Consider the following 271,087-nt stretch of genomic DNA (forward strand, 5'->3'; position numbering starts at 1 on the left):
TGCCTGAGAGAGCGTGGAACCAACCTGCAGACCCACAGCTTCCTGGAGGGCGGCACCTGGCACCGGAGGTGGTGGGCTGTTTTCAGCAGGTGTATTTGGGTGGGTCAAGCTCCAGCTTCCCCCGCACTGCTGCTTCTTTAGGACAGAGAAACAGGATGGGGCTGCGGTCAGATCCAGAGGCCCGACTGACCACCTCTCAGGCCAGCCCCGTGGGCGCTGAAGCTCAGTGCGACCAGCTGACACCTGTTTCTACCTGGGAAAGCTCTAGACTGTTAGGGGAGGGGGAGCCTGTTGATCAAGGGGTGAACTCAGCGGGGCCCACAGTCCTGGTGACCGCTGGCTGCGGGTCTGGGAGCCCTGAGCTGAAGGGCGAGCGGGAGCGAGTGATGTCATGTGACGTGGCCCTGCCCCAGCAGCAGCAGCCCCAGGAGCTTGTCAGCAGTGACTGCTCGTCCCCAGACACCGGGGGCCTCCGGGGCCCTCTGAGGCGGCACACTCAAGAGCTGCTGCTTTGGGCGGTGGCCCAAGGTCCTTTCTCAGCTGCCGCCCTCAGCTTCGTTCTCGTCACCCCGCAAGGCGTGGTCAGGCAACTGGTGGCTCCGCCCTGGCAGTCACTAGCTGGGTAACGGGACTGGGGGAGGGTTTGCAATCATCTTGGGCCCTAATTTTTGAGGCTGTCAAGCCAAGGCTTCCTGGGATGGACACCAGCAGCAGTGCCACGTGGGGGAAGCCAGGCGCAGAGGGGCCTGTGTGGGAGGCTCTGCGGAGCTCCGACCAGGCAACAGCTGGCGATGTGGACGAGAGGGCAGGGCCTGCGTGGCCTGGGAAGGGCACCAGGGCAGCCTGAAGGGCTTCATGGGAACTCACCAAACTGCACCCTGAAAAAGCTCCATCTCGGGCCTCCCCAGTGGCGCAGCGGTTGAGCGCTGGGTTGCGAAGCTGCCCGCAGCCTCTGCAGCGCCGGTTCGATCCCCGGCTGCTCCCCGGCCACCGGAGGAGGGTCCCCCATGGCGCGCAGACCTCTCCTGCCGCCCGCTGCTCCCCTCAGCAGTGTACTTCGGTCCTTCTGCCTGCTCTGCTCCCCGCTCTGGCTCTGGTGAGTTCTCTCACCCTCCCGCGCTTCTGACTGTTCCCAGTGCTTGCATAAATCAATCAATCAATCTTGAATAAATAAATAAATCTTTAAAAAAAAAAAAAAAGGCTCCATCTCAAAGTGTAACAAAGCCACGCCTGAAAGACCAGGCCTGGGCCACGTGGCCTCCACAGGGGCCTGGAGTCTACTCCTCAGGTGCACCGGGGGTCCCCCCCAACCCAGCTGGGCGGGGCACACAGCCCATCGCCGCGTGGCCGGTGCTGGCTCGGCTGCCATCTCCCTGGAGGGCAGCGCCGCCGGGAGCCGACTCAGAGGCGCTCCCTCGGAGGGGAACACGGGTGAACGGCCTTGGAAAGGTGCAGCCTCGGGGGCTGGAGTCCCTGTTTGAGTCTCAGCAACTGCCTCGCATCTGCTGTGGTGTGGGAGCCGCTCTAGAAGGCGTGGGAGCAAGTGGGAGGCAGTTCACTAATTGAATGACCAAAAACCACAAGGAAAAGACGACGGCAAGCAGGAGACCCGGCACGGGCCCGGCCCAGGACCACACGCACAGGCTTCCGGACAGTCTTTATTTTACAGTTTGCGCCGCAGAAGAGCGTCCCCTACCCCCGTATCACCCTGCGCGGACCCCACTGGCAACGAGGGTACAGGACACTCTCCGTGAGTGTTGAGACAAATCCTGACAACTCTCTCTGCACCCACCTCACTTGGAAAGCAAGTATTTACAGACCTGCACCCTCGTCCCCAAAGGAAACTTATTTCTGGATCAAATGTGCCTGAGTCCTTTTGAGGTCAAATCCCATTTCTGATCTGCAAAAGCTGCTTAAGGCGCCAAGAAACCCATTCTGAGGACAGGATTTGGGGAGCCTTTCGTAAAAGCATCTTGAGCGGGAAGAGGGCTGGCTCTCTGCCCGCCTGACTTGGCGGCCCAAACCTGCCTGCACGCTAGCTACCGTCCCGGGAGGGGGCTGCTCCCGTTTCACGTGACCTCAGACTTGGTGCAGGCGCCTCTGTCCCCAGCCTTCCAGCCGTCAGACTCCAGACCCACTGCTCACCCCCACCTGCTCATCTCCATGCCCGCAGAGAGCCTTCTTCCCCGGCCTCTGGGGCCGTGCGGGCCCGCAGTGAGTCATGGGATCACTCCTGTGCCCAGCAGAAACCAAGGGAGGGTCCTCTAGATACTTCCTGCCAAAATACAGGGTCGTCTCTCTAGACACTTCCTGCCAAAATCACGCTAGGGAAACTGGATTAAGAGCAGATCTTCTAGACCATTTAGAATATTCCAGATAACTACCTTTTGACATACCAAGAGGAATCAAATGAACTTCTTTAGTGCAGAAGCCATGAATTTACTGGCCCACAAAGGGGGAAAAAAAGCAGGGCCCCGGACATCCCACACTCAGCAGATCCTGAATTTGTCCAAAGATCCGGGTAGGTCAGAAGGCAGGGTGGCGCGTGGGGGTGTGGAGGGCCGGGATCTGCCTCCTGGGGTATCAGCTGCCTGGAGGCAGGGCTGTCCTGGGCGTGCAGCCTGGCAGTCATCAGACTGTCTAAGGGCCTAAGAGTCTCAGAAGGAAATGCCACAGGCTGGGGGAGGTGGTGATTAAACCAGCTTCTTTACACTCTTCCTGGTCCGTGAGAACCAGAGCCTTAGCGTAGGCGCCTCACTACCACTGCCCTCACGCAGCGCCGGGAGGAAGCCACTCACCGCCAGAGCAACAAGCGCCAGCACCCGACTGTGCACTGGGGCAGATTCTCCTCAGCTTGGCACACACGCTCCGGGCGGCTGGAGCAAGAGCTGCAGTGCACCACAGCCTCGCGCTGCCCCCCAGATGCGGCCCCGTGAGATCACGGGTGTGGGCCGCGGGGGAGGGCAGGCTGTGGACAGATCAGAATGTGGGAGCGGACAGCTCGCCCCACAGGCACCGGAAGTGAGCTCAGGATGAGGCCGAGCAGCCTGGGCCGCTGGACACGGCTTGGGGGAGGCCTGGGAAGTTTACTCTAAAGTGGTTTCTTGGAAGAAACTCAGGCGCTGGCCTGAGAAAGCAGCTTTCACACTAGCAGCGTCTCTCTCCCAGAAGGGGTCACACTCAGCGGGACACAGCTCCCACTCTGAACACTGGGCAGCACCGAGGGACCTAGAAGTGGGCCGACGGAGTCTTTGGCCACTGTTTGGAAGAGCCAGGATGAAAAGATCAACAGCTGTTCTTGTCCCAGAAGTCATTTTCTAGCAAAACACACACATGGTGGGCTCCTCGGAGAAAGCAAAGGCACCTGAACCAGCAGGAAGGGGCACCTAAGGGGGAGCCGGAGCGCAGCTATAACCACTGCCGGCCACTGGAGGCCAGCACCCCACCCTCAGCCCCAGCTCTGGAGGCCGCATTCAGGGAGTCCTGGGCTGGGGTGATGCATCGCACCCAGGGGCTTGTTAGCTCTGGGGCCACTTGGCCATGGACCCCAACAAGACATGGTCATTCACCAGCACAGCGACGGGCTGGCCATAGCAAGGAGGTGGTGCAGAAAGTGGAGACACAGACAGAACGGGCTGGAGAGCTTCGAGGATTTTTAAAAGCCCAAATGGCACTTGCTTTCTCAGTCTTGGGCTGGGGCTTAACGTTTCTCCATCATCGGCCAGACTGCAGCCCCCGCCAGACGGCCTCGTTAGGACAGCCTGGCTTTTAGCTCTAATCCCTGCTCCCGAAGGCTCAGGCCTGCCCAAGCTCAGTCACCAGCCGTTGGGCATTGGGTGACTGAGCCCAGAGGAGCTGGGGGGCAGGGTACGGAGAATCGGCCCCCAGAGAAGGACTGCCTCCCATGCCACCTGCAAAGCTCGGGTAGGGTGCGGCCGCCCCACCTGCCTCCTCCACTCCTCCGCTCCCAGCAGTTAAAATGAGGACAGCTCCGTGGAGACCCTTTCCAGAGGGCGGCTTCATCATGCCCCTGCTCTTGCCCAGCCCTCTGTGGCCTGCCAGGAACACCTGCTGGTGGGGTGCAGTGGGGCAGCCCTGGAGGGGGGAAGCGTGGCAGTGGCCTGGCCTCAGCGTGAGGAGTTCTGCGGTGCTGGGGTGGGGTTTGTGTGCAGGAAAACAGAGTCCTAAAAACAGTCTCATCCCCCCTGCAACTTCCTTCTCCTGTCTCACAACTTGAAATACTTAGGGTGCATTTCCTGCTCCCGCAAAGGGGACGGCAAAGCGACCCTTCCTCCAAGGTCTGCAGGGCGGTGAGCAGCAACACCTCCCGGGTGCCAGTTGACCCCAGTGCCAGCTGACTCTGGCACCGCTGCTCAGAGCCGGCCTGGGCAGCAGAAGCCTGGTGAGGGCTCGAGCATGCCACTTCCTCACAGGGGGGTGACAAGCGAGATGGCAATGGAGAGGGAGAACTGCTTTCAGGGGAGACACTTCAGGTTCCCAAACGAGGCTATTGAGGGTTTCCTGTGGTTTCCGACTAACCCTGTGGTTTCCGACTGACCCTTCCAAGCCAGAGGGAAGAAACCACCACCAGACACCACCACTGCCACCGCCCAGGAGGCCCCGTCCCTGCAGGTGCAGCTCGCTGACAAGCCCAGGCGGGCGCCGGGGGTCAAGCCCCTCACCTGGCACTGGAAGTCCCGACTCAGCCACACTCAGGCTCCTGTCTCAGGCCCAGGCACCAAAACCATAGCGGGACAGCCCAGCCGGCCCTCGCCCACCCTGGTCACAAGGGCCCTGCTGCGCTTGCCCCATTAACTCCAATGACCTGCCAAGAGCGGCAAGACGGACCACCTCAGGCGACTCCCCGGGCTTGGGCCAGACCAGGAAAGAGGTCTCTGGGGCTCCGCAACACCTCCCTGACCCCAACCCAAGAGCACACCGCCCCATCACAGCCACACTCCCGGAGCCCGGGGCAAGGTTGGCCTCCTTCCTCTCTTTAGAAAGGCCACCTGGCGACAGGCCTTTCAACAAGCACAACTCCTTGAACCTCTCCTGCCCCAGCTGCTCTTCAAGGAACACTCCTTCTGCTGCCCCCTATTATGAATATCAAAGCAGATAGGCCCGGAGGAGACCAGGAAACAAGATACGGGCCTCTCCAGTTAGCCGGGGGGCCAGAATGCCTTCTGAGCATCCACGTGTGTTTCTGGACATCCAGCAGGCCACACAGCCTGCCGCGACCTAGTGCCCACTTCCCTCCAGCTGGGCCGTGCTGTGTGCCAGGGACTGGCCTCAAGGGGATATCACAGGCGCAGAGCACAGCAAGGCCACCGGGCCCCCAGAGTCGCCATGTCCTAGTCAGTCCAGGGCCAGGGCCAGAGGTCTGGGGCAACAGGCAGGGCTGAGAACCTCGAGGGCGCCTTGCATGCTGCCATTGGGCTGTGACTTTTTTCCTAAATGAACTGAATTTCATGCCCTCGTGTCCCTTCCTGGTGAGTCCCCTCACCCCCCTCAACACCTGCCCCCCCGCAAGCGCACCCTGCACTGAGACTGCTTCAGACACCCACCAGTCCCTGTCTCCGCGGCCGCACACCTGGGGTCACCGCAGACACCTTAGAGCTCCCAATGGAAATAAAAAAGAAATATAAATTAAAGTCTTCCTTTTATCCTCCTGCTTCCTCCCTGCCATCCACAGCTGAAGGAGAATTCTAGCTGCCTCTAACCAGCCACAGATCCAGTTTCCATAAGAGAGAGTGAAAAATTAGGTTTCCGTGGCACTTCACTCCCAGCCATGTGCCCGGTGGTGTCACTGTCGGGAAGTGCCACCCGCGCTCCATCACCAGTAGGACTATTAATAAGTTAAGTGTCGGCCTGGACAGTGCCGTCCTCGGAGCCGCCCGTCACGCGGTGCCTTCCCAGCCGCCCTGCGGCTCCACCGAGCCGTTGGTCACCTTCTTGACTTTCTTCATATTCTCCATCACCCCTGACGTCGTCACTCTGCATAGGGAAACACAAGGAAAACTTCAGGCTTAGAGAAAAGGTTGCCGTCCCCACAGCAGAGCTCAGGAAGGGGCAGGGGCTGGCTCTGGAACCAGACGAGCCTGGGCGCAGAACCTGACCCATCCTCGCCAGCCGCGGAACGCTGGCCAGGCCACTCGCCCTCTCCCTGCTTCTGTACAGTAAGACGTCCCCGCTTCCAGAACTGTCAGGACAGTCTCACCAAGTGCTCCGTCATCCTTAGCAGCAGCTGCTGTCACAATCAACGTTCGTCTGTCGTGTCCTCCACTAACTTCCACGCTGCACACACGTACGTCAGTTTGAGCAAGAGGACAGCATGCGTGTTACGGTCGCCGGTCTGGAAAGGAAGCTAATCAGCGGCGGACATTTACAACAACCAGCCACAGTGGGTCAGTCCTGAGTCAGGGCACAGAATGGTTTGGAGGAAACTTCTGGGCCCGTCCAGAGACTCTCTCACTACCAGAGGCTGCGCCGAGCTGTGCACTGTCAGCGGGAGCGGGGGCTGAGCTCCCACCATGGGTCTCTCCCAGCAGAGCTTTTTCTCTGTGGGTGCCTGGTGCCAAGGTGTGGGGAGTCTGCCCCTGAAATGTGGCCAGGACATGGAGCACGAGGAGCCGGCACAGGGGCGCTTTGCCAATGTGAGCCCCGGTCTCTCAGGATGGAGCCCAAGAGTCTCTCTATCTTAAGGAACTAGGTGGCACCAGAGCAGGTGATGCCAACCGAAGACGGGGTGCTCCCCAGCAGGTGCCCCACAGGGACGTCGAGGCAGAAAGAGCTCCGAGGACCCCAGGGTGTGGGGTGTGCGTCATTGCACATCCGTCCACCCATGCTATGTCCGGCACCAGGAGCCACCCCAGGGTGAGGTGTGACTCTGGGTGCTGACAAGTCAATGTGGCCTCATTGGCTGTGGCAAGATGTGCCATCTGGGGGTGCTCGTAGCAGGGGAGGCTCCACATGCGAGGGACAGGGGACCTGGGGCATCTCTCCGCCTCTGTCTGTGTGGTAAACTGACAACCGCTCTAAAAAGTCGCTCCGCAGGCGCACACCCCCGGGCCAGCGCCACCCTGAGGCTCCAGGTGCAGCGCAGTCCCACACATCCCCGTGGGCTGGCAGGCATTCCTGACCAGTCAAGTCAGTTCAAGCCACCAGCTCGACACTGCCAGGACCCATCTGCCGCACCCACACGCCACATGCTGTACCTGCCATTGGTCACTCAGGGGCATCGACACACCCAGAGACTCTCCCTGGGCCTAACGACAGGACTGGCACAGGACAGAGACAAAACTGAGTGGGGCTCTTAGGTCCCCAGTCCTGTGACTGAGTTTGAAGTCCCTGGGGACAAAGGGATGCACGGGGGTGGGGGGTGGGGTGGGGAGGGTGGTGTGTGTGTGAAGCTGGCTGGGGCTGGAGCAGCTTTGCAGCCCGTACTGAAAGACGAGGAGTGGCGGGATGATATGAGAGGCAGGAGGGGGCAGCAGCACAGAAGGCAAAAAGCACGTGTTCCCTGCCCCCACTTTTCCTGATGGCAGAAATAGTCCACAGCACACGGGGCCCAACGCATACGTGCGTTCAAACAGCGCCTGCTGCTGTGTAACTTGCTGCAGTTAGCATTTTAGCATCGAGGTGGGTAAGCCTCTGTGGCCTGGGCCCAAGGAGAGGCTGAAAGAACTAAAAGGGGAAGATAAAGTCTGCATTAGTCCTGAGCCTGGCCGTATGCAGGTGGGAGGAGTCCATCACCCGGCCCGCGGCCCCAGGGAGAGTGGGTAGCTGGCCAGGCTTGCTTCCCACAGTCTAGTGTCAGATAAGGTTGGTGAGAAAAGACAGGAGGAGGTGGAAGAGAACCATCCAGCTCCCAACAGCGAGCTGGTGCTCAGGTGTGGCCAGCAGACGAGACCTGGAGGGGCGCAGACTGAGGTGTGGGGGTGCTTGGTTCTGTGGTGGGGTTAGACGCTGCGCCCTCCTCAGGAAACACCCTCCAACATGGAAGACAGAGCTCGTGGCCTTCTAGAAGGCATAGGCGAGGGCTCAGCATGCCTGGGCTGAGGTGGACTCTGGAGTATTTGAAGGTGCCATAGGAACAGCACAGCCTGGGGTGGTGGCCCCAGAAGCCGCGAGCCCTCTTTTGAAAGCCCTCTTTCTACCACCTCTGGAGAAAAGGAGCCGCTTCACACTGGTAAAGGGGCAGGGGAGATGCGAGGGGGATTCTTACACAGACTCCATTTCCAAGTCGTCATCTTCCTGAGAGAGCTGGAGGTAGGGGTTATCTGAAGCTGGGCGGAACTTATACCCCGTTAGGACAAAGAACACCAGCGTAGCCATCTCGTCCAGGAGCTGTGGATTTAAAGATCACCCCAAACGAAGGGATTAGCAACACGGTTCTCCAGAAAGCAGCAGGACTAAACAAACAAGCCCCCCTGCATCCATCCATCGGCCACTCGCTCACTGAAATACCAGAGACCCTGCAAGGGGGCGCGTCCCTTAGAAGGTCAGCTCAGGCCTCAGTGGAGCATTCTGCTGCAGAGCGCTCTGGGGCCCTGCTTCAACCAGTCTTCCTCAGTATCTTTTAAGAGCTTGTGACAGCCCCACAGTTCCCCACAGTGCCTAAAGCACCAGGTGAGAACAACAAGAAAAAGGCAGAGTCCCGGGAGACGGCCCCATCGGCGATAGCGGTAAAGAAGGGAGTTCCCGGCTGCAGCAGCGCCCGAGCCCCACAACCGGAGGAAAAGACCGTGTCCCCATCTAGACTGAGTGACAGCAGGAAACCGCCCCCTCGCCACTTCTAAAATTGAAAACTCAAATCAATAATGCAACTACTCTTTAGATTTCGTATGAAATCTAGCAGCTCTCCCAGCCAGCTAAGTTTACTGTAGACCAGAGCGACCGAAGGTCTCAGTGGCCACAGCCAGATAAGTCTGGATAAATCTGGAAAGACCTTCAGCCACAACCCGCGCCACCCAGGGCCGCCGGCCGCACCTGGTAGAGCCACTTCCACTGGAACGGGACGGCCAGCTTGAGCAGAAATGCGATGATCCTGGTGAAGTATATGTAGCACACGATCTGGGGGAGACAGAAACCGCCGTCCTCCAGCAATTTGTTTTCTCAGATAAACCACAAAGCAGAATTGCCTGAAGAAAACCAGCTCCTCAGTGCCAACTCGCTAACACGGCAGGGAGCCACGTACCCCATGCCCGGCTACACCCAAAGGGGCCCTTCACTGTCTATGTGACTGAGCTGCTGGCAGGAGCTGCCCCCACGGGAGAACAGAACACTTGGCGTGGCCGCTGGCACTGCTGAGTGACTCCGCCCCCCACCTACTCACACACACACTGACTTCAACCCCAAGCATCATGTTCTTATCCTACCTGGGGAAAATACGGACTTAGGGTCTTTTCAGCAGATGCTATCAGTAGTTGGGGAGAAAGGACCCACAAACTGAGCACCCCGGCCCGCCCACCACAGCAGGCGCTGCTCTCCGTGCCCACGCCTGCCCAGGGTGGCCAGGCTCGGGAGCAGAACCTGCACACCAAGCGCGCAAGGTGATGGCCAAAGCCACAGACAGTGGATGACTCAGAAACTCTCTTGGGAGTCCAGAGGCGAACTCTGGAAGGCCCAGGCCTTCCAGAGTCCCAGAAATCCAGACCCCCGACTCCCACCGGTCCTGCCCCCCGGTACTGCGCTTTCGCGGCCTGTTCCATCCATTCTAGCCCTGTTTGAGGTGTGATTCCATTTTTGTAAAGAATTAAAAGAGCAAGTCTAAGCAACAGTGACCCGCGTGGCACACGGCCAGAGCAGACTCCAGGGCAAGAGCTGGTGATGCTCAGTGGCCATTACCTCAGGTGATGGTGGGGGCGGGGAGAGGGAGGCGGACCCAGTCAGGACCAGAGGGGGCTTTTGCCCTCCCTGAATTTTCAAAAACATCCAGCATGTGTATTTACAGCTCTGTTTAAAACTAAAATTTAAAAAGAATGAATTCAGATATTTAATCTCCCACATCTAAGGAGACAATTGAGTTTTATGACACGAAATCCACACAGCTCCGGGCCTTCACCAGTTCTCTGGAAGCTCACTTGCTCTGCTCCTCTGAGTTTATTTACAGAATTGGGATAGTTTTTACTCACCAAGACGTAATAATGTCTGAAGAGTTTCAGCTTTGCTAGGTTAATAGCAGCTAGGGAGAAGAAAGAAGAAAATAAAAGGTTCATTAACTTCTCAGTTTTATACAAGCCACACTCCGGGTCAAGGGGGCAAATCTAAAGTGGATGAGTAGGGCCTCCCCGGTGGCGCAGCGGTTGAGCGCTGGGTTGCGAAGCTGCCCGCAGCATCTGCGGCGCCGGTTCGATCCCCCGGCTGCTCCCCGGTCACCGGAGGAGGGTCCCACATGGCGCGCAGACCTCTCCTGCCTCCCGTTGCTCCCCTCAGCAGTGTCCTTCAGTCCTTCTGCCTGCTCTGCTCCCCGCTCTGGCTCTGGTGAATTCTCTCACCCTCCCGCACTTCTGACTGTACCCAGTGCATGTGTAAACAAACAAACAAATAAATAAATAAAATATGTGCCTCTTTAAAAAAAAAAAATTGTTTAAATAAAGTGGATGAGTATTGCCCAGGGGTTTCTGGAAATGCAGCTGCTTGGCAGGGCCTCCCCCATCGCCAGGAAGGTAGGGGAGTATGTGGGGAACTTGGCTGGCACCGGCAAAGTGGGGGACACTCCACTCTGGGTGGGCAGCTTTAAACTGGTTCTGCTGGAGCTACTAACACCAGAGGTCAGGAGACACACGCCCAGCCCCTAGCCACCCGATACACCCCACCTCTGCCAGTGGTGCAGAGGGAGCTGCACCCCCAACTAGGATCAGTCTCAGGTCGGGTCCTGAACCCCATCTGAGGGAGTCTCCCACAGGCTACGGTTGTGAATTCAACGAACCCACGATGCATCCTGCAAACTTCACTTGGGTTTTCACTAAGGACTGGTAACAAGCCCTTTAAATAAGACCTGCCTGGCTGGGTCCTATCTTCTCAGCTGCTCAAGGTCAGGGAGCCTGGGCAGCTAACTTCCTGCTGCTGCCTCTGGCCATGAAATATTGATGCCCACAGAGGGCAGCAGGCTCCCTCCCCATTAGCAATCCTTTCATTCATCATAAACCTTCCAGCAGGAGGCAAATTAATTTTGCTTAAAAGCATTCAATTACAGTCTCTGTTTAAGAATGGGACTGTGGGTGGTGAAGGTTCAAATTTCCTCTCCCTCCCTCCTCTGGCTGCAGATTAGTAGGGGGCAATCAAGCTTAGAATTCCACAAGAAATCCCTGGAATCCTAGGTTCACCTTCAAGGTGATTAGCAACTACAGCATCTGCACGAACCAGCTCTGAGAAACCAAAGGCATCCAGGAGAGGAGGGATGGGGGCTCCTTCTGGAAAATTCTACTTCCCAAACTCAAGAGGGGGAGCACCAATGCACTCACTCTTATACACACACAACACTGAAGAAGCTGAATTCGAGGGGCAGGGGACCAAAGGCCTTCCTGTGCCCTCTCTGGCACCCTGCTCCCCCTCCCCAGGGTCTGGGCCAGGCCACAGCGGGGTACAGCAGCGCTGCCACTCGACCTCTGGCCGGTCCAGACACAGCGGCACTGGACTCCTTGAACGCCAGGTGACTGCCCTGTCTGGCGAGTGGGAGGGGCTTCCACAAGCAGAGACATGAAATCTGAGAAGTGCCGGGTAAATGAGTCCCACTGACTTGAAGCCTTGCCTGTGGGAGGGCCTGGCCACCCACCCGTGTTCCCAGGTGTGTTCACCCCAGCACTGCCCAAGTTGCTCTCGCCCCACGGAGCCTGCACATGTGGCCTGTGGGCCCCCAAACAACTACATGGTTCTAGACCAAGCCTCAGTTCTCCTTGCTGTGAGAAACTGAGAAAACAGCACCACCCCTTACACCATCTAAATAACAGAAACACTCCCAAAGCCTCTTTTGAATTTTTTTGCAGTAATTAATTCTGACGGATGGAACTGCAGCCTCAGCTCCACCAAGAATCAGCAGCCCCCCAGAGATGTCAGGATGCCAGGCCACGACAAGCAGGGCCGCCAAGGTCAGGCCCAAGGAAGGCTCCCCACCCACCGAGGGGCAGGGTGAGGTGAGGATGGCCCAGAGCGGGCAGCGTCCCAGCAGAGAGCTGACCTGGCAGTGGCCAGCAGCCAGTCTGCTGCCCCCCTGGGGTCTGCCTGGAGACACAGGCAAGGAGCTGGAGGGGTAGAGGGAGGAGGCGACTGAGAAAACAGAGGGGTCAAGGCGTGGCAGGCCCTGGCTGGACAAGGAACATGTGTGAAAGGCCGTGGGGAGCAAAGGGCACAGGCAGCAGCTCCCTGCTGTCAGGCGCCGAGCCACACCTTATGCTGACAGCAAGACGCCCTGAGGGGAGAGGGCAGCACCCACACATCTGGCACCCACCAGGAAATGTCAGCAAGGCTCTGCCGCCCGGGACATGGACTGACCAGCGCTGCTAAGAAACACGGCCTCGAGCAGCAAGACTCAGTCACACGCAAGACGCTCACTGACTAGGCTGCTGCTGCAGGCCCGGCTTGCACCCCATGAGGCGTCCCAGGCCCAGGGAGGCAGGAGGGCCAGAGCGGGACGCCTGCTTATGAAGGGAGAACAGGAATAGGTAACACTGCAGGGTCTGCGCATCTGTACATCCACCTCTGCTGCTTCCTGGCTGTGGGGCCCCACGGAAGCGGCCTAACCTCTCTGAGCCTGAGTTTCTTCGTGGGTAAAAGAACACCACCTGGCTGGAGGGCGGCTGCTGAGTGGCACAGCACCAACCCAATGCTGAATGTGACACAGGGCCCGCCACCTCCACAGGACTGCATGGTGGTGGTGACGCTGGACAGTGGTAGCCTGGGGGCCGCCAAGACCCTGGGGTCTCCTGCAAGCAGTGTGGCCTTGCATGTGCCATTGAGTCAGCCTGCAGAGTAGGAGGACCTGGCCCCCGGTGGGAGCACTGCTCCAGCTTTGGGCAGCGAGCAGCAGGGCCAGCAGGCCAGCTGGGGAACCCCAGCCTCCCTTTGCTTTTCTTCCCCAAAAGCTTTCCCTGGAGTTAAGACGGCCGCTCCCTGGACCACGCGGGGCTTGGGGGGCTCCCTGGACCATGGAAGGGGTTCCCCAGAAGAAGGCAAAAGGCAGTGACGCTACCTGAGCCCCAGGCCTGCTCGGCACTGGCTATTTGGCCACCTCTGCGTCTACACCATTGATGATCCTGCCACCAGGGGAACACGTGGGGTCTAGTCAGGGAAGCCGCCTAGGAGGGCTGTGCCCACAAACACCTCCAGGCCTCTGCTGTACTCAGGACACGCATGGCTCAGGATGAAGAAGCCCTTCCTCGCGGCCCATGGCCAGCACGTTGCCGTTTAAGTGCTTTTGAAGCTCATGGAAAAGCTACGGTCCTGCGGGACACTTCCTCTGATATCTCCTCAGAAACACACGGGGGAAAAGGCGACCAGGACAGTGATGGTTAATGAAACAGTGTAGAACCCCAAGCCTGCCCGCCAAGGGGAGGGCACCATGGCGGCAGCAGCCACGAACCCCGCAGGTGGAACAAGAGCTGGCGCCTCCAAGAGACTCAGCCAAGCTTCCTCCTCCAGGACATGCGCAGCAGTGACAGAGGACCTGGGAAGCCATGTCTGTGGCAAAAGGAAAAAATGAGGCTTAAGCCCTCAGGTTCAGTCAGGAAGAAGCCACCACCTGGACTCCATCTGCAATCCCCAAGGCAGGAGAGCCACAGACACCCCCGCCCACTGCTGCCAGCCCGGACTCCACGGAAACAGATTCCTGAACCCACATCACTGTCAAGGTCACGCAATGAGTCAGGGGAACAATCACCCTAGAGCAGGAAGCAGAGTGTCAGCAAAGCACTTCTGCATCCAAAAGAGGCTGCTGCTCATGCCCCGAGGAGGGGCTGGATCTCGGAGTGGGAGTGGGGTGTGAGCTGAGCAGCACTGAGGACCGACCGCAGGAGGCTGGAACCAGCGCTCAGTGGCAAGCTCAGCCCCGCTTTCCAGACAAGATGGGCTGGGCCAGGCCACGCACAGCCACACTGAGGCTGGCTCTCAGAGGGTGCCATTCCTGAGAGCTCTCTGCTGAGGGACTTCAGCTGGGGAACGTGGCTGCCCTGACTGACGTCATCAGTGTAATCAAGCTCCTCTTTGGGGTGAAACAGGCATTTGTGGATTCGCTCAAAAACATCCTCATTCGGGCCTCCCCTGGTGGCACAGCGGTTGAGCGCTGGGTTGCGCCCGCAGCCTCTGCAGCGCCAGTTCCATCTCTGGCCAACGGCGAGGTTCCCACAAAAAAAAAACAAAACAAAACAAAAAAAAAAACAAAACCTCATTCAAAATCAATTCAGTGAAGAACACAACTCAAGACGACGTCCCCATTCATTGAATGTGTCCCCCTTCCAAAGGGTCTGTATTTGCTGAGGAGAAATGTGTGCTCTCCTACAAGTGTCACCCCCAGAGTGGCGAAGCAGTGCCCTGCACGTGGGGGACCTCCTGAGTTCGCCGCTGCTCTCGGCAGATGGCCCCATGCTGCCGCCTGGTGGGAGAACGAGGACCTGCCTGGTGGGGCCGGGCCGGGGCTGGACGGCTGCAGCCCTGCTGGAGTGTCTATGCTCCAGACGCTGGGGGCTTCAGACCCCATCTTGGGCTTTCCCTGCGGAACTACATCCCTGGTCGGATACTTTCCTAGGATCCTCAGCCAGTCTCTCAGTGGTCAGTCTCTCCCAAAGTAGTCAGAGACAGTTACCCTGGTCACCCCGATCCTCTGAAGGCGAGGGGAAGAGAGGCAGCAGAAGGTGAGGAGGGCCTGGAGGGGTCCACAGGAGGAAGGAGAAGGTCAACAAGAAAAACAGATGAAAGGTAACAGCTGGAAACACTGCTCTTGGGGATTGTAAACATTTTCAGTCAAACAGAAAACAAATCCAGACATGTGGAAGCGCGTGAAGATAAAAAATTATCAGCAAAACATCTCATGTCGGTGTATGAAAATAAGACCAAACTATTAAGCTACAAAAATAATAAAAATAATAAAGTTACAAAAATAATAAAACCAGCTTCTTACGTAACATGCCCAGGAGGGGGAGGGGGAAAGATGAGAATAACCCCCAATAAAAATTATTCCCTGAGGGCGGGTCTTATTTTCTCCTTCGGCTTTTCCTGTTTGTGGCAGGGCACCTCGTTACAATTCTGTTTCTGTGTATAATGTCCGGAACCCGGCCCACAAAGGGGGGCGGCGCTAGAGCTCCCTGGCACGAGGACGCTATGGAGCCTGTAAGCGAAAGTTCCCTGCAAACCACTTCCCACCTAAACCTCACTCACTGGGAAGAATTCATGGCAGAGGACATTCTGAAGGGAGAAGGGGAGTCGGTGCCTTTGAAGGAAAAGAAAAAACAAGAAGGAGCTGATCCCCAGGCCCTGAAAGGAAACAAGAGCAGGCAGGGCCTGCTGCCACTGCTTCGGAGGCCGGGGCCTGGCATGCCCGGAATCAGCAGTGCCAGCAGCCTCGGCCCATGGCAGGCATCTCAGGGTAATCATTGTGGGCCAAAGGGGCCTCCCAGAACAGTGCTCTTTTTAAGTAAGAACATGGGGGCCTTGCCTGACACTGGCACGGAGCCTAGAAGTCAGGTTTAATTCCTGAAGACTACAGTGTGGTATTAGCTCTGGAGCAAGTGTGAAATGAGAACCAGACCTATCACCCATCTTCCAAATGTTCTAAAATGAATCCACGTTACTTTATTAGCAGGTACCTGAGAAAGAGTGGCCCTCAAGAGCTGACTACCTGCAGGGTAGGTGACTTCAGGGGCTTGGAGGCAGCGCCAACCCCCAAGAGCGCACTGCTCCCCACCTGAGTCCCGAAATACCCATGGGGCCACAGCAACCTGTGGGTGAGGACAGTATTCCAACAGGCCTAGAAACTCACAAAGCATCTGCGGGCGGTTTCTTTTCTAACCTGGGAGGCACAGCTGGAAAAATCAAGAAGCAGAAAGGGCACCATGGCACCGCCACTGAAAACTCAGGACCTGAAAGGTGCTCTGTGGGCTAGTCTCGCTTTAAATGAATCCCGACACATCTATTTTGGAAGCGTGTTAAATCAGCAGGAAGGGTGCCTGACGCACAGTCTGCCCCGATCCATACGTAACAGCTCCTGTCGCATGGAGAGGTGCTATCTGGCCTTCCAAGACATGGGTTTCTCCTCCTGACTCAGTTTGCAAAGGAGAAAACCAGGCTCACGAGTGGGACTGCCGTGAGTCAGCCATAGCCGCCACCACCAACCAAGCCCCCAAAGACAAGTAGTCTCCCCAACACTTAACACCTGCCTCTGCACCCCCCGCTGGCTGCAATCCCCAGGTCTCCCAGTCCTAAGCCTCTTCTAGCTCCCAGGAGAGCCCTGGGGATTCGGAGAAGGAACAGAGGGACTTGCCTTTTCCGTCGGTTGCTGAAGCTTCTTGTAAATGTCTGATGGACCTAAAAATAAAACATTCAGAGAACAAAAGATTAGCTAACAGTCTCCACTCCACTGCTCCGCTCCAGAGAGTCGCAGCCTAGTGTCCCTTGCTGATGCACGGCAGGGGTCAGACTGGAGGCTGCTGCACCAGAGGGTGGCTTTTGGGGCAGCACTTCCAAGTGGGCCTCAGGCCCAGACTCCAGAGCCCGCCCTCTGCTGGCCACATCTAGCTGACCAAAACAGGGGCCTAGGCGAGGACAAAAACTAAGACGCAGGATCCTGCTCTCCCGCCTCACCGCTCCACCCACTACTCGAGGCAGTGCACCCTCGCTGACCTCTGGCACCCAGGAGAACGCGGACCCCAAAAGGTCACCTGGACTTCTCCAGTCCAGACCTAGCAGGCAGACCTATGGCTTCATGCAAAGCTGACATTTCATTGCCTGGAGAGTTCTAACTTGGCTGAGCCAGGTGGGCCTCCAGGGAGGGAGTCTTTTCTGGCTGGGGTGCTGCTAATTACTGTCATTACAGCTCGGGCAGGTGAATGCAACATTATTCAAGAAGATGCAGGCGGGGGTTCCAGGTAGAGTTCAAAGGCACCAAGGGAAAGACTGTCTGAGCTAGCACGAGTTTAGGTGAATGAACCTCCTCACCTTCCAGTCGACTGGGCAAGAAAAGGCCATTTATGGGATTTCTTCAACGCTCTCCCTTCTATTTTATGCTGCTACTAAGTTCCCATTTCCAGACTCTTCCTATGTCTACACTGCCAGCTTTGATGCCAGACTAGCTTATCAGACCCTGGGGGGGGGGACCTGATAAGGACACAGATCCCAGGGTCCTGTCCCTGGAGTCAGATTCTGGTCAGTTTGGGCCCCAGGAAGCTGTGCTTTTAACAGGTGACTTGGGCCAGGTCGGGAAGGGTGGCGTCAGCGGCGGGTGGGGCAGACTCACCACACCACAGGGAAGAGGATGGCCCCGCAGCACAGCAGGTCAACCAGGAAGAGGGAATCCTTCCACAAGCTGTACTCCGTCGTGCCCTCCTCAGTGGACTCTATGATGATGTAGGCCACGTTGGCCAGGACCTATGGAACACGAGAAGGCGCTGAGGCCCAGAGCAAGTGCGGACTTTAACACTAATGGGGTGGACACTGGGCCTCCACCCTACGGTCATGGCCTGGCTTCCAGCCCATGAGCTCTAGCCCTCTCCACTCGCCCAGCAAGCAGCAGCCCTGTGCCCACCTCATGCCTGCTCAGAGACGAGCCCTGTGACTCCATGGCAGGCAAGGGCATACAGAGGAGACCGCTCTACCTGGCGCCCTCTCAGGACACACACCTTTGGCGGCCTGAGCCTCCTTGTAAAGACTGAGTCAGGCAGCACACTGGAAACTGGGGGTGGGAGAGTGACTAGCGGGGGTGGAGGGAGGGAGGGAGAGAGAGAGGAAGAGGGAGAGAGGTGGGGAGGTGGCCTCAGCTGTTTCCACACCACTGAATCAGGTCTTCCCAGCCCAGGAGACAATGCAGAGTCACCCAGTTAAGCTGCTCCCGAATTCCTGGCTAGAAGAAAGCGTGAGGGAAGGAACAGTGACGGCCGGTGAATTCGCCAGGTTCGGCTCAGCAGGCGGGACCCCCAATTCCTTGCCATCCTGTCTGCACTCCACAAAAGGTGCTCTTGTCTCTGCTGTACCTCTCGGCCTCTGTCCTGTTTCTTTCTTTCAACATGTAGGCCAGGCCCATTTCTACCAAAAACTGTCCAGATCATTCCAACCTGGGCGATCACTCTACTCCTCCCACCACTGGTCAGGACATTCCTTCAATGCTGACATGTTCCCACTCTGGGACACGAAGGTGGCTGTGCTGGAAATGTGGACCCGCCATCTCCAAAGCTGAGTGGGCTGAGCTGAGGGCCTGCCTCACCCCTTGCCCCCGATGTGAGACCAGCTGACGAGAACAACTTCATCAGACATATGCTCTTAAGTCAGGCAGAGCACAGGGCTTGTCCGTGTGAGTTCTCCATGCTCTGCCTCCATTAAGACTGTTCTACATGAGACGAGGTTCCTCTCCTGAGGGCCCCAGCCTAGTGAGGCAGGCCACACACAGGGCACAGGGCCCCCCCGCCCCTCAACACAAGGCTGGAATAAATGTTCGCCCAACATCTACTTAATATTCTCCGTGTGCAAACTCACTGGTGTCATTTTCACAGTTTTAAAATAATTTGTTAATAAAGTCACCACGAACAGCTCAGCCTCTTTGCTAAAAGGACGCTTTGTCACAGGGTAAATGGACCCAGAGGGGGCCTCCCTGGTGGCGCAGGGGTTAAAGACACAGCACTGTCAAGCATCGACAGTCACTGCAGCACGAGTTCGATTCCCGGCCAGGGAGCTGACCCACATGGCACAGCAGACCTTTCCTGCCTCACCCGCTGCTCCCCTCAGCAGTGTATTTCAGTAGATCTGCCTGTTCTGTCCCCACTGTCTCTGGTGAATCCTCGCACACACACCCCACATCTCTGAACTGTACCCCAGTTCTTCGATGCATAAATAAATAAATCTTTAAAAAACAAAAATGGACCCAGAAGGTAGGCTGCATGCACCCCCCAGTTTTCAGCAGCTCTCTACAAACATGGGTGTCCACATGCCAGCGTGAAGATCACTGGGCGTTAAGCACCCCCATGGCTACGACCAGCGTCCCACTCAGTCAGAATCAGAATCCCAGTCTTCAGCCCCCACCATGGCCATAGCTGGGGCTTAAGGGCGAGTCACCCCTCTTCCTGGATCAGCCTGAAGCTGCGCCTGCTGAGAGCCCGACAGAGCAGGACAAGCAGATGTGGGTGGGCCCTGTACCTGGAGCGGGATGACAATCATGAAGATCTTCTTGTCTTTATCAGAAAGGATGTGCTTGATGAACGCCCAGCCAGTGCCTATGAGCGCGATGGTGATAAAGAGCAGCGCCCCTTTCAAGCTGGAAGAGAGAAGACATGCAGACGCCGGTGGGCTCTCCAGACCCTGCCCGAGTTCAGTGCTCACTCTCTCATGTGTTGCCCGTACAAGGCAGGAGGCGCCTGAAGTGGGCAACACTTCATTCTGGGCATGCAAACAGCTCCACACTCCAAAACCCAGGCAGCCAACCCCCACAGGGAGGCACCCCTTGCAGGAAGGAGCATGGCCACAAGCGTGGACAACTGCAGTGCTCCAGGGGGGCCTATGTCAGCCTCCATAGGTTGCCATAGGTTGCCAGGGAGGATAGGGCGACCCACGGGGCAGGCCTCTTCTTGCTGGCTCCCCCACTTGCTGCCAGTATGGCACCTGTCAGGGACCATGGGCACTTACAGGTGAGTGATGTAGTACACGACGGCCCAGCCCTCCATGGGGAAGCCCTGGGACGAGATGTAGTGGTAGTCGATCTGCAACAAACAGTCTCAGTGAGTCACGGGGCACGCGCCAGTGGAGAACCTCGTGAGGGGAGGACCCGATGCCTCCTGGCCGAGTCACAGTCAAGCGTGAGCCGCGCGCAAATGCCAGGGAGCCAAGACAGCTGGTGGCAGGTTTCAGAGTCACCACCATCCTCAGTTCACCTACGTTCTTCTTAACAAAGCCCAGGTCAGAGCACCACGGGTCTTTTCGGGGCCCTGCCGGGCACCGCGTTCCTTCCCGCCCCTGCTGCCCACACAACAGCAGGCCCGTGAAAAACCTGCATGGGGTCACCCAGCTCAACAGGGTTCTCTGAAAACCTCCTGCAAGTCCAGAGCTCCTCGAAGCCGCCGAGTGACAGGCTTCAGCGGCACGTCCTTACGCCTCCTGGCGAGGTGAGGCTCAATTTATTCAATTTGTTCTTCTCTCACAAATGGCCACCTAGAACTCCCAGTGCCTCCAACATCTTACGCGTCATTATCAATACGGTTCCCGTCTCCCCAAGGAGCCCTGAATGGGGAGCTGTCTGAACACCTGCCACTCCCTGCAGCTGGAGCTGGAGACACCTTTCCCCCAGCACCCTCTGAGGTGCAGGAGGGGTCTGGAGACCAACCCTCACAAGTGTGCTCCGGGACCCCTAGGGACTCACTCCCAAGGGCTAAACGGTCAAAGCTCAAGCTCAATTCTTATGTCTCAATCTGTAGAGGCCCCGTTTCCTCCCAGTAAGAGAAGTCAACACTGAACTTCAACTCAGATGGGAACATAGGGGATATTTAGAAAAATACCGGAAGTGCTGGGATCAATTCAGTAGGTGGCACTCTAATCTCAAGAAGTAACAAAAATAAACAATAGCACCACCACAGAAACAAGAGATGGGGGAACGCCAGGTCTGTGGGTGACACCAGAAACGGTCTGAGGTCTGGTCTGAGGAGCTGTGGTGATTTACCCCCATGGCAGCTGGAGGCTTCATGAGAAAGACGCTCTTTCATCTTTACCTTCCCATAATCTATCATGTCCTCTACTTTGTTTTTCCTGGTCATATGGGCACTGTACATCATTTTATAAATAGCCCCAAAATATTGGCACATACCGCATGGAACACCAACGAGAGAGACTTGGTGAAAGGTAGGGCCGCCATCAACCAGTGGATTTTAAATACATCATTCCTAAGGGAACAGACAAAAAGTAATTAAAGGAATATTCTAGGTTCTCAAAGCACAGCTGGAGCCCCAGGCATCACTAGGAGGTAGGAAGCACTACCTCAGCCAACTACAAACAGCAGCCTTTTTCACTTTCTTACAAAATCTTTTGGGCCTCCCCAGTGGCGCAGCGGTTGAGCGCTGGGTTGCGAAGCTGTCCGCAGCCTCTGCAGCACCGGTTCGATCCCTGGCTGCTCCCTGGGCCTCCAGAGGAGGGTCCCACATGGCACGCAGACCTCTCCTGCCGCCCGCTGCTCCCCTCAGCAGTGTACTTCGGTCCTTCTGCCTGTTCTGGCTCTGGTGAATTCTCTCACCCTCCCGCGCTTCTGACTGTACCCAGTACTTGTATAAATAAATAAAAATAAATCTTTAAAAAAAAAAATCTTTTTGGCAAAGTTTCTGCACATAAAAAATGGTTTCGAGCAGAGCCTGAAGCACCTCCACTGTATCATGCGAGGAGGAGGCGACAACACCAGGTGAGAAGCGCAGAGCCAGGAGAGCTGGGGACCCTGAGGACCCAGCATTGAGGCCCCACCCTGAGGGAGATCTGCAGTCTGGAGAAAGGGAGGGTTGAAGGGGCTGTAGGGTGGCCAAAGGGAAAGCTGGGGTGGTACACCCTCATGGATGGATCCTGCCCAATAACCCAGGCCAGTGGGATACAGCCCCTTCTCATGCCTCTACATGGGCCGGCCACCCTTTCACCAAGCATTAAACTCCCCTTCCTGCTCGGAACGCCCCTGACAGGACACTGCGAGACCATTATGGAGAACACTGTGACTCTAGTAACAGAACAAAGATGGGAGGATGACTCAAGGGGAACGCACGTGCTCCGCCATCAAGGCCCTCCATCAGGTCACGGCTACAGAGCATGGCAAGGAAGGGCACAGATGATCAACCCAGCAACAGACCCGCGAGCAGCTAAGGAACAGCCACGTGGGGACGGACAGAAGGTGACACCAAATTGTGGGACCAAGGACTGTTGAATCATCAGCACGGGAAAGGTGCCCAAACCTGCAGGGAGGGAGGGGAGCTGGGTCTCCACTTCCACAAGGGGACTCGGACGGCTATGTGTAAAACACACGCTTTGTCATCTTGGAGCAGGAAAGGGCTTCTCAAGATGCAAGAGGCAGTGTCCAAAGGACTAAAATTAGTCAGCTGACTCCATCAAGAGGAAAGATTTCCGTCCAACAATGAAGGCCGCAGACAAGTTTAACTGGAAGAAGAAACGCGCAATGTCTAAGACAGACAAGGGATTGAGGTCCAAAATATGCAAGCAACTCAGGCAAAGCAAAGCACAGAGACAAAACCCAACAGAAACAGATGCCAAGAACACAGGAGGTCACAAGAGGAGGCCCACATGGTGAGCACGCTCCTTCCCAGAGAGCCCGCAGCTCCAGTGTTCAGAGGAAATGTGCAAGGAATCGAGGCCCCAGTGCTCACTCCTCACACGGGCCAGCAAGACAAAGATGATGTCGGGGGCGAGAGCACGGGCCAACAGGCCCAGACACAGGGAGCAGTGCACGGGAGGCACTCTGGGGAGCACTTCAAACCCCCCCCACCACCAGCACAGCTCTGGGAACACAGCTCAGAGGCCACACAGAGCATGAGGGGACAGGAGGAGGGCGGACATGGCAGCATTGTTTGGGGGAGCAGAGGACAGAATTAATCGAGGGGGACTCACTAAGGGCAGGGGAGTGCAACATGGGCCACATACCCTGGAGGGCAAAGCACTTAGGACACTTATGTAAATACAACGATGGGACGAGATCTTGGATGCTGCTGTGTGGAGAATAGGAACATCTACAGTGTGGTACAGTTCACAGTACGGTTTGGGAGAATCAAAATGCATGGCTACAGGACAAGCACGATTCATCTGTAAGAAAATGTGACTATCCAGAACCCGCCTCCATCCCCTGGGCGCCTGTAGGGGGGGCTGGGGGTTCCGGGGGGCAGGGGGGTCAGGCTCAAGCGGGTGGGCTGGCATGGCAGATGAGGGGGGCCTGTGTCATCAGCTGACACTCAGCTTCCAGGCCCATTTCCTGCCGGGTACTTTCTTGGCCAGTGCCTATCTACTTGAAGGTCAAAAAGGAAGTGAAGGCCTGAAGAGTCTGATACCTGGAGCAGCCCCGAGATTTCCCCTAAGTACAAAACTTCCCCAAAGCACAAAACATCAGTGTGGGGCTCACTCCCGCCCCAGGCCACCCAGCTCGCAGCCCCCGTTCAACACAGACACTGGGTGGTGCTGTGAAGGCGGGAGCTCAGCTCTGAAGCCACAGCCAGCCTCAACCCTGGAGACCCCAAGCTCCCTAAGTCCCAGGAACCTCTGCTGAAAACAGGCAACACCCATCTGAAGGAGGGGGAGATTAGCCGAACTAAGCGACAGGAAGGAAGTGCCCGACTAGGCAGAGAGCAGGCCTCAACAGCCAGAGGCTGCTAGTTCTCCCGCCCCTCTCCCCCAGTCCCCTCCATGCTCTGGGGCCCAGGCTAGCAGTGGATGTGGGTTCCAGCCCTGTCAGCTGACTCGGCCTTGTCTCTCACTTCCCCCACTCAAGGCTCAATAAAAGGAGGCCAAGATCTTTCACTTCCTACCAGCTCTAGAGGCTACCAGCTTCCCCAGCAGCCTTGCAGTCACGTCCTTGGTTCAAATCTCCAACAGAACCAGCTGTAGGACTCCCGGAAATACATAGGGAAGGGGTGAAGGGCTTAAACAGCACATTTCTGTAGGCACACCCCACTTCAAAAGGAAGTCAAAAACTTCTGCAAAATAGGTCAGCCCCATTTAACCACAGATTTTAAGTTCTATCATATTCTATAAAAGTGGACCAGAGACAGTGCCTCTTGTATCACTAAATAAAGGGAAATTAATGTACCAGCAAGCAGCCAGTAAATTAGTTACCCACTTGTAAGGGCCCTGAATTTGCATAGCGCCCTGATTTGCAAAGCCATTATTTAGAGGGGAATCACATAACCGCCCAAGAAGCTCAGACTCTGAGGCAGACAGGGCTATCGCCCCAGTGCAGTGGCCAAGCACAGAGGCGTGGGTGGCAAGGCGCACAGGCTGGCTCCTAGTTCTGACTTTCTAATAAAGGCAAAAGCAAAACTTTCTTTAACAAAACCTTTTTTATAGGCTTAATTTGTAGGAGACATTTCTTCTTATTCACAGCTGCCTGACTCTCTAGTCCAAACACAATTACGTAAGGTCCTTCACAAGACACCAGGCGCTCTTTCCATCTGGGCCTGCAGAGGGCATGACTGCCCACGGGCCCAGCCACTCCCCAGGCCAGCCCCACGCCCCAGCGATGACGGCCACCAGAAGACACCCGGGCCCGGGACTAAAGCGGCCTCGATTCCCGTCCCGGTGCTCCTGGGGACAAGGTCATTGGTATTTGGGAGATACTTATGGTATGAATTTAAATTAACCTGTAAGAACAATGCCACAGTCACAGGCCAGCCTCCAGTTTATGGGCCTTAAAACACAGCAAACGCTTCACACTATTCCCTCACTGAAAATTACTGTTTTGTTCCCAACGTTCTTGGGAGGGCAGCGGAGAGCTCACTTGCGCACTAGCTCCACTAGAGAAGCAAGCACAGGAAGTTCAAGCCTCAGAGGTTTCAGAAGAGGCAGGAGCCAGGGAGGCGGCTGTGAAGAGGTGTGGTGCTCCAGGGAGAAGCCCTCTGGCCAGTGCCCGCTCGGCCAGCCTCTGGGCTGGTGTCCACAGTGCTAACAGCAGCCGCGCTCTCCCGGCGGGCAGTCACGGTCAGTGATCTCTCGAGAACAAATAGCCCTCGAAGGGGCCCAACATGTTCACTCTGAGTCTGGGTCGGCAGGGTCTTCCCCACGGAAATACTTGGCTTACACCTTTCACTTTGCTTGTAGCTACTGAAATACTGGGATCTGCTTTTGGTGCAAAGCAATGGGAAGAGGACAGCGAGGCAAGGTAAGGGCTTCCCCAGGCCCCGCCCAGACCCGCATGCTTCGGGGAAGATGCCCTCTGAAGAGAATGGATGGTTAGTGCCGATCTCTCCCGGGCCAGGAAGTCAGCAAAAGGTGAAATGACAGAAATCTCGGATGCCCGAGTGGAAGGGTGTGAGCAGGCGATGACGTACCGTCGTTTTCGAAGAACGTGAATCCAGATGGTCCCAGAAAGGCAAAAGAAAAAGGCCATCGAAATGTACAATTTAGGAAGAGGAATTTCTCCTGCTGAGAGGTAGCTATCGGGGTTCTTCTCCATGATGTCAATCTGAAACCAACATGAAACGGTTTTTACTTTCCAGGAACAGATCATGCCCATCGGGCCAGCTGGAATCTTCGCTGGTTCTCTTAAGCATCACAACGTGAACGCCAGCAGATGACATGTGCAGCTGAAGCACAAACGCGTCCTGAGTGGCTTTATGGCTCTGGCTTATGAAGCTGCGCGGCAGTGTCCTGCCCAGCAGCAGGGAGACCCTTCTGGTCTCCGCTTCTCTTACTCCGCTTAGGTATTCTAAAAACTTTTCTTATAGAGGGGGCCTCCCTGGTGGCGCAAGGAGTTAAGTTGCAGCACCATGAAGCAATCCATAGCCATTTCAGCCTGAATTTGATCCCAGCCAGGGAGCTGACCCATATGGCGCAGCAGACCTCTCCTGCCTCGCCCCCTGCTCCCCTCAGCAGTGTATTTCAGTAGATCCACTTGTTCTGCTCCCCATTCTCTCTGGTGAATCCCCTCACCCGCCACACCTCTGGCCGTACTCCAGTCCATGTATGCATAAATAAATAAATCTTAAAAAAAAAAAAACTGGGGCCTCCCCGGTGGCGCAACGGTTGAGTGCTGGGTTGCGAGGCTGCCCGCAGCCTCTGCAGCGCCGGTTAGATCCCTGGCCGCCAGGCGAGGGTCCCACATGGCGCGCAGACCTCTCCTGCCACCCGCTGCTCCCCTCAGCAGTGTGTTTTGTTGTTCTGCCTGTTCTGCTCTCCGCTCTGGCTCTGGTGAATTCTCTCACCTTCCCGCGCTTCTGACTGTACCCAGTGCTTGCATAAATAAATAAATCTTTAAAAAAACAAAAACAAAAACTTCTTATAAAGAAAGAAATATATCGCTTTTACACAGTTAACAGAACCCATGGGGGGGGGTGGCACGCAGTACTCACGTCAAGGCTGAACGAGAACTTGTCACTGGACCGAATTTCATTTCCGAGGCAGTTATGGAAATAAAGGCTGTAGAGCCCCTCCTGGTCGTCGGTGCTGATGTTAAAAGAAAACTGAAAGCAGAGAAGGAAGAATGTTAGGGCACGTGATCCTCGGCTCCATTTTGAAATCTACGAAATAGATCAAGGTACTCTGGACAGAAGGAACAAAAAGCCCCCCAATGAAATTCTCCCAGAACAGAACTTACACAGATGTGCTCTTAATTCTGATTCTCTCCCAATGTGCATTTCCGAGCAGGCAGGGAAGCTGACAGGATGCACAGCGCCAGCTCCTGCCCTGCTCTGGGGTCCCACAACCGACATCTCACTACACTCGCCAACCACGCATCACCCTCCGGGATGGTCTCCAGAGAGGCACCCAAGACGCACTCACCCAGTTTTCAAGCCAACGTGTAATTTTGCCCTTTAGGTAAAAAGCCTTCCTGGCGTAGGAGGGAGGCCCGTCGGGTAGCTGAAAAGGTGGAGGCTGCCACTCCCTCACCGATGCCTGCACCTAATGGGCTGTTTTCCCCATTGGACATTTTTCTATGGTTTTCACTTTTCACATGTTCCAATGACACATACATACTTACGAAGGTCACAACCTATGGCTCTGTGCTCAAGTCTAAAGATTTGATTGTGAACAGTAAAAAAAGGTAGCAGTGGAAAGAAATCTGCCTCAGATGTGTTGCTGAGGGCTTTTAGACAGAGAGTAGACTACACAGAGGCAAAGACAGGACACCACCATCAGGGTGGGGTGCTAACACTTGCCTCACAGGGCGACTAGGCAGTTGGGGAAGGACGTGAGGGACCAGGGCGGGGATCCTGGGGTGCGAGCTCTATTTCTTGCCCAGGGTGATGGTTACAAAGGTGATATTTATGACTATCTGTGCCCAACAAACATAACTACACACACACCCCTCTGCATGGTCACTGTACCTCACAAGTTAAGAGGATGGGGTGGGGAGGAAAGAGAGATCTAACAAAAAGATGGAAATAAAAGGCCAAGACTCCTCAGGCTGAATCACCGTCTCTAAACCGACTCATGCTATCAACATGAACGCGCTTCCGTCCAGAGGACAGGCAGGGAAAGAAACGCTTCTAAACTCACCAATTATAGACCCCTGTGATATTGCTAACACACATATCTTAAAAACCAATAGAACCACCATGTAGAGCTGCACCTGACACCTAAAGACACCAAAAGGCCAGAACGCACAGTTGAGAGCTGGGACAGGCCCTGGCAGTCCCTTTCGGCCTTGGGGTGGATGAACTGTGAGTGCCGGACACTGGGTGGCACAGGAGGGACAAAGCTGTCCAAAAGTGGGAGGGAACTAAGGAGGGGGCAGCAGGGAGCCCCCGCTGACCTCTTTAAGGATGGGGGGCCAGAGAAGAGCAACCTGCCCCCTCCGATTGCTGACAGAAGCAGGGGTGGCAGCCACGGTCTACCCTACGGGGCCCTCCTTTGGGACTTCACAAAAACATTTAAACGTGCGTGTACATTTAAAAGGACAGGTTTACTACAAAAAGGAAAAAGAAAAGGAGAGGCAGCTGCACAGGCACCGACGGGCCGGAGGGACGCCCGACAAGCACCGGCACTTCCTTACGAAGGCAGTAAAGCAAAGTAATTCAACGCCTCGGCCTTGGAGGCAGACCAACCTCAGAGTGAATCCACATTATTTAAGCTCTCCGAGGCTGTTTCCTCATCGGTAAAAGAGGAACAACAACAGCACCTACATCACAGAGTCGCTGCAAGGATGATCTGAGACAATACCGCACGCTCTCAGCACAGGGCCCAGCCTGCGTCCACTCACTCGTCTCCACAGTCACTGATGGAGAGCCCGCTGGGGCCAGGCCCGAGACCAGGCAGTTCACACATATCAGAGTCACACAGATGAGAAGTCCCTGCCCTTTAAGCTACCTCCTGAAGGTAAAGGCAGGCAATAAACACTACAGCAGTGCTGCTCGGGGCTCACTGCCAGGGGCAAAGGCAGAGCAGGGGAGGGAAGGAGCGTGCTGTATTCAAAATAGGGCAACTGGAAGCTTTGCTGAGGAGGTGACATTTGAGCAAAGACTTGAAGGAGGAAGAAATTAAGCTGGGTGGCTTCTGAGGACACTCATGTGCAGGTACAGGGGAGAGCTGGCAGGTCACTCAGGACTCAGTCATCCTAGTGACTGCCAATGGTCCTTTCAGCAGTGGATTTCTGTGCTTCTGGCACATTCTGAATGAGAGGAGAGGAGTTGTGGGGATAGCCAGGCAGAACTGGGCTGGAATCTGGGTTGAGTCAATTAATTACCGGGACATCCACGAGCTACTCACTCGGGGAAACCTCCGGTCTGGTCAGGGTGCACCTGCAGGCGTGCCAGGGGAGACCTGCCACGCAGCGAGAAGGGCCTGCCGAATCATGCTACTCCCCCATGCAAAATCCCTGAATGAATTCTCCCTTTTATACTGTAGATAGAAATCTTGTGAAACTTTATTCAAACAAGAATACATACCTGAAATGAAACTGCCCCATTACTATTGTGAATAGAAAAGGATTTCTCTCCCATTGCCTAAAAAGACAGAACAATCTATTTTAGGATGATACAGGAAGGAAATCATGTTAATTAAAATTTAAATGTAAAAATAGTGTTTTAAAACCTAAATTTGCTGTCCTTCCAAAAACACTCTGATTTCAAACACTCTTTCAAGAAGTCTGAAAACCCCTTTCACAGAGGGGAATGGTAGTTTCTCCCGTTTCCTTTTCTCAGCTGTCAATTCTGCCTCTGTATTAACCCTATTCCCAGCTCCTCTCCCTGCCACAGCACTTCCCTGGGCTACATCTTCAGCAAGACTGGGAGCGCCACACCCGGTCACACCCCGACACATCCACCACTGAGCTCCGGTCCCCATCCAAATGACCCACACACTGCCCTTGGCACCATTCATCAGTAAAAAGCAGTGAACAGCCAATACCCTAACTGCAGGGCTGTGCTCTGAATAATCACACTGAATGCCAGGAGACAGAAAGGAGCATGTACTGCACAATTCATCTGTGCAAAGTTCTATAAAACTAATCTATTGTGACAGGTCAGTGGTAGCTTGGAGATAGGAGGATGGCACAGGGGCAGGAAAAACTTCTAGAGTGAGGGTATGTTCACTATCTGGATTGTGGGGGTGGTTTCACAGATGTACCCATAAGTCAAAACTCACCAGAATGTCGCTTTAAATACCACAGTCTACTGTATGACAATTAAAACAAGAGTCTGCCACCTGCACACCACCTGGGTCACCTGCTTTCCTCGTCACAAGCCCATGACAAATTCCTGCTTCCTGTGCACCAACACCCCCTGCTGCTCGGCACCAGGTCATCTAAGAGCCCTTTCTCGCTCCCAAACACATACCTCTGCCTTCAAAACAGGTAGTGCCCAACTCCCATCAGGCTCGTTCCCACCTTCCTGGCAGTGACATCTTCACCACCGCCCCTTCTCCCCCTTCTTCACACAGATCCACCAACTTCAAGCTCAGGCCTGGTGACATCTTTCAGAGGGCTCAGCTTCCTTCTCCCCTCACTATCTGAGCCTGCTGCACAACTGCTCTGTGTGTGTGTGTGTGTGTGTGTGTGTGTAATGTGGGGGGGGGGCACTGTACATTCCTGTGTATGTAAATACACTCCATGTGACACACGCACACACCCAGAAGAGCTGAGCACAAGTGAAGTGAGTGGCTAGTTCTTACCTTTGAATCCACTGTGCTTCCTTTAGACTTCTCATCACCTAGAAGCAGAAACAGAAAAGTATTACCGCAGGACCCCACTGCTATCTGCCACTGCGTCACTTTTTGCGGCCTAGCTTGTCTAATAACAGATTAAAAGAAAAAGGCAAGGCCCTCTGCTGTCCTGTGGACCACCATCTCTTCAAACCCCAAAACAACCCTGAGCTACAGTAAGTGGCAAAGGTGGACCCGTCACATCACTGACGCAATCTAACAAATAACCTCATTTAGTACCCAGGGGCTCGTCTCTGAGTGGCCGAGTGTGAGTGGTAGCATCCAGAGACGCCACCTGGAGTGACTTTCCTTGCTTCCTAAACAAATTACATTTGAAAACAGATTGTTTCTAAAAATATATCAGATTTATTTATACACACAGAAAAATAAACAGCAAATAATACGAGCATTAATGCATGCTTTTTCCACAGCAACAAGTGTTGAGGTTAATGTCTTCTTTCACGGAACAAGAAGGCATTCTATGCCTATTTTCACTTAAGATACTTTTCATAGGAGGGCCTCCCTGGTGGCTCAGGGGTTAAGTCTCAGCACGAGTTCGATCCCTGGCCAGGGACCTACACACATGGCGCAGCAGACCTCTCCTGTCTCCCCGCAGCTGCCCTCAGCAGTGTATTTCAGTAGATCCACCTCTTCCGCTTCCCACTCTGTCTCTGGTGAATCCTCTCACCCCCTGCACCTCTGGCCTACACCCCAGTTCTTGTATGCATAAATAAATCTTAAAAAAAAAAAAAAAAAAAGATAATGCTAAGACTATGTTTGTGCTCAGGAACAATAAGGAATCCACAAAGCGGGGCGGAAAGGAAGCACTCGCTCCCCCGTGCAGCTTACCTGTCTTTTTCTGGGTCTGATTGTGTGCTGAAGCAGGGGGGCCACCCCCGGACTCCTGGCGCTGCCCAAGGACTTTCTCATCCTTGTTCACAAAGATCTTCGGTAACTGGGTACCAGCTTCTGGTGGGGATCTTATTTTCACTCTACATTCAAACAGGAAAGAAGGACACGTTCAAAGCAGAGCTCTGGCCACGCAAGTGCATGTGGCAGGCCCGGGGGCGGCGCTGAATCCTCCATGACGTCATGTGCAGAGTCGACAGAAAAATAAACAGCTGAAATGGAGACTCATGGAGGTTGAGGAGCTCACGGAGGGCACAGGGCACAGGCTAGCAGGGAGCTAGGCGAGGACTTGGGTGGTCTCACTCGAAAGCTTACGTTCTTGGCAACCAGGTGACTCTGTTCAGCAATGGGCGCACAGGGAAATGGAATGAGAGGTCAGAAAGCCAATAAAAAGTTAAAGCGCAGTCTCGGGGCACGTGAAGGGCAGTGGGTGGTGGCGGCAGCAGCCAGCCTGAGAGCTACTTCCACCTTCTCTTCAACAGACTGACCAGGAAGGGTGGGGTGGCTCTATGGCTGAGGCAGCGTGGGGCTGACCAGCTCAATGTGAAGGGAAGTGCTTCTCTCAGGGCCCTAGCTGGACGGGAGAAGTGAAGCAGAGCCATCTGGTGACAGCTAAGGAGACCACAGAGAGGAAGCAGGGGCCCAGGAGGGTAGAGCAGAGACAAAAAGGCCACACAACCCTCGCCGGGAAGCCGTTGCAGCCTCTTCTCACTTGCAGCCCAGCTGTCCACACTCTGGATGTTCCCTGAGGTGAACAAGCAGTGTCTTCTCGGGTTAAGCCAGTCTCCACCAAGTCTTTTGTTGCTTTTTAAAAAATTTATTTATTTATGCATACAAGAACTGGGGTACAGGCCAGAGGTGTGGGTGGGGTGGTGAGAGGGTTCACCAGAGACAGAGTGGGGAGCAGAACAGGCAGACTGACTGAAATACACTGCTGAGGGGAGCAGCGGGCGAGACAGGAGAGGTCTGCTAGGCCATGTGGGTTGCTCCCTGGGCGGGGATCAAACTCATGCTGCAGTGGCTATGGATAGCTTCATAGGTTGCATCTTAACCCCCTGCGCCACCAGGGAGGCCCCAGATTAGTTTTCTTGAATGGAAACAGAAATTATCCTGGGAAATCTTCGCCAAGTCAGGGTCTAAATAGTTTCATGCAAAGCACAACCGTTTGCTCATTTTCAGTGTAGAACTTCTGATAGTCTTCTTGCCTCTAACCTCCCTCAGCTCAATCCCACCCTCAGGGATGGTGGTTGAGGTGTTAAAGGCTGTTTGAGGGCCTCCCTGGTGGCACAAAGGGTTAAGCACAGCACTATGAAGCAATCTGCAGCCACTGCGGCATGAGTTTGATCCCCGCCCAGGGAGCTACCCACATGGTACAGCAGACCTCTTCTGTCTTCCTGCTGCCCCCTCAGCAGTGTATTTCAGTCAGTCTGCCTGTTCTGCTCTCCACTCTATCTCTGGTTAATCCTCTAACCCCCCGCACCTCTGGCCTGTACCCCAGTTCTTGTATGCATAATTTAAAACAAAAGGCCGGGCCTCCCCGGTGGCGCAGCAGTTGAGCGCTGGGTTGCGAAGCTGCCCGCAGCCTCTGCGGCGCCGGTTCGATCCCCGGCTGCTCCCCGGCCACCGGAGGAGGGTCCCGCATGGCGCGCAGACCTCTCCTGCCGCCCGCTGCTCCCCTCAGCAGTGTACTTCGGTCCTTCTGCCTGCTCTGCTCCCCGCTCTGGCTCTGGTGAATTCTCTTACCCTCTCGCGCTTCTGACTGTACCCAGTGCTTGTATAAACAAAAAAACAAACAAACAAACAAATAAATAAATAAATAAAGCATGCCTCTATTAAAAAAAAAAAACAAAAGGCCGTTTAAGCATGCCACCCTCAACGTAAAACCCCTTGAAGGCTCCCGGAGACCATGCACGGGGAGTCTAAGCAGCAGAGAGCTAGAATGTGCTGAGCAGAAAACCCCAGGCCCAACAGAAGTCACAAAGTACAAGTGCCTTTCAGAGACCGAAAGGCCAGCAGTCCACACAACCATCCCAGGAGCCGATGGGGTTATTAAGCGGGAGGTAAGGACCCCAAGGCCCACAGTCACACAGCTGGGGGTGGGGTGTGGAAACAGGCCGGCTCCAAAGTTGGTGATCTTGGTCACCAGGCTACAGCTGTGGGACCACTCAGGCCAGGGCCACTGAGCCCCAGTCTCCTTCAAGAGCCTAAGCTCCTTGGACTGGCACACGAGACATTCCTTTATTAAGGCCCAGGCCCAGCCCCGCCTCCTCCACGTCCCTTCCACCTTCCTTACCCATCATTAATGGGCCCTGCACTGAAGCCACCAGCTCTTTCCGCTACCCAGCCTCTGAGTACCACACTGGCTTGCCGAGCGCACCTCCCTTCCTTACTCATCGGGTACAGTCCATTCCAACCTCACCCGGAGCCTTCCCTTCCCTCCAGCACAGGTGGGCCTGCGCCCTGCCCTTCTCTAAGTTGTGGTCATCTGTATTATTCTCTTTCCCTCATCAGCCTGTCAGCTCCCCCTGGGCCAGCCGGGCCGCCACCTCCCGAGGGACTGTCATCCACCAGCACTGAATGTGGGGGACGTGGCAGACACTCAATGCCAGCTTCCCCACCAAACTCCCCCGAAGCTGACTCTCGGGGGAACTGAAGGAACATCAGAATTACTTACTCACTTCTGGAGATGTCTAGGATTAGAAAGGTGTCAGAGACAGATTGTTTCTTTAAAATACAGTAATTCACATCTTCATCCTGAGGAAGAAAGACCCAATTTACATCATCTTATTCACTCACAGCAGAACAACAGCAAGAGTCTCCAGGACAAAGGCAAGCCAGTGGCCCCACCTCCACTGCAAATAGTAAGCACAAGTGGGGGTGCTCAGAGATGCTTGGGGGTCAAAGCAGCTGCCACCTCAAGCCCAGGTACGGAGAGGAAACAGGGTTCCCACACTCCGTGCTCAGCTCAAGGGAAGGGGATGACCAGGTCGCGCGGTGGACACTCACCATGTAGGCGGGGAAGCCATCGTTCTTCGTGCGGTCGAGGCTAAACCCGATCTGAGGGGCGAGAAGAGGAGCAGAGGTGAGACGGGGTGGGCTGGGCACCCTTCCTGCCCGAGGTGCAGGGAGGCTGCCCCTCCTGGCCTGCTTGCCTGGCGTCCTTCCTTAGCGTTCACTTTGTAAGAAGGCTCGCTAATCACCAAAATGTTCAAGAGTTCGAGCTTAAGTGTTAAAGCGAAACTATCCGATGTCTGCTCACAAGTGACATTTTTCTCCAAATTCCCACAGTGCAGACCCGGGCAGGGACGCCGCCAGCAGAAGCAGGTGCCGGCCTCAGAAGACTCACCGACGCGTCCTCGTCTGCGGCTTTGTCGGGCTTGCTCACGGACAGGCTGCTGACGTTGACCACCATGTACCCATCCCTGAAGAAGCCGAAGGTGTTCAGGTGGACCTTATGCCTCACGTCGTCCTTGAAGAGATGAGCAGGGACAGAATGAGTGAGGTGGAGGAGCCCACTTGCTTTGACCCCTGCTCTGCTCGGAGAGCTCGGTGTCTCGCTTCCGGCCGCGAGCCAATGTGGCCGCACACCCGGTGACACACGCAGCATGTCCTCACTGCGCGCCAAAGACTGGAGACGACCAGACAGAAACTCAAAAGAACCAGAGTTTCACAGAAGGAAGACCGCAGCAGGCGGGACTCCTTCCGAGGTCTGCTTCGGGGTCCCGGACTGACTTGGGGAGGGCCAGCATGTGAACTGCGGGCAGGAGGAACACTGACCCAGGCAGGGGCACCATCCTGCTGTACCAGGTCTGGCAGCCGGTGGGCATTCTGGGCATTTGACATTCTTGGGGGCGGCCGGGAGGGGAAGGAGGGAGATGGGGCACCGAGAAGCACTTGTCTACATGGGCCTTGTGTGAGCCTGGCGTGCTCAAGGCCGGCACTGCACGCCCCCTTTCTAATCCAGTATGCACATTTTCACAAAGGCCCATTTACCTCTGAACATACTGTATGTGGTGGATTTTCAGGGAAGGGAGCCTTATGTAAAAGGAGACAGAATCTTCTGGACAGTCATCCCAAGGGTTGCTGCACCGGCCCGCAGCAGCCCAACCCTACCACACATGCTTGCAATGGTTCCCCGAGGGGGGATTCCGACCTCAACTAAGGCAACACAATTTAAGACCAACAGAAAAATGATATTAGCGAATCCTTCTAAGCTTGAGGTTCCACAGACACGTCATACTGTGTAAAATTGTGTTTTTTACATTGAGAACTATCTGCCTAAACTGGAAGACCTTCAAGAAGTTAGCCATGAGTTACTAACGTTCTTAAGTAGCCCCAAAAGGTCAGGCACTATGCTAAATACTTTCCTATAAAACTTGGCATTTGGCAGCACCTCAAATCTGCACAGTCATGTTTGCCAGCGCTGGTTTCTTGTTCAGGTTTGAAAATTCCAACCTTTGTTTCTTTACATTTAACTCTGGTTGCTTTACAACATGCTCAGGTGTTCTGGGGGGCCTTACTCTGCCGACTTGGCGTGACAGCTTGTGGTGTTTTTCCAGACTTGGCTCTCCGGCCACCCCGGCAGCTGGCACTGAGGTCTGTGATGGGATCTTCAGCAGGCACGTGTCCACTGCCCCCGCCCAGTCCCGAGCACAGCTAAGACATTTCATTCTCATTGAGAGTCCACGCTGTGGCCAGAGAGGGACAGTTCCCCGTGCCTTGCCGGCCTGTGCCTAGGGCTTTGGCTCCAGCTCCATAGCAACAGATGTTAAAATGCAATGGCCAAGACCCAGGACCCCTGTTCTGGGGAGCCTTTTACCCACTAGGGAAAAAGTTCCTTCTGCTCCACTCCCCCTTCCTGTTTATTTGACCCCGAGATACTCCTCTATAGCAGGTTTACTGGATTCTACTTCCTGCTGGGTTGGAGTAGCTTGCAGTAAGTCGGAGTTCTAGGGGAGAATTAAGAAGGCAGATAGGCCCCAATTTGTCTGCTGGCAGGCACTGGAGGACTGCTAGACCACGAAAGCCAGAAAGTCCTTCTGAGGATTCGGAGAGACTCATCCCCACAGAAAATGACTTGAGGGACTATCTAAGTTCTCCCAAGGGCAGTACCAGGCCACCCTGATCCTACACACAGAAGAGAGAATTTAATTCAGCCACATATGACAGGTGCCTTAGAACATTAGGGCTTCATACGCTGGCAGAACCCACAGAGGAGCAGGGCTGCAGCGAGAGAATGAAGGGAAGAGACCACATTCCTGCCACACACAGTATGGCGGTGAGTCTTGCAGACATAAACAATATAAGCAAAACAGGCCACATTCACCACAGGTGTAATAATTCCCAGGCACAGGGAATGAGCTATGGTGACAAAGTCAGGATGGCAGTTATTCTCAGGAGGGAGAACCTTTGGGGTCACTTGGCGGAGGGGGTCTGAGGTCTGAGGGGCTTCCAGAAGTGCCTGGTGACATGTTTCTTGCTAGTTGCATTAGTGTCTTGACACTGGAAATTCATTGAGCTGCCTGCTTAGGAGAATTTTTAAATCATGTACATTGTGTATCAACAAAATTTAAACTTTAAGTGTGCTTGTCCTAATTCATCCTGCATTTAGATGTAGTGTAGCCAAATGGAGGCTCAGTAAGCTGCTTCTGGACACACACAGCCCACCACATCCCTCTTTTCTAGGCTGGGAGAGGCACGAGAAATGTCTCCTTTGCAACCTTCTAACAATTGTTCTTTCCGCATTAGTAGTACATCTCTTTACATTCATTTTTGAAGAACATTTTAAATAATTATAACCGCAGGGGGCTCCCTGGTGGCACAAGGGGTTAAGTCTCAGCACTATGAAGCTATCTCCAGCCTCTGCAGCATGAGTTTGATCCCTGGCCAGGGAGCTACCCACATGGTGCAGCAAACCTCTCCTGTCTCTCCGCTGCTCCCCTCAGCAATGTATTTCATCAGTCTGCCTGTTCTGTTCCCCACTCTGTCTCTGGTGAATCCTCTCACACCCCATACCTCTGGCCTTACCCCAGTTCTTGTATGCATAAATAAATCTTAAAAAAAATATAACTACAGCAAAACTCCAAGTTTCCAGCACTTACCATGAACCTGCTCATGTGCCAAGGGTTTTCCTGTGACTTCTATCCTCCCTGACCCACTGTGGTTCTTCACCCACCACTGGGATGAACACACAAGCTCAGAGGTGCAACGACTAGCCCAGACCCCCCCCCCGACCCCGCAGAGGGGAAGCCAGGATTCCAAGACAGATCTGTAATAAAGGTCATTTAACACCACCGTTTCGTAGTAAGGGAAAATAATCCTGAAATATCAAGTGCAGACTGGATGACTGAGAGGAATGCACAAGCCCTAGAGACATAGCACTTATCAAGACTAAATCACAAAGGATAGAAAATCTGAACCAACGGGGGGCCTCCCTGGTGGCACAAGGGGTTAAGCCCCGCACTATGAAGCAATTCGCAGCCTCTGCAACACGAGTTCCATCCCCGGCCGGCCAGGGAGCCACCCACATGGCGCAGCAGACCTCTCCTGTCTCACCCGCTGCTCCCCTCAGCAGTGTGTTTCAGTCAGTCTGCCTGTTCTGTTCCCCGCTCTGTCTCTGGTGAATCCTCTCACCTCCCACACCTCTGGCCTGCACCCCAGCTCTTGTATGCATAAATAAATAAATCTTAAAAAAAAAAAAAAATCTGAACCAACGACAACAAGTCAGGAGATCAGAAATCAAACAGTTAAGGAAAAACAAGCACCAATCCTTCCCAACTCTTCCCAAAAATAGAAGTGGAGGAACACTTCCAAATTCGTTTTTGGAGGCCAGTGTTATGCTGCTGGCAAAGCCAGACAAGGACACCACCAGAAAAGGAAGCTTCAGGTCACCGTCCTTGCTGAACAGAGATGCAAAATTCCTCAAAACACTCGCAGGCCAAATGCCGCGGCACCGCAGGAGACCACGGGCCACGGCGGCGGGGGACTGGCCTGGTCAACTCGGACAGACCAACGGCCACGCCGTACAGACAAAATGATTGTTTCAGCAAAGGCAGAAAAAGCATTCGACAAAAACACCACCCTTTCATGACAAAGACTCTCGACAAACTCGGGGCGCAGCAATGTCCCTGGGCGTCCCACGCCCGCATCCTCCTCAGCAGGGAGCGCCGAGGAGCCCTGCCTCTAAGTCAGCAGCAAGACAGGACGCCCGCTGTCCCCTCTGGTCCCCGAGCTGGGGCTTGTGAACTAAAGAGAGGGAGAGGGGCCTGGCTCGGGGAGCCCCGCAGCGCCACGCTCGCGTGTCCAAGGGGAGGGGAGGGCGGGGGTGGGATTTGAGGCAGGTGACGCCGGCGACACGCGAGACTCCGGGCTGGGTGGCGAGAAGTGAAGAAGGAAAGGTTTCGCGAAAACATGCTGGTGTTTTGGAGGAAGCGTGAGGGGGCGGGGGGCGGGTAAGAGCCGCTGACTTCTGTTGGGGGTGCTTAGGAGAGAGCCGGGAGGAGAGGGGCGCAGGCAGCGAGTGAGCGTGCCCACAGTTCAGACTGGAGCTCTGATCTGGAGAGCGACGTGTGAGAAAAAACACTCCCCCAGCCCATGAAGACAACTGTGATTTTGGTGTATTTTCTCTTCCCGACCCCAGTATAAAACTGTTTCATGCCGACAGTTCTGCTCTTGTGACCAAAGACCAGAAGGTCAGGAAATGCGTTTGCTCAAATATCCCCAACAATTTTGCATTAAACTGTTTTCAGATCTAAAGCAAGAGGAGCAATGACACTTCAATATAGTTTTTCTCACAAACTGAACTGCAGGAAATAAAAACAGCTCAGAGCTGGGCCTCCCTGGTGGCCTAGGGGTAATTCTCAGCGCTACCACCACAACGGCCTGAGTTCAATCCCCAGCCAGGGAGCTAGCCACATGGCGCAGCTGACCTCTCCTGTTTCCCTGCCGCTCCCCTCAGCAGCGATTTCAGTGGAGCTGCCCATTCTGCTCCCTACTCTGTCTCTGGTAAATCCTCTCACCCCCCCACCCACTCTCTGGCCCACACCCCAGTTCTATGTAAAAGTAAAATCTAAACAAACAAACAAAAACAGCTCAGAGCTAAGAGGGCTGGAAGTCGGCAGCCCAGCCCTGTCCACCGCCACAGCCTCTGTCTAGAACAGAGCCTGCGGAGCATGTAACAGATACCTGGAGAACAGTGGGTAAGGGAGGAGAAGATGTAAGTTACAAAGTTACCTAGTAAGATGAAAATCCGCTCAATGAATATGCATATACGAGTATATGCATATATGTGTATATATGCATACATAGGTTTGTCATAATAAAATGTTTACGTACATATCTTTTCTTGAGACTTTCTGCTTACACTCAACCCCAGCTAGCACAGATCCTATAAGTAAGTGCTTCTTACCTGACTAGCCCAAAAGTTAAAGAGCACTTAAAGGCTGTTGGGGTGCCAACCCAGACCTGCCTATTCCACAGGCATGCTCTTTCTTGCGCTGCATGAAGCCGCTGGTATAAAGTTTTGCTTATCTGAGTTACAACCTATAGATAATTATAAAAGTCAAAAACCCACCCAAGAAATGCCCAAATTAAATCAAAGCACACAAAGTCTTAGCAAGACACTTCCTGGTCACTGTCGCACAGGCAGCAGCTCCCTAAAGGCTGGAACTACCAGTCACCTTAATATTCTGCATTTGTAAAATTTGTCCATGATGTAAGAGCTACCTTCAGACCATCTTTAACATAAAATTTGGACTCTCCTTTTTTTTCATCAGTAAGAATTAGAAAATTGGGCCTCCCCGGTGGCGCAGCGGTTGAGCGCTGGGTTGCGAAGTTGCCCGCGGCCTCTGCGGCGCCAGTTCGATCCCCGGCTGCTCCCCGGCCACGGGGCGAGGGTCCCACATGGCGCGCAGGCCCCTCCTGCCGCCTGCTGCTCCCCTCAGCAGTGTACTTCAGTCCTTCTGCCTGCTCTGCTCCCCGCTCTGGCTCTGGTGAATTCTCTCACCCTCCCGCGCTTCTGACTGTACCCAGTGCTTGTATGTATAAATAAATAAATAAATCTTTAAAAAAAAATTAGAAAATTACTATTAAAATAACATTAATGGTCATTTAAATATTACCATTTATTCACAGCTATGAGTCAGAAAATAAATGTTTATCGAATAAATGAAAGGAAATTACCTGTCATCCAGAAAAGGCTAAATTATATTCTATATCTTAAGACTACAAAGTCAAGAAGCATTAAAATACTTAAGAAACACTCCATCAACAGGGGAAATTATATATAGAACTCAGAATACAGAGGGCTGTATCTGGTTTCTTTATTGGCCTGAAACTTCCTTTGGGTCGGAACCACGCATAAAGCAACTAACTACCAGTGTTCCCTGAGCATGTTACTGTCTAAGGAATGATACCTGTGAGCGCTACATTCACCTCCTTTGTCTTGTGTACCACACTTGAGAACTATACCAAGATCCACCACACAATAAAATAGAATTTAATCAACTTGATATCAAATAGCATAATTAAAGAGCATATTTTGAAATTCTAATATCCAAAATGATGGTGTTAGGAAGTGTGGGTCTTTGGGGGGTGCTTAGATCATGAAGGCGGTCTACATAATGAGGATAAGGGACCAGGAAGAGAGCCCTGGTCCCTTCCATGACCAGAGGTCATAGCACAGACACCGGCTCTGAACCAGGAAGAGCGCCATTATTAGAAGCAACCGTGTTGGCCTCCTTGATGTCCAGCTCTGCATCCAGAACTGTGAGAAGTCAGATTTGGCTGCTTATAAAGCACCGAGTCTGTGACAGCAGCTCCACCTGGACTAAGGCATTAATTAATGAAGTAAGAGATAAAACACATCAGACATCAACAGCAACCAATAGGACAAAAAGACCATCAGACACTATGTCCCCAACGGAAGAACACAGCACTGCCTATGAGTGTCACCAAAAGAATTAAACCCACCATGATCCAGCCGCTAGATCTAATCACCAATTTACAGAAAATACAAAAGATTGATGAACAATCAAATTATACCACAAGGAAATAATCAACAAAATCCAGCATGGGTGGGCCTCCCCGGTGGCACAGCGGTTGAGCGCTGGGTTGCAAAGCTGCCCACAGCCTCTGCAGTGCCGGTTTGATCCCTGGCTGCTGGGTGAGAGTCCCACATGGCACACAGACCTCTCCTGTCTCGCCCGCTGCTCCCCTCAGCAGTGTGTTTCATCAGTCTGCCTGTTCTGTTCCCTGCTCTGGCTCTGGTGAATTCTCTCACCCTCCCGCGCTTCTGACTGTACCCAGTGCTTGTATAAATAAATAAATAAATCTTTAAAAAAAAAAAAAAAAAAATCCAGCACGGGGTGGGGAGGGGACAGAAGGAGTAGGATCTGTTAGGTATTAAGAGAGATCTAAAAGGTATATTAACCAATCATAATGTGAAGATCTTATTTAAATTCTGTTTTTTTTTTTAAATTTAAATCCATGTATAAAAAATGGAAATTTGAAGCTGAGTTAGTATTTGATGCTACTGAAGTTGTTTTTTTTTTGGCTATAATGGCATTGTATTTATGTCTTTTAAAGAGTCCTTATTTCTGGGCCTCCCTGGTGGTACAACAAATTAAGCCACAACCTATGAATCTGTCCGCAACCTCTGCAGCATGAGTTCGATCCCTGGCCAGCCAGGGAGCAACCCACATGGTGCAGCAGACCTCCAGACTCGCCCACTGCTCCCCTCTGCAGTGTACTTCCATCAGTCTGCCTGTTCTGTTCCCCACTCTGTCTCTGGTGAATCCTTTCATCCCCTCTGGCCTATACCCCAGCTCTTGTATACATAAATAAATAAATCTTAAAAAAAAAAAGAGTCCTTATTTCTAATAGGTACATAATGAAATATTTATGCATCAAACAATATGATGCCTTTGATTCCCCTAAAATAAGACAACAGTAACAAATGATGGGTACAGGGGCCTCCCTGGTGGTGTAACAGGGTGGTCCCCAGGAAAGGGGGAGGTTCCCTGCCCCACCCAAGGGAGGGTGGAGCTCAGCAGGAAGAGGAGAAGCTGCAGAGGAGACTGAGGAAGGAAGCAGGATGGAGCCAGGAGACCTGGAGGAGGTGCCTGGAGCCTAGAGACACGTGAAGAAACTGCGCTTGTCTTTTGGTCGTGGACTGGGTGACACAGATGTGGGTGAGACCCGTGGGGAGGTGACCATGGCAGCTTTTATCTTGATGTTGATTTTGCTCTTTTCCTTCCGGGCTTGTCCGGTTGTTTGTGACCCTTTTCTGTGGGTCCCCACTGGAAGATGCTTTAGACTTGTAGCAGGCTTTGGGGCCTTGCTCTGGGCCAATCCCATTTGGATGGACTTTTACCCACGAGGGGACGGGTAACTCTGGATGCTTCATTTAGAAACTAGACTTGTTATAGGACAGGGAGAGGGGCAGCCCAAACCCCGCAAACCTGCCTATTCTAAATGGGTTCGGCCATCCGCCGCATCAACACAAAACACATGAGACTAATGGGAAGGATCTTGAATAAAACTAGGAAACAATACAGGAAAGGCAAAGAGTCTAGTTTCTAAATGAAGCACCCAAAGTTACCCATCCCCTCGTGGGTAAAAGTCCACCCATATGGGATCGGCCCAGAACAAGGCCCCAAAGCCTGCTACAAGTTTAAAGCATCTTCCAGTGGGGACCCACAGAAAAGGGTCACAAACAACTGGACAAGCCCGGAAGGAAAAGAGCAAAATCAACATCAAGATAAAAGCTGCCATGGTCACCTCCCCACAGGTCTCACCCACATCTGTGTCACCCCGTCCACGACCAAAAGACAAGCGCAGTTTCTTTACGTGTCTCTAGGCGCCATGCGCCTCCTCCAGGTCTCCTTGCTCCATCCTGCTTCCTTCCTCAGTCTCTTCTGCAGCTTCTCCTCTTCCTGCTCAACTCCACCCTCCCTTGGGTTGGGCAGGGAACCTCCCCCTTTCCTGGGGACCACCCTGTTGCAGACTCTTTGCCTTACCTGTATTGTTTCCTAGTTTTATTAAAGTTCCTTCCCATTAAAGTCTCCTATGTTTTGTGTTGATGCGGCGGATGGCAGAACCCATGTAGAATAGGCAGGTTTGCGGGGTTTGGGCTGCCCCTCCCCCTGTCCTATAACAGATTTGGCGTCCAACGTGATTTAGGATAGAGCCATCCATGGTTAGTCAGCCCCATGGGGAAATTGGGCTTCCCTATGGCACTGGCTACCATAAGCACAAATGTGATTTTTGGTTTCTCTAGTGTGTTTGTTTCATATGTCGATTTGCTGTTGAAAAACTGTGTGTGAAGCTTTGTGATGATCTGTGTGTCTGTGTGTAATTTGTTTGTAGTGACTTGCTAAGAGATTTTAATTTGTGGAAATTTTTTCTGTGCCAGTTTTACTCAAAAGATAAGGCAGTACATTGGACCATGTGGCCAGATCAAAGATGGCGTCTGAGGGCACTTGCCGTGCTCTTGTAAAATTCAAAGGTTCTTGTTGCTAGGACTTTGGAACTTTTTTTTTTCTTTCTTTTTGCAATCTCTGCTGTCTCATTAGCATTTCTAAAGGCAGTAATGGTTCTTCAGTGGTATGTTGCTTTGTCTTTGGCTACTTCCTGCTCTCTGCTGGATGGATTTTGCAAGCCAATTGTGGAGCAGTGGTGTTTAAATTAGCAAATGTATGCCTGGGTGTTAAGGAAAGAGTAGCCTTAAGCAGTAACTGGTAATTGCTGGTAGCCTTGATGGATTCTTGGAGATAACTTGAATTTTTGCAAAGTCTGGATCAGAAAAATTAACAAGATTTTGTCTGAGTCTGAAAGGATTTGCTACTGTGAATTTTGTCTACATAATTTGTTTTGGGCATGTTTGCCATTTTGAATACTGGATTTGTTCAATTGCTGGTGTAAGACAAGATTCTAAGTTTCTGCTTCCTACTGAAGAAGGTCTGTTATGGAAAGCACTCTTTAGGGTGCATCATGTAACTACCAGGTTTTCATACCTCTGTTGTTGTTGTCCCTCCCTAGTGTGGGGGAGGAGTAATCTGTGCTTAGATGTTTAATCTGCTCTTTCAGCTTCTGTCCCAGAGTGGCTAACAGAAGTAAGGAGATGACTCCTTTTAATTGAAAGTTAATTACTGGTATTTTGATTTTGCTTTTTCAGGTTCCATTCCAGGAAACCCAAGGAGTGCCTGCTTGGTGGCTAACAAGAGATGACTCCTTTTGCTTAAAAGTTAACTTTTATTCTTTCAGTTGCTGTACAGAACACCCCAGGATTGACTTCTAATAAAAAGTCTTCAACACTGAAAACCCTAAGTTGATAAACAAGGTCATGTAACTCTTGTGATTAATAAAACTTTTCCTTCCTATTTCCAAAGTCTTAGGTTTGCAGGATGACAACTGGAAATTTTTCTGCCAGCAACACTCCACATTTTTTTTTTGGACTTTGACATTTTTTTTCTGAGCCTATGGAGTAAAACTGCAGTTACATAACATATTCTACGTGGCATAACTAAAAAAAAAAAGTCTTTGTCTATACGTTATATGTTGTATGTCCTTGTGTCTGTCTTGGCCTAGAGAGGTTGAAAAATTGGTATACGTGGTGCCCATAGACGTTGGAAAAAAAAAAAAAAGTCTCCAGTTATGAGAAAAACTAAAGGTTATGGTTTGATTGTCAACATTGTGCTACTGAACTAAGCCGGTGCCTTCATAGAGATTGAATATTGTTGTTTCTGTTAATTTTCTGATATTTATGGCAAAGCTTCCCAGAAATCTAAATTCAAGTACAAATTTGGTAGCCTGTCATTTGACTGCTGCAAGGAAATTTTGTGGAACCTCAGTAGAGCTCCTGAGACACTCCACGAAGTTTCTCCTTTTCCTCCTGGGAAGGCATTACATGAATTTGTTCTATTTGGCTTTTACCTAATGAAGTAAAATTGGAAGGGAAGCATTGTCACTTGGGAAAATGGTAAAACTTTGGTATGTACAAAATGTTAACAGTAGTATCTGGTATGTATGTAAATTGTCAATGGTATTTGTCACCTTGTAATATTGTATAATTCAATTGTTTCACACCTACAGAAATTGTTTCCGGAAATATAGGGAGAAAAGGTCTCAACAGATTCCTATTGATGGAACTGTTGAGAGTAAAAAAAAAAAAAAACTTTCCTACAAAGGACTGAATAGACCTGGAAATACACTTGACATTTACTAAGGTTTTGTAACAGGGTGGTCCCCAGGAAAGGGGGAGGTTCCCTGCCCCACCCAAGGGAGGGTGGAGCTGAGCAGGGAGAGGAGAAGCGGCAGAAGAGACTGAGGAAGGAAGGAAGCAGGATGGAGCCAGGAGACCTGCAGGAGGCGCATGGAGCCTAGAGACAAGTGAAGAAACTGCGCTTGTCTTTTGGTCGTGGACTGGGTGACACAGATGTGGGTGAGACCCGTGGGGAGGTGACAATGGCAGCTTTTATCTTGATGTTGATTTTGCTCTTTTCCTTCCGGGCTTGTCCAGTTGTTTGTGACCCTTTTCTGTGGGTCCCCACTGGAAGATGCTTTAGACTTGTAGCAGGCTTTGGGGCCTTGTTCTGGGCCAATCCCATTTGGATGGACTTTTACCCACGAGGGGATGGGTAACTCTGGATGTTTCATTTAGAAACTAGACTAGAAACTAGAAACTAGACTCTTTGCCTTACCTGTATTGTTTCCTAGTTTTATTAAAGTTCCTTCCCATTAAAGTCTCCTATGTTTTGTGCTGATGTGGCGGATGGCAGAACCCATTTAGAATAGGCAGGTTTGCAGGGTTTGGGCTGACCCTCTCCCTGTCCTATAACAGATTTGGCGACCACGAAGATTTAGGACAGCCATCCGTGGTTAGTCAGCCCCATGGGGAAATTGGGCTTCCCTATGGCACTGGCTACCATAAGCGCAAATGTGATTTTTGGTTTCTCCGGTGTGTTTGTTTCATATGTCGATTTGAAGATCTGTGTGTCTGTATGTAATTTGTTTGTAGTGACTTGCTAAGACATTTGATTTTGTGGAAATTGTTCTGTGCCAGTTTTACTCAAAAGATTAGGCAGTACATTGGACCATGTGGCCAGATCAAAGATGGCGTCTGAGGCCACTTGGAACTTTTTTTTTCTTTCTTTTTGTAATCTCTGCTGTCTCATTAGCATTTCTAAAGGCAATAATGGTTCTTCAGTGGTATGTTGCTTTGTCTTTGACTACTTCCTGCCCTGTGTCTGATGGGTTTTGCAAGCCAACTGAGGAGCAGTGGTGTTTTAATTAGCAAATGTATGCCTGGGTGTTAAGGAAAGAGTAGCCTTAAGCAGTAACTGGTAATTGCTGGTAGCCTTGATGGATTCTTGGAGATAACTTGAATTTTTGCAAAGTCTGGATCAGAAAAATTAACAAGATTTTGTCTGAGTCTGAAAGGATTTGCTGCTGTGAATTTTGTCTACACAATTTGTTTTGGGCATGTTTGCCATTTTGAATACTGGATTTGTTCAATTGCTGGTGTAAGACAAGATTCTAAGTTTCTGCTTCCTACTGAGGAAGGTCTGTTGTGGAAAGCACTCTTTAGGGTGCATCATGTAACTGTACCAGGTTTTCATACCTGTGTTGTTGTTGTCCCTCCCTAGTGTGGGGGAGGTGTAATCTGTGCTTAGATGTTGAATCTGCTCTTTCAGCTTCTGTCCCAGAGTGGCTAACAGAAGTAAGGAGATGACTCCTTTTAATTGAAAGTTAATTACTGATATTTTGATTTTGCTTTTTCAGGTTCTATTCCAGGAAACCCAAGGAGTGCCTGCTTGGTGGCTAACAAGAGATGACTCCTTTTGCTTAAAAGTTAACTGTTACTTTTATTCTTTCAGTTGCTGTACAGAATACCCCAGGATTGACTTCTAACAAAAAGTCTTCAACACTTAAAACCCTAATGTGATAAACAAGGTCATGTAACTCTTGTGATTAATAAAACTTTTCCTTCCTATTTCCAAAGTCTTAGGTTTGTAGGATGACAACTGGAAGTTTTTCTGCCAGCAACACTCCACATTTTTTTTGGACTTTGACATTTTTTTTCTGAGCCTATGGAGTAAAACTGCAGTTACATAACATATTCTACGTGGCATAACTAAAAGAAAAAAGTCTTTGTCTATACGTTATATGTTGTATGTCCTTGTGTCTGTCTTGGCCTAGAGAGGTTGAAAAATTGGTATACGTGGTGCCCATAGACGTTGGAAAAAAAAAAAAAAGTCTCCAGTTATGAGAAAAACTAAAGGTTATGGTTTGATTGTCAACATTGTGCTACTGAACTAAGCCGATGCCTTCATAGAGATTGAATATTGTTGTTTCTGTTAATTTTCTGATATTTATGGCAAAGCTTCCCAGAAATCTAAATTCAAGTACAAATTTGGTAGCCTGTCATTTGACTGATGCAAGGAAATTTTGTGGAACCTCAGTAGAGCTCCTGAGACACTCCACGAAGTTTCTCCTTTTCCTCCTGGGAAGGCATTACATGAATTTGTTTTATTTGGCTTTTACCTAATGAAGTAAAACTGGAAGGGAAGCATTGTCACTTGGGAAAATGGTAAAACTTTGGTGTATACAGAATGTTAACAGTGGTTTTCTAAAATGTGTATTTAAAAAAAAAAAAACAACCTCTTAGTATCTGGGATGTATTTAAATTGTCACTGGTGATTGTCACCTTGTAATATTGTATAATTCAATTGTTTCACACCTACAGAAATTGTTCCCGGAAATATAGGGAGAAAAGGTCTCAACAGATTCCTATTGATGGAACTGTTGAGAGGAAAAAACTTTCCTACAAAGGACTGAATAGACCTGGAAATACACCTGACATTTACTAAGGTTTCTTTGACATACTGGAAATTTTTTTATGCATTCTGTCCTGAATCCACGAAGTTTTTGTTTTGTTTTGTTTTGTTTTGAGTAACCAGGATCTGCAGAAAGGTTGTAATTTTTTTTCCAGCAAAACTAACTTGTCACATTTTCTCTCCCCTTGATACCAACACAGCATACAAATAGTGGTAGTAATTTTTGCTACTTATCTTAGAGTCTGTTTTTGCATAACTTCCATAGGGATTTTGTCTGTTTAAAAAAAAAAAAAATTGGACGTGAGTTTGATTGTGTGGTTTTGTGTGGAGTTCTTCCAAAAAGTTGAAAAAGAGCTGAACCAAGAAGAGGAGAACCTGTTTGCCTTGTTTGTAGGGTTCCAGAGACCTCCAAAGAAGGTGAGGAAGCTTGCCTCCATTGGCAGGACTGGACAACCCGGCCAACGAAAAAGCCCTGGTACCCTCGAGAAGAGGAAAGCCCAGGTGGAGTCTGATGAGACCAACTTTATACCTGAAGCCTACATCGACTGGATGCCGCCGGTTCGCTCTGATCCTGTATGGAGTATTTCAACAAAGCCAGCTAAAAATTGCTGTTAGTTATTTTCTGCCCTGTGATTTTATGCAAAAATAGGAAAAATGGTTTAAAAGTAGATTTAGTTTGCAAACTTTTGCTATGCTGTTAAAAGTTTGGGATCAAGGTTGAGAAAATTTGTGTTTTACATCAGTTGAACCATTTTAACATTTTTTTTCCCTGTGATTTTGATATATTTGCTATCTTGTTTTAGCCAATTCTCCAAATTTTTTTCTTTTGGCTTGGATAATGGACTATTTTTAAGTAATGAAACTGTCATACTGGACATTCATGTACAATGCTGCTGACTAATTGTTGCTTCTCTTACACACATTGTAACCCTAAAAAAGACTGTCTCCTAAGACTACACCCTGAGATTGTGCCACCATAGATATGGTGGAATAAAAATTAAAAGGGGGGATTGTAACAGGGTGGTCCCCAGGAAAGGGGGAGGTTCCCTGCCCCACCCAAGGGAGGGTGGAGCTGAGCAGGAAGAGGAGAAGCTGCAGAAGAGACTGAGGAAGGAAGCAGGATGGAGCAAGGAGACCTGCAGGAGGCGCATGGAGCCTAGAGACACGTGAAGAAACTGCGCTTGTCTTTTGGTCGTGGACTGGGTGACACAGATGTGGGTGAGACCCGTGGGGAGGTGACCATGGCAGCTTTTATCTTGATGTTGATTTTGCTCTTTTCCTTCCGGGCTTGTCCAGTTGTTTGTGACCCTTTTCTGTGGGTCCCCACTGGAAGATGCTTTAGACTTGTAGCAGGCTTTGGGGCCTTGTTCTGGGCCGATCCCATTTGGATGGACTTTTACCCACGAGGGGATGGGTAACTCTGGATGCTTCATTTAGAAACTAGACTAGAAACTAGAAACTAGACTCTTTGCCTTACCTGTATTGTTTCCTAGTTTTATTAAAGTTCCTTCCCATTAAAGTCTCCTATGTTTTGTGCTGATGCGGCGGATGGCAGAACCCATTTAGAATAGGCAGGTTTGCAGGGTTTGGGCTGATCCTCTCCCTGTCCTATAACAGATTCTTTGACATACTGGAAATTTTTTTATGCATTCTGTCCTGAATCCACGAAGTTTTTTGTTTTGTTTTGTTTTGAGTAACCAGGATCTGCAGAAAGGTTGTAATTTTTTTTCCAGCAAAACTAACTTGTCACATTTTCTCTCCCCTTGATACCAACACAGCATACAAATAGTGGTAGTAATTTTTGCTACTTATTTCAGAGTCTGTTTTTGCATAACTTCCATAGGGATTTTGCCTGTTTTAACAAAAAAATTGGACCTGAATTTGATTGTGTGGCTTTGTGTGGAGTTCTTCCAGAAAGTTGAAAAAGAGCTGAACCAAGAAGAGGAGAACCTGTTTGCCTTGTTTGTAGGGTTCCAGAGACCGCCAAAGAAGGTGAGGAAGCTTGCCTCCATTGGCAGGACTGGACAACCCGGCCAACGAAAATGCCCTGGTACCCTCGAGAAGAGGAAAGCCCAGGTGGGGTCTGATGAGACCAACTTTATACCTGAAGCATACCTCGACTGGATGCCACCGGTTCGCTCTGATCCTGTATGGAGTATTTCAACAAAGCCAGCTAAAAATTGCTGTTAGTTATTTCTACCCTGTGATTTTATGCAAAAATAGGAAAAATGGTTTAAAAGTAGATTTAATTTGCAAACTTTTGCTATGCTGTAAAAAGTTTGGGATCAAGGTTGAGAGAATTCGTTTTTGCATAAGTTGAACCATTTTAACATTTTTTCCCTGTGATTTTGATATATTTGCTATCTTGTTTTAGCCAATGCTCCAAATTTTTTTTCTTTTGGCTTGGATAATGGACTATTTTTAAGTAATGAAACTCATACTGGACATTCATGGACAATGCTGCTGACTAATTGTTGCTTTACTTACACACATTGTAACACTGAAAAAAGACTGTCTCCTAAGATTGCACCATGAGATCTGTGCCACCATAGATATGGTGGAATAAAAATTAAAAGGGGGGATTGTAACAGGGTGGTCCCCAGGAAAGGGGGAGGTTCCCTGCCCCACCCAAGGGAGGGTGGAGCTGAGCAGGAAGAGGAGAAGCTGCAGAGGAGACTGAGGAAGGAAGCAGGATGGAGCAAGGAGACCTGGAGGAGGTGCCTGGAGCCTAGAGACACGTGAAGAAACTGCGCTTGTCTTTTGGTCGTGGACTGGGTGACACAGATGTGGGTGAGACCCGTGGGGAGGTGACCATGGCAGCTTTTATCTTGATGTTGATTTTGCTCTTTTCCTTCCGGGCTTGTCCAGTTGTTTGTGACCCTTTTCTGTGGGTCCCCACTGGAAGATGCTTTAGACTTGTAGCAGGCTTTGGGGCCTTGCTCTGGGCCAATCCCATTTGGATGGACTTTTACCCACGAGGGGACAGGTAACTCTGGATGCTTCATTTAGAAACTAGACTCTTTGCCTTACCTGTATTGTTTCCTAGTTTTATTAAAGTTCCTTCCCATTAAAGTCTCCTATGTTTTGTGTTGATGCGGCGGATGGCAGAACCCATGTAGAATAGGCAGGTTTGCGGGGTTTGGGCTGCCCCTCTCCCTGTCCTATAACAGTGGTACAAGGGGTTAAGTCTCAGCACTATGAAAGATATCAGCAGCCATTGCAGCACAAGTTTGATCCCTGGCCACGGAGCTGACCCACATGGTGCAGCAGACCTCTCCTTTCTCCCTGCTGCTCCCCTCAGCAGTGTCTTTCAGTAGATCTGCCCATTCTGCTCCCCACTCTGTCTCCAGTGAATCCTCTCACCCTCCCCCCACACCCCAGCTCTTATATGAATAAACAAATCTTTAGAAAAAACAATAAATAATGGGAACAACGTATAGAAAGGAGAATCCCCATAAACTGCTGGTGGCATAGTCATCTTAGAAAGTTATTTGGCAGTTTCCTAAAAAGTCAAGTATAAATCCACCATATGACAACTCTACTCCACTCCTAGACACTACCCCCCACCCGGAAATGAAAACATGTCTTCACAAAGATTTGCATGTGAATGTTTGTAGCAGAACTATTCACAATGGCCAAAAAATGAAAACCCAAATGTCCATCAGTAGGAAAATGGCTATGCTTAAAAACAAAGAAACAAACCCAAAAAACCCATGCAATGTAATAGTATTCAGCCATTAAAAGGAATACATGGTAAAGACAATCTAATGTTGCTTCTCTGACAGGCTCTCTTCAGGTGATTTCCTTTTCCTTGGGCAAGAAGATACAATGTTTAAAACAATCACAGTAGTGACTATGGAGTAAGGACCACACTTAAGAAGCTATGTTACAAAGATAAAAAGCTTTACTGTTGCAAGACAGAGAAATCAATCACCAAATTACACCAACTTAGTTTGCTTCTACCACGGAGCTTAGTATAAATTTTCATCTATACCAACACTATTAGCATTTATCTAATGATCCAGCCAGCTGACATTTTAATTGTAGAAAAGTAAAAAGAGCACAGGATTGGGAGTCAAGACATATCCCAGTGTGTCCTATATCTAATCTATAAGCTAATTAATATGACCTCAGCTGCATTACTGATCTAAGATAAAGGATGCCAAAGTGTAAAATGAAAGAATTTTAAAGATCGCTTTCTTAACTTGAAGTCAAGCCTAGGAACTATGGCTACAAGTAAGCTTAAAGAGGATCAGAAAGCCCCAACAAACTCCGAGGAAGTTTCGTCTGCATTCTACTTGCACTTTCTCAAATCACTCTCAGCAGAGTCTCAAAAGGAGCCAAGATCATCTCCCTGGAAAGAACCACTTTTGTCAGGGTTATTTTTATTTACAAACAACAAAAAATGATACCCCAGAGTACGGTTTTGGGGTCTGGTCAGGCTTCTAGTGCTGACTGTATTCTTTAAAGACTATGTTCATAATAAATCAAAACATTTGGTGGCTTCCTAAAGCAATGCGTTAAAGTAAGATAAACTCTATAACCCCTCAGCTTCTTAGAAAACTGTTAACTGTGAGCAAACGTGTAAGACGTTGGCTGATAAAGATGTGTTTTCTTATTTTCCAGATATATTAACCCGCTGAACCGCCTGGAGGGACGTTTAGCCTTAGCCGACTTTTTGGGTGTGTGTACAAAATACAAGTGACAGGTAGGACGAACAGGACAGTCTCCCTGGCTAGAAACCTTTTTTCACAGCTGATTTTTCATTCTCGGTGTTGTATTTCAAGCAAGATTTGAAATTCCTCCAGAGTTGCAGCTCTGATCACTCCGGAGAGCGCCCTAGGGCGAACCAGAAAACTAAGACTAAGGTTTCGCCTACTTTCCAACTTGCAGGCAGGAGGGGACGAGTCGGAGGCCGCCGACGAGTGAAGTCGGAGATGAAAGCTGCCGGGGAGGAGGGGGGGGCCGCCCCGGGCGAGGAGCCTCGGGAGCCGGCAGGGAGGGCGAGCGCGGCCCCCGGGTCCCCCGGGGTGACGCGGCAGCTCAGCCCCCTCCCGGTCTCAGCTCGAGCCCCCCCTCCGGCCCCCCCGACGACCCGAGGGCCCCCGCGCCGTCACGCCCGTCGCTCCCCGGAGCCGCCCTCGCGAGCCGCCGCGCCCGAGCGCCGGGGCCGGGTGGCCCCGAGGACCCCCGAGGAGCCGAAGTTGCCCCGTCCCGGGGGAGCGGCGTCGGCCTCCGCCCCCCGGCCCGGCCCTGCCCGGCCCGCGGCCGTACCTTGAGCGCCAGGTGGTGGACGCGGCCCAGGCCCGGCTCGGCCAGGAGCTGCAGCAGCCCCAGCAGCGGGAGCAGCCGGAAGCCGGCGGCCGGCCGAGGACCGCGGGAGCCCGAGGGGCCGAGGGGCGCCGGGGCGGCCATGTTTGTTCCAGCATCACCAGCCGCTTCCTCCCCGCCCACTTCCGGGGTCAAAGGGCGGCGGCGCCGGAAGGGCCCGGCCGGGGCCCGGGCGGGCAGCGGCGCGGCCTGTGACCCTGGGCCGGCGACCTGCTGCCCGCGACGTGGCCGAGGGGCCGCGCCTGGCCGCCTCGGGGCCGCTCAGGGGCCCATCCCCGCGCGGCCTGCGGCGGCCCCAGCACAGGTGGCGCCCCCGTGCGGCAGCGGCCCGGGCTCACCGCGCTGGGCCTGGGAAGCGGCCCGGGCCGGACCCCGCCCCCGGGGGAACCCCGGCTCCGCGAGCGTGGGGTGCTGGCCCTGGGGCCCGCACGCCTGGCCTGCTCGGTGATGGGCCCAGGCCGAGAGCTGCGCGCCCTCGGCGGACTAGCCCTGGGGGTTCCTGGCGGGTTCCCAGTCCTTGGTTTTCTAAGCACTTAACACTGAAATTTCAGAGGAAATGGCTGCAGACAGAGGGTTTATGGAGCCCTCGGTTAGGTCTTTTGTCTGCATTCTCGCTTGTACGCCTTGGAACGGTCCGATGAAATAGGTGTCACCACTGTCTCTCTGTACAGGTAGCAAAATGAGGCTCTGCAAGGCCTGTTTCAGGGGCAGCGGGGAGGGCCACGTGGGAACCTTTGACTTTGCTTCATTTCTGTTGCCCTGGATGGAGTCTAAGGCTCATGTCTTTCTCGTTCTGGGTGGAAACTTTCCTCGGAATTTATAGGGAGACCTTTATTCATTTGCTTATTTTTTCAATTGTAGGTAGATTTTTTTTTTAAAGATTTTATTATACATACAAGAGCTGGGGCACAGGCCAGAGTTGTGGGGGGTGAGAGGGTTCACGAGAGACAGAGGGGAACCGAAGAGGCAGATCGACTGAAATACACTGCTGAGGGGAGCAGTGGGCGAGACAGGAGAGGTCTGCTGCACCATGTGGGTAGCTCCCTGGCCGGGGATCAAACTCTTGCTGCAGTGGCTGCAGATAGCTTGCGTATTAACCCCTTGCGTCACCAGGGAGGCCCTTTGGGTAGATCTTTAATGGAAGGATTCAGTAGTGGGTTCCCTTCTCTCGTTTTTTTTTTTTTTTTTTTTTTTTTTTAAATCAAGGAGCTTTAGAAGAACGTGGTTATTAAAATTGTTAATAAACAGGTGAGGTTTATTTCGTTTTTTGATTTTTTTTTAAGCGGGCCACACTAACAATGCACGGTCTTTGTGTGAAATTATTTAAGCAAAATCAGAGAAAATAGGGGCCTCCCTGGTGGCACAAGGGGTTAAGTCTCAGCACTATGAAGCAGCAGCAGGAGTTTCCATCCCCAATCCTGGGCCAGGGAGCTGAGACACATGGCACAGCAGACCTCTCCTGTCTCCCTGCTGCTCCCCTCAGCAGTGTATTTCATTTGATCCACCTGTTCTGCTCCCCACTCTGTCTCTGGTGAATTTCTCTCTCTCTCTCTCTCTCTCTCTCTCTCCCTCCCCCTCTCCCTCTCTCTCTCTCTTTCTCTCTCACACACACGCCCCTCTGGCCTACACCCCAGTTCTTGTATGCATAAATAAATCTTTAAAAAAAGGACTCAAAATCAGAGAAAATAAAAATCGCCCAGAATGCCAATCTGAGTATCAGTGCAGGAGCGTGTTCTATGACAGGACCAGATCCTTTCAGTCTTTGACTGGGACTAGGAACTGAAATGAACATATTTTCATGGAACTGCACACAGATTAAAGAAGTCAACTGGGATGAGAGTCCTAGATCTTCCAGCTGTGTGCAATCTTAATAAAAGTCATGAAGCATGCATTCTTCCCTTGAGCCAAAGGCAGTGCAAGTTCTGTTACACCCTCTGCAAGGACAAAAGTAGGGCATTAAGGTGGGGCCAGAAAGATCGGACAGTGATGTTTGCTAGATGGTGGAGGAGAGCCCTGCTTTCCCCAATCTCTGATCTTTAGGCATCTCCAGTGATCCTGCCTTGGCCTATGATTTCTCTTTCTGTGGTTCCAGTGGTCAACCACGGTCCAGAAATATTAAATACAATAATTTGTCTCAAGACCACATTCACATAACTTTTATTACAGTATGTTATGATTGGTCTATTTTATTATTGTTAATCTCTGATGGTGCCTACTTTATAAATCAAACATTACCACGCACATGTATGTATAGGGGAAAACAGAGGATATAGTATGTAGGGTTTGTTATTATCTGCACGTTCAAGCATCCACAGGGTTCTTGGAAGGTATCCCCTAAGGATAAGTGGGGTTGATTCTAAGATTCCCGAAGAGACCAGAATCCACAAAATCTAATTCAACGGACATGAAAATAAACCCTAAGTGATTTGCTCATGATCACTCCAGTGGTTGGTTAATTTTCAGCAAGTATCTTTAGAACCAAGACTGGAATCCACCTGCTTCAAAACTGGCTGTGCTTCTTGCACTGTGCTGTTAAAAGACCCTTTTCCCCTGGCAGAGCTTGATTCTCCTGCAGATAATAAGTGCCACGAAGGTCCTTTTTCTCCAGGCCCTTCCTGTGGGTCTCCACTTCTGCTATTGCCAGGAGCTTCAGTGGCCAATGAGAAGAAGGGACCCACATCACCATTGAAGTGTACTTTGACTTGTGCATTGGAGATAAAGACATAGGCCAAGGATGAGTATGGGTCTCTTTAACCCGCCTTAGCTACAGGAGAGAAAGGGTTTGACTACAAAGACAGCAAATTCCATTGCGTGATCAAGAATTAATGATCCAGGACAGAGGCTTCGCCCAGGGAGGTGGCTCTGGAGGTAACGCTGAGGGAGCTGGCCAAGGCCCAGGGCAGACACCAGCGGCTCCCAGTTCTTAAATGGTGGAGAGAGCCTGGATAGATGGTGAGCACGTGCTTGGCAAGGTCCTAGAAGCATGGTGGTCTCGCAGAAGGGGGACAGTGCCATGACAGATGGTCGAGACAAGCCCTGAGGATGGGACAGTCTCAGACTGTGGCAAGATGGAGGTGGAGAAGCCCTTTGCCATTGCCAAACAGTAGGGCCCCAGCCTGTGGCCCACACTTGGAGTGAAGCCGCCCACCCCTGAGCTCCATGCTGCCAGCCCACTCCTGGTCTAATGCTGTGGACCCTTCTTTTTGCACTCCATAGGCTGTGGACCCATTTTTTTTTTTTTTAGATTTATTTATTCATACAAGAACAGGGATACAGGCCAGAGGCGCAGGAGGGTGAGAAGATTCACCAGAGACAAAGTGGGGAACAGAACAGGCAGACTGACGAAATACACTGCTGAGGGGAGCAGCGGGCGAGACAGGAGACTCTCCCCAGCCGGCCGGATTGAACCCACACTGCAGAGGCTGCGGACAACTTCATGACGCTGTGCTCAACAGCCTGCGCCAGCAGGGAGGCCCCATGTGGACCTATTTTTGTTACAGACTCCCCCAACACTTGCCGGGTAAAAATAAAAGGTGGGTTTTTATAACCTGAAAAAAAAAGCCAGAACCCAAGTAACAATGTGTTATCAAATGAAATACTTTTGGAAAGCATTTTATAAATCAGCAACATGAAAGGGCATGGTAGGAATGATGTAAAATAAGTGATACTTTCTTTTAGGTATCAGGAGGAAATACCAAAAACAGATAGCTGAGTCTCACTTCAATATGAAACTGAACAACTAATAAAGGGAAGGGTGATTCATAAGTGCAGTTTCTTTTTTAAAGCACTTTAAACTTCAAATGCTTTGGAGTATGTTTACTGTTTACTTTTTAAAGTGTGGTAACATTTTTGAGAATTTCTGATTTTAAATTTGAATATAGAGGCTTCTTCAACAGGGAGTGATTAGGAAGAATCTTGATTTCGTGTTTTGTATGATGAAACATCTGAATAGTTTAGAAGGTAGAAAACTTGTCTTTTGGTTTCTGGAAAACCATTTCGCAAGGACTCATAGTTGCATCTTGTTCCTTGCTTCTTTTCACTTGGGAATTCTCCTGTGGCCTTCACCAAGGTCATGTGCTATGGTGTTTCCCCAGAGGTTTGTCAGAGATAGCTTCCTCCAGGTAGTCGAGAACTGTAGAATGCTGGTCATTAGTTTAGAACTGAGACAAATAAGAACGGGAACAGTAATTACAAAGGCGAAGTACTTTTTAGACAGTTTTCCAATTCTGTGAAAACTGCTTATATTTAGACTCATGATTTCAGAGTTTCAAGAAAAGTTTGTTTGCATAATCATGACACTGTAACTGGAAACAGACACATTGAGCAACCCAACAAGTTACGCCTGCTCCTCCCTGGCAGTGCTTCCAAAGGGGCATTAAACTTTAAGGTAAGGACTGAAAAAGCCTGGAGGGGCTGAAAAGGTGGATCTAAGGCTGGGTTTTGGCCTTACTTTCTTAGTCACATGCATTTTATTTTTGTTTCCTCCAACTCCGCAGGAGCCACTAAAGGTTGCTACTAGGAGCAAAACTGGTAGTTCCAACCTAGAGCTATGATACTTAGCAAAATTTGTTCCAAAATTTTTCAGCAATCTTTTAAAATACTGAATGGGTTCATATTCTCCAGGTGTAGTAAGACAGAAGTGGCATTTGTTTTTCTTATCAAAAGTTGTTGTTTTCAGGGCCTCCCCTGATGGTGCAGCAGTTGAGTGCTGGGCTGCAAGGCTGCCCGCCACCTCTGCAGCACCGGTTCGATTCCAGGCCACTGGCGAGGGTCCCACATGGCACGCAGATCTCTCCTGCCAAGCCTGCTACTCCCCTCAGCAGTGTATTTTGTCAGTCTGCCTGTTCTGTTCCCTGCTCTGGTTCTGGTGAATTCTCTCACCCTCCTGCACGTCTGACTGTACCCAGTGCTTGTATAAATAAATAAATAAATCTTTAAAAAAAAGTTGGTGTTTCAGACCCAAAACCTCTATCAACACAGTATAGAGAACCAAAAGCCAAATCAGGGCCTGGAAATACATTCCCAAGACATTCTTTCGCTTGGGGTGGGGGCATGACCTTGGTGTTTTCCTGCCCAGTGATCCTCATGGAAAAGCTGGGCCCTGACACATCTTAAATCCTGGAGAAAAACTTCAAATTAAACTTCAGCTTATTGGCACAATGTGTAACTCGTCAGCCTCATAGCCGGCCAGATTTTCTTGATTTTTTGCATTTCTTTATTGACCTTCAGGGGAATTCCATCATCAGTTGCAAAAATTGGTTGTAGTTTTAAGATTCTACTCACCATAGAGTCCCGACTTTTATCCCACTCCAACTTTTTCCACTTGGCTGCTTTCTTGGATCCTCAGTAAGAAGCTTGAATGCTAAATAAATAGGGAATGTTCAGCTAGAAACTGATGGAAGCCTTTTTAAAGAAAAAAGAAAGTCCTGAGCATTTCATTAGAAATTGCTGTTCACCATTAGACAACCAGTCAGCTGGAGTCCAGGCAAGCTGCCTTGTGCTGTCAGAAGTGCTCAAAGGATTGCTTTTCTTATACAATAATTAAAAATCTCCATAAAGTAAGAGGGAAGGAAAGGGCACCAACACTTGGGCCCTGTGTGCTAAGCATTTTACATGAGTTTTCTTTCTTTTCATCATTGTAATAACCTTTGAAGCAAGGAGCATTTCCATTTTATAGAAGAGGAGACTCCAGCTTAGAGAAGGAAAGTAATTCAGCCGAAGCTCTGGAGCTGTGGTGTGGGGCTGTCTGAATCTGGCTGCCCCCAAAGCCTGTGCTCACTGCCAGCTCCCTCGTTTCAGGCACCCTACCTAGGAGGTGCCTGTTTTACAAATGAGGAAACAGAAGCACAGAAAGTTTAAATTACCTGCTGGAAGGCCAGACATCTAGTAAGCAGTGGGACGCTAGGGACCTGATTTAACAATTACAAAATCTGTGTCTCTTGAAATAAATAAGATATAGATATTTATACATCTAAGTCCTTGACTCTGATAATTATTTATTGCAAGCAGGTGAGAATTGCCAAATAAGACGGTTTGCCTCTAACTAAGTAGCAGTCTATATAGGGTGTGTGTCCAGAGACTTTATAATAGTGGTAACAGCCACGTGTTCAGCTTATTCAGTCGAAATATATATAGTTACCCACCAAGATGGTAACCTTGTAAATCCGTGTTTTCTATTGCTGAGGTGTAGGTAACCCAGACTGACACCCTGGGTAATTCCAGCATTTGCATAGTGTAGATCACCTCTTGTGACAATTGATTCCTAAGTAGGTCAGGTCCAGTAAGTTGTTAATACTGAGTATTTCCTCTTTAAGAGTCACTCCGTTTTACTCTAAGGGAAGCTGAAATGGACTTAGCTCCTCAAAAAATACTGTGTTTTATCTTATCTTCGCTGGCTTTTTTCTTTATCTTGGTCCCTGTATGCTTCCGTAACTTCAAACCAGTGGTGTCTTTCTCCTTTATTATTTTTTAAAGATCTGGACCCTTTCAAACCTTTCACTCTTACCACCTAAACTTACCGACATGAACATATTTGCAGTGTGGTCTGATTAACCTGGCTCCATAGAGTTTTGCTGCGGTGGCTTTTAATGGGTTCCTATAACTATTTCCTGCTTACTCGTCTTCAAAGGTTTCATCTTTACGTGCCTCATGTTTTCTGCTCCGCTTGCTACTCCTCCCTTCTCCTGTCTCTTCTCTTCAGCAGCAGGTGTTTTTCTCCGAATGGCATCTTCTTGACGCAGTCACTCCATTTTTGAGAGGTCTCCACGTCGAGATTAGATCATTGTATTTGAGAAAATATTCAAGTCTCGGCAGGAAGGGAAGTGGAGGTGGATACCCAGGCAGGGTCTCGTTAGGCAACCTGCATTTCACTTACATTTCCAAATAGTAAAGTAAACGGTGCCCCATGACTTGAATTTCTCATACCCCCTCCAACTCACTCTGGGTATTAATCTGCCTTGAAAGATAGGTGGCTGGACGTTCTGATTGTCAGAGGTCTAGTAGTCTCTGGACTAAAGAGTTTCCAGGCCTGGTCATTGCCAGAATAAAATATTTAAGCACATACACTAACAAGGAGGAGGGGGGACTTGTAACTGAAGAAAGACAGAGCTGAGCAGTTTAAATAGTTTAAGTTTATTGTAACTCTGTCAACAAAGGAAGTAGACCCAGAGGCTTATCTGCAAGGGGTTTTCAGCCCCACCCTTTCGTGGTGGGGAACAAGCTGGTGGAGGCTGGGGGTGGGCCTGGTGGTGGGTGTCAGAGACGCATCCCTGTGGAAGTTCTGAAACGAGGCATATTTTAGGAGCCCACAGTTACTCAGGAAAGGCAATAAAATGAACTGAGGTACTCAGGAGGGGTGGAGAGCAGGGGGGAACTGTGCGCGCGGAGACCTCTGGAACACGCAGAAAGGGGGTCAGTATCTCCTAAAAATGAGCCCTCGGTTTACGAGCCGCAGGTCAGGCAGCAGGTGCGCCTTAACCTCACAGGCACACGGTGAGACGACGCGGTATTACCTGCTGCGGGCAGGCGGGGGCTCTGGGCGTCCCGCGAGGCGGCGTCTCCGTCCAGGGCCGCCCGTCTGAGCGGCGGGTTGGAGCCACAGGCGCTCTCTGTGGCCCCAGCGCCGTCGCTTGCACCACCCGGCGGCAACATGATCTCACGTCTGAGCGTCTCTTGGCCAAACAAGTTGGAAATCACTAGTTTCAGAGACCAGAAACCAGTGGTTGCGCGCCCCTGGATTCCTTTCCCGGCCACTCGCCGCCAGCCGGGTCGCCCCTGGGTGCGCGTCCCCGGCCTCGGGGCGCGCAGACCTCGCGCTCCAGGCCCCCCGCGCGCCGCGCCGGGCTGCGGGGCTCCCCGGGCCTGGGGGCGCCCGGGCGGGGGAAACAGGCTCCGGGCGAGCTCGGGCCGGCGCGAATGGCGGCCAGGGGAGCCCCGAGGCCCGGAGCGCGCTCGGCGCGGCGCAGCCTCCTCGGGCCTCCGCAGAGCGCGGGTGTAGACCGGCGGCTCTGCCCAGAGGCGAGAGCGGGCGGAGCGCGCCGAGGCGGAGACAGAGCCCGGCGGGGGCGCCCGGCTCCCCACGCGTCCTTCCGGACCCCCCGGCGCGGCGGAGCCCGGGGGGAGCCCGAGGACGGGGGTCGGGCCGGGGGGTCGGGGGGGCCGGGGGCGGGGCTGCGCGCGTGCGCGAGCTGTCAGGCCGGCCCCGCCCCGCGCGCCCCGCGCCCCGCCCGCCGCGCGCCCCGCCCCGCGCGCCCCGCCCCGCGCGCCCCCCCTCGCTGCCGGGTGTGGGGCGGGCGGGCGCTGCGGCGGCCGCGGCTGCTGCTTCCTCGGGCCATTTTGCTGAGGAGCGATCGGGAGGAGGAGCCGCCGCGCAGACCCCGGCCAGGAGCGACCGGCCCCGGAGGCGGCGGCCGCGCGGCCACGGGCTTTCCTCACCCGCCGGGATCTCGGGGCGAAGGGCTCGCCAGGGAGGGGGACCGCAGAGCCGCGCCCGCCGCGCGGCGCGCCCCTTCCCGCCCCCTGCACCATGAGCTGGGGCTCCGAGCTCTGGGTGAGTGCGGGGCTGGGCCCGGCGGCGGGAGGGCGCGGGGCGCGCGGGCTGAGTCTCCCCGCGGCCTGGGGAGGGGGCGCGGGCCGGCCGCCGGGGCGGCGCCGATGGCGCGCGGGTCGGGGTCCCTGCGGCCTGGGGAGCAGGCGCGGGTCCGGGTGCCCCTCGGCCTCGGCGGCGGCGGGAGGTGCGCGCCCCCCTCGTCCCTCCGAGGCGACGGGAGCCGGCGCGGGACCCCGGCGGCCTGGGGAGGGGGCGCGGGTCCGGGTGCCCCGAGGGCCGCCTGCCTCTCCGCGGCGCCCGGAGGCCAGCGCGTGCCGGGAAGCGCTTCACCGCGCGGGGCGAGCCGCCCCGGCACCCGGACGGGCCCGCGGGGGGCGTGGAGGCCCTGGGGTTCCCTCGGCTGCGTTCTTTCCTGGGGCGCCCCAGCCCCGCGCTCCCAGCGCTCCCTCCCGGCGGAGGTGCCGGCGCCCGGGCGCCCTTCCCGGGGGCGCGGCGGCCTCGGCGGGGCTGGCTCGGGGTCCTGAGTGTTGGGGTGCTAGAGCGAGAAGTGCTGTCTTCCCCTGAAGGCGAGAACTTCTGACCCGTGGCGGTGTGGGGCGCACTTGCAGCTCCTGAGCGCGCGCGGGGACTGCGGCGTTTGGCCTGGCGGGGAGCGGAGCCGGAGTTGGGGCGAGATCCTGTGTGATCACCTTGGGCGAGAGCCCTTCGCCGGGCAGGTCGCTCAAGTGCTCAGAGGAAGCAGCTGAAATGGGGAAGGCTGGCGCTGAGGGGCGCGCCTCACCCGGATCCTTAACCTGCGGGTGCGAGGGGTACCCAAGGAACGTGGTGTCTGGAAGCTCTGCCCGTCTCCCCCCGCGCCCTGCACCCTGGGGAGCCGGGGTGCTGGGTAGCGCCCTGGCCGCCGCGGGGAGGAGAGGCTGAGCCCGGGAACTAGTTTCCCTGCCCGGCCCTGGCCCTGATTCGGGGAGGCCGAGGGCCCGGCCGGGCGGTGCGGAGTCCTGGGGGAGGCGCGCACGGAATCTGTGATCGCCTGAAATGTTCAGGATGAGGCATCGCGGGTGATGAACTCGCAGACCTCTGCTCTCGGAATTCCATTTGTGCAGGGTGTGGAGGAGAAAGTGCGGGCGGTGGTTGCTCTCTGAGCTGAGGCCAAGTCTCACGTCAAAATACAACAAGGTGACAGCAGCTACAGAAACACAGAGCATCGTCTCTTAATCTTTCTTTCTTTTTTTTTGCTTTGTTTTTACATAACCATTGCTTCCTCAAAAGCAGCTACTGTTAATACCCAAAATCCTGAAGGCAATAGCTCCCTTAAGATAATTTTTTTTATAAACATTATCTGTCTAAAGGGACTCAGATTTTTGGCTGATGTTTACAAATATTCCTATTTTAATAAGATAGCAGACGGTTTTAAACATCTGCACACATCTAGTTAGGCAACATCGACCACTTCCTTTGGCTCTTTAGCTTATCTGCAGAATCAGAAGTAGTTTTTAATCCGAGGACAGAAATTGGGGCACAACTTGTTTTCACTTGTTCAAATAAGAGAAGAGGGTGAAACACGATGTATTCCTAAGTGAAATCGAGTGTGGTTTAGGCAACAGGACGGGCGGTGGGCATTTCCTGTGGTGCTGACAAATGCTTTGGAAGGTGATCCCAAGACAGGAGGGAACTGACCAACTCCAGTCTCCTGCATTATTCTCCTGTCCCCCAAGTTTTAGGTACTTGTTCACCAGTGCAAAACGCAGGCCATACACCAACGTGATTTTGTGCATTTCGAGGGGAAGGATCCCTGGCTCTGTGGGAATTGGGCTGTGGCTTCCGGACGGCCTTCATGTTAAGCAGCTTTCTGGTGAAATGTGCCCCTTAGGGTCTGGACCTGCTTTCTTCGGGTGCTGCCATCTCCATTCCCCGAGCAGAGCTTGTAGTGATCGTGGGGACCTACTTCCTTCCGGGGTTTGGGGTGCTCTCTGCCCCTACTGATGTCAGGGCGAGCAACCGGACGCGTGACACACGGCTCCAGTGAACACAGGGGCGGGGGCTGGGCTGCTTCCCTGCCTGATTGAGAATCTGGGGGGACTGGTTACGGGAGAGGCCGTGGGCCTGGAGGGAGAGAACAGATCTGCAGGGCCCAGGCTGAGTCTCTTCCCACTGCATTATTCTGCACACTTCTTTTGGGGGTGTGGAGGGATGGGAAGGAAGGCAAAGAGAAGCAATGGTTGGAAACAAATGGGTACTGGAAGTCTTAGATTGGCTTCAAAAGCATTTAGGGGAACCTCCCTGGTGGCACAAGGGGTTAAACACCGCACTATGAAGCTGTCCGCAGCCACTGAAGCATGAGTTCAATCCCCGGCCAGGGAGCAACCCACATGGCACAGCAGACCTCTCCTGTCTCCCTGCTGCTCCCCTCAGCAGTATGTTTCAGTAGATCCTCCTGTTCTGCACCCCACTGTCTCTGGTGAATCCTCTAATCCCTCACACCTCCGGCTTGTACCCCAGCTCTTGCATGCATGCATAAATAAATCTTTAAAAAAAAAAAACATTTGAGGTGGTCCAGGATGGGGATACTGCTGAAGCAAATGAAGGCGTTAGCTCTAAGGGGGTTGTTGAAGCAGGTGATGGGTCGGGGAGGCCTCCCGCTCCTACCCTTTCTGCAAATACTTGCAATAGATTAAAATAGGAGTAATTGGGAAAGACTTTTTTTAAAAGATTTATTTATGCATATAAGAACTGGGGTACAGGGCCTCTCCGGTGGCGCAGCTGTTGAGCGCTGGGCTGTGAAGCTGCCCGCAGCCTCTGCAGGGCCAGTTCGACCCCGGGCTGCCGGGCGAGGGTCCCACATGGTGTGCAGACCTCTCCTGCCGCGCCCGCTGCTCCCCTCAGCAGTGTATTTCGTCAGTCTGCCTGCTCTGCTCTCTGCTCTGGTGAATTCTCTCACCCTCTTGTGCTTCTGACTGTACCCAGTGCTTGTATAAACAAACAAACAAACAAACAAATAAATAAATAAATAAATAAATACATAAATAAATCTTTAAAAAAAAAGGAACTGGGGTGCAGGCCAGAGGTGTGGGGGGTGGGAGGATCCACCAAAGACAGAGTGGGGAGCAGAACAGGCAGATGGACTGAAGACACTGCTGAGGGGAGCAGCGGGGAGACAGCAGAGGTCTGCTGCAGCATGTGGGCTGCTCCCTGGCCGGGGATCGAACTTGCGCTGCAAAGGCTGTGGATAACTTCACAGGTTGCGTCCCAACCCCTTGCACCACCAGGGAGGCCCTGGGAAAGACTTTGAAGGGAGAAGGTATATAAACTACTTAAAGGGTTTTTTTTTTTTTTTTTCCACTCAGTAAGTGCATGAGGAAGAACCAGTGATAACAGTACAACTATGTGTCCGGGATAAGTTAGAAAAAACAAGGCATACCGCTGGCACAGCCACCCTTGTCCTTGACAGCCTTTTAGTTTAATAGAAAGGAATGAACACGTTTTTTGCACCAAGAGAAGTGCAAAAATCTGAGTTTTCAGGTAAAGCACCAAAAAGCATCAGAGCAACAATGTCTATTTTCGGCAGCCTTAATTTCTTAGTATTTGAGATTTAAAAAAAAATAATTGGAGTCATGAAAGATTCTGAAAAACAAACCTCCAGTTCTCTGGTGGTGAGAGTCTGGGGAAGGTGCGGTGCCTTGATTGAGGGGTTGCCTCGATGGTGGCTTTGGGATCGTGCACAAGTGCAATGAGATAATGATGGAGCCTCGAGCCCAACTTGGCAGCATTGCACTCTGGAGGGAGAGAGACGGAGCTCTGGCCTGGGAGGCCATGAGCCACACGGAACAGGTGGCTGCAGCTTTCATAGACCTTCCCAAACCCTACCAAGGCTTACACACATTTTAGGAGTTTAGCCAAAGTCCAGAAAGGCTGTGAAAAACTACAGGTTTCCACCAGGCACTGTACTCTAATAAAAGCTTTCTTTTAAGCCACATCCTGCTTGTTAGCCGGAGTAAAGCCTTTCTCCGCGTTCCCCCGCCCCTTTTTTTTAACCCCTGTATTAGGAGTAAACTTTCACATTCTAGGAAACTTTGAGGTATTGTGAAATGTTGGGAAATTATCAGGCAACTGTAACATGCCTTCAAAACCCATAATTTGCAATAACTTTATTGGATTAGTTTGCCCTTAAATTGGGCTTTTCCTTTTCTGTATCAGAAGCTCAAAACCAAGTGTGTGTGTACATTATAATAGGATTTTTTTTGCATAGCTCTTCATAATAATGCCTATTAATCAGCTTTAAACTTTTGAAGAGCAACTGCTCAAGACACCAATCAGCCTGTTAGAAGTCACATTATATCCATCGAAAGTTATTTACTTCTTTCAGAGAAAGCATAAATCTGGTTTAACTCTAGTCTGCAACACGAAATTCCAAAGAGTTTCTGTGTAAGAGTAAGCAAAGCATATTTACCCAAGACTTGGTTCAAAAAGAAATGTTGGGGCCTCCCTGGTGACCGAGGGGTTGAGTCTCAGTGCTATCACCACGAGAGCCTGAGTTTGATCCCTGGCCAGGGAGCTACCCACACGGCACAGCAGACCTCTCCTGTCTCACCCGCTACTCCCCTCAGCAGTGTGTTGAAGTAGATCTGGCTGTCCTGCTCCCCACTCTGTCTCTGGTCAATCTTCATACCACCCCCCCCCGCCACACCCCACTTCTGTGAAAAAATAAATAAAAATCTTTTTTTAAAAAAGGAATGTTAATTAGGTAAACAGGTTGCCTGACTTGTTGGAGCTGTGACTAGTCATTGGAGAAATGGCAAAGCCAGGGTTTCTTCCATTTGGTTGTTTTTTCCTACCTACTCATTAGAGGAAGTGACAAGGTATTGAAGTGTCAGCTCACTTTTTTTTATGAGCTTGCTTATTAACCTGATGCATAAATACAGCCACTGCAAAGTTTAGCTTTCCTCACAGTGATTGGACTCGAGCTAGCAAATTATTCAGGGGAGACTCTGAGTGTCCTCTCTGCCATCTTTGCTTTGGTGTCAATAAGAAACGAGTGGCCCAAAATGTCCAAACTGAGAAAGTCACCAGAGAAACCCAAATACAACATATTGGCTAATATAGGAAGAAACCACTTATGTTGCTTCTATGTCACCTTTGTTGAATCTGTGATTTGCGGCCAATGCCAGGCATGTGCTGTGCTTTCTGCAATGTGTTAACTCTACAGCGACAGCGACTGTGACCCTTTGAAGAGGCAGCAGTGAAAGAGTTATCTGCTAACTCCACCTGGGACAATGCCTGACTCATAGCAGGAGTTCGTTTATAGAAGAAATGAGTGAATCCCTTTTCCCTTTGGGTTTTACATTTTCTTTATAAAAGTAACAAGAAGGTAATTATAATAGCTTCCCGCACCTTGGCTCTTGTAAAACAATCTTTTATCATTCTAGGCACTTTTTTAAATGGGCTATTTCTTAGAGCAGTTTTAGTTTCACAGTGTCTGAGCAGAAGGTACAGAGATTTCTCATATGGCTCCCTGCTTTCAAATAGGGACAGTCATTTTTTTTTTTAAAGATTTATTTTATTTATGCATACAAGAGCTGGGCCGTAGGCCAGAGGTGCGGAGGGGTGGGAGGATCCACCAGAGACAGGAGAGCAGAATAGGTGGATCCACCAAAATACACTGCTGAGGGGAGCAGTGGGCCAGACCGGGGAGGTCTGCTGCGCCAAGTGGGTCAGCTCCCTGGCCCACAGTGGCTGGCCATAGTTTGATATCCCTGAGACTTTAACCCTTGCACCACCAGGAAGACCCTCAAATACACAGTTTTAGGTACTTTTTTTTCTTTTACACTACAGTAAGACTTCAAAATTTATTTCTTCTCTGTGCGTGCTATTTATACTGGATATGCATGTGTTTACATAAGGACACTTTAAAGTATGTTAACATTTTATTTTAATTTTTATTATTTTTCTTTTCCTTGACGCCATGCCCCTCCATTCACAATACAGACCAGGCAAGGGGCCTGGACTGGGGTGTAGATGGGGTATATTTCCTTTGCCTCCTCTTTCTATATAGTCAATATAAAGAACACAGCCTGTTAACATTTTAAACTAGACAATGCTGGGTCTTTTTTAATCAGGAAGTAATGGACTATGAATACTTGCAGGTTTTGGAGAATTATTACCTCTTCTTTCTACCTAGAGCCGAGGGACTGGTCCTCCACTCTTCTGCTGTTTTCTCTTTGTTTTGTTTAGTTTTTGCTGTGGCTCTCTATTCTTAACTCTTCAGAGACTTCTGTTTGGGATAAACAAAGCCAGCCCAACAGAGGAGACTGACTCCGGGACCTGGCAAGCAGGACAGAGCTCCTCGGAAGACAGACTAAATCAAGTGTGATCCTGCCATCCCCTGCAGTCCATTAAAACAGCCAGGGCCTAGGCTTTCCTGGCCAGTTAGATATTAAACAAAGTCCGGTGACTTTGTGGTGGGTGTTTACACAGCCGCTGCTGCCAGCACTTTCTACATTAGATATAATCTTGAAATTTGGTGTAAATGGCCTTCTGTAGGTAAAACGATTTCAAGCAAAGAAGTTTTGTTGTATAAGTGTCGCTGAGTGCGAGACCACGTAGTAGCTCTTGCTGTACGTTGGTGCTGCTTTGAAGCACTTCCTAGTTAAAGCTAATATTGTGTTTCCTGCAAGTATTACTCATACTTGTTTCATCAACACCACCCACATTTAAAAATAAGGCTTTATTTTGACACTTAAAAATTGCCAGCTACCAAGAATACATGAATGCCCTGGGAAATTAATCTAATTAGATTTTAGTATGTGGATGTGAAGTCTTCTGGAATTCATTTATAATGAATTATTTGTTTTCTGACTTGTGCCCAGGATACTCATACTAGCTTGAGCCCAGGATAAAAAATTAATCATGAAGGATATTGGTAAAAAATTAATCTGGGTAAAAAAAAATAATCTGGGTGAAAAAATGTCTGGGTAAAAAAATTAATCATAAAGGACCAAATAGGGAGATAGTTAGTTAGTTGGGAGTATGTGAATTTTTAGTATTGACTGATTGTGATCTTCCAAGGGGAACCAACTCTAACTCAGGATTCTCACCCACTTTGTAAAATCCTCCATTGAAATTATGTGAAGCTTAATCACCTTCATCGTTTAATACTAGAATAGATTCAAATGAGCAAAAGAAGAGGAAACTTCCAGTTTCTTATTGCCAAGTTATAATACCCATATATATAATATCACACTAGCTGTGCTGTTTTTTTTTTTTTCTAATTTAGAATATACCATTCTAGAAATTGGAATTTTAAAAAGAATTACTTCTTAGACAAGCACCTGTGGTCTTAGCGTCTACAGTTCAGCTGCTACTGTCTCCATTTTTACTTCTACTCTCTTTATGGCTTGTAAAAACAGAAATAAATAGCTTGTAATCACATAAACTCCATAGATCTTATAATATTTTCCTATGTGCCAGGCCCTGTTGCCTGTTGAATAGTCATCACCAACACGGCCAGCTTGGGAAAGCTTATCATATCTCAGATGCTGTGCAACAGGATTCCGACCTCATCTCATTTGTTTGCCTCGAGAGCCCAGCACTGTGTCTAGGAATGAGATGCTGAGGTGGATTCGGGTAACACCCATGGAGCAATGTGCTTGGACCGAGGGGGCCGCCAGGTCTGAGACAGCACAACAGGTCTCTACCAGGCGATGCAGAGGAAAGATGACCCCCTCGAGGCGTTCACAGTAGACAGAAGTGGCCAGCCCTTGTTCCGCTGCCCTGCTCATTCCCCTTGACCCAGGGTGGCCCCAAGAAGCCGGTGACCGTGGCTGCCTCCCGCCCCGTCATTGGTTGTGAGTTGCTGTAAGCAGCGCATTGCTGTGGCTTGAAAGTCGAGGCAGACCCCAAAGGACAGGGCCTGCTGACTGCTCCCCTGAGCTGGGCAGTGCTTCCCAGGTAGCATGAGGGTCTCAGAAGCACCACCCCACTGTTAGCCCCTTTTACAAGAGAGGAAATTGAAACTCGGATGGGTTTGATAATGCGCCAAGAATAGAAAATAGAGATTCAACCCCGGGTCTTGGGATCTTAGAGCCCTCTTCCTCGATCTTGTTTTCTAAAGTTAAGACTTTTTTAAAAAAAGATTTATTTATCTATGTATACAAGAGCTGGGGTACAGGCCAGAGGTGTGGAGGGGGTGGTGAGAGGATTCACCAGAGACAGAGCGGGGAACAGAACAGGCAGACTGACTGAAATACACTGCCGAGGGGAGCAGCGGGCAAGACAGGAGAGGTCTGCTGCACCATGTGGGTTGCTCCCTGGCTGGCCGGCAAATCGAACTCATGCTGCAGAGGCTGCAGAGGCTGCAAAGGCTGCGGACAACTTCATAGGTTGCATCTTAACCCCTGTGCCATCAGAGAGGCCCCTAAAGTTAAGACTTTTAAAATGTATTATTATTTGAACTTTTTGTTACAGAACTTTTCACGCATATTTAAGGAAAGTAATATTGTGAACCCCTAGGCACTCATCACCCAGCTGCAAGGTTTTTGGTATGTGGCATGGGGTCATCTTTTGCCCCCATGAGGTTTATCAGAGTCTTCGGTCCTCTCTGCCCCACACTGTCATACTGCGCTGGGACCTCGCTTTCCAAGGAATCGGTATAGGACCAAAATTCTCCTGTGTATTAAAATATGCAAACAGAAAAGAACCAACTTGTTAAGTGCTTGGCACACCACGATTAGGGGCTTTAAATACCTCCTTTCATAACCTAACAAGGACCCTGTGAGTGTAAGAGTTCTCTCCCTTTTATGGATGCATCTCAGAAGTGAAGTTACCAGACTCACCCAGACAAGAAGTGTAGTGCTAGCATTTAAATACTCAACATATGTAGTTTAAAAGGCCTCTTCTGTATCAGTAGCTTGCTGTTTTATGCCCGTCACTCACTCCTGTTTCCCCTGCCATTGATGTCAGTTTTGCTTTCTAACACAGTTGATGCTACTCAGATTGAGTCATTGAGAACCGATGACTCACAGCACTGAGGGCTGCAGACCCGGCAGAAACTGTCATGAAGTCGACATGCCAGGTGTTTCAGGGATGTCTGGGGACTGCTCCTTTCTTCTAGATCCAAAGTTATTTTTTCTTTTCTAAGTTCAAGAAACGAATTGGTAAAGGTATTTAACAGCAGTCATTATCAAGGTTCACGTCTAACAAATTTATCTTGGCGAAAAGTAGTTTCAGTTCAATGAAGAAAGAACAAAGAGAAGATTGATGTTGACCACTGTGGGGTTGGGGGTGGGGGTGTCCTCTGCTGTCATTTGCAGGCCTTTAAAATTTTTGGTCCTTCGAGACATAAGGAAACTGGGCCTCCCTGGTGGCACAGGGGTTAATCTCATCATGATCAAGCTATGGCTAGCTACTGAGGCCTGATTTCGATTCCTGGCCGGGGAGTTGACCCAACCATGGTGCAGCAGACCTCTCCTGTCTCCCCGCTGCTCCCCTCAGCAGTGTATTTCAGTGGATCTGCCTGTTCTGCTCCCCACTCTGTCTCTGGTGAATCCCCTCACCCTCTGCACCTCTGGCCTGGACCCCAGGTCTTGTGTGTATAAATAAAAATAATCTTTAAAAAAAAATACATAAGGAAAACAAATTTTCCTCTCCTCCCTCTGGCTAAAGAAACCTGGCACCTTGCAGGAAGCTGTTGACCTTGCACTTGGAGCAGCCCTACCAAAGCTGAGAGCGGGATCCTGAGGGGTATTAAAATGGGGTGGACACTGCTGAGGAGACCCAGCCAAGCTGCATCGGCGCCTCATCTTGCTATTATTTTGTTCTGGGCAAGTCTTCTCATCTCTGTCCCCCACTCTAGAAAGGGGTGGGATGATGTTTCACCTTCCCAACAAGGCTCAAAGGCCAGTGCTTATTTGTGAGGTGCCTGGAGATTGTTGGGTGAGAGATGATGGGTAAATAGAAATTAGTATAATAATGGGGAGGGTTCCAGGAGAGGGAGAGCCCTGCCCCTTGGGAACAGATTGCAGAACTCTGGCTGCAAGCAGCATGGTGGGAAAGGGAACAATTTACTGCCCCCCACCCTTCTAGTTCTCACTGTGAGTCTTTGTCCTTTGGCTAAAAATTCTGGTGGCCTCCCCAGTGGCACAGCGGGTTGAGTGCAGCTCTGTGAAGCTGTCCACAGCCTTTGCGGCCCTTTGCGGCGCAGGTTCGATTCCTGGCCAGCCAGGGAGAAACCCACATGGCACAGCAGACCTCTCCTGCCTCACCCACTGCTCCCCTCAGCAGTGTCTTTGGTCTGTCTTCCTGTTCTTCTGCCATCTCTGTCTCTGGTGAATCCTCTCACCCTCCTGTGCCTCTGGCCTGTACCCCAGTTCTTGTATAAATAAAAATAATAAAATATTAAAAAAAATAGAAAACCAAAAATTCTGTTTACATGTTAACAATAAAGTAAAATAACCTTGTAGTTGGGAATGCCTGGAAATCATTGCAAGGAAATTTGGATCACAGGACGGCACCCATGCTTATCTTTTCTCTTTTTTTCTTCTTCTTTTTTTAAATACAAAATATATTTAAAAAATTTAAAACAACAACAAAAAATAAAATATAAAATGTGCTGGGACACACTACTGTGTCAGTTGTTGGTACGGCGCTAGGGTCTACTTAAGATAAAATTTTAATGTTATTCCTCAGGGGAAATAATTCTCTTTGGTAATTATTACTATTATTTTGTTTTAAAGATTTATTTATTTATTCATACAAGCACTGGGTACAGTCAGAAGTGCTGGAGAGTGAGAGAATTCACCAGGGCCAGAGCGGGGAACCGACAAAATACACTGCTGAGGGGAGCAGCGGGCGCAGCAGGAGAGGTCTACGTGCCATGTGGGACCCTCGGCTGCACCCCTGGAATCGAACCTGTGCTGCAGAGGCTGTGGGCAGCTTTGCAGCTCAACACTCAACCGCTGAGCTACCAGGGGAGGCCCTCTTTTGTAATTATTACCCCCTCTTTTTTTTTGTAGTTTCATGAAGTCACATTATAACCCCACCCCCCCAAGAAAGCTGAATGTTTGCTGCTTGAGACATCTAATAAGTTATTCCACCTATCAATTTAATTTGAAGTTGATTTCTTCTTAGCAAAGAATCTGAGAAGTTTAAAAATATTGGCATTAGGAACAGATTGTATGGAAATGCTTGGCAATGGTTGAAATCCATAAAAATTTGGATTTCATGACTGCATAGGTATATATGTGAAATATATTTCTCACCATGATTCTGAAATTTTAGATTGAAATTTCACTTGTCCTTAAAAATAGGTTTTCTATATGCATCATTCGGTTTTCAAAAGCTACTAAGGTGTACGTGGAAAGTCTCCCTGTCACCTCTGATGGATTTAATTCTTGTCATTACTGTTTGGCAAGAGGTGGGTGGTATCAGTGCCAAATAATTATGACTTTAGTATAGACAAGAAGAAACTAAACACAATTATAAAAACCACATTATGCAAGAGATAAGGCCTGATGAGCACAGTGGAGGTTTCTCTGTTTTGGCCTGTGCACCTACTAAGTGTCAAGATGTGGATCTTGGCCTCAAGTAGCTTATATTCCAGTGGGGCTGCAGAGACATGGCCACGAAGCCACAGTGTAGCTGAGCGGGACGGGGCACGGGGAGCTCCCTGGAAACATGTCCCCGGAAGTGTAACTCAGTGGGGAAGGAGCATCATCCGTGTGCTCCTGAGGGGCTAGCATTTTATACGGGGATCAGGCTGGGAGGGAGACCCAGACAGCCTTCCTGGAAGAGGCAGCAAATGGCATGCCCAAAGGCCCTTGTGCAAGAGGACACTGCCTGGAGGATGTGCAGAGCACACGAAGGGGAAAACCTGGGAGGACTGTGGCTTCACCTTGACACATGCAAGATAACCTTGAACTGCTAAAAGCAGCCACCCCTGGAGCCAGCTTTTCCGTGCGCATTGCAGTGTGGCTGAGACTGGAAAGGAGCTAGACAGCTACAGGCTGTGCCAACTGGCTGATTGGACTAATGATGTGGGTTGGAGTAGAGGGCACCCCCACCATTTTCATATGCGGGGAATTAGGTTGAAATGAATTGCTGGAGAGTGATGAACGCCTGAGGGCGGCGTGCATTTTGTTGGTAAGACAGGGCCATGGCTGGGTCAGGCCAGTTCCCTGCGTTGGCAGGGGGGATCAATAGCCAGTCTGTCTCACGTTTTTGTTTTCACCAGTTGAGCACAAAACTCCAAGCTCTGCTCTCTTTGTTTTCACCCAGGTACCAGGTAACTTCACAGGTACCAAAGTCTGCTCCTCAGCTCTTTCAAACTAATGCATTTGGTATTTTCATTATGCCTGAAGGTGACTCACACTAACCAAATTCCCAAGTCTGATGAATAAACCAGAATGCAAAATTTACATTTAAGAAGTATATGCATAAGGAGACTAGCTATTCACATTTGCCAACTTGCACATTTTCTCCCCGTAGGCTAATAATCTACATGGAAAGCTGAGCTCTCTGCAAAGTTTCTTAGAGAGCATAAAATCAAAATAGTTGGGTGAATTTATTTATTTGTATTTTATTTCTTTTTAAATTGAGTGATTTTTTTTTTTGAGATTTATTTATGCATTCAAGAACTGGGGTATAAGCCAGAGACTCACCAGGCACAGAGTGGGGAACAGAACAGGCAGACTGACTGAAATACACTGCTGAGGGGAGCAGCACAGAGATAGGAGGGGTCTGCTGCGCCATGTGGGTAGCTCCCTGGCCGGGGATTGAACTCGTGCTGCAGTGGCTGTGAACAGCTTTTTAGGTTGTGTCTTAACTCCTTGCGCCACCAGGGAGGCCCTGTAAATTGAGTGAATTTAATCGACAGGCTCGGCACAGGCTGTGGAAGCTAAGGCATGTTATGACTTGTAGAGGGAGGTGAGCTCTGTATTAGGGACAAACAGATTTTGTAGATACTCTATAGATGAGTCCTTTTCTTTTAACCTGTTCTTTCTTTAGACAGACTACAAGGTAATTAGTTATGGTTCAATTAGCATCTCTGTTTCAAGGCAAAGGGAACTAGCAGTGAACCAAAGATTAAAAACATTTACTCTTATATGTGCTCTTTATAATGTAACTGATGATGACAAATGCTTTGGAGAAACACAAGGGTGTGAGAAGCTGAGAACAGGAGGATTAGGGCTGGTGGGAAAAACAGAAATTTAGTGTTGGTGGGCCTCCCTGGTGGTGCAAGGAGTTAAGCGCCAGCACTTATGAAGCTATCTGCAACTACTGCAGCATGAGTTCGGTCCCCTGCCAGGGAGCTGACCCACAGGGTGCAGCAGACCTCTTCTGTTTCCCCGCTGCTCCCCTCAGCAGTGGTTTTCAGTTGAGCTGCCTGTTCTGCTCTCCACTCTGTTTCTGGTAAATCCTCTCACCACCCCCTCTCCCCACACCTCTGGCCTAAACCCCAGTTCTTGTATGCATAAATAAATAAATCTTTAATCTTTAAAAAAAAAAAAGAAATTTAGTGTTGGGCATTTGTAAGATCTTAATGAGTTATCTAAGTAGCCGCTCTCCAGCAGATAGTTAAATACATGTACCCGAACTCCAGGAACTGGTCCGGTCTGCCTGGATCTATTTGGTTCTGACTCAGAGTCACCAGGAAAACTAGATTGAAAGCAGTAAAATTATAATCTCTTGACATAGTTCTATTCCTCCAGTCTCTTTAGAACGCTGCCACTTCCTAAAACTCTCCTAATATGTTGCCCTTTTGGACAATGGCGGTGTTCTGTTTGCTGAACTGTTTACCTTACTGAGAATCACTTTGTGCAACTTGTTTTAGACTGGAAGAGGTGAAGACTTAAGAGCTGATTGGTTTTGTAAATTGTTATAAGAGCATAATAAACAGATCTTGAAGCTCGATATGCTTAGAAGTAAAATGAATGTACTAATTTGTAAATGGAAAACATCAAAATAAATAACCACTGGCAATCGGTTTTTTGGTTAATAATCAGAAATTAATGTTACACATGCATCATTTTAAGTTTTTTGCAGACAATGCAATAGCTTTGACTCCACTTCTTGACTGCTGCCTGTGTGCTTGTTCTGACATCTGGGGATGAATAGAGACTGTCTGAATAATTATTTCACACCTTGTTGATTGCACTCTCCATTGTACCTGATGCTGCTGGATGTTCTTGCTGTTTCTCCAGGATAGTTTAAAATTGGTAAAACTGGATCTCCAAAAAGCCAGATGGGTGTGTGTAGGTGAGGGAGGGGAGGAGGGACTCTATTTTGCAAAGATGGCCACAGCTGGATTTCCTATTGCACGTGCTTTCACGGTGTGACCGAGGGACCTTCCCACTGAGGGGTGAGCAAGGGCTTCTGTCCCTTCCCCCGAACAGAGGCGATTCTCCGGGACCGCCTTGACCCACAGAGTGTGATGAAAGTGATGCCAGAGGATTTTTGAGGAAGGATCAGAAAGAAACCATACACTTTGCCTTGCTCTTATGGGCACCTGACTCTTGGGACCTGCGCCATAGTGTTAGGCAGCCCAACGGCTTACATGGTGAGGCCCTCGGAGAAGATGACTGTGGAGGTTCCAGCTCACAGCTCAATTGTGAGCTCTGCTGTCAGTCATATAATCAGCTGCCAGTCACCCGAATGCAGGATTTCCAGATGATTCCGCCCTCCCTGTTTTCTGGTTCCCACTGCCATGGAGGAGCAGAGATAAATTGCTGACCTCTAATAAGGTGGTTCTTTCCCACTGAGTGGGAGTGATTTGTTAGACACTAATAACTGAAGTGGTAACCTCTGATGTTGCGGTGGAGAGTAGTCACACTACCTCGCCTTTTATTCAAGAATAGGGCTACCGTGTGTCTTTCATTCCAGGCTAAAGATAAGATCACGTTCTCTTTGAAGAAATCCCTTATAGTGTGAAATTGAAATCAGGAAGTTCTTATTTGTATTTTCTCTGCAGATCACAGAATAGGAAAAAGAAATGCTGACACAGAGGCATTAAGAATTATAAGAAAAAGAAACGTATTTTATTATTATTATTATTTTAAAGATCTATTTATTCATTCATACAAGAACTGGAGTACAGGCCAGAGGTGCATGGGTGAGAGGACTCACCAGAGACAGAGTGGGGAGCAGAACATGCAGACTTTGTGAAACACACTGCTAAGGGGAACAGCGGACGAGTCAGGAGAGGTCTACTGCACCTTGTGGTCTGCTCCCCAGTGGGGGATCAAACTCTTGCTGTAGTGGCTGCGGACAGCTTCATAGGTTGCATCTTAACCCCTTGCGCCACCAGGGAGGCCCAAAAGAAACTTATTTTTAAAAAAGTTTATTTATGTGTAGAATTGGGGTGTAGGCCAGAGGAGGTGTGTGTGTGGGGGGGTGATGGTGAAAGGATTCCCCAGAGACCGAGTGGGGATTAAAAACAGGTGGATCTACTGAAATACACTGCTAAGGGTAGAAGTGGGAGAGACAGGAGGGGTCTGCTGGCCATGTGGGTAGTTCCCTGGCCTGGGATCCAACTCAGGCCATAGCGGTGGTAGCGCTGAGACTTAATAACCCTTAGGCCACCAGGGGCCCTGAAAAAGAAACTCTGTTTAAACTAAGTTTGCCCTAAGGCTCTTGTCAGGAGGGTGTACACTTTGTGTGGCAATCCCGCGTCATTCTTTATAAAATCTCAGCATTTTCACATTATCATCACAGCCGCCGACCTACAGGAGGGAAGGTTTCTTTGCGATTCCCTTTTGTGAGAAATAGTTTTTCTCCCTAAAATTCATCTCCTTGTCTTTGAAGTGTAACCCATGCTGATGTGTCGTTTGAGAAATATCAAATAATACCAAAATTTTTCCTGGAGCTTTAGTTGAACAATAACCTCAGCATTCCGAGCACAGGGTATGGGTTGGCTAAGGCTACGCATGTGGGTCTAGCTGTCGCCGCTACTCACCGGCCCCGGGTCTTCACTCTCTGGTCAGAGACTGGTCCTCGCCAGCCTCTAACGGCTACTTATGTTAAAATTCTTTTACTTTAGGGCCTCCCCGGTGGTGTAGCGGGTTGAGCCCTGCTCTATGAAGCTGTCTGCAGCCTCTACAGCGCGGGTTCGATTCCCAGCCTGCCAGGGAGATTCCCACATGTCGCGGCAGACCTCTCCTGTCTCGCCTGCTGCTCCCCTCAGGTCCGTCCGTCTGCCTATTCTGCTCCCCGCTCTGTCGCTGGTGAATTCTCTCACCTTCCCGCGCCTCTGACTGTACCCCACTTCTTATATAAATAAATCAATCTTAAAAACAAAATTCTTTTACTTTATCTTACAAGGTTTCCTCCATCTAGTCTGCATGTGACTGTGTTCAGGAGCCCGGTCTGGAGCCAGACTGCTTGGTTCAGAGCCCGATGCTAACTAGCTGAGTAATTTGCACAACTCATCTAACCTCAGCTCCTTTGTCTGTAAATGGGGATAATCACAGTGCCTGCTTTACGGGAGGATGGAGGGCCCGAAACGAGTCAGTGAGGTCAGAGGGCCACTGCCAGCCGTCGGAGCTTTGGCCATCATCGCTCGCCTTCACAAGTGGCTGTCTGGATCTTTCTTGTGTCTTGAATTCCATGTGAAGAAGAAACCCAGCTGCACTTCCTCGGCAGGGGTGCTTTGGAAGTGATGGAGAAATTCTGAGCTAGACTGTGGGACCTCAAGTCCCTCCAACTCAAGCGTTCTCAAGTCTTCTGAGCTGCAGCATCAATTGGTGCTGAGGTGCTTGTCGAAGGAGCCCCAATTCATAACCAACGGGAACTACGTCCATGTGACTTGTGGCTGAGGAACTGCTTCCAAGGCTCGAAACCCTATTTAGAAATTTTATGTATAGTTCCCACACTATGGCTCAAAGAAATGCTAATAATGTTAATAGGAGGTTGCTAGAAGATTCCATAATTCAAAAAGTGACCCATAAATAGAATCATTAGGCGCATTCCTTAAGTGGCGAGGCTCTCTGCACAGGGATTGAATGTCTTGGGTGTGACTGCACGGGCAGAAATATCAAGGACTGTTTCACACAGCAAAGACTTTTTAGCTGGGAACCCCAAAGGCTTGTAAGTAATGTAGGTAAGTAATACTAGTCCAGAAAAGCTTCAGAAAATCAAGTTCTTCCTTTTAATGGAAATGAAATGCAACATCATGATTACTTTCTGTGTTTCTTGGGATTATGAAACACTGTTAGTTATTCCAGAATGCAGAATGAGCAGTCAGTTCAATGAGAAGGCCCTCCTGCTCCCCCCAGCCCCCGAGAGAAGTTAGAAGTTGGCCGGGATAAAGAATGCTTATGACTTCAAGCAGATCTGTATATTGTCATTCGGTTATTAAAAGGGCGAGCACTTTAAAAGTACGTTGCAGAGGGCCTCCCTGGTGGCGCAGGGGTTAAAGTCTCAGCGCTATTAAGCCATCACCGGCCACTGCAACCTGGGTTTGATCCCTGGCCAGGGAGGGGACCCACATGGGTCACAGACCTCTCCTGTCTCACCTGCTGCTCCCCTCAGCAGTAGATCTACCTGTTCTGCTCCCCACTCTGGTGAATCCTCTCACCTCCCTTACCTCTGGCTTGCACCCCAGTTCTTGTATGCATAAATAAATAAAATAAATCTTTAAAAAAATAAAAGTGCACTGCAGAAATGGACAGAGGCTTGTCCATTTCCCTCACGTGCTCACTTGGGCATGGTCGTCTACAAATGACCTGTTTGTTGGAAGAGCAGTGCTTGTCTGAGGTAGAGACCCGCCTGGATCACATGCTTGGAGTGTGGGGCTGGCTCTTACGGGATCGCAAACCTGGCCCAGCTGAAGATCATGCTTATCTTGACTTGCAGCGTGTCAGAGACCAGGGAGGCTTCAGGCGGACGACAGGGGACTGTTTCCCTGGGTATTTAGTTAGTAGTCCTAGGGACTAGGCCATCTCCCATGGACAGAAGATCGACTTCAGGGAAACTGGGCACAAGACGAAATGCCCAGAATGAAAAAGGGGAGCCACGCCTTGGATCCTGCAGCAGCTCCAGGGGTACAGTGGGGAGATCTTAGGAGCCGGGGTTCCCTAATAGGAATCATCTTCAGCACCATCACAGAGTAAATGCTCAATGTAGACAAACCCTTTATCTTGCAGGCCCCCCTGAGCTGTGTTCATCTTCCTGCAGCCAGCCTGCTTCCACCTGAGGGCTCCGTCCTGCCCCATCCTGCCCTGCCCTGTTCTGGCCCATTGCGCCCTGCCCTGCCCTGCCCAGCCCAGCCCCGTCCTGCCCTGCCCTGCCCTGCCCTGCCTTGTCCTGCTCTGTCCTGCTCTGCTCTGTCCGCTGCCAGGGATGCTCTGGCCCCAGCCGGCATCCGGGACCTTCACCTCCTCCCTGCACCCCGCTTTGTTGCCGTGACAGCTTTTCATGCAGTTACACTCTTCGGTGAACTCTGAGAACTCAGACAACATGAGACAAGATTGCCTCTATTTATCTGGGCTTTTTATTCTTGAGGATATTAAAACGAAGTATGTTCTATACTTTTAGACCCGTAGCTTTATGAACGCATGGCAAATCTGTGTTTTTCCTAGTAGAATTATGTAAACTATGCCTGATGAGTATACCAAACAGTACTCTTCACAGTAAAAGTAAGATATTCCTTCAGTGTTAGTTGATCTTCGTACACAGGAACCCAAGTGTGCAGATATTAGTGGAAACTTTTCTGTGAACACTGCAAGTTACCCACTTTCACTATGTCCACTTCCAAGTTAATAGATTTCGTATCTATCAGAATTTCCTCGGGAGGTGAGCTCCCTGTGGACAAGGGTTTTATGTCTGGCCCTCAGGATACCGAGAGCAGGATGCTGGATAAGCAAGACAGCCACCTAACAGAAATGGTCTTGGATTTTGCCCTTTGATAACACACCCGTTCAGGCTCTTACATAACTCATACGCCTTCCAAAAACAGATTAAAAAGTCGGGACAGGCGGGCATCTCTGGTGGCACAGCGGTTGAGCGCTGGGTTGCGAAGCTGCTCGCAGCCTCTGCAACGCCAGTTCGATCCCCGGCCACTGGGTGAGGGTCCCACATGGCGCAGCAGACCTTTCCTCCCACGCCTGCTGCTCCCCTCAGCAGTGTACTTCGTCAGTCTGCCTGTTCTGCTCTCTGCTCTGGCTCTGGTGAATTCTCTCACCCTCCCGCGCTTCTGACTGTACCCAGTGCTTGTATAAATAAATAAATAAATCTTAAAAAAAAAGTCAGGACAGGCACTCTGCAGGCTGGGCCTGGGTCCCATTGCTGCACCGCCTGGGTGATCCATGGGCTGCGCTGAGGGCCAGGATGACATGGCGGTGAGGACCCCCTCTCCTGCCTCCTGCGGTGTTATCAGAAAATATACACAGCTTCATGTGTGGAAATGTGTGGAAATGGTGTGGAAAATGATGTGTGGAAAATGATGACATTGTCCAGATTACCCTCAAGTTTACATACAGAGAAAACTACGCAGATGAAATTCCTCTTTATGAACTATTGTCCCAGGGGAATCTAGGAGATAATGACGTCTCATATTTTTAAGTGATTGGCCTTACAGGCAGAAGGAGATCTTGGTATGGGGATGATTTTTACTTTAGTCAGAGCTGTTGAGAAAAATGAAATGAAATAGTAGATCAGATAAAAATGAGAAGAGAGGAAGAAAAGAAGCAAGAAGAAAAAGAAGCAGAAAAGCAATTATTTCATGGCTTTCCCATTACAGGTGAGAATCTCTTAAGTTGGGAGGTCAAGTTTGAGGCAGAACGCTTGGAAATAAAAAAGAAATGAGCCAAAGAAGAACAAGCAGGGAAAAATAAGTGGGGAACAGTTATTTGAAACTGACCATATTGAAACAGCTGATATCTAGATTTTGGAGGATGCTGGAAACAACATGCAGGTAGATGAGTCTGTTTCAGGAAATGGATAAGTTGGGGCTAAGGGAATGAGACCATCCAGACTACACGCCTGCTGACCCAAAGAGCCGTGTCACTGACTGATGGAATGACCCCCAAGAGGCTGGCTACCACCACATCTGTGGCTTTGCTGAACGAGTGTTGATTTTCCTTTCCTTCTTTCTAAGAAGAAATAATTTTTGGGAGATGATTCTTCTGATAGCTCTCTCTTCATTGAACTTAATAAATGGACCTTAAAATTAAAAAAAATAATAAGTAGGGAGAGGGGGGTGTTACAGGGCAACCCTGATATAAAATGGGTTGCTGGACTGTGGGTCCTCACCCTCGCAATTAAAGGGGACTTAAACTGCAGGCACACAGAAAAGGTTGATCAAAGGTTTATTTACAAGGAAAGGGGAAATGAGGAAATGAATAACTCAGGGAGAAAAAGGGAGACAAGTTCGTAAATGTGTCCTACCCATTCCGCTGAACTGAAATTCCAAATGACCCGCCAAGACTAAGTGCTGCCTGGCCAAGAGAGTGAGGGGAGAGAGAGAGAGAGAGAGAGAGAGAGAGAGAGAGAGAGAGAGAGAGAGAGAGAGAGAGAGAGAGAGAGAGAGAGAGAGAGACCCCACTCACATGCCTGGTTATATTCTCAAACAGAAAAAAATGGCTGCTTAACTCCGCCCTCAGGTCCTCCCAACTCTACCTTTGGGAATCATGGGATTTGTAGTTCCCAGTGTCTTGATGACATGGGGGGTAGAGTCCACAAAGCCTGTATAGTATTTTCTCAGAACATCCTTTCCCCCTGAAAGGAGCAGTTCTAGAGAAAGTGATGGTAAAGGTGAACATTGTGTTTATTGTTACCCAAGAGGGGAATAAAAGGAGCTTGTTCTCCAGAGAAGGTATACAGCTGGCCAACAAGTGGTGAGCACACTGACCCTCATTGGTCATTCAGGAAATACAAATGAAAACCACAAGGAGATACCACTTCACACCCACTGAGCTGACCATAGTATTTTAAAAAGCAGGAAATAACACATATTGGAGAGGATGAGAGAAATTGAAAACCTATTACATTGCTGCTGAAAATGTAAAGGGGTCAGCTGCCGGGGAAAACTCTTTGGCAATTCCTCAAAAAAGTAAACAGAAGGATGACCATATTATCCAGCAATTCCACTCCTTTGTATAAACCCAGAAAAATTGGAGATAGGTGTTTAAATAAATACTGTATAGGAATGTTTATATGCTACACTATTGACAATAGTCAAAATGTGGAAACAATCCAAATGTCCGTTGATGGCAGAATGGGTAAAAAAAAATGTGGTATGTCCACAAATGGAATATTATTCAGCCATAAAAAGGAATAAAGTGTTAATACCTGCTACAATGTGGATGAACCTTAAGAACATTAAGCCAAAGGAGAGAAGTCGGACATAAAAATGGCCACATATTTTGTTTCACTTATATAAAATATCCAGAATAAGTAAATCCATAGAAATCAAACTGGTGTTTTGGCAGGGAAGGCTGAGGGAGGAAGTTACTGCTTAATAGGTATGGGTTTTTTTGCTCAGGTGATGAAAATATTTTGGAACTAGATAGAAGTGGTGGTTGTACAACCATTTATTGTGAACATATAAATGTCATGTCATAAATGGTTAATTTCATATTATGTGAATTTTACCTCAGTTAAAAAAAAGACTTTAAACAGATTGATGCTGGACATCTTAATTATCTCTAAAATTTGAGAAGCTGGCCAGTCTTTGGAAATTTAAAAGCCAGAGTAAATGCTGTATAAAACAATTGATCTTTTAACTCCTCAGAAAGGCTCTATAAATTTTCTCCCAAGTAATTAAAGGATTGCTGTGTTGTGTTTGAAGTCTCCTTAATGATTGTCTGAGTACTCTTGTTGCAAAACAGGTTAGAAGGGTATATTAGGTACTATTTAAAAATACACCCACAACATTTGACCAAACTCAAAGAATTAAATGGGAATTGTTCTCTCTGTAAATTAATTTCCACCAAATCATTGTTACGCTTTCTGCTAAAACCAGTATTTAGTGGCTTTCCGTCAAGTTGGCCGATGGTTATTTCCTCTGAGCACGTGGGAGAGGGGAGCTTCCGTGGAAGGGCACGGAGCTGAGTGAGTGGTCAAGGCTGACTTTTTTTTACCTTACTGTAATTACAGCATGTGATCGAAAATAACTATTTGGTTCTTTTTAAAAGCCACTATAGTTAGATTGACTATAAACATCCTTCAGTTCACCTGTGTTTAACTCACTTCCACTGCAAAGCACTGAGCTAGGTGCCCTGGGGGTGGATATGAAAAGACTTGACAGCTGCCCTTAAGTTTAATAGGTGTGAGATTTCTAGAAATTGCTATAATAATTTTTCATTACCTAAAATCCCACCTGCTCTGAATGACCAGTTTTATGTTATCTTTTATCAGGAGTACTTGGGAACAATAACCAGCAATTTGACATTGTTTTGGAGAAGTCTCTCTCTCTCTTTCTGTCTCGCTCTCTCATTCTCTCACTCTCTTGCGCTCTCTTTTAACAGAGGGGGGAGTGTATGTGTCTCTGTTTAGTAGTGATTTTAATTAGTTTCTGAATCTGGCTATCGAGAGCTATTGCTGGACACCCAGCCGACACGGCCCGTGTGTTCAGGCTTGCCGGGCCTGCCTGCCACTCGGAAAACGCAGCTTCTCCAAATCCCTGCCCCTCCTTGCTGCCGGGCATTCAAGAGCAGAAATCTACTGTTTGAATTAGGACTTGGTCTCTGCTGAGTTGGCATATTAAACCTCTAGTCCTACTGGGAACTTCTGGGGTGGTTGCTGAATTCTTAGTACCATTTATTTTTTTGTTGGCACGAGACAGTTGCAGTGTTTCTGGAACAGTCATTTTCAAAGTCAGAACGCACTATGGCTATGACATGTCGTGAACCAAATTGGGGGGACGGGGAGCCTGGCAAAGAAGAGATGGGGCATGGCTGAAGGGTCCCGATGAAATGAGCAGCCTGCTCATGTCTGCTGTCGCTGGGAAGGGAGCATGTGGCATTGTCCCTGAGGCAGAGGCTGCAGTGGGGCCATCTGTGTCAACGCTGGGGTTTAACAGCCATCGGGAATTCCCACTTGGAATTCACGCTGAGACATGGGCTAAAAGATGTTGTCCCAAAGCAGAGCATCTGAATAGTGTCAAAGGGAACTGGGAGCAGGGACTTTTTTTTTCTTTTTTAAAGATTTATTTATGCATACAAGAACTGGGGTGTAGGCCAGAGGTGCAGGGGGTGAAGGGGTTAACCAGAGACAGAGTGAGGAGCAGATCAGGCAGATTGAGTGAAATACACTGCTGAGGGGAGCAGCAGGGAGACAGGAGAGGTCTGCCATGTCATGTGGGTAGCTCCCCAGCCAGGGATTGAACTGGTGATGCAATAGTTGCAGATAGTTTCGTAGCACTGACGCTTAATCCCTTGTGCCACCAGGGAGGCCCTGGAGCAGGGACTTTTAAGGTCCGTAGCCTTTTTGCTTTGGCGGGACCCAGTGAACATGGTCTAGTGTTCATATAGATAAAATCAGTGTTGTGCACTTGACCACTGGAGAAACGTGCGGTTTCCCTCTGGCCAGCCGTCACTCTGAACACCAAAACAAACAACACAGCAAACAGGGGTGGGATTGTTTCTTTCTTTGTGGCTAATTATTGCCAGATTTGAATTTGTGTGGCAGATTTGAGCTGCAGATGGAGCAGTCGTGATGATGTTTTTGGAGCTTTATTCATTGATTTTTGTAAACATTAGAGCAAATGACTAAATTGATGTTCTGAAATATTTTCTTAAATCACTCCATGGAGGCAGCATTCATCCAAAATCACTATTAAGCTCTTCAAAACTCCATGAAGCCAGAGCAACCCAATTGTCTATGTCATCCAAAAAGTCAATCAAGCTGGTTTATGGAGACTTATGCTGGGGGAAAATATAATGATTGGATTGCCTTTTTTGATGTCTTATTTTACCTTTTCTGGTTAGCAAAAGTTGGTTTTTGCTTGAAATAAAGGCCCAGCTTCAGGTTGCAGGGGAGAGAATCTTCAGCCTGTAGAAATTTTCTTAGTACAATTATTGAGATAAAATTGACAATACTGGTACATTTAAGATGTACACAGTGTTGATTTGGTACATTAGTATATTGCAAAATGATACCATCATAGCATTAGCTAACTCCTCTATTTGTCACGTAATGACCATTTCTTTTATGTGGTAAGAACATTTATGATCTACTCTTTTAGCAACTTTCAAGTCTATAGCACAGTATTATTAACTACAATCACCATGCTGTGCGCTACCTTCCCTAAACTCATCTTATAAACTGGAAGTTTGTAGCTTTGACCAGCATCTCCCCATTGCACTCCTCCAGTCTCTGGCAAACACCCTACTCTGTTTTTCTGAGTTTGACTTTTTTAAGATTCCACATATAAGTGAGATCACATTGTGTTTGTCTTTCTCTGCCTGACTTATGTCACTCCATGTTGTTACAAATGGCAGGCTTTCCTTTCTCATGGCTGCGTAATATTCCATTATTATAGGTACCATATCATCTTTATCCACATGCTCTTATATAAAGTAAGAATATAAAAGTGAACTGCTCTGCCTTTAAAATAATCCCAGTATTCTCTATATCTGAAATGTTAGGTCTACAAATAAAATTTTGAGTTAGGGAAACACAGCAAACCTTAGTAATTTTTTTTTAAAATAATAACTTTAGCTAGCCAGATGGAAGAAATCCTTTGACTTGTCTTGAACCAGAAACCTGTTTGTTTTTTTTAAGTTTTATTTATTCATTTACACAAGAACCAGTGTACAGGCCAGATAAGTGGGAGGGTGAGAGGACTCACCAGAGACAGAGCGGGGAACAGAACAGGCAGAATGACTGAAATACACTGCTGAGGGGAGCAGCGGGCGAGACAGGAGAGGTCTGCCGCACTATGTGGGACCCTCGCTGGCCGGCCGGCCGGGATCGAACTGCAGAGGCTACGGACAGCTTCACAGCGCTGTGCTCAACTGCCTGCACCACCAGGGGAGGCCCTAGAAACCTGTTTTTAAATTTAAAAAATTTCTCACTAACACTGATTCTTAAGATATTATTAAAATACTGCTTTTGCCAAGATAGCCATTCTTTCTGTTATGTCTGAGGGGCGACGGGGTGAGCAAAAACAGGGTGGCTGCTTTCACAGCGCTTACTAATCGAATATCTGCCAGAAAGACATGGTTCATCCTCGGGTCCATGTCACAAAAGAAGGACATGTAAATGTTACGAGACCACATACTGGGGAGTCAGCTAAGCCTGGAAAACTCCAGGAGGCGTTCCTGGAGAAGTGAATGTAGTCTCGCTAGTACATGCCATCTTTACAATTACTGCCGGAAAAAAATAACAACAACATGCCTACAATTTACCACATTAAATTATTCATAATTCTTAGACAAAGGCTCCATGTTCTTTTTGTTCATTAGCATTCCTTCTAAATGCCTGATGGTGCTGGGGAGAACCACCCAAGAGAAAGTTTCCTGCAATTGAGGAAATTCTGACTTTCCTGAGGAATACGTGTGCATTTTAAATTGTGCTTTAACTGTGTGGTTAAAAAGCAACACAAATGTTGCTTTTTAAAATAAAGAAATAAGGGGCCTCCCCGGTGGCGCAGCGGTTGAGCGCTGGGTTGCGAACCTGCCCGCAGCCTCCGCGGCGCCGGTTCGATCCCCGGCTGCTCCCCAGCCACCAGAGGAGGGTCCCACATGGCGCGCAGACCTCTCCTGCGGCCCGCTGCTCCCCTCAGCAGTGTACTTCGGTCCTTCTGCCTGCTCTGTTCCCCGCTCTGGTGAATTCTCTCACCCTCCCGCGCTTCTGACTGTACCCAGTGCATGTATAAACAAAAACAAACAAACAAACAAATAAATAAATAAACATGCCCTTAAAATAAATTAAAAAAAAAAAAAAAGAAAGAAATAAGAACAACCTCAGGAAGATAAAAGAATGTCTTTTCTTGAAGGGGAAATGTCAGTGCATGGGGATGGTAGAGCTGCTTCACTCATAGTTGCCAAAACTTGGACACAACCACACGTCTGCCCGTCAGTGAGCCAAAAAGCCACCGTGGGACATCTGGACAAAGGAATATTGTTCAGGAACAAAGAGAAGGAGCCATCAAACCACACAAAGACACAGAGGAGTTGTGTGTGCATGTTACTAAGAGAGACCCAGTCCAGAAAGGCTCCATACTGTCTGATTCCAACTATATGCCATTCTAGAAAAGGCAAAATAGGCAGACAGTAAAAAGATCAGTGGTGAGGGTGGTTAGAGGGAGGAAGGATAAATAGGGGCAGGAGTGAAGGGATTTGTAGACAGTGAAAAAATTCTGTGCCATACTGTCTGTGAACACAGAGCAAAATCCACAGATTATAAGCAAAGATAACACTAAGTCAGCTCTGTGTAAACCATGAACTTCAGTTAGTACTGATGTGTCCACATTGGTCATCAGTTGTGACACACGTAGCCCGCTCCTGCATGATGTCAAAAGTAGAACCTCGGGAGCTAATACATGAGAACCTGAACTTCCTGTTCAGTTTTCCTGTAAACTTGACAGTGGTGTAACACTAATTTAAAATAAAACATAAGTCAGCACACAACCTAAGATCATTAAGTAACCTATTAAATCATTGAACTGTGTAGCTATGACAAAGAGAAAAAAATTACCTGTAGGTTTTTATTATAAACTTAAAAGAATGAGCATTGGTTCATTTCCTGCCTTTGAAAAGGATACTGTTTTCCAGATGATGTTTTATTGATGTTTGATTTCACAAAATAAGATTCCAGTTTTATTTAAATATTTTCTGTCTTCATCAAAGAGAGAGTGAGCTTGTATTTTCCAGGATATTAAGAATTCAAATTCATAACAGTGTTATTCTGCAACCATGAGTTATGCCCTGCTTACTGTGTTGGGCTGTAATTTTTTTTAAATAGATTTATTTTTTATTTATACAAGAGCTGGGGTACAGGGCAGAGGCACGGGAGGGTGAAAAGATTCACCAGAGACAGAGCAGGGAGCAGAACAGGCAGACGACAGAAATACACTGCTGAGGGGAGCAGCGGGCGAGACAGGAGAGGTCTGCTGAGCCATATGGGAATCTCCCTGGCTGGCCGGGAATCGAACTTACACTGCAGACTTCTTCACAGTGCTGTGCTCAATCCACTGTGCCACCAGGAAGGCCCTGGGCTATATTTTTAATTTTAATTAGTATCCAAACAAATCTTCAAGCAAAATTCTATGTTGGGGGTGCTTGTATCGATGAGATGAAAACAAGGTTAATTATTTGTTTTAAGTTTTTTTTAGAGCAAAACTTGCACTGGACTAATGTTTCCAGTGTGTTGACAGTACCACTTAATGATTATAACCTGACCTCTGGATTGTTGGAAACTAATTTCCTTCACCTGGAATAAGTGGAGGTGGAAATTTGCACTACCTGAAAGACATGGAAAAATGTACTAATTTTCTTCAGTGTTTTGTAAGGCAGCACCTATGGGGGACATTTAAAAAAATTACATTTTAATGTTTCCAATAAACTTGGCAGTTGAGTATTTGGTATCATTTGTATTGGGTCAGAGGCCTGTTCCCTCCTCTATATTTGAAACCTGAATAAGCAGAATCACTCAACCCATCACGGTGAGTGGAATTTTAAATATTACATAGGTTAGAGTTTTGACTCAGGTGACCACCTCAAAATAACCTCCCATCACCCAGAGCAGAGGGGTCTTTCCCTCTTACTAACTCCCTTCACTTTCTCAGCCCTCTCCCCATTTCCGTAGAGGCTAAAATTAAAGACCTGGGAATCACAGTAGGGTTCAGATTCTAATCCCACTGCTTTCACTTGGCTCCACAACCTCCTGCAAAAGATGGACGTGATACTGACTATACCCTGGGGTTGTTGGGGCAAAAGACAGAAGTTCCCACAGGACCCACACGTTGCAGGCGCAGGAGGTGAGGCCGGGAGCAAGGGTTATCTGTAGCTGGCGTCTTGAGGAACCGCCAAGCCACAGCCAGCGCAGCTCCAGGGCCACAGCTCAGGTGTCAGTCACTACTTGTGTGGCCTTGGCCATGTTCTTTAACCGTGCCTCAGTATCCCCATCTCAAAACAGAGTTGTCATCTGTTGACCTTCTCGGATGGGTGTGAGGATTACCTCTGCTTAGAGCAGAGGCTGACATGGTAAGGACACAACAGTGTAGCCATTATTAATTATTATTATTGTTATAATGATATAATCCGTAACCTGAATAGCCTACACTATTCTGGGAGCCTACTGAGTCAACAGAGTCTGGGAGCCCAGGACAGATGATACCTGTTTCAAATGGATCTTACCAAATCATTCTTTGATTGCAAAGTAAAACTAAAAACCAGCCTGATTGATGCTGGTAACGGAATAAGATAGATTGGAACGAAACCGTCAACATCCCTGCCCCAAGGGCCGGCCGTGGCATCAGTGGCTCAGGTGATCTTGTGTTGCCAACACCTTCCCGACCTATAAAACCCCCCTGCATTTGCATAATGCTTTGAAGAGTTCCTGAAACATGGGCACTTGCTGCTGAATGAAGGGTTTCTTCTGGTGTCACCCCAGCTCCCTGTACCGCCGGGACTTCTGCTCTTAGACTCGGGATTCTGGTCGTAACCACCCGCGGTGTAGGCTTATTGCTCGCCACAGACTGATGAGCAGAAAGTGGAACAGACCCTGGTGTTCAGGATGGTTCTACCTGCTCTTTTAGGGTAGAGGCGGTAATCATTTGCCTTGCATTATGACATGGCTGGGATATCTAATTTGCACTAAGCTGTTATTTCACTAAGTACTCAGTGCCATTTCTAAGCACATTACACTACATTAGCTCATTTAATTAATGCACAAAAACTCTGCTAAGTGGGTACTACTACTTTTTTCCAGTGTCTTATTTTTGCTTCAACCATCTCATGGAATCCACCTCACTTTTGAAACCCAAACCCAGATGTTGAAGCACGAGAGACTCTAAGAGATGTCATGTTTCGCTTTCCAGCCTTTATGCGGAAATGGAAACATAGAAAGGGTGGACATGACCATGGAGAACGCCTAAGCAGCTTCAGCACAATTCCACTGTCCCCAGGGGTCTTGGTAACCCTCACCAACTCTAGAATTCCTTTCAGTGGTCGCCATAAGCCTGAATGAGCTGGTCTCGTGTGGTCTTTCTGATTCCTGCTAAAACTCTTCTTTCTTCTTAGAGCTTTTTTTGGTAAAATGCACATAGCATAGAAGTTGTCATTTGCACATTTTTAAATGTCCAATCCTGTGGCATTAAGTATGGAGCTGTTACCTGCCCTGTTGGATGAGGACGCTGTAACAGAAGTTGAACGAGTGACTTCGCGCCTCTAAGTTGGGTTGTCTTAGCATTTGTCCAAAAGAAATTTGTGACACAGAAAGAGGAGCTCAAAACATGGGAATAAGATGAAGCTAGAAACCAGCCCCAACCACTCAGCCATAAAGCCATAAGGGGTGAGTTTTCTTTGAAATGTCAACTCATGTTTTTGTGGAACTCCAATAGCTTTTAGTTATGAGGACTGCCCTCCCTGGATAACTAATGAAAAGAAAACACTTGTGCTAGGATTATACATATCTAAACATTTAGCTAGTTCATATTCTTTGGCATGTGATAGAAGTTTAAAAAAGCTTCACCCTCCATTCCAGGGCCTCAGAGAGCTCCTAAGGGTAGGATCGGGGAGGTTTAAAAAATGACCATCTGATAAACATAAAATCTTGTATTATTGTCTGCTCCTCGTAAACAGCAATTGCGGTCGCTCCTGGAGAGCAGCAAACAGCCATGCTCTTCACACACGTCCCCAGTGCTTTGCAGAGCGGCCACCATGCTTTACACCGAAGTCTGGGACAATAAACTACCCAGTGAGTCAAACTGTGATCATGGGCTAGGAGGACTGAAACAGCCGGATTCCAGTGATGGTTGAAGAAGTTTCCACTGACTCATTCATTCATTCAGCAAATATTTATGGAAGGTACCCAGGGGGGATGTGCCAGTTGCTTGAGTGATGGTGAGGAGGTGGTGAGTCAGACCCGCACAAGGTCATGCTGAGGAAAAGAGGTAACTCGTGTTGACTAGCTGTGCCCCTTGGTAAGTGGATCAGCAGTGGGGGAGCAGTACTTGGTGGTAGATTTTGAAATTTGGAGAAAAGACAGTTGAAAATGAATCCTGGATTTCTACTGAATGTTCCATGGCTTGTCAGGAGAGGTGGTTTTCTTCTTAGTGAATTTGGAATACACTTGGATCCAATGGGACGATTTCTGCTGTTTTATTGTGAATTCCTGCGTAGGAGGAGATGGTAACATAGTAAGCATAGGTAGAAATTACTGCATAATTTGCTTCTGTTACTTCTTTAGGTATCTTTAAAATGATGTCATTCCATGAACATTGTGTACCATATTGGTGACCAGAAAGAGTGCTTATTGAAGAAAAGTTGGAAGGCACAGAGAAATGTGATGTAATAGGGGAATCCTTATAGTTCTAGCCCCTTGGGGTAACCATACAGATATATGGTTATATGTATACATATATAACTTTATTTACATATATAACTTCTTAAAAGATTTATTTTTATTTATGCAACAAGAACTGGGGTGTAGGCAAAAGGTGCAGGGGGTGAGAAGATACACCAAGACAGAGTGGGGAGCAGAACAGGCAGATCTACTGAAATACACTGCTGAGAGGAGCAGTGGGGAGACAGAAGAGGTCTGCTGCACCATGTGGGTAGCTCCCTGGCTGGGATCGAACTCAGGCGCAGCAGTGATAGTGCTGAGACTTAACCCCCCCAGGCCACCAGGGAGGTGCCATATATAATTTTAAATATGTGTTTTATATATAACCTCAAATCAAACTAGGAATACATAACAAACATGACAGACTTAAACATTACATTTGTGAAACATCCTTAATATGAAGAGTTTATGTAAAACTAAGCTAAATACAAAGTTTCTGTTAGATAAGTGAATAAAGATTAAGTAGAGAACAGTTACAAGAGGAAATGCCAAAGGTTAATGGACGTATCTTAAAAAAGGTTAATTTCATGAATAAGCAAAGAAATGCATAATAAATTCACTTGCCAAATAAACAAAGTGGATTTTTTTTTTTTGGTTCATTTGTTTTACAAACCGTAATACTCAGCCCTGATCAGGGGTTAATAATACAGGGCCCCTGCTACTCTTGCTGGTTGGGGTGTAACTGTGAACTGTTCATTCACCCTTTTGGGGGAAAGGCTGGGCCATCTGCAGAGCTGGCCTCTGTCCTGACTGCATGGGGAGGCTGTTGATATTGGTTGTTATATATTTTGACTATCTTTCCTGCTGATCGGTATCGATGGCTATAAAATGCTTCTATCCAGAGGCCTGGTCGTCCTTCTCATGGGACTGCAAAGTAAATTAATTTTGAATTAATCTTTCTGCAATTTCTTTATAGCTTTGTACAGTAAGGATCGATTAGTGTGTAAGCGCCACAAGAATGAAGAATTAGTCTCTGTTTGTGAACGAGGTTCTGATACATCAGAGGTGTTCAGAAAAATCGTGTTGGATGAATGAATGAATGAATGTGATTTTGGCACAGGGACAGAAACCCAGTATTTGTTGCCTAATATAATATTTCGTGTTCTCTTCACCTTCACGAACATTTATTTGTGGGAAATTTATTATATTCCTGGGGTGATAGGAGAAAAATATTTTAGCTGTTAGACAGCAATAGATCTGGGTTTTTTGTTTTTTTAAATTTTCTCCCTCGAATTGTAAAGTCTTTCTTTATAATCAATAATCACTCTTGGTACTTGGGTATGAAATGATGCCCATTTTCTGAAAAACATTTTTTTTTTTATGAGAACAGAATAGGAAGTACATCAATCAAGGAAAAAGTAATAGTTCAATCCTTTATGTAATAGATTTTTCTATTGACTTTATATTTTCTTTCATGAATGTCTTGTCTTCATTTTTGATCTCTCATTGGCAGAGGCTTCACGGGATTTAAAGTGTCTCTTATACTGAAGATTCTCCCGACAACCTAACTGTAAAGTAGCAATTAAATATTAACGATGGTATATTGCAAAGGAAGGCACACAACTTGTATGTGTAGAATGATGTGTACAAAACAGTGAAATGAACCAATACATCCATTTCACCAGGTGAAGAAAGAGAATGTTGCGCTGTCCCAGAAGCTCCCCAAGGCCTTGCTCTAAGCCCATCCCACACATTCTTTCCTCCCAGACTTGAATAGTAGCCAGACTTTTACACTCAAAATTTTCTTCGTGGTTTTTCATCACTTATGAACATATTAGTAAACAATACATTTTAAAAATTTTATTTATTTATGCATACAAGAGCTGGGGTGTAGGCCAGAGGTGTGGGGGGTGAGAGGATTCACCAGAGACAGTGGGGAGCAGAACAGGCAGATTGACCGAAGTACACTGCTGAGGGGAGCAGTGGGGAGACAGGAGAGGTCTGCTGTGCTCTGTGGGTCAGCACCCTGGCTGGGGATAGAACTCATGTTGCAGTGGCTGCCGATAGCTTGATTGCACTGCTTCTTTAACCCTTGTGTCACCAGGGAGGCCCTAGTTCATATTTTTAAGAGAATTGATTTGAAGCTCTTTCTCTGATTTAGATACTAGTCCTTTCTTGCTCAGATGTGTCCCAGGTACTGTCTCCCGCCTGGTCCTCTGTCCTATCCCCTTCCTTGTGGCTTTTCATGAATGCAAGTTTTTAGTCTTTGTATCATCGTTGTCACCATTTTCCTTAGGATGCATGCTTTTTTGTGTGTCTTTAAAAATACTTCCCCACCTCAAGATCAGAAAGGGCTTCTCTGTTGTCTCCAGCAAATTGTATACTGTTGTCTTTAAACTTCATCCTTAATCTAGCTGGAATTAGAAATATTGTAAGAAGTAGAGGATTGATTTCATTTTTTTCTCAATAGATACACAATTAGCCCAGCATCTTTTATTGAACAGCCAGTTCTCTCCCCGCTTGGCCGGTGATGATGGTGGTGATGATGATGATGTACAAAAATGGAAGCCCATCAATCACCTTCATTATCATGAGGAAGAGGACGGTGGTGGTGTGCAGCTGGAAGTACATCAGTGACCAATGACAGAACGGGGTGGTGAAGCACCTCCTCCGCCTCGTCGTCGTCGTCGTCATCATCATCATCATCATCATCATCATCATCATCATCATCATCATCATCATCATCATCGTGAGGATAATGGCATTAGCACTTAATGAGGGCTTGCCTTGTGCCAAGCAGTGACACAAGATTAAGATAACATTTAATCCTTACAATAAGCCTGCAAATCGATTTTGCTTTCATCCTGATAATTTTAATCCTCATTTTAAAGATAAGAAACAGAAACCAAGGCTGGGTAACTTGTACCATGTAACGTGGTTGCTCTGTCAAAGAGCCAGAATTCAAGCCGATTCATTCTGGCTCAAGTTCAGGTCCTCAGCCTTCACGTTCTCCCTCTTTTCCATATACAGTCTCTCTCAGTCTCTCTCTCTCTCTCTCTCTCTCTTTTTGCGTGGGCTGGTTCCTGGCCTTTCTACTTTGCATTTGCCTATTTGTCTGTTCCTGGCCAATACCATTGAGCCTGTGGGCTCACATTATAATAAGCCAGTCTCCAGGGCAGCTGGCACCCGCCTTGCTCTTCTTCAGGAGTGTTTTGGCTATTCTATTCATTGACCTTTGCAACCCTGAATTATAGTCTCAAAAAAAAGAGAAAAAAAAAACCTGTTGGGATTTTAATCAGAATTGCATTGAGTCTACAGATAATCTGGGGACACACTGCTGTCTACAATCTGAAGCATCTGGAACATCTATGAATATGGCTCATAGCTCTCACTTATTTTTTGAAATGTCTTTTAATTAAGTTTTATCATTTTCTCTGTTATGGTTTTACACATTTTTTATTAAGTGTATTTCTCTCTTCTTGCAGTTTTTCATGCTATTTTAAGTGATTTTGTTTCTGAAAGTTCAAGCTCTGTTCGCTGGTGGACAGAGAAGCAGTTGGATTCTATATGTTCATTTTATAGTCAGCAGTTGTGCTAAACACTCATTCTATATCTACTTACCCGTCGATGCTGGTGTTAGTTGTACCATCTCTGAATGATGATGGTTTCATTTCTTCCTTTCCAATCCCAGTGCCTTTTGTATTTCCTGTCTTGTCTTAGCGAACAACTACTTTCCCAACATGAAGCTCCTAACTCCTTATTCGAAACCTTTGGAGCTAAATGTGTTTTGAAATTCCAGACATTTTTAGAATTTAGAAAGGAACTATAGTAAGTCTATCACATGATGTATGAATGAAATGAGAGGTATGAATAATCAGTGTGATCGAGACTATAAATAGACCTGGGTGAGGTTTTTCACCAGATGAATAAGGGGAAAAAAATTGGCTTTCAGGGATTTGGGGATTTTTGTGTTTCAAATGAGAGATGGTGCATCTGCATTAAGACAGCGATAATGACCTCTCTCTGAGCACTTATCTCAATAAATTATTTTAAAATCCAGTCTTTTGAATGGCTTATTCCTTCCTATGAAGCCTATATCTCACTTCACGTTCTCTTCAGGGAATGTCAATGCCAAGATACCAACTGTTACTGGAGTGTGGCACTACATGACAGGACCAGTAACAAAACTGTACATTTCCATACATCTTTTATACATTTTGATTTTTTTTTAAAGAACCTTCATCCAGGAGGGTGAGACAGTCCCTCCATTTTACAGATGAGGAAACTGAGGCTTCATAGACAAAGAATCTTGTCCAAAGTCCCTGGGTTTTTGTAGCTGTGACCGTCAGAACTTGAGCCCAGGGTCCCGGCTCCCAGGGCAAGGGGCTTAGGAATGTTTGGAGAGATGGCATTAAAACTTCTGCTCTATCTGGATTAGAGCCAAAGGAGACGCGAATATCAATCGATAAGGCTTTTGACTTATCTCAAAAATTAGATCTCTCTTCTTCAACAGACTGGGGCTTCGGCACAGCAGCAGAGGCCTTTTCAGGGTGGATTGTAGCCCTAGCCGCGCTCAATAATTCAGCACACAGGCTGCGAGCCACGAAGTCTTCAAGAGAAAGAGGGATAGTATTGGTTGGCAAACAGCCATGCCAGTCCTGAAATCACCAGTCCTCTAAGCCTGTGTGTGGTCACCGCCCTGCGGGTCTGCCCCTCCCTGCGTCTGTCTTGCCGGGTTCTTTATCATCCTCCCTGGTGGGGTGCCTCCCTTCCCCAGCCTTTGCACTTGGGGTTCCTCTGCCTGGGGTGTTTTCCTCTTCCCCACCTCTCCCTCCGCCCTGGCTGACCCTCACTTATTATCCTTCTCGTTTCAGCTTAAGCATCCCTTCCTCTCAGACTTCCCGCCTTCCCACATCTCATCCGGGCCCCGTGCTTAGAGCTGCCACCGCCCTTGTATTTTACCCCCCTCCACCCCCCTTGAAGCCTCGCTTCTGCACTCTGATTCAGGTCAAGTCAACGGTGGGGATCGCGGTCAGTTTTCCCTAGGAAATGGTTGACTAACTGCCATTTGGGTGTATGTGGTTAGCTGAAAAGTAACAAAAGATCCAAAAGCAAGTGGCTTAGATGATAAGGACACAGATGACCTCACATTACACGAAGTCCAGAGATGGAGGGAGGTTCCAGGGCTGATGTCAAAGTTCAGCAATTTTGTCAAAGAGCCAGCCAGGTCCTTCCCCACCTGGGATTCCTGCCATTCCTGGCATCCCTGCGATGCTGCCTCCTCCGGCTTGCTGGGTTCCAACCGCACAGGGAGCTGCGATTGCAGGTTAGGGAGCGGAGGTGTTTACGAGGGAGATAGCCCTTCTCAGAGGCCCGCCCTAGAGGCCCCACACATCTGGCTGGCCAGGGGACGCCACATGTTCACGTCCCAGCTGCAGGGAGATGGGAACAGTGATCCTGTATTCGGAGAGGTGCTCCCACATGGTGTGGGTGGGGTGTGTTGCAGAACCAGAGGCGGTAAGGACAGGCCAGCGTCCCAAAGGACTTGAACCAGCCAGTGGAAAGCTGTGTGTACCTCTGCCCCGGATGCCAGGGTCCCACTGTCTGGCACCGCAGCCGTCTTCACCTGCAGACCAGAGCTTCCCCCCTAATTTGGCATGCATGGGGGAGATTTTCCCCTCTTAGCCCCAGCACCTGTTCCCACACAGTTCCTGATTGGTCCAGTCGAGCCTGTTTTATGGGTTCTTAGAATCCAGACACCCCACCGTGTCAGTGGGGTACAGGCTTCGGCTTCCTTGCCTTAGAAATGGCAAGACCTATGACGGCGTAACCACCTTTACTTAAAACTGCAAGTGATTTCACTGGTGAGTAGTTGGAAAATCCTTTTCGTTGGCGTTAACTGAGTTTCAGGTGCTGGGACACCCTTAATTTCTTTTTCTTTTTTTTTTTTTGTATTTTGCACCCCCCTTGCAATACATGCATTCCCAGATATAATTCTAGAGCTTAGAAATAAGTCAGGACTTTAAAAAAAAATCCTGCCTTTGAACCTCATTAAAAATTTAGGTTATAGCCTTTGCTCTCTTCGGTCTTTGGATTGCCTTCAAAGTGCTTCAAAATATTTATTTAGGGCGTGGCTTCTTTCTTTCTCCCTCTTTTCTTCTGCCCTTGGGTGGGTCTGGGCCTTGTTTGCTGGGAGAATCACTTGCAGAGAATGCTGTGGGATGCTGGAGAGGGACGTTAGCTCGCCGGGGCTGAAAGGAATGCAGGGCGCAGGAGGAGGGGATGGTGGATGAACTCTGCTGAATGAGCAGCCTGAGGACGGAGATGGAGTCACCCGGGACAGCCTGTGCAGGAAGCCAGGAAATGAGCCGGCAGCTGCCGCGTCCAGGTCGAAGCTGGACACTGCTACTGCTACCGAGGCTTCATGTCAGAGGCGTCTGTCTTACAATCTGTCCATCTGACAATCATGCTGAGCCCCTTTTGCCATGTCACAGCGAGGCAGTGTCTTGTCCTCATAAAAAGCAAGATGTTCTCAGTCTGCCTTCTGTCTCCTACGAGGGTCCCTGGAGCCCGCCAAAATGACACCAAACCCGTCTTTGTACACCTCGTTTTTACAATTTCATCATCCTTTATCCTTGTCTTAAGACATGTGACCACGCTGATCTGCAGGAGTCCCTTTTTCAAGAGTATTTTAAAAATCAGTGTTTCTTTTTCAGTGGAAAAGAGAACATGCTCTCTAAGATTTTTTCCTTTGAAAATGTTATTACTTACATCTCCGTCTGCTTCATTCAGAATGATTAGGGCGGTGCAGGTACCATTGGGGCCCTGCAGGTGTTTGTTTTTGTTTGCTGTTCTGGCATATCCAAAGGAATGGGGGGCAGGGCCATAAGAGCCCCGGTGTCTTAGGGACCTGAAATGGGTCAGCGGTTTATTGCGCCTTCTTAAAGGAATACATTCCATGCCCACGTCCCCTCCAAATCTCACCCACCCAGACTCCAACGTAGCCCAAATTCTGGTGCGTTTCTTCCAAGCGGCCGGTCTCACCCTCCCTTTGGATTTCAGGGTGCAGAGGAAAACCGCAGCGCCCTGGCTTGGGGGCCCACACTCACCAGCCCCATGTTCCCCTGGCTGTGCCCTTCCACTTTGCTTCTCCAGCACCAGCCTCCTAACTGCCCTTTCAAACAATGTAATTATTGTTATGAAAACACGAAGAGGCAGTTTCTATTCTGTGTGCCTCTCCCCATTCCTTCTTGTCAGTAGCTTCATCCATGCGCTGCTGCCGTTTAAACTCTGAGTGAGGCTTTTTTTAAAAACTCATACATGTATTTTTTCCATCTTGCGTTTGTTTTTGGTCTCAACTCTTCTGCCTAGGACGCAGCTGCTGGAGAGAAGCTTGAACGTAGAATAATTTCCTAGTGTTTTCCTTTTCACAACAGAAGCAGGTGATGTGATGGGCTGGTGGGGTAAACGTGGCCCTGCTTCTACAGCAAGTTGGCGACTTGCATTTTAAAGAGAGTCTGAGTCCAACAAAACTTTCACTTTGTGAAAGTGAAAGCATCTGGCTCAGATGCACTGTGTCACCTTGGCTGTCACACCGGAGCCCTGTTTCATCCATCTGCCCGGGGCCGCTGCTGACCAGGCATCTTCAGCTAAGGGAGCACAGCACCCTAAAGCAAAGACCTCAATTCAGAAGCAATAGATGAATACACGATTTCCTATATCTGTGCTCCTTGAAAGAAACCGAGGACAGGGGTGGCGGGACATCTGTGGTGAGGACGGTGGCAGTCTCCTCAGCATGCGTGTTCCCTGGGGCGGCAGCTCGCTCTAAGTTTGCTGTGGCTGAGCCAGAAAAGAAGGCAGACACAGATTTCCACAGAAATAATGATGCTGTGGACATGCTTTTGAGGCGGTGAGGAGGGCGGGGGTCTCAGTGCAAAGTGATCCCCAAAAGAAGAGATTTTTTTGGCTTGACTTCCATGGCAGTTTGTCGCTGACCTGTGTTGCTGAGCCAGGAAACATGACTATTTGGGCCAGGGAATGGTTTCTTTTGATAAATGGACAGTTAAATACTTCAGGGGAACAAGATTGCCCCCTGTCATGTGCCATTTTTATGTGGGTGACCATTGAGGTCACTTAGGATAATCATTTCTCATCATTTCAAGATCTGACACTTTTATGTGGAAAAAAAATACATTTGGGTCTTCTGCTGTCCATAGAACATGTGAAAAAAATCCTTAACGCGTTCATGGAGATTAATTGAAGCCTTTGTCATCCCAGATACCCCTGGAATTCTGTTTCTCTAGTTTCAAACACATTTTTGTTCACCGGGGTTAAGTCTTTGTGCCTTTCTATAGAGCTGACTTTACTATTCAGAACCAAATTGATTTTTAAAGGCATTTGGAGTGGAGGTCTTGTTCTGTTCCTCTGGGTAATCTACACCTTCTGACACTTCTCTCAGAGAGAAGGGGAGGGCAGTGCCAGTGATGTCCTGGGGATCCTGCCCAAGGGGGGACCTTTGAGGTCTGCTCTGAGCGCCCACCTCCTTAGGAAAGTGGGTTTATCCAAAAAAAGAGTTGCCCTAAACAGTAACCTAGGGAGCGCCCCCCATCAGTGAGCCTGATAACCTGGGGTGGGGGGCAGGGTCCCTTTCACTGCTGCCCCAGGGGCTGCCCTGGAGGGGCTGGCTCAGGACCTGCCTGCCTTTTGTCTGAGCCATTCATTTCCCCAGAGGTAACTTTAGCAACTTAGATTTTCACTAGATTGGCTTATTCCAGGGAGTCTGGATTAGCGTGGGGTGGTATGATTTTCACCTACAGGAAGTTGCACACTAAACATTGACCTATACTTGGGAGAAAAACTCGTGGAGTTAGGGGAGCGAGGCCGTGGGAAGCGAGACCTAAGCAGCCAGCGCGTCTGCACCCGGCGCCTGTGACCTCTCTTGCGTACTTTGAAAAAAAAAAAAGATTTCAGATGACACCCTGAATAACCGAGACGAATTCTACGCCGACCTAGCAACCCCGGCTCTCACACCGATGTGGCTTTGAATGTTGTGAAGGCAAAATTGGTGTCTGGTGGAGTTGGTGATCCTCACAGTCCCTGCCCCCTGCAGATGCCGCGGTTCCCACTTGTTTTGGCTTGACCCTCAAGGCGTCCAGGAGCTCACCACAGCATCCCCGAGGGTCTGTGTACAACACGGCAGCACGAGCTGGCCTACCCACTGCCGTGCCTTCCAGAGCTGCACGCAGGCTCTCGTGGGCGTGGCGTCAGCGAGCCTGGAGAGGTTAAGAGGGGCTGGGAGGGTGGTGTGCTGGGCCTCCCTGGTAGGTAGGGGTTAAGTCCCAGCGCTATGAAGCTATCCATAGCCACTATAGCAGGAGTTCGATCCCTGGCCAGGGAGCTACCCACATGGCGCAGCAGACCTCTCCTGTCTTACCCACTGCTCCCTCAGCAGTGCATTTCAGTAGATCTGCCTGTTCTGTTCCCCACTCTCTGGTGAATCCTCTCACGGGCTCCTCCACCTCTGGCCTGCACCCCAACTCTTGTATGCCTTCTTGCAAGGGGCCCCTCGTTGTAAACAAAACATCCACGTGCAATCCTCTTGGCAAAGGGCCAGGCCCTGGGGCGCAGACAGTTGGCACTCACACACCAAATGCGCACGCTGGCTTCCCTCATCTTCCAGAGTGTGCTCCTCCCGCGTGGAAATCTATTTTTATATTAAAGTTATTTATTTACATCATTGTTCATTTTTGGACAGCATTTGATTTCTCCCCTGGGGCTAGTCCTGGGGTTTTCCTACACTGTGCTCCAGCGCCCCTTCACCACAGTCCCTTGTGCTCTTTACACCCCTGTTTTGACACCACCCCCACCACTCCCACCCCCACCCCAGTGAAAATCTTAAGAGTTTACATCCCACCGTGGTGCTTCCTAAGGTGTGGTTCCTGAGCCTCTGAAGGTTCTGGAAACCCTCTGGTGGAGTCCCCAAGGTCCAGCAGTTTTCAGGATGCAGCTAGGCGTGGCTGCAGTGGGTGGGTCCGTGCTGGGGGTGCAGGCAGGAGGACAAAGAGGTCCCGGCCTGGCGGAGGCACGGCTCCCCCTGCACTGCGGTTTTCTTCCCCCCTGCGCTGTTAAAAAAAAGTCAGTATTTAAAAAAAAAAAGTCAGTGTTGTAAGGAAACGCCACCATCCCTGCGAGTGGCTGAAATCGCAGCTCTGTGGCATCTGACCAGCAGGCGGCCGGAGCCTCACGTCGGGGCCTCACCTGGGGCCTCACCTCGGGGCTTCACGCTTGGGGCAGGTGCTGGGGGCAGGTGCTGCGTCGCCCTGTTCCCTCTAAAAACCCCTGACTGCTGACCACTGAGCTCGTGGACACTCGGTGGGGCAAAGCCTGCGGTCGCTGCAAGGAAAGAGCCGCCAGGAGCCGCAGCCTGACATTTGCTACCGGCTTTGAAGGTCAAATCCCAGCTTTGAAGAGAAAACTTGAATTTTGGAAAATTTGTATTTGCTGCTGTGAGCTTGCCTGCTTCCAGATAATTCAGGGTTCCGCCGACAAGGCGAGAGAGGTAGTGATGGAGACTTGAGCTACCTGTGTCACCCTCGGGGGACCCTTGCGCCCGCGATGTTGTTTCCACGCAGTCACCCTCGGGTGTGCGTTCCGGCCGGACGTGTGTGGGACGGGACCAAGTGTGAAAAATTCATGGCGATGGCTTCAAGTTCCTTGTGGCAACCAGGCTTTAGGAGGCTACTATTTGTCGAGTTTTGTTTTTTTAAAGATTTTTATTTATTTATGCATACAAGAACTGGGGTACAGACCAGAGATGCGGTGGGGGGGGGGTGAGAGACAGAGAGAGGACAGAGTGGGGAGCAGAATAGGCGGATCTACTGAAATCCACTGCTGAGGGGACCAGTGGGGAGACAGGAGAGGTCTGCTGTGCCATGTGGGTAGCTCCCTGGCAGGCAGGGGATCGAACTTGTACTGCAGAGGCTGCGGATTGCTTCATAGTGCGGTGCTTAACCCCTTGCACCACCAAGGAGGCCCCTATTTGTCGAGTTTTGATGTGGTATCAAGTATGAATGTCCACACTTCCCTAAGAAGGTCATCGACATACTCCTCCGTTGTTGTGTATTTTTACGACGTGTGTGAAATTGTATTTCTTCATCTGCTTCAATAAAGCATGGGACAGATTGAGTGCAGAAGCAGCTGTGGGCCTCCAGCTGCCTCCCATCAAGACAGACATGAAAAGGATTTGCAAAGACATAGACCAACGCCTCTCATCTCGCTGTCTTTTATTTTGCAAACTCAAGACCTTAATTTTTTAATTCTTTTAAAAAAAATTAAGAATTATTTTTACTTATTTATGCATACAAGAACTGGAGTGTAGGCCGGAGGTGCTGGGGGTGGGGGTGAGAGGATTCACCAGAGACAGAGTGGGGAGCAGAACAGGTGGATCTACTGAAATCTACTGCTGAGGGGAGCAGTGGGGAGACGGGAGAGGTCTGCTGCACCTTGTGGGTCAGCTCCCTGGCTGGGGATCGAACTCAAGTTGCAGTGGCTGGCTCTAGCTTGAGAGCTAACCCCTGCGCCACCGGGGAGGCCCCAAGACTTTAATTATAATTTGCACTGATATGTAATGGATTTACTGTTGTGTTTTTAAATGAATACCTATGTTTAATTTCTGATAGAGTAAATGTTGGCCGTTGTAACCGCATAAACACAAGCTCTCTGGGGTACTTCATGAGTTTTAAGCGGGGGAGGGCACGGGGGTGGGGAACCTCAGAACCCTTGTCACGTGACACCCAACAGGACGGATGCATTTTTGATAACAGCACAGTCCCCGGAGGAGCAGGACTTTTTTTTTCAAAGGTCCATGTATAGTACTTGCTCACAAAGGAGTCTTTTTAAGATCTGGCATTTTTTTCCATGAAGTTTTCCACATTTTAGTCAAGAATGTAAGGGGGTTGATTAGTTTTTCATCTGTTTTGAATTTTCTCTTTGCTGTCGAGTCCGTGCTGTGTCCATTCCCGGGACAGCAGTGGGGAGGGACAGGAGGACAGAGGTCTTAACGCAGGGTAGGAGAACGAGGCCTTTGTCACCAGAAGTGTTAGTTTGTTTGTTGCTCAGTAAGAGTTTCATTATTAAGATTTTCCATCTTCTCTGGACTGTTATTTTCATAAGTGCGTGCTGTAGTTTACACAGTGTTCTTGAGGACAGATAACTTTATTGAAAACATATTGTTGGTTGGAGGCCAGTACTTTTAAGGTGGATTCAATTCAAATGCAGATTCTTAAAAAGGGGTTTTGTTAACAAAACCTGTTGCTTTATGTTGGCTACGTAGTGGCTGAAAAGGATTGCCAGCTAATAGAGTAGGGAAAATATGGAATTTGATGGTTACCAGGACAAAGAGGGTAAAATCTAAAAGCATATGGTTTAGCAGGTTTTCAAGGAAGCACCTGTAAGTGCTGAAAATAGCCCAGGCTTTGGGGATAATGGGCGGCAGGGGAGGGCTGGCGCAAGGAGGAGAGGGGTGTGGTGGAAGGACAGCTGGGGATCGAACCGGCGCACAGGGCCGCGGGCAGCTTCGCAACCAGCGCTCAACCGCTGCGCAAAGAGCCCTAATGCAATTCTTAAAAAGGGTTTGTTAACAAAACCTGTTGCTTATGTTCTCTACGTAGTGGCTGAAGGATTGCCAGCTAATAGACAGGAAAATATGCTTGATGGTTACCAGGACAAGAGGGTAAAATCTAAAAGCATACGGTTTAGCAGGTTTTTTTTTTTTTTTGTAAGTGCTGAAAATAGCCCAGGCTTTGGGGATAATGGGAGTTGCAGGGGGAGGGCTGGCCAAGGAGGAGAGGGGTGTGTGAGAAGGACTCTGAGATAAAGATGATCGCTGCAACAAGACCACAAAGGGTTACTGCTTTCAAGCAGAGCTTTAAAAAAAAAAGAAAAACCCTTGCTCTAAATAGATCAGAATGATGTGTAATCCTTACTCGATTTGTTTGTACACAGTATTTGTTCTCTCCAGTAGTTTAAAAAGACCTGCTGTGTTGTTTACATGATTCATTTGCTTGACAGTCCTATCTTTACAGATAACATAAATAATCCCCTGAGCAAAGTTTTTTGAAATGGCATCTAGAAGTGTGTGGCATTTACTATTGAGGACTCAACATCAATGAAAACCTTAAATACGTGTCTCTGATTTGTTATGATCATGTTAACACTGATCAGTTATGAAGACAGAGTGATTATTTTCAAATTAGGGGAGAATGTGAGTGAAAGAAAGCCCGCATTCCAGAAGTTTCTCCAACGGTTCTGTGGACCTGGTGGGAGTCGGTGGAGGAAATGAGTTTTCCTCAAAAGAAGGTTTCTCGAATTTGAGAAAAAGGGCTTTGGAAGCTGCCACCTGCCCAGTTCCCCCCAGACCTGACTGATGGGGAGCATTTACTCGTTTTACAGTTTGCACCACCTGGAGTGAAAAATAAAATGAGATGATGGCAGAAGACTGAGGACGTTAGATTTTAAAACCCGGCCAAAGCCTAGCCTGACACCCCAGTGTGCTGTCAGATTGGTTTTTTTTTTATATATTCGATTTGTGTCTCTCCCGTTGACACAAGCCTCACAGATGATTTGCATAGTTAGGCAAGGATTTATTTCTGCAGCTTGGAGGCAAATGAGTAAAAATCTTGAGAGGTTTGGTGGCCTAGCTCTGTGAGGCCCCAGAGAAACCCTCAGGGGCCAGAACCCTCATCCTTAGGACCCCACACACCAGCTTGTTCTTTGTCTCCCTGCAGTTCTCGCTTGCCGGTGACACTAAAGGTCCCTTCTGGCTCATGGCCACGGTCCTTTCTGGAAGGTGTTTCTGGAGCCAAGGCCTCTTGACTAATGCAGCGCAGAGCCAGCCGACTTGGCCGCTCCAATCCTTAGCCGTTGCCTCTGACCCGCTGGCTCCCCTGCCTTGAGCTGTGCATAATCTGTGTCCCCCACTCTTGTAGACATGGTACCCCCTCGTTTAACTTGACACTTCACCCCAAAATGCTGCCCCTCCATCTCTCTGGTCACCTATTCAGCCAGCGACCTCCCGCCCCCAGGAAGTCCACCCATCTCTCCCTCTTCACCCAGTCATTGCCAGGACTACTTGGTTTTACTCAAATGTCTGTAAAATCTTCCCTCTGGCTCCCCTTTTCTCTCATGGCAGCCAGTAAACTTCCCGTCTCCTTGGTGTTTCAGGAGAAAACAATTGTTTTTAATATAGAAAGTGAATTTTCATAAACTTCCCTGTGGCTGTGCCACTCCCTGGCAAGTCCTAGTTCCGCTTGTGCCCACCTGGCAGTATAAGCAGCTTAGCTGGGCCTCGAAGGCCCTGGGTGCTGACCCGGCCTCCTGTTCATCACCCCAGGGCTCACGCATTCCCGCGCCCGCACCCGCCCTCTCTCCCGCCCGTCCCTGGCATCTCCAGGCTTTGCATTAAGCGTTGCCCTCTCGTTCCTCCAGGCCAGGAGCCTCCGGGCTCCCTGCAAGTTGGGGTGTGTTTCCATCCACTCTGGTTTCCCGCTCTGAGCTCCCCAGGTGCATGTGGAGGCCCAAGACAGTGTCTCTGAAGGTTTGAACATCCCCATGCGCGTTGCTTGTTGCCTGGTTGGAGGGAAGCAGTATTTTGTGAGGCTTCTTGCTCCGATTTCTTTGCCCCACGGGCCCGCACTTGGAACAGACTCCCAGAGCACCTGCCCCAGGGTTGGGGTCTGGAAAGCCATTTTCCTGGCACTGGGACATTACCTGTATTCCAAAAGCTCGTTTCTAGTGAGTCTAGAGAACATGAACAGATGGGTCAGAGTTCAGTACCCCAGGCAGTTCTCAAACCAAATTTGGTGATGTTTATTCAAACCCCACATCCAAAAGCCTCAAGTCCAGTCGTGGAAAAAATCCGAGCCGCTTTTCACCTGTGACAGATTGTTGAGACTTGGCTACTGCAGTGACATTAATCACGGAGGAAGATTGTAAACGCCCTCTCTTTGTTTCTTTTTTTAAACAGGATCAATTTGACAACTTAGAAAAACACACACAGTGGGGAATTGATATTCTCGAGAAATACATCAAGTTTGTAAAGGAAAGGACAGAGATCGAACTCAGCTATGCCAAGCAGCTCAGGTAAGTTGCTCTTGACAAAAGCTATTTGTTTTCTGCAAGATGGACCTGCATGTTGCTTATATTCTCTTTTTCTAGTATAAGTGTGTAATCCTTTCACAGTCTCTTTTTCTGGAATAGAAATAATTGTTCTTATTTTTTTTAAAGATTTTTATTGTATTTATGCACACAAGAACTGGGGTGCAGGCCAGAGGTATGCGGGGGTGAGAGGATTCACCAGAGACAGAGTGGGGAGCAGAACAGGCAAATCTACTGAAACACTGCTGAGGGGAGCAGTGGGGAGACAGGAGAGGTCTGCTGTGCCATGTGGGTACCTCCCTGGCTAGGGATCAAACTCGTGCTGCAGTGACTGCAGATAGTTTCATAGTGCTGCATCTTAACCCCTCGTGCTACCAGGGAGGCCCGAAATCTGCGTTTTTTATATAAAATGGCAGAAATGTATTGGCAGAACTTAGCTCGCCTTGAAGTGGCTTACAGCGTCTGCAGTGATCTCTGGTCTGGTTGAATTGGTTTGTGTGGATCGCCTTAAGACCCACTCCAGATCTAGATGACTTTGGGTTTAGAAACATTTCATTTGAATCCACAGACCATCTGCATAGGGGATGTGGCCCCTGTCTCGGAAGGGGTGGGGGCTCTGCTTGTAAATAAGCACCTCAGTGGTCCCAATGGCAGAGTTTTGTGGATGACAAGTTTTGTTTCCTTTGGTAAATCAAACCTACAGCCCAGTGCACAATGAGTTCAGTCTTAAAACTCACTGAATCCAGATCGAGGTCTGGTGCCCGATGGGAGCTGCTGGTGGCGAGGGTTTAAGTCCTGTCCCTTGGGTCATGAAATGTCTCCCACGCGAAAGTGGATTCCACAGCGGCTTTCCCAAAACAGGGTCTGCACCTTGGCTTTGCCCCTGTTGCACTTGGAGGTATGGGTGTTCGTGTCTTTCTTCATCCTCCATATCCTGCGCCCCTCTTCCCCGGTGACTTCATCTGCTCTTTTGTTTTGCATGGAGGTTTGTTATTAGATGTCATAAAGCCAGTTCCTGGCAAGTCTCTGCCTGTGTCATAAGTGGAAAGTACTTAGCCAACCCCGCTGTTCTGTACCTGCCTCCAGACCTGTCTCCTCCCCTGGGAAGGGATTTAGGTGACACAATGGGGAAGATGCAGGAAAGACTCCAGATTCAGTATAGGTTTAGGATAAGACTTGCGGGGTGCGGCTCTGATGGACTTTTCCTGAGATTTAAGTATTGATATTTGTTTCATTATACCTTGAAGAACGTCGGGGGTCTGTATTGTTGGGGGAAGTTGATCAAAAAGATCAGGAGCAATTGAAGAAATCCTTCAAAACCATTACTAATCCTCCCGAAGAGTCCTCTGAGCTGAGATCTCGGCCTGGCCTCCCCGTGGGTCTGTGTCACCCTCTCTGTCCTTGGGGGATCTGCTTCCCCGCTCCCCCAAGGGCTTGTCCTAGCTTCTCTGTCAGCAACCCGCCAACACTTCCATCCTCACTGCTTCCGTCTTCACTGGGAACACTGAGGCAGTCAGAAGAAATTATCACCCTCTCCCCACATCTCTGTGTCCCCACAAAGTGCACCTGTCTAAATCCAGCGCCCCCTCTTGTGTCTGAGCTCTCACCCCCTCACCCCCGTGGACTCCAGAACTCTGTCCCAATAGATTCCCCTCTCTCCTACGTCACCAGTTCTTCACTCTCCGCTGGATTTCCCCCTTCAGCACACAAATGCCCCGTTATGTCTCCCGTCATTAAAAAAGAAAGAGGAAAATTCCTGAGCTCACGGTCCCCACCGGCTCCGGCTATGTCTGCTTCCTGGGCAGCAGGCCTTCCCCCGGGGCCCGGCTCGCTGTCTCCAGCTCTGCGCTGCCACCACTCAGCCAGACAGCTCAAGGGCACGGTGACCTTCCTGTTGTTCAACCCAAACCTCACTGGCCCTGACCCGTTAGCAGCCTTGCCGGCGCGCCCTTCCCCTTGTTTGCTGGAAACCTCACCGGCAAGGCTCCCTCGCCAGCTCTGCTCTCCTCCTGCCTCCTTCCCCTGATGTACGTGTCCCCGGCCATCTATTCGGCCTGACGCCAATGTGTGTCTCCGAGCCAGACCTCTGTCCCGCACTCCAGACACCAGTCACCTGAAATCGCCATTTGGGTGGCTCAGGACGTCTGAGCAGAGAGGCGCCTGCAGGGACTCTCTCCAGTCCAGCCCCCTGCTGTCTCACAGGAGACTGTGTCTTTCCTGCTTTGGTCCAAATGTCCCTTGCACTGTCCCCATCCATCCTGGTAACTCTACTTTCTAGATTTATCCAGGATCCAACCCCTTCTCATTACCTCCTCAGCTGCCCCTGGCCCAAGGCCCTCTCGCCTGGATTGTCCTCCTCCTGACTGGTTTCCCTGGCCCCTGTTGTCTGTTTTCCACAAAGCAGCCAGATCATGGGACTCGTCCAAAGTTCCAGCAGCTCCTCCTTTCACTCGGAATAAATCCATAGTCCTTGGGGGTGAGAGGATTCACCAGAGACAGAGTGGGGAGCAGAACAGGCAGATGGACGGAAAACACTGCTGAGGGGAGCAGCAGGGAGACAGGAGAGGTCTGCTGCGCCATGTGGGTAGCTCCCTGGCTGGGGATCGAACTCTTGCTGCAGTGTCTGGTGATAGCTTCATGGTGCTGAGACTTTAACCCCTGTGCCACCAGGGAGGCTCTAAATCCACAATCCTTACCGTGCATTCCCACAGAGCCCTCCATCGTGGGCCCCACACCTCTCTGATGTCCCCCTCTCTCCTCCCTCCCTGCTCCACCCCACAACTTCCGCTGCTTCTTGTACATCCCAGACAGCTTCCCACCCCAGGGTGGTTGCAGGGACCACGCCCTGGATGTCATCTCTACCTTCTTCCGCAGGATCCCCCGGCCACTCCCGTCACCTTCCAGTCTTTGCTCAAATGTCACCTATCCAGAGAGGCCTGCCTCTGTCCCCTACTGCGCTGCTCAGTTTTTCGGGGCTCTTGAGTTATACTCACTAGTGCCCCTGGCCATCAAATGTGCTCAGTAAATAGTTGCAGATAGAGTGAACCCATAGGGGGCCTCCAGGTCTCAGCCTTTGGATTCTGGGAGGAGAATTATGTGTCTGCACCCCGCTGGCCTGTGAGCTGATGAGAGTTTAACAAAAACTACTGACAACATGTCCAGGGAGCTCCAGGGGGACTCTGATGAATGAGACACAGGAAGTACCCAAGTCTGGGGAGCTCACCTTCTATGGAAAATGGGCCACATGCAAATAAAGAGCATTTAAAGATAGCATTGCTCCTCCCCCCCGAATACGCTCAGTCAGTGATGCAGTAGGGTGTGATGAGGGGGCGGGGGGCTCCTGAGCTGGACTGGCCAGGGAAAACCCCTGACTGGAGAACTGAGGACAAGCTGACACAATGGAAAGATTTGCCAGTAGCTCTGCAGGGTGAGAATGGGTGTGTGCCAAGGTCCTGGGGTAGCAACATGTTCAACAGGCCATGGGACTGCAGCACGTTCCGTAAATGCTTGCTTGGAGTATCAGCGTCCACTTGACCTTTTTGAGAAGGCATCTGTCATGATAATTTTTATGTTTTCTACATTAGAAGGAAAAGTGCTCCCTTGTTTTAGATGCAGAAGATGATAATTAGGGCTTTGGGCTGGCAAACTTCAGCCCTCAGCAAGTCCACCCCCTGCCTGCTTGTATAAATAAAGTTTTATTGAAACACAGCCAGGTCCATTCCTCTATATATTGTCCATGACTGCTTTGGGCCGACAGTGGCCGTTGAATAGTTTTGGCAAGAGAGACCACTTGAGCGTGACCTAGATTTTACGGAAGTCTAAAACCTTCACTCCCTGGCTCTTTGCAGAAAAAGTTTGCTGACCCCTCTTGTAGTTATTTACTCAAGGCAGCGCTGGGTGAAGTTCCTAATATAATTGTAAACATCTTTTATGGCCTATATGAAACCCAACTGTTGCTTGCCCCGAGCAACTCTTTTTTTCTTTCTTTCTTTTTTTTTTTAAGATCTGAATTATTTGTTCTGGCTAGATCATGAATTCATGTGATTAAAAATTCCAAAGGTATAAAATGGTTTATAATGAAGTGCCCTTTCTCTTACCCCTGTCCGCAGGGACAATAAAGCTATCAGTTTCTTTTGTATCCTTCCAGGGAGATTTTTATGCCTACCCAGATGAGGAGATGTGTGTTTTCTTCCTCCCGTCCCAGCAGTTCAGCAGTCTGCCCTGGCCTTTCTGCGGCTGCCTCTCATCTGTGGAGTCTTGATTATTCTGAATTATTTGCCACTTTGAACAAAGTTGCAGTTGGGCCAGCCCATCGAGGAGATAGGGTCCAAAAAAATATCACTCTGGTTCCTGTAGAATCTGCCCAGTGGCCTCCTGGGAGGCTGTGATCCTGAGCATTCCTGGCAGAAGTAGTCATGCCATTAACCTTGACCCTCAGAGCTTCTGTTACTGGTCTTTGCTTATCTTTGCCAATTTGGTCACTAAAAATTGCTAAGTCTGAGCTGTGCCTGTGTGTTGACCTGTGAACGAGGGAAAGCAGGTTTTTATACATTTGAACCACTTGTACTTCTCAAACCATTCACGCCCAGTGTTTTTTTTTTTTTTTTTTTCTTTTATTGGAGCACATTATAAAGAAAGGGTGACTATGTAGAAATCCCGCTCTGAAGATAACTACATTTCAATTTACTTTGACAGTAAAAAAAAAGACATTAAAGGGCCTCCCCGGTGGCGCAGCGGTTGAGCGCTGGGTTGCAAAGCTGCCCGCAGCCTCTGCAGCGCCAGTTCGAACCCCGGCTGCTGGGCGAGGAGGTTCCCACATGGCGCGCAGACCTCTCCTGCCACCCGCTGCTCCCCTCAGCAGTGTACTTCGGTCCTTCTGCCTGCTCTGCTCCCCGCTCTGGCTCTGGTGAATTCTCTCACCCTCCCGCGCTTCTGACTGTACCCAGTGCGTGTATAAATAAATAAATCTTAAAAAAAAAAAAAAAGACATTAAAGTGAAATGGAGGCATTAGTTGAACTTTAAGTAATAAACTCAAGATTTAGCCAAGAGGTTATGAAAACCTTGTACGATGGTCTCACTGTTGTTGTTTTTTATTTTTTAACTCCATGTTGTCATTTTAAACATGCTCACTGACTCGCTGCGGAAAGATAAAGAAAATAATATTTACCTGTTTTGCTTCCTCTTTGAGCTGAGCTATGTCATTTGGTCTGTAACGTGAGCCCCATGGTTAATTTGTCTTAATTCTATATTTAAACATAGACGTATGCTCCCCATAGTTCCTTCTACCATTGCCTAAACTCTTGTTTCTTGGCATCAAGAAAAATAGGAATATCTTCCCCCCAATTAGAGCTAGTGGGTTATCCTCCTGTTCTTTTCTTTCTTATTTGAGAATGCCAGTGTACTTGGCAACAATTTGATTTAATTGTTCCACTTTCCTTCTCTAAGTTGTGTTGCTGTGTTGTTTTTGATGGAAAAGCCTGGGGCCAGCCAGATTCTTTTTTTTCTTGCAGGTGATTTGCTTTTCTTTTTTGACCACAGATGTGGATTTTTGGGTTTGACTTAGCAGATGGATAACTTCACCAAGCAATGCGCCTTATTGATGATTTTTTTTTTACCCATTTTCTTTAGACCCCTTTCAAATGCAGATTCAACTCTTCATCTATTGCAGGGGAAATTTTTCAAATTTTATCTGAGTATTTTTTCTATTCTAGTTATCGGGTTATATACTTCAGGGATACAGTTTTTTCCTCCCATAACATCACCTTGTTTTTTAGATCATCATTTTCTGACTATGTTGGCTGCTTTCCACATGGTGATTATCTCAAAACTTTCCTCTAACGAAGAGGCAAAGAGCACTGACTCTACTCTCCCGATGCCCGGGGGAGGGGGAAGGCGGTGGGGGCAGGCTTGATTCTTCCACATAACAGATGTATCGGGCCTCTGAGTTTCAGCTCTCAGATCTGTAAAAGGTGAATAGTAATTCCCGCCTTATGAGGTTGTGGAGGGGATTTAATGAGATGAAGCTTGAAGGTCTTTGGCCCACGCCTCGGCAGGTTTTGTAATTAGTGTAAATAACACAGTGGTCCAGTTGGCTCTGCTTCTAGTTGAACCCCACCCCTGAGCTCTGGGTGGGGCACAGGTGGGGTGAGGGCCTGGCCTGGCACATCTTGCCTTTGAGACGCTGAGCTTTGTTTTTGAAACTTTGCTAGAGGTTCTGTTTGAGTTCGCCCCATCAGGTGGGTCTTAGTCCTTTGGAATCCCTAGTTTGGGTGTTTCCACCCCCAAGGTGCATCTGTCTTGGAGCCCTGGAATGTGGAGACCTGGTGCTCCTGCCTGTGCTTGGCCCAAAGCCTTTCTGCTGAACTCTCCTGTCACAGGAGTGCCTCACCCCCCCCCTCCCAGGTGACCTCAGTCTGGATCCATTTCCAGGTCTTGTGACTGTTCCCCGCTGGTGGCCATGGAGGGGCTCCGTCAGCCCGAGCCACCCCATCTCCGTGCCTCCCACCCGGCCTCAGGTCCTGATGTGCTTGTCATCGTTTTATTTTCTGTTGTTGAAAACTTTCCAGCTTTCAGTTTTCTCCCTTTGTTAGAAAAGTATGATTCTCTCATTGAATTTTATTCAGTTATTTGTACCTGGGAATCTTGTGGTGAATTTTCAAAAAAAATAAAGAAGCACAAAACAAAACAAGGCATTCCTGGGTCCTGCCCGGGGCCTTCTGTTCCAGCAGGTCTGGATGGGCCCCGGGTTGCCCTTTGTAAGAGCCAGTACCCTCTGAAAGAATAGGAATCCCCCTGACCTTTTCGTTAGCCTTTCTGCAGAGCAAGTTAAGAGCATAAAGCACTAACAATTTCTCAGAAAGACCCTATACATTTCAAGATGTGTTTTGTGGTTTATTTGCTTACTTCTTCTTTAGCTGTCTCATACAGAGAGGGCCAGAAAGCCCGTCTCCAGAGAGTGAAATGAAAGTGGATCTTTTTTTTTGTAGTGATTCCCAAGAGAAATAGCCTTAGACTTGAAATTCTCCTCCAGACCCCTTAAGCTTTTAGTTCTCTGCTGGCATTTGTGGAGTGAATTATTCATGGGTGCTTTTAAGGAGCACTTTGAATGCAGTACCGGCCAACATGTGGGGGTGATAGCCCCGTGGACCTGGAAGGTCTTTACAGGGGATCCCCACCACCATCAGCCTCTCATCCTGCCCAGGACTTGAGTGGCAGAGGGAACCTTAGAGATTGCTGATTTCACCTGCATCTGTCCAAGCTGTTTCCTTCAACTTGATGCATAGGGTACTTATTTTTATGGCTGCTAAGGACTAGAAGCTAACAACAAAACATGGATTTAAATAAACCTTTAACATAACAGTTTTGAGAGAATTTTTATTTAAGGTGTGAATTCAAAAGGGACCTTTTCAGGTGGCCTCCTTGGTGCACAAGGAGTTCAACATCAGCACTATGAAGCTATCTGCAGCCACTGCAGCACAAGTTCCATACCCGGCCAGGGAGCTTACCCGTGTGGCGCAGCAGACCTCTCCTGTCTCCCCTCAGCAGTGTGTTTGAGTAGATCTGCCTGTTCTGCTCCCCACTCTGTCTCTGGTGAATCCTCTCAAGCCGCTCCTCCGCTGCCCCACCTCTGGTATGCATAAATAAATAAATAAAATAAATCTTTAAAAAAAGTGACCTTTTCAATTCAGGAGTTACCATTAACAGAAGAAATGGTTAATATTTAAAAGCACACACTAAAAATATCTCACATGTAAACCGCTCTTCTTCTCAGTGCTTGGTCTCCTGTAGACGCGCTCTCAATGCATCTGGGAAGGAATCTACCAATCACCAAGTCCTGGGTTGCCACGAGCCCCCCCATGTGTGCCTGCGCTTGTGCTGATGTGGTTCCTCCCAAACCTGACCTTACCAAGTGGTTGTGTTAAGAAACTTAAACTAACCCTACTTAAACTAACTTCAACTAACCCTTAAGGCACAGCCTTTAAGGAGATACTGCCTTTTCATTACCCCCCCTTTTTTTTAAAGATTTATTTATTTATGCATACAAGGCCTGGGGTACAGGCCAGAGGTGGGGGGCGAGGGGTTGGGGTGAGAGGATTCACCAGAGACAAAGTGGGGAATAGAACAGGCAGATCTACTGACATTCACTGCTGAGGGGAGCGGCAGGGAGACAGGAGAGGTCAGCCGTGCCATGTGGGTAGCTCCCAGTAGCTGCGGATTGCTTCATAGTGCTGATGCTTAACCCCTTGGGCCACCAGGGAGGCCCCTGCCTTGTCTTTCTTTCGGGTCTAGCTGTATTAGATACACTTGGCTATCTATGCAGAGTCTCAGCAGAGCAAAGTTGGCTTCTTTTGTTGAAGTGTAGCTCGTGCAAGGGCAACTTTCAAGTGAGTACATCCTGTTTTCACCCATTATTCCAACTCTAAAAATTTTTTAGACACATCTCTGTTGCATGAATTATGATAATGAATTATTGCAATTCATTAATTGCAACAGTTGCTATCAGGCTAGATGGGGTGTACCCCCTCGGAGTGTCCAAATGGGAAGGGGCCGTTGAGGTCTCTCCCCCGACCCCCTCGGACTTACAGATGAGAAATCGGAAACACAGACTTGCTCACCAATTTGTCTCAAGTTGCATCATCCAGGTTTGACTCAGGTCTGGACCCCGGAGAGTGTCCTTTTTACCAAAGTCCACACTGAGTAGCACTTTATAGAGAGATCACATTTCACTTCGTATGTAAAGTGGACCATAAACTGTAAATGTATTAGCTCACGTTTTTTCCCCTAGGCAAATCTGTAGGTTCTGGGGAAATGGAAGAAATAAAATGTGAAATAATGAAGTAGCTATTATGAAAGAGGAATAGCAACGTGGACTAAACGGGAAGTGGAGAAGGTGCTGTCAAATGAAGAGTCCCCTGTCAGCCTCGGCCTATTGCCTGAGTCCCAGAAACCAAAGTCAGGCCCCCGGGAAGTCAGCCAGGGGGACCCCTGTCAGTGTGCTTTCCTGCTGTCTGTGACCTCTTCCGTTTTATGCAAATGTAAACCTGCTGGATGTAGACAGAGCATTTGGGTTCTTGACTTGAGATGGGGTTAGGGACAGAGGCTGGGCTGCTCCGTTAAAGGTCAGACCTGTTAAAGGTCAAAAGCCCCACCAGTTAGATCTCTTCACTGCCTCTGAGGCCCTCCCTCAAGTCTGGACTCCACTTCCTTGGGGAGACTTCTTCACCAGGAGCTCTCATGAATATTTGGGGGGAGCAGCCACACAGCTTTGAAAACATGCCCCTGGCACTTAGGTTTTTAATTTTTTGTGAAGAACTGAGGTGTAGGCCAGAGATGCGGGGGGTGAGTGGATTCACCAGAGACAGAGTGGGGAGCAGAACAGGAAGACTGACTGAAATACACTGCTGAGGGGAGCAACGGGCAAGACAGGAGAGGTCTGCTGTGCCGTGTGGGTCAGCTCCCTGGCCAGAGATTGAACTCAGGCCTCAGTGGTGATAGTGCGGAGACTTAAACCCTAGGCTACTGGGGAGGCCCTGTAGATTTTTAATTTAAATTTTTGGACACCATCCTTATGCTTCCCTTGGACTTAGAAATTAGAGCAGTAACCCCAGCTAAAGAGGATCTGAGAGAAGGGTGACCTGGTGGGAGAAGCAGTCCCCAACCCAGCTACAGAGGAAAACCCTGCTGTGTGCACGGGTCCGGACACCCAGGTTAGGGCAAGTCAGGTATGTGCACTCAGGCGAGTGCCCAGCTAGCGACCACTTCTGTGCTGATTTGCTCTCCCATTGAGGTTAGAGAATCAAGGCCATGCAAGTCCTTAATAAACCCAGTTTCGTCTCACACATGGAAGGATGGAAGGAGATGAGTGGATTCCAGCCATGGGTATTTGTGATTTATTTTTTAAAGCTTGCAAACAAAAGCACCCATTCCATCTTTCATTCCTGATTTCTCTTTGTTTCGCTGTGTAAGGTGATATGTCTGCATTTTTGTTTTAGGAATCTTTCGAAGAAATACCAACCTAAAAAGAACTCAAAGGAGGAAGAAGAATACAGGTGTGTTTGTCACTGATCGTTACATGATAACGTTTATGCAACTGGTGAGGCTTATGAAGGAAAAGGAGAAATATATGTCAATAGAAATAAATCACACCGCCCATTTTTGTGTCCTTTTTAAATCGGGAGAGAGGATAATAAAAACTCACTCAGTGAACTTTTCTTACACTGAGTCACTCCGCCTATTCCAGATTGTTTTAGTGAACGTAATTGGGGAAAGTGTATAAAATAATCTAGGCAAATACAGGAATGTGGGTTGGATACTTTACAGTCTCTGTTTGGTTTTGTAGTAGCCAGAGATGTCCACTACAGTTGCAATTAAGGCATCTTCACCTGGACAGCCGAAAAGTCTCTAATTTAGATCCGAATGTCCACTACACATAGAGTATGCAGGTGTATTTTGGGTTTTATTGGGACCAAGCCAAATATTGCCTTACAGTGTGGCATTTGGGTTTCACAAAATCAAAAGTGTTCCAGTTGTAATTAAGTCTGAGCCATTTGGATGAGCTCTTTTGCCGTGTGATGAATTGTCAAGGTCCCATGGGAGGGCAATGCAAATTAACCTGATCTTAATTAATGAACATTCCACAGTGTTAGGACGGAGGGGCAGTGTTTGAACGGGTACTGCGTTCTGCCCTAGGTACACAGCATGCAAGGCCTTCATTTCCACCCTGAACGAGATGAACGACTATGCCGGGCAGCACGAAGTCATCTCGGAGAACATGACCTCGCAGATCACGGTGGAGCTGGCCCGCTACGTGCAGGAGCTGAAGCAGGAGAGGAAATCGGTAATAGAACCTGTGTTTTCTTCCTAAGTCAGGACCAAAGCTGATGGGACTGTCCCCAGAAGCTGGCCCTTAATAGAATCATGGCCGATGGTGGGTCTTAAACTGAGACCTTTGAGAATCATATGAAAATTGTGGCCCCTGCTCCTTGAAAGAGTGTCAAGGTGTTTAACATACTACTGTGTGTTAGCAATAAATAATATACACAGTGGGGTCTAAACATTCATGGATTAAATGATTTGGTTTTATTTCAAAATAATTTGCTAAAAATTTTAATAACATACATTATGCAAGTGTTCAATAAACACTTATTATGACATATATGTAATATACAATTTCAAGGGTGCCTCTTAACTCTTTTTGAGGATTGCAGATATCTAAAGAGTAAGCAACATAGTATGTTGAAGGGCATAAATAGTATCAAGCTGTAGCAAACTAAATGCTTATAAAGAATTCCTAATTATTTAGCTCTACCTACTCGGTTCCCTGGGCTTTCTGTTCCTCTTGCAGCTTTTCATAGCTCTTATTAACAAAAGTGAAAAGTGTACACCTAAGTAGAGTATATTTATTCTCGATATGCGGTCTGAAGAGATTTACCCTTAACCTGATCTGGATGATACTTTGACGCTTGCAAGGGGTGATGATCTGTTAGCAGTAAAGCCCCAAAGTTGGCAGGGGGAGCTACTTTACTTAAGTTTGAGTCCATAATGATTCTTTCAGTGCTCTGGAGACCCATGAGCCAGCAGATAGACCTGGTTCCTGCGGAAATGGAGGAGACATTAAATAATCATGACCACGGTGGAGAGCAGGTTTTCAGTGGTGATCACAATGTCATGTAGACAGATGTTGATTATAATGCTGGACACCTGAAACTTACATGCTCTTATAAACCAATGAGAATTTATGTTAGAAATGCTACCAAAAATATAATTACTGAATTGCCATGGTGATGGTTCCTACATATGATTTCCTAAAATACCAAGACAGGTGCCAGGGAAGCACATAATGGCAATTCATCAATGCTCATGCTTTCCATGAGGGTTGAGCTTCCCAAGGGGCTTCACAGCTGGGGCTTCCCCAGACCTGGGTGCATGAGGAGGGGCTGCATGGGACAAGCGTTTACAGAGGGAGCAGCCGCTGCAAAGGTTCTGAGGCAGAAGGTACTTGAGCATCTATTTTAGTTCTTTCTCAACTATAAATATGGAGCATGTGGCTTTGGGTTTGCTTAAGATACCTGTCTTAAGATCAACCCAGTGGCTAAACACAAAACAAAACAAAACAAAACATGCTAACAGACTGAGATGAAGAATCTCCATCTGTTCGCACTGAAGCGATGCTCTCAACTGGTCACAGTTTTGCTCTCCAGCTATTAACATTTGTCAGTGTCTTGGAGACATTCTTGGTGGAATTAGGGGATGGTCAGGGGTGGAGGTGGCTGGGTGGTTGCTGCTGGCATCTAGCCCACTAGATGCACGGGGCCAAAATGCCCTAGTGCAGAGCCTGAGAAGCCAAGCACCAGAGCCCAGGTTAAATGACAGTCTCCGCCAGAACATTAAAGAAGATTTTTTCTTTTATATGAGGTAAAGGAAACAAAGAGGTTCAGAATGAAGCCCACATGCCTAATGTAATCATAAAACAAACACAATAAATCTGAACTTGATGTTGCTTCCCTGGTTCCTGAACTTCCGCAGACCTTGCACGGTTTAGCCTTTTTCCTGTTTGCTACATGGCTGGTGTGTCTCTTGAGTGACCTTCCTCCACCCATACAGTCTAGCATTTTTGGCCAACACCCTAAACAAAAACTATGCATTTACCTTAGTAAGAAATATCAGTTCTATTTCTGGAGTGAATCATCAGCTGTGAGGCCCACATAACCTGCCCACCTTGCTGCCCCTTAATCCTGCCTGATGTGCTCCTGCCTCAGGACCTTTACACGACTTTTTAAAAGTTTATTCATTTATGTATTTATTGTAAAACTGGGGTGTAGGCCAAAGGTGCAGGGGGTGAGGACACACCAGAGACAGAGTGGGGAGCAGAAAAGGCCAATTTACTGAAATACACTGCTGAGGGGAGCAGAGAGTGAGACAGGGGAGGTCTGCTGCGCCCTGTGGGTAGCTCCCTGGCTGGGGACCGAACTCAGGCCTTCATGGTGATAGCACAGAGACTTAACCCCTAGGCCACCAGGGAGACCCCTGCATGACTTTTCTTTCCTTGGAAATCTCTCCGAGATACCTGCAGACTCATTTCCTGACTTCTTTCTCAAGAACCTCACCTTTTTGTGTTGAGGTATAGCTTGTTCACCTTATTTAAAGTGACAAACCCTGTGGTCGCCCTATTCTCAGCCCCTTTCCCCTGCTTTTACCTTTTGCCTAGTGCTCCCTACCTCCTAACATTTTATGTACGCCCAGGTTTGTTTCTCTTTCATCCTACCATAGAGCATCAGCTCCACGAGGCAGGAATTTCCTTGTCCACTGTTGTATCCTGAGCTTCTGGAGTCGTGTCCATGGCCTAGTTCTCAGCTTGGCTGAGTCCTCAGACTTAGTTTAACTAGTTGAGGACCCGTGTGTTTCCTTGCTGGGTTAGGATTGGGTCCTTTTATTTTATTTACTCACTTAATCATGGGTCTTTTTTAACAGTCTGTTGGATCTGTCTTTTGAATTCTGTTCCATTTTTAATCAGAAATTATAGTCATCCATAGAGTAAATTACAGGTAGTGTAGATACACGTTAAGTAATATCTTCCAATACATATCCTGCTTTTATGTTAAGGAAAATTACAAGACACACAAGACAACTTTTGACTCTGGGTCAAAAGTTCTGTTGGGAGAAGCTGTAAACCCTGGGCTCTCTGGAAGCATCTGTAATGACATTAAATGCCAGCAAACACGGGAGCCTTGGAAGTTTCTAGAGTGAATATCAGTGAGCAAGTGTGTGTCCGTGATGTTTTCATGAATGCTTCATGGACATTTTTGCTCTGTCCTACATACTAGTCACATTTTGGGGGAATGGCCGCTTCACGTGGTGGTGTGCTGTATGTGGGTACACTGCACGTCAAAGAAATGTGTTATTAAAGTGACATTGGCTCATAACAGCATATGGATTTCGGGTGTGTGGCCTTCTCGTCCACTCCCTGTATGTGCTACATTTTGGCAGCTAGCAAATGTCCAGTGTCGGTGCTCCATCTTAAAACTGATCCTCTTTGCGGATTTACCCACCCCAGACCCCTTCCCCTCTGGCAACCACCTTCCTGTTCTCACAACCTAAGAGCTTGTTTTATCTTCTACTTACTGATGAAATTATAAGTATTTGTTTTTCTCTGTCTCACTTGCTTCACTGAGCATGGTGCCCTCTGCGTCTCCCCCTGTTATTGCAGATCTTCAGATTTCATTATTTTATACCTGAGTAGGATCGTGTGTGTGTGTGTGTGTGTGTGTGTGTGTCCCACCGCCCCACCCCACCCCCATTTACCCACCAATGGGCACTGAAGATGCCCAAAAGTGGGATTGCTGGATCACATGAGTCCTGTCAGTAATTTGTTGAGGACCCACGAGACTGTTTGCCATAGTGAATGTACCATTCACATCCCCACCAGTGGACATGCCCTTTTAAAAACTGTTCTGGTGGGCCTCCCCGGTGGCGCAGCGGTTGAGTGCTGGGTTGCGAAGCTGCACGCAGCCTCTGCGGCACCGGTTCAATCCCCGGCTGCTCTCCGGCCACCGGAGGAGGGTCCCACATGGCGCGCAGACCTCTCCTGCCGCCCGCTGCTCCCCTCAGCAGTGTACTTCGGTCCTTCTGCCTGCTCTGCTCCCTGCTCTGGCTCTGGTGAATTCTCTCACCCTCCTGCGCCTCTGACTGTACCCAGTGCTTGTATAAACAAAAAACAAACAAACAAATAAATAAAAACATGCCTCTAAAAAAAAAAAAAAACTGTTCTGGTGATGGGGCCTCCCTGCTGGCCTAGGGGTTAAGTCTCAGCACTATCACTGCTGTGGCCTGAGTTTGATCCTCGGCCAGAGAGCTGACCCACATGGCACAGCAGACCTCTCCTGTCTCCCTGCTGCTCCCCTCAGCAGTGTATTGCAGTAGATCCGCCTGTTCTGCTCCCCACTCTGTCTCTGGTGAATCCTCTCATCCCCTGCATCTTTGGCCTGCACCCCAGTTCTTCTATGCAAAATTAAATAAATCTAAAAAAACCCTGATTCTGGCAATATTGGATATTTAATTAGTCTCAAGCATTCTCGCTCATGGACCTTGGTAACTGAGGTTGTAGCCATGCACTGATGCCTCCCACTGCCCCTGGGATGAGGACCCTGGTTTTGCATGTTTGCACAGGAGTAGGAGCCTGGAGCTGTCGGGGAGAAGTTGGCTGGGTTTCAGGACAGGCAGATGCCTTGAGGTGGTACATGTGCAAGCACGTGCTCTTATCTCCACTGAGTTGTTTTCTTCACCTCCCACCCCAGGGTGCTGGCTGAAATGGTATGAACATCTTCGTGGGGGTTAGCTTTAAAGAGGGAGCCCCTTGAGGCCTCATGCTAAGCCATATTTCTCCTCTAGACTTTTCACCATTGTCCACTCGACTTTTCTTGGTGCATGATCTGATCTGCCAAAGGGCAACCTTCCTGATGAGGCTCCTCGTGAGCAGACGTGGCTGGACAGAACAAGGACTCAAAGCTGGCCCTGTGATGGCAAATCTCGCTGCCTTTTTGCTGTGCCATGAGCCCAGTGAGCCCAGACCTTCCCCAGAAGAGTGGCGCCCCCCTCGGGAGTGAGTCCACGAGGCAGCTCCCTGCAGAGTCTGCAGTTTGTGGGTGAGGAGGGCACAGGACCAGCTTGCAGTCCAGCAGCTGAGCCCAGGAATCCACAGCACCCCCACCCCGAGCTGTGAGACCCCCTTATGTAGGTTGAGAGCTGATTATGATGAGCTCCTTATGGGGATGGGGGGGGACGACTTGGAGAAAACCAGTGAGAACCCCAAGCCTAGGGCTCTGTATGTGGGGTACAGGCACATGTGCTCCCACACTTTGACCACGGGCATTCTGCTGCTCCAGCCATAGTCCACACCAGAGCTTTCTGATCGAAGGTTTACTCCAGAACACAGGAGCAAATATGTGAGCATATGGTAGATGAGTTGTCCGGTAAATTTCAAATGACTTTCCTAAAAAATGGTGGGTGGCACTAAAAACAGGCTGCTTTTGGGGCCTCCCTGGTGGCGCAAGGGGTTAAGCACCACACTATGAAGCAATCCGCAGCCTCTGCAGCACGAGTACGATCCCCAGCCATCCAGGGAGCAACCCACATGGTACAGCAGACCTCTCCTGTCTCGCCCGCTGTTCTGTTCCCCACTCCGTCTCTGGTGGATCCTCTCACCCCCTGCATCTCTTGCCTGTACCCCAGCTATTGAATGCATAAATAAATAAATCTTTAAAAAAGTAAAAACAGGCTGCTTTTAAGTTTGGGGGTCTACCTACTATTTCTCATGGTTGTCGAGAAATAACCTAACCATCAGGATCATACTTTTTTTTTTTAATTAATGTTTTATTAGGATCATACCTTTTGGGTCCATTCGATGTGGTGGCGAAATCCTGTCTGCCCAGAGGGATGACTGTTGGGTCCTGCTCTTGCATCAAGCTTAGTTCTGAACAGCAGGAGAAATTTATCATCTAGATTTTACTGTCTTTGAAGAGCTGAGTCTCTAGCAAGAGTCTGCGTGGTGAAAAATGACTGACTGCAAAAGAGGGGGTTCCCTTCCCTTTCTGTGTAAACTGGGGAGGAAGTAGGAGAGGGTGGGGGGCCTTGGCCGCCTCTAGGAACATAGTGATCGAGCTGCTAGAGCCTGCTGCTCGCGCTTCCACATCTCCAGCCGTGAGTTAGGATAGCGCTCGTTGCTGGTGCTTTAGAAGAGGTGATGTTTGACCGAATATGCTGGGTGCTCACGTGACCGTGCAGCTCACCCACGTCGCCTTCTCAATGGCCAGGGTCTGCTTGGACACCAAAGCTCGGGCGTGTCCAGTTTTCACAAGCAGATGATTTTTTTTAAATCAAGTGTTACTGACTTGCTGTGGATTTGTGCACAGCGCTGCGTGGTCTCAGCTCTGCACCTCCTGCCGTGCCGGCGGGTGGCACAGACGCCACCGCGGCTCCAGGCCCACGGTGTTTTCCCTAATTTCAGTCTTTTATTCACAAATATGAAATCAGTCAGTCCGTACCCTGTGACAATGCCTAGAATTTTGTGGTGTCCAGTGATAGTGAATACAAATAACCGAGGAATCAATTGCTCTAAGTAGGGCAACACGACTCATTTTAATGTGTAAAATCTGAAGATTTTATACTTGCCTGGTTTTTCTAGATTTTTACACATTTGCTGTAAGTACAATATTTGGCAGCTCTTTAAGCTGACCACATATCAATAGAACTTTTATTTCTTCTATTTGCTCTCCCCTTTTGGGAGTGTGTGCTGTGATTCATTTATTAGTTGTGAAAATGTCTTAAGAATATTAGTAAAACTGAATTAAAGAACAAAAACTCATAATCCCTTATAACCTCCAAAGCCTCAAACCCAAGTTGCCTTTTTAAAAAAATTTTTATTTATTTATACAAGCACTGGGTACAGTCAGAAGCGCGGGAGGGTGAGAGAATTCACCAGAGCCAGAGCGGGGAGCAGAGCAGGCAGAAGGACCGAAGGACACTGCTGAGGGGAGCAGCGGGCGGCAGGTCTGCGCGCCATGTGGGACCCTCTCCCGGAGGGGGCTGGGGATCAAACCAGCGCTGCAGAAGCTTCGCAACCCAGCGCTCAACCGCTGCGCCACCGGGGAGGCCCTGTTGTTGTTTTTTTAAATAGCTATATAGACACCTAGTATCTATTACATATACATATAACTGATAACAGATAATAGATACATATTATTAGTCTTAATCTAGATATAATTTATATTTTCTTTATTCTCATTTTATAGCATTAGTACTTTTACTGTTTCTAAATGAAGTCACAATAAATTGTTATGTTTTTTATTTTTCATGTTTTTTGGGGGGGGTAATAATTGAAACATTAGTGACTATGTTACTGTGTTATTCCAGCTGTTTTAGCTAAACCCCCAGAAGTGCGGGCATGGGGTAGCATGCAGGTTTGCGCCTGTCCATGGCTTGTGGTTCTGGACTGGACTCTGCTCTTTGCGAGCTGAAGGGCCTGGACGTCTGTCTCAGTGTGCTCTGTCGTGTCGTTTCCCGAGAGCATCTGCTCGTGACGAGCAGGAGCTGGGGGTCACCTCTGTGGTCCTGGCGACGATCCAAAGGAAAATGATTCTGTCACCTTAAGTTAAGGTCCTTAAATTCCAGCCTTGATTTCCTAGATAGGAAAGGTGTTTGCTTCTCTCCCTTGTACACTGGGATGAGGCTTGTGGGTTGCATGGATGACCTGACTAGACTGGGGTGGGGTGGAGATAAGAGAGAGAGAGAGAGAGAGAGACCACTTTTACTTAGCCTGAACCTCTGAGTACGGTTGTGTGCACAGGGAACTCTTCAGTTGTAATATAGTGACACTAGAAAAGGAACAAAAGGAGACTTTGTTACTCTAGTTTTGTTTCAACTACTTTGACATTTTTATCAATTGCCACCAAAAGGGCCCTTAGCGGGCAGCCCCGGAGCCCGACGACCATGTGGGGACACCTCCAGGTGTCCCCAAGTCAACTTCGGACCCACTCTCCTCCCACGCCCCTTCCCAGCAGCCTTTTCTCCAGGGGACGACGCTGTCTTCTAACCTGGTGTTCTGACCCAAAGCATGGGGTGGCCACAGCTTCTTTTTCCCTTACACCCCACCTTATACAGCCCCCCCTTATCTGTGGTTTCAGTTACCCGTGGTCCACTACGGTCTGAGAGTATGACCGTAAGAGTTTCCGAGGCAGAGGCCACAGTCACATAACTTATTACAGTGGATTGGTGTGCCTGCTCTATTTTATTAGCTGTTGTGGTGATCTCTTGCTGTGCCTCCTTCGGTTACTAAACAATCGTCAGTTTGCATGTGCAGAGCTAACACCAGCAGATAGTTCAGCACTACCCCCAGCTCAGGCAGCCCCTGGGGGTCTTGAAAGGGCTCCTCTGTGGACAGGGGTGCCCTGTAATATCAAGTCCCATTGACCCTGGCTGCAGTAAATACTAATTCCAAACCCTTTTCACTGCTTTCTCCATATTCACCCCAGGCCAGCCCCTCATCGCTCCCACCTGCACCGCTGGTCTGAGCCTCCTAACTCATCTCTCTGCCCCACACTCGCCTGCAGTCTGTGGTCCGCTCCCAGCCCCAGCCGCTCTCCCTGCAGCAAATGCAGCTTCTCCTCCTGGCTCTGCTGTCAGCTTCCTCTGCTTAGTCCATCCCCAGGTGGCAACCAGCCAGCGCAACCTCAGAATAAGGCAGATCATGCCACGGACTCCCCCATCAGGCTCACTGCGACCTGGAAGCCCCCCAGAGCCTGGCCCTGGCCCGCACCCCCTGTTTGATCCCGGTCTCAGTGTAACTGCTCCGGTGCCAGCTTTCCCCTGCACCTGCCAATGCCTTTCCTGCTCTGGAGCAGCTCTATTTGCTGTGCCCACGGCTTGAGGGGGCATCCGAGACCTTTGCAAATCGTTCCCACACTTGATTCAAATGTCATCCCAGACCTCCCTATGTAAAATGCCGCCTGCACCCACATCTCTGCCTCAGTCTCAAAAAAACCACAGAACTTTGTTTAGTCCCGCTGCTTTCTGCATACTGGAGCCTGCCCGGTGGGCGTGCTGTCAGCATGCAGCGAGCTGAGGAATGAGTGATTAGACTTTAAAACCTTTCAGTCCGGGGCATTACCATCTGAAGTTTCCCCCATCACCGGCTCTGTATCTAAACTCTCGTCAATGACCAGTCTCCTTGTGGAAATAACAGTTTTGTCCCCTCGGAAGGGATCAAGTGAGGGAAGACTAGTCCCTCCCTGCTGGAAACGGATTGTGCTAAGATCCTTTCATCCCAATAGCTGATGAGGGCGTCTTCAGAGGAATGAGAATTTTCAAGAATTTGAAAGCAGGGATTATATTCAAGGCGGATAGAAGGCTGCTGGATGCGGAGATTTCTGGAGCATCAGGATTCCCTAGGGGCAGAGGAGGGAGGAGCCCCGGGAGAAGGCAGGCTCGTGTGCCCAGCCCTGGACCGAGGCCCTGGCAGGCCCCTGCCCGGAGCCCAGATGGACAGCGTTTCGGGTGAAGCTAAACAACTAAGGGGCGCTGGGAGGGAGGCATCTTCGGAACCTTGAACAAGTTCATTGAAAAGATACTTTTATTATAAATGGTTGTGGGGAAACAGGCTTGTGGAATAAAAGCAGAGCCGGACTCCTGCATGTGGGGAGGTTTGTGGTTTGGGATTTCGGGGAGGGGGTGACAGCAGGTCCGAGGGTGTTTCCCGGTTTCCCCACACAGCCCATGGGACGAGCTGCCCCACCTTGATTTCTCCTTCAGTTAAAAGCAGGCGTGCGAGTCAGGCTTGGAAGCCCTTGGCCTCCCAGCCTGCTCCGCTGAGGGTCTTGAGGAAACGAGAATGACTCAGACAGTTTCTCTGGAAACACCTTTTCTGGCCCTTTCAAGCCTTTGTGCTCTTTTTATCTGTGCAGTCTGCGTTTTACTTAAATTTCCAGATGGTTGACTGTCCTCAATGGAGTGTTTCTTCTTTTATTTTTTCTGCATGTTAAAGAAGGGCCTGTCCTCACGCCGAGGCCGTATTTTGCTTTCTAATGTCCTTTATAAAAGGATGGTCTGTTACGTATCTTGTAAAAATGAGCATCTCTGGCACCTAAGGGTGGAGTGTGAATGACAATTGTCCTCACTGCTCTTCTTTTCAGCCTGGGGATTTCTTGCTGAGCAGTAAAATCCTCTCCTCCTCGTCATTTTCCTTTTAAGTGAACACTGGCTTATTTTAGGAGGCTTGGGATTTTTTAGCTCAGCTACTCCTGATCGCTGGGAGATTCCTCAAACATATTTTAGAGAATGAGTTCATGTGTCTAGATTTTATTTGTATGTTTTTAAAGTTCTACCAAAAAGTTGAAAACAAGTAAGTTTAGCTGTCCCCCCAGATCCCATCAGACATTTAAAAGGGTCTATTATGACGTCGGAAGAGAAACTATAGCCTCTTGGTACAGGAGAAAGTGGGGGGCCTTCCTGGGGTCCCCAGAGATGGCATTTCCTGTCGCTGCTCTGATGGCAGCAGAGGGCTCTGCTGACATCATCCCGCAGCTCCAAAAGAAGTGCTTATTATCTCGCTCTGGAGGACAATTCCTCTTTATCTGGAGCTCGGAGGCCCAGTTGCTAGCACACACTTGCTCACTGTCCAGGGAAGAAATGCTTTGCATTGTTGGTTAATAAGCCACATACATCTGGCCCCGGTTTGCTTAACGTTGTAACTGTTCAAGTAGCTTTTCCCATTCAAGGAGGGCGCTCGGCTGGTTACAAAGGACACCGCTATTTAGGTCACCCGATGCGCAGCACCATTAAGGAGGGCTTTTGTTCCGCCCCTTCACATCCCGAGGGATCGGGCTGCACACAAAGTGATTTTGTGAGTGTCAGGGCCAAACAAATTCAGGAGGAATAAGGACCGTGAAAGAAAACCTAGCAGGAAAACACCTAGATTGTCTTTTCTTAAGACACATGTAATGTTTCCAGTGGGGTTTCCAGAGCATTGATTTTAGTTGCACCGAATTGTGGGGTGGTCGGGGGTCCTGAGTGGGGATATTTACGATTAAACATTTACACGTAAAAGTGGCGGGAAAGCTGACTAGCGAAGCCATCGGGTACCTCTCAGAGGAGGGCCCTTTGTTCCAAGATGAGTGCAGCAAAGATGCCGCCAGGAGATAAAGCGGGTCAGCCTTTCCTGTGCTGCCTCCTCGCTGTCTGTGGGTTACCTGCTGCATTTCCTGTCTCCCCCAGGGCAGAGAGACGGCACACACCTGCAGCACAGCTCTGATGAGGCCTGAGGGTTTTCTTTCTGCGTCTGTCTTTGAATCTCAAAGTAAAACTTGGGAGCAGGGAGAGGTCTTTTCAGTCAAGTGCAGGGCCTGTGGTCCTGCTTGCAAAAAGGGGTGCTCTTGCTGGATGGGAAAGTCAGAGTTCAGAGTGGACGAGGGACCTCCAGGAGGGTGGGTACCCTGCTGCCGGGGGTTGGCCGAGCCTCGGCCTCTCCTGAGCCTGTTCTCCGCCAGGCTCTCCCTGAGGACTCCTCACTCCTTCCCTCCAATTCTTTTTTAAGGTGATCCATGCCACGGTCACATAGCTGGCCTGCGTTTGAGCTTGCTCCAGAGGTCAAGGTTTCCCCAGCTGTCCTCAGCTCGACTTCTGACTCCCCCACAGCTTGCTCCTCCCTTGCTTGGTCATTTCTGCCCTTCCTGTTTCTTAAGTCTACAATGAGACTTAAGAAATACAGCTCCTCTTGGGCTCAGAGACCAAAAAAGTAAATGGATGGATAAAACTTGCTGTCGAGAGGCGCTTAAATCAGCGAAGGTGACTTCCAAAGACGCCCCATTCATTCCCTTGTGAAGGAGCACGGTTCTTAGAGAGAGAGAACGCTGACTTGTCCCTCCTCCCGAGCCTCCGGGTCCTCAGCTTACCTTTAGTGACGCCGCTGAGCCCGGGGCTGACCAGGTGAGGCCGAAAGCTGCCTGCTCGGCTGAGGGGCCACGTCATTTGTGTCCTCCCACCTTCCTCCTCCATCGCACCCCACCTCCAGCGCCTGCCTTGTCTGCCCGAAAACAGACAGCACATTCAAGCCCAGTAATCGGAGGAAGGTCGGTTATTAAAGGAGCATTTACAGGTTGTGGAGAGGGCTCAGGAGAAGCAGTCGGTCGGTGCCCGCCCTGGGGCTAATCACAGCGAGCTGCTGTGGTGTGGCCCCTCGTTCAAGGGGTGGGGAGGCCTTCCAGGGACCCCACTGGTGAGCTGCCTGATGGAGCCATGGTCCAGGGACCAGCCACCCTGAAATTCCCACCCCTGGCATGCCAGAACCACTCCCTGGCAGATCTGGAAGACCCTGGGGACGGGGTCCCTGCAGGTCAGCCGCTGGGACACAGAGCAGCCTGGAGAATGGCGCTGGGAAGTTGCTACGACTCTGATGGCGTCAGTGATGTCACAGTCAGAGGATTTGGGGAACACTGGTGATGTGAGGCGACTGGCAAGGAGAGGAGATCATTTTCCTCATATTCCTCTTGTCTCCAGCTGCTGTTCCTTGGGGGTTCCGGCTGCTTTGGTGATCTCATCCGGTCTCCTGGCTTTGAGGGCCCACTTGATGCCGCTGACTTACTCTCATGGCCATCTTTCCAGCCTTGACCCTCCTCTGAGCTTGAATCTCTCATATGACCTCCGTGACTGCCTATAACTAGACCTCCTCCTGGAGGCTTCTAGAAATATCAGCCCACATGTCTAACCCCGAGTCTGGTTGCCCTCCTCAGACCTGCTTCTCTGCCCTTGCTTCTCCTCTACGGCTCAGACCAGTGACCCCAGAGTCTTCCTGACACCTGAGTGTCTCTCGGCCCCTCCCGACACCACTGCCAGCACACCCCGTGACTTTCCTGACCAGAGCACACCCAGAATCCAATGCACTCTCCCCAGCTGCACCAATACCCCAGGGTCCAAGTCTCTGTCACCCTCATCACCAGTGCTCCTCTCCTCCAACCCTACCTCCTAATAGTCTAGAGGTGCCCCCCCATCCAGCCCACAGGAATCCTTGCTGCAAAGCAGCAGGCACCTACCTGGCTCAGAGCCTTTGTGGGTAACAGCAAAATGCAGGTTCCCTTCCATTTAGAAAGATCTAAATAAGCGAGCTAGCCAGTATTCTCAAAAGAACTTCAGCAACTGGCCCTTTGTGACTGTGACAGTTCCCTTGGGGTGTGTGAGATTCCCCCAGGGACTTACTGCAGCATACCATGGTTGAATGATCCCTCCCCGTCCCCCACACCTCGTCCCCCAGAATTTACAGTTCTATTAACAGTGAGGTTAAGGTAGTACTAATTAAAAAATTATTATCCAAGGGCCTCCCTGGTGGCGCAGGCGGTTGAGCGCAGCGCTGTGAAGCTGTCCGCAGCCTCTGTAGTGCTGGTTCGATCCCAGCCGGCTGTGGAGATACCCACATGGCGAGCAGACCTCTCCTGTCTCGCCCGCTGCTCCCCCCAGCAGTGTATTTCAGTCAATCTGCCTGTTCTGTTCCCCGCTCTGTCTCTGGTGAAGCCTCTCACCCTCCTGCGCATCTGGCCTGTACCCTGGTTCTTGTATAAATAAATAAATCTTATAAAAAATTATCCAAGGAAAAACAAATTTTTTTGGCGTGGCCACCTAACATGTCCAGTGTCCTACAAAAAGCTAAATATTTTGGCAGTGGCATCTCGACAAGCTCTCACTGTTGCCGTCTGCACAGACTCTGGTACACAGATGTCATCTTGTCAGAGCACTACAGTGAAGTAGGAAAATAAAGCCTTACATTCATAGAGCGAAGAAAGTAAAATAAAAAGATCTGAAAATGGAACTGTCCACCCCCACGAGGAAACAGCATTATTCATGATCCAGTGGAAACGACCTAAGTGTCCACTGGCGGGGCTGGGGGTGGATCACGTGCTCCGTCCACATGGGGGTTTCAAGAGACGATGAGAAGGATTCAGCCACGGGACATGTTCCATGGATGAACCTCGAAGACGTTGTGCTCAGTGAACGTGAAGGAATAACAGAGCAGACGCCCATCCAGAGGACCTCAGATAGTGCCAGTCCCTTCATAGGAGACCCCCAGGCCAGACAAACCTATGGGGATAGACAGCAGACTCGGGGGCTGGAGAGCATGAGCAGACAGGAAGGTGACAGTGGGAGATGCAGGGTTTCCCTCTTGGGTGATAAAAAAATGTTCTAAAATGGATTGAGGGGTGGTTCCATGACTTTGTGATACTAGAAGTTGTACCACGTAGGTGAGTGAATGGCGTGTGTGCATTTTCTCTCTGGACGGCCACAAAACTCAAGCGCTGAGTAATGCTGTCTTAGTAGAGCCTTCCCGGCATTCGCTCAGGGTGCCCGTCAGCCTCAGAATTCAGCACGTCATCTCATGTGTTAGTGGGAACTCCCTGGCTCTTGTTTTAACTCTCACTTCTTTGGAGTACACCTGCCACCTGATTGATATTTAAATGCTATTTAAATGGGTGATTTTTCACTCAGGGGTGACTATGAGAAAGAGGGGTGCTGATCCCTAATCCCTGGTGTGTTTCCCCCTCTAGCACTTTCACGACGGACGGAAGGCGCAGCAACACATAGAGACTTGCTGGAAGCAGCTCGAATCTGTAAGTGATAAGCAGCCAAAGAACCATCTTTAAAGATCTTCTGATTTGAGGTGTATTTAAGCTTGAGTCAACCCGTGAGTACAAAGCAAACAAAAACACCCAAGAAATGTCTTTCAAGATTTTTCTGATTCGGATTGAATTTATTTCTAGAAAACTTTTTTCCAAAGGAAAACATTGCACCAAAAGAGCTCGAGTGGAGTATTTTTCCTAAAACTCCATGAGAAGAGCCAAGTTCAGGTGGACATAAGTGAGATCTAGAATAACCCCTGAGTGTCCACCTGCCGCAGCCCTGTTCAGAGAGGAATGTTCGGGGTGGGGGGCGGTGGGGGGATGGCAAGAGAACCACCTTCCACTGGGAACCCACAGGCCCACTAATAACTGCGTTCCCGGCCATCATCTTCCTCTGCTTTTAGAGTAAAAGACGGTTTGAGCGGGATTGCAAGGAGGCCGACCGCGCACAGCAGTACTTTGAGAAGATGGACGCCGACATCAATGTCACAAAAGCGGATGTTGAAAAGGTGAGGTGAAAGTGACAGTCTCTCTTTCGTTTCCCTTCTCCCCTCACCCCGCAGTCTGCGCGTGCCCCAAGTTCTCCTTTCTGATGAAACCACCAAAGGTCATTCAACTTGGGGTCGTTTTCACATTGTGTCAACCAGCCTGAGGTCCCAGGAGCTCCCATGGGGGGCTCCTGTGTGTTAGGACTTGAGTGCTTTATCTGTTGAGTCGGCCCGATGGTGACATGGTGAACAGAGGGTCGGAGGGTGAATTCCAGGGACGGCGGCCCTGCCCTCAGTGAAGGCTGTTCAGAGAAACAGGCGGCCTCTTGAGAAGCCCGAGCAGGCAGCTTCGAATGCTTCCTTCGGAGATGGAGCCCCGCAGGCTGGCCAGGCGTCCGGTCGCTGGTCCCGGCTGGTGGCAGGTGGCGGGCAGCATCTCTAAACATTAGTGTTGGCGGTGAGGAACCTCAGCGCCCCTGCTGTGCCTTCCTCGGGTGCCCTGTGTGTTTGCCCGGGACGCTGAATTTTCTTTTTAGAAAAGCGTCAATACCGAGCAAACGAAATTAGGCTGTTCAATAACAGTATTCATTCCTCACTGCCCCGGCAGCCTCGAGCTCTAGGTGGGGAGAGGCCTGTGTCTTCGTGGACTTCCTGTGCTCTCGCGGGTTGGTGGGCAGAGTCTGGTTGGAAAATAGTGTGAATGAGTTCTTAACTACTTGCCTGGTTTCTCCACGTCCCTGCTTGAAGACCACGTGCAGGGAGTGGTGGGTCTTCCTCAAAAAAGGATCTGCTCTATGGAAATACATGTTCTCCGTATCTGAACTTGATCTGCAGTGGGGATCTGCTCTTTACCTCAAGATCTATTAATTTGCCAGCAAAGTTACCATACATTACCATCAATTGGCCCCAAGTTCTCATTAAATATCCACCTCCCCCCAGTATTGAAAATGAATTAGGTGGACATGGATTATTTTTTAAAAACTCACTTTGGATGAAACAAGGTCAAATCATTTGCTGAGCAAATCACATGCTCAGCAAATGTTCTATCTGGAAATATATCCGGCACAAAAGTGCACAGTCTTAGGGAATGGTTCCCTCTCCTCAATGAAATCAGAGCATGGGTGGGGCGTGATGACGGCAGCGCTGCAAACCGTTTCCTCAATAAAAAATAGTCTATTAAGGTCAAGAGTGAATGTTTACTCTTTACATTGTATGTGTACAATAGTGTGTAGTAAACAGCAAAAGGACTGTCTGCTGGCGGCGAGATGCAATCTGATTAGTGCCGTTGACATCCGTGCCCCCCAGTCCCATCCTACCCCCCTTTATCGCATCCCTACAGCTAAACCTCATCCGCTGCTGGGTGTTTTGTCTCCTCCTTTGGTACAACCTGACTGCAAGTGTGTGGATCGCCAAAGAGTATATTCCACTTTTGCTTCTCTTCACCTTTATAAAAGCATCATCGTCCTTTCCTTCCTTTGGACTTGATTTTTTTCATGCAATAGCATGTTTTTTACTGAATTCACGTGGCGTGGAGAATGCTCAACTTTGAAGCAAAGTGCCTTAGTCTCTTATTTTTATTTTGGATTTTTATTTCTGTTTTGGATTTTTTTGTTTAGACTTATATCTTCTTCTTCAATCCGTATGCCTTTTATTTGTTTTTCTTATCTTGCCCTGCTGGTTATTACCTCCATAAATTGAGAGGAGCCATGACTCTCTTTTGTTTGATTAAGAAGAGAGTGTTGGGCCTCCCCGGTGGCGCAGCGGTTGAGCGCTGGGTTGCGAGGCTGCCCGCAGCCTCTGCGGCGCCCGTTCGATCCCCGGCTGCTCCCCGGCCACCAGAGGAGGGTCCCACATGGCACGCAGACCTCTCCTGCCGCCCGCTGCTCCCCTCAGCAGTGTACTTCGGTCCTTCTGCCTGTTCTGCTCCCCACTCTGGCTCTGGTGAATTCTCTCACCCTCCCGCGCTTCTGACTGTACCCAGTGCTTGTATAAATAAATTAAAAATAAATAAACCTTTAAAAAAAAAAGAGAGAGTTTCCAGCGTCCTTCAAGAAGCACAATGTTAACATATAACATGACCTGGGCATTCACCTTATCAGGTTAGTGTTCCCCTTCCCCTCCCATGTTACCAAGAGGGTTTTTTAAAGTTTGATTTGATTTTCAGTATTGCCAAATTCTTTTTCTGCTTCCTTGAATCTGTTAATGTGATGTCTGACTAATCAGTTTTATTATATTGAACCAATTAGCATTCTTGGGGCAAATCCAACCAGATTATGATGTATTTTTTATGATGCACTCCCATCATATTGTGATGATTGTTCTAATTATTGTTTATACCTAGCTGAATTTGTTTTGTCAATGCTTTCTTAGATTTTGCATCTGTATTCATTGACACTAGTCTATATATTTTTATCTTCTTGAGTTCACTTTCCTTAAGTTCTGGAATGTTGGTTTTTCTGCTATTTTCTGAAATAATATATGTGTAATGCCATGAACTGTTCCTTAAGTCTTGTAAGAAGTTCATTGCCAGAACGTTTCTAGCTATGGATGTGATTCCTTTTTTGTCTGCTTCTTTGGTTGACCCTGGTGGGTTGTACTTATCTAGAAATATAATCTGTTTCATCCTGTTTTCAAATTTACTGACCAAAGTTGCCCACAATATTTTTCATTCAATATGATGTTTCTCACTTATTTTTACTAAATTTTTGTTGCATATGTTGTTGCGCCCTCTTTGTTGATGCCCAATGCTGTGTGTGTATTCTTTTTTGGATCACTTTGCTAAAATCACTGAGCATTTTCCAAGAACCAAAATTTATCTTTACACTGCTTCTCTTTTCTAATTTTATTTTCTCTTTCATTTACTTTCTTTTTCTTCTCCCTTTCCTTCTTCAGATGCTTACCTCATTTCAGCTTTTCTGATTAAAGTTTAAGTAATAACTTTCCTCTCTAAGTACTACTTTATCTGCCACCCACAGACTTGGATATGTAGTTGTTGAAGTGCGAGGGAAATCATCCCTCTGGATTCTTCTTGGACCGGATGAGTAGTCAAATGGGTTAGCAAAAGAAAACCTAATAACAGTGTTAATCAATTTAGAGACATATGTTTGGAGCATTTACACGGTTGTAAATTCTAAAGAACAACGAACCAATGAAGCATTTATTTATCCTGCATTTAGGGACCTGTAGCATCAAGGAGCGAGTAAGGGAGACTTCCCAGGACAGAAGGGAGGGGGTGACCTCATCCTTAATAGAGAGGAGGTGTTCACTGATACGCCTAGAACTGGCTGTGACCACTCAAACTACATTCTTCTGGCTCATAAAAGGTGCCGCAATCAGAGATTGCATCTCTGATTAGGGGAAGGACAAAAGCTTAGGACTCACTGATGTCATCTTTGATTAGGGCGAGGCAGAGGATTTAGTCAAGAACAGGAGTTTGTCTAGACTTCAGTGCCCTCGCTGCACCCAACCCAAACCATCCACATTCTTTTAGTGCTGATAACACCTCCTAACTAAGGCTGAGGGGCCCCACTGACCTCTAGTTCCCACATCAAGGTAACAAGAAGCCTTCTTCCTTGGGGGCATTGAGAAAACCCTGACCTTTAGGGGGAAACCAACCCCACCTAGTTTTTTTAGTATTATTGTTGTTCATTTTCAGATAGCTTTCTTTTCTTTTACTATTTTAGTCTTTCCTGCGATTTAACTAGAAGCGTTTTAAAAAATTTCTTATTGTATGGCATATTTAAAAGTTCATCTGCTTACTTTTGATGTCTATTTAGTAGCACTGTGGTGTAGAAAGCCTGAGTTTGGGTCTTTCCTGTCTGTGGAGATTTTGCTGTATGGCCTAGTAACGGTCGAGTTTGACAAATTTTCCGTAAGTAACTGAAAAGAATGTTCAGTTGCTTCTTTGTTGCTGATTCTCTGTATTTGTAGTGTGTTATCCAAATCTCCCTATCATTAGGGATTTTTTTTTTTTTTCTGGCTTGTAACATTTTTTGAGAGGTGTCACTTCTTTGTGCCTGACTTTCTTTGCCTGCAAAACGGAAACACAGAAGACAGGATTGATGTGTTTGAGTTAATGTGTGCAAAGTCCCCACAGCCATGCGTGGAGCTGGCCAGTGATCCTAAGTCAACTATTATGATGGAGATTTGTTGTTATTTTCTGTCCATTTTGCTTTTTCTATTCTGAAGTTTATTAAACAAGTTTAGAATTGGAACTTCTTTGTTGTGATTTAATTTTCCCGCCGTGCGGGACCCTGGCACATCTCGCCGAGCCTCGATGTCTGTGTTGGCTGATGTTACCGGCTGTCTCCTGGTTACCTTTACCTACCAGATCTTTCTATACTTTCACTTTCCTCTGCCCTCATGTTTAGCTGTGTCTCTTGTAGGTGACACCGGCCCGTTTAATCCAGCCTCATGGTCTCCGGCTTCTGCGTGGAGCCGGTGGGCTCTCTGCTCCATCCTACTTGTGTTTTCTGTTCATCTCCCTTCTGTGTCTCCTTCCTCTTTCCTGTGATACTCTTTCTTTCTTGCCTGCTTGGATTTTGAAAACTTTGCTTTACTTTCCTCATGCCTTTCCCTCTTCTACTACCTTGGAGATGGTGCCTTCTACTTCTGGACTGTTACTGGTAGTCTGCACTTTTGTTTTGGAAATTATAATTGTCCTTTTTATAATTTTCTTTTAAAAATTATATATGTGTATATATATTATATATATATATTTACATCACTCTTCCTTTTTGTACAATATATGCTTTCTTCTCTCAGGTGTAGTCCCTGTAAAATTCCCATCACCAATTCACCCCTGCACCAGCACCATCGTCCCCTCTGCTTGCCCCTTCTCTATCTTGATCCCTCTCCCTCGCCCTTCCCTGCGGAGTATCTCCGATTAAAAGTTGCCTGTTCATTTTGTTTTTTTAATTTATTAAAATTATTTTTTTTCCTTGATGCCCCTACATTCCTCCTGTAAGTGAAACCATCCGATATTTTTCTTTTTCTTTCTGGCTTAGCCTACACACTTTGACAGGGGTATTCAACCTAGACTAGAAATTCTATTGGGATCTTGACTAATGCCCTCCCACCACTTTAACTAAAACCACTCCCCTTTTCACCGTTGCAATTTATTTGTGAATATTTTTCATTCAACACAAATTATGCTTAAATAATTCTGTACAAACAATGATGTAAGAAAATAAATTAACTAAAAAAAAAAGTTCTGCACAGTTCTCTAACTATGCTTTCTAGTATCTTTGTCGACCACACACACTGGTGAGTTCTGGCCATTGTGGCTCAGCCTTTCTGGGATGATTCTTCTCTCGGCCTTTCTCTTGGGGTCAGATTCTAGTAGGTACCAAAATGGTGATAATTGGACCCAAAGGCAAGCTTAGGGCCTTTCGTGGACAGCCTTTCGCTGTCCTCAACCGCTGTGATATTTCCAGGGGTGTCCTGTCTTTTCTCAAGCTAAGAGCATCATTTCTTGTTTTTATGGGAAGGGCTGTTACCTCCTCCCCAAGGATGGGGTAAATTCACCCATCTGGGCACTGCAGACATGGACGCTGTCTGCATGGAGCTGAGTCTAGGCCTCCAAGTGCCTACGCCCTGTGCTTCTTGTGAATGTGACGTGAGGCCCGTCCTCCTCTGAACGGCTCTGCCAGGCTTTGGCGTTATCTGTGGAAGCCTCTTGGCATGTCAAGCTTAAAGGGTGCAGCGTCTCCTCCTCATTTTCAGTGCCGTCTCTCTGCCCCCGACACCCTTTGAATCGAACATACATGCCCTTCCCCCAGTTTCTGCAGGCGTTGAGGTGACCCTATTGTGCTGGAGGTAAGCCCTCCATCCCAGCAGGCAGCCCCTGGAGTGACGTGCCCAGTGGGCACACGGTGGTGCCGGCCCCCTGCACTACCCCTCATTCCCCAAATGGTGTCAAGTCTGCAGACCCGGTGGAGGGAAACTGCAGGGGCCGCAGCTCTAACTCTCTAGATTCTGGGCCTGAGCTGATCTTCCCTTAGGGAAAGTTCAGTGTGCCACGTGTTGCTTGGAGCCAGCGGCTTTTGCTGGCTGTTTGCTCCCGTGTGGCCAGACGTCTCCCAGGGGTGCTGCTAGCTCAAGGTCCACAGAGGAGGCAGTGATCTCAGCGCAGGAACGTGTCGGGTGTCGGGACGGTGGCAGCCATGCTCCTGAGACGGTGACGAGGGGGGGGGGGTAAGCTCCATGGAGTGGATTTTAGCAACAATGGAAACTCGGCGTGTGTAGGCTGCCCCTCCGCCGCGTGGCAGCCGTCAGACACGCGCACACTTGCGGCCGAGAAATGCTCTCGTGATCCGGGCCCGCTACTCTGGGTCTGTGAAGGAAGCCTGTGTGCTGGCGTAGAGCATCTCCTGGCTCGTGTGCTGAAGGGCAGGTAGAAACCAATCTTTTCCCCTTTAGTGAAGGTGAAGAGATGGTCCTTTCTACCTGCTCTGTGGTGACAAAGGCGTCTCTTGTTGAAAGAAAGGATGAAAACGCCGATGCTAGGTGACAGTGGCTTTGCGTTACCTGCCGTCTGCAGTCTGAGCTGGTTCCTCCACCCCAGCTACGATCCCTGCAGCTATTCAGGGCTTGAAAAATCAAGTAGCCAGTTGTGCTAAAACGGATGGCTCCAGACCACTTGCAGTGAGGAAGCGCTGCTGGATGGCTCAGTGGCCTCTGAGGTGTGGCTGTGGCTTTATGTCGCTGACAGCTCGAGCAAAGCTGGCCGCCCAGGTCGTGATGCTCAAGGGCCCATCTTCAGCACCCAAGTGAGCTCTGGTTATTGTCTGCGTGTTCTCCTACCCGTGCAGCCAGACTGGTGTTTGAATAAAACCCTGTGTCCAAAAACCAGGTCCATGGATTCTGACCTGCAGGTATTCTGGGCCGGAGCGTGTGGCTACATGCACGTATATACAGGTGTGTGCGCCTGTAACTGTGGAGCACACTCTGTGTCGGCTCCTTCTGATGACCACAGAGGTTCAACTTTATTTTATTTTTTTAATATTTATTTATCTACACATACAAGAACTGGGGTGCAGGACAGAGATGCGGGAGGTGAGGATTCACCAGAGTGGGGATCAGAACAGGGAGATCAACTGAAACACACTGCTGAGGGGAGCAGTGGGGAGACAGGAGAGGTCTGCCGTGCCACGTGGGTAGCTCCCTGGCCGGGGATCGAACTTGTGCTGCAGTGGCTGCGGACAGCTTCATAGTGCTGAGACTTACCCCTTTGCGCCACCATGGAGGTCCCAAAGGTTCAACTTTAATAAAGTCCTATTTTTTGGATGGTTAGTACATGTTTTCTTTTGCAAAAATCTTTACTTCCTACCCCAAAGCCACTGGTATGCCTTTAGTTGATACGTAGGTGATCTTTTGTTTTCAAATTTTCATCATTGCTATTAAAATATGGTTGCCCAAGAGAACAAAACCTAGAGGAACAGATGATCACCCCCAAACCACACTTTACTTATTTAACATTTTGTTTTCCCCAAGCTGCACTTTGTAAGGCTGGTGCTCTGAAGTCCTGCCCTCAGGGGCCCTGCGTGGACGTGGCCCAAGGACTATTGTTCCTGGTCACTTGGGCTGTACACTGTGCTCTTGGGCTTTTTGGTTTTGTGCGGGGTTTGAATATGGTGTGTGGGCAAGTGGGAAGAGGCTACTTTTTAATGGGGGTCGGTATTTCAAGCAAGCTCCACCTTGTTCAGACCTCGTGAAGACATTTTATAAAAACTTTTCTAGTAATTGTTTCACTGGTACCATTCTTTATCCAGCTGAATTCTGAACTGGTCTATTTCTAGGTGCACGTAGCCACCAGATGATTTATCTCACACTTTTTGTTTTAAGGGAATTCTGTGGAACTCCATGGCCTTATTCTCATTTGAGAAAGACGTGTAGCTTGTTGCCAGAACTCCCGAATTTGACAACCCACATCCGCTCACCCCTCACCGTTACTCCCGAGCTCAGTGCTGGTGCCGGTTGGGGGTGGGCAGATAACCAATTTGCAACCACGCAATCCTTGACTTGAAGAAACTTGCCTCCCATTTTCTCCCTAACATTCAGTTCATCACTTTGAGAATGTTCCCATGTGCCCCCTAAACAACTCACTGAATTGCATTTGGTGACAAAAACTTCAAAGTCAGGTGCCATCTGTCGCTGTGGGGTTCATACCAAGCTAGACAGACTCGGGCCGGAGGTGGCACCGAATCTCCCCATTCAGCTGGTGCTGCTGCTGGTTAGTGTGGCGTTGGGATGAAAAGGAAAAGGTTATCAAAATGAATGGAATGTGAACTAATATTTCTGAACAGAGAGAACAGTGTTTTCTAAATGCATGCATTAAACCGAGTTCATCCATGTCAGGCGATGAATAATCCTCTTTCTCCCATGCCCTCTTCCTTGTGACTGTTGGCTCTTACGTAATTTCTAAATGCAAAATAGGATATTGTTAAACAGCGACTGCAGTTGGTGGTTACAAATAACTGTAGAAATTGTGTGCGAGTTCAAGCTGTTTTTTTAAATAATCTCTATTATTAATTTCTTCCTTTTCATAGAAGGCCTAGTTTCATTGATCTTGTAGGATTCTTCGGCTCCCGGGGGGCTCAGTTTTATAGACAGTTGTTGTCTCAAGTGGGTGTCTTTATTCAGAGTCCTCGCCCTTCTGGACGGTGACCAGCCAGAACGGTTCTTGACCATGCGAGAGCTTTCCTCATTTGGCTTCGTTATGAGTTTTATTATATAATCTGATTTGAGGAAATGTTTGAAAAATTAAATTAAAATCCTGACCTGGACCACTTAGCATGGCCTATCAGTTTCTTAGTGGGGCTGCCGTGCACTTTGGGGTAATGTTTCTAGAAGCTTTGAACATCATTAGCTTGTAAGTTCTCTGTAGTTGGTGAATCATGTAGCAGACCAGGAAATTCTGAGTCATTTAGGAACGAGACAGAATTCTAAGAGGTGTGAGATATACCCTCACCTAGGTAGTGAGCACATAAAATATACTCCTCATGCATTCCAGCACAGAATAGAATATTTGAAAAAGGAAATGGTAGTAAGAAATCCACGCCAGTTTTAAGCAAGAGCGAAGGAATTAACTGCAGGCTTCTCAGCTGGATCGACAGCTGGATGAAGCCCTGCAAGGGAGTCGGTGTCACTGGCTCCGGTGCAGGCCGAGCCGCTGGTTCTGTTCTGGCTGAAGCCAGCTGAGGAGCAGCCTGTGAGATTTTTTACCATTTGGGGAAACAGCCTAGCAAGACGGCTCCCTCAGTCATTGTACGTATAAGGAGTTGTGTGCAGCCCGCCCCCCACCGCTTTGGAGCCGTGGGTCGACATCTTTATAGAACCTGTTACTATCTTGAATGCTTTCCCAAATCCGTTTTATGTAAAATGTCCGATGGTTATCTAAAGGAATTGTTCACTGTAATAATTTAGAGGTCATTTTCTTTTTTTAAGAGGAAGTGGTTCATATGAGTACAGGAAATACATTTTGCAATGTCAGCTTGGTTTTTTGGTTTTCAATGCATTTTATTTATAACGAGAGAAATACGAAGAATGAAAGAGAGAATGTAAGAAGTAGATTTGTTCCTGTAACTGTTCGTTCAAGTGGGTCAATGTTCACATCGAAGCTCCTAGAAAGGCCACGTTTGTCCTTCTCTTGTTTATATCAGCCCCGAAAGCAGCTTGTCTGCGACGTCTTTTGCAACTCTGCCTCTCAGTGTGGCTGGACTCAACGAACAGCCCGAGTCATTCTAGTTCATTTGATTCTTAATATTTGTCCTGAGTAATAATGGATGTTTTCTTCTTTCGATGCTGCACAACGGAAATCAAATTTAATGGCAATTTCCCCCAATTATTAGCTGTGGAATAAATGTGTTTAGAAATTAACATAACGTATCATTTCCACAAATGTCATAAATGACTTTGTGGAATGAGGGTTTTTAAGGCTGTGATACTTGATATTTCTTTTACTATTAAAATGAATTTCTGGTAGGGGCTTTGAAACCTAAAAATATTTACAGTGACTCAGTGTCTCATCGTCTTAAAGCTGAATTCAACTCCAAGGCTGCGTTCATCTGCAGTTAGTAGTGTCCTCACATGGATCATCTTCATTTTTACCTATTAGTTTTAGGAGTAAGTGGCTTTGACACTAAAAGTGGAGGCTGATTAAATAAACATCCGAAAGAAACAGGAGAATCAAGATGTCAGAATCTCAGAGAATCAGGTGTTGGGGTCGAGGGTGCCTCCAGAGGAGTTTAATACTACACAGACTAGGCCTTGGCAAGGTCAGGATCCCAGGAGGCTTATTCCATTCATTAAAATGTGGCCACCAGGCTGTCTTGGCTGCGCTTTAGCTCCCCTGAAAGCCGTCGTTAACAAACATGCAAGGTGACAAGAGAGCGCAGTAAGATGGCAGATTGCTCTCATCCCCTACATCTGAAAATAAAAATGAAGACAATATTATATAAGCATCATAACACGGACATAAAGTTAGAAGAGTTAAATTAAAACGATACTGCCTTATTTGTGTGTGTGTGGAGGTTCCAACACTTGGCATTACCATGTGCCTCTCAACTGTAGAGACTTTCACATGGTAACTCGTTTAATAAAGTACTTTCATTCTCCCTGCTAGCCAGTGGCCCAGCTTGGCCAGGGCATAGTCTTCATCTTGACATATTACACAGAAGTGAGTTCAGACCTTACCCCTTACTGATGGCATGTCATGAAGACATTTCCTTCATCTCTAAACCTATTTCCTTTTTTTAAAAAGATTTATTTATGCATACAAGAACTGGGGTACAGGCCAGAAGTGTGGGGGGTGAGAGGATTCATCAGAGACAGAGTGGGGAACAGAACAGGCGGAGCTGCTGAAATACACTGCTGAGGGGCGCAGCGGGCGAGTCAGGAGAGGTCTGCTGCGCCGTGTGGGTTGCTCCCTGGCCAGGGATTGAACTCATGCTGCAGTGGCTGCGGACAGCTTCGTAAGTTGTGGCTTTACCCCTTGCGCCACCGGGAAGGCCCTTCCTTTTTTTTTTTTTTTTGCAAAGAAGAACTGGGGTGCAGGGCAGAGGTTTGAGGGTGAGAGAATTCACCAGAGACAGAGTAGGGAGTGGAACAGACAGATCTACTGAAATACACTGCTGAGGGGAGCAGCAAGGGGACAGGAGAGGTCTACTGTGCTGTGTGGGTAGCTCCCTGGCTGGGGATCGAACTCAGGTCATAGTGGTGATAGTGTTGAGACTCAACCCCTAGGCCCCCAGGGAGGCCCATCTGAACCTATTTCCTATTCTATAAAATATCAACTCATGCCTTAAGGGCTGGGGGTGTGGAGTCATGGTGCTAGCTGCATGTCAAGTGGTCTGTTTTTGTTGCAGTGAATTGGTTGACAGTGTTTATCATCTGTATTTTGCATGTTTGTGTGTTTCTCTTTGAATTACTTCTGGCTCCTCCTTCCCCTTCCACCTACTGCTTGTAGGTTGGGTATATTTTGTTTTAAAATTGGGTGTATTTGGACTATTCTGGACATCCTAGACCTCGTGACATTCCACAAGGAAATCCTCTGAGCAGATGGTGCCTGCGTCACTAAGATCGTAACAGAGGCCTTTCAGGAGGCCCCTGGTCAGCCAGAATGATGAGATGGGGAGTCAAGGAATGCTCGAGTCAACTGGAGGATAGGATAGGGCATCGTATGTTTCCTGCTGGCTTGCACCCCGAAGGTGATCGGAGCAGTCACACTTAAAAGCTGATTAACGAGCTACATCATAAACGAGCTCACCTGGATGCTATGTCTGAAAAGGTACTTTGCAGATTCCCAGTTGTTGGGATGGGCCGAAGGGAAAATTGGAACTTGGGTAGGAAAGAGGGTAACATTGAAAAGATGGGGTGAAGAGTCAGCAACTGAGACGGAGGGGTGTCATCCAGGTTATGTGACCTCCCCAAGAGCCGGGGGAGCTGAGCGGCACGGGCTGGAGGGGTGACGAGAACAGATGGTGAAGGACATGAAAAGCTGGAAGACAGACTGTGATCCCGGCCAAATGCTGTTGGACCCGCTTAACTCACGTACACTAGAAAATTGTTGAATATTGTTCAAAGGAGTTTTAATTGTGTGCACAGTTCTTTTATTCCTTTGGCGTTAAAAAAGGTAAGGCCATAAAATGTTAAATTATGTTAGCCTGAGGTGTCCCTCTGGATGCCGTGCAGCCTAGACAGGAACAGCTTCTGTGCCCCGGTCTGCCACCCCACATGACCACTCCTGGTGGTCTTTCCTGCTGGCCCCTGCTCTGCCCGTAGAACCAGACAGGCGAGAGTGGTTTGGGGGCAAATTGACAAATAGCAATTGACATGAAGCTTCAGTATTGGGGACCAGTAAGGAGAGACAGGAGGACTGTGTGGGATGAAGAGACACAGGAAGGCCATTTCTTCCCACTGCCCTTAGGGCCTCAGCCTTGTGATCCAGAGCCCAGTGTGGCTGCCTCTTGCAGAGCTTCTTTCTGAACTAAACTTCCTCCTTCCTGGGTGATAGGTTGTTTTACTTTTTTTCCACGAGGATTTATGAGGAGCACTTTCTCTTTCTTTTTTAGTCAGAAATGTCTTTCTCGTGTCCTCATTCTAAAGTGATAGTTTAGCTCTGTATAGAAGTCTAAGCTGATAATTATTTTCTCTAGACATTTTGAATCTACCACTCCATCGTCTATCATTGATTTTTTATATTTTTAGAAGTTTCAGTTGGCTAAGCTATGCATCTTTCTAATGTCATTTTCTTGTGGTTCCTAGGACATCTTTTATTTCTTTAATCATTTGAGATGTTCTTGTTAATGTATACATTTTTCAAAATTGAGAAGACATTTTCTTTTTTTTTTTTTTTTTTATTTTTTTTTACAGAGGCATGTTTTATTTATTTTATTTGTTTGTTTGTTTTGTTTATACATGCACTGGGTACAGTCAGAAGCGCGGGAGGGTGAGAAAATTCACCAGAGCCAGAGCGGGGAGCAGAGCAGGCAGAAGGACCGAAGTACACTGCTGAGGGGAGCAGCGGGCGGCAGGAGAGGTCTGCGCGCCATGTGGGATCCTCCTCCAGTGGCCGGGGAGCAGCCGGGGATCGAACCGGTGCCGCAGAGGCTGCGGGCAGCTTCGCAACCCAGCACTCAATCGCTGCGCCACCGGGGAGGCCCGAGAAGACATTTTCTTAAAACTGTTTAGCAAGTGAAAGGCCTATTTGGGATTGAGATGCTGGTCTGATTTGTTATCTCTTTGTCTTCCTCCTTCCATTTGAGGGACCGTCCACCACTACAGTAGCCTATGATACTGGGGCTGGAAGTTGTAAGACAGTGTTGTTTTTTTTTTTAAAATCAGGAAATTGCTGGAATATTTTAAGCATATTTCTCTGGTTAACTTATTTTGAAGTTTTTCTCTGTTTTGTATTTTAGCTGCCCTCATAATTTATCAAAGACAGACTCATTGTTTTGGCAAGTCCCGGCCTGGAAGTCTCCAACAAAAACTTACAGCACTCTGAATAGGAATTTTTAAACGCATTCTTAGTCTTGAACTTGAAAATGTACTCTAGATGGAATAGTTCGCTGGGAACTTTCAACAATGCCGTTTATCATACACAGCTTCACTCAGTCTGAGAGCTTTTTCAACTCTTCCTTTGTCAGTATTGCTTTCTGCATGATCCTTTCGGGGCTTTTTTTTCTCCTGGACCCCAAAGGCAAATTTTTCCAAACTTTCACCAGTTCTTTGCTAAAAGTCAGCCACTTGTCCTAATCTTTTGGCAAAAATAAAATATTCCTTAATCCCTCTTTTTTAGAAGGGATCATTACTCATGTTTATAATTTTTATTGTAATGGGATTATACTGTAAATGCTATTTTTAAAACTTAAAAAATTATGTAGAGCTTTCACTCTATCATTAAATATTCATTTATTATTTTTTTATTGGCTACACATTAGTCCATCAAGGTCAGAACATATATTTAACCAATCACATGACTAGGTTTTTGTTTCAAGTTATTAGCTAATAGAAGCAATACTAAGATGGCTATTTTTTTTGAACACTTAAGATTATTTTATTAAGATAAATTCCCACAAGTAGAATTGCTGGATCACTGACTACAGTGAAGGCAGTTTTATTCCTAATCATTGATATATCCCAGAAAAATCGAATATGCCAATTAGAGTTTTTAGCACCTGCTGAAAACCTGATCTCAACAAACACCTAGAAAATCAGTCACAACACTCAGGGGCCTCCCTCCCTCATATAATACACGTTCCTGACATGCATGTGTCCTTGGCAGGCCACTGGCCTAGCGTGTTTAAAAGGTGGGTTCTGGAGGCCGGAGCTCCGTAGGGACTCGGAGACCCCCCCAGCTGGCCAGCTATGGATGGGGGTGGACTCTTGTCCCATGGCAGTTATCTGGTACTGTCCTTCCAGTTGTGCTTCTGGAACTTCCCGGGGGGTTGCCCTGGGGCAGCTCTCCTTCCCTCCGTGTTTCCTCAGGCCCCCCCTTGACCCCACTACGAACCCCAAGTCACCGTGAACAGTGATTGTCAGTGCGTGGCACTGCAGGGCCTTTTACTTTCTAAACCATAGGGTTGGATACATTTTGTTTACAGCAAGCACATTTTTTGGAATTGGGTGGAAAAAAGAACTAAAGAGGAAGAGAGGCCGGTTAACCTGGTTGTTAGATTTGTAAGTGTAGTTTAGCCTGCTCCCCAAGGTTCAGAGGTCGGGCTGATGGGTGACAGAGAGCTGATGGGTGATGGAGAGCTGATGGGTGTCAGAGAGCCGGCCCAGCTGGGTTCCTGCCCCTCCCTCGCAGGCCCCACACCCCCGCTGCCTTCCAGACATGACGTACCCCTGGTGGCTGGTTACTGGACAAAGGTGATGGAGATCCTAGCTGCAGAAATGGTTGCAAATCCAGTGTCCATTAACCTTCCTTTCCACATACCGAATATGCAATCGGGTTCTTCCTAGATTGTGAGCCAACCCAGAAGCTCCAGAGAACATTCTCAGTAGGTGGAGCTGCAGTCATAAAGCCGAGTCGCCGTGCCCGCCCCAGTGCTAGGTCTAAGGAGCCTGTCTAAGTGTCATCTTACACGCTTTTAAGCCGGGAAAAGAGCGACTTGCAAAAAGTTCTGCAATGAGCAGCTTATTAAGCAACAGCAGTGGGTGCCATCCTGAGGCGGCGAGGTCACGGTCAAAGAAACCGAATGAGGCCCAGGATTTATCTACAATAGGTTCTTCATTTTGTTAGAAGGGCTTCTAAGCAGCCCTGAAAAATGATGAGCAAGCAGGTCAGCAAGTCTCCTGCCCCCACCCCGGGCCCGTGCCCTCCGCAGTGTTCGCGCCTCCTTGACATTCGAAACAGAAAGGAAAGATAATATTGAACTAAACAAGAAGTGGCCACACATTTGGTCAAGCTAATGATCTGGGTTTAACTAACTGGATTAGTCCTCTGGTCCTTAACAAACCATGAGGATTCGGAAAGACTTGGGCTGCAATTCTGTTTCTTATTGTTTTTTTGTTTGTTTGTTTTTTAGAAGCTGCAACCCAACCTTCTAGGGGCACAGCTTTGCTTCCATAAGCTGTTGAGGTGTCACGTGGGCAGCACGTACTTAGGCCTGTTTGGATTTATTTGGGGAGATCCCCAAGGGTTTATCCAGGAAATTCTAAAGTTAAAATTCAGTCTTTCTGGTTGACTGTGAAAGTGGTCGAGGTCTTATTGGACCATGTCTGTGACTTACAGCCTGGGGTGGTTGTGGTCATCCTGGACTTTTTTAGACTATTATCTCTAAATTCTGAGACTTTGAGTCATTTAAACATTAAAAGAACCCAAATCCTCTGAACTTCTCACTGCCCGACTCTAACGTTGCTCTTAGAGGCGGTGCCTTTTATTCTTAGACTGGGAACTTTAATTTGATTAAAAACATAATCAATCGCTTATGGCCTGACTTGGAAAGGAAATTGTACCTCTTTAAGATAACTGTTGCTATTTTTAGACTGACTTGAAAAGAGCTGCAAAGTCCTGATGCTTATGTTTGAGCCTCGGTGGGCCCTGCACTTAGGAGAGGACTCTAGAATACCTGGTTTCTCACTGATGCTTCCAGATGAGCTTTTGAAAGTACTTGCAAGATATCTTTAAAAATACATGTGTAATAACGAATAACTGACTCAACTCTGGTTTTTCAGAAAGACTCTAAATGAAATAAACATAAACACAAAATAGATTGTCCATAGTAAAACTTGATCGGGATGATGGCACATTCCTGGGCCTGGGATTTAAGCGTGGATGTTAATTCAAAGCAGCTGGATGCTGGGAGGGAGACTCAGGCTGTCCTGGCTTCCGGCGTCGCCCCCCTCATGGGATCTGACCTCGGGAACAGGCCACTGCTTGTCTGTGTTTCAAGCTCAGATAAGTAGGCGTCTGCCGCGTTTGCCTTCAAGCAGAACTCCCGGAGAGGCTGCTGGGGCCTTCCGCAGACCCGTGCCCCTGAAGGGTGATGTGTGATTGTTTTCTTCTGCTCGGCTCATTTCCAGGCTGGGTTTTACCCACGTTCCCCTTCATTTCAGCTTCTTGCAGCTCACACCTCCCGGCGCCTGTGATGGTTCAGGGTCTGCAGGTAAACCGTGTCAGGGCGTCGTGAAACGCTGAGGCACGATGTGCTCCGTGAAAGTGCTTGTGTAGCAAAGGAGGCCGTTGCTGGGGATTCTGGCAAACTGGGAGTGAGGTGCAATCAGGTGGGTGTGTCCACTGTCAATTTGGGCAGATGGATAAAGAGAACCTTAGAGTCTTAGAGCCCTTGGTGGACTTTTTACAGACTTTTAGTGCTCCCGGGGAACCAGGTGCACAGGCAGGGAGGCCGGCGTGCAAGGAGTCAGGCGGCGGGTGGGAGGGGGTTGCCCAGGAAGCATCTGAGCTCCCTAAGCCCCCACAAATCTTTGCACTTTCTCTGGCCTTTCCCTGGCATTCTCAGTCTTGTGGTCTCGCCCCAGAGTGGTCCTCCTCACTGGACTGCCGCTGCCTGCATCCCTCTCGCAGCCCGCGCTCACACCCCTCAGCCCTGGGCATCCACGCCAGCCGTGGCGGGGTGCAGCAAAGCCTGAGTTTTTACTTACCCTGTAAGGAGGAAGAGGGTGTCAGTCACTTCCAGCCCCGTGGAGCTGGGTGCTGGGGCGCAGCTCACCTCCTGCTCTGATAAAGTGTCCATGAGTGGGGGGACTCACTGTTGAGCTCTTATCTGCTCGTGTGTGTGCATTCGTGTGTGCTTGCACACGCACAGACACACATACGTGGTGACACTCTGACCTGTCTCAGAACTTGAGCTATTTTATTTTATTTATTTATTTTTTTTTTATAAATTTTATTGTTATATTCCCCATACAATTGCAGCCCCCCCATTCTGACCCCAATCCCTCCCCTCCCACCCCCCCCCCTAAAAGTGTCTCTGGTTCATAGTTTTTTGTTGATTTTGATTTTCACTTTCTTATAGTTATTCATTTTCCTGGTCCCTTATTTAAGTTTTCTAGATTCCTGCTATGAGTGAGACCATCCGGTATTTTTCTTTTTCTTTTTGGCTTATTTCGCTGAGCATGATCCCTTCCAGCACCATCCATGTTGCTGCAAATTGCATGTGTTTATCTTTTTTGAATGCTGAGTAATATTCCATGGTGTATATGTACCACATCTTCTTGATCCAGTCATCTATTTTTGGGCATTTGGGTTGTTTCCAAAGCTTAGCTATTGTAAACAGTGCTGCTATAAACATAGGGGTGCAGGTGTTCTTTGGAATGGATGTTTCTGTGTCCTTTGGGTAAATACCTAGGAGTGGAATTGCTGGATCATATGGAAGCTCTATGTTTAGTAGGTCCAGAAATCTCCACACAGCTCTCCACAGTGGTTGGACCAGTTTGCACTCCCACCAACAGTGCAGAAGAGTTCCTTTTTCTCCACACCCTCGCCAGCATTTGTTGTTGCTAGTTTTTTTAATATGTGCCATTCTCACTGGTGTAAGATGGTATCTCATGGTAGTTTTGATTTGCATTTCCCTGATGGCAAGTGATGTTGAACATTTTTTCATATGCCTGTTGGCCATTTGCATTTCCTCTTCAGAGAAGTTTCTTTTTAGCTCTTCTGCCCATTTTTTGACTGGATTATTTTCTTTGTTGTTGCTGAGTCTCATCAGCTCTTTGCAGATTTTTGTGATCAGTCCTTTATCATTAGTGTTGGGTGCAAAAATGTTCTCCCAGTTGGTGGGGTTTCTCTTTGTTTTTGTTATTGTCTCTTTTGCTGTGCAGAAGCTCTTTAATTTGATGTAGTCCCAGCTGTTTATCTTTGCCTTCACTATCACTGCTTTGGGTGATGTGTCTGTAAAGATGTCTTTGATGTGCAGATCACGTAGTGTTTCGCCTATATTTCCTTCTATATATTTTATGGTTTCAGGTCTTATGTCTAGTTCTTTAATCCATTTTGAGTTGATTTTTGTGTATGGTGTGAGGTAGTGGTCAAGCTTCATTCTTTTGCATGTAGCGACCCAGTTTTCCCAGCACCATTTATTGAACAAACTTTCTTTGCTCCAATGCATAGTCTTTGCTCCTTTGTCAAAGATTAGTTGACCATAAATCTGTGGATTTATTTCTGGATTTTCTATTCGATTCCATTGGTCTGTATGTCTGTTCTTGTTCCAATACCATGCAGTTTTGATGATTATGGCTTTGTAGTATAGTTTGAAGTCTGGGAGTGTAATGCCTCCATTCCCTTCTTTTTTTTTCAGGAGAGCTTTGGCTATTCGGGGTTTTTTGTGATTCCATATGAATTTCATCAATAATTGTTCTATTTCTTTGAAGAATGACATTGAAATTTTGATTGGAATAGCATTGAATCTGTATATTGCTTTTGGAAGGATGGCCATTTTAATAATGTTTATTCTTCCAATCCACGAGCAGGGGATGTCTCTCCATTTCTTTGTGTCTTCTTCTATTTCTTTTAACAGTGTTTTATAGTTTTCTTTGTATAGGTCCTTTATCTCTTTTGTTAGATTTATTCCCAAATATTTGATTTTTTTTGTTTCAATAACAAAAGGGATGGGTTTTTTTATTTCTTCTTCTTCAGATTTATTGTTTGTGTATAGGAAGGCTACTGACTTTTGCATGTTGATTTTGTATCCTGCCACTTTACTGAACTGATTGATGAGTTGAATTAGCTTTTCTGTGGAGTTTTTGGGGTTCTCTATGTATAATATCATATCGTCTGCAAATAGTGATAGTTTGACTTCTTCTTTTCCTATTTGGATTCCTTGGATGTCTTTCTCTTGTCTTATTGCCCTGGCTAGGACTTCCAGTATTATATTGAAAAGCAGTGGTGAGAGTGGACATCCTTGTCTTGTTCCAGATCTTAATGGAATTGCTTTCAGCTTTTCACCATTGAGAATGATGCTGGCTGTTGGCTTGTCATAGATGGCCTTTATGATGTTGAGGTATGTTCCTTGTATCCCCAGAATTTCAAGGGCTTTTATCATGAATGGGTGTTGCACTTTGTCGAAAGCTTTCTCAGCATCTATTGATATTATCATATGGTTTTTATATTTCTTTTTGTTGATGTGTTGGATAACGTTGATTGATTTTCAGATGTTAAACCATCCTTGTGTCCCTGGAATGAATCCTACTTGGTCGTGGTGAATTATCTTATGGATACATTGTTGGATTCTGATGGCTAAAATTTTATTGAGGATTTTTGCATCAGTGTTCATTAGGGAGATTGGCCTGTAGTTTTCCTTTTTAGTGTTGTCCTTGTTCGGTTTTGGTATTAGTGTAATGTTGGCTTCATAGAACGTGTTTGGTATTGTCCCTTCCTTCTCAATTTTTTGGAAGAGTTTGTGAAGGATAGGCACTAATTCGTCTCTGAATGTTTGGTAGAATTCATTTGTAAATCCATCAGGTCCTGGGCTTTTGTTTTTGGGGAGGTTTTTGATTACCATTTCAATTTCGCTAATTGTAATTGGTCTGTTTAGGTAGAACTTGAGCTATTTTAAAAATCCACCAACATCGACTCATTTCTCCAACATAAATAAGGGAAATCGCCGCCCGGTACTTGTTCCTCCTCTTCTCGGGAGCCGAAGCCCGCTCTCCCTTGGATTTTTATCGGCCTGTCTGAGCACGGTCTGTGATAAAATACAGAACATCTTAGAAATCGAGGTCTAGCTGGGAATGTCCTTGTTTGTGTTGTTTTATGCCACGCACGCTCCACCTGCGGGTGGCTGGAGGAGGGGAGGGGCTCGGTGTCGTGGGCACAGATGGAGCGCAGGTGGGTGGCAGCTGCATGCCATGGAGCAGGGTGGCTGTCGGGCAGGGCCTGGGGATTTTGAGGGTGGCTGGGACTTCACCTTTTGGGGACTAGATTAACACTCACCAGTGAACACAGCAGAAGCGGAAACCAGAGCATATGGTCGGGGAGGGAGCTGCCAGGCGCCCCGAAGGGGAAGAAGGTGGCAGCTCAGATCACTGAAGGAGAGCCGTGGGTAGAATGAACTCGAGGCACCTACAGGCCTATGAGACCAAACCCTGGGTGTGACAGCCGCACACGTCGACGCTGTCGCCTCATGTGGGAAGTGTTTATGTGTGAATGGGGAAGAAGATAGAGGAAGCCGCCCCACGCCCTGCCTGGGGCCTTCAGCACGCAGTGGGGCCAGGCGGGTCGAGGAAGTGAAAGCCAGGTGACGCCTCCCCAGAGGCAGGAAGCCAGCGAGGCTCAGAGATGCTGGGCCGGCCGCACCAGGGGCCAGGGCGCCCCCCACCCTGGGTCCACATTTGGCCGTTTGTGTCTTTGTGGTTTAACGCAACACAAACAAGTGAACAAGCAAAAAGTTGCCTTGGTTATATTGGAACAAAGCCCTTTTCCTGTTGTTTTTGGCTCTGTTCGTACGTTTGCCAAGTCACCCACAGGACGAGCCATCTCGTCATCTGGCAGGGGGTAGCTGTGCCAGGTGGGCCTCAGGTGGCGTTGAGATGCCTGAGGTGTTTTCATCCGAAGTGCCAGATGAATGGAAGGTGGGGCGGCCCTGGGGACACTCCCCAGTTTGTGGACGACTTCAGAGTTTACAGATATTTTTGCTTTTTGTTTCTTTCTTTTGGGTGTGGGATTAACCAAAATATGAATTAGAACAAATACATGAACTTTATGATTGTGTATTTAGGAGGAAGGCATGGCAACAAACCACAAAGCAACACTTACACACCATCCAAACCACAAAGAAGGCTCTGTGCTTGCTGCTGCTTCAAGGTGTACAGCAAAAAGTAAACGTAGTGGAAAATTCTAGAACACTCCCTTAGATCAGTGGTCCATATGCCTTGTTAGTTCAGGGACCCCATGGAGAACTGGTGAAAAACATTTGCAAATTCTCCCACATGTCTATAATGTACAATACATAACACACACACACACACACACACACACACACACACACACACACACACACGAGTAGTGGTTGCGCAGGGGCCTTCCAAGTAACAAGTATGTGAATTGGGCCAAAGGCAGACAATAGAGAATGGTGGCTCTTGTGAGAAACTACGAAACAATGCCAGCCTAAGACAATAGAGAATGGTGTGGACTGTGACAAATGGGGATGCACATCCTTAAGAGAAAATGAAAATTCTATGTGATTTTTTTAAAAGTAGCACCTGCGCTGTACACCTTGTTTCAGGGTGATCTGGCCCCTAGCCCCGTTCAGCTTACAGTCCTAGAGTTTTATCACGTGTGAACACAAGGGCATCCTCTCTTTTTTATTTTTGTCCAAAGGCACGACAGCAAGCTCAGCTCCGTCACCAGATGGCAGAGGACAGCAAAGCCGATTACTCGTCCATTCTTCAGAAATTCAACCATGAGCAGCACGAATATTACTACACGCACATTCCCAGCATCTTCCAGGTAAGGGAGGCGCCGCTGCTTCAGAAGCACGTTGCTGGGGAATCGTGGCTCGTGGACCTCGAGTCTACTCCTATAATCCTAAGTTTCCTCTGAGAGGATTTTCTAAAGCACCCGGATCAAGCACCTCCTCACTATAAGCTGAAATATGGCATAACCTCAAGCTGAGTCAGTCGCCTCTGCAGTGCCCAGGCCTGGCACCCACCACCAGGCTCTCCAGCCTCAGGACCCGCTCTCAGGTGGACATTCTGGCTCAAGGGTCCACTTTGCTTTCCAAAATGCCAAGTTAACGTTAGGCTCCGAGCAGCGGTCCCACAGCAGCATTCCCAGGGTTTGAAAAATGAGTTTTTCCCCCCTCTGGATAGTTTTCCTTTTGACTGCTTTGTGCTGTCAAGAATGGAATCAGAAAAAAATACATAGGTGTGTTCTCCCACTCGAGGAATCGCTAAGAAATTCAAGTTCATTTATAGAAAAATAATAAATATTTGCCCCTTGGCGTCTACGCCTGCTGCCAAGGAGAACCTCCACCTGTGAAGGGGCACACAGGCCGTGTCAGCCCTTGTTGGGCTGAGGTGGTTGCCTGAGGACTAAGCGTTTGGTGAAGGTGAACTGGCAGATTGAAGAGGGAGAACGTTCCTGGGCACAGGGGGTGGTGGGAGGGGCACATCTGGGCCCCCTAACGACCCCTGAAAAGTATAAAGCTGGCTAAAGTGGCAGCACAAAAGACATGGCAGATTTGCCGCCTCTGCCTGCTATGAGGCCTGCCTCCTGCCTGACCCTCCTCTAGGGGTAACCAAGCTGTCTAGACACAGCTCCCTGAACTAATTACATGCAAACTCGAACCCTGCAGAAAATACAAGAGATGGAGGAGCGGAGGATCGTGCGGATCGGAGAGTCCATGAAGACGTATGCCGAGGTCGACCGGCAGGTGACCCCGATCCTGGGGAAGTGCTTGGACGGCATCGTCAAGGCCGCTGAGTCGATTGACCAGAAAAACGTAAGCATCGCCTGTTGGCTCTTGATGCCGGAGACTGGAGTTCTCCAGGGCGGCCTCATGCCATTGTCTGGCTGTGTGTAGGGCCACGAGCACTAAGTTAGTTTTTTAGCTCGGCGCTGGGTGTTTCCATTCAGCTCCCAGCTCCTCTGGCAGGGATCGCACGCGAGTGACGCACAGAACTGGACGTTCTCGTGTCCATTAGCCAAGGGGCTTCTCAGACAGGACCCGGTTCCTCAGGGCACTGTCAGCCTTGGGGCCAGGCGAGCCTTGACCTCGGGGCCTGTGGGTGGTGGAGAAGCACCTGCCCCCTGGGGGCCCCTGGTCCCGAATGTCCCTTGGGAGCAGAGTAGGCTGCTGCTGTGGGGCCGGGACCATCCCCCCGGGTTCCCATCCTGGAAGCCTGTTTCTCTGACAGAGTTCATGGACTCCCGGCTTGGGCTTTTTGTCTGACACACACATATTAATCTGCAGAACTGAATGTGAGGAGAGGCCTTTCCAGAGGGCAATAGTAACAGTGAGGTTTACAGTCAAGCTTCAGAGGGGGGCCTCCCTATGCGGCGCCTCCCCACCCCCAAGGCTCCTTTCAGCGTCAGTGACTCTGGCCTTGGCTGCAATCTTGGAAGCCCGATTTTAGTCCCTTAGGTGAGCAGCCCAGAATTTTCATTCCTTAAAATTTCACTTTCAAAAAGATTCTGTCTGAATGACGGTTTCCCTTTACCGTTTGCTCGGGGCGGCGTGAGCCCTGGATCTGTCGGCTGAGCCTCCCTTGGTGGCGCCTCCTTTTCTGCTGTATCACAGGTGGCTGCTGTTCACCCGCGACGCTGTGTTGCACGTCAGAGGGGCTGTTCTGCTTCCGCGTCTTAGGGGCTGGGGCAGCTTGGCGCCCACCTGGCCACCCTCCTCCTGCTCCTTCACTAGATTCTCGGAAAATTGCTGCTCTGTCCCTCCCGCTGGCCTCGGCTCCTCCACTTGGTCCTTTCCCGCGGGCCTTTGGGGGCACCCCACGGCTGAGCTCTTTCCTCTTGTCTGCGCACCGCAGAGCATTCAGCCTCTCTCTGTCCTGCGCATCCCTTCACCCTCCCGCCTGCCGCCTCCCTGCTCAGGGCGGGCCGAGTGTCCCGTCCACGCGGACCGGAGATGTCCCTCCAGCTCAGCACATCCGAAATGGAGCTCCCGCCCCTCCCTGGCAGGGTGTCTTCACTGTCCCCGGCACAGCGTTCCCGTCTTTCCAGGGGCTCAGATCTCAGTCTCCCTGGAACCTCCCTTTCCCCCCATGTCTGCGTCAGCTTATCAGCCAGCCCTGCGGGCTTCAGCTTCGGACGCCAATCAGAACCGACCATTTCTCACACCATATTGGTTTTCCTTGAAAACGCCAAACAACCTTGCCTGGAAGAGCCCCCCACGGCACCGGCCTGGGGCCTTCCTCACCTCCTTCGCCGAATGAGAGTATATTCCGTTTTGCTCTCTTCTTCGAGAATCCCAGCTCGGCTTTCTGAGTCTGGTCAGCTCCTCCTTCTTTGCTTCCTGTCCTCTTCCCAAACTTCCTCGCTATGTGTTGAACGTTTTTCCAGTGTCTTTGCCATTGCAGAATCGGTTCTTGGCAAAGGTAATTACGAGCTTGCTGCCTTGGTCGTAGGTGTTTTATTGCAGTTTTCATGTCATGGTGTCTGTTTTATTCCTGCCTGGTTGTGGCTGTTTCGTCCCACGGATTTCACGTGGAGGAAGCGGAGTGTGTGTTTATCCCCTTGTTGGTGAGTGGTCCCTGGACACTCATTTGGTTCAGTCCCTGTCGATCGTCCTCCCAGAGCCACCGGAGAGAGTCGTCCGCCCAGAGAGGCCACGCCTGGCCGTGCCCCAGGGCCCTGCTCTCCCCTTAGGCCCGCCCTGTCCTTTTTATTGCTTGCCCCTGCATAAGCTTTCCTGCACCGCCAGGTAGGCCCTGCTCTGGAGCGACGGCAAAGTCAAGGAGCACATTCCTCAGAGCAGCAGAACATGAGCACACTGGGAAAAAATCAAGTAGGACGGTGGGGCACAAAGTGCCAGCGAAGCCTGGAGGGGCGATTTACTGTCACTCTGTGAGATAGGGTGAAGCCCCTGCTCCCACACCCTCTCCCCAGCCAGCCGGACGCCCCTCGCCACTGCCTGCAGTTTTCAAGCTGCACGGCCACTTAAACGCCAGACTGGTCTGTTTCTATGAGGTGTCTGAGCTCACATCCGCTGTCCCCAAGAGCAGGCGGCCGCCTGGTGGCCAGGAACCGCCTCGTGGGCCTCGTCTGTGCGGCAGCCGAGTGTCTCCCATGAAGCTGACCTTTCCCATGTGAACCATGTCTCCAGGCTGAGGGTCCAATAGGACCCAGCTCCTCCCAGTTCACAGCCTTGACATGAGACCTGGAAGCCCCTCTGGGCCCCTGAACCCCAGGCCATGCGGAAGGGCCCATGCCGCCCCTAAGACTCCTCCATCGTGGGGACCCTGGAGGTTCCAGCTTAAACAGGGCCCCCCCCCACTGCTGTTCAGGAGGCTGGAGAGTGAAGCCTTTACCTGGGTGCTCACGTGCCCCACTTAAAGTCGGGGTTCTTACCAAGAAGAAAGGGTGATGGAGTATTGGGAGGACTGGAGACTGTGGCAAAATGCACATTAAGTGATAGCAGATGAAAATGTGGGCTCCTGGGCCTCCCCGGTGGCGCAGCAGTTGAGTGCTGGGTTGCAAAGCTGCCCGCAGCTCTGCAGCGCTAGTTCGATCCCTGGCCGCTGGGCGAGGGTCCCACATGGCGCGCAGACCTCTCCTGCTGCCCGCTGCTCCCCTCAGCAGTGTGCTTCGTCACTCTGCCTGTTCTGCTCCCCGCTCTGGCTCTGGTGGATTCTCTCACCCTCCCGTGCTTCTGACTGTACCCAGTGCTTGTATAAATAAATAAATAAATAAATAAATCTTTAAAAAAAAAAAAGAAAAGAAAAGAAAATGTGGGCTCTTGTTAAGTGGAAAACATTCCAAATTGTTTACCCTGGTAGCTTTTGTGCATTGAGTTAGTATGTGGTTACAAATCACCTGTGTTTTTATATACCAGTCTGTCTGTCTATCCATCTGTCTGTCACCCATCTATCTTCTGTATCTATCTATCCATCATCTGTCCATCCATCCATCTACCCATCTGTCCGTCCACCTGACACTGGTTGTGATTCCCTTTTGTATTTGGCTCTACCACCTGACTCTGCATCCCACCATGTTGGCCCTGGACCCCAGCAGCAGCACACCGGAGTTGCCATTCGGCCACTGCACACCAAGTTGAGGTTTTTACACAGTTTCCCCAGGCAGCATCCGGGTTCTGGGAACACAGAGGAGGGAAAGGAGCAGCGCGCTTGCCTTCTCGTGGAGGGAAGGCTGAGGGCACTCACAGGAAAGCATGTAGTCACGTCACTCGAACCACAGTGAGCCAGGCACGACAGGAGACTGTCCTCTTCCTTTTGACTGTTTGCCCTGTGGCTTCCAGAGCTGCTGGCAGGAGCCAGATGATTTTTTTTAAGATTTTTTTTTAATTTATGCATACAAGAACTGGGGTGCAGGCCAGAAGTGTGGGTGGAGGTGAGAGGACTCACCAGAGACAGAGTGGGGAACAGAACAGGTGGATCCACTGAAACCCACTGCTGAGGGGAGCAGCGGGGAGACAGGAGAGGTCTGCTGCGCCATGTGGGTAGCTCCCTGGCCCAGGAGCGAACTCATGTTGCTCAAACTCATGCCAGAGTGGCTGGCGATAGCTTGGTAGCGCTGAGACTTAACCCCTGCGCCACCAGGGAGGCCCAACGGAGATTTTTGTGTGGCTGTACTTTTCAAGGGAGTTACATAATATTGGCCTATTTTCCGGCTTTTCACAGATTCATTCTTAATCTAATGTTTTTCTAACTAGAGAACCAGTTATGGGAAGGTTCTTCAAACCTCAACCAGACATATCATGCTTGTGTTTTACGAATTATACTTATCCTTTCTAATGATAAAAAAATCTGGGGAAAATTGTTCTAACTTAAGGAAGCTTTCTTAGAATTCTTTCAGGGTGCCAGTCACTCGTGGCCTGCATTTGAATGCACTTGTGTCATTGCAGGATTCCCAACTGGTCATCGAGGCCTATAAGTCGGGGTTCGAGCCTCCCGGTGACATTGAGTTTGAGGATTATACCCAGTCGATGAAACGCACGGTGTCTGAGAACAGCCTCTCGAATTCCAGAGGAGAAGGCAAATCGGAGCTCAAGTTCGGCGGCAAATCCAAAGGAAAGCTATGGCCGTTCATCAAAAAAAATAAGGTACTGATGGTTGAACTGCGTGAAAGGAATTTGGCAAAGTGCAGACATTTGGACTTTATCGTTTAGTCTTTTAAAAAAAGATGTTAAACGTGTAGTTTCAGAATGCAAAAAAAGTAAAACAGCTAGTGTGCTCTTTCCTTGGGAAACTATTTCTCTCCGGTGGCGGGCCTAGGCCATGGCCTCTAGTCTGATTTCCGGTGCCTACTCACCCGTCCCGTGTCACCCGCTAACGGTTACTGACCTCGGCTGCTGTGCCTCTCGCCTGTCCCCCCCCGACGTCCTCGACCCGTGCCCTGGACGCGGGGGAGCGGCTGTTTCCTTTGGCGTTTCTGTCACGTTTTATCTGCCTCGCTGGTTGAAATGGTCTCCCCGGCTGATAACTTGGTTTCGAATTCATGTTAACATGTGTCTCCATCCACATTTTTCCATTTTCTCTCTGTAGCCTGCCCCCCACCCCGTGCATGATGGAATTAACCCGGGCGTAGAATGGGATCGAGGCAACCGTAACGCTTTAACCTCAGAATCATTTAATATTTAATTGTAGAGACTGTCCTGCTGTTTCCACAACCTTAGCGCTGAGGGCTTTCCTTTTTGGTCCCATCGAGCTCTGTCAGTTCAGGTGGTTTAGAAGTACTGACCCCTCTGGCTTACCCGGGTTTCGAGGAAGTAACGGGTAGTTTGCATGGGGAAATCTGCATGAGCTTGTGGAGTGTTTCTTGCTTTCCTGGTGCCGCCTGACCTACTAAGAGGCTTCCTCTCACCCCATCCTCATCGACCATCTCCTCCACGCTTTCTGTTGGACCATGGCCTAAATATTTAATTGTTTGTGTTTTACTTGCTTTGGATTTCAAATATTATTTGATGCTTATTTTCGTTTTGTGTCTTATTTTCTCGTCTCTGATTTTTTACTCTGTCACTGCACCATCTCTTACACACAGCTTATGTTCCTTTTAACATCCCCCCATCAGCCCCCCCCTCCTCCCCCTGCCTCTGCCTCACCCTCTGCTGTTCCCAACGGCCCCCAGTCTCCCAAGCAGCAAAAGGAACCCCTCTCCCATCGCTTCAACGAGTTCATGACCTCCAAACCCAAAATCCACTGCTTCAGGAGCCTAAAGCGTGGGGTAAGTCCTGCTGCCGAGTCCTGTCTCGTCCGCGCTGCGTCGCATGTTTGGCAAAACCTACTTTGCTTGCGAATGAACCCAGGGTGTTTCCCCTAAGATGAAACAGTCAGAGCCCGGGATTCTTGCTAGCTGGGAAGGTGACCAGCGAGGAGGAAGAGGAGGCAGGATGGGCAGAAGGAAAGAGAAGGGAGCCGGGCCCCAGTCCTTTTGTCTCTAAGACAATTTGAAAGGACTTTTCTCCACTTCCCTTGGGAACATGGAATTCATAAATATTATACCTTGAAGTGACCCCAAAAAATCTCAGAGAGAAACTTCGATTCCATTTCTACAGCTAGTGACATAGGAGATGAGGAATTGGAAGTTGCTGTGTAGACAGGAAATATTTGCTTCATCATCACTGGCAGCGTGTGTGAGGGGGACCCTCAGCTGTGCCCGGGGCTGGAAGGGAAACGTGGCGAGTCACAGCGGTTCCCTTAGCTATGGGAGAGCGTTTGTGAGAGGTCGACACAAGATCTGCTGCCTGGAGGCTTCAGCAGCGTCTATCTGAAAGGGTGAACTAATAAGGGCCGACACTCGCAGGGGGCCTGTTCTGTGCTCATTTCCTTTCTTTCGACCACCCTGGGAGGCCTGAGGACTGTTAGGATTTCCTTATTTTATTGATAAGAAAATTGAGGCTGAAAAATATGAAGTCAGGAAGCAGCAAAGCCAGGCCTGCCCCTGGCCTGCAGGCTCTGGCTGCCTCCCTCCTGGGTGATAGCGGCCTTGGGTTTGCACTCAAATCCCAGCGCCCGTGCTTACGTCGCAGGCTTCTGGAATTTCTCCAGCAACCCAAAGTAGGTACCAGTCTGGCTGAGAAAAACAGGAATAGTCCTGGGCAGCTTCCTGAGAACACCTGAGCGGCCAGTTTAGACTAAACTGTCCCAAAATATTTTTCATAATGAACACAGAATACGTCAGCAGAGCCAGCCAGCGTGCAGGGTGGTGACAGGCCCCGAGGCCTCGCCTGTCTGGAGGGTGTTGTAGGCCTTCAAGTGGGTGTGTTCTTGATTTCACCTTCCCCTCCCTCTGTAAGAAAGAACGTAGACACAGAATAGATAGCTCAGTTGTTAGTTTAGATAAGAAAGAACATAGACAAAGGATAGATAACTCAGTTGTTAGTTTAGATAAGGAGCAACCCCGCCCTGCCCTTCCTTTATAAGCTGTGTTCTTTGCATAAACCCTCAGAATACAGCTGGTGGAATGATCTCATTTTAAATTTACCCAGCACGTCAGGTCAAGAAGTAGAAATTTAATTTCCTAAAGGCGTCATGAGAGCCGCTATCAGAAGGCAGAGGATGGCTGTGGAGCGGGGGGGATGGGCATGGGGCTCTTCCTAGCACCCCCACCCCACCCCTGCCAGCTTTGAAATGGTCCATCCTCTCGACTTCATTGGAGAAGGCCCCACACAGGACAGGGTGTTCTGGCTGAGCCATGAAGTGTTAGATTAACGGTAGGCAGTGAACCCTCCCCTGCCGCTCCGACACCTTTACGAGCTCTCGTTTACACTCATGATAAATGTCTCTGTGCTGGCTTCTGGAAGCTCAGCGTGGAGGATGTTAACTATTCATGATTATGCCCAGCGTGTTGGTGGGTTTATTCCATTCTCGCAGCGTCACCCCCATCTGCTAATTGCAGTTTCTGCATACGTGTCTCATGGCCTCTAAGTGTTTAGCCCAAGACCAGCGAGTGTCTGCTATCAGTAAGGGTAAGGAAAAGGAGAGAAGAGATGTAAGATCCTTTTAAACAAAGGATGTTTTGATGATAAAGACCATTTTTTTTAACTATAATTAGCAAAATGAACCTTATTTCTTACTCCTCTAATGGAGCTCAGCAAATGACTGCTTCAATAATGTCCTAAGGGTGAAAAAGTCCCGTCACCTGTTGATGGGCACGGTCCCATTTGCTAGCCTTTTCTTCAGGAAACAGCAGTCCTGTAAAAAGGGGGGGGGGGGCGGAGAGAGAGACCAGTGCAGGAAGGAAGAGAAAGGAAATGCATCACAGAAGTAAAATGAGGAGTTTGGGGGAATGAAATGGCTCTTGAACCAGTGACAGCTGGGAGGTGCGTGGCTGGAGGCCCCACGCCTGGGTTTTGTGCTATTTGCTTATATTCTACTTTTTAACTTTTAGACGATTGTGCCAAAGAGGGGAACGTATCCCGAGAGGATAACAAATCTCATTTCAATGTCTTTTAATCGATCATGTTTTGCTGTTTTCAGATCCAGTTCTCACGGTTTGTCTGTGTTCTCAGAGCGTGTGGTCTAGTGCACGCATGTCTTAGCTAAACTGATTTGGTTGTTGTCAACTGATTTTTTTTGTTGTCAATCACTGACATTGGTAAGGAAATTTGGTTTCGCTGAACCTCTAAGGCCGGGTTGGCTCTCCCGGCCTCCCTAGTCCTCGCTGCGTCTACACGCGCCCAGGGAGACGAGGCGGTTCTGTTCTCGTCAGAAAGAGGCCGCGGCCGCGTTCTGGAATTAATTCTGTGGGAAGATGCCACGGTCTGTGAGCAAAAGCTGTTGAAAATCCTTTCCGTTGTCAGCTGTTACAATCTTACGGTTCCTTTCATTTTATTTATCTCACCTTGTTCTCCTCCCGATTGTTGGCAGACTCACTCTTTCTGTTTTCACAAAGAACTCATGAAGAGGACAATAGGGAAGCCCACGTATGCTTTTGAAGCTAGGGACTATGTTGTAAGTTTCCCTGCCGCGGCCAGGTCGTTCAGTCACGACACAGGCACTAACCCGCTGCCAGCGCCAAGACTGGGGACCCAGACCCTGTAGGCTCCCCCCCGCCCCCCGCCACCGCAAAATGAAATTCTCAATTGAGACACCCGGACACAGGAGAGCCTGTGGGATACGCACCCGGCCACGGGCTCCTTCCTTCAGAAAATGTGCTTGGAAAACGGAACCCAGGTTTCCAGCAATAGTGAACTCCTCCAAGTGCCACTGAGCTGCGCTTGGTGTCCCCAGCACCCCCATATTTCAGTGATTGTATATCACCGAGGTGTCTGAGTCTAAATCTCACCCCTAAAACGCAGCCGTGGGGCTGGCCGCGGGCAGACGACCTCGCAGGCGGCTGCCCAGGGACTCGGCCACACACCCTGTCGGTGACCCACGGCCCCGGGGAGGCTTGAACTGGGAGAAACAGAATGGATAAAGCACGAGCCAGGTCAGGGAGCGGGAAAATGCCTCCCGGGCGCCTCCCGGGCCTCCCAATGTGTTTATGTCCCCTGTCCCCTTTCTTGTACTGAGGTTAGTACCTGTGACGGCCCAATAACACATGGCCCCGCCGGCTCTGTGCCCCTCATGTGTTATTGACACGTGTGGCTCCCCGACCCCATAACTGTCGCCTGCCACTGACGGCTTTGCGGTCCCCAAGTGTGCGCGAGCTCTCCCGGCAGGTGCCCAGGCGTCTCGCCCTTCATGCTGCAGCTGGCTGGCCTGACCCCTCAGGGCCGGACACCAGTCTGTGTTGGTTGGGAAGCGCCCCCGATGCTGGGATGGCGCCTCCCACCGTGACCCATCGCTGTCACCCCAGAGCCCAGAACTCGGCGTTCCCCGTTTCCACGGGGACTGGCGCTCCATCCGAGCGACTGGTTTTCAGGATGAAGCGGGCGTCAGCCGCGCGAGTAGTCAGGACTCCGCGTCAGGGACGCCGAGGGAAGACCAGGCGTCGCTCAGGGAGGGACAGAGCAGACAGCGTGCCGAGTTCAGACTCGGTTCTCTGTGTTAGCGGCGCTGAGAAAAGCGCAAGGAGACTTGCCGAGGACAGTGCTTTGGAGGGCAGGCTTGCCAGGCTCTGCTCGCACCGTCAGTGTCGTCTCTGAGCAGCCCCGCGCCACGAAGGGGTCTGTGCGGAAGCTCGCAGGAGGGCCGAGGAGCCCCCGCTGCCCCGGACCTCCACCCACCTGCCACTCCTGGGCCCCCCAAAGTTTTGTGTTTTGCTGCTTCTTCCCTTAAAACTCTTCTTCCCTCCTTGGGACATTTTCTTTACAAGCTTACTGCCCCTTCACAAAGAGGCGCCGACTGAGTTAACCTGTAGGGGAAGATTTTATTTAACTGTGGTGAAGGATTTTGAACACCCTCTCCTCATGGCAGGGCTCTGTCCCCTACATTTTTTGGACCCTATTACCAGCACCTGCACTACCGATGGCCGCCAGCCAAGGAAACGCACATTGTCCCCTCAAAACCCCGCTACACAGCCGTCGGTCTCACCTGCTAGTTTGAAGAACCAGATGTTTCCCTTTGTTCCCCACTTGGCGCTGCCTTGTCATCAGTTTTGGGTCCACCTGATTGCTAGACGCACGCTCCTCTCCAGCCCCCGCAGGGTGCAGGGCCCTGCTCATTATTAGCCAAAAAGCCGCAGCAAGGAACACCCCGTGCGCTCCTTGACGGCGATCATCTCCTACAGTAACTTTCAGAGCAGCCACTCCTGGGAACTCCCCACACTGTGCCGCCCTGGGAGGCTCAGAACAGAGCCTCCACTTCCATCCTGGTCGCCCACACACCCCTTTGCCAGTTTGTCTTCACATTTAGGAAATGCCAGAGTTCGAATAGATTCGATTTTTTCAGCTAAAAGGATTGCTTGTACGTCGTGGAAGTAATTGCCTTTCAGACTCTTTTAGGCTGCCCAGAACATTCCAGGAGAAATGCAGTGACCAAAAGCCGGCAGGATTCCTTGTCTTTTATAATCATTATCTGTCACGACTGCAAAGTCGTGTTAGTTCAGTGCTTCTAGGCTGATGTAGCTGACCCAGAACTGCAAACCAGGGCCCCCCGCCATTTGAATGTTTGCTCTGGCAACATGGCAGCTAAAGAGGGGTTCGGTAGGGTCCAGCCCCCCGTGTGAGCTTCCGCACAGACCCGCTACCGCCAGTTCGCGAGCGGCAGGTGAACGTCTGTGTTATGTTATAGCGGGGACTGCGAGTCGCTGCTCTTCTGATGTGTTTCTGTTTCTCTCCCCTTCTCTCCTCCCCTGGCATTTTACGCGAAGCTTTCTCTCAAGCTGGTAAGCACAACTCCCCCTGCATGTCCCGGGCCTGCGGAGGCCTCTGGTGTGTGTTTGTGGGTGCTGTGTGTGGTGTGTCTCTGAGCTCCCTGGACTTGCCTGCCCCTTCGCTGCTTTCATGGGTGTTTCTTCATCTGCCCTCGGGGGTGCAAAGGTCCCGAATCTCAGCGGTGATCTTAATGTTCCTCAAGAGCTAAGAAAATTAACTCTTAACCCATGCTTTGGTTTTCTTTAATTACGGGAGCCTTAAGAGGATGATACGCTTTATTTAAATATGATCCTAAATATGAAATATCGGGGCCTGCATTTTGAATAAAGGTAAATTGAATAATTGGGAGCTGCTCCTTCCCAGGAGTCTAAAGGGTGATGGAAATCCCTGGGGGGCTTGCCAGAAGGATGCCAGCCTCAAATCAGGCGAGAATCGAAACCATCCTGAAGGTGCCACTGAAACACGCGGCGCCTTGTGCCAAGCTGATTTGAGAACGCACAAGGTGATGTTAGCGAAAATAGCCTCCTAAGCCTTTCTAAAAGTATTTCCTTAGTATGTCTTAGTTTCTCCTTAATTGTCTAGCCCTAGTAAACAAACTAATCAGCATATTTATTAAAAGAAACTCTTAACCTTGTAACCCGTAACTGTACTTCAAATATGCGTAAGCTACGTAGTATTCTCCCACACGCCGGCTGAGAATATTCTGGAATGATCTGCAGGGGTAAACAGACAATTCAGCCGGGAGTAAGGTCAGTACCACGTGCACTGTGGGGGTGACGGGGAATATTTCAGGGAAACACTCCTCTGAGTATCGACACGTGCACATTCATCTTTTCAGCCCAACTCAGTATTTTTGGCAACGGACCCAGCCCTAGAGAATATTTTATACAGTTAAACGTTTCTTAGATGGGAGAGAAGATCCCATGAAGAGTCCTGTGAAGGGCTTCTGCTGGAAGGAAGGCCATGTGGGTGCCGCAGGGAACACTCGGGGTTCTGTCCTGAACTTTTTGGCGGAGGTGCCGAGCAGCGTAGCATAAGACAGGCTCTCTGTTCAACATACGATCCCGGAACCGGCCGGTACTGAATCATACCGTTGTTTTGAAGCTAATACCAAGTGTTGCACAAGATGGTTTGTGAAGCCTCAAGAAGTAGCTGGTGCTGGGGGGCGGGATGGGGGGCTCGGGAGCAGGTGCTCGACTCCTATCGGGTGTTGGTCCCCGCCTGGAAGAGCAGCTCCCATCTCTGGTGTTCCCTGCTCCATACCTGGTGCCACCGGGATGGCCAGTCCCTGCACCGGGGGCCATTCCAGGAAGTCTGTTCTGACTCAAAGCTAGAAATAATCCCCTCAAGGCAAAATGAATCACAGGGCAGAGCATTGTTTAATAGAATCGAAGCATCAGCAGACAATGGGGTGAAGTGACCTTTTAAGAACTTTCCAGAAACCTTGAGTTTCTTTGGATCTAGAGGAAGCTGCTGTCCTGAGTCTCCCACAGCAACGAGAAGTTGTCGGAGGCATCGTCCCTGAGATTGGTTTTGATGACGCAGAAAAACACAGGGGACCCCACCTGCTGGCCCTGACTGAGCAAAGAGAAGTCATTTATTTAGTGTTTCGTCCTCACTTGCTGTGTTGCTGGGGCCCGACCGCGCATCACAAGTACGGGGTGTTTTACGTACAGATTTCTCTGCCGCTGTTGCCACAGCGCTGCCCCTCTGGACAGGCCAGACCCCCTCCCCGCAGGGGAGCCACTCACCACGTGTGGCTATTGACATTTTAGTGAAAACCTAAATTTAAAAACTCACGCCCATGGTCCCCTGGGCACATTTGCGTGCAGGGCTGCCTTCCGTCTTAGGAAGCCCGTGGAGGGTCCTAAGTCCACTGAGCCCAAGAACAAAGGCGTGAGCTTTCGGGCGGTGACGAAAAGGAGTGTGTGGAGGAACACAGCGGAGGCTTCAAGTATCAGAACACGGTCGTCTGTGGACGAGAAACCCGGCCTGGTTCACGCTGCAGAGGAATTCGCTTTATTGGAAGCAGCCTCGGAACTTGGGTCACCAGCCCCGCGGGCGCTGCTTGGCACCTCGGCCTCGATTCTGGGTTGACGTTACCTGGGTCCCAGCTTTCCCAGCCTCCCCCAGCCAGCCTTGCCCTTGTTTACTGCGTTCTAAGGTGAAATCTCTCCCCTGGCTCCCTGGCTTGGCCCTGGATTTCTCTCTCCTTATGAAATCAGCCCCACCAGAGTGAAAACGTCCAGCAACCACAAGGAACCAGAACTTTCTAACAAGGAAGCAACGTCTGGAACCTGGACATTTTCAGCTTACATCACATGCACCGCTGAAAGCTAGCCCTGCCCCGAGAGGGAATCGGAGGCCACAACGGACTGAGCTGGACTGACAGCGGCCGAGGTCTCCTGCCGGGGGGAGACTGACCTAGGCCGGGTGTTCTGAGATTACCCTAAAGATACCAAAAAGGAATGACCAAGCTCTTCGGGGGGAACACAGGGGATCCTCAGGGAGCAGGGGAGCTCGACTCCCATCAGTCCCTGGCCGGGGATGGGAACCCTTGGCCTCAGCCTGAGTGGAGACACAGGAAGGAATGCGCAGCCCCGGGAACAGCAGCCCAGGCATCTCGGCTGTTTTAAATGGAGAAAAACTTCCTTAAGCTTCCGCGTTGCCTCAGGCACTGACGGCCTTGAGGGCTCAGTCTCCAGTGGGTGCTCCTGGGCCAATCGGGTGTTTCCTGCCCTCTCTCCTCCCTGCCTTCCCGCGGGCGCGTGGCCAGCAGAGACGGCCTGTGAAATGGCCGTGGGACTCGCTGTTTGCATGCACCGATGTTGCCTCTCAGCTGGGTGCCGTGGGAAAAGCTTTGTTTACTTGGTGGAAATGCAGCAGGCGCCTCATCCTCCTGGTGCTGGGGGACTCTCCCTGCAGGCTTTCTTGGGTATCTTTCTCCAGGAGCACCGTCAGGCTCCCTGGCTCATTTATATTTGCCTCTGCAGGGTGCGTCGCCAGAGGATTTCAGCAACCTCCCCCCGGAACAGAGAAGGAAAAAGCTACAGCAGAAAGTCGATGAATTAAATAAAGAAATTCAAAAGGAGATGGACCAAAGGTAGAGTGGACCGAAATCCGGGTTCCTTCTGGGAAGACGGGGGGTCCTAAATCCGATCATGGCCCAATGCGGGTTGTGACTGTCATCGGGGGTCTGCTGGGTGATGTCAGGCCTGCCTAATACAATAGGTTTTACTTGGGGTTTGGGGAAACAAAATGCCTGTCGTGAGTGTACAGGTGAGTCCTTTTTAGGTAGCAGGGAGGAAGAGAAAAGTAGCAGGACTTCCCCATGTCCCACATCCTAGCTTTGGGCCCAGTAGGTACCTGCCTTTCTGTTTGAGTAGTAGAACTCGACCTTCCTCTGGGTTCTCACAGCTTCTTGCCTGTTATCGGGAGCGTGGCGGTGCCAGCAGGTAAAGCCCAGCACGGCGCGTTATTCACGCCACCAGCCTTTCCAGGCCGAGTTGGCTGCTCTTAAGAAGGGGCTGCACCGGCCCCCACCCCTCCTGGATTTTCTGAGCAGTTTTCTACATTTGATGCTAGAGATAGTAGGGCTGGTGTACATGGGGCGGGGGGGTGGGTAGGCAAACATTTGTCTTTCCCATGCCAAACTGTATTACCTTGACATCACTCAGGAGACACTTGCTGGTGATCCTGATGGAAACCCTCTGTCCCTCTCCTTATCGCTCCCCAGTCAGTGAACTGGTGAGTCACTGACTTGAGACTTGAACTTGACATTTTCTAATAGAAAACCTGAGATTTTTATTATCCACCTGCAGACCGAGCGAGTGGTGGTCCTGCGTAGGGTTTAGTTCTAAGGAGCCTGGGGTGAGCATCGGGCCATGTGACAAAGGCGCAAAGCTGGTGAGACAGTCCAGCTTACAGACATGCGAAAGGGAAGTTCTTCATTCCTTTACCTCTGCCAGAGTAACTCCTGGAAGCTGCTCTATAAACACTGCTGCGACTTAGGAAAAAGAGGAGCACCTGTTATTAACTTTGTTCTCATTTGGGCTTAGAAATACACTTCACGAGGTCGTACCTCCCAAATCACGCAGCTCCGTGAGTGAGAGGCAGGTGGATTCAGTTGGAATCTAAGACAAAGAACGGTCGTCACTAAAAGAACCGTCGTCACTATTAGTTGCAGGAGGCACTGACGAGCCCCAGGCCGGCCAGCTCCTGGGAGGATTCCCGGCTGAGAACAGGCCTGACCGACTCCAGAATCCACCCTCTCAGCGACTGAGAATTTAGAAAAGTAGGGAATGGAGAGAAAAGCTTTGCTGAGAAGGGGGCCAGTAGCTGGCAGCATAGCCGTGAAGTGGAGGGGGGCGCTCTGCAGCGGTGGCCGTGCCTTTGTTGCAAGGACACTTACGCATCTATCAGGCGCCTCCAGAGCATCTGCTGTTATGGTCCGAGGCCCGCGGGTTAGGGGCGGGGAGACCTGCACTGGGGGGGTCCAGCGAGTGAACAGGAAGTTTGAGCCCTGGGGCTTCTGCCAGGAGCTTCCAGCGGTGGGAAGAGGCTCAGTAATACCAGGCGGGACACTGGCAAGTGGTCCAGGCCCTGGAGGTAAAAGGAGGTCGAGCTCGCCAGGGGCCAGGGGGTACTGGGGATGGCGGGTTCTGATGGGGACTCGGCGGGGAGGGGTGTTGGAGTGATGGGCTCCGATGTCAGGCGCAGGCAGGGGAGGTGAGGACATAGGGCCATTCCCTTCCTGCCGTGTCAGCATTTTCAGTTAGACTCTCCCCCACGCCCCAAAGGATGGTCTGGTTTGCTGGTCTGTGCTGCACATGGGTGTAGACTTCCTTGTGCTGGGACACTTCAGAGTTGCCCCCACCTCCCAGCAGACCTTTGGTCTAACTCCGCACACCCTGCTGGGAGTCCCTTGAAGCTGGGGTTCACGTTCCTTCAGCTCTCTGGCCCTTGGGCCAACCCCCAGCACCCGCCCCCCCAGTCCAGGGATGCCCCTCAGGCAGCTGAGGGTGGGCTTTCCAAGTCTGGTTTCCGGGGGCTGTGGAGTCTGGGGTCTGTAGCTTTGAGCTCTGCACCCCGTCAGCGAGGCCCCCGAGGGTGCAGTTTACTAGTGGAAGTGGTGTGGGGTACAACTTGCAAAGCGATGAGCTGTGCCTTCGGGTACGGGACCCCCAGGGCGGCGTCAGGTCTGCTTTGGTGCCAGCAGGTTGGGAGATCTCTGGGGTGCTTGTTTTTGCTGTTTTTTGGGGCCCAGGGCCGGGCAGCATCAATTTCTGTTTCGTGCTGAAGACAACAGGGCGCTCCCTTCAGAAAACAACGGGATTTTCAATGTTGGGTTCTGGCTCCACAGACCCGGGCGGAGGAGGGGTTCTTAGAAGCGTCTTCGAGGAAACGGGGGTCCCTCCCCCTCCAGCCCCCACACAGCGACCCCCTTCCACTCTGCATTTGGGGCTGTTGGAGGAGAGGCCCCCGGCCCGCGCCCTCCGTGACCTGCCCGTTCTCCTTTCAGAGAGGCCATCACGAAAATGAAAGATGTTTACTTAAAGAACCCGCAGATGGGGGACCCCGCGAGCCTGGACCACAAGCTCGCGGAGGTCAGCCACAGCATCGACAAGCTGCGCCAGGAGGCCCGCAAGTTCGAGGTACGAACCGCGGTGTGGGGGCCGCCTGAGCCCGGCCTTGGGGCGCCCTGGCCCAACAACAGCCGGGCCCTCCACTGAGGGGCGTCCCGAGCTCGCCGTCCCCGACGCGGCTTCGCTGTCGCCTTTGCTCAGTGCTGATGTTATGCATCTGGGGTGCGGGGTCGGCTTCGCCTCCTGCTGATGGAGGACGCAGTGGGGGTGTCCGGCCATCGCAGGGAACCACAGACACAATTTAAGAAATCGGGGGAACACGGCTTTGGGCTTTTCGGGGTCGGCGTGAGCAGGTGAGAGGGAACCCACGGGACTCGCGTGAAGAACGAGGAAACACACGTGACGCTTGTTTTTGGAGCAAGCCTCGGAATTAGACAGAAGGCTTCTCTCTGCCCCCCCCGCCCCCCAATTTAAGGCCTCGGAGTCATGAGAAATTACTGAGCGTGTCGATCAGTAGGGAATTTCCAGCGACGACGGCTCCAGCAGCTCCGCTCCCCGCCCTTCCAGACCGCCAGCGAGTTAGGCTTGAGTTTTTAGAACCTCCAAAGGCCTTTCTGGTCAGTTTTATTTTTGCCTTTTTTACACCATTTCCAACGCAGCTGAAGACAATCTTATCTGCTCTCATTTCCTGGCTACGTGTCCTCAGGACGGAGGAGAAAGGCCCCTCCCTCGGCAGCGGGAAATCTGGCTTTCAGGGAGCCAGCGTCCCTGCAGCGCGGATTTCCCAGGGGGACCTCGGGGTTAGATTTTTGGGATCCAGAAAGCACTAGAAGCCACTTATCCCAAGTCACACAGCTGTCCCAAAGCCCGAGCGTGTTCACAGGCTCTTTCTCCCTGTCCCCTCCGCTCCCCAGGGGGGCAGAGGGGCGCAGCGCCCTGGGGACGGTCCCGTCAGATGCAAACCCCGGGACACACACCCCGGGGGTCCTGCTGCACCCACTGGGTGCCCCGGAGAGCCCCGCCGGGGCCGGGCGCTCAGGCCACCCCGCTTGCTCCGCAGGCCTGGCTGGCGGAGGTGGAGGGCCGGCTCCCGGCGCGCGGCGACCAGGCCCGGCGGCAGAGCGGGATGTACGAGGCGCAGAACCCGCCGGCGGTGGCCAACTGCGCGCAGGACCGCGAGAGGTACCGTCGCTGCGGCCGCGCTGGGCGGGTGCGGGGCGGGCCGGGGTCCGGGCGGTCGCTATAGTTGCCGCGTGCTTTCCTGTCTTGAGCAGCCCCGATGGCAGTTACACGGAGGAGCAGAGTCAGGAGAGCGAGGTGAAGGTGCTGGCCACGGATTTCGACGACGAATTTGACGACGAGGAGCCGCTCCCGGCCATCGGCACCTGCAAGGCGCTGTACACCTTTGAAGGTAGCGCCCCGTCTCCACCCGGCCGGGGCTCTGCTCAGGGCCTGGCTACTGGGCCGGGGCTGGGCATGTCGGCTTTGGGTCCGCGGAGTTTCTGACCACTTTCCAGTGAGCTTTCCTGGGGGGGGATGGTGAGGATTTCATCCATTCCTGGAGTGGACACAGGCCCACGCGGAAAGGCCCCTGGGGGTGGGGGCGAGAGCCAGGGATGGGTGGGCCCTGGGAGAAGCCAGCAGAGGGTAGTTGCCCTGTGGGTGGCCCGTGAAAGCCCGGGGTGCTGGGCTTTGTGGAGTGAGGTCACGCCCTTTGGCGTTGAGAGAGGCTCTGCACAGCGGGTGCCAGAGGCCCCAGCAGGGGCGCGGGAAGCCTGGGGTTTGTGGCCGGAGCTCAGCTGGGGTTCGTGGTAACCGTGGAATGGGAGGCTGGAGAGTGTGTTTCCAATGGGGGCAGCTGGAAACACTTGGATTTTATTTGGCCAACACGGAGTCAGCGCGGCCTTGGGACGCTTGCTGCCATTGTATAGGATCAGCCAGAAAGCAGGCAAATGCTTCCTGACCTGAAGAGCTGGGGGCGGCCGCGAGCGGAGTGGCTACACCAGGCTCGGAAGCGGCCATTGGTGCCAGGAAGCCTTGGGAAGGCCCGGGGTGGGGGAGCTTACAGATTCGTTTTACTAGGACTTTTCAGAGCCTTTAATGACTTGTTTGTTGTGCCCCAAAAAGTGCCAGGATAAACATCCCTGACTTTACTTCCCGGGCAAACCAGCCCGCTGCCCGCCCACCTGCCCCAGTTCCCCATGGCCCACTGCCCTCCGCCAGCACCCCACGGCCCACCACCCTCCCCCCCAACCCCCCAGGTCCCCACAGGTAGCTCGCGCCTTTCAAGGTCTTAGCAGGGGTGGCTTGTTTGGGGAATTTTCTTAAACATTCTGGGGACCTTGATGGACACGGCTCCTGGCTGATGGAGTCGGGGGCCAGGAGACGAGGATACACAGGAGTTCAGAAGTTGCGTTTCTGGGGCAGTGGAGGTGCCCACCGAGTGGGGAAGGAGGAGGGGGCTCTTTGGGGAGGAGAAGCCGCGAACCCAATTTCACCCACGCTGCCTTGGGTGCAGGGCCGCGCGAAGTAGAGACAGGTTTCAGGCAGAAGAACGGGGCCCTTAGTCACAGACAAACCAGAGTCGGGGGCGAGGTGGGGGATTGCTTAGAGAGGCCGGGTACTTTCAAGCCAGGAGAGAAATGCCAGAGAGAAGAGAGAAGCCAGATTCCCCTGTGGAACCACTTGGCGCTTGGGAGGGAGAGGAGAGACGGAAGAGAGAAGGGTCCTGCTGTGCCCCCCAGGCCGGGCAGGTTCACGGCAGGCAAAAGAGAATTTTGGAGCCTTCGGTATCTCTAGCACGCCCTTGGTGCTGACTCAGAGGCCTGGACGCAGGCAGAGAGGCAGCAACCCAGCCCCCGCGAACCTCCCCTTTTATCTGCTGCTTCTCGGCCCACGTGTCTGCATTTGCAGGCCCGCGCCCGGCCCACCGGCGCCCGCAACCACGGGTGCTCGCCCGGGCTCCCCAGCACCTCTTGCGTCCACGTGATGTCCCGCGCAGGTGATGCAGCCGGGAGGAAAGAGAGGCCGCAGGTGGCGGCTGTAGAGGGGGGCGGCGGGAGGCCAGAGCGAGCCCGAGTACCCCGTGTTCCCTGCATGTCCTGATCTACCAAAGATGAGGCCCTGGAAGCTTCCACATGGAAGGAGATTTCAGGCCAAAATGGGCACCGAGAGGTCAGGGGGTGAATGGCACGGAGCTGGGCCCGCCTCACCCCTGGCTCTGCCACGCCTCCGGCCTGCTCCCGGCCTGGGTTTGACAAAAACCTGAGCTGTTCTGCTGCTGCCTTTTCAGGTCAGAATGAAGGAACCATCTCGGTGGCGGAGGGAGAAACGCTGTACGTCATCGAGGAAGACAAGGGAGACGGGTGGACGCGCATCCGGAGGAGCGAAGACGAGGAGGGCTACGTCCCCACCTCGTACGTCGAAGTCTATTTGGACAAAAATGCCAAAGGTGCTAAGACTTATATTTAATACAACTTTAAAAAAACCTTGGAGTTGTTTCTCCCCACCACTGTGACTGCTACGGGCAGCGCCTGGCCCGGCCGGACGGAGCGCGGGGCGGCCTGGGCCGGCGGGGCGCACGTGGACTCCTGCATTTTCTTGGCTGCTTTTGACCGTAATCAAGTTTCACTGGCTGATGACATGTTCTCTGGAAGGCTGCCAGCTGCCAATTCACCACTGTGTCCCTTGCAGTCTGATAAACCTTTGTTCTTTTGGCAGCAGCCAGAGATGACAAAAAGCAGAAGTTACCTTCTAGCTCTGATATTTCTGACCTTACGAGCACGCACGCCCTAGGGGTGCAGAAGGCGTCGGGGCTCCCTGACGCCAGGAGCTGCCGTAAACCAGCCCCCTTAGACTGTTAGATTTGGTGACAGATGCCCGGCGAGGCGGGGGTACTGGTTTTTGCACACCCCCCCCCCGGAGGTGTCAGCCAGGACGGCTGCCCCTTCCGGAGGGAAGGGACCCCAGGGTGTGCTTTGACTTGTCTTGGTAAAGATCACAGTTAGGGCGCCCTGAAGACCCTATGACGTCACCCCAACGACCCACGGGGGTCGGGAGAGGGCCAGCCCACCACCCGGTGATTTTCGAGCGGGACGGGGTGCTGTCCCTGCGCGGGCTGCTGGGCCGGGCCGGTGCTGTAAGCTGACACAAGAGCAGTGCGTGGGGATGGGGGGGCTGCAGCCGGTGCAGCTGCATTCAGCGCGCACCTCCCCAGGTGGGGCTAGAAATTGCCGCCGAGCATGGAGGCCCCCACACAGCCTGGCCTGCAGAACCCATGCCACCCGCCACTCTTGGGGGGGTTTTTCAGTCATCGCCATGCTCAGGCCCCAGTGTGAGTGCACTGCACGCTGTTGTAGAAATGCTCACTTAATTTACATAATTAACTGTAATCAGAATGAACAAGTTTCACGCTGCTAGGGGTCACCTGGGGGTTTTAAATTGGGCCTGGCTGCGAGGGGGAGGCGGCGCCGTGCCCACTTCCAGGCCCACGTGAGGGCACACCCAGAGCCGCCCGCGCGGGGATGAGGGCGTCCGGCCCAGAGGCCCTTATTTGGCTTGGAATTCCCCGCGGCCTTCCTGTTTTTCGGTGGACCAGCTCCCGGCCCCTGCGTGTGCACTTCGCACCGGCTGAAGGCCGCGGAGAGCCCATGTTCGAGGCCGGGGCTCTGGGCCTGGCGGCTGCCACGGAGCTCGCTGCTCCTGCAAGCACAGAGGTTGCTTTCATTCCTAAGAGTTGCCACCACGGAATTTAGCGACCGCTACTCAGTGACAGCCTGGTCCCATCACGGAGGTTCTCGGGGAGCCTCGGAGAGCCCCGCGATCCATGCACACACCCCCACACCCCGTCCCTAGTGCCCACCGGACACGTCCCAGGGCAGGAAAAACATGAGCCCAGTGCTGCTCAGCCAGACTCTTTTCAGTATCGCTCAGATTCCTTTTGAATGATTCCACCTGGAGCGCCCGGCCCCTCGGCCCGGCCCGGCTCCTGGGGGCTGGTTTCTGTCCTAAGGGCTTGGGGCTAGTCAGCTGACCCGGCGTCAAGGGCCTTTTCCAGCAGCTGCGGCACCTCACAGCTTTAGGCATGAGCCCAGGCTCAGAGGCCTCAGGTGTCCAGACGCCCCGCCGCTCCCAGACCGTGGGCGACTGAGAAAGCCCAACACTCGCTCCAGCAGCTCAGGGCCTCGGGGGCCAGAGCGCGTGGGCCTCCTGAAAACCCACCCTGCAGAGCATTCCACGGCAGCCCAGGAAGTGTGTGTTTGTTTGGAGTCGTGCAAATTGGAGTCCCAAAATAGCTCCGTGCTGGGGGCAGGGCTGCCTGTGGGATCCCAGCTGTGGCCATGACCTTCAGCTGTGTCGGCGCCGCGAGCAGGTGAACCCAGGGACCGCGGCTGAGCAGAGGATCTGCAGCCTTGGGCCCCTGTGGCGCACGCTGCCGTGTGAGCAGAGAGCACCAAACAACGCCAAAGATTCAGGAAATCTCCACGCAGGGGCAATAGGTCTCCCAAGAGTTAGGGCTTAAAAGAAAAGGAGTCTCTTTTGTCAGGTTACAGAGATTTCTCCTGTTACTCAGAGATGCACTTGGGGCTCAGTTGTGTGCAGGTTGAAGCCCTTCCTCGCCCCTTGTTAAGAACCCGAGTGGGCTGGGTGCTGCTCCCGGGTGCTCTGAACTCACAGCAGCTGTTTTATTTCCAGCAACTGTGTGTGTGTGTGTGTGTGCCTGTGTGTGTGTGTGTGTGTGTGTGTGTGTGTGTGTACGCAAAGCATGTGTGTTTGTTGCCTACGATGTGACTATTTCATAATTGCCAAAACATTTAGACTAGCGTGTAAATGGTTGACGGGCGGAGCGCCTGTCTTCTTGGATGGCTTTGTCGTGTGAAGCTGCCTTCCGTGAAGTGTCTGTCACCTCCCGCGCCCGTGCACGTGTCTATGCTGCCACTGAAAACGAAAAGGATGACTTGAATTCGTTGTTTTTAACGTTTTACTCTTTTATCTGTTTGTTTTATGGGTGATTCTGCTGCCTAATGACCTTTGGGTTTTTGTAACCGCTGGGGAGGCCGGAAGGACCCGGTAGCTGGGGCCCCACGGCTGCTCCACACTTGAGTTTATTGTAGACACTTGGGTTCTGAGTAAGTCTGTTTGAACGCGGCCAACAAGACTCTGTCTCTCTTCTCTCACCCTAAAAGACAAGACTCTGTCTGGCATCTTTTAGTTGTACCCTCGTATCTGCCTCTCTAATAAACGTGATGTTTTTCTCAGCGTTGTGCATTTAAATGATTTTTCACCTTTCCAAGAAAATGACTCTTCTGTCATGCGAGTTTTAACCTCTCGTCTTCAGTAATTGGGGGTTTTCTAGCCAATGCTTTTTAAAACTTCCGCCCTTTCCTGTCTGGAGCGAGGGCACCTCTGTCTCTCCCTGTGTGCACCCCGGGCTCTACGAGTCTGTCTCCCTGGTCCCCGCCCGTCCGGGATGACGAACTTTCACTGTTTATTGCCCGCCAGGCCGGGATGCCAGGCCGGGACGCCCGTCTGCCTCTCGCCAGAGTTGACATTTTCCGGCCAGAGGCCCGGGAGGGTCCTGAGGAGGGGCCCGGGGAAGCTGGTGGCATTTTTCTTTCTCTTAAAGGTGGATTGACTAGAAAGCTGCCTGGGGGTGGGGGCTGCCTCTGCCCTCTTAGCCTGAGGGACTGACAGGAGAGAAAACCGTGAAAGTTCCTCATCCCCGTACCCCGCTGGGGTCACCCGCGTTCCCGAGCCCTGTCCCTGTCCCCCGCTGCCTGCCGCGCAGTTGCCCCAGGAGTGGCTGCGCGGGGCCTGCTGCCTTCCTCTCTAACTGGGATTCTCTCTTTTTGTGTTGTAGATTCCTAGAGGCGCCAGGGAGCGGAGCCTTGGGGGAGCTGTCCTGGAGGACCCCTGCGGTCTGCCGGTCTCCAGGGGCCTGGACCCCAGGCCCCCTGTGCTCTGGGGCAGCGGCCCCGGAATCGCAGCCCGAGTGACAAAGGTCCTACGCCCTGCAGCCGCTCGCCTTTTTCTTTCTTATTTTTCACAGCATGCGCCCCCTGTCCTGGCGGCCTCTTGGGGGCGGGTCTGCCCCAGCCCCCACCCGCAGGGTCTCCGGAGAGCAGAGCGCCCCCTCCGCCGGCTGCGCCCCGGCCCGCCCTGTTCACACTGTGCCTTTCGTGACAACTTCGCGCCTGGGCTCAGGGGAGGCCTCGGAACCTGGACGGGCGCTTGGGAGCGCGGCCCCTGTGCGCGAGAAAACACTCCTGTCCCCCCGCCCCGTGGAGCAGCCCGCGGGGCCTCCTGATCGCCCGCGGGGCCGTGGAGGCTTTTCCCGGCCCGCGGGCACCCCGCGCCCCCACGCACTGTCTGGGCCCTGCCTGTCCCCGCCACGCCGACGCCGGCCCCGGCCCCGCCACGGCCCCTCCCGGCGCCCGGGGCCAGGACGCGCTGGTTCTCGGGGACCGCCTCCCCCTGGACGGCACCCCCGAAGGGGCGGCCCCTCCCCGGGAAGCCCGACTCGCGTTCTGGGAGCTGGTGCTTCCCTGTCCGCAGCCCCCCCCAACCCCCCCACCGCCGGCCTCTGCTCCGCCCGTGGCTCCCGCGTGGCTCCCGCGGGGCGTCGGGCTCGCCTGGGGTGCAGCGGCTTCTCCCCCCTTGGGGGCGCGCCGAGCGGCGTCTTTCTGCCGGGGAGTCGCTGGGGGGGGGAGGGGCTCCTGCGGGGGCCGCACCCCTCTGGCTTGGCTTTCGCAGCAGGTGTTGCGCCCGCGCCCCAGCTCCTCCCGCCCCAGCGCCTCCCGCGCCCCGAATGGAGACAGGGCGGTGCCCCGGGTGCCCGGGCCCTGGGGTGGTGGCAGCGCAGGGGCCCTCCGAGCGCGGGGGAGGGGCGCGGGGGGGGGACGCCAGGCTCCCTGGGGGCGCAGCCCAGCCGAGGCCTTGGGGCCCACGAGCGCCACGTCGGGGCAGCCAGCACGGGGCGGCGCGGGAGGGGCCGGGGCGGGCCGCGGGGGCTCCTGCTCGAGGGCCCGGCCCGGCAGATGCGTGGACGCTGGGACGGGCCGGGACCTCGCCTGGGGCAGCGGCCCGCGGGCTCCTCCGTCGGGGTGTCCGGGGGTTCCAGAAACTTCTGACCCCCCCAGCCACGATGGCCGCCCGGACGCGCCGTGGGTGCGGAGCCCCGTCTCGCGCGGGATGGAGATTCCCTCCTCGCCAGCGCGGGCGTTTCCCTGGGGACCTGCTTGACGTCACCCGCCTGTCGTCACGCGGCGGACACGTGGAAACGGGGCCTTCCCGCGAGCTGCGCGTCCGGCTGCGCCCGCCCTGCCCCTGGGGCGCCCTCGGGCCGTCAGACCCGCCCCCCCGCGTCCCGCCGCAGCGCCCATCTCTTCGCGGAACGGGGAGGAAACGGGCACCTCCTGGCCCCCCCCCCCCCCCCGCGCCCGGGCCGGCTGGCCTGACGCTCCCCCCAGCGTCTCAGCCGCAGCTTCTTTCCAGAGTCTCCGAAATTGTTTCCCGACGGGGAGGGCGGGCGGGCGCGGGGCACGGACTCTGCGGGCGCCCTGCGGGGCTCCTGCCGGGTGAGTGTCGAGAAGGAACTAAACAAGCTTCCCCCGAGGCGTCGGCCCCGCCCTGCCCCTCCTCCACGCGTCAATAAACGCTCATCCCCGTGGTCTCGTGTCTCGTCCCGCGGCTGCGCCTCTCCACGTCGCGGTGCCCCCAGGACGGGCGGCCTGGCTGTCGGCTGGGGACGGCCTGGAGCACCAGCCCCGGGGTGGGCGGGGTCTGGGGTCCCGCTTGGGGGTCTGTGTGGCCCCGCAGCGACTCTAGCTTTTCAGGGGCCCCGTGTGTGGGGGGGCTTGGGGGGGCATGTCTGCAGGGTATGGGGTTTGGTACCCAAGTACTCTAGCCCACCCTCTTGGGAGCCTGGTGGGACCCCCACTTCAGAGCTGAAGGGCCTGGCACCCCCGAATGGACATGTGGGCGCGTTTCCACCTCCAGCTTGAAAATCTCACCCCAGCCTCCCCAGGACCGGCCTGTGGGCCGGTGCACCCTAAGGCTGCTCAGAACCGTTTGAGGGGGGCGGACCTCCCGTGGGTGAGCGGAGCAGCAGGGTGGCCGGGCTGCTGCGAGGACCACTCGCAGGCTGAGGGAGGCGCTGGGGCTGCCCTGGCCCCCCGCGACCTTGGCCTCCACCCACACAGGCGAGGAAGCAGCCTGGGAAGCACCCACTTGGCAGTTGCACCGCCATGCGGGCTCGGGGAGGTGGGATTTGAGAGCCACAGCTGCTGAACCATCTAGAAGCGATGGTTCTCTAAGAGGCGGGCAGTCGGGGCCATGATTGTCCCTCCCGCCGAGGCTGTGGAGCGCGAGCACGCCCGGGGTGGCAGGTGCCCCCTGGAGTCAGGCAGGGGCTAAAAAACTTTGGAGCCCTCAGAGGATTTTATAGGCCTTTAACCTTGGCACAGGGAACCAGGCAGAGCAGGCAGGTGCCCCCTGGAGTCAGGCAGGGGGCCGGGAGGTTTGGGAGGTCACCAAGCCCCTCACTGCCAGCCCGTCCCACGCTCCCCGGCGCTCTTGGTGTCGTAGTGACGCCCTTCTAGCCCTCACCTCTAGGCCCAGGTGTGCACGTTCACACGCGCGTGCGCCGCGGTCTTGGGCCCAGTGTCCACGATCATGGAGCTGCACTGCAGTTGCCGGTCACGGAGGCGGTCACGGAGGGCGTGATGACCCCGATAACTTCGTTTACCCCACAGGCTGCCAGTGGAAGGTCAGCCTAGGAAGACTCCCCAGCATGTTCCTCCTGGGCTTGGTCACATTCCAGGACATTCTCTGACAGCCTCGGCAGGGGCTGGGAGCCTCGCCAGGGCCTGGACCCCAGGGGCTGGGTTTGCTGGCGGGCCATGGTGCCACCCCCCCGGGCCTCGGCACCAGGATGTGGGGAGGCACTTGGCCAACTGCAGGGGCCCAGGGTGAGCCGACTCAGCCGGGCCAGGCCCAGGGCGCGCCCCGAGCAGGTCAATGGACACACCAGACGTGGCGGGCATATTGGGTCTTCAGCACCTGCCTGGCCCAAGCGATGGGGAAGTCAGCCCCTCACCCCACCTCCACTGGACACTCAGGCCCCCACTTCCTCCGTGGGGCTGGAAGCAAGTGGGGGTCACACAGACAGCGCCGCCGGACCATTCGGTTCCTGCCAGGGTTTTTGTTCGGGTTTTTTGGGGTGGTGCATCCCGAAGCCAGAAACTCCTGACTCAGAGGTGCTGGGTGACACAGTCCACCGGCCCGTCAGGCTCCTCCGGTGGAACCGGAGTCTCCCTGGAGCCTCCCGCTGCGGCTGCGGGGCCACACCCAGGCCTGACGCTGGCGACCCCTGGTGGAAGCAGGAGTCAGCGCGCCAGAGACGGGGACCGCGCCAAGCTGAGGCCCCCAAGTGGGCAGGGGTCAGCAGCCCCACCCCGCCTTTCATGAAGCAAAACGTCTCTGCAATGGTGACGCCGCTGGGCCCAGGTGGCAGCCTGGAGCCAGACCGAAGCGGCTGCGGGACGGGCCCCGCGGAGGTGGGCAGGGCAGCGGCCAGAGGCCTCCGGGAAGGGCCCTCGCCCTGTCTGGAACAGGAGGGCCAGCCCCTGGCGCTGCCCACACCCCAGGAGGCCTCGCCTGTCCCCCCTCTCTGCTGTCCTGCGCTAGGAAGGGGAGACGGTAACCCGCGATGCCAGCGGCCCCTGAGACCTGGGGTTCCGGGGCAGAGGCTACAATCCAGCCCGCAGCCCGCTGGTCCTGATGTAAACACCCCGGTCTGTCCAGCTGATACGTGGGTGATACGGACGTAAATGACCTCCGGTGAGCAAGGACCCCCCGGGGGTAGAGCGGGAACAGAGGCCGCAGGGGAAACACAGGCTCTTCCTCCCCGTGGGCACTGGCAGCCAGGCAGTGGGGCTGCAGGACCCCGCGCCACTTTCACCCCAAACACGTCCCACTCGGGCTGCTGCCAGCGGGGAGTCCAAGGGAGCACTGGGTGGCCGTCCCGGGACAGCACCCCAGAGCGTCCTGCTAAAAGGTGGAGGCTTTCTCCTGGCTCTTCCGGAAGGCCTCGTTTTGGCTCCCCGCCCCCCGCCCTCGGCTTCCCTCTGCGGTGGGTAAAGCTGTGGAGCTGAAGAGCCGAGGGAGGCAGCGCCCCACAGGCCGCTCACTTGCCCGAAGGCTCTCTAGGCCTCAAAGTAGAGCGGTGAAGGGCTGTGCTGAGGACTGGCGTCTGCACGGAGCTCGAGCCAGCCCAGCCAGGTAGGAAGCGACGCCATCAGTAGGTGTTTTCCGACGCAGCTCCCCAGTCTGCGGGGGCACTTGGTGCCTCTAAAGACGCTCACTGTGCCAGGAGCCCTGGCCCCAGCTGAGGGCAGAGACTGACCAGCACCCCACCACCCCCAGCGCAGCCCCCTCCGCGGCATGAGGGGAGCACAGCAGACGCGCCGGCCGCCGGCCCCGGCGTCTGAGTTGGAGACACTTACACGTCTGAGGGTTCACGGGAGCTAGGAAAGCAAGGCTGTGAGGCGACTCGGCACCTCCCACAGGTCTCAAACCTCCAGAGTCGGGCCTCCAGACGGGCTTCCATCCTCACTGGTGCCCAGCTAGGCAGCGTCACAGCGTGCGCGGGGTCCGCACACACCTTCACGTGTGAGCGAGGCTCAAACTGCCTCACGCGCATGTGTGATCAGGCCATGGGGGGCTGGGCGGGCCCCGGCCCTAGCATGTTCAGAGGGTCCCGGTGGCTGTGCACTGGCCACGGCCGCTTTCTCAGCTCTATGTGGAACGTGTTTCTCACTCAAGATAATGAGAGTTCATAGGTGAATGTTTAAATACTGAAAGAAAAAAAAACAACCTTAAACCCTGCCCCCCAAAGAGCAGAAACAAGACGCAACCCACCAGGCCTGTAACACGCTGGCACCCCAAGTCTGGGACCTCAGAGCCCCACCGGCCCCCAGAAACCGAGGTGTTGTGATGGAGCGGAGGCGGCCTGGAGAGGGCAGGCCGGGATGGGGCGGGCCCCTGCCGGGCCGACAGGCGCGAGGCGCTCCCAAGGGTGGCTGAGGCCAGTGGGAGGCTGGGTGGACTCACTGGCCTTGGCCCGACCACGACCCGCCACCCCCGCCGAGGCCGGAGGTGCTTCAGCAGAGGCGGCCGCAGTCTCGGGGAGCCAGGCAGCGCCGCCTCCTCGTGGGCACCCGCGCCGCTCACCCCCACCGCGCCCCGCCCCGGACAGGGCTGCAGTGAGCTGGAGCCGGGGCAGCAAGGGGAGCCTGCGGGTTTATTGTGACATTCTCAACACAAACAAGCCGGCGCAGACGGGGACATCCCCGCTTCTGGGAGAGGTCTGCGAGGGGAGCCGCTGGCTGCTGGGGCAGAGGTCATGGAGGTCCAGGGGTTCCAGCGGGGGCTTGTTCTCCGCTCCACTCGCTGCCTTGTGGGGAAGGAACCGGATCGCAGACGCGAGCGGCGCGTTGCAAGAGCTTCAGGCTCCACCAGAGCCGCCTGCGGGGATCCCGACATCCGCTTCTGCGGAGACTGAAGGCCACCGTAGTTTGGGGGTTTGGTCCCAGGACCCCGTCCCCAGCCCCCTCGGCATGGGTGCTCAGGAGGTGCGTCCCCTGCAGTCTCATCCCGGGGCTTTGGTGCCACCCGCGGCGGCTCCTGCGGCCAGAAGGCCTCCATCCGCATCCGGACCACACACTGCCGGGACCGACGTGTGGGAGCTGCCCAGCGCCGCCCCACCCCGGCCCCGGCTCCAGACAATGCTGGGGAGAGAGGAGGAGTCCGTTTTCTCTGGTACCAGCCCCCCGAAACTGCGCGAGTGAGCAAACGGGAGCAACAGGAGGTATTTCTGTGTCATCATCCGGTTCCCCGGGTGCGGCGCGGTCAGCCCGGCCGCGGGCCGCTCAGCAGCACAGGGCGAGGGGCACAAACAGCCCCGCTGACAGGAACCCGCGCCCGCTCCTGGGTGCCCGCCACGAAGGAGTCCTGAGCCTGCAGGAAACTCTGAGGGCAGGAGCCTCTGGGACACCCGGAGGTGCGGGGAGACCCTCAGGAGGAGTCGGCGGTGACGCAAGCGGGGGCCGCACCCCGGGCTGCTCCACCCGCTCCGCCCATCTACACGGGAGCCTCGGGCTGCACGAGGCCCCAGGCGCTGGCGGGGAAGCAACAGGCACGCCCGGTCACAGCCCCTGAGGAGCGCGACGGCCGATCTGGGGAGCGATGCCCGTGACGGGGGGGCACTGCCAGGACAGGGGCCGGAGCTAAGGTCACAGAGCTGGGGCCGCCGCGACAGCCACCTGTGCAGGAACTGCCTGGTCGCGGCGCTCCCCGCTGCGAACCGAAACCACTCTCCCACCTTTCACAGGCCGGCTCCCCAAGCGGCTGCCTGTCTTCCAGGCACAAACACCCTCCGCAAGGGGGAGGGCCCAGGTGGGCCTGTGGGGACAGCCGGGGCCCCCCCACAGCCCGGGGGGTGGCTGTGCAGGACGTGCTCTTCCACACTCAGAGGGACGCCAGAGGGTCTCTGGAGGATGGGGGAGACTTACAGACGGGCCCCCAAGTCACACGGCCCGGGTCTCAGCCTCAATCTTCTGCTCCCCGTGCAGGCTCTCGGGGTCCGGCAGTGGGGCCACGCTCTGGCGGATGGCGATCTCCGGGCCGCCGCCGTACAGGCTGCTCAGGTAGCTCCAGGTCTCCTCAGAAATCTGCCCATAGTCAGCCCCTGCCCCCCAGGAGCACACGGGTCAGCCGGGGCTCGCCTTGGCCCCTGAGGGAAGCAGGGGGGCTCCAGAGGGCAGACCTTGGGGGTCGGGGGACCACTGGCCTTTGTGCCAAGTTGTTAAACGAAACCGGGGGATTTCCCAGCAGAAGCTGGTTCTCTGGAGACCCAGAGGGCATGCCCCTGGCCGCTGCCCCTCACTTCCCAGGGTGAGGCTCACCCGAAGGGCAGGCAGGCGAGGGGTGGGGGGAGGGGAGGCATGGTCAGAGCAAAGGGCCAGGATCTGGGCCGCCGGGCCTGCCCTAGGTAGACATTACGGCCGGCACAGGCAGCTGGCGGGGGCGGGGGGGGTGCTCCCAGAGCACCAGGACTGGCAGCCAGAGGGGCAGGCTCACCCTGCTTCAGCTGGATGTGGCCGCTTCCTTTGACTTGTGCGATCCTGCTGTTGTCGATGGGTCCAGGGGGTTCTGGAACAGACACAGCTCAGACTCGGCACCCCTGGGCTGACTCAGCTGTGGCAGCCCCCCAGTCCCGGCCTCTCCATGCCCTCTCCTTGAGAGGTAAGAGCCACCCTCTAGGTGTGATGCCCACACCTGCTATCCAGAGAGGTTGTGCCAGATACAGGGGCACTTTCCTTGTGGGGAGGTTCTTGTGATGTCAAGTGCACCGCTACACCAGCCCTGGGGCTGGGGCCTTGAGGCACCCTGAGCCCGCAGAGTCTGAGGACTCAAGTGCTAGTGTTAGACCTGCTGTGTTGGGGTCGGGGGGCAGGAGCTGGTGCTGGCCGAACACCCTTGTCCCTGATGCCAGCGTGCTCCAGGCACCCTTCCCATGTGCCCGTGATCTCGGGGAATCCTCCAGCCTGGGATGACAATTGCCCAGATAGGCAAAGTATTCAACCAGGTCAGAGCTGGCTGAAGGCAAGGCCAGATGGGGCTGCAGCTGCTGACACCCACGCTAGGGAGGCCTTGGGGCACCCTGGCACCCTTATTGCCCAGTGAGGTCTGGATGGCAGGGAGGCCCCTCTCCCCTCTTAATGACTGACGACTGCTTTAAGCATCAATCCGGTGCCTGGAACCTATGGCGCCGCACCCCACACCCCTGTGTGGGAGCCCACGTGAACCCCAAGAGAAGGTGAGCTGCCACCCGTGGGCCAGGGCCCAGGCTCTGCCGCTCCTCGCGCAGGCCCGTGGGGGCTCTGGGAGTTGCCCTGTGATGATCACCTCTGCAAATCCAGGGGCCAGAGAACACAGTCTCCAAGTGCTTCTTAGGAGGTCTCAAATGCCCATCAGCTAAATTATTATTTAGGGCAACAGAATCGTCAAAGGGGAGGGTCTGGCAGGAGGGCCTGCCTCCCCTGGGCACTGGCAGAGAGAGGGGCACGGAGAGGCAGGGCAGAACAACATGCTCTGTCCCGCTGCAGCAGGGAGGTGGGTGCTGGGCGGCCTGGCCCGGGGGATGGGGTCCTAGTGACGTGGCTGAGAACCTCTGTTCTCTGCTCATGCTGGGGGCACACGCCAGGAAGGGTGGCACTGGCAGCCTACTGGACAGGTACGGGTCGGCTGCTGCTGGGATTCAGGGGCCACTGCCCCGTGTCCATCTCGAGGGACATTAAACTGCCCGAGTCCCCACTCTGGCCCCACTCACCATTGTCCTTCCCCTTGACGAAGGCCTCCCACTCCCGGAACCACTGCATGCTGATGCAGTAGATGACGCCGGGCGACTCCTCGGCCTGGAACGCCTTGTTCAGCTGGCGGGGGGAGGGGGCAGAAGGCAAGGTCAACACCAAGGTCTCCACACCCCCAAATCTTCACCCCCCTGCGTACAAAATACCAGACACTCAAGGCTGAGAGGGAAGCACTCCCAGACAAGGTCAACGAGGAGACTCCTGCCGCTCGGACAGCCGCTGACCTGTGACTTTCTTTCCAGGCCACTTTTTAACTCAATGGAGAACACTCAGCAGGTGCCATACTCCCCACCTGAGAGAATGTGGCGGTACCCACAAAGCATGGTGTCCCATAGCGTCCCTGACAGCCCCAAGCTGGATGAGGGTGAGCCTCGGTGCCATGCCCCAGCCCTGAGCAGCATGGGGGCAGGAGTCCCCTCCCAGAAGGGACCCACTGGCTTCTCCCTTGGAATTCGCTCTTTTCATTGAATGCACTTCCCACGTCAGTTGTAGAGCCCAAGGGTTCTCATGGGGGATCTCCGCCCCCAGACGCCTGGCAGTGTCTGGAAGGAATTCTGGTGGCCATGGGCATCCAGTGGGCAGAGGCCAGGATGCTAACAGGTTACAACACATAGGCCAGCGCCCCCAACTGAGGAGGAAGCAGCCCCACAGCAGCGCCACACCAAGTCTGACCGCAGAGGTTCTCATCCCCTAGTGCCCAGCAAGGCAGGGGGCAGAGCCCCCCACGCACCTTAATGAAGGTGTCAATCTCGATCCGCCTGCGCTTGGCCAGTGCCTCGATCTCCACCTGGCAGATGGAGCACACATACAGATGATTCACGGCGGGACCGCCCCCAAACCTGCACCAGGTGGGAGGGAGAGAGGAGCCCTGAGCGGGGGGCAGCCACGACTGCCCTCCGTGGAGGGGCTCCCCCTTCTCCATCCAGGACACTGTCTCAGCACCCAGGACAGGCCTCCCCTCACCAGACTGGCCAGGCACCCGCTGGCGCGGGCAGGCAATGAAATACAGCATGGAGCGGCACCCTCACTCCTCTCCGGGCTCCTGGTAGGACCTGGAGCCCCCCCAAAGCCTGCCTGGCAGACCCCGAGGCTGCAGGACCTCCTGCAGGTGGGAGGGGAGATGCCCATGGGAGCTGCCCGTTCCTGTGGGTTCTGACCCACCCACCCACATGAGGAGGGCAGACTCTGCAGCTGACCTGCAAGCGGACGGGGCAACCAGACTCCGGCCTCTCCTGCCCCACCTGCCTGAGCACCCAGCTGAGGAACATCGGCCGACCCGGACACAGAGGGAGCAGGCCAGGCAGGTCCCCGGCGGCAGAGACACACTCTCGGTCTTGGTGGATTTGAGCTCAGGAGGGAACAGGCTAGATACAGAGCCGGACGCAGAGAGAGGTGCCCGCAGCTTCCTGTGCCTGACTCAGCCTGACATTTTTTGCAATTGCACAGTGCGAGGCCCCTGCACTGCTTCCGGACTGATCTGCCACCTGCTGCAGGGCAGTGTGGGGGTGACGTGGCCTCCTGCCCCCGCTTTCCTCTCCTGCCCAGCCCAGCCGCCCCTCTGAAGAGGCTCCCCAGCACGGACCTGTTGTAGAGGTGCTCCCAGACGTTCTGGGGCAGGATCACGACCAGGTCGTCGATGTAGTGGTACTTGTTGGGCGGGATGCCTGCGGAGGGAGATGGGGAGGAGAGCTGGGGGCTCGGCCTGCCCGCCCGGCTCTCAGGCCCTAGAGGAGGCGCCCTCACCTCCGTGGGAGCAGAGGAATGTGTGGTTGGTGATGGGCCCAGGCTCCGCGAAGGTGTTGAACTTGTTGAGCCACTCCCGGGACACGTAGAAGCGCAGCAGGCTGGGCTCCCGCATGGCGGCCAGTGACACCACCTGCTGCCGCTCGCGCACGGCCTCCTCGCTGCTCTTCCTGGGGAGGGGGAGTGGCTGGCCTGGGTCCTGCCACCCATATGGGTGCATCCAGAGCCGGAACCCTCAGCGACCTGCCACATCTCGGCAGCCTGAGCTCTAGCTTCCTCCACCACCCCCAGGACCACCCCAGAAACCCCGACTCCACTTCCAGGTCTCTGGCTTTTCCCTTGGCAGCCAGAAGGCTCTTGGTTAAAAGCTCCTCCCACCTAGACCCGTCGGGGTGCCACCCCCCTCACTTCTCCCACCCTCCCCAGACACACGCACTCAGAGGAAAGCCCAGGGGAGCAGGGGCAGGACACCCGGCCTGTGGCGGGGCCCCACCACTGTCCTTCAGCTGTCCCAGCCTGCCGGCCGCCAGGCCACACCTGTAGAAGAGCACGTAGGCCTCGGCGTTCTGCACCGCCGTCTCGTGAACCTCAGTGACATACTGGTCATCAAACTCGTACCACTGGCCGTTGATGACATTCTGGCAGTAGGCGATGTAGTGGCCACCTGCGGGGGGGGGGGTACAGGGGACAGGCGGGTCACACACACTCTGGGGCGCGGGGCCAGAGCAGGGGAGGGCTGCACTCACTGCCTGCCGTGCCGTGGTGGCAGATGACCGAGAGCAGATCGTAAGTGGTGATCTGGGACGTGCACTCCTTGGCGAGGAAGGGGCGCAGGTCGAGCCCCTCCAGCGGGAAGGAGACGTGGCTGCTGATCTTGAATGAGTACATCACCTCGTGCCGAAAGCGCTTCAGGTGAATACACAGGATCTGAAGGGGAGGGGAAGGGGGAGGTGATTCCAGGGCTGACCGGGGTCCTGGGACTCCAGGAACCTGACAGGTCCATTGAGACAGGGCTCCAGGACACCCACGAGTCTACCGCCTGAGCCACTCAAGTCTTGCCATCGAGGTGGAAGTGACAGGAAGGGTCCTGGCTACAGCCCAGGCCGATTCCACTAGAACACAGGTAAGGGGTGCGCACGGCAGCGGAGCAAGGCTGCCTGACACCCCATGCTTAAGGCAGATGTGCCGGCCAGACCCAGCTGCACGAACAGGATGGGTGGCCGAGATGGGAGCCCGCGGAGCCTGGCCGGGCTGCACAGCAGGCTGTTACTGGCCCTGCATTTACATCTAAAGAACCCTGATAACCAGTTCCGTGGGCGCCAACTTCTAGAAGACTTCTCTCAGACCTGCCCAGCACCACCCCAGGCACCTGCATCTTGAGCCACTTCTTCATGCTCCAGTCACAGGGTTTGGTTCAGCCAAATCTGTTCCTATTTCAGGGTTTTGCTCCCCTATTTCTACCTTAGTCTCCCTCCATGAAGCAGAGAGCACCTGCCCTCTTCCGGGCTCACTCAGAGGTCACCTCCTCAGAAAGGCCTTCCGACAGTTCTTCCCCCCCCCACAGCTGTCTTATTCAAGGTGGTCCCTCAGGGCACCTCTTTTCTGCTGAGACAAAAGAGCTGAGGCTGTGGAGAGGGGGTGCTAAGTACCACACCAACACTGAGCTTTCTCCATGCCCGAGACCCCCCCAGGTCTCTCGACCACAGCAGTGAATCACTATGACTCATTAGCTCAAAACCAGGCAGGGAGGGTCAGTCTATGCCCAAACACCACCATTCACCATGGTCCAGACCTGGCAGGCGGGATGGCAGGAGGCCGCCCTACTCACCTCAGGCAGCTGCAGGACCTTACAGTACTTCACCCCATTGCGCAGCCTGCCAGGAGAGAGCAGGAGATGGTGAGCACCCCAGTGTCGGGGCGGCAGGGCTAGGTGTGCTCCCCTCCTACCCTTGTCTCCTCCACGTGGTCAGGGCGGAATTTCCTGGGTGATGGCTGCATCTTTTGTTTTTTAATTTTTATATTCCTGTGACGCTCCTTACCTCGCCTTCCGTCTTGAAAGATAATCTGGCAGGATAAAATTTTCTAGTTGGGAAATCTTTTCATTTGAGAACCTTACACATCTGCTGCCACTCCCTTCTTGCCTGCGAGCTTTCCACTGAGAAGTCCACAGACAGCCCAGGGGGGGTTTCCTCGGAGGTTACTCTTCTTTCTCTTGATGCTTTTGGCATTCCCTCCTTGTCATCTGTTTCCAGAAGCTCGATGGGACTCTATCTTGGGGTGTGTCTATTTGATATTTTGATGTTTGGGACTCTCTGAGTCTCCGGAATCAGAAATCCTGCTCCTTTCCCAGATTTAGGTGGCTCTCAGCTAGGTCTTTAATAAATGCCCCGTGCCTTGCCCGTTCTCATGTGATGGGGCTCTCAGAGAGGACCCGGGGCCACAGAGGCCAGAAACAGGAAGTGGAGAAGCCCTCAGGATGCACTTACTTTTTACATCGTTCACAGTTGTACATGTTGTCACCTGCAGCAAAAAATACACAAATAAGGGACACAGGTCAGCAGGGGTGGAGGAGGGGAGGAGACACAGCGACTTACACTCCAGAAAGCAAACCACAACGCGCTGCCTGAAGAGATCCGCCTGGGCTGTAAGCACACACAGGGGGGAAGCGGAGGGGTGGAGAGAGATTCCAGCAGACGTGTGCAAACGAGAGCAAGCGGGGCTGTGCTTGCATCAGGTAAAACACACTGTCAGTCCAAATGGTCCCGGGAAGCACAGAAGGTCGTTATATGCATAATGGAGCCCATGAAGAAGGTATAACCATTGGAAACAAATATGCACCCAACATTGGCGCACATGAGTATTTAAACCAAGTATTAACAGAACTGAAAGGAGAAATAAACAGCAACACAATAGCATCAGAAACAATAAAATAATTAGGAGGTAAAGACCTTATACACGGAACACAGGAAGCCGCTGCTGAGAGAAACTGAAGATGACTTTGGGATAACAGAAAATACATACTGGTCTCTGTCCCCCACCCTCCTCCACCCCTGTTCATGGTGCAGAGTTCTTAAACTCCTTGTAATCTCCCAAGCAGTGGCAGGACTAGGAGCACTCTTGTTCTAATACTTGGTCTCTGACCCTGGTGGTTTCTGACACAGAACTTCTAAAAGCCTTGGAATTTTCCTGGGTGATGGCTGCATCTTTTGTTCTACAAGGTGACCTTAGTGGACTCCTGGATGGGGGCTGATCACAAGAAAAAGCAAGTCATGGTTAGAAACTTGGGATTTTTAGCACTGGCCTCCCCCCGCCCCCCATTCTCCAGAGAGGGGAGAAGGGCTAGAAATGGCATTTATAACTGGCCATGCCCACACAATGCAGCCTCCATACAAATACACATAGTATGGGGCTTGTAGAGCTTCTGGGTTGGCAAACACGTGGACACTCAGGGAGAGGCACTCAGAGGCATGGAAACTCCATGCCCCTTCTCACATGCCTGTGACTCTTCCATCTCATCTGGCTGTTCCTGAGTATAATACCCTTTTCTATCCCACATCCTAGTCCTGTATGCTTTTATGGTAAACCAGTGATCTAGTACATAAAATGTTTATCTGAGTTCTATAAGAAATTCAAGCAAATTAATCGAACCCAAGATCAGGGTCATCAGAACCTCTGAGGCTACAATCAGTTCATGAGAACTGCTGACCCCCTGGACTTGTGAGTGGCATTTGAAGTTGGAGGGGGAGCAATCTTGAATGACTGATGCCTGACCTCGTGTAATGTCCAGGTGGATAGTGTCAGAATTGAGTTAAACTTTAGGATACCCTGCTGGTGTCACAGAATTGCTCGGGATAGGAAGACCAACATACATGTAGCGTCACAGGTATTGTGGATTTGGCAGTAGTGTGAGAATATAGGAAAGAAACACAGGAGGAAAACTGAGTTTTTTCTACACCATGACACAACTCATGCTAAGTTCATGAAATGGAAGAATATTGTTAATGTCCATAATACCCAAAGTCATCTCCAGATTCAATATAACCCCTTTCAAGAGTTCAATGACATTTTAAAGCCAACTTAGAATTTATATGGAAACACACACACACACACACACACACACACACAAAATCCCAAAGAGCCAAAGCAAACTTCAGCAAGAACAAAGCTGGAGGCATGGTACTTTCTGATTTCAAGCTATACCACAAAGTAACGGTACTCAAAACTGCATGGTATGGTAAAACTGGTACAAAACCAGACACAGATCCCAATGAACAAAATAGAATGCCTAGAAATACTTCTGGGTACATGTGGTCAACTAATGCTTGACAAGAGTGCAAAGAACACAAAATGGGTGAAAGATAGCCTTTTCAATAAATGCTGCTGAGGAAAATTGATCTTCACATGCAAAAGTTTGAAACTGCATACAAAATATTTTTTCCTTCTCACCCCAACTGAAAGGAAGGAGCTTCAGCTGCTCCTACACAGGCTAGAATCATAAAAAAAAAAACAATGTATCTACTGCTGATAACATGTGCATTGCAATGTTACTAACACTCTTGCAACATATGACTAGTAATCTTCCAGCCTTTCTTTCCAAAGTTCTTTTCCAATCAATTCAGCATAGTGCACTAATTATTTTGATGGTTTCATTATATGAAATCTACCAAGTGACAGGTAATTTAATCAAAGAGTTGAACTGCAGGCAGAGTTTGCACTTTTACAGCAATTCAGAATTAGTGTTCAGTTTTATATTGAGCTGCTCAGAATGGACTAAAATGGGATTAAAAAGGAAAAAATAAAAATTAACTAGAAATGGATTAAAGACTTAAATGTAAGACCTGAAACTGTAAAAGTCCTTGAAGAAAACAGGGGAAAACTCTGTGACAGTAGCCTTCCTGATGATTTTTTGGCTATGACACCAGAAGCACAAACAACATAAGCAAAAATAAACAAATAGGTGTCCATAATACTAAAGTTTCTCATAGCAAAGGAAATAATCTAACAAAATGAAGAATGAGGCAACAGGCTATGGAATAGGAGAAATTATTTGTAAGCCTTATCAGAGGTTAATATGCAAAACACAGAAGGAACTCATATAACTCAATAGCAAAAAGGGAAAAAAAAAACCATGCACAGTGAGAAGAACTGGACATGGTTTTTCAAAGGACACGACAGGTCTGGAGAAGGTGCCCACAAGCGGATCACCAGGGACATGCAAATCAGAACCACAATGAGCTTGAGCTCTGCCTCCCACCTGTTAGAACAGCCATCATCAAAAAGCCAAGATAACCCAGTGTTGGTAAGGATGTGCGAACCCTTGTGTATTGTGGTGGGAATGCAAATCGGTACAGCCAAGATGGAAAACCATACAGTGGTTCCCTGACATGTTAAAGACAGACTCTACCGACCCCACTGCTGGGTACATGTCCAGAGGAAATGAAATCACTCTCTCGAAGAGTTACCTGCACCTCCAAGTTCATTACAGCATTATCCATGACAGCCAAGAGACAGAAACAATCTAAGTTTCCACAGTGGGTAAATGGATAAAGAACATGCGTGATACACATATATACAGGGAAATATTGCTCAGGCATAAAAAGAAGGAAATTCTGCCATTTGTGACATGGATGAACCTTGAGGGCATTATGGAAGTGACATAATGGCAGAGAAAGGAAGACACTATGGGATCTCACTTACATGTGGAATCTAAAAATGCCAAAATGGAGACACTGGTGAAAGGGTAGAAACTTCCAGCTAAAAAGATAGTGAGTTCTGGGCATATAGTGCACAAAATCACTAATGTTTTTACTATACACACTATGTGACTAAGCGCGGGGGTCATTCTGAGACACATACACTTACTTATCAGATCCACATACCCTATGTGCCCCTTAAACTGCCACAATGGCACATCTCAACAAAGCTGGGGAGGAGGAAAAGGAAACAAAACAAAGGCAGAGGGAAGGCCCAGTGATGGAATCCACACGAAGCAGAAAATGAACATGTCTGACCCTAGAAACACTTTTAAAACTCCTGTATAGACAGCACCAAAAACAAAATAAAAAAGGAGAAATGGAGGGGAGGCTGCAACATTAAAGACAGAAAACATATTAAAAGCTTTCGTGCGTAAGCCCGTCCCCCTTAGCTTACAAACATTTGCAAAAATCACCACCAAAGGGACCAAAGGGAGAATGAGAGCCACACTGTGCAGCTCCTAGAAGAAAACAGAGGGGGACATCCGGTGCTGGGCCTGGCTCTTCGGGCCTGACGCTAGGCCTGGGCAACACAGCAGCACAACTGACGGCGCCATCAGAGCTTCAAGCCCTGGTGGACCCGGGAACACAGCACAAAAGCTGGTGGCCCATGGCTTAGGAGAACATCTACAAACGGCAGATCTGATAAAGGCTCAATAATTAGAATAAAGAAAGAACTCAGACAAGTAAATAATAGCAGCAACCCTCCCGCCCCATAACCCCATTTAAAAAAAGGGGCAAAGGACCAGTTTGCACTCCCAGCAGCAGTGCCCGAGAGCTCCTTTTTCTCCACATCCTCACCAACATTTGTGGTGCTAGTTTTTTGATATGTGCCATTTTCACTGGTGCAAGCTGGTATCTCAGTGTGGTTTTGATTTGCATTTCCCTGATTATACGGGATGTTGAACATTTTTTCATATGCCTGTTGGCCATTTGCATTTCCTCTTTGGAGAAATGTCTTTTAAGTTTTTCTGCCCATTTCTTGACTGGATTGTTTACTTTGTTTTTGTGGAGTCGTGTGAGTTCTTTATGTATCTTTGTGATCAGTCCCTTATCAGTTGTATGGTGTGCAAATTATGCTCAGTGAGGTAAGTCAGAAGGAAAAAGAAAAATATCAGATGGTTATAGGAGGAATACAGGGGAACCAAAAGACATCAGAGGAGAAAAATAATAACAGTACAAAACACAACACAAGACAACAAAAACAGACAGACAATTATAAACCAGAGACATCCTGCAGGGGAGGAGGCGGGAGCGGGATCCGAGGGAAGGAGGGAGGAGCACAGGGGACTGAGGTGATGGTGCACGGGTGCACTGGTGGAGGAAATTCTATGGGGACTACCCTGGGGGGGAAAGCAAATATTGTTTAAAAGTGAACAATGATTTAAAATGTATATAAATTAAAAAAAATTAAAACAACAACAACAAAAATGGGCAAAGGACTTGAACAGACATTTCTCTAAGATAAACAAATGGCTGCAGGCACAGCTGCTCAGTGCCCAAACAGCAGGGGATGTAAGTCAAAACCACAGGGAGACCAGATAGTACCGCACGCCCCCAGGATGGCTGCCATGGGGAAACCAGAATAACCCACGTGGCGTGGACAGGAACAACTGTGAGCCATTGAGGACACTGGAAAATGGTGCAAATGCTATGGGAAATGGTAAAAGAGTTCCTCAAAATGTTAAAAACAGAACATCCCTTGGAACCAGCGATCCCGCCTGTGGGGAGAGATCCAAAAGTACACACAGCAGGGACTTGGGGAGGTATCTGCACCCCCCGCTCACAGCATCACCCGTGACAGCTACCAGCAAGAGCGCCCACCGCCCCACAGCTGGGCCAACAAAACCTGGTCTAGCCACACAAAGACATGGTACCCAGCCTTCGATGCCATCCACTTTGGGCCCTGAGGACATTATGCCAAGTGAAATACACCAGACATGGAAGGACACATAGTCTATCATGGTGCTTATAAGAAGGCCTTGGAGAGGTAAGTCATTGATACAGAGTGTCCACCGGAACTGCTGGGGCAGGTGGAGGGAGCTGCTGCTTATTTTTTTTTTAAAGAGGTATTTATTTATTTATACAAGCACTGGGTACAGTCAGAAGTGCGGGAGGGTGAGAGAATCACCAGAGCCAGAGCGGGGAGCAGAGCAGGCAGACTGACGAAGTACACTGCTGAGGGGAGCAGCGGGCGGCAGGAGAGGTTTGTGTGCCATGTGGGACCCTCGCCCAGTGGCCCAGGATCAAACCAGCGCTGCAGAGGCTGCGGGCAGCTTCGCAACCCAGCGCTCAACCGCTGCGTCACTGGGGAGGCCTGGGAGCTGCTGCTTAATAGGAGTTTCTGTTTTGCAAAATGAACTGTTTTTTGGAGATTGTTCGCACAACCGTGTGTGACCATCTGAACATAGTCAGATGGCTACGGTGGCAAATGCTAGCTTATGTGTATTTTACCTCAGTAAAAAAATCCCTTTGAAAAAGATCTCATTAGATCCCAAACACAAGAAAATACAAAAAGCACAGGAATGGGAAATTTCCTACCAAGAAATATAAACAGCCAATACACTTATGCAGCAATGCTGGAGCTTTAATAATTGAGGAAATGCAAAACTAAAGCATGAAATCCTTTTTAACCACCAAATGCGTAAAAGATAAAAATAAGCAAAGCCAAAGAGCTACAAGGTGGCATGCTCAGGAGGATAGGCCCAGCTGGAGAGGTGGGGAGTAACATGTGCGACTCTGGAAGCAATGTCTGTCAGTGAGTCCCCAAAACCTTGACCTGTATGCTGATCTGAGGTCAGTGGGGCTCTGCACAGACACCCACCAAACCCTGCACCCCACCCTAGCCAGGCCAGTCCACTCACCCTTCAGCTCATCAGCAGCAAAGAAGGCAGCAAGGCAGTCTTCCAGTGTGACGACCGGCCCCCAAAACCAGCTGGGGGTACAGGATACCACGAACCTGTAGAGACAAAGAACTGTGGAGCCCCAGGAAGGCCAGTGTCCTGGCAGGTGGGAAGGCAGACCTGCTGGCAGGCGTCCCCCTTAATCATATCAGCCAGCCCTGGGCAGCAGAGCTGTCCCTGCAGTCGCCTGGCTTGGCCGGCATTCTGGCTGGGTGCTGACAAGGCTAGGCAAGAATAGACTTGGGGGGCTTTGGGGCTGAAGTCTGTCCAGACCCAGAGAGGGTGGAATGGACAGAGGTACGGACAGAGGTCTGAGCCAGACACCTGGAGCCACCAGCTCCATGTCCTTAGAGGTGACATCATCTCTCCCAACCTTGTGTTTCTCATCTGTGAAGGGCTCCCACTCACACTGGCCCCTCCCTGGGCTGGCTGTGGGGTCCTGAGGTCAGGCAGGTAAAGCAGGGCCCTGCATGTTGTTGGACAGTGGGTAAGGGGAGGGAGGTGCTGGATCCAGTTGCTGCCCAGTCAGCCCCAACCCAGGTCATCCCCCACCCGCTTAGCTAACTCCTGAGCACCCTCCACTCAAGCTCCCTCCCAGACTCTGCCCTCAGTCCCGCCAGCCCTCCAGGCTGCGAGTCCCAGGAAGGCCAGCACGTCCCGGCGGGCAGGAGGGCAGGCCTACCGGCGGATGTACTCCACGATGAAGGCCAGCCAGCCCTGGGCAGCAGAGCTGTCCCCGCAGGCACCTGGCTTGGCTGGAGCATTCTGGTAGATGGCCGAGTGGAGCTTGGCCAGGTCCTCCTTGCCAGGAATGGGCAGTGACAGGTCCTGGAAAGTCTCTACTGTGGAAGACACCTGTGGAGGCGAAGGTCAGCCTGGGTCTCCACCTCCCGGAGCTGCCTTGCCCAGATGGTGCAATATCTGTACCCCAGTCACTAGAGGGCAGGTGAGGGCAGAGGGCCTTGTCCCCAAGCCTGGGACACGGGAGCCCCAGAACCAGGATCCTCCTGGAGAACTGACCCGGTCACAGGTGAGACACTGCACGAGGCTGAGGATGGAGCCGTCGAAGATGTCGGAGATGACACTGCGGTAGTGTTGCTCCTTTCGCCTCCGGCTGCCAGCACTCAGCACCTGGGCTGAGGACACAGCACAGACTAGGCCCAGCGCCCACAGGCCTACCTGGGGCAGTGGGGCACGGTCACGGCCACACACATCGTGTGACTGCATTTCCCTTCCCCTCTCAGGGGGAGTCACAGCGCGTGGCCCCGCCCCACGGCCAGCACTGGGGTGGCAGCCCCAGGCAGGAATCCCGCACTCAGCCCCAAGACTGCATATCCCCCCGGCCCAGCCCCGATGCGCCCTTCCCACCCACTCCTCCGAACCTTTCTTGAGCACGTATGACGGCCCCATCCGCACGGGGCTGGCGCGAGGAGGGCTGCTGGCCAGCTTGGCATGGCCCTCATGGTGGTGGTGGACAGGGCTGCAGGGGCGAGAGGCGCAGCGCATGTAGGCCTCGTTGTCCGGCTCTGGGGGCAGAAGGGACAAGGCTGCGACAGAGGCGAGAGCCCACTGTGTCTTCTCCTCTGCCTGCGCTCACCCCAGGGTGGCTCTGGACCGCAACCAGCCTCGCTAACTAAGCGAGTCCTGGCTCCGACGTTGAGCCTGGGTGGGCACCCCGAGGGTGGGTCGGCGAGCCTAGTGGGCTACTTGACACAGTGTGGGACAAACTGTGCTGTGGGTCCCAGACGGGTACCTGGCGTCCGGCAGGGGCTGGTGGACTGGGGGGATGGTGGCTGAGCCTCCACGGGCTGGTCCAGGGCGGCCATGGTGGTGTCCACGTCAGCGTCCTCGTCCATCTGCTCGGAGTTGGCGCGCTGCTGGCCCCAGGAGAACTTGCGGTCCTTCATGCGCTCCTTCTCGGAGATGGCGCGGCCCACCTCGTCCGGGATCAGCAGCTCCGTCTCAGCCGGCGAGCCACCCCCACTGCGGCCCTGCCCGTCGCCCTCCCCCCGGTCACTGCTCGAGTCGCAGGACAGGAACTCGTCCTCTGATGGGCTCCGGTCACCCTCCCGCTTCTCATCTGTGTCACTCGAGTCCGAGTCCCGGGACTCTGCCAGCGCCATGGCTGCCGCCACCACAGGCTCCTTGAGCTCCTCATGCAGCTGGTCCATCAGGCAGCGCAGGAACTCCTGGGTGTCCTGGAATGGGGGCTGCATCAGCAGGGCTGCCAGGGCACCGGGGGAGGGCAGGACTTGGCCACGCACCCCCTGCTTCTGCTGACCAGGATGCCAGCTGCGTCACTGGAGGGTCCTCCAAGGCGCCTGAGCAGACACACTGCTACCTCCTCGCGGCGGTCTCCTGGCCACTCAGCCCCAGTCTCTGCTGTGCTGAGGATGCTGAGGCTCAGAGGCCGAGGGACCCTCTGGACCAGGCAGCTGTGATGAGGCAGAGCCGAGAACTCCTGCCCCAAGTCTATCGGACCCTGCTCTGCTCTGCGCCACCAGCAGCACTGCCGCCACCTCGGGTGAGTGGGTGGGCACGGAGCACGTGGAAAGACCAAAGTGAGCAACACCAGTGTTGTGTGCACCTGGAGCACCTGGCTGGGTGCCGTGGGAACACTGCCCCCTGGCAGGCCAGGCCGCCTATACACTTGGTCTTCCCGCAGGCCTCTTGCTCTCCCAGTCCTACCAGTGCCCACACCTTCCCACGACACAACCTGTAGCCCTGTGCCTCCCACCTTCCTGCCAGTCCGGGCATGCCTTGCACCAAGCTGCCATTGCAGGCTGGCTGAGGCTCCAGTCACAGCAGTGACACTGTCACTCAGGCTTCCCTGGGACCAGCTGGCCAAGCCAGCAGGAAGCCAGGGTGCTGAGGCCTCTGGCCCAGCTGAGAACTGGCACACGGGAGGTGCAGTAGGTCAGAGGACATGGTGGCGGCCCTCCTCCACAGCAGGGCTGCTCAGTGCCCGGCCACTCAGCCCTGGGCCCCGCTCCCAATCATGAGAGGCAGGGGCTGTGCTGTAGCCAGACCCAGCCAAGAACCCCAGAGTCCTTGTTCCCTCAGTTCTACTGGAAGGAGGATGGGACTCTGGATGGATTTCCTTAGCCAAGTGTCAAATATTCAGATCAGAGAAATGAGCTGCTGGCTGATCTTCAGTGGGGAGAGGAGGAAGAGATGTGTGCCCCGTGTCTGGAAAGTTCTTTTAAGAAACAGGCCTTCAGTAAGCCATCAACTTCCTTTTCTGATTCTTCCCTTTAACAAAGGGGCTCTGTGTCCACTACCTGTCCAGCAACGTGGAAGCATAGCAGCAGCATCCAAGGCCCTCATGCTTTGCCCACAGAAACCCACAGCTGCATCCACACCTCAGACTCAAAGGCCCAGGATCCAGAGAGGATATTTCGGGGGTCCCGATGGATACCGGGTCCTATCCACAGTGTCCGCACGGAGAAGCCCAGGCCTGGCAGGGTGCCTCGCACAGATGAGACACTGCACGGAGGGATGGTCCAGCCACGGCCTGCACTCCCCCCCTGCCACTACATGCTGTGGAACCTGAGAGAGGAGCAGGACCTGCCTGTGCCAAGCTGCTCCCCTGGGATGGGGCCCGCTTGGTGGCAGAGACTGTTTAGTAAGTGTGGGGCTAACAGCATCCCTGGAGTGACCTCGCCCCCAGGCAGTAGAAACAGCCACCCAGAGAGGTCCAGCTGCACCCACAGCCCGGTGGAGGAACCCTAAGCCACACAGCCATCTGGGTCAGAGACAGGACCACGGAACCACCCTTGAGGGGGCTAAACACACACAGTGCTCTGCTTTGCTGTGGTCCCATGTCTACACAATAGAAAGGCAGCCTTGGCTTCAAAAGGGGTTCTCTAGATTTTAAAGACACTTATCATTAAAAGGTTTCCCGAGTGACATGCCCCAATGGTTCAGGGAATGAGAAACCATGTGTGGGTGGAATGCAGCGCTGAGATGCACAGACCCTGGGGTCAGCTGCAGCAAACATCTCCCTCTGCGATGAAGCAGCTGAGTGACCAGGCCAGGGACCTAATCCGCTGAGCCTGTCTCCCCATCTGCCAAGTGGGGCTGGGAGGCTCCATGTTCTCGCACACAAAGGACTCAGGTCGCAAGAGGATACCTCACAACACTCAGCTGCTGTCACGATTCCCCACGCCAGTTTTGGGTTCAAAGCCAGGCCTGTTCGGTAGTGGCCCTGGGTGTCCTGGGGCAGCCTGCATGGCCTACCTGCTGGGCATAGCCTCGGAACATCGGGTTGACCAACTTGATCCCATGGGATAGGCTGGTGGGCACCACATAGCTTGGGCTGTAGGAAGACGAGACCATTAGCGCAGGCGCCCTGCCGAGGGCCTCCCTCCTCCCAGGGCGGCGGCCGCCAGCAGTATGGGCCAGACTGAGAGTGCCAGGAGCCCAGGCGGGCATGCGCACTGCTACGGCAAGAGGGGAAAGGTCAGCTGTGACTCAACCGGGCAGAGCTTTGGCTGAGATGGCATCACTTCCCGCTAGCCCAGGACAAGCCCACTTTAAAACTGTTTCATTCTAAAATATTACACTTTTTCTCATTTCAAAAGTAACACATGCTCATTGTTGAAAAATCTAAACTTCCAGAGATGCCCAACAAAGCGGCATCACCACTAGCAGCACTTCCCAGCAAGAGCTACCATTAAGGTATCCAGACTTTTCCATGGAAATACACAGACGCAAACACACAGACGTGGCTCCTTACAGAGCTGCAATTAAACAGCAAGACAATGTGTTATAATCGTTTACACTTAATATATCTGCACGTACCCATCATAAATTATACCCAGTTTTAACTTTTCCTGGACCTAACCCAAGCTTCTGGCCTTTAAGTTCATTTCACACGGAGCTAAAGCCCCGGCCCGTCAGCACCGCCGCCGCTAGGGAGAGTGCCCAGGTGCACCGCCAGCAAGGCCCCGGCGTGGTCACCATGCATGTCTGCAGGCGCGGCTGCCAGCCAAGATCACTGCCAGGTCCAAATTCTCTACCTTGCACCACTGCGTGAGTTTAAGCAGGGATCTCAATCTCTCTGGGTCTCAGTTTCCCCGAAGTGTAAGACGCAACCTTGCAGGGCTCCTGTGAGCACCGTCCGGGCAAAGCGTGGCCGGGCTCGATTGAGGGGGCAAGCGAAAAGCACCCATCCTCCCGCAGCTGCGGAGGGGCTTGGCTGCTCACCGTTTCCGGTGCCAGACCTCGGAGACCAGCTTCTGGTAGCTCTTGCACAGGGCTGGCTTCTTATCCGTGCGCACCAGGCCACCACACTCCAAGAAGAACTGAGTCAGCGGAGGGCTGGGGGGCGGCGGAGTGAGCCCGGTCAGGAGAGAACAGAGGAGACGGCAGCGTTCAGAAAGGGCTAGGTGGAGGGTAGAGGTGTAACATCTGGGGGTACACAGGGGACCCCCTGGAGCCAGAAACGCCCGCAGATGTCTGGATCCCACAGTATGGGAATCCAGATGTCTGGATTCCTTCAGCGTATCCCACAGTACTGTGCCCCCCAAATTCACGTTAGAGACCTCAGAATGTGACTGAATTTGCAGTCAGGGTCTGTAAAGAGGTAATTAAGTGAAAATGAGATCTCGGGGGGGCCCTAATCTAATAGGATTGGTCCCTTGTAAGAAGAGGAAATCTGGCCATGGACATGCACGTAGGGACAATGACGTGAAAACCCGTCCACAAGCCCAGGGGAGAGGTCTCAGGAGAAACCACCCCCGTAGACGCCTTGACCTCGGCCTTCCGGGCTCCAGAACTGTGGGAGAATAAACCGCTGTTGAGGCCGCCCTGTCTGTGCTCCCTGTGATGGTGGCCCAGGGAAACTACCAGCCTCCGGGCGGGAGGAGCTTCCCCCCTCGGGCCTGTGGCCCGGGGACTGGTGCATGAAGGGAGACTACCACCTGTGCCTCGGCCAGCCTGCTCCGTGGGAACTGCCCAGGTCCAAGGGCGAGTCCCCTCCCCTTTCTCACCTAGTTCTAAAACTTATCACATAGCAAATACACCTTCCTGGTGGAAAAAGTAGAAAATGCAGACAAGCAGACTGTAATAATCAACCGTGATCCTGCCACGTGAGGACACTCTGAAGACCTGGGCAGATTCCAGATATGCAGACGCCCCTCAGCCCTCCCGCTCACCTACAGACACACACGGATCCCGAGCCAGGAGGGACTCTGAGACCTGACGGCCGATCCTGAATGGAAATTAATCTTTTCCCTAAATCAGGGCGGCACCACAGCTCTGTAACCGCCTTGTCCCATTTAGTGCACTGTCACCCTGTCGGGTTTCCTTCAGCACTTCCCTGCACCCTTTACTCCTGCACGCAACATAAGGCCAGCCTCCTGGGAATTCAGGCTCGGTGCACCAAAGCCAACAGCATGACAGACATCCTGGTACAGAAAACTTTTTCAACCTCTCTGGTTATGTGCTCAGGGGAAATTCCAGAAGGACGGATTGCTGGGTTGAAGGGCATGTAAGTTTCAGGGATTCTGGTGCGCACCCCTGCAGAGGCGTCCACGCACACCCACAGCACAGCCCAGGGGCTGATGCAGCTGGTTCAGGGCTCTGCCAGGGACAGGGCGCGCTCCCCCACCTCCCAGACACGGTGACAACCTACCAGTTGGACAGGGCCTGCAGGGCCGCATTCATGTAGCAGGAGTTTCCCAGGTTCTTCATGCCCGTGAGGCCTAGAAGCCAAAGCACATGAGGAGGGAGTTGGCAAGGACGCTCCTGATTCACACCTAGAGAGGAGCTGCAGCTCCCAAGCCCCCAGACCCGGCGCAAGGTGGCCCCGGCTGGCTGCAGGAACCTAACCCTAAGTGAATGTGGCTGAGGCTCAAATGGCCACAGTGACCTGAGTGCATCAAACACTCCTCTGCCTCCACCCAGCCCGGCCCACCATGTGCATGGTCCAGGCAGGAGGCCAGGGCGCAGGGGCTGGACTGCCCTGGACCATGCGGCGAGCGAGATGTTGGGGGCCATGGTTCTGGGACTTGCCTGGGCAGCTGGCACTCCAAGGGCAGCCACCACGTTGTCACAGCAGCCACTGAAGCCCCTGATGGGACCCACAAGTGCCCCCACCACTATTCTGGGGGCCCCTTACCTCGAGGTTTCAGGTCATCATCTTCTGATTCAGACTCCCCTTCGTCAGCCACGGCAATAGGGACGGCTTTCAGAGGGTGGGGGTGTGGTGGGGGGTCCTGTTAAGGGCTCAGAGTGAGGAATCATGGTGGAAAGAGGAGAGGGGCGGTGCCCCCCAGTCCAGAGCAGAGGACTCTATGTAAAGGGGTGACATTGGTGTCCTCACCCTGGAACTCCTAGATTGGGATTATGTTTGCAATAATGAATCCTCATCATTCTTTTTGGTAATAAGTTAGAGAAAAATGGAAACAAAGGAAAACAATAGGCAAACAACGCGCCTCTACTGCAGCTGTCTTCTATTTCAGGTGTATTAGGGTGCTCTAGAAGTGAGCTGCGGGGACCACTTGTGATGCCCTTGGGAAGTGTCTTAGACCTGGGGTGTCCAGGCTCCCCACAGGCCCCAGTCCCAACCCCGCACTTACACCTGGCCTCCCCCCTGCAAGCTCCCCAAGGGAGGCCCTACTCAGTCACCTTGGTGTCTCGTCACCCCCCACCCCGGGGTCTTGGCATGTGGATGGGCCTCAGGGGGCATCTGCTGACAAGAGCTCCTCAGAGCCACCTGGGGACACTGGCCAGGGGCAGATGCCATCCGGGCCCCGCCAGCCCGGGTCCCACGGACGCTGGGGTCACAGTGCCCACCCTCAACAACTGTCACACCAACCCAACATGGTACCCCTGACCTGTTCTGAGAACTTGGGCGAGGGTCCTGGTGGGTGGGGCGCCAGCCGCTGCTCCAGGAACACCTCCTTCTCACAGGCGTAGCACCACACGCGGAAGGTAGTCAGGTTCACAGTCAGGTTGTGTTTTTTTGCCTGGAAGACAAAATCCCAAGTAAGGACAAGGAGACATGGGCCTATCTGGTGCCTGTCTGCCGAGGGCCCCTGGACTCTCAGTAAAAGACCCGGCAGCACAGAGGCTCTTTCCCCCCACCCCCACCCCGCCAAGGGCTGCCAAGTGCTGGACTGTGCTGAGGGCTCCACCTGCAGCAAGCCCGCTGTGACTGTCACACACACAGCACCAGCACCAAGGCTCCGTGAGGTCAGCGCGGCTGCAGGCTGGGGCTGCACCCTGGCAGAGCCAGCGCTTCTGGCCACCACACTCACCTGTGCGTGAATGGTGCTGTGGTCGGCGAAGGATTCTCCACAGCCAACATAGGGGCAGGAGACCTGGGGAGAGGGAGGAAGTGGATGGGGCTGGCCCGGTGGGCAGTGCCAGGAGCGAGTGCCCCATCTCTACCCAATAGGATCCACAGGGGCTTGAGATTGAGCTTACGTTCACATCGGGCAAGGGCCACTATAAAAGCTGCCTCTGCCCTTGGAGTGAGACAGGCAGGATGCCCAGGCTACTGAGTTCCTGCAAGCAGTGTAGGCAGAGCTGTGATGGACCTCGGCCACCCAGACCCTGGCCCCTAAAACCCCACTTCCTGAAGGGCCGTTATCTGGACCACACTTTTGTGGGGAAGGCTGGGCCTCATGGCCATTTTCTAGTGGGGAGAACTGAATGGGCAGAGGCTATTGAGGCCCATGGCTGACCCACTTGGGGAGTGCCCCATGTGGGGAGGAGATGGGAGGAGCCCCTGCCATTAGCCTTATACTTTCCATCTCAAACCTGTCCATCCTCCAAGGCCCAGCTCAAGCGCCTCCCCAGTGCGCCCCTCCTCCCCACCAGCAGGGGCCATTTCCACAGGTGGTCTGTGGCCCAGGCAAGGAAGGGCCTTTGAGGAAATGACCTTTGCTGAGTCATGAGGGCTGCGTCATTTTCTGCATGAGTTTTCTCTGTCTGTCTCTTGCGGGGACTGTGGGCTCCCACAAGTAGGACCACGTCTTGTGCCTCTTACTGTCCCCTGGAGGCCCAGATGGTGTCTGGCAGCAGCCTCTACCACAAGTGACAGGTCAGAGGGTGTGGGAGCCCCAGCTCTTTTGCCAAGAGACTTGAACTGTGAGGTCCTTACACCCTCGGGCTGGCTAGCTTATTCTATTTGTGTGTTTGTTTTTAAAGAAATTCCAAGTTATGCCTCCTTGGTGGTGCAGGGGTAAAGTTTCAGTACTATCAAGTTATCCCCAGCCACTGAGGCCTAAGCTCGATCCCTAGGCAGGGAGCTGACCCACACGGCGCAGCAGACCTCTCCTGTCTCCCCGCTGCTCCCCTCAGCAGTGTATTTCAGTCAATCTGCCTGCTCTGCTCCCCACTCTGTCTCTGGTGAGTCCTCTCACCCCTGCACCTCTGGTCTAGACCCCCCATCCTTGCATGCATAAATAAATAAATCTTTTTTTTTTTTTAAAAGAAATTTTGAGTTGCAGTCATTTTTCCTGACTATAAAACCCAATACTTAACTGCAGAAATTTTGGAAAAGACCATAAAGTTAAAAGAAAATGATCCCAAATGCCACCGTTCAGTAGAAAGAGTCACATTTCGCTGCGCCGCCGTGAGCCCTCCAGTGAGCAATAACTATCGCGCCTGGTCTGAGTTTACTGGGTTGCATCCACACAGGCAGCATCTCCTGTGAGAGCCAGGGATGTAGCCCCGGCTGGCCCCGGGACAGAAGGCTGCTGGGTAGTGGTTCCCGGGCTCGGAGACATGCTGCATGCACCCGGCGGCTCTGGAGTCCTGCCTGTAGTGTGATGGGATCTCCTGAGCCAGCATCTTCCCAGTGGCCTTCTCCTCTGGCTATTTCTAATGCCGGCCCAGGGACTAGCTGACCCGGGCACCCTCCTGGCTAGGGCTCCACACCCAAGACATGCAGGCCGAGCTCCTGCCTGGGTAACCAGCCAAACGGCTGCAATGGTGCTTTTACCTGGAGACAGGCCCACAGGTTCGGCCCGGTAACGCCGCATGACTGGCAGGTCCCCTGCGTGAGATGAGGGAGGAGAGCAAAACGTCAGGGGCCTGGGAGGCGCTCGCGGAGCCCGAGCTTGGAAAGGCCTCCAGTTCGCACAGGGCACCTTTCCTGTACAGCGGGCTGTTTTCTATTCTGTGCCCACAAAAACATTCTCAAGTGTGATCAGGTAAGACCTACAAAGTATCAATAAACAAAACTTAAGTAAACAGGGTGCACCCTTAGAGTTTCTCCTCACACTACCCGCTCCTTCTCTGTTGCAGGCATTAAAGCCACCCGCCCCGAGTGCAGGCTGCATGAGAGAGCGAGAGGCTGTCTTGCCTGCCCCCGTGACTTCACAGAGCCTGGTACAAATTAGGATTCACTGTATTTGCTGCCCACAAGAAACACTTAGGTTTCTGGTGATCTGGGAACAGAGGCTGCCTCCTGTCTGACAGTGTCTCCCTTTTCTGGTTTTCCTGACAGGATGCATGGCTCTGGGCCGAGCACATGGCCAGCCAGGCTGCTTCCCGCCCCCCGCTGCGATGACGGGGCTCAGTTCTACCAAAGGGGATGACACCACTATCAAGGATGGTGGTCCGGTTGATGGCATGACAGGGGGGGCCAGTGCTGGCTGGTCCTGCACTACTACCCTTGCACTTTCTCCCCTCCCGTTAGGTAGTGTGCAGCTGTGGCGGCAGGAGCTGGGGCATCCACCTTGGACTCAGGGGTGAGAGCCACATGGCGAGAATGGCAGAGCCACCTACCATCCAACCTACCTCTGGACTGTTCTGTGAGAGGAAATTAAACTACAGTCATTTGAACCACTTATTTCGGGGTCTCTTGTAACAACCTCATCCGTACCCTGAATAATGTCCATGCACAGCTAGCCTAGCAGTGCCCAACTACGCTTCTACAATGCCCAACATGCCTCCAGTGGTGGGGAGACGGACTCGGAGTGCTGCCCTCTGTTGCCATTACTGTAGCACACAGGGACTGTGCCTTGTTGGTCACATCACAACCTATTTGCCCATTTTCTTTTTGATGAATATTCAAACTGCCACCAGCTTTTTCCCTTTCACAACCATTGCTATAAATCTGCTGTTTTTGTGCCTTCCTGAGTGGTACTGATGGCTACAAGGTAAACTCCCAGAGGTGGACTCTGAGGATTATGGTGCTTTCTGCCCCACTCTGAGGTACGGGGCTCCCTCCCCCTTGCTCCAGCGGCCCTCAAGGAGCAGCTCCGTGACAGGCCCGCCTGGAGATGCTATCAACTTGATTTCATTAGCCGCATCCTGAGCCACCAGTGAACTTAAGCATCTTTTTTCCCCTCTTTCCTAACCTTCCTCAGCCATTTGCATTTCCTCCATCGGGAGAGTGAACTTAGTGTGAAGGATCGGGGATCCCATTCCCTGGCCTAGCAGCAGCTGGAAGGCAGTGTGGGCTCCGTCCTGCTCTGTGAAGCAGCAGGCAGGAATCTGGTGCCTGCAGAAACGACCCTGCTTATGACCAAAGAAGTCAGTCAAAGAAGATGTGGACGACAGATACCTGGCCTTTGTGTCCCCACTACCAATGCTTTGGAAGTCAGGGTCATGATTTGATCCTGGCATTTGCCCTCCTCTGTGCGTAGGTGACGTCGACATTTCTTTAGATCAAGGTAACTTGGGAAATCAAAAGATCTAAACCTATGGACCAAAACCTGTCAGCGATAATTACATTTTGGCATCAATGACTCACTGTCCCTGTGCTGCTTCTGCACGCATGCGACTCTGTAAAAGGCACAGAAGCTGGACTCAAACTGGGGACTGTAGGAGAATCTGTCAGACTATTTCACAGGCTTAAAGCCCGCCTTGATGATTTAATAAACTCTGTCATCGACACTTTCACTACAGTTCACATGAACCACCTGTTTATACCCTGGCCACTTCGGGCACTGTTAACAAGGCCCACGCCTTCTGTCGATTTCCAGATGCTCAGAGAGGCACAGCCAACACACTGTGAAACGCAGGCCTGGAGGCTCTGAAGGCTCTTGCTGCCCTAGAAGCACTGACACTGGCAAAGCCCACCTTGTTCCAGCCCCAGTCTCCCAGTTCTTTCTCTTTCTCCCCACCTCCTTCATCTCCTCTTCCTAATCTTGGATCAGCCTAGTTTCTGAGCCCTCTGGAAGGGAAATCTTCCTGGTGTGTCTCACCTGTTCCAGAAGCCCAGCATTCCATGGGCGAGCACACCAGCACCTGGCTCTGCCCCACTTCTAGCAGCCAAACTACTTCAAAAGCAGCCCCCGTTCCTTTGAAGAACCACTCCCTCAGGCAGGCCCAGACTAAATCAGCTGGGGCGGCCGCCTAGAACCTGCTGGTGCAGAGGGCTGAACAAGCACCCCAAGGCGGCTGGAAGGAAGAGCCAGGTGTGCCAGGCCTCTGGCCCAGGACTCCACTGCTGGGAGTGCAGCCCTTACCTGCCTGTCCACATCACAGGGCCATCCCTCCCAGCCCACTCACAGCAGCATCTCTGCACCAGAAAGAGGCTGCAAAGAGCCGTGGTGTCCACCCAGAGAGGATGAGGGAAAGATCCACACAATGAAAGAGACGCGACTTCCAGACAACCAAAGAATGCGTGTCATGTGCTATGTGGCGCGAGCGTCAAGACACGCTGTCATGTGAGTGAAGCAAGTTACAGAAGGGCCACCAGCAGCTACCACTTACATACATACAGGGGCAATGAAAAACAAGTACATTTGCATCTATTCACCTAAGGAAACTCTGAAAAGACACAGAAGAGGGGCCTCCCCTGGTGGCGCAGCGGTTGAGCGCTGGGCTGCGAAGCTGCCCGCAGCCTCTGCTGCACCGGTTCGATCCCCGGCCGCCGGTGAGGGTCCCACATGGCGCGCAGACCTCTCCTGCCACACCCGCTGCTCCTCTCAGCAGTGTATTTCAGTCAGTCTGTCTGTTCTGCTCCCCACTCTGGCTCTGGTGAATTCTCTCACCCTCCCACACTTCTGACTGTACCCAGTGCTTGTATAAATAAATAAATAAATCTTTTAAAAAAAAAAAAAAGAAAGAAAAGATACAGAAGAAACTAATGTTAGGAGTGACTGGAGGGTGGGATCAGAGGACAGGCACCAGCCGGGAGGGGCACTTGTTAATATTTATCATCTAATGCTGTTTCAGTTTTAACCCATGGGAAAGTGTTACCTATTCAAAAACCTTTAATTGAGCAAAAAAGACAACACTGCACCTTCCTCATTCAAAGAGGCCCGCTTCTTGCTTTGAGCCTCCCCGTGCTCCCTCAGGTCACATTCATGCCCAGGGACAGCTCTGGCATGACTCAGCCCCAGTCTCAGTAAGGCTCTGTGCCTCGGCCCCACCAGCTAATGGGCAGGCCCATTAGTTAGTGGCTCCCAGAGGGCTGCTTTAAACCATCAGTAATGGCTCTTAGGCCACAGCCTGGGAGCAAGCCTCCCACAGATGCCTGCTGTGCTTTACACAAAAGGTGAAGCAGAGATTATGCGGGAGCCAGCTGTTCCCCTGCTTCAGAAACTTTTGCACCGCAGGCCCTGGGTGTGGATCTCAGCCCCAAGGGGCCTGGCCCTTTACCTTAGATTTGAGCAGCAAGTCTTCTTTGGTCACCTCCCCAATTGAGTCCAGGTGAGGGCAAAGGTCCCTGGGCTCCCCCATACTGGCCTGGGCTCACCTAGAAGAGAATCCAAGAGTCCTGGGTTAAAGGCAGCCCCTGGAGGGGGGAGGCGTGACTGGTCCCTACTGCGCCGCGTCAGCCATCAGCCGGTGACTGGCTGCATCTGACCTCTCTGAGCCTCCCTCCTCTTATTGGAGAACATCTTCCCAGCCAGTTGCTTGGAGGATTCCCAGAGATGATGTGTCGAAGGCCAGGCGGCGGGCCCACACAGGAGGGTAGGTGGTCAGCACTGCACTTGGTGGTTAGAGGCACTGACAGGGAAGATGCCAGAGTCCTGCCTGCATTCAGGGAGCTGCCAGCCAGAGAGCCCCCACACTCTGGTGCTTTTCAAGAAAGAGACCAGATCCATGACCATGAGACCACGCCACCCAAGGGGGCAGTGTGGAGAGGCTGGGTGTCAAAGCCGAGTGGGCAGGCAAGAAGCAGACGGAGACTATGACTTCTCCGATCCAGCGCGACCCTCCATTCAGAGCCTCGGAGAAGCCGAGCGCCCCAAGGCTCACTGATCCCACCTCCCATGAGACCCTCGCCTACAAAGCCCTTTAACATGAGCCAGGGGGGCCGTCAGAATAGTGGTTCCTTCGGAAAATGCCTTCTAAGAGGGGCGAGCGCCTGAGCCAACCTAGAAAGAGGCCTGGAGAGATGTTCCCCAGCGTCAGCAGCAGGGCATCTGGGTGACAGATGTCAAGCGATGGGAAAAAAAAAAGTTCTGCTGTTTTTTAAAAAAGAAAGTGCCCACGATAAAAACCAAACTCGGACGGTATAAAAAAGGGCAACATGCCCATGGCTGAGGGCACGCGGCAAATGTCCTTCCCAACTCTTCTGTGTGTGATTTCTTTTTAAATCTGAAGAGAAAAAGCTATTTCTGTTTTGAAAAATAAATGCTTCCCTGGAGGGCACCCCTTGGTGGCAACAGCAGTTGTGTGACTGTGGTGGGTCCTCTAGCTCTACACAGTAAGACTGCACAGAACTAAGTGCACACGTGTGTGTGTACACACATGTGCACACGCATACACACATGGGCGCCTGTAAAACTGGTGAAGTCACAGCAAGCTCTGCAGGTGGTACCAGCGCCACTTTTCATTATTCTATTCAATGGCTATGACATTGTTCTAGGAGCATCAAAAATGTGGCCCCTTTGGGCCCAGGGACCCTCCTGGTACATTTCTAGCTACTCCCTGTGAATCTCTATTTCAAAAGAAACTGCTTAAAGATAACCAAGTGTTTCAACCACCCACTCTCTGAGCAAACCCCGGAATGACTGCAAATTCTAGCTCTAAGCTATTGCCAAGAAAGGCTCAAAATCACCAAATGTCAGTGGAGAAAAGGGTTTGATCAAAGGTGGGAGCTGTATGGCCACTGGACCCAGGAGGTGGACCCCGGGCTCCTCCCGGAAGTCTTCTCCCCACCCAAGCTGTCAGCCAGAGCTCGACTGGTCTAGACTCCCAGCCAGAACCCAAGTCAGTAGGGGTGAGGAGCAGGCACCAGAATCCATGCATTAGCGCATCACACCACCCCCAGTGATACTGGAGGAAACTGTGATCAGCCCATTCCACAGATTAGGAGAAAAGACTCCCTGTCCCAGGCCTCACAGTTAGGTGCACTGGAGCTAAAGCAGAGCCAAAGTGGCCCAGAGTCTGGCAGCCTCGCCACTGCTCACTCTGCCTGTGTCAGGGAAAAAAACAAATATTAGCAGAAACAGACTGGTAAGGCAGGCTCACGTGCCCATCCCTAACTTCCACAGCAGCCACTCAAGGCCAACCTTGCTTCATCTCAACCTTCCACCTCCTTTTTGCAGACCATCCCAGACACCACATCATTCCACCTATGTATCTTTCTCTAACAGGGCCTTGAGAAAAAAGTCACAATCCCATTATTGCACCTAAAGAGAAAACACCCTACTTCTTCCTCAGTCCCTGCTCAAGGGCTGCAGAGGGGAGGCAGTGGGCCTACCTCTGAGTAAAGCCAGGGCCCCAGGAAGCAGTCTCCATCCACATCTGCATCCTCCGTGGGCAACCCGGTGACAGCTGGCAGTGGCGGGCTGCAGAGGGCTGGAGTGAGGGCAGGCCTCCGCGGGAACCTGGGGGAACAAGCCAACACTTCCTGTAGTTCCGTCATTTAAACATCACTCTGAGTACTGACTATAGGCTGAATATAGCCCAGAATTCTTCTAGGAGGGGGTGTCCCCTCCCTAGACCAATCAGAGACCATGAGGCCAGACCCACACTAGTTTAAGATGCAGAAGGTGGGATTTTTGTGTCTTTGCTATGACATGGGAGTTGAGTTAGGACCCTGGTGCCCGGTACCACGAGAATGGATGAGGGTGGCAGACAGGCCCACACTTGATTCACACAAGCAATCAGACTAACTGCAACTTCAGATAGCAAAAACAAAGCAAACTCTGTGGCTAACCTACCTCTATGCACCCTCACTGCCTCCTTTTACAGGTGAAAGAACAGAATTGGAGCTTAAGGACCAAAGGAACCAAACACGGACAAGGTACAGAGGTTTGCTCTGAATCGGGGGTCTGAAAACTTTTCTATAAATATTAAATATTTTTATAAAATGGTATGTAATTCTATATTTTAGGCTTTGTGGGCAACCATCAATCTTTATAACATATTCTCTGGAATAATAAAAATAATCATCAGCACAACCACACATTGCACTACACAGTCATCCAAAAGGACAAATATTGAATTTTTCTATCTGTGAAATTAAATCAGATCTAAATGAATGGACAGACCATGTTCATGGATTACTAGGCCCAATATTGCTAAGATGTCCCTTCCCCACAAACTACAGACTCAATGCAGTTGGAAACAAAATCCCAGGTGTGTTTTTTTTTTTGGTAGAAATTGTCCAGCAGATTCTGAAATGTAGATGGAAAAGCAAAGAACCTAGGATCATTTTGAGAAAGAACAACAAAAAAATAAGTGGGGTTATCCCTCTTGACTTAGGACTTTCTATATAGCTACAGTAATCAAGTCAATGGGCCATTGGCTCAAACAGACACAGCTCAACAGAATAATCTAGAATTAGGTTCCCATACCTGTGGTCAACTGATTTTCAATAAAGGTACCGATGTAACTCAGCAGACAAGCAAAAGGCAGTCCTTTAAATGAATGGTTAAGGGCCTCCCTGGTGGCGCAAGGGGTTAAGCACCATACCATGAAGCAATCCGCATCCTCTGCAGCACGAGTTTTATCCCCAGCCAGCCAGAGAGATAACCACATGGCGAAGCAGACCTCTCCTGTCTTGCCCGCTGCTCCCCTCAGCAGTGTATTTCAGTCAGTCTGCCTGTTCTGTTCCCCACTCTGTCTCTGGTGAATCCTCTCACCCCCCACATCTCTGGCCTTAACCCCAGCTCTTGGATGTATAAATAAATAAATAATTAAAAATAAATAAATAAATGAATGGTTAAGAGAACTTTGGATGAGGGAAAAATTAACTTTATCCCTTACCTCCTATCAGATATAAAAATTAAATAGCAACAGATCACAAACTTTACATAACTGGTAGACATCAGAGGTTTAAAAGTTCTCCCCTTCTGACTTTATCTTTCCCAAGGTTCTCGAGTTCCTCCTGCTTCGAGGTTTGCTATCTTGAAACTAATGACATTTCCCTCTAAGTCCTCAGGCTTCCAAGTTCTTGGTCATTTTCCCAGGCACGGCTGGAACTCAGCTTCGGAGTGCCCCAGCCTCTGAACCTTTTCTTTCGCCTTCATCCCTAACACTTGCTTCAGCTCTACCACTGGGAAGGAGAGTCCTTTTAGGCTTTGTCTGCAGTTTCCACCGTGAATTTGTGCTCCCTTTGTACAACAAATCACCGATTGGGTTACTTTTATTTTGAAGTTCACTGACTTCTCTCCTACATCAGGTTTCCCTCCTGGGACTGCCCTTGCTTTTCAGACCCCTGAGAACACTCGGGGGGAAAGGAATCTCGATCCCTGCAGCCCCCCAGGCCCACATGGTGTGAGCGAGACACCTGCAGTCCATTCCAGAGGCAGGATCTCAGTGGTCCCAGAAGCCCCAACGGAGGAAGTACCCAAGCTGCTGCCAGGATGGCTTTAAAGCAACATTTTCCCCACAATTCGGAGATTTCTTAGCACCTTCGTTTCTGCCTTGTTAACCTGTTTTGGATTACCATGTTTCATATTCTTCTACCTATCTTGAAAATGAGGTGGAAAAAGGCAGTTCTGTTTGGTTTTAATAAAATGGATACGCTACTCTGTAGGAGCTGGAAGACAATGAAAAAAAAATCACCCGAGGCCCTACTATGGGGTAGAGGGAGGGGACTCTAGAACCGCCGGCCTTACTCATGCGTGCGGCCACATAACCTCAGGTATGGAACTGGAATGTAACAGTCTGTGCACAGATTTCCCACTTTATAGCATATACATTTCCCATGTCACTGTCTTTTTAACAACTTCATTGCTAAGGGTTGACTATTATACCACAAACAGTTTATAGGCTACAATGCCACACATAACACTTTCTGCTGCGGCACACAGGGTGGTTGTCCATTGTAAGTAAGGCTGTGAGAAATATTTCAGAATATAAATCTGATACATCTTTGGCCAGAAGAAAAATTACAGATCAAAATGTATGTCCTGAAGGCTCTGGATTACAGTGACAAACTTCTCTCCAGGGAGACCATATATATCTATCTACCTACCAAAGTGCAGGAACACACCCAACCTAGAAAGTTCAAGGTATACATTTTTTTTTTAAGTTACAGGCTTAAAAGAGGTGTTTAAAAGCAGGGGGAGGGGGCCTCCCTGGTGGCGCGGGAGGTTGAGGCCAGAGCTGTGAAGCTGCCCGCAGCCTCTGCAGCATAGGTTCAAAGAATCCCACAGGGTGCGGCAGACCTCTCCTGTCTCCCCGCTGCTCCCCTCAGCAGTGTATTTCATCAGTCTGCCTGCTCTGTTCCCCACTTTGTCTCTGGTGAATCCTCTCCCCCTCCCGGCATCTGGCCTGTACCCCGGTTCTTGTATAAAAAATAAACAAATCTTTAAAAAAATAAAATAAAAAAAAATAGCGGGGGAAGTGGAGTTCTAGTATGGAAAAGGTTAGGTGCCTGAGATGCCAGCCCCCGGACCCGACACCGCAGAATCGGGGGTCTGCCAGGACTGCACATGACCTGCTTCCTCTGCCTGAAGGTCTGCACTCTATGTTGGTGCCCAACCAGCACGGACCCCATCACCAACTCAGGTGATGACCTGGATGGTGAAAACAAGCAAGCTGGGGCCCTGCTCTCCTGGGTGCAGAGATCCACTTTAGCTCCAAGGGACCTGAATGGTGCCACTAGGGGCCTTCTCTTCACCCAAAGGCAGCCACTTGGTCCTCTTACCATGAATCAGATGCTCTGCATACTGGTGTCCCTGCGTCTCACTGTGACTGCAAAACGTTGTAACACAGACGGCTAGCCCTGTCTTTAGCAAATTCCTTTTCTTTAAAAGCTCATATTTTGGGGCTCCCCTGGTGGCGCAGGCGGTTGAGCACAGCACTGTGAAGTTATCTGCAGTCTCTGCAGTGCCGGTTCCATCCCGGCTGGCCAGGGAGATTCCCACATGGCAGGGCAGACCTCTCCTGTCTCACCCACTGCTCCCATAAGCAGTGTATTTCAGTAGATCTGCCTGTTCTGCTCCCTGCTCTGTCTCTGGTGAATCCTCTCACCATCCCACACCTCTGGCCTGTACCCCGAGTCTTGTATGCGTGAGTAAATAAATCTTTTTAAAAAATAAAAGCTCAGGGCCTCCCCGGTGGCGCAGCGGTTGAGCGCTGGGTTGCGAAGCTGCCCGCGGCCTCTGCAGCGCCGGTTCGATCCCCGGCTGCTCCCCGGTCACCGGAGGAGGGTCCCACATGGCGCGCAGACCTCTCCTGCCACCCGCTGCTCCCCTCAGCAGTGTCCTTCGGTCCTTCTGCCTGCTCTGCTCCCCGCTCTGGCTCTGGTGAATTCTCTCACCCTCCCGTGCTTCTGACTGTACCCAGTGCTTGTATAAATAAATAAATAAATAAAATCTTTAAAAAAAATTTTTAATAAATAAATAAATAAAAAATAAAAGCTCAATTTTTTTATGAGCTGTGATATCTCGGACGTGGAGCATATTAGTTTCAGGTGTACAATATGATGATTCGTGTTTGTAGCAGCTCTGTGTTCTTGTCACTTGCAAGGTGTGTGTCTTTAGAGAAATCAGTTGCCTCATCCATGAAATGGGGACAAAGACAGCTGCTAACAGATGGGCTTACTAAAGGATGAAGCGAGACACTGCATAGAGCACGTATCTTTTTGTGTCCCTGACTTCAGAACCCGTGGACTTCCGGCAGAGCTCGGCATTTATCTGCCCAGTATGAATGTTCAAAATCGTTTAGTACTGAAATTCGTGTTACTGTTCATGTTCTGTACATCAGGAAACTGCAGTTGGGAAGAACGTGTCACGAGCCCAGGGGGACCCTCCAACCGACTTTCCTCGAAGGGCTCCTTTGCCAGGTGGGGATGGGTCACTAGCCCAGCTGAGAAACATGCAGGCTGAGGAAGTGGGGCACACAGCCGGGGACTAATGTTGGCTAATGGCGCTCTTCAGGGAGCTCATCTCCTGGCACTTTTGACATCAGAAAAGCAACCCCAGGGAATGGAGCACAATCCTTCCTGATGCCGCCAGTACCTCTGCTTCCTGGCAACTTGACACCCTTCTTTTTAACACAGGCTGAGAAACTTCTAGCTAAAAGGCACTAAAGAGACAAGACAGTATTGGACCCTGAATCATTGTGGGGAGAAAGGACATTACTGGGAGAAGCGACAAATTTTAAAGTGGACTACACAGTAGATAACAGTATTTGCTATGGGTGGATTCACCCCTCCACCCCCAAATTCATATGCTGAAGCCTTAACCCTCAATACTTCAGGATGTAATCTTTTTTTTTTTTAACTTTTTTTTTTTTTAAAGATTGATTTACTTATTTATACAAGCACTGGGTACAGTCAGAAGCGCGGGAAGGTGAGAGAATTCACCAGAGTCAGAGCGGAGAGCAGAGCAGGCAGAAGGACCGAAGGACACTGCTGAGGGGAGCAGCGGGCGCTGCAGGAGAGGTCTGCGCGCCATGTGGGACCCTTGCTGGTCGCCAGGATGGAACCGGTGCTGCAGAGGCTGCGGCAGCTTTGCAGCCCAGAGCTCAACCGCTGCGCCACCAGGGGAGGTCCTCAGGATGTAATCTTATTGGGAGATAAGTTCAAATGAGGTCATTAGGTGGGCCCTAAACCAATCTGACTTGGTCAGAAGGGAATCTGGATTCCAGGAAAGCCACCAAAATGTCTGCACACAGGAAAGGGTGAGGATACCGCAGACAGCCCCCCGCAGCAGGAGAGGCTGCAGCAGGACTTTCAGCAGGAGAGGCTGTTGAGGACTTTCAGCCCAGAACCGCGCGGAGGCCCTTGGCTGCGGTGCCTGGTTACAGCAGCCCTGGCAAGTTCCTGCAGAGAAAAATTGTTTCCTGGTTCATATTATGATGTCCTTGTTCTCAGAAGAATCTCTCTGAAACTAGAGGTAAAGGGTCGTGATGTCTGCAACTTATTCCTAAATGGGGCAGCAATAATAGGGATGATGATAATGAGCACAGCTGGCTCCTGAACAAGGAGGGCTGGGGCTCTGCAGGGGTTGAATTGATGAATGCAGAGCCCCAGGGTCAAAAAAAAACCTCCGCGCAAGTGGTGTGCACAGCTCAGACCCACACTGTTCAAGGGTCACCTGCATTTAAACACACAGAAAGTAAAGAGGGTGAAAATGTTAATAATTAGTAAGTTAAGGTAAAGGGTATGAGTGGGAATTCACTATTATTCTGGTAACTTTCTGTATTTTCCCCTAGTTTGAGTTAGGAGCAGGGAGGGGGGACAGGTTACTGGAAAGGGCAACCCAAACGTAACAGCAGCAGCCCAGGATGCAGGCCTACTTGGAGGAAGGCACAAGGCCGAGAGCTTCACCGCTGCTCATCGCACTGGGGAGCAGAGCATGGGAAGTGCGTGCCCAGGACCACGCAGCCAGGAAGGGACACAACTGGGGCGAGCAGTTGGGTCTGCATCCTCAGTCCTTCCTCCCTACCTCACATGCCCCCGGCGCCCCCCCAAACACATGGAGTGTGCACAATAGGCATCTAATAAAAGTTCAGAGGGGAAAACCTGCTGCTGAGAAACCTGGATCCGGGCAGCTGGCCCGATTGTGTTGGGGGTAGCAAGGTGCCCACCCCATAGTTCAGTGCCTGAATGCCAGCTGTGGGGCTGCGTCCCACCAGAGCACTTCTCCCTCCTGACCCACCAGTCCCGCTCCTCTCTTGGGGACAAGAAAGCAAGAGGGAAGGAGGCAGGCTGGGAGGTAGGTCTGGCAAAGAGCCCTCCCTTTCCAGGCCCCGGAAGTTCATTCAAGAGGCTTCATCCTGATTAAAGGCAGGCACTTTTCTCTCCCGGATGCGTGCAGCTAATGAGGGGGTAAGTGCTCCTCCACCCCCGGGGCCTGGCACCAGCAGCTGAGTCCAGGCCTCAGGTGCCCATTACTCATCATTTTCCTGAAGGTTCTGGCTACATCCTCCCCCCAGGCAAGAGCCAAGTTCCTCAGACAGTGAGGCCGCCAAGCCACCCACCCACACAGGGACACCCTCCTGCCCTGTTCCTGACATTAGCCATCCCACCCCCTCACACTGGCACCCATATTCCTCCCTGCTCCCCCAACCCTCTATTCTACTTCCAAACAACTCTATTTTCCCTAAACACTGAATCAGCCCTCCTTGAAGCCAGATTCCATTCCCTACAGGCGCACCCTCTGGCTCTCACAGCAGAGCCCTCAGGCCTCTTCCTGCCCCAAAGGCCCCTGTGCTGGAGCTGATATGAACAAGCCTCACTGAATCCTCATAACCACCGGGGTAGGGGGGGGGATGGGGGGTGGGAGCAAGATCCCCTGCACTGCCATCAGAACTGGAGAGACTGGGAGAGGGAAGCGGGTGGTCACACCGCTACTAAGTAACTGAACCAGCTCCAAACCCAGGACTATCTGCTCATCATCATGGGTCTGAACAGTCATTTCTACAACCTCTCCCAAAGCGCCAGCTAGCATGGCATGATCTTTACCTCCTCACACTCCAAGGGAAAGCCTTCCCAGCCCCCGGGGGGGCCTCCCTTACAAGAGCCTCTTCTGAGTCATTCTTCACAGTGCATCTTTCTGCTCAACTTAAATCCCTTAAGTCTAGGGTAACATGGCTAGAGAGCCCCAAGTCTGGTACTACACTCTGCTTTGGGCCCATATAAGCCAATTAACTGGAGCATGCACAGGTTGGGGCTGTCACAGGCTGGCAGTCCCTGGGGGTTAGCAGGCTGCTAGCAGAGACTGGACAGATCACTGAGAAGCTGCAAACCCTGTGGTATACGCAGATCTTGGACTAAGACCACAGACCACAAAGCACGTGAGGGTCTGAGGGGTTCATGACTAATATCACACGGCTAGGAAAGGCAGAGCAGGGACATGGCAGGGAGAAAAAGGCATCTGCCCCAAGTCACATGGGAAGTTGCCAGAACTGGGACTTGACCTCAGGGCCTATTCTTCAGTCCACTGCTGCATTTGTCAAGTTATCAACCATATCAAACAAGGATATATTAACTTAAATGTAGAACCCGATCCTCCCTCCCACTCCTGATCCCTTGCCTCCTTTGGTTTCTAGAACATCCATTGCCTTGGACATGCTTCAGGTACTACGTTATGAGAATGTAGAGTCCACTAGATCACGGATCCTTTGTCTCTTCTGCTCATTGACTTCAAGCATCTAGAACGATGCCCGTTTCATAAAATAAAAGCTTTCACTATTTATTGAATAAGTAAATTAATCTCTTAAACACTCACTGAATACTTACTCTGGCCAGGCTGTGAAATGTGATCACTTAGCTGGATCTCAGGTCTACCAGACACTAATGCTCATGAACCCTGAAACAAGCCGTCATTTCATCTGGTTTCAGAAAGGAGCTAATAAACCAACCAAAATCCAAGCCAAACTTGTATATTTCCCTGAACAATGAAACGCAAACAAAATCGAAGCCACAGACTCATTTCTGACCTGAAAAGAGCCCACGTTTCCTGAAGGCTCCCTCTGAGAAGCAGTTTCATCCCCCCGCCCGAGACAGCCCAGCAAGACTTCAGGGGGTCTGCAGTCCCTCCAACCAGGTTCCCACCGCCAGATTCACAGCTCCAGTTTTTCAGCAGTACTTTGCTAAACAAGCCTTAGTTCCATGTGCCAGAGACCAGGTGGTACCACTGGGCACTCTGGCCTCGCCCGGTGGAGGCAGCTCATTTGTACCAGATGCTCCTCCCTGGGACTCCAGCCAAGAGGGGGACCAGAGATATCTGTGGCCTCCTGGCCCTCTCCTTAGCGCTGTCCAGTACCCCTGGAGGGAGGGCAGAATCTGAGTTGCCTGCGAGTGTTGTGCTGTGGTGGGAGACACCCTAGGTTCCCGCAGTGACTCCTGAGGGGCCTCTCCTTCAACCACCGCGTCCAGCAATTCCCACATGCACCTGGGTCTGGCAGAACTGGACTGCAGAGGGCAAGACTTCGACATATTTAATATATGGCTTTTGACCAAAGCCAAAAGGCTTTGAGTCACTATTTGTCTTGAGTACACTATTTGTCTCAGTCCGAGGAAGAGAACAACAGTCTCAGAAGAGATGGTTCCAGAGAAAAAAAGCCAAGCATCCCAGAAATGCTGCCCTGCTTCAAAAGGGTCTTCCAGAGAGGGAACCAGGAAAAGAGGCCTCCAGCTCCTCCCCCAGCAATGTAGCTGCAATAGCAGCGGCCGCAGCAAACATTTCCAAAATCTTACTGTGCCAGGTACTGCCAAACATGCAGCAGCTGAGATAGGCCTGGAACTCATGCCTGCCCCACCTTCCAGCTGGGCAACTCGAGGCTCTGATAGCCTCTGAGCTTCCGTATCTCCACTTATAAATGAAAAACAACTGACTGTACCCCACAGGACTGCTGGGGTGGTTGAGGAGATAATGCCCAGCTAGCTCTGTGCCCGCCACCTAGCAAGTGCTTTAAGAGATAGTTCCTTCAAAGGAAAAGCCTGGCCTATGTTGACAAAAGGAAAACTACTATCTAAGGGTCCTCAAAGTCCCGTGAGCCATTCTTTATGCTTTGAGTGATTTCCTAAGCGTTTCTGGACCCCCATTTTCCAAGTCAATTGCAATCTCATAGCATCCTCGGGATGGAAGGGGCGGAGAGCAGAGTAACAGCCCTCCCGACAAAGGCCCAAGGCCCGGGGCGAGGCCCGCACACACGCGGTGCAGCCCTCGGCCGAGGCCTCCCGAGGGGGTTGCAAGCCCCAGGTGCGCCTCTCCTGGGGAGAAGAGGCTAAGGCCGCGACAGGCGGGGCAGAGGCGCTGGGACGTTGCTGTAACACCCCAAGAAGTGGTCACCTTTTGTCCCCAAAGGGAAAAAAATGCACGTCAGGGCCCAGACCCCGGGAGGCAAGTCCACGCCCGAGGCACCTCTGGCGTGCTTCGGGGGCCGGGCTCCGGCGGGGATGAGAGACGGCAGCCCCCGAGCCCGGAGGCGACGAGCCCCCGGGGGCGCGCCGTGGGGCGCCGGGGCCCTCGGGGACTCCCCGGGGCGGCGGGGCGGCCTGGGGTCCCGGGCCCCGCTCACCTGGCCGCGGCGTCCTGCGCGCCCGGCAGGGCCAGGGCCCCGGGGCCCGAAGCAGGGCTGGGTCGCCTCGGCTCGGAGAGGCCCGGCCCCCTGGAGCAGCCGGCGGCGGCCCGGAACTCACCTGCTGTCGCAAGCGCGCCGCCGCCGCCTGTCAGCCCAGCGCGCCCTCCGCGGCGCGGCGCAGGGTCGCGGGACCGCCCGGCCGCGCCCCGCCCCCTCCCCCGCGGCCATCCAATCGCGAGAGGCCGACGCCGCGGATCCGGGCGTAGCCAGGCGCGCTGGGCTGGCGGGGGCGGGCCGGGCGCGCTGGGGGCGGGGCCGGGCGGGGCCGGCGCTCTGACGACAGCGGCGCGCGCCGGAAGCACCCGGGTCCACGGCTCAGCGGCTGGACCGCGGGGCCGGCGCCACTATGCCGGTCACCGGGAAGACTTTTCGCCGGCGCCGGGCCGACTCAGAATCGGAGGAAGATGAGCAAGATTCAGAGGAGGTTCGGTGAGTTTGGAGCGAGGCGTCCACGGGGCAGAGAGGCCCATTTCGGGGACTATTTTGTTTGCAGGGGAAGCAAAAATTATAGCTCAGAGAATGAGATTGTCTTTGCCGATATCTCAGCACAGGCTTATGTGGAATCTGTAAGTTATAGTACTAGTGCCCCACAGGTCAGTGGCGGAAAGGATACTACTTCTTAATAAGTCATTACTGCAGGAACAGACTCCAAACCAGGTATAGATGATTTACTCTATTGTTCAGGCACAGGGAAGAGGAAAGAAATAAAGGCCTTATGTAGTTGAAATGTACCTTTCATAGAGTTGGAGGAGTGGGTTTAACCAGCCAGGAACTGACGTCCAGTGCTAGTGCAAAGTCAGTCTCCTTGCAAGAGCTAAGGCGTCCCGGTGTTGGCAGGCAAGGCCAGCTGATAAAATTGTTACTTAGAGGGACTGTTTGACATCTTGACCCTGTGCCTTGGAGGAGTAGCTTTGTTGGGGCAGGAAACAGATTTCCCTTATTTTCCTGAGACCCATGCACCGCTAGCACTGCTGTCTGCAGGAGTGCCCGGTGAACTGCTGGAGCAGTGTCTCAAGATCTTTCACAGACTGCTGTGTGGTTTAGCACCACTGCTGACAAGGCAGGGGCCAGTGTCTCAAGTGTGTTTGGAGAGCTGTTTAGATCAGCAGAGTCACCTTTCCCAGACACTCTCAATAAATCTTCACAAGTTCTTGGTATTTCAAGTAAAAAATGTGATGGACATTTCTGCCATTGACATAGTGTCAGTGACTGTGTTCCTGTTGACAACCACTCAGCAGTACAACAGTTTAGCTGACACCATCTTGCACATGTTCATATTGTTAAGTTTCAATAGCACTTTTAAAAACATTGTATGGGGCTTCCCTGGTGGGGCGGCGGTTGAGCGTTGGGTTGCGAAGCTGCCCGCGGCCGGTTCGATCCCCGGCTGCTCCCCGGCCACTGGAGGAGGGTCCCACATGGCGCGTAGACCTCTCCTGCCGCCCGCTGCTCCCCTCAGCAGTGTGCTTCGGTCCTTCTGCCTGCTCTGCTCCCCGCTCTGGCTCTGGTGAATTCTCTCACCCTCCCGCACTTCTGACTGTACCCAGTGCATGTATAAACAAAACAAACAAATAAATAAATGAATAAAACATGCCTCTATTAAAAAAAAATGAAATAAAATTTAAAAAAAAATAAAAACATTATATGAGGGCCTCCCTGGTGGCGCAGGGGTTAAATTCTCAGTGCTATCAAACCATCACCAGCCCTGTTGTCTAAGTTCAATCCCGGACCAGGGAGCTCACCCATGTGATGCAGCAGACCTCTCCTGTCTCTCCCGCTGCTCCCCTCAGCAGTGTATTTCAGTCAGTCTGCCTGTTCTGTTCCCCACTCTGTCTCCGGTGAATCCTCTCACATTTACCCCCACCCCACCCCCACCTCTGGCCTCTACCCCAGTTCTAGTATGCATAAATAAATAAAACTTTTTTAAAAAAAGAACCTAGCTTGATTAAAAAAAATACATAAAAGTAAGTAAAGTTCAAACTACAAACCGCTTTTGTCTAAATCGAGCCTTTAAAACATGGAATTGAGGGGCCTCCCTGGTGGCGCAAGGGGTTAAGCACCACACTATGAAGCAGTCCACAGCCTCTGCAGTGTGAGTTCAATCCCCGGCCGGCCAGGGAGCAACCCACATGTCACAGCAGACCTCTCTTGTCTCAACCGCTGCTCCCCTCAGCAGTGCCTTGGGTCCATCTGTCTGTTCTGTTCCCCACTCTGTCTCTGGTGAATCCTCTCACCCCCCACATCTCTGACCTATACCCCAGCTGTTGTATGCATAAATAAGTAAATCTTAAAAAACAAACAAACATGGAATTGAAATCTTAGCAAGTTGGTACTGTTGTCCTGGCGCCTCATGGACACCATACTAGCTGTGAGCCGGGTGTTAATTCTCTTCTTCGAACGAAGAAACTCTAAGCCACCAAGGCCAAGCAGCTGGGAGAGATGTCCCCAGATGCAGAGTAGATCTGACTCCCGGTGGGTCTAGACTCACGGTAGCCTATGGGGTGGGGGTGCTCACGGAAGCGGCCTTTGCCTCTGAGTTGGGAGAGTCTCTCAGCCTGTGCACTGCCTGTTTTTCAGATTAAAACTGGAAGAAACCCGAGAGGTGCAGAACTTACGGAAGAGACCCAATGGGGTGAGGTGGGTAGGGGGCATATAGGGCCGGGTCGGGGGGCATATGGGAGTGGTACCTGGAGGAGGGGGATTCTAGTATGACAGACATGACCCCACCCAGGTTGCTATCACAAATAACCCTCAGCCCTAGCTCTTGACCTGCTGTCTGCCACCCACTTCCTGGAGCGGGGCCAGCGCCTCGAACATGTTTAACCAGGACACCCCTGAGCCATGCGGTCTCATGGTTTGCTTATCTTGTAAATTTTCACCATCAAATAAGGCCGCCAGATGTTTACCTACATTTGTCTTTAGCTTCATTTTCCTTGAAGGCAGAATCATAGAAATGAGATTGCTAACGGGCCTCCCTGGTGAGGCGGGCAGTTGAGCGCTGCGCTGTGAAGCTGTCTGCAGCCTCTACAGTGTGGGTTCGATCCTGGCCAGCCAGGCAGAAACCCACATGGCACGGCAGACCTCTCCTGTCTCGCCCACTGCTCCCCTCAGCAGTGTAGTTTGTCAGTCTGCCTGTTCTGTTCCCCACTCTGTCTCTGGTGAATCCTCTCACCCTCCGGCGCCTCTGGCCTGTACCCCGGTTCTTGTATAAATAAATCTGTAAAAAAAAAAAAAATGAGATAACTAAACCAAAATGATGCTGAATGACTTTATAGGGAGGTATACCACTTGCTTCACCCCCACCCCCACCCGAGGGCCTCAAATGTTTTTGGAGCCTGCTTTTATTCCTGTAGGCTTTTCCACCTGACCTGCGCCCACCCCTTGAGTGTCACTCTGACCATGTGTTGCAACCTACAAACTTCCTAAAGGTCCTTGTGCATCTCTGAATTATACCATTTCTCTCTTCCTTTTTGGTTTTGCTCAGTGCGGTGGCCCTGCTAGTGGGAGAGAAGGTACAGGAAGAGACCACACTAGTGGTGAGTTGTGGGTCTTCCCTGGGCAGTGGGAGAATGTGTCTGCCCTTAGGTAGATGATTGAGTTTTCTAAAAAAAAAAGAATTCTGCTGCCAGTTATGGAGATGCTTCCTCTCAGCCATGTTTGCCTTTGGCAGGATGATCCCTTCCAGATGAAAACCGGCGGGATGGTGGACATGAAGAAACTGAAGGAAAGGGGCAAAGACAAGTGAGTGCAGGCCACTGGGAGACATTCATTCACAGGTAGCCCCTGCTGGCTGTGAGGCCTCAGTGAGCTGGGCCTGGGGCTGCAGCTGTGATGCCACACCCTCTGGTGTCCTTGTGCTTTGTAATGAGCATGTCATTTAAGAGCAAAAGAAAGCAAAATCTGTTCAGATGTTAGCTCACAGTGACATGGGTAGACTCCTTAAGTAAATATACATTCTTTATTGTCTTTCAAACCCACGTGGCGTTTTCTTCATTTTTAAGAAAAACGTAAAAATACAGTCACGAAAATAATACACTCTAACAATGGAAAAGTAAAAAGATGAAAGTATCTGCTCACCTCCCAAAGTATCTCAAGAGGACACAGCTTGCCTGTACTTTTAGTTTTTCAACTTTTGCATATGTGCATATATATATTTTTCTTTCTCTCTGACTGTGAGTGAGGTATTATATTTGCTTTTGATGGTACTTGTTTTGTTCATGTAACATCAAACCTGGCCTCACCGAATTGTGACTTCACATTTTCCCTGTTTAGGATCAGTGAAGAGGAAGACCTCCACCTGGGAACTTCCTTTTCCGCAGAAACCAACCGCAGGGACGAGGACGCCGACATGTAGGTGTTGGTCTATTTGCCTGTGACCAGCTGGGGGTGGACTTCAGCCAGAGGGAGTCCAAGATATTTAGTTGCAGAAGGCATTTCTAGAACTATCCAAAGATGTCAAAATGAACCCCTCTCGCCACATCTCCCAGGTTTGAGAATCTTGAAAAGTTCCTGAAAAGAGTGGTTCTTGGGTTCCTAGGTTCTGATAGCTCCCCGACACTGGAGGCATAAGCACTGAATTTGGCTCACTTCTTTGCCATCAAGGGTGTCAAGCATCCCCCATCTGCCACTATCTTTCTGTCTCTAGACAGCCTTACACGCGCCGCCGGTGGACCGTAGCACATAATCCCACAATAAAGGCTGGAGCTTTTAGTTGAAAACTTTGAGCTTCATGAAAAAAACTCAAGAGCTCTTTTTCTTGTTCTCCTTTTGCTAAGAACCAGCGCCGGGGCCACCGGCTTCACAGCCTGCCCTCCTGAGGCCTGTGGGTATCTCATTTCAGGATGAAGTACATCGAGACAGAGCTAAAGAAGAGGAAGGGATCGTGGATCACGAGGAGCAGAAAGTCAAGCCAAAGAACGCAGAGGACTGTCTTTACGAACTTCCAGAAAACATCCGCGTCTCCTCGGCAAAGAAGACAGAGGAGATGCTCTCTAACCAGATGCTGAGCGGCATCCCAGAGGTGGACCTGGCATCGAGTACGTTCCCTGGGCCTCCCCTCGCACACCTCACCTCTCGGGCCCTGGCAGGAAGATGAGCCCCTCTTTCTGGGCAAAAGTTAAGGGATGCTTACCTGTCTCCTTGGAAACCCACGGATTTAAATGATACTGTCTCTGGCTGGGTTTCCTGGGGTGGTTGGTCAGAGAAGTTGAGCCACTTAGGGGTCCTGGCTGCTGAGGGCAGAAGTGCCGCAGCCTTCTGCCTACTTTTCGTTCCCCCTCCTCCCCATCCCCCCTTCATTTTACTACAAAACCTTTGCTCTAAAAGGGGATTGTCATGAAGGAAACTCAAGCAGAGTCATCACTGAGTAGAAAATCCAGGCTTCCGGTTCCCATGCTTTTCTGGCCTGACTAGTTTTGGGGCCAAGGCAGTTGCTTTGCTGCTCTGAGGTTCAGTTTCCACTTGATCAGGAGGAGAGTAACTCCTGCGTCCCTGATGGCCCTGAGCACCCCAAGATAATCTGACCGTGCGGGAGCTCGGCAAACTAGGGCCATGCCCCAGAGCCACAACTGCTTCACGCAGTGGTGGGCTGCCGGCCTTGCCATTTGGTTCCATCTGAGGACACGGGAGCCATCTGACGTGTGGGCCTTTCTCCCTTAGTGCGAAAATAAAAAATATCATTTCCACGGAGGACGCCAAGGCCCGGCTGCTGGCGGAGCAGCAGAACAAGAAGAAAGACAGCGAGACGTCCTTCGTGCCCACCAACATGGCGGTGAATTACGTGCAGCACAACCGATGTAAGCTGCGTGGGGTTGCCCTGTCCCTGCCTGCACCCCACCCACCCCTCCTCTCTGACGTGTCTTCCCCTCCTGTCTCCTATCCAGTTTATCATGAGGAGCTCAATGCCCCTATCCGGAGAAACAAAGAAGAGCCCAAAGCCCGGCCCTTGCGAGTGGGTGACACAGAGAGGCCGGAGCCTGAGCGTGAGTACCCAGGCCTCAGAGGCTGGGCGGCCAGTCCCTGCTCTGGACCGTGGCCTTCCCTTTCCAAGCAGCAGCTTCGGCATCTGTAAAGTGGGACTCGTAGTCGAACCTCCCTCTGGTGCACTGAGGCGTCCCTGGGCTGCAAAGCACCACGGAGACTAAAGCCCCAGAGAGTCACTGAGCAAAAGTAACTGGAAAGCTCCTTGTGCTTTCACCTCCTGAAGACAACCTCTCTTAATGGTTTACGTGCGACCTGCCAGGCTTTCCTTTAATGTTTGCCTATGTGAGATACCCGTATATGGTGTGTCCAGGCTTAGTAGGAGCTCCGCTTCTTACCAGAGCGTCCCGCCAGGCCCTGCTGGTGAAGACAGGCTTTTTCAGCAGCCACTTCCTGCTCCGTCGGCCAGATGGACGCCGTCAACACACCTTCCCCTCTGCTTCTGTCCCGTTCCGCCCTGTCTTAGCCAAGTGTTCAGGTGGTCAGTCTAGACTGTTGTGTCCTGGGGCTACATCTTGAGGCCAGATGGGCCTCAAGAGCAGGATGCCAGTTTGCTCTCCGCCAGCAGCAGCCACAGCAGCTCCCCTTCCCCACATGCTCAGCGGCCCCGGTGGGGTCATATTTTTCGTCACCAGTGGATGAGTCTCAGGAAATGTTAAATCTGCTGAGGTTCGAAAAGCCCAGCCAGGTGCTGTGTCTTCCTTTTTACTTGCGAAATTATTTTCTGCAATATCTTGGTCACGTAGTCTCCGATTCCCGAAGAGGTTCGGGTTATTAACACGGAGCAAATCAAGGGCTTTGGCGAAACCGGACTTGGGTTCAACTGTCCACCTACCTTTCTTTCTTTCTGGGTGACCCTGAGCAAGTCCCCTAACCTCCGAGCAGGGATGGTAACACGGCCCTTCCAGGAGGAGGTTTAAAGGAAGCCACGTCTAGGAAAACCGAGCACTGAGCCTGGCACATGGCCAAGCTCGCGGGAACTGCTGTTCATCTGGGGCAGCACATTTTGATTGGCACCTGCCTCTACCACGTATTTATTTCACTCCATCCAGTAACAAAGGCCCGGGGTGGTGGGGGGGATGAGGCTGGCGGGGGGAACTGCCTGCCGGTGGCCTCGAGCTTGGCAAACAGCGCTGTTCTTGTCTTTCTCAGGGTCCCCGCCCAACCGCAAGCGTCCCGCTAACGAGAAGGCCACGGATGACTATCACTATGAGAAGTTCAAGAAGATGAACAGGCGGTACTGAGAGGGACTTGGGGGGAGGGGGTGCTGGGGGAACAGTGCTGGAGGGATGTGGAGAGCCGCCTTGCCCACCCCACCCCCTTCAGAGGCTTCCTGGACTGAAGCCTGCTCATTTGCTAGCAGATGTTTCCACAAACAGACTCTGTTAGTTCTGCTGCTTACCTGCTGGATTTTTTCAGGCACTGAATTTGTAACCTTTTGAAACAAAGCAACGTGTCCTTTTCCTATTTGGAGGTAAAGTCTATTCTTGTGAGCCTTATTAAACCTTGTCTATAAGTATGTTGACTTTCTCAGTATTTGCTCTGGGTCAGGAGAAAACAGCTGTGTGTCCAGGGTGGGATGAGGCCCTGCAGAGTGTGCTTTTATTAATGTATACGCAACCACGTTGTCTGCCTTCCAGTACCCGCCATGGGGTTCGGAGATGCATCCTTCACTATCTGCGATTGGCCCACCTGAGGCAGAAACGTCCAGGGTGGGATCAAAGGGAGATGAGTATCTTCTGACTTTTGCAAAGTTACCCGTTTCTTTTCATCAAGAAAGAAAAACAATTTCTTGCACTTTCAGCACTTAATTAAATACAAAATGACTCCAACCTTCTTGTTTGTATTGTGTGTCTTCACACCAACCCAGGGTAGTATGTTCAGAGCCTGGGGGCTGGGCAGTTCTGAGAGAGCCTGCCGGCTGCCAAGTACATTGTCACGTGCACTGCCATTTTTCCTGAGGTATTTAAATGAGTTGGGATGAGGAATAAACAGGTGGGTTGGCTTCTGGGCTCAGTCAAAGTAGGCATTGAGGTTAGAGAGGTTTGGGTCTGGAGTCAGATCCGAACCCTGCTCATAGTTGACTAGTATGTCCTTGGACAAAACCCCTTCCCTCTGACTGTTTTCTATTCTGTAAAATGTAAGCTCCCCACCCCCAATGAGAATGCAGAGTCAGTTACGGTGGGAGTTGGGTGTACCTCATTTTTTTTCTTTGAATCCCCAGGTTTAGTCCTTAACCAAACACGTGGGCAGGCCATGAAAATATGAATGGATGGGTAGGTAACCCCTACCTCCAACTTTGTGAGGATTAGAGATGATATGTGGTATTATTTGACTTAAAAATGGTGTTCAATATTTTTATTTTGGATACAACATGAAAAAATTGAAACTGAAAAATATTTCAACAGGCATGTATCGGTTGCCCACAGTGTGCAGACAACCAATGTGAACACTTAGGATTTAGCTCATTCCCGGACACGGGCACTCGACTAGGTGATGGGTGGGCAAATAAGTGGATGCTGCAGTTGTTGCTTGCCAGAGTTTCCATTAGTGGAGAGGGTATAAAAGTGGCCACCAGGGGCTCCCTGATGGCACAGTGGTTGAACTCTCAGCACTATCAAGCTATTGCCAGCCACTGCAGCAAGAGTTCGATCCCTAACCAGGGAGCTGACCCACATGGCACAGCAGACCTCTCCTTGTCTTGCCAGATGCTCCCCTCAGCAGTGTATTTCAGTAGATCTGCCTGTTCTGCCCCCCACTCTATGATGAATCCTCTTATCCCCTGCACCCCTGGCCTACACCTCAGTTCTTGTATACACAAATAAAAATAAATCTTCAAAAAATAGTAATACATAAAAATGGCCACCAGAGGGTGGGAGCCAGCTCTCTCACTGGCTCCCAGTGAGTGGGAATTTCTAGAGAAGCATGGGAGAAGGCACACGTTACCCATGTAGTAGGGTAGATAATGTTAATAAGAATTCATGCTTTAGTTTCACAGAGGTACAGGTGATTACGTTTAGAAATATTTAAGAATATGTGTGTATATATATATATATATATATATACACACACACACACAGGGGTTGGTCTACACAATTCTTTTTCAAGTGAGAGGGTTTAAAAGAAATGATACCACATGAATAAGGAGCATACCCAGCTCTAACCCTGTTCTCCCATAAAATGAACCGGGTCCATTGAAATTGCTGATTCTAGAAATGGAAGAGGAAATACTTATGATGGACCTGGAACATCATGGAGTGCTGGAAAGTAAGGAAATGCTTAAAAAAAAAAAAAAAAAACCACCCTTGGTCGGGATATGTGAAAGGGACGACAAAATGCACTCTTGGTGGGGATGTTCAGTCAAAGGAGCAGAGGAGCCAACTGACAGCTCCAATAACCAAAGGTGAAACAAATTTAACAAAATTAGTACTGGATGGCAACCCACAGCATAATATAAATATCCAGGGGATCCATATTGTTACAAACAACAGGATAAGTTAAGTAAATGGGGGAGAAAAGACTAATAACCCGCGCAGAATTCCCCCAAATGATGTGCGTAGCTATTCTGCCCTCAAGCGGGGAGCCTAACTCCCTAGCCCCTAGCCCCTGCGTGTGCGCTGTTCATGACTTTTCAAGCAGGGGGGCTGGGAGTGGGGTGTCAGTGGAGAAACCCGAAGGTCAGCACCAGAGGTCATAAACAGTCTGTACCCCTGATAGGTTACAAAGCTGGCACGTTGTTCGTTACCTCTGCTCCTCCCCCAACCCAAGGCCACGGTCCAATCTTGAGAATCACAACAAATTCCAATAGTGGGGGATATTACAAAAGATTTGCTCAAAACTCCCGCAAACTCTCACGGTCAGGAAACGCGCGGAAAGCTCGCGAAACTTCCATCCGAGAGGAGCACGTGGAGACGCAACAAGGACAACGTGGCATCTTGGATGGGATCCTGCCTCATAAAAAGGTTAAAAAACCAAAAAACTGGGCCGCAGCGGTTGAGCGCTGGGTTGCGAAGCTGCCCGCGGCCTCTGCGGCGCCGGTTCGATCCCCGGCTGCTCCCGGCCACCGGAGGCGGGTCCCACCTCGGTCCTTCTGCCTGCTCTGCTCCCCGCTCTGGCTCTGGTGGATTCTCTCACCCTCCCGCGCTTCTGACTGTACCCAGTGCTTGTACAAATAAATAAATAAAAATAAATCTTTTAAAAAAATTAAAACAAAAAAACCTAAGGGAATCTGAATAAACTCAGCCAGCCATGCTCTACCCACAGGTCACCCAGTTAACGGGGAGCCCGCGCGCCTGCGCGAGGCGGTGGCCGCGGGTCCCCCTGCGTCGCCTCTGTTTTGCCGTAAAGCGGAACCCGGAAGGGCCCTGCCCCTCCCAAAGATGGCGGCGGCCGGCTTCAGGAGGCGGTTCCCCGCCCAAAGATGGCGGCCGCAGCGGGCGGAAGCGGAAGCGCGGCGGGCGTCCCGCGGGCGGCCGGCAGCGCTAGCAGGCGCGGCGCGGCGCGGCTCCGGGCATGAAGCTGGGCCGGGCGGCGCTGGGCCTGCTGCTGCTGGCGCCGTGGGCGGTGCGGGCGGTGGAGCCCATCAGCCTGGGGCTGGCCCTGGCTGGCGTCCTCACCGGCTACATCTCCTACCCGCGCCTCTACTGCCTCTTCGCCGAGTGCTGCAGCCAGAAGCAGAGTCTCAGCCGGGCGGGTAGGACGGGGCGGGAGCCGGGGGGGGGGGGGGCCGAGCCCGCGGGGCTGCATCGGACCCCGAGCGGCGGCGGGGGTGCCGTGGGGCCTGCCCCGGCCACCCCCGCCCTCCGCCCGGACTGTGCTCGGAGGCCCGAGCTCAGCTGGCAGAGCTGGCCGCGGCCCCCGGCAGGAAGAGCCGGGCCCGGGGCTCGCCCGCCGGACGGTGGCCTCCCGCGCCCGCCTTCGCGGCCCGGCCGGGCGCCTCCCTGACCCGCCGCAGCCTTCCCCGGCGGCGCCCGCGCTCGGCCGCCTCTCACACCAACCTGTGGCCTCGGCGGGGTGTTGCCGGGTGCGCCCCGGGCCCCCACCCCCGCCTGACGGGTTCTGTTATTTCCCCAGCGCTGCAGAAGGATCTGGACAGCAAGCTGTTCGGACAGCACCTCGCCAAGAAGGTCATCGTAAATGCCGTGTCTGGCTTCATAAGCAACCCGAAGCCCAAGAAACCCCTCACCCTCTCCCTGCACGGGTGGACGGGCACCGGCAAAAATTTTGTCAGCAAGATCATCGCAGAGAACATTTATGAGGGGGGCCTGAACAGTGACTACGTCCACCTGTTTGTGGCCACGCTGCACTTTCCGCACGCCTCCAACGTCACCCTGTATAAGGCAAGGCAGCGTCTGGGACTCCTTCCTGGGTGACCGGGGTGCGGGCTTCCTTTGTGGTGCTGTGGGATTTGGGTAGGCCACGTTGAAATGCGTGAGCCCTGAAGAAGGCTTCCGGGGTCTGTTCCTCCTTAGAAAGGTGTGAAAGGCACCCGGGGTGTGAGCCCAGAAGCAGTTACACTTGTACAGGTTTGTGGTGTTTTCTGAAAACAGGCTCAGGGTGGCAGTCAGCAAGTGGGGCCACAGGGATTCTGAGATGGACATGAGCAGGGCCAGTGCAGTTTGTACGAGAGGAAGCATTTCCAGAGAGGTGTGTCTTTAACTGAGTATCACAAACCTTACAGTTTAACCCACTGATTAACAGCCTGGGCCTTGGGGGCAGCGGACCACCTCCCCGCTGTGTGATCTTGGGGAAGTCGCCTGACCTCTCTGGGATTCACGTTCTTCATCTAATATGGTGGCTCTGAGAATTCAAGGAGCTGTGTCTGTCAGGTAGCGAGTGTGCCTGACAACGAGCGGGCTATAAAGGTCAACCATTGCCTCCTAAATCTCTCACAAGCCTGCAAGCTGGCAGAATGGTCAGGTATTTAGCCTCATCCATGTGAATGCATTTTCCCCTTCTGCTTGGGTGCCTGTCAGGGTCACCAGTATTCAGGCTTTAGTCCTAAAACTGAGAAAGTTCCAAACAAACCGGTCATCCTAGTTAGCATCCCAGCTCCACTCCTTCACAGCTGTGACACAGGGCTAACCTCTGTGCCTCAGGGCCCTCCCCTGCAGAGCAGGAGCTAACTGCTGCCTCGAGGGGCTTGGGGAGGGCACGCTAAGGTGTACCTCGTGCTCAACACTGGGTCCAGCCGTGGCGCATGCTCACTAGGTGTTCTCGGTTACGCCTGTACTCTGGGGTAGCAGAGTGTGAAGACCTCGGCTGTGGGAGCCTGAGGGGGCCCAGAGCATCTTTGCTTAAACAGTGACTGGCTTTGTGGGACACTTCAGGTCCCTGGAGGTCCCTGCTCTTACCACAGAGGAGTCCACACCCTCAGCTCGCAGAATGACAGCTTAGATTAGATACACACACTTGGAACATTGTTACCTGCGTCAGCATGCCAGGCAGAAACTAAAGCAGAAGAACTCAAGGCCTACATTGTAACTTAGAGAGTTTTCCTCAGGTAACAGGTTAGGGGGTACATTTGTAAAACATGCCCTAGAGCCATGGCCTGGTTCTGATTAAGGGGCTTCTCCTCCTTACCTTGATTGCTTAGTGTTCGAGCAGGACCTGAAGATGCCCTCGCTCAGGGTGTCTGTCCAGTGGCACTCATCACAAAGCTGGTGTGAGTGTGAGTTCAGTTTCGGGGCTTTCTTCGTACCCCCCTTCCCCACTTCTCCAGGCCATCCTGAGGGCTGAATGGCTGAGTAGGTCACCCGGTTCCAGTTCCAGGAAGGCTGCTAGCAGCCTGGGATGCTCACATGGTCACTGTAATGATAGAGGACCCACCTCAGATGTGCGACGTAACCGCACAGGAACCCTAGTCAGAGTCGGGCAGGCTTGGAACCACGCAGCTTCCGACCGCAGCTCTGCTACCTGCTCATTTTGTAATTTTGGGCAAGTTGATGAAGCCGTCTGTGCCTCAGTTTCCTCTTCTGGAAGGTGGGTATGCCAGCGCCCATAACGACGACGAGGGCGGTGGGAGCAAAAGCGTTGCCAGGCCCTCACCTGCAGCTGCCGTCGCTGTGGCGGTGATTGTACTGGCCGGGCAGCCTTGCTCACCCTCGCTGAGGGCCTGTGTCGGCTTCTCGTGTGATTCAGGACCAGTTACAGCTGTGGATCCGCGGCAATGTGAGCGCCTGCGCGAGGTCCATCTTCATATTCGATGAAATGGACAAGATGCACGCCGGCCTCATTGACGCCATCAAGCCTTTCCTCGACTACTACGAGCTGGTGGACCGCATCTCCTACCAGAGAGCCATCTTCATCTTCCTCAGGTAAGGCCCGGCCGGCGCCACGCGGCACAGCACTGGGCCTGAGCCCGTGGGCCTCGGGGAAGCCCAGCCCTGCTTCACTGGAATTGTTTTGCAGCAATGCGGGAGCAGAAAGGATCACAGATGTGGCTTTAGATTTCTGGAGAAGGGGAAAACAGAGGGAAGAAATCAAGCTCAAGGACATGGAGCACGCCTTGTCCGTGTCGGTCTTCAACAACAAGAACAGTGAGTGGGCTGCCCGCCCGGCTGCTTTTCCGTCATCCCCGCTCCCCGCCATTAGCCGCGCCTAGACGCACCCAGCGTGAAACCAGTGGGGGGCTGCTGGCTCTCGGCACCCCCACCAGCCAGCAGCTGTGGTGCTTGGGCTTAGCTCCCTGGGGGTACTGACCAGACATACACCCCAGAGGCCTTGGGCTGGGGCTGCCGGTGCTGTGGTGCTGGCTTGCTGGGCCAGACTGTTCTTCTCCACTGAGTTTGGGGTGCCCCACATGCCCAGGTTCCTAGGTTTTAAAGCCTTGACGTCTCCATCTCCGGGGTGCTGGTTAGAAATGCAGATGCTCAGCCCCATCCCTGGGCCTGCGGAGTCTGAAACTGAGGGGACCTGTGTTAAGACGAGTGTGAGAGGAGCTCTTTAAAGGAAGGGGGCATTGTTATCGTTGAAAATTAGTTGCCTATCTCCTTTAGTGAAATTATTGTTCTCTGTAGAAGAAAAACAGCAGGTGGATGAGGAAGGTGCCTTTGGGTGCTCCCAAAGGACGAGGTGCCCACAGGGCCCCTTCCTTTCTATGGGTTCCCCAGAACTCTGGTTCTGTACTGACCGCAACCGCCAGATGATGGCTGGGCCCTTGTTCCGTCCCTAGCACCCTCGGCATACCCTGCCTGTCCATTTCCTCTGACCACCCCCATAACCCGGTGGAGAAGCAGCTACCACAGTCTCCATCTTTCAGCTGAGGAAGCAGGCTCGGGGAGAACAGCTGCTCGCCCAAGGCCACACGGCCAGCCGGGAGTCCCTGGCTCCAGAGCCTGGACTTGTAAGTCCCAAGATCACTGCTTTTCCTCTGAACTCATGCACACACCTTTGACCTTGAACCCTCGGGGGTGGAAGCCACCCCGCGGGAGACTGACTGACTCACGGCGTGAGACCTGTGGGCTGGGCAGGTCACTGCAAACTCCTCCTCCTCCTCCTCGGGTTCAACAAAACAAAAGGTGTCCTAGAGGGACACTCACCAAGAAATCCATGGGGCGTCACGCTGGTGCCACTGGAACGCTGCTGGGGCGGGCCAGTGCTCCACCATCTGTGATCTCGTCCTGTTTTGACACCCCCCTCAAATATGAACCCCGTCGCCTCGCACCCACATCTGGGAGGTGATGGGAGATGCCAGGCGAGCTTCAAAGTGGATGAGCCTGGCCAGCTGGACCTCGGGCAGACGGCTCAGCTCTGGCCACTCCTTGAGCAGGTATTTAAGGAGCACCAGGTGTGTATAAATCCTGCTGGAAAGAGAAGCATAAATGCAGCGTGACGTTTTGACTGGGAATAGCAGCTACTTGGCCCATCCCCCTTCCTGGCTCAGGACTCCTAAAACTCCTAGAAAATCCAGCGATCGGGCCTTAAAGTGTCTTGACATTCATAACAAACCCCTTCCAACCACACCTGGCCCTACTGAGTGGAGTGAGCTCTGGCCCCGCCTGGGGATGGAGGCTGGACACTGGGGCCGCCCACCCTGTGACTGGAGCGCCAGGCCCCCAGGGAAGGGGAGGGGTGCAGGCTGCATCAGCACCACTGGGTGAAGTGATGGGCCGGGCAAATTGATGAGACAGAAGCCCCAGTGTATGGGGTTTGGAGCACCCCGGGGAGAGCGGTGCCTGGAAAGGGCAACGAAGCTGAGCCCTTCCCTATACCTTGCCCTCTGCGTCTCCTCCCGACCCTCATCCTTTCTGAGAAGCCAGTAACCCAGTGAGCAGAATGTTCCCTGGAATTTGTTTTTTTAATTAATTTATTTATACAAGCACTGGGTACAGTCAGAAGCACAGGTGGGTGAGAGAATTCACCAGAGCCAGAGCGGGGAACAGAACAGGCAGATGGACCGAAATACACTGCTGAGGGGAGCAGCGGGCGCGGCAGGAGAGGTCTGCGTGCCATGTGGGACCCTCGCCGGTGGCCAGGGATTGAACCAGCACTGCAGAGGCTGCAGGCAGCCTCACAGCCCAGTGCTCAACCTCTGCACCACCAGGGGAGGCCCATGTTCCCTGGAATTTGGTGAGCGGCTCTGGCAAATCATCAGACCCCTGGAGGAGCTGCTGGAACCTCTGATCGTAGCTGCTCAGTTAAAGCACCAGTGATGGGTGGACACATGGCTGGTGTCTGAAGGGGGCACCATCTCGGGGACTCCCCCTTGTGGAGTCTGCTGCTGTCCGGGGCATGGAGGGGGGCGTCAGAACTGGCTGCACAGGGAGGGCGCCAGCTGGTGTCATAGAGTTGCTGGGTGGTATGTGGGACACCGGGGATCGGGCAGGTGGGGCCAGGCGTTCAGGAGCTTGCTGGAGCCGAGGCCGGGGAAGCAGAAGGAAAGGAAAACAGTTCATGTGAAGAGGTGCCAGGGAGTGACCCCCAGGGTGCTGTGTGGTCCCAGAGGAGGGGGCCTGGGTGCCAGCCCTCCTCCTGGGGGAGCATGTGGCAAAGTGCATGCCTTTGGACCCTAACTGTGTGTCATAGGTACTCTGCAGGTTCTAGCTTTGGTCCCCAAGTTGCTCCCCTACTTGGGGGGCCTCTTCCCACCTCAGACCGCAGTGGCATCTGAGGCCTCCCACCGCCCCGGTGTTGGGAGTGGTCCCCTTTGTTGGCTGACACCTCCCTGGTGGCCGGCCCTCCTCACCAGATCCGACTTCCACTGGGCCTGGCACGGAGTCGGCTCCGGAGGCGCGTGCTGGCAGGGTGGCGCATCTGGACTATGGCCCATGGCACCTTTTTTCTTCTCCCAGGTGGCTTCTGGCACAGCAGCTTAATTGACCGAAATCTCATCGACTATTTTGTTCCCTTCCTCCCCCTGGAATACAAACACCTGAAGATGTGCATCCGCGTGGAGATGCAGGCCCGAGGCTATGAAATTGATGAGGACATTGTCACCAGAGTAGCCGAGGAGATGACATTTTTCCCAAAGAGGAGAGAATTTTCTCTGATAAAGGCTGCAAAACCGTGTTCACAAAGTTAGATTATTACTACGACGACTGAATCGCTGCTCATCGAGGAAACAAGACCTGACCCCGGCCTTCCCCCGTAAGAGCAACATGGATTTGTCCTGTTTGACAGGAGCTAGCCTCGGGGTGCTGAGCCCGCAGCTGGCAGACCCTGCGGCTGTGGGCTCGGCCCGAACTTTCGGAGGAAGCATTCAACACGCAGCCCCCTAGTATTAGGGCTCATGATTTTTTAAAAATCATGTTTTAATTTCACGTTTCTGTTTCAAGGAAGGATAAATAAGTTTTACTAAAAAAATGTAATGACTTTATTTTAAATGGTTTTTAATATTATGAGAAACTTCTGACTCTCAGGTGGTTGGCTTTGTGTTTTTTTAAGTTCCTGTGAAACGTCTGTGTTGCAAAAGGCGTGTGTTCTTAGCGGTACCCCCTCCCGAGGGACCGGGGCTGCAGCAGCGACCGGGCTGTTGCAGGAGGCCGTGACACGGGTAGTGGTGTGTTTAGATAATAAAACAAGTACGTCAGACACACTCAGGCAGCCAGAGGAGCCTGAAGTGGCCTTTCTGGGGCTTTCATCCTAGTGACATTGAACCGCGGGAATGTTCTGGTGACACTGTGGTCGGCTGTCAGAAACACCTTCTCGACTGAGGGGTCCGCAGGTTGTGGTGGCCAGTTCAGCGAGGCCACGCAAGGCCCTTCTCTGTTCCGTTCCTGAAGGCACCACGTTGATGGCGAGTTTTGCCAGATATTTTTTAAACTTGATTTTGTTATATTTTAATCACTCCTAACACCTCCCAGAGAAGCAGAACTGCCTCCCCGACGATGCGAGAACAGTGTTTTATAAATGCAGGCAGCTACACCTGACAGGCAAATGTGAGATTTGTCAAGACAGTTTCAGAGGAGGAAACCCTCGTAGGCTTTGCCTGCTTATGGCATGAATCAGGGGCCAGCAGGTTCCATCCTGTTGGAGTGAAATGGGCTAACGGGGGGCTCAGGTCCCGGAGCGCTGGCCACTTGCTTGCTGCCCTGCTGGGTCCGTGGCTCTGGGCACCCAGCTGTGGAGTTTCAGTGGAGACATAACCAGCGGAGCCGCCAGGCAGGACAGATGCTGCAGGAGACACAGGTGCCTGGTCTCGTGCACAAGCCTTCACACTGACAAAGGAGGGGCTCTGCAGTGTGCGTGCCCAGACAGCGCTCCCAGGGGCACAGCAGCCTGGCTCCCCTGCCTGTGGAGAGGCTCCTTTATAAGACCTCCCAGGCCAGCCCAGATGTCAGACCATTGTCGTGTTGAGCCAGACCTGACCTGCTGCCACGTCCCCAGCCGTCCCCAGCACCTGGGGGTCCCTCAGTAGGGCACACACAAGTCCCCTGACTGAATTGGCAAGTTCAGGCCTTGTACATAGGCTGTGTGGGGAGAGCAGAAACCTGGCTGGAAGTGGTCCGAGCAAGGACATGAGGGGGCAGCTCTGGGGACTTGTCCCCCTGGAGAAGTGAGGGGAGTGGGTGGGATGATGGCAAAGAGTGCACCTTCCAGAACACGCGCTTGCTAATCTTCAGGCCTGGGAAGAGGGTTAGTGTTACAATTCAGAGAGAAGAGGCCAGTTTTAGTGAACAGGCTGACTGACCTCTGGTCTAGCAGGGGTTGCTTTTCATTCAGCTAATGCTTAGTCCACGAAGGAGCAGGTCTGTGACCAGCTCCCAGGCTAGAGACAAGAGGCCAAGTGAAGCCTGAGCAGCCGAGAGCTGGTTCACCTCAGGTCTGGGCGGGAAGACCTGGCGCTTGGGTTTCCAGGCCTGAGCTTGGCCTTGCGGGAGCTCAGGACATCAGCAGCGAGTCTTTCCCGGCGCCTCAGTATCCTTCTGACATTCCTTCAGAATCCACTGGTTAGAAAGGAGACCAGCTCTTCCTGATATTTTCGTTCCTAAATCATGAAGACGTTTAACCCATCATCTAAGTTGAGGTCGTGTTTCTTTGGGGATAACAGCCTGTGGGACAAACATTGGTTTTATCTGCCAGCGGGCACCACCAGGCTCGCGAGCCCAGCGCCCCCGAGGTGCCGGAGAGCCTCTACCCACGTGCCAGCTTCCCAGAGTCACCAAAAATCCAGGGGGGGCAAAAGTGCGCGAGGGCCAGCTCACATAAAATATGGACTTTATTATTCATCATCACGGGGCATTTTACATTCAGTCGGTCAATTCAAGCTCTTATCTCCCTCTCACCGGGCAGGGAGGCCGGTCCGCGGTCAAGCCAGGCCTTTGCATGTCACAGCCGGCAACGACAGGCCAAAGGTGGCCGACACGTGTTAGGGTTATTGCGTCATTGTAAACAGAAAATCTCATCTCCTGATCGGACACCAGAAGCTTATTAAAAATGTAGTTTAGCTCCAATTTGAGAGCGTGCACTAAAAATTTCACCTCCACCTTGGCGTTTTATAGCAGACAAAGCCCCGTCCTCTTAAGGCATAACACACACTTTGCTCTGTAGGCTCCGTACAGCAAAAAGACTCATCCTAGTGCAGCACATACACAAGCAGCTGCACGTCATCCCAGTCACACCCGTAGGGGCCCTGCGACCAGGAGGCCGCCGAGCCATGGCCACCGGCCAGAGTCTCAGGACTGTCGCCCAGAGGCCAGTCCTGGCGCTGCCACGCAGTGTCACTGAGAGATGGAGCCCACAGGCAGCCACCACCTCAGAGCTCAGCATTGAACAATAAACACTCAAACGATTTAAGACTAGCCCATTCCAGTGTCCCCATGTTTTAAAATTAGCAACAGCCCATATTTCTATTATTTAAGATTCAGAAGTAAAAACATTATAAAAACACACACATCCTTGGAGACGCGAGCGCTTGCAGCCCACAGACCTTCCTCTTTGGCAACGTAGCATCTGGCAGCGACCACTGGGTCTGGGCAGGTGTCGGGGGTGGAGAACGAGGGTTTCCCGTGGATTCGAATGGTTCTGTGGAGTAACGTGAGCGGCCAGCCCGCGCATACATTACAGCAAGCCTCTCACCAGGGGAGCCAAGGGCCCCGATACAGAGCCAACAGTCTCCCGAATCAGCGCTAGTGACGTTGTCGTGTGGGGACGCCGAAGTAGCACCAGAGTGAGGCTCCAGCGGAGAAGGGAGCTGGGAGCTGGGATGCACACCGTCGGGGAAAGGGTGAAGGACCAGGGCTGTCGCGCCCCTGGGTGTCCTGTTGGGCTGTGGGGGCCTCAGAAAGCCCCACGCCAAGTGCGATGGTTCACCTGGGCCGAGAGGGCCCACCAGGCTGTCCGCACCTGAAGGTACTGTTGCATTTAACTGAGTACCTGAATCCAGTGAGCAGTCTGCAAAGACAAACAGCAGGATGTCTTCGCAGGCGAGAGCGTCTCACTCCCAAATTGCAGCCGGGGCCTGAGCTCCTTCAGTTCTAACAGCAGCTTCTGAGGTCAGGGCGCTGTGGGACCAGAAACAGCACGAGGTCCCCACCACGGCTGGCTTCCAGGCACTTGTGCGAGGTCCCTAATGGCAAGTGTAGGGGTTGAGAAGTTCGCCCTCGGGGGCCAAAGACAGACAGATGGCTCGCGGGTAGCAAAATGACAAGAGCACTTGACAGATCAGCAGCTCGGCAAAAACCCATTCTTAGAAACTTCTCTATCCGGAAAGTGCACAGGTGCAAACGTGCAAACCCAAGAGGTCTCTCCAGAAGACCAGGCCCTGAATGCCAAACCCCCGGGGCGCTGCCCCTCTGGGACCAGAGGTCAGTGAAAGTCCAGCCGTGACTGCACCGTCTTGCAGCCCTTGTCTGAGTAGACTTTCTCATCCTTGGGGGAGAACGTCATTTCATTCGCCACCCTGGAGACCACGTCTTCATCGACAGCAGAGCCGCGGGCCTGCATCTCCGCCCTCACACACATCTTAACGTGTCTGTACTCCAGGGGCAGGAAGGGGACAAAGTAATCGATGAGGTTTTTGTGTATCAATCCACTGTGCCACAGGCCACCTGGGAGACAAGACACCGCTGTCACCTGGCCAAGCTCGCTGCTCTATCAGGGCCCGTGGAAACCCCAACCCACAGCGCCTTCTTCACAGCCTTCCCCATCAAGATGCTCTTTCTGTCAAGCGTGCAGTGAGCCTGACGTAAGGATCGATGGGCAACCCCTGAGAAGTAGCTTCTAGAAAAAGTCCCAGCTTCCACAAAGCCACGGAGGCAGGAGGGTATGTGTGGCTTTCTGGAGGGTGAGCTGCTGACTCTGCGGGTGAGGGGCAAAGGGAGGGGGCTCCTCCTGGGAGGACTCACTGTGCTTGTTATTGAAGACGCCAACAGAGAGCATAGCTTCCAGATCCTTCAGCTGAAGGTCTTCCCTCTTTTTCCCTGCTCGCCAATAATCAAGGGCTGCTTTGGTGATGAGGTCCCCCCCAGCATTGCTGAGAATAAAGAAGAAGAATAAAATTGCCGATCAAGATGTGTCTCCAACTAGGAAACCAACCTGCTCTGAGGCTGATTCTTTTTTTTTTTTACACGATTTATTTATTTATGCATACAAGAGCTGGGTACAGGCCAGAGGTTCGGAGGGTGAGAGGATTCACCAGAGACAGAGTGGAGAGCGGAACAAGCAGATCCACTGACATCCACTGCTGAGGGGAGCAGCGGGCGAGTCAGGAGAGGTCTGCTGTGCCATGTGGTTTGCTCCCTGGTTGGGGATCAAACTTGTGCTGCAGAGGCTGTGGATTGCTTCATAGTGTGGTGCTTAACCCCTTGCACCACCAGGGAGGCCCACTGAGGCTGATTATTTTTTTTTTTAAAGATTTACTTATTTATTTATTCAAGCACTAGGTACAGTCAGAAGCGCAAGAGGGTGAGAGAATTCACCAGAGCCAGAGCGGGGAGCAGAGCAGGCAGAAGGACCGAGGTACACTGCTGAGGGGAGCAGCGGGCGGCAGGAGAGGTCTGCGCGCCATGCGGGACCCTCCTCCGGTGGCCGGGGAGCAGCCGGGGATCGAACCGGCGCTGCAGAGGCTGCGGGCAGCTTCGCAACCCAGCGCTCAACCGCTGCGCCACCGGGGAGGCCCTGAGGCTGATTCTTAATGGAGGAATACTTGCTACTGGACACAGGAGAACAGCATCTCCCCCCAAGGTGCTTAAAATCTGTTTCCTGAGAACTTGCCGTGATGGCTACGGCCCTTCATAACCCTCAGGAACGGCGCATGCAGCTAAGGGCACTGCCGGTCGCCAGCCATCATTCCTTGCATTCGTTTTCTCCTGCCCATGCTCTGTGCCATGCTGACTCCCGCTAGCTGTCAGCAAGTCACTTTTGCCAGCCTGGCACTTCTGCCCCGGGTCATAGCACCGGGAGGATGAGGGGTCTGTGCGCCCCAGAGAAAGCGCTCCCGCTGACCTGAGGAAGATGAAGATGGCCTTCCGGTAAGACACGCCGTCCACCTGCTCGTAGTAGTCGAGGAACGGCTTGATGGCGTCGATGACCCCTGGGTGCAACTTGTCCATCTCATCGAATATGAACACGGAGCTGGCACAGGCGCTCACGTTGCCCCGGATCCACTTCTGTAACTGGTCCTACACCCGCCGTCGGGGAAGAAAGAGGGTGCCGGGGTTCAAGGGACGCACTGAGGGGAGCACAGGCACCACACTGGCCCTCGTGCTCCAAAAGAGGAGAGAGCAGAGCGCTAAGGGGTGTAGCCAAGGACGAAGCCGCATCCTAACCTTCCAGGGTAATAGCTTCCCCAAAACTTGATCTATGGAGTGGAAATTGGCGGAGAGGTCCGCGTTAAAATGCAAAGTTTCTTCCTATTCAAATGACATGCTAAAGGAACTTTTTAAAGAGAGCTAGAAGCCACGTGAACATTTATCACCCCCTGTTAACCAATCCCAGTCTTTCATCTCACAGCAGCAGAAAGCTCCAGTTAATTCTCCCAGACATACTTCACCAGAGGAGTAAGAAACTAGATGGCCACTTGACGGCGCCCCAGGCCAGTGGGGCCCACCGAGATGACACTCATACAGGCAACTGTTCCTATGCTTTCTTGAAACAAACACCCAGACACCCAAGCAACAGGTCCTCAACCCCCAAACATGGACTAACCTGACCACACACCTGCTCAGGAGGCGTCCTCGCCTGCCTAACCATAAACACCTTTACTTGTGTGTTTATCTGGTCTTTTTTTTTTTTTTTTTTTTTATCTTACTGTACTTCTAGAGATTTATGAAGGAATTTGGAAAATGGGAAAATCACCCTTTCCTTCTGGCAAGTTCTCTTACAGTGTGGGTGGCAATTCCCACTTTGACTTCCATGCTCAGTTTCTATTTCTATTCTCAGTCCTGACTTAACAGTTGGAACATGAACTTTCACCAGGACGACCCGCATTTAAATGAGAACCCGATTAGACAGTCTAATAGAAATGAAACGTAGAGAGACGACTTTCAAAGGGTGATGGGTCTTAAGATCCATTTGAGGCTTTTGTTGGAAGCAAGCAAGCAGTGCCAAGGATCTGGGTAGGGGAGGGACACAGGGAATGAAAGTTACTGAGGTCAAAGAAACTCCTCGAGTCTACACTGCAGTAGCGTTAAGGGAAGCCATGTCCCAGCAAATGCAGATCCCCTTTAACGCCAAGGGCGGCGCTGGGAAGGCTGGGGATCCAGAGAACTGGGGGGTTTTGGTTTCAGTTTTGTCTCTGCTACAAGGTCACAGATTGCAAGCTTGCCTCTCTTGGAGTAGAACATCATCATCTACCTACCCAAATAATTTTGTAATCAAGTGAGAAAAAAGTGGTAGGAGAGTTTTGCAAAGGGCACAGTGTTCCCAGGGGCGAGTGTGCCTGAACTCGGCAGAGGGGTGCAGAGAAAAGCAGCGGAGTTAGCAATCAGGTCTCCCCGCAGCCAGGGGACAGGGCCCCTTGCCTGGTATAGGCTTATCTGGTTCTCGTGAGGGAAGTGCAGCGTCGGTATGAACAGGTGGACAAAGTTGCTCTTCAGGCCTTTGGGGTGAAGACTTTGGGCCACAATTTGGCTGACAAAATTCTTGCCGGTGCCGGTCCAGCCGTGTAAGGAAAGAGTCAGCGCCTTCTTGGGGTTTTTGTTGTTCTTGAAGCCTGTCAGTGCCTTGAGAATCACCTCAGAGGCCAGATGCTGCCCAAACAGCTTTTTCTCCAAGTCTTGCTTGAGAGCTGCAGGAGCCGGGCGAGAAGAGAGAAAAATACACATTAAAGGTGCCCAGAAAAGCCCACTGGCCAAGGGGGAGGCTGGGAGGAGCAAGTGGTCTGCACTGCAGAGCCCCCGGGCTGCGCACGGAGGGTGCGTGCGGGCGTGGAGGGGGGGGTCTCCTTCAGGCCTCTGCACCCCACGAGGAAGCGAACCATGTTGCTCCCTCTCCTTGCAACTTGCACGGAAAGCAAGGCCCCCCTGCGGACTCTCGGGGCGGGGCTGCACAGACGAGAGCCACTTAGTGGGGGTGACAGGACCCCGCACCCTCAGCGGGCGCGGGCAGCCCCCCACGTGCAGGCTCCGCTCCCAGGGCTGCGCCCGCGCCGAGTCCCCCCGGCCGTCCCTGCCCCCCAGCCCGGTGACCCCGCGGGCGCGCGCCCCGCAGGCCCTACCCTCCGCGTCGAACGGCCGCTCGACGAGGCAGCACTCGGAGAAGCGGCAGGGCGGGTTCTTGTACAGGTAGCCGGTGAGGAGCGACAACGCCCCCCCGACGACCAGGGTCGTGGTGACGGGCTCGAACGCCGCCACCGCCTGGGCCGCCAGCAGCAGCCGCAGCACCGCGGCGCCCCCGAGCCGCCCCGCCGACGGCATCGCCCCGCAGGTAGCCCGCCCGCAGCCGAGAGCCCGGAGCCAGCGGCCGGGCCTTCCGGTCCGCGCGTCACTTCCGCCCCGCTCCCTGAGGGCGGCCATGTTGGGGGGGGCGCCGCGCCCGCCATCTTTGTGAGTGGCGTTGAAGGGGGCCCGTGACTGAGACTCAGCTGCCCCCCACGCCCAGCTTTGACAATGTTTGTTTAAAGATTTATTTATTTATGCATACAAGAACTGGGGTTCAGGCCAGAGTTGTGGGCGGTGAAGCTTTGGCGTGGGAAAGAAAAGGAGAGCCAGGCTAAACTTTCTGAAAGGATGGGAAAATTTATTGCACCCCAGACGAGCTTCGGGGACCCAAAGTGGCGGGGGGGGGGGGGTCAGTGAAGTCATGCCCGTTGTCAGGGGAAGGGTCGTTCTTAGGGTGAGGAGAGGTTAGGTGGGAGGACTGGGTTGGCAGGGCTGGAAACAGGTTTAGGCAGAACAAAGTTGTTTTTTGTGGAGCCAAGTTGTGTCTCCTGTTCATTGCTTCAGTTTCAGTTTGATGGTATCACTGGTCCTGGTGTCAGGGCCATCTTGCTTTTTCTATGTGGGCTTCCTCATTCCTGGCCCCTGCATCGACCTTTCAGGGGGGTGAGAGGATTCACCAGAGACAGAGCGGGGAACAGAACAGGCAGATCCACTGAAATACACTGCTGAGGGGAGCAGCGGGGAGACAGGAGAGGTCTGCAGCACCATGTGTACTGCTCCTTGGCCAGGTATCAAACTGGTAGCTTCACAGGTTGCGTCTCAACCCCTTGCTCCACCAGGGAGGCCCAACAATTTTGTTTTCTTAAGAGTTTCTCAGAGATCTCAGACCCTGCTTTGTCATCCTCCCCTGGATTCCTCTGGTGCTGGAATGGGCATGTGTCGTGAACCACTGGCCGGCCTTCTTCCTGGAACAGTGGCTGAACAGTGGAACAGGGTGCCCGGCCCCAGGTTGCGGGGTACACCTGAGACTGAGGCTTTGTGGCCCCAACGGAGCCCAGAGTTCATCTCCTCACTCCGCTGGCTACAAGGCAGGTCCCTTGCTGGCCTCTGGGAAGCCAGTGGCGAGGGAGAGAGAATTTCTGGTTTCTGTCCCAGTTTCTAGGCATTGGGGAAGGCACTGAGTGAGGGCTGGGGAAGCACAAGGGCAGTGGATCTGGGAAGGCACCAGACTAAACTGGGGGTCAAAGAAGTTAGCCATTTTGTTCTGCAAAGAACAAAATGTGCAGAAAGCACACTTTGGGGATCTGGACATATTTCTCATGGTTGAGGCAGGTGACAGTGAGATGCACAGGTAGACAGAGAACGGAAGTACCAGCAGTGCGAGGAAAACCTCCAGGGGCCACCTCTGCTCTCACACCCAGTCATCCACACCCCTTGTGTCCTTGATTATTTTAGAGCATAAGTGAATTTCCTGTGAAGAAAAATTCCAGATAATGTATATGGATACCCCCTCAAGGAGGGGGAGCATAAGTCCCTACCCCTTAAGTGTGGGCTGCTCAGGGATGTCCTTCCAAGGACAGCATGCACATGCATGTATACTCATGTAATTATAGGGAGATTGCTTTGGGCTGGATGAAGACTGTAAGATCTTTGCAAACTCTGAATCTAAAATATTCTAAAATGTAAGTTATATTTTTTAAAATCCAGTTTTGTATGTGCTTTTGTCTATCAGCTTTAATCCTACTAAGCAGCAATTGGTTTATGAAAGTGAGCAAAAGGCGCTTGGTGGACAGAAATGCTGAAATGACTGAATGCAATGTATGTGAAATGGACAGATTATCCTCCTGAGTAGAGAGTTTCTGACAAGATGAAAACAGTTCTGTAGATCAGACATATGATGTGAATGTGCTTAACCCTGCCACGCGATTTAAAAACTTTAAAAAATTTTAAAGTTTCTGTCTCCATGAGTATTCAACATTGAATTTTTTTCTTCTGGATTGAAGCTTGCCAAAGTAGCACCAGTATGTTTTAACATTTTTGATAATTGAAACGTCTCTTAAGAGGGGCCTGGGTTGAAGGAGGTTTCACTGATACCCTCAGCTGTGAACCCCCTCTGTTTGGTGTCAGAGCAGCATGGCTGAGAGCTGCAAAGTCAGGGAAGAGTAGGTTGGGAAAGGGAGGCAGATCAATTTTAGGAAGGAGTACAGAGGAAGTTGGGGTCTAGAAATGGATTCCTGTTAAATTATTCATGCTGTGCTCTCCTTGCAGTCTCTGGTGCCCTGGGGGTGCACTGCAGCGTGAGGCTCCTGCCCTTTGATGTCATGGGGTCTGTGTTTAGTCCAGTTTTGCATTAATCAACCCCCAAATTTGCTTGACCCCCAATTGCTTGGACCCCCCACAACCGGCCCCTGAATATAGAAGCTCTGGAGTGTCCCCATAGTCCTCAATTCTGCCAGCCCCCTTGGTAAGAATCTGTAGCTCTCATATTCTCCAAGATTGCCTGATTATGTAAAATAATGGATTCTCTGGAGAGAACTGCTTCTTCCTACTCAGACCCTGCGTTTCGCCCTCCTCCAGGGCTGGGCTGAGGCTGAATGGAAGATCCAGGTGAACCGAGGTTGGGGTGGGGAGGGTGCAGAGCTATGGCCTGCAGGGAAGGTGCAGCTTTGTGGGGGCCATCGCTGAGACTCTGCAGTCGTGATCCTGCTCACCAGCTCCCCCTAGTAACCGCCATCCATTTGTTTGCACCCTGCCTAACAAGGACTGGAAAACAAGGAATTTCTGGATAAATGGAATTAATCTATGAAGTGGTTCAGCATGCAGGCAATCAACCCGTGAGCTTATGTTCCAGAGATCTTGACCCTTTTGTTGCAGATTTTTCCAGCACGTTTTCACAGAGAGGCCCTGGAATCTCTAAGGCAAGATGTTGATATTTGCTTGTGTCTTTTAACATTGCAGTTTTTCTAGGACAATCTGCCCTACCTTGGTGGTGAAGGGAGCTTGACCTCAACTTTCCAGGGATCCTGGACCTCACCCCCTTGATTGGCATGTGGTGCCCAGGGAGTTCGGGCTATGTTTGCGTCACTATTTTCTGGGGAAAGGAGTGTATCCGGCATTTTCCCCATTTGGGCTCGGTAACCAAGGCTGTCGTAAATGGAAAAGGCAACAAAAAAGACTTGGAGGCGTGATTCAGCATCGAGGCTAGCTGAGCTTTTCAGGACCAGAGACAGCGCCCCCTGTTTGGCTCCTGTTTCCCAGGGAGCTTGGGATTTCTCGACTGATAGGGAGACTGGCCCGGGTGAGGAAGCACTGGAAGGTGCTGGGGAGCTGCTGGTCTGAGGACTCAGAAATGGCTTCAAATCCCAAATCTCATCTCTTACTACACTTGTAACCTTCAGAAAGTCACAAAAATGACCTAACAGGAAAAACTCAAAAGCCTAGATTATTTGAAACACCAACTGTTTATATTAACCCTGTTCTCGTCCAAGTCGTATCAGAGTCTGCTATACACAGGGGCTGTTTTGGGGTGCATGGTGCTTGGTGCTCTCCTTCTCTTGTTATTTTGCCTACAATGATACACACTTTATTTCCAAGAAATCAGAATGGTTGTAGAATATTACATATGCTTTTAAACAGCTGTACTGAGGTAAAGTTGACATTCCCAAACTCCAGATAGTCAACGTGCACAATAGTGGTCTGTTTTGACATATGTTTATGCCCACAAAGCCTACGTCACAATCAACATAGTGATCTCACCCGTTGTCCTCAGTGGATCCCTCTTGCCCTTCCCTCAGTACGCCTCTCACACCCCAGCCCTTCAATGACTGGTTTGCAATCTGTCACTACAGATCAGTACTCTTTCAATTGAATATTACGTCTTTTAAAATATATATTATCATATAACATTTTAAGCAAAATGTGTCAGGGAAAGGAAATCTGCATAAATCAAGCAAGGCCACTGAGGTCCAGATGCTAGTTTGGAGAATGTGGTTAATAGATGCATCCAGGGACTATAGCTTCAAGCTGGAGGAAACACTAGAGCTGATCTAGCAACAAAAGGAACTGGCTCATCAGGCTCAGGGGTGTCTCAAGAACCTCTGTGCAGGGATGCCCAGAGGATCCAGGAAGGAATTTGAGCTTCTGTCTCTCATCCTCGCTCTGTGGATCTGCTCCATTTCTGCTCCCCAGGAGACTGAGCAACAGTGCCTGGCTCCGTGAGCGCTGATGCAGGCACCCAGAGAGCCCACACTCACTTTCTCCTTCTCCCCAAATTCTCCCCCTCAAGCTCCTGCCCCCATTCCAAAGTCTCAGGGAAGGGATTTGATTGGCCCAGCCTGGATCAGATGCCTCCTTGGTCCAATCAGCTGTGGCCTGGGTGGGGCCAGCATCCCTTGCTCTGAACATGGCCGCCCATATGGTAAGTAGTTAGGAAAGGGCTATCCCAAAGGACCCTAATACACACCTACCCTCCTGTGTTGGCTATGAGCATTGTGGCCCCCTCCTTCCACTGGTGCAGACAACTGCATCGGGATATCATAATGCTCAGAGTATACAGAGTGAGCTATTTTACCTCCCCCTCTCCTGTGATCCAAAGGCTGGCCTGGCAGACCATTCTCACTCGGCCCAATGACTCTGCCCCACCCTGGGCGCACCCCTGGGTTTGCTTGTTCACTCGACCAGCGTTCTTTGACCAGAGGATAGTAAATGCTATTGAGAATAAAACAGGGTGGTGCTGAAGTTCATTTGGTTGTGAGACTCTTGTATTAGTCTGTTCTCCAGGGAATCTGCAGCATTAGGAGAAATCTCTCACATGGAGAGAGAGAAAAAGAGGGACTAGGTATCAGAAATTGGCTTTCGTGGTAACCTAGTTCTGGAGACTGAGAAGTCCAGATCCAGAACGACAGTTACCGTTCGAGTCCAAGTCAGAGTCCAAGGGCAGAAGTCCAATGTCACATCTTTTGGACAGTGAGACAGAGAGAAAGAATTCTTTCTTACCCAAGTTTTTATTTTATTCAGACCTTTAATAGACTGGCTAAAGCTCACCCATGTAAGGGAGGGGAATCTACTTTATTCAGCCTACTGATTCAAATGTTAATTGCATCCAGAAAGACCCTCACAGACACTCCCAGAAATAAATGTGGGCATCTCCAGGGGAACCCTCAAACTGACACAAAATTAACCATTTCATCCCTCAAAAGAGATCAAGAGGGACCCTTCTCTCTTGCATCTTTTGGGTTAGTGACAGTACTTCCCACATGGCGGGGAGGAATCTCTTGTAAAAAAAACAGCGAAGGGGCCAGATTTTGTCCTGCTTGCAAGCTCCCACGTTAGCCTGCCAGCCTGCTGGGTCAGAGACAGCACTTTCTACTGGGGGCACACCAGGTGTCCATTGATATTGTCAACATGAAGAGGTGGTCAGAGGCCCTGCAGTCCTACGTTGCATACTCAGGAAATGGCAATACCCGGATCTTTTGGGGGAACAGAAGGCCTTGATGCCTGTTAAAGAGTTAAGGTAGAAGGGCCTCCCTGGTGGCCTAGAGTTAAGTCTCAGTACTATCTCCTCTGTGGCCTGTGCTCAATTGCTGGCCAGGGAGCTGACCCACATGGCGCAGCAGACCTCTCCTGTCTCACCCGCTGCTCCCCTCAGCCTCTCACCCCCTGTACCTCTGACATGCACCCCAGTTCTTCTATGCAAATAAAAAATTCAATTAAAAAAAAGAGTTAAGGTAGAAAGGAAAATTAGTTTTTTAAATTTTTTTTTTAAATAGAGGCATGTTTTTATTTATGTTTGTTTGTTTTGTTTATATATGCACTGGGTATAGTCAGAAGCATGGGAGGGTGAGAGAATTCACCAGAGCCAGAGCGGGGAGCAGAGCAGGCAGAAGGACCGAAGTACAGCAGCGGGCGGCAGGAGAGGTCTGCGCGCCATGTGGGACCCTCCTCCGGTGGCCGGGGAGCAGCCGGGGATCGAACCAGTGCCACAGAGGCCACGGGCAGCTTCGCAAGCCAGCGCTCAACTGCTGCGCCACCGGGGAGGCCCAGAAAGGAAAATTAGTTTGGCAGTACCTGTGAGGTTGAAGATATGCAACCCAGAAATTCCATGCCTCGGGCCTCTGTTACACTGCCACGTGAAGAAAATGAAAGCATAGGTGCAATTCACTGAGGTGAGTGGAGGAGGCTGCTGGCCGAGGTGACAGTGCTGGGCTCTGGCTGCCCAGAGCCTTCCCATCTGCCCACCATTGGTGGCAAGGGAGGGGGTGCAAAACCCAGCCACACATGTGCACAAGGAGGCACAGTGGAGGAAATTTATTGAGGTGCTATTTGTAATATTAAAAATTGGAATCCAGCCTCATTTTCCATCACCAGGGAAATGGATGACCAAACCATTGGATAGTCCCATAATGGAAATTATACAGCAGACAAAGAGCTACACATAGCACTTGAATTACGGATATCGACGTCTAGCAATCTCAGGAACCAGAGCTGAGGGGGAAGGTGGCAAAAGGATATGTTTCCTTATACCATGTATTTACAATGAAACACATAGCTTTGCTTCAAATTGTTTATGGATCCGACATCTATACTTAAGGTAAAAAAAAAAAAAGACAAGGAATCTATACACGCCAACGTCAGCATCGCGATGACTGTTGGGGGATGGCAGAGGAGAGGGGGCTTAAAACTGGCTTTACTAGAGCTACAGATGCTGAAGGAAATAGAACGAAACGTAACATTTGTCCGTCCGGGATGTTAGGGAGTCCCTTTGGTGAAAGAGTTCATAATTAAAGAGTTAAGGCGCATCTGGTTTGAGTGCCTCTGGAGGATGTGGTCTCAGGTAACCTGCAAAGAGTTGTCCTTTCTTGCCACGAGAGGAGGGGTACAGGCGTTCAGCTCCCCCAAATCTTGCCTCACCCAGCAACTGGTCAGGGGGAAGCTGGTGTGCTTCCCAAGTCGAACCACTAGGTGGGCCCAGCACGCAGGGTTAGACGTGGCGAGGCTTGCTCCAGCAACTTCAAGCAAGGAGGAAGCGATTTTTGCAAGACAGGAGCAGAAGCACAGAATTTATTTATTTATTCATTCATTCATTCATTCATTCATTCATTCGAGAGCTGGGGGACAGGCCAGAGATGCGGGGGTGAGAGGATCCATCAGAGACAGAGTGGGGAACAGAACAGGTGACTGACTGAAACACACTGCTGAGGGGAGCAGCAGGTGAGACAGGAGAGGTCTGCTGCGCCATGTGGGTTGCTCCCTGGCCGGCCGGGGATCGAACTCGTGCTGTAGAGGCTGTGGATTGCTTCACAGTGCAGTGCTTAACCCCTTGTGCCACCAGGGAGGCCCCAGCACAGAATTTATTGGCGACCAGGAGAGGCGAGTAGAGGCAGAGAACAGTGCCCAGTTAACAAAAGCACACCTTTCACAGGTGTCGATAAAGTGCCTATTTCCTAGTCATTAAAATTACCCCAGGTGCAATTTTTAGGCATTAAAACTGATGTCAGCATGGGGCTCCAGGAACCCAGGTTCCCATTCCCACGTCTGACTGACATCCTGCGCTCCTGCCCACGGAAAGGCCCAGAGGAGGGGGTGCCCTTTGGAGACGGAGTGCCCGCGTTGACACTGAAGTGCTGGGCTCCAGGCATGGAAATGAAGGCTCATGAAGGGCTTCAGGTCACACCCAGGGCTCTGCTATGATCAGCTGTGTGACTTGGAGCAACTGTCTTAACCTCTCTGGGCCTGTTCTCTGCTCTGCAAACAGCATGTAGTGCTATTCCCAGCCCATGGAACTGTTGCAAGGGTTAAATGAGATTATACTTAGGAAATCCCTGGGACATCCTAGTAGGTCTCTGATAAAGGGTAGAAATATTAGTCCCCAGCAGTCTGCACAGTGGACAGTTTAATGCTGTCCGGAGGGGTAAAAACATCCCCAGGTGCCCAGTCACGGGAAAGTGGGGGGTATGGGATGGCCTTGTTAATGGAGCAGCTGGAAGCACTGCCACTTCCAAAGGGGTGATTCATTCTTTCACTCCTAGGACAAGTATTTAGAAAGCAGATTCCCTGGTAGGCCCCAGAGCAGATACCGCCCCTCCCCACCCAGAGGGACCTTATATCCTGTTAGGGCAGCACAAGCATGAGGTGCATTTCTGGCCTGTACCCCAGTTCTTGTATGTATAAATGAATAAATCTTTTAAAAAAGATGAGGCAGGGAGGAGATCACTGAGGTGTAAATGAAGAGGGCGGGCTTTGAGAGATGGGTTAGCCTTTCAAATACAAAGTTCACTGAATTTTTGGAAACAAAAACAAAAACCCCAAATCATTAGGCAATATGTTCTGGTCCAGTGGCATTTAAAAATAACATTCTGGGGCCTCCCTGGTGGCACAGCGGTTGAGCGCTGGGTTGCGAAGCTGCCCGCGGCCTCTGCAGCGCCGGTTCGATCCCCGGCTGCTCCCTGGCCACCGGAGGAGGGTCCCACATGGCGCGCAGACCTCTCCTGCCGCCCGCTGCTCCCCTCAGCAGTGTACTTCGGTCCTTCTGCCTGCTCTGCTCCCCGCTCTGGCTCTGGTGAATTCTCTCACCCTCCTGCGCTTCTGACTGTACCCAGTGCTTGTATAAATAAATAAATAAATAAATAATAAATGAATAAATAAATCTTTAAAAAAAAAATAATAAAAAATAAAAATAACATTCTGGAGGCTTATTTGCATATGATTTAATTCACCTTTTTCATGTGTGCCGTTTAGCCAGTTTTAGTAAATTTGCCAAATTGTGCAATCATCACTATAAGTCAGTCTTAAAACATTTTATCACCCCAATACCATCCCTAGTGCACTTTTACAGTGAGTTCCTGTCCCCACAACTGGCAACCAAACTAGTTTCTGTTTCCACGGTTTTGGCTCTTCTGGAAATTTCCTCTAAATAGACCCTCTCTCTGTGGTCTTGTGTCCTGCTCCTCCTCTGTAGCATTATATTGCTTCCCCCTTAACGTTAACTGGTGGGCTGGGGAAGCAGTTGTGAATTGGATATGATACACGCATTGTAAAATAGTCTCAATCTTAAGAAGTTTTGCATAACAGAAGTGACTAACATTTATGAAACTAGACTATGTGCCCTTTTTTTTTTTAAACTTATTTTTCTTCTCTATGGAGGTATCATAACACTGTGCGGGTCTCAGGGCTGTTTCTCACCTCAACACGCCCATCACCAAATGTCCAGCCTCCAAGCACTCACACCCCCTCTACATGTTCCACTTGCCTCCTTCCCCTCTGTTAAGCTCCTTCTGTTGTCAGATTTTAAGGGTTTGTTTTTGTTATCTTTGTTCATTTGCTTTTTCCAAATGTTATTTGTATTTCTCCTTCTGACTTATTTCACTAAGCATCATCCCATTAAGGTCCTTCCAAGTTGTCAAAAGTGGCAAGATTTCACCTTGTTCATGACTGAGTAGTATTCCACCTTGTACATATACCGCAACTTCTTTATCCATTCAGCTGTCATCTGGTCCTTTGGTTCTTTCCATGTTGTGACTATTATGAATAGTGCTGCAATGAACATGGGATGCATAGATCTGTTTAAATTAGTGTTTTCCTATTTTTCAGTAAATATCCAGAAGTGGGAGCTCTAACTTTGAAATTTTGCAGAACCTCCATACTGTTTTCCACATTGGCTGCACCGATTTCCACTGCCAGTGCATGAAGCTTTCTTTTCCACATCCTTAAAACACCATTTCAAGACCGTTGGACACTATGAGCTATGTAAGCTTTCTACTGACCAGTTCTCTCTTCACTGTGCACAGGAAGGACAGGACTTAAAAAGACCTCTGACAGTCATCGAACAGAACAAACTCGCTGCTGCCTTCTGCTCCAACTAGTGCTTCCTCCTTCCAGGCACAGTGAGGTGTGAGGACCTCAGGGACTCCTGCTGACCTTTTCATTGCAGTGCCCCACCCTTAATTCCATGCTAGGTGCATCATAGGGCTTGTTACAGGGAAAATGGGGGTGTCAGGGATTGTCACATTCTCTGTGCTGATGCACAGAGAAAAAGTTTAAATAGGCTTATTTGTAAAGGGAGTGAGAAGAGGCAGAACACACACATATATGCACAGAGAGAGAGAGGAGTTGATCCCCGTGTATCACCGTGAGACTGTCTGAGCTGAGACACCAGGGTGCAAGTCAAAGGTGGAAAAACAGTAGAGTCCAGGTCTACCTCTCTCCCCAGTTAAGAGAAAGAGGGGCCTCCCTGGTGGTGCAAGGGGTTGAGCGTCAGCACTGTGGAGCAGTGTGCAGCTACTGCAGCACGAGTTTGATCCCCGGCCGACCAAGGAGCTGACTCACACAGTGCAGCAGACCTCGCCTGTCTCGCCTGCTGCTCCCCTCAGCAGCGTGTCTGTCCATCTGCCTGTTCTGTTCCCCACTCTGTCTCTGGTGAATCCTCACCCCCCGCACCTCTGGCCTGTACCCCAGCTCTTGTATGTATAAATAAATCTTTTTTAAAGAGAGAGAGAGAGAGAGAGAGAGGTTAAATAGGACTTTGGGGACTGGAGTGGAGAGCAAAGGAGTTTATTGGACGAAAGATTTTATTGGATGAAAAGCGCAGGAGGGCAAAGAAATGTGGACGCGGCTGGAGATCATTGGCTAGTTCGGGCTCAGTCCATGCATGAGGTACGAAAAGGGTTTTCGTCTAATAACTGGAGTTTGGGGTTTCTCCTGGTGGCGCTCAGCTCTGGGCAGCCCCCTCCTCTGCATTGGCAGACTCCTGGCCCCAGCTGGCCTTGGAGCTCAAGGTTGGTGGCTTCTGCTTTGCTCAGGCTGAGTCATTTGTGGATTAGTTCCGGGCTCTGCTATCTGTGAAAGCAAATCTCAGAGAAAGATAAGTTTTTTGTTTTCTTTTGTGCTTTAGGGTCTGATGCAATTTAACCATTGAATCTTGGTTACTCCGGTTCCCTGGGAAACGATAATGTCTGACTCGTAATGGATTTTCATTACCCCGCCACCCCTTCCATGCAGTCCCAGCCATCTGCAAAAAAACCAGATCCCGGGCCTCCCCTGGTGGCACAGGCGGTTGAGCGCCGCACTGTGAAGCTGTCCGCAGTCTCTGCAGCGCCAGTTCGATCCCAGCTGGCTGGTGAGGGCTCCACATGGTGAGCAGACCTCTCCTGTCTCCCCGCTGCTCCCCTCAGCAATGTATTTCATCAGTCTGCCTGTTCTGCTCCCCACTCTGTCTCTGGTGAGTCCTCCCACCCACCCCGCGATCTGGCCTGTACCCTGGATCTTGTGTAAATGAGTAAATTAAAAAAAAAAAAAAGTTAAAAAAAAAAATAGGAGAAAAAAGTCCAGATCCCTCAGCTGCTGGAAACCCCCCTCTGCCTCCTGTTGCTCTTGGATGATGTGCAAACCTCTCGCCTGACCCTGCTGCCCTGCCTGTCCCTCCTCAGCGCAGGATCTTTGCACATGCTGCTCCCCCATCCTGGAAGGCTCGCCCTCGCTGGAGAGCTTCCCTCCAGAGCTCTATGGCTCTTCTGGGAGGTCTCTCTCCGATGACAATCACTGAGGACAGCTGGCCGCTGGCGACAGGCCGGGCGGGGGCCAGACCTTCAGCCTGTGCACTGCCACCTTTGGGGGTGACGACCCCACTGAACAAGAGGGTTTCTCTTCCTGCACTGCTGCCCCCAAGACTGGGAGCTGGAGCAACGCCCCCATCTTGTCTGTCACCGTGTCCCTAGTGCCCAGGACACGCCTGGCGGAGACCCGCTCTGGACGGATGCCCCAGCGCAGGAAGGAACGCTGGGGGGGATGCGCTGGTAACCTGCTGGCAGAGGGGGCCGGGAGCCTTACCGGCCTGCCACACTTCCCTTCAGACACTCCTCTCCGGGGGCGCATCGAGCGCGCACAGGTGTCCACGCTGCGCGTTTACCCTGGGGAGTCTTCGGGAACCACCTCAATGCCCTGCCTCCGAGTAAGCCCCAGACCGAGCGCTTGATCTTTCCCCAGAATTCCCAGGGCCCCCGCCCGCCTCTCCCTCGCCGGTCAGAGCAGAGACCGGCATCGAGATGATTTTGTCCAGTTTATTTACAGTAAGATGCAGAAATCTTAAGTGCACGGTTCAACCTTTTTTTTTTTTTAACCTAAACCACATCCACCACCCAGGCGGAGACAGAAATTTCTCATCACCCAGGAGGTTGCCCAAGTCCGAGGCCAGAGGAAACCCCGACTCTGACTTCTATGACACCCCGTGTTCTCACTTCCCTGTCTGCTCCCAGCGGCCTCCCCGAGACCTGCTCGCTGTCCCCCTCAGGCCTGTCCCCCTCAGGCCTGTCCCCCTCAGGCCTGTCCCCTCTCCTCACTGGAAACCTGAGCACATCACCCCCTGACTGGCACTCCCCCGAGGCTCCTCGGCGCCCTTAGGAGACAGCTGGCTCCCCAGCACCGCCACTTGTACCCCTTTGCCCTGGGGCCCCTGCTGCACCCCCTGCTGAGTCACCCAGCCCCGTCTGGAGGCAGACGGGGGTCCCTGGTCCACGCCAGGGGTGGGCTGGGACTCGCTCCTGCTTCGCCTCCAGAACCCGCGTCCTCACCCCTCTCTGGCTCGCCGCGAAGGAAGGAGCGATAGATCTACTGCCAGGGTTTCTTTTGCAGAAATGCAGCTCCCCTTTGGGAGAAATCACGGCTTATGAGTAACCACTTGGGTTTGGCTCTGAGGTCACTCAGCCAGAAAGGAGGTGAAGGGGCAGCAGTTGGGGCCCAGGGGCCGCAGCAGCGGGGCAGCGGCAGCTCTGGGAGGAGAGGGGACTTCCCTCCACTGCGGCCGTTTCCTGAGGACTAGTCTGCGCCCCACCCCGCAGGAAAGGGGCCCAGTCTGCGTCCTGAGCATCAGAGAAGCCGGGAACCCCCACATCGCTGTTCCCCAGGGCCTGCGGCTTGACTGAAGAGATTGTGTAAACGTGGAGGCCCCGCCATGGCCCCCGCCCCGCATCCTGTTTGAGAGGCGGGAGGACACCAGACCCCTCAGGTTTCCCGCTGGCCGAGGCGTCCGGGGTGATGTCACCCAGGCCACAGCCCGATGAGCCCGGGCAGAAGCGCTGCGGACAGGGCAAGAGGCCGCAGAGATGGGCGAGCGGAGGCTGGCCCGGAGCACCCCAGCCTGCGCTGGAGAGAGGTCAGAGGGCGAGGCTGCCTGGCACAGCGCTCCAAATCCTCTCATGCTGGGGGGCAGCCTCCCAGCCCCCACAAATCTGGGCTCTCTTTACACTCTCGCCTCGCTCTGGCATCCTCCCTTAGTCTCGGGGCCTCGCCTCGGAGTGACACTGCCCTTTTAACCCTCACCTTCAAGGCCCAGGTGTCCACAATCAAGGCGCATCCAAGCTAGCAGTGGGAGGGCGTGAGAAGCCTCGTTTACCCCACACCCACACCGGGGCACCCAGCAAAGCCCTTATTCACCTCGATGCGTCTCTCCTGGCTGGTACACACATGTCATCACTGTTCTGATCCTAGCGAGCTAATCATTTCTTCGCCAGGCTCTACCCCCACTAGACTGTTGATACCTCAGGAAGGGTAGGTAGATAGACCTTCACACATGCGTCCCCACCTCTGGACTCTGCCCCTGGAATTAGTCCCATTGCATCTCAGTTGTTAAACAACGGCAGCTGCAACCATTTACATTTAATTCCAGGCACAATTCCATGCGCTGCCTGGGTCATCTCAGCAACCCTGGGAGGAAGCAAGGCCTAGTGTCTCCCTTTTTAGAAATGGGGTGATGCCCACAGCGGTTGAGCGCTGGGTTGCGAAGCTGCCCGCAGCCTCTGCAGTGCAGGTTCGATCCCCAGCTGCTCCCGGGCACCGGAGGAGGGTCCCACATGGTGCGCAGACCTCTCCTGCCGCCCGCTGCTCCCCTCAGCAGTGTACTTCGGTCCTTCTGCCTGCTCTGCTCCCTGCTCTGGCTCTGGTGAATTCTCTCACCCTCCCGCGCTTATGACTGTACCCAGAACTTGTATAAATAAGTAAATAAATAAAAATAAATCTAAAAAAAAAAAAAAAAAAAAAATGGGGTGATGCCAAGTGTGATCCCCAGACAGGCAGGGGTGGTGTCCCACACCAAACAGACTTGGGCTCAGACCTTGTGTTCCTTCCTGCACCCCTGGCTGCTGGGCCTTGGCTTCCCCAGGCCTCAGTTTCCCCTTCTCCAAAAGTGGGATAAGAAGAGGCACCCTCTGAGGTGCTTTCAAACCATCAATCTCTGCCTGTAGGTCAGTGTTGTCATCACAGCTGGGAAGAGGAATCTTGGTGTCCTTTTGGGAATAAATGGGGGTTTGCAGAGTTGACCTTTAAGTTCACTTTGCTCAGAGTCAGCCCATGATTTGGGCTCGTGCCTGATTCGCTTTGAAATCTTGGCTCACGCAGGCCTTGGGTTGGGACCTGGGGGGCAGGTGTTGCATCTGCATTTCCAGTCACATCTGTGATTTTATATCACGTGTCTTAAACAGAAAACAGAAGGACATAGCCCCAGAACATTCCACACAGTGAGAGGGGTGGTGTTGGGGTGCAAGAGGACTCATCCTGTGTCCCCCTGAGCTCCTCTCAGGCTAGATGAGTAATCGAAACAGCATCACACAGGCCAGCAAAGAGAGACCACATAATGGCTACTGTGGCGAATTCACAGGGTTGTCAAGTCTAGGGAGTAGAACAGGACGACTTGTCCTGACCGGGGCCCCGGGCCGTCAAGGACAGAGGCGAGACATCGCCTGACAGCCATGGGGGTGACCTCACCCTTCCTCTGAGAGTGAAGAGGAGATTCTTAGATAGTGAGGACTCGTTCACTGATAAATCTAGCGCTGGATGAGACCCCCAAACTACATTCATCTAGGTCATAAAAGGGGGGAGCAGCAGCTGTTTTTTTGATTAGGAAAGGGCCGCTTAGGACATGTTGATCTTAGATTAGGGAGGAGCAAAGGACTCAGGTGGGGACAGAAGCTTCTCCCAGCCTTTAAGGCCCTTACCCCAAACCATCTGCATTCTTGAAGTCCTGATAACAGAACTCCCCAGCCGCACGGGCCTTGGCTGACCTCTACTTCCACAGCAAGGTGACTAGAGGCTTGCTGTGGGCCCAGTGAGAAGAGCTTCGCTGAGTCTTTTGGGGAGACTGATCCAAGAGGCCATGAGCCCTTGCCATGAGCATTCTATGGAATGCTTCACCCCCACCAGGGCAGCCACATTCAGGTGTGGTCCTGAGCCCCAAAGGGTGGTGAATCCAGATGAGGGGACATGAGCATGAGCTTCATGCCAAATTTTGAAAACCTGCCAGGAAAGAATAGTCAGATAGCTCATTCATCATTTTAGAAATATTGGGAATGTGTTAATATGACATATTCTGGATTTATTGTGGATATATTGGTTTAAAGTAAGTACATTATGGGCCTCCCTGGTGGTGCAGGGGTTAAAGACAGCACTGTCAGGCTGTTACCAGCCACTGCAGCACGGGTTCGATCCCCAGCCAGGGAGCTGACCCTCATGGCACAGCAGGCCTCTCCTGTCACCCCGCTGCTCCCCTCAGCAGTGTGTTCCAGTGGATCTGCCTGTTCTGTGCTCTACTCTGTCTCTGGAGAATCCTCTTACCCCCTACACCTCTGGCCTACACCCCAGTTCTTGTATGCATAAACAAATAAATCTTAAAAAAAGTACATTACTACAGTGGGCTGGAGCCTGTCCCTCAGACGGCAGGTCCTAACCCCCGGAAGCTATAAATGTTGCCTTCTATGGAAAGGGGGTTTCCTTCCAGAGGGGTTCAGTTAAAGCTCATTAAAGAAATTCAGGTAGGAAATTGCCCTGGGTTATCCCAGGTGTAATCACACGCATCCTTATCAGTGGGAGCAGAGAGACGTTTTACACGGACGCCGAGACAGGAGGAGACAGACTGGAGTGATGGTGGCCACAGCCAAGCAGTGCCCGCAGCCGCCAGCTGCGGGATGAAGCAGGACAGAGTCTCCCCTCCAGGCTGTGGGGGGAGCAAAGGCTCCCGCCACCTTGGTTTCAGACTTCTGGCCTACAGGACTGAGTGGGGGCTTCCCTGGTGGCCTAGGGGCTGAGTCTCAGGCTATCACCACGGTGGCCTAAGTTTGATCCCTGCTAGGGAGCTACCCACATGGCATGGCAGACCTCTCCTGTCTCCGCTGCTCCCCTCAGCAGTGGATTTCAGTAGCTCCACCTGTTCTGCTCCCCACTCTGACTCTGGTGAATCCTCTCACCCCCTGTACTCTGGTCTGCACCCAGCTCTTCTACACTTAAAAAAAAATTTTTTTAATGGGAATAATAATAGAATCTCCCTTTTATAAATAAGTTAGTGTTCCCTGAACACATGGTGAAGGTTATATAAGTGTTGTTTTGAAAAGTATTGCATGACGATGCCTGGCTCCAGGAAGCACTTAAAAATGTTAACTGCTATTATAATTCAAGTTCTTATTTATAATAAAATACTGGCTTTCATACGTGGAAAGAGCCAGGGCCTGATGTGATCCTTCCTCTGGTTTTGATTAACATGCTTTTCTTTCTCACCCTTGAGTCACCCTGAGCTGCGGGTCGGGGCCAGCTCTGTGTGGTGCCCCTGGACCCCACGCTCAGCTGCATACTGGGGGTTGTCCTCTTGAAACTCTTAACTTTTGAACAAGGTTTTGCACTTATTATGGGGCTCCACAAGTTATGTAGCTGGGTCAGCTCGGGGTCACAACTCTTCCCGTGCCGTAGTGAGGATGGACCGGGTCCCCCTCCGGTGTGAGCTGGCTCAGTGGCACCCAGGGTGCTGGCCTGTCTACAAACAGGCTTGGGGAACGTGGGGTCCAAGGGGAACATGGTGTTTTGCCTGCAAGAGGCGATTTAGGGGCAGCCCTCCTGCCCACCTGTGACTGTGCAGGTGTTTCTCCTCGCCGACCTCCTCCCTTTGCAAAGCAGTTGCCCCCGGGACTCCCCTTGAGCAAACCTGTCCCCTGCAGGGGCAGCCCTTTCTGCCCGCTGTGTCTGTGCAGCGTGCTTCGCTTCCCTTCCCTCTTTATACTAAACCTGGCCTTTTGGATATTAAAAAATAAAGAGGAGATGTAGGGTGCACCCTCAGATTTACTGAAAGGCGCTGAGGGGAGGAAGGAGCACGAGGTTGTCAGTGCCCCAAGGGCTCCAGCTCTGCACAGGGAAGGAATTTCAAACAAGCAGAATTGTGCAAGAGAAGAAGCTGGCGAGGCTCAGCCGGGCTCCGCCCGGGGGCTAGGAGCAGGCGCTGTTTGGGACAGCTCCGCGTCTGCCCGGCTCTGTGACCTGCCCAGCCCTGGTCTATTGTCCATCTGGAATGGGCCTGGTGACGCCCCGAGCTCCAGATGCTGCTGCTGAAGATAAAACAAGCAGGTTATGTAAAGCACCTGAAGGCCCCTGGGAAGTGACAGCTGTTGTTATCAGGATTATTATTACCGGCAGGAGCCCCCCCCACCCCCCAGTCTGCAGGGTGCAAGTTCAGAGGGGCCGCCCGCAGCTGTGGAGGCAGCCCTGGGATCAGCTCCTTGGCCATTTTAGCACCCAGCATATTTGAATGATTACTTTAAAGCCCAGAGTCATAAAATACTGTGTCTGTGATCAAAGTCCTGAGGTCAAGGGGGTGAAACTGAACATTTTGGGGTCCCAGAGGTGGATGAGGAGTGGGAATGGATCCCATCGCTCCTGCCTTTGAAACCACGAACCCGGGCCTGGCTGGCTGAGCAGGCTCCAGGAATGCAAAGCCCCCCGCAGGGCCTCCTAGGAAATGGGTTCCTGATGTGTCCAAAGCTGGACACCGGAATTGACCGCTTGCCCGGCAGCCCCGGGGAAGACCGGCCTGGGTGGGCATGGGAGCTCCCGGGAAGCTGCGTGCGCCCACCTGGTGCCCACTGATCCCGAGCCTCTGCCGCCAGCCACACGCGGGCAACCGCGGCTTCCCGGAAAGAGTCCTGGCAGTGCTTTGTGCTGAGGCAGACACATCTCCTCTCCCTCCTCCTCCATCCGCCTCTCCCGACAGCCGTGTCCCCTCCAGGAAATGCTTCCTGCCCGGCCGCAGCGCTGCGTGTCAGCCACAGACTCTTTGAGGCCTGAGCCCGGGGAGGGCCAGCCAGGGCCACGCTTGTGGTCAGAGCCTGGAGGTGCCACAAACATGTCTCTCTCCCTGAGACAGAAGGGGAGGGCCTGAGGCGGCCCCAGGAGTTTGCCAGCTGCCCACCCCCCACGTGAGTCCCTCTTTCTACCATATTCACTTGGCCTGGCCCCAGACAGACACCAGGCCGGCGCTGCAGATACAGCCGAGTAGGCAGCGGCCCTGGCTGGTCTTTTTTCTTTTTAACATAAAATGAGCCATTTCAAAGCGTCCATCCCAGTGGCATGAAACACGATCACACTGCCGTGCGGCCATCCCACCCTCCATGTCTAGAACTTCTTCATCTTCTGGAAAGAGAAGCTTGTGCCTCCGCCCCACCGCTGGCCTCCTGACTGCGGTGCTGCCCGTGGTGACAAGCCGGAGACAAATGCGTGCAGCCTGTGGCCTCCCATGCCGGCTCCTTTTGCCAGGTGGTGCTTCCCAGCGCCACCCACGGGCCGCAGGTGCTATGAGTCTGTCCTTTCTGTGGCTGATAATGTATTTTCACTGTGAGCCTGTGCAGTCTTTCCTGGCTGCTGGACGGGACAACCTTGCTCGTTTGCACTCTGAGAGGGAACTAGGGAACATGGAAAATGTGGACAGGACCTTATATCACACGGGAAGGACGGCTGTCCCTAACTGTGTACCATGAGCCCATTTCTCGGGCCGAGAACCACTGTGATGAGACATCCACCTCAACCCAAGTCCAGCCCTGGGCCCTGGACGAACGCGGCCATCAAGCTGTCTCATTCCCATCCCTCTCAGTGGGCCCGACAGTCACCGCTCCCGGGAGGATTAAATCCTGCGGTGTCTGTGATTAGCCAGGCCTAGGGTGCAGTGCCCAGGGACCCTGTGGCCACTGCCTCCTCTGACTACTGCCAGGACAGGACAGCGTCGTCCCTGAAGGCCTTCAGGGCCAACAGCCTGGGACAAAGCCCCAAATCAGCTGGGTGAGTGTTTGTGCTGCTGACATGCAAACTAAATAAATTAAACCTGTTTCCTGTGCTGAGTAGCTATCAAAGGTGGGTGTCCTGGGGACAAGACCCCAGTTTTGTTGTTCTGGTTCTGGTCTGCCCAGCAGCTGGTCCCACTCAGGGACCCACAGGCCCCTTCCCTGGCTCTCTGCTCCCCCTGGTCCCCAGGCTCCTCAGGCATTCCGGGAAGTGCAAGGGCTGGGTCAGGACCCAGAACCATACTGGAGCTCTTGACTTTCCCTGGTAAAGACTCCTTAGGTTGAAAAGAAAGACATCCACAGCAAATAAAGCTCAGTTCAGAGACCTCTCAGAGACCTCGTTGGCATTATTGAATGTTGAATGGCTCACGAGAGGGAGCCCCCTCTGCAGGTGACAGGCTCTGCAGGGGTTCTAGAAATGGAAGGTTTTTAGTCAGAGAGGGTGGGACCCGGTCATTAGCAAAAGAAAAGAAAGCTCATTTCGGGCAAAACCCGTCTCCCTCAGGGGCAGGCAGGGGCATCTCAGCAGATGACCTCATGGGGCTGATCAGGAAACTCCAGATAGGGTGGTTAAATTCCACTTTGGGGAGAGGCTGGCAGCGCAGCTGGGTTCGGCTTCGTTCCCGCCCCATGAGAGACTCCATCTTGGACCCCTTGTTTCTTTTTTTTTGATACAACATATTGCAGCAATCTGTGTGGCAGGCCCAGGACGGGCCTGTGTGTGGCGCGTCAGCACCACAGGCTCATGGTACACAATTAGGGACAGCCGTCCTTCCCATGTGATATAAGGTCCTGAGAAGCCAGCCAGGTGTTGGTTAATTAATGAGATGTGTCATCATTAATTAATAAACTACACAATGTGTCATCAAATGATACGTGTTGTGAACAAAAAAGCGACAGGAGAGGCAGGGATGAGGCCTCAGGGTGCTGCGGTGGGGACAGGGGAGGGATGGACTTAGTGGCCAGGGTGGGTCTCCTGGGGAAGGCGAGGCTTAATGGAGACTTGACATGTCAGCCTGGTGGGTGGCTGAGTGTTAGGGGGAAAGGGTGTCTTGTCTTGACCAAACTCCACACAGGTTTTGTGGACTCCACCCCCTACTCCAGACACCCGGACCTACAAATCCCATCATCACCGAAGGGAGGGTTGCTGGGACCCGAGGGTGGAGTTGAGCAGCCAGGTGTGGTATAAAGCCAGACCTGTGGGCCTTGGGGGGCTCTTGCCTCTTGGCCTCTTGACTTGACTCTTGGCTTTTCGCTGGCTCGCAGCAATGCCATTGGGGTTCCAGCTCAGTGGAACTGGTAGGACACATTCAGCAGTTAATCTCCATCTCTGTCTCCCTGAGTTATTCCTTTCTTCATTTCCCTTTCTTTTGTAAATAAACCCTTTATTACCCTTTGTGTGTGCGCCTGCAGTTGAGTCTTATTATAAGGCCCTTTAGCACGTGGGTGAGGACCCACAGTCAGGCGCCGTATCGGGGTTTCCGTGTGACAGGAGGAGAGAAGGAGAGAATTCCAGGCAGAGAGGCCGCCCAGAGAAAGGACAGTTCTGGGATGTCGGCAGCCCAGCAACTGGACTGACTGAGTGTGGGGGATGGAGCAGGAGAGGAACTCGGAGAGAACTGGAGGGGCCCAGATGGGATGGGATCATGTACCATCGTTCAAGCTTTGGCTTTCACTCTGAGATGGGAATCAGGCAGAATTCCAAGAAGTGGGACATGATTTGACTGTTGTTTGTTTAGCAATAAAGGAAACTCTTAGACTCCTCGGCCTGGTGACTCAGAAGTTCAGGGCTGCTGTGGTGTGTGCGTGCCTGTGTGCATGCGCGTGCCCCCGCGGCTCACGGCTTTGAGACGGCAGGGGCTCGGGCCTTCTGGAGCCAGAGGGCTCTCTCTGGCAGCGTCAGAGCATAAACTCCCAGGGAAGGTCTCCGACTGGCTGATTGGGCCAGGAGCATTGTCATTGGCTGGTGGCTTCACCTCCCTCTCCTGGGAGAGGACTCCAGTTGCCTCGTTCCCGGTGGGGTGGCGTTCCCGAGAGGCAGGGGATGAAGTGCCAGAGCGAACTTAGAGGGGCTGGGGGCTGCCCACCCAAACGACAGTCTGGCACTAAGTGGCTCGTCCTGAGGCATCTCTGGCTGGAGTTCTGCCCCGGGCAGGGCTGTGGCTCCTTCAGGAAACTTCCTTCTCCAGAGGGTGAACGCTTTTCATAAACACTGCTCCTGAGGGGGGCTTTGATGCCAGAGTGACGACTACCAGGCTGATCAGACTTCAAAGGTCGCTTCAGCCAAGGACCTTTTAAAAACAATCACTGCATTTCCCGTCCCTGGAGGGAGGCGGCAAGACTCACGGAGGTGGGGCCCAGAGCTGGAGACGGGGCCACCTTCTCCTCTCTCCAGGCCGCCTCTGAAGTCACAGGTCATTAACCGCCTCCAAGAGCTGGACTTTTGATCCTCAGGAAACGCGAGGAGGCTGAGCGGGAAGGAGCCACCCTCAGCTCCTCTCGGCTCCGCTGTGCAGTGGGAGGACTTTTGTGGGCATTTTTGCGAATACAGCACAGCCACACCTGCAGGTTACAGGGCAACCCCGATATGAAATGGGTTGCCTGACGGCGGGCCCTCCCCTGTGCACTTAAAGGAACTTACAATAAGACTCAACAGCAGGCACGCGCATGAAGGTTAATAAAGGGTTTATTTACAAAAGAAGGGAAACTGAAGAAACGAATAACTCGGGGAAAGAGATGGAGATAAATGGGTGGATGCTCCTACCCGTTCCTTTCCCCCTAACAAGTCATACCGGGTGCATTTTAAGAGCTCTTTCACCGGCGTGACCACCTCCCGGGTAGAGAGAGAGAGAAAGAGAGAGAGAACATTCCCAACACCCAGGAGCCTCCTCCCAACTCTTGTTTTTGGGCCCACACACCTGTATTTCCCAGGTGCCCCAGGCAGAGCCCACGGTGAACACCCGACCGCCTGCCCAGCACTTTGCCCACGCCATCCCCAGCGCCCCTCCGCTCACCACGAGGCAGGCCCACCAGTCCCATTTAATTGGCAAAGAATCGAACTGGAACCCAGAGAACAGGAACACCACCAGCACCGCCCCCCTCAAAAATAACAACGATGGCTGAGGGAGGCTTTAGAGACGTTCTTGGCCAAAGATCAGAGAGAGTTTGGGCCTCCCTGCCAGGCCCCGGCTTAACTGGTTCATTTCTTCAGGTGATGAGGAAAAGATTCCTACCTGGAGTCACGCACAGTCAGAAGCATCGCCCTACACAGCCCTTCTTATTTTTGGCTGCAGGTAGCAGTAGGTGATCACCTGCTCTTTCTCAGCCAAGGCTGGTTCCATCTTGTGGTTGCAGAAGACTGTCGGGACAGAGCAGGCCCCTCGTCTAAGGAGGATGGACATGGAGGGGGTCCCCGCTTGGGCCATCTGGTCCACAATTCCGGGGGTGCTATGGCCCCATAACTGAGGGTTTTGACCAGGAACACGGCCACGTTGCTGGTCCCCCGAGGCGGGGCGGAGGGGCAGGCATGTTCTGCACGTTCCGTGCTCAGAGCAGCATGCGCTGGCACGGTTCTTCCCGAAGCACAGCCAGAGATAAAGCTTGTTTCAGGACACCTCATACTGTTTCTGTCCTGTCCCTGATCGGGAACAATCATTTTATCTCGTGGTGCTGGGATAACCCCATCTGGCAGCCCCAAGCTCCAGAAACAGGGGTGTCGATTTACAAAGCACACATTTTGCTCAGAGGAGGGAAAGCTTGGTATGCAGCAAATGGACCGGAAGCAGCAGGCCCCGCCCGCCCGCCTGCCCATCCGCCAGCCCCAGCGCCAAAGGCCGGCTCCGGTCTCCTGCTAGGCAGGGGTCATTCTCCCCATTTTGAGGAGAAAGAAGCCGAAACGCTCATGCCCGGCTCTGCGGACACTCGACGCTGAGACTAACGGTCAGCTGCGGTCTACAGCTGAGAAACCGGTTCAGAGAAGGACACCTACCCAAGGCCGCACAGCCACCCCTCCCCCACCCAGGGCTGCTCTGGGGGTCCAGGCCAGCAGAGTCTCCAGAACACCGGCCGTGTCTCTGGCCTCTGCCTCTGCCACGGCTCTGGCCGGCTCTTCCCCTGGCCCGGGCTGCTTTGGGGCGCCAGCTGAGCTGACGCTGTCCCTCTGGGAGCCCCTGAGGTGGAAGGGAGCAGAGACTGACTTTTCCCTCTTCTCTGCTGCTAGCCGGGCTGGCAGAACGACCAAGACGAGATCCTTGCCTTTGCTGAGGTCTCGCTCAAGCCCAAAGGGGGTGAAAGATGGGGGTGAGGATTTCAAAGCAGGAGATAACAAGAACGGTGCGCACGCTGTTGAGGCTTCTGTTGAAGAGCGGATGGATGTTTGGGGGAGCTCAGTTCAGAACAATCAAGCCATTCACCGGGGAGTCCCTGGGAAAGCACAGATGCCGCAGACCGCGGGCGAGAGGTCTGGCTCCCGAGGTCCGCGGGCACCAGGCATTTATTTCGTGGCGAATTTCTTATCTCACAGTTCCGCAGACTGCAAGTCTGGGCTGAAGTCAAGGTTCAAGGCTGGCTTCTTATGGATGCTCTTGGGGAGACTTTGCTTAACTTGCAGCTTCTAGAGGCTTCTCGTGTCTTCTCTCCCGACTTGCTTCTGTCTTTATAGCTTTGCTCCCTCTTTGGAGGAACTTTGTGATGGCGTTGGAGTCACCCAGAAAATCTAGGATAGTCTCCCCATCC

General features: G+C 51.5%; 6 protein-coding genes, 2 long non-coding RNA genes, 1 other non-coding gene and 1 pseudogene across 27 annotated transcripts; 4 read left to right on the forward strand and 6 right to left on the reverse strand.

The window, feature by feature from the left end:
- Positions 1-1,406: 1,406 nt before the first annotated feature.
- On the reverse strand, positions 1,407-53,171 carry GPR107 (G protein-coupled receptor 107). The gene is made up of 18 exons (XM_037495435.2): positions 53,031-53,171; positions 34,268-34,390; positions 33,928-33,978; positions 33,596-33,675; positions 30,862-31,004; positions 29,983-30,020; positions 28,761-28,817; positions 26,226-26,336; positions 25,206-25,339; positions 20,990-21,065; positions 19,819-19,892; positions 19,333-19,450; positions 17,444-17,574; positions 16,472-16,515; positions 10,134-10,183; positions 8,989-9,072; positions 8,225-8,346; positions 1,407-5,994 (listed from the first exon to the last, which is right to left on the reverse strand). Exons 1-18 carry the CDS (start codon positions 53,169-53,171, stop codon positions 5,898-5,900), a joined length of 1,674 nt encoding a protein of 557 aa, XP_037351332.1. The 3' UTR covers positions 1,407-5,897.
- Positions 53,172-56,344: 3,173 nt separating this feature from the next.
- Positions 56,345-60,647, reverse strand: LOC119231009 (uncharacterized). The gene is made up of 3 exons (XR_005121848.2): positions 60,599-60,647; positions 58,371-58,449; positions 56,345-57,247 (listed from the first exon to the last, which is right to left on the reverse strand). It is a non-coding gene; the product is annotated as an uncharacterized LOC119231009 (long non-coding RNA).
- An 840-nt stretch (positions 60,648-61,487) lies between these two features.
- Positions 61,488-179,098, forward strand: FNBP1 (formin binding protein 1). Of its 10 annotated transcripts, XM_054688674.1 has the most exons (17): positions 61,540-61,635; positions 107,096-107,211; positions 117,220-117,276; positions 117,917-118,064; positions 132,307-132,369; positions 132,783-132,887; positions 154,648-154,776; positions 155,624-155,770; positions 159,863-160,060; positions 160,999-161,181; positions 166,213-166,227; positions 169,210-169,319; positions 171,738-171,870; positions 172,862-172,983; positions 173,073-173,212; positions 175,094-175,252; positions 178,661-179,098. In XM_054688674.1, the coding sequence occupies exons 1-17, from the start codon at positions 61,612-61,614 to the stop codon at positions 178,666-178,668; spliced, it is 1,857 nt and encodes a 618-aa protein (XP_054544649.1). In that variant the 5' UTR covers positions 61,540-61,611; the 3' UTR covers positions 178,669-179,098. The 10 variants fall into 10 exon arrangements, with proteins under 10 accessions (XP_037350208.1, XP_037350209.1, XP_054544654.1 ...); XM_054688679.1 differs by lacking the exon at positions 178,661-179,098 and having other exon boundaries at positions 61,534-61,635; positions 175,094-178,510; XM_037494313.2 differs by lacking the exon at positions 178,661-179,098 and having other exon boundaries at positions 61,534-61,635; positions 173,076-173,212; positions 175,094-178,510.
- LOC119233170 (small nucleolar RNA SNORA51) lies at positions 67,593-67,726 on the reverse strand. The gene has a single exon (XR_005122321.1). It is a non-coding gene; the product is annotated as a small nucleolar RNA SNORA51 (small nucleolar RNA).
- On the forward strand, positions 81,052-82,119 carry LOC119232321 (RWD domain-containing protein 1-like; annotated as a pseudogene).
- On the reverse strand, positions 125,061-130,901 carry LOC129144801 (uncharacterized). Of its 2 annotated transcripts, none has more exons than XR_008549427.1 (3): positions 130,804-130,901; positions 129,667-129,797; positions 125,061-125,595 (listed from the first exon to the last, which is right to left on the reverse strand). It is a non-coding gene; the product is annotated as an uncharacterized LOC129144801 (long non-coding RNA). The 2 variants fall into 2 exon arrangements; XR_008549426.1 differs by lacking the exon at positions 130,804-130,901 and adding an exon at positions 130,044-130,150.
- Positions 179,099-184,065: 4,967 nt separating the features above from the next.
- USP20 (ubiquitin specific peptidase 20) lies at positions 184,066-223,144 on the reverse strand. Of its 8 annotated transcripts, none has more exons than XM_037491704.2 (26): positions 223,100-223,144; positions 213,254-213,380; positions 211,201-211,297; positions 207,587-207,640; positions 205,896-205,958; positions 205,473-205,604; positions 204,755-204,851; positions 204,269-204,338; positions 202,840-202,953; positions 201,871-201,949; positions 199,385-199,829; positions 199,014-199,157; positions 198,652-198,767; positions 198,314-198,486; positions 197,593-197,687; positions 191,462-191,495; positions 190,804-190,849; positions 189,722-189,902; positions 189,513-189,639; positions 188,976-189,145; positions 188,815-188,896; positions 187,963-188,071; positions 187,193-187,295; positions 185,941-186,012; positions 185,373-185,548; positions 184,066-184,326 (listed from the first exon to the last, which is right to left on the reverse strand). In XM_037491704.2, exons 3-25 carry the CDS (start codon positions 211,279-211,281, stop codon positions 185,388-185,390), a joined length of 2,748 nt encoding a protein of 915 aa, XP_037347601.1. In that variant the 5' UTR covers positions 211,282-211,297; positions 213,254-213,380; positions 223,100-223,144; the 3' UTR covers positions 184,066-184,326; positions 185,373-185,387. The 8 variants fall into 8 exon arrangements, with proteins under 8 accessions (XP_037347601.1, XP_037347599.1, XP_037347602.1 ...); XM_037491702.2 differs by having other exon boundaries at positions 184,066-184,359; XM_037491705.2 differs by having other exon boundaries at positions 184,066-184,589.
- Positions 223,145-223,339: 195 nt separating this feature from the next.
- On the forward strand, positions 223,340-230,330 carry CUNH9orf78 (chromosome unknown C9orf78 homolog). The gene is given in 10 exon segments (XM_037494222.2): positions 223,340-223,470; positions 225,616-225,675; positions 226,523-226,574; positions 226,709-226,779; positions 227,311-227,388; positions 227,879-227,916; positions 227,919-228,078; positions 228,697-228,833; positions 228,921-229,019; positions 230,170-230,330. Coding segments are annotated over 10 exon segments (870 nt in total). The 5' UTR covers positions 223,340-223,387; the 3' UTR covers positions 230,262-230,330.
- A 3,150-nt stretch (positions 230,331-233,480) lies between these two features.
- TOR1A (torsin family 1 member A) lies at positions 233,481-239,878 on the forward strand. Its single transcript, XM_037492710.2, is given in 6 exon segments — positions 233,481-233,710; positions 234,091-234,356; positions 236,158-236,333; positions 236,428-236,555; positions 239,310-239,483; positions 239,486-239,878. Coding segments are annotated over 6 exon segments (999 nt in total). The 5' UTR covers positions 233,481-233,529; the 3' UTR covers positions 239,560-239,878.
- TOR1B (torsin family 1 member B) lies at positions 239,825-247,313 on the reverse strand. Of its 2 annotated transcripts, none has more exons than XM_037492707.2 (5): positions 247,115-247,313; positions 246,420-246,685; positions 244,903-245,078; positions 243,804-243,931; positions 239,825-243,506 (listed from the first exon to the last, which is right to left on the reverse strand). In XM_037492707.2, exons 1-5 carry the CDS (start codon positions 247,311-247,313, stop codon positions 243,265-243,267), a joined length of 1,011 nt encoding a protein of 336 aa, XP_037348604.1. In that variant the 3' UTR covers positions 239,825-243,264. The 2 variants fall into 2 exon arrangements, with proteins under 2 accessions (XP_037348604.1, XP_037348606.1); XM_037492709.2 differs by having other exon boundaries at positions 243,377-243,430.
- Positions 247,314-271,087: the final 23,774 nt, after the last annotated feature.

This window comes from Talpa occidentalis, unplaced genomic scaffold (genome assembly GCF_014898055.3).
Source record: "Talpa occidentalis isolate TD23 unplaced genomic scaffold, MPIMG_talOcc4v2.1 talOcc4.7, whole genome shotgun sequence".
NCBI lineage: Eukaryota > Metazoa > Chordata > Mammalia > Eulipotyphla > Talpidae > Talpa > Talpa occidentalis.

Excerpts from the sequence above, each read along its gene's own strand:
- GPR107 (XM_037495435.2), bottom strand. The coding sequence starts at position 53,171 with ATGGCCGCCCCGGCGCCCCTCGGCCCCTCGGGCTCCCGCGGTCCTCGG. Across the intron at positions 34,391-53,030 it reads TCCACCACCTGGCGCTCAAG|GACGACGTGAGGCATAAGGT; the intron begins GTACGGCCGCGG and ends CATCTCTTCAAG. Across the intron at positions 21,066-25,205 it reads CACGTTCTTCGAAAACGACG|GAATGATGTATTTAAAATCC; the intron begins GTACGTCATCGC and ends CTGTTCCCTTAG.
- FNBP1 (XM_054688679.1), top strand. The coding sequence starts at position 61,612 with ATGAGCTGGGGCTCCGAGCTCTGG. Across the intron at positions 117,277-117,916 it reads AAGGAGGAAGAAGAATACAG|GTACACAGCATGCAAGGCCT; the intron begins GTGTGTTTGTCA and ends GTTCTGCCCTAG. Across the intron at positions 173,213-175,093 it reads GGCGCTGTACACCTTTGAAG|GTCAGAATGAAGGAACCATC; the intron begins GTAGCGCCCCGT and ends CTGCCTTTTCAG.
- USP20 (XM_037491704.2), bottom strand. The coding sequence starts at position 211,281 with ATGGGGGAGCCCAGGGACCTTTGCCCTCACCTGGACTCAATTGGGGAG. Across the intron at positions 197,688-198,313 it reads ATCGTGGAGTACATCCGCCG|GTTCGTGGTATCCTGTACCC; the intron begins GTAGGCCTGCCC and ends TTGTCTCTACAG. Across the intron at positions 189,146-189,512 it reads GCCTACGTGCTCTTCTACAG|GAAGAGCAGCGAGGAGGCCG; the intron begins GTGTGGCCTGGC and ends CCCCCTCCCCAG.
- TOR1B (XM_037492707.2), bottom strand. The coding sequence starts at position 247,313 with ATGCCGTCGGCGGGGCGGCTCGGGGGCGCCGCGGTGCTGCGGCTGCTG. Across the intron at positions 246,686-247,114 it reads GCGGCCGTTCGACGCGGAGG|CTCTCAAGCAAGACTTGGAG; the intron begins GTAGGGCCTGCG and ends CGGCTCCTGCAG. Across the intron at positions 243,932-244,902 it reads GCCATCTTCATCTTCCTCAG|CAATGCTGGGGGGGACCTCA; the intron begins GTCAGCGGGAGC and ends CTTTATTCTCAG.